This window comes from Mesoplodon mirus (assembly GCF_964341445.2).
Source record: "Mesoplodon mirus genome assembly, chromosome: X".
NCBI lineage: Eukaryota > Metazoa > Chordata > Mammalia > Artiodactyla > Ziphiidae > Mesoplodon > Mesoplodon mirus.
Genome location: NC_138981.1, coordinates 46202861 through 46491218, shown reverse-complemented (window position 1 = coordinate 46491218; position 288358 = coordinate 46202861). Strand labels below are relative to the sequence as shown.

The window sequence follows — 288358 nt, the reverse complement described above, 5'->3', positions numbered from 1 at the left end:
CCCACCTATAAAATAGGGCTAATAAAAGTACCTACCTAATAGGCTTGTTATGGAGATTAGATAGGTTACTACATTTGAATTGTTTATAAGCATACCTGGTACAGAGTAACCTCTATAGAAGAGCTTGCTATTATAATTTAAATCTTAGCATCAATACTACCTCTGTCTATGCTGGGGTCACAAATGGGCAGGTTGCAGGCTATATTTTATTAGGATCACATGGTGTTTACATTTTATATTGCAATGCCCTCCAATTTAGTAGAAACTCTACCACTCCCTGTATCCACCTGTTTGATTCATTTGCCTGGTCTTGGAAGCTTTGGGTTTGCAATCTTGAGTAATCACATCTCTTTTCTGACCCCCTTGGACAAACTCCCACAGGTTCAGTGCATACCTCCATTAAAGCAGTTCTACAGATAAGTTCATTTGTATCATGTTTTTTAGATTCCACATATAAGTGATATCATATGATATTTGTCTTTCTCTGTCTGACTTACTTCACTTAATGTGATAATTGTTTAGGTCCATCCATGTTGCTGCAAATGGCATTATTTCATTCTTTTATTATGGCTGAGTAATATTCCAATGTATATGTATACCACATCTTCTTTATCCATTCATCTGTTGATGGACATTTAGGTTACTTCCATATCTTAGCCATTTACCAAAGGGGAAATGTTGGAGGAGGGATAAATGAGGAGTTTGGGATTAACATATACATACTACTATATATAAAATAGATAAACAACAAAGACCTACTGTAAGGCACAGGGAACTCTACTCAATATTCTGTAATAACCTATATGGGAAAAGAATTTGAAAAAGAATGGATATATGTATATGTATAACTGAATCACTTAGCTGTGCACCTGAAACTAACACATTATAAATCAACTATAGTCCAATATAAAATAAAAATTAAATTAAAAAATAAATAAATTACACGTGCCATAAATGAATGTCTGACTTGCACAAAATTATGATAGGTTATACTAATTTTGTGTGGCATATTTGTATTTAGTGATTTTTAAACACAGCATGTAAGTGCATATATAGTGGGAAAACTGTGAAAGCATGAGTACTATTCTTTTCAAATAACTCTGTGACACTGATTTCCAATTATTAAAAATTTAGAATATGAAATTAGTAGTAGTTACAAGTTTTACACTGCTGACTAAGTTGGGAATCTTCACCTACACCTTATTTTTAATCTCACAAATTAGTAATTACCTAGAGTATAGTTTAGATGCATTCTTTCTGAAAGACTGTTTAAAAGAACCGCATGACTGTAAATAGGGTCTGACACAATCATCACTGTGCAATAAGCCAGACAGTGTAATAAACTTACCCTGTTATTTCAAACAAACAAAAAAGCAGTTCTACAGCCTTCTGATTATTTTCTTGTCTCAGTCTTCACTCCACTGTGAGTTTCTTGAGCAAAGGGATGGTGATTTCAGTATTGCTAGTACCTAGAATGTTGCCTTACACAAAGAATTGCTCAATAAACACTTATTGAATTACTGACTGAATGAATGAAATGAAATGAATAGTTGACATAGCCCCTATTGTCACTTAAGAACAGGCTTCTGGAGAGAGTTATGGGGTTTCTTTGCAGGCAAACCTAAACTTTAGAAGCCATCCGCAGAGAGCTTTCTGGTCCTGGCTGGCTGATTTAAAGAGCTCTCTTTAACTCCTTTCCTCCAAGGCCTCATCTTCTCTGACAGTCATTAATGGGATCAAACTAATGAGACTTAGCCACAAAGGCAAAAGAGGCACAACACAGCACAACTCCCTTTGCCTTTGTAAATAACTTGGAATTTGTCAGGATAAGAGCTGAGGTCTCCTAAAATGAAAAGACATACATCCTTTTTTTTGGAAGATAACAAGCTCAGGGTTTGCACAAAATTGTCCCAAAACAACATTCCATCTTAGAAGAAATGAATTGTTTTTTCTAAGTTAAGAATGTGGGGATGTGTCCATATGTCATTTGGCTAGGACCCTACGCTGTGTGACCCAGGCCACAGGTTTACAGGCAGAGCAGGCTTCATGGATTTACTCTACTCTGTGCTTGGGAAATGCACCTTTAATAGGTGTACATACATTTGGGAGTAATAGGACTGGATGTCATGCATCCCTAGGGACTACAGTGTGATCCAGTGGAAAGATCACTGGATTTGGAATCAGACAAAGCTGGATTGGAGCCTGTGGCAAACAGACGTTAATGTGGCAACCATAACCTCCACTTCTGGCACTGATATGCCTGTGTAATGCCCTCCCCTTGAGTAGGAGTGTAACCTGTGATTTGCTCCTAACCAATAGAATATGGCAAAGGTGATGAAATATATCTCTCATGATTATATTATGTTACACAGTCGTCCCTCAGTATCTGTGGGAGATTGGTTCCAGGACTGCCTTCAGACACCAAAATCTGTGGATGCTTAAGGCCCTTACACAAAACGGTGTAGTTTTGGCATAAAACCTACGTAATCTTCTTGTATACTTTAAATCATCTATAGATTACTTATAATACCTAATAAAATGTAAATGTTATGTAAATAGTTGTAAATACAATGTAAATAGTTGCGAGAGCACAGCAAATTCAAGTTTTGCTTTTTGGAATTTTCTGGATTTTTTTTTCAAATATATTTGATCCATGGTTGGTTGAATCCATGGAAGTGGAACCCACGGATATGGAGGGCCAACTGTTAATGACACCATCTTGCTAGCCAACTCATTCTCCCCTTGCTGGCTTTGAAAAACAAGCTGCCGTAAATCCTACAAGGAACTGAATGCTGACAACAACCAGATAAGTGGGGAAGCAGATTGTTCCTTAGTTGAGTCTCCAGACGGGAACGCAGCCCTGGCCAGCACTTTGATTGTGGCCTTGCAAGACACTAAGCAGAGAACTCATCTAAGCCATTCCCAGAGTTCTAACAAAATAAATTATGAGATAATAAATGTTTGGTGTTTTAAGCTGCTAAGTTTGCGGTAAGTTGTTACACAGTACAGCAAACCAATACAGAGTTGTACCTGTACCACTCCACCACATGACTCTGGGCATGTGCCTTCCCCTTTCTTGGCCTCTATTTGCTCATCTGTAAAATAGGAAATGATAACCATGCAAATGCTTATCCTGCCCCCTTTCCAAGGGACTTTAGAATCCAATGAATGTAGGAGCTCTTTGTAAATCATAAAGCCTGATACAAATGTGAGGAATGCCTGTTATTTTTCTTTGCAGACTCTCCAGGGCATAGCAGCTCAAGTAGGTGACCTTGAAAAAAGAGAAAATGGGAAACAAATAACAAAAAAACTGCAGTGGCCTTAAAATTGACACTGGCTTATCTGGCCCATGTTGGAATATATGAGTTTATGAAAAACAATCCCTGTGGGTAGACTGAAACATCTCAAACTGTTTGGAAGACATCCTAGCTAGATCCTTAAGGTGTCTGGCTCCTTTGGCTCCAGACTACCCAGCAGCCAGGTGCAATGTCCCATCTGTTTTCCCTCCATCCACCCCACTCCCAGATCCTCAGTTTACAGACATCAGCTCCAAAAGTTGTCATGCAATAGCCTCATTACTTCTAGGTCACTGCCCGAGGCCATGGAGGTTATATGGGGATACGACAGCCTGAAGCTCTTGCCAGATGGAGCAGAAAGCTGCTGACAACCGAGGGAGGGTTGAGTTCCTTTCTCTTTTTTTCTTATAAATTTATTTATTTTTTATTTTTGGCTGCGTTGGGTCTTCATTGCTGTGCATGGGCTTTCTCTAGTTGTGGTGAGCAGTGCACAGGCTTCTCATTGTGGTGACTTCTCTCGTTGCGGAGCACGGGCTCTAGGCATGCAGGCTTCAGTAGTTGTGACATATGGGCTCAGTAGTTGTGGCTCACGGGCTCTAGAGAGCAGACTTAGTAGTTGTGGCGCACGGGCTTAGTTGCTCTGTGGCATGCGGAATCTTCCCGGACCAGGGCTCGAACCCATGTCCCCTGCATTGGCAGGCGGATTCTTAACCACTGTGCCACCAGGGAAGTCCCTGAGTTCCTTTCAAAACAGACCAGCAGTTCATAAGGCCACACACAGCCATTCAGTCTTGTGAACCTGAGCTAGGGAAAAAGGTTTGCTGCATGCTGGGGGCACTAGACCACATGTACTGGTTGATCACCCAGCCTGCTCTTCCTTGAAATAGCAGAAATGTAGGTGTTGGTCAACCACCTCTTCAGAGACCCTGCTCCAAACCCATTCTGCCACATGGCTTGGCACAATGCATGGCCTTCAAGGCACTGAATGATCTGGGCCCTGCCTGCCTGTCTCTTCGTCCTCCTTCCAGGCATCTTGTGGCTCTTTCTCAAACACTGGTTTAGGGCCTTCTCTTAGCCATTGGGACTCTACCATAGAACAGAGAAAGCACCCCCTCTGCCACCACCACCACCAGTAATAATAACAATAATAGCATCTAACACTTATGTGCTTCATAAGTTTATTACATATATTAATCCATTCATCACCACAACAATCCTATTAGGAATATGCTGATATTATCATCTCCATTTTATGGATGAGGATATCAAGGTGTAGGTCCTATTGCTAATATGTAGTGGTGCGATTTGAACCCAGATACATTGAGCAGGAAAGTATGTTCTTAATCATCATGCTATGCTTTGCTTTTGTTTACTTGACTATCTCTCCCACCAGACTGTGTGCTTCATATGAGCAGCAATTTTGTGCCCAGTTCCCAGTACACTGTCTGTCACACAGTAGTGTTTAAAAAATGTTTATTGGATGAGTGGATTAATGAATACACAGTGAAAAGAGCACAGAATTTGGAGTCAGAAAGCCTAGTGTCCAGCCTAGTAATCTATCTTCTAACAACTTTTGTGGCTTTGATCAAGTGAGTTTACCTTTCCAAATCCAAATAGCATAGTGTTCACACATGTGGGCTCTGGAGCCAGAATGCCTATGTTCAAAATGAGGCACCACCACTTACTGGCTGTGTGACCTTGAACAAGTCCCTTAGCCTTTCTGAGCCTCAGTTTCCTAAACTTTAAAGTTAGATAATTGTAATAATGAGGTCATGGGTTGTTGTGAGGGAAATATGAGTTAATACATACACAGTGCTTAGAACACTACCTGGGATGTAGCAAGTGCTTGATGCATGTTGGTCATTAATGTTATTATCACGCTTTAATAGTTTCACATATGAAAATGGGGCTGAGAATATTTGTCTCACCAGGTTGTCATGAGGATCATATGAGGCAAAAGACCTGGAAATGCCCTGTCATCTTAATAGCACAGTGTAGATACTACAACTAAACTTAGAAAACATCCCAAATCAGTTCAGGACCTAAAACTCAGATTCTGTGTAGCTTAATTTCACACTCACAGGTGAATGGCAACCCCCCAAAAGTTTGGATAAAGACACTAGTGTTGGCCTTGCCTGTGGCCTACAACTCCCAGATTATATGTGAGCACGGTGTTATATAAATAGAGACCTTCCCTTTTGTAAATTGTGGGCCAGAAAGTCTTCCGGATATGTGACATTTACCCCTATAAGGGGCCAGGAGGTGGTCAGAGTTTGGCAGAAAGAGTGACATGACAAGAAGAAAGGACCTGTGAAGCCTTAGAAAAGTTTCCACCCTCTTCACCATCTCCACTGAGAGAGGGGAATGACCAAGGCACAGAGAAAATGAGAGGCTTGGGTTAGATCAATGTGTCACAGTCCAGGCTACACACCATCTACCATGGACACCATGAGTGAGAGAGAGAAGTTGTCAAGAGGACAAGGAGTCAAGCAGTGGTCCAGCAACCCTGGTTCCCAAGAAGAAAAGAAGTAGGGAGGGAAATAACCACACATTGCTCTAAAACATCCTGGGCTACTGCATAGGAAGGGCCCAAGAAGATGATTACAGTTTCCACGTACTAAGATTCCCAGAGACAAGGGTGGCTAGATTTTGCTCAAGCTGTGACCCTCTTTGGTCTGCCTAAGACAAGGGCCTCATCCACCCAGCCTCACTGAGGGCAAGAGGGATCTAATAACTTCAAGTGAGCAAAACACATTTTTTAACAATGAGGCAAAGGTGAAGTGTCTGGAAAAAATCCCCATTTGGGTTCTCAAAGCCCCTTACTGCTGGCAGCTGCCGACTGAGATTTGAGTGGGAGGGTACAAAGGAGAGGGAAGGGAGTGAGAGATTTATGCCCAGACTAGACTGAGGGACTGAGCTAAAGGAGGCTGCGTTAAGTATAAGAAAGTATAGATACAATGCTTGGACTGGAACCAGAGGGACAACAGTGAGTGAAGCTTGCAGAAATTTTTCGTGTGTGGAGGCTGGAGCAGATCTTGTAGTATTTTCTTCTTGCTTTGTAATGCCTGCACTGACTAGAATAGGAAAGACCACACAAGCAGCTGACTGACTGTTTAATAGAAGAGGGGCTGCTGAGGGAGGCCTTAGTGAGGTTTGGAAAGCATAGGAGACCTCAGACTGGATGTGAGTGTTCTGCTCTACAGCTGCAATTTTAATGTGATTTCCACAAAAACATACAGCTCCAACTATGTGGCTACCTGCTTGACTGGCTTGTACTACACCCACTGCTCAGCAACTGGATTTTAATCTGGATTTCCTGAGCACTTCACTGGGGCCTAGTCTCAGGAGAAGGGGATTATAGTAGCTACAAAAAGGCTAAGACTTAGCCTTTGCTATCTAGTTGGGAAGACAAAACAAACCCTTGGGTTCCATTATAAAATATACCAAAGGGCCAAATGAGTGAGCTCAGAGACCCCTAGAAGGCAAAATTGACTGAGGTACTGGACCTTGAAGAATGGTTAGATTTGTGAAAGGAGAAAAGGGAAAAGACAAGAAGGGAAGGGAAGAGAAACTCCGGGCAAGGTAACAACTTGAGTAAAGACTTGGAGGTTGGAGTGAGCATAGTCTGTTCCAGATACACAATCTTCATGTGATATAACACGACTCATATTCAAGAACACTTCCTCCACTCTTTGATCAAACACAGCTTTGGCTATGTATATAGATGGATAGATGTTAGAGATAGATATAGATAGATAGATAGATAGATAGATAGATAGATAGGTAGGTAGTCTGGGGCCAAGAAACAGAACTATGTTTAAATATTCTGGGTTTATCATTAATTCACTATATACGAATTCAATAATTCACCATGACTTTGGACACGTTATTTATTCTCTGTGACCTCTGCTCTCCTCTCTGCAACAGAATGGGGGGCAGGCACCCAGAGTCTTATCCTGAAGGAGATTCACACTCTAACTAGCCTCTGCGTCATGCACACACTCTTTACAATGCTCCCAGGAACTCCCAGGAACCCAGAGAATAACTGTGAAGTGAACAGTGTTTCCCAGATCTAATCAGAGGCAATGACACCAAGAGCCAAAGCCCATGAGAGCCTGGGTCCCTTCTATTCTCCTGTTCCCAGGGTGAAACTTTAGATTCAGGGTGCTGGGCGGGAGAAGGGACCCCAGTGTGGACGTGGGGCCTGCATGGCTGCAGGAGAAACAGCCCTGTGTCTTTGGGAGGCAGAAGTTTCAGTCTCCCATCTTGAACCTCAAAGGCTCCCCCTTGGTCACCCTGAAAACAGGTGGGGTTGAAACTGGGCAGGCAAGAGACAGAGCTGAAGCAAGGCACCCGAGTGTCAGGTACAGAAGGGGCCTTGGGTCCATCTGTCCCACTTCATCAGTCCTCCTCCCTCCAGGCCCTCGTCAGACTCGGGCTAGAAACTCTTTCAGCTCACCTGCTCCCACCCTCTCTACCTGGTGGAGGACTCCCCTCCTCAGCCTTCCTGCCAAGCGTCCCCACCCAGTTTCCAAGTGACCTGGGACAGACCTGGAAGCTCCGTGCCTCAGCGGGCAGAGGATTCCACTTGACAGAATGTTCTTCCTGCTGGTGAGCCAATCCTGCTCCCTGCAACTTCCTTCCACACACCCACGTTCTGCCCTCAGGACAACCAACCAGAGAGGACAGCTCCTTATTCTCAGGAATATCCTTCACATATTTGAACACAGCTACCTCTGCCATTCTTCCTCCCTAGCCAGACCCTTTATCTCTCCCTCCCTCTCTCTCTCTCTCTCTCTCTCTCTCTCTCTCTCTCTCTCTCTCACACACACACACACACACACACACAATTTTGTTGATATATAATTAACATACCATACTGTACGATTTTTTATCCATTTAAAGTGTACAATTGAACACTTTTTAGTTTATTCACAGAGTTGGGCAACCATCACCATAATCAAAAAGAAATCTTGTACCTACTATCAACCCATTTCTCCCCAGCACCTGAGGCCTAGGCAGCCACTAATCTACTTCATGTCTTTATCGATTTGTCTACTATGGAAATTTTTTATAAATGGAGTTGGAAACATGGGTTTGATTCACACTCTGGAAATTTGTGTAAGTCCCTTGACCTCTCTATGACTCAATTTCCCCAGCATACAAATAGTAATATTGGTTTCAACTTCACAGATTAATAGTGAGGCTTAAAGGAGCTAATGAATATAAAACACTTAGTAGAGGGTTTGCTTTTATTACTGCTTTTTACAAAGTGATTTTCCTGATCATTGCTCTCACCTTCAACTGATATGTTCTCATTGGAATGGACCAGAGCAGGACCTGGGGTGATAATGTAAGACTTTAGGTGATATTCAACATATTTAGTAGCCCATGAAAGCATGACCCATCAGAGTGGCCTTGGCACTGAAGCAGGTCCTATATATAGGCTCTCTGTTGGGCTGGGCAATAACTCACTAATTTCTGAACTATGAAGATGTCAAAGGCACAGGGAATAATTAGGGTAACAGAAGAGGCACTTGGAGGCTTCCGGGATACTGCTATTTACCAATCAGAATGGAAGGATTTCAACATTTTAACAACCACTATGGCTATCTCATTGTGTACTGGCTTGAGGTTGGGGCTGAGCAGGACCGTCATCTTCCTTGCTATGGACACTGCACTTCTGGTTATGCAGACTATATCCTCACTGATTTTAGTAACCACCCCACACTGCACTGAGGATTGAGATTGAAGCTCTTAAACTTTTTCTATTCAGGCTGCTGTTAAGCTCCATCATCCTACCTCTACTAGGTGGTGTTTTGAATCTAAGTTCAGAATCTTAGATTTACAAATGTGATTCACGTTGATCATGAAGCTCCTTGAATTAGGGTGTGTGCTTCATACCAGACATTCTAGAGGGCCTTCAAGGCTGCCAGGCAGGCAGGGCTGGCAATGGCAGCAATGACACCTGGCCCCCACATTTGTTCCTTGGCTCCTCAGAAATGGAAGGGACTCTGTTAAACCTTGCCCTTGACCATGAAATTAGAATATACTACACAGTGAGAGAAAAGGAGATAGCCTGAAGAAACAGAAGGAGATGGAGAGACTATAAAAAGGATCAAACTTTCAATCTGAACAGAGATGTGGCAATGCCAGACCAATTTTAGTTCCAAGCAGTTCTCCAGGTGGAGGCTGATCTGGAAGCAGCAGCCAGGAAGGAGGCTTCAGAAGTAGACTGAAAGAGCCTCAGGCCAAGTAGACACATTCCAGGAAATCTAACTGAGAAGAAGAGGAAGGCAAATAGAAAAATGACCCTGAAATGAGGACAGCAAATGGGCTTCTGGTCCAATGGTATTGTGTGAAGTAGTGGGCATCAGGGACAGCTAAATGGGGGCAGAGGTGGTATCTAGAATTTCTTCCCTGGAACCCGGACTAGCAAGGTATTTCCAATCTTGTTATTTGAAAGGTTGGGGTTTTTGCCGTTTGTCTGACTGACCTCCCATTGGTGCTTAAAGTGGGCAGAAAGAAGGCAGCTGGTGCAAACAGCTGCAACATAGCTCTACCTAGGCTGAGGGCAGATAACCTAAGGGTCCAGTGTGGTGATGAGGTTAGTCTGTCTGGTGAGGAAGGCAGAGGCTTTTTTGAGGTAGGCAGCAGGTGTGCTGAGGAGGATGGCTGTCACCTGGGGACTCGAAGAAAAAACGTATCTCCTCAGAAGGCAGTGGAGCTGCTTGAAAGGAGAAGAGAGAGGGTAGTATTGCAGCTTCACTTCTTGCTCAACTCTGGTGGCTGAGTGTTGAGGGGTTGGGAGCAGGTATTCAAGAGATCATAAGATACTCTGTACGGGCCTCTGAACGGATGCTCACTGCTGCTGATGCCTACTCACAAAATTCTTGAACACTGTGTTAGGAATACTTGCTAATGAAAACCCTGACCTATCTAACAAGGTAAGGGTATCTTTCCAATGTGAAACCCCCAAATGTAGATTGGATATTTTTCTCCAGGAGACAGGACTATGTGTCTCCATCCCCAAGGCTAGGTCTCTCTTCCATTTCATCTGCTTTCAAAATGTGGTTAAGAGCAGAGTCTCGCCTGGGATCAAATTCAAGCCCTGCTACTTACTGTTAACTTCATCTCTCTGCGACTCAGTTTCCTCATCTGTAGAATGGTTATAATGAGAGAATCTACCTCTTAGTGTTATTGTGAGGAATCACATTGTAGATCACACACTTAGAGCAGAGCTTATCATGTACTAATAACTCAATATATGTTATGATTTGGATTCTGACTCATGATCTGATTTAGTCATAGCCCTTCCTGCTTTGCGTCTTCTGTAAATGTCCCTAACTAAGCCACTGAAAAAATGATATTGGCACAAAGAGGGATCTCCCTTTTCCTTCTTATCAGCCTTCCATTCAGCTCTCTGACAGATCTGGATATGTACTTCGGGCACATACATGTATATATCCTGCAGTTACTGTGGTCTCACTTCTCACCTCTGCTGTACTGTTCTAGGACCACTCCTCACATCCTCTATTCTCCTATATTACCACAGACTTCTTCCCCCAGGAGGTTGTTCCTTCTATCTTTCCTCCCTTCCTCTCTGCCTTCTTCTTCCCCTACATCCATTCATCCATCTAGTCATACAAGCCAGATATCTAAGGGCATCATACTAGATCAAGAGTCAGAAAATGTTTTCTGTAAAGAGCCAGATAGTAAATATTTTAAGCTGCAAGAGCTACATATAGTCTCTGTCCTGACTACTCAACTCTGCCATTGTAGTACAAAAGCAGCCTTAGACAATACATAAACCAATCAGTGTGGCTGTGTTCCAATAATACTTTATTTACAAACACAGGCAGCGGGCCAGATATGGCCTGCAGGCTGTAGTTTGATGACAAGAATTATTGTAGAGCATTCCTTTTTACTTAAAACCCATCCTCTTATCCAATTCATAAAAAAATATCTCAAATCTGTTCACTTCTTGCAAACTCCACTACTTCCACCCTGGACCAAGCCACTGTCATCTCTTCCTGCAAACTCCGCTACCTCCACCCTGGACCAAGCCACTGTCATCTCTTCCCTGGACCATTCACTATAGCAGCCTCCTGATTGGTTTCTCTGATTCTACTCTTGTCCTCCTATAGTTCATTCTTTACACAGCAGCCAGAGTGTTCCTTTAAATTCAATCATGTTACCCTTCTAATTAAAACCATTCAATAACTTCACGCTTTTCTTAAGATAAAGATCCAGATCCTTACTATGGCTTTTATCATGCTGCATGATCTGATCCTGCCTAGCTTTTTAGTCTTTTCTCCCACCACTTGCTTCCTACTCACTATGCCTGAGTCACACTGGCCTTTTAGTTCTTCAAACATGCCAAGCTCTTTTATATGTCAGGGCCTTTGCATAAGCTGTCCCCTGTACTAAAAATCTGCCTCCTCCCCATCCCTCCATCTCCATTAATCCATGCTTAATTAATAGCTATTTATCCATCAACGTTCAACTCAGAGGCCATTTGTTTTGGAAAGGCTTCCCTAGTCATTCCCAGACTAGAATAGGTCCCATATTAATACACTTTCAGAACTCCCCATAATTTTCCTTCCTAGAATATGTCCCAGTTTCTAATTAAGCAGTGGTTTGTGTGATTATTTGATTAAAACCTATCCTTCTTACTAGGCTGTAAACTTCATGACAGCAAAGACTGGGCCTGTCTTGTTGATTATACAGATCCAGTCTTTAATAAAACTGGTTGCTGGGCTTCCCTGGTGGTGCAGTGGTTGAGAGTCCGCCTGCCGATGCAGGGGACGCGGGTTCGTGCCCCGGCCCGGGAGGATCCCACATACCGCGGAGCGGCTGGGCCCGTGAGCCATGGCCGCTGAGCCTGCACGTCCGGAGCCTGTGCTCCGCAACGGGAGAGGCCACAGCAGTGAGAGGCCCGTGTACCGCAAAAAAACAAAAAACAAAAAACAAAAAACTGGTTGCTTAATAAGTTCTCATTTTTATAAAACTACTTTGTTGAGGTATAATTGGCATACAATAAACTGCACATATTAAAAATGTACAATTTAATGAATTCTGATGTATGTATATATCATGAAAACATCATTGCAATCAACATGATGCTTATATCCATCACCCCCAAAATTTCCTCTTGCCCCTTTGTAATATTTTCCTTCCCAGGCAATCACTAACCTGAATTCTGACACAATAGGTTAATTTGAATTTTCAAGTTTTTATTTTTTATTTTTCACAACTAGGAAGTTATTTTTACTGTTTTTATTTTTCTCATCCAATTCACCACCTCCTCTCCCCTCTTTTTTTTATTGTGGTAAAATATATAGTATAGTATAAAATTTGCCATTTTAACCATTTTTAAATGTACGAGTCAGTGGCATTAATTACATTCAAAATGTTATGCAACCATCACCAGTATCTATTTCCAAAACTTTTTCATCACTGCAGACAGAAACTCTGTAAACATTAAGCAGTAATTCCCCATTCTTTTTTCCACTAAGACTCTGGTAATTACTAACCTACTTTCTGTTTCTATGAATCTACCTCTTTAGATATTTCATAAAATATTTGTTCTTTGTGTCTGGCTTATTTTACTTAGCATATTGTTTTCGATGTGCATCCAAGTTGTAGCATATGTCAGAACTTCAGTCCTTTTCATGGCTGAATAATATTTCATCATATGGATACACAGCATTTTTTATACATTAGCCTGTTGATGAGCACCAGGGTTGCTTCCACCTTTTGACTATTGTGAATAATGCTGCAATAAACATTGGTGTACAAGTATCTGTTTGAAACTAGTTTTCAATTCTTTTGAATAGGAGTATGGTAATCCTATGTTTAGCTTTTTGGGGAACTGCCAAACTGTTTTTCACAGTGACTGAACCATTTTACATTCCCACCAGCAATGTATGTGGGTTCCAATTTCACCATATCCTTGCCAATACTTGATACTTTTCATTAAAAAAACTCTAGCCATCCCAGTAGGTATGAAGAGGTATCTTACTGTGTTTTTCATTTGTATTTTCCTGATTACTACTGACGTCAAGCATTTTTTATGTGCTTATTGCCATTTTTATGTCTTCTTTGAAGAAACTACTCAAGTCCTTTTCACATTTTTCACTTGAGTTATTTGTCTTTATATGTTGTTGAATTGTAGGAGATCTTTATATATTCTAGATATTAAACCCTTATCAGATGTATGATTTTCAAATGTTTTCTCTCATTCTGTAGGTTGTCTTTTCACATTCTAAATAATGTCCTTTAATGCAAAAATGTTTTCAGTTTTGATTAAGTCAAATTGAGCTAGTTTTTCTTTTGTTTCTCATACTTTTGTTGTCATATTGAAGAACCCATAGCCAAATTCAGGGTCATGAAGTTTTACACTTATGTTTTCTTCTAACAGTGTTACAGTTTTAACTCATATTTAGGTCACTGATGAATTTTTGTACATGGTATGAGATAGGGGTTCAAATTCATTCTTTTGCTTGTAGAAATCCAATGGTCCCAGCACCATTTGTTGAGGAGACTCTTCTTTCCCCACTGAATGGGTTTGGTACCCTTGTCAAAAAATCAATTGAATAGAGATGTATGGGTTTATCTCTGGACTCTCAATTCTATTCCATTGGTCTATATGTCTATCCTATGTCAGTACCACACTGTTTTGATTACTGCAGGCTTTTAGTAAGATTTGAAATCTGGAAGTGTGAGTCCTCCAACTATTTTCTTATTTTTAAATATTGTTTTGGCTATTTAAGTCCCCTTAACAATTCTATATGAGTTTGGTGATCTGCTTTTCCGTTTCTGAAAAAAAAAAAAAAGCTGTTGGAATTTTGATGGGGATTGTGTTAAATTTGTAGATCATTTTGGGTATTATTGACATTTTAATAATATTAAGTCTTCCTACACATGAACATGGAATGGCTTTCCATTTATTTAGGTCTTTAATTTCTTTCAGCCATGTCTTGTAGTTTTCAGTGTGCAAATTTTTCATCTCTCTGGTTAACTGTATTCCTAGTTATTTTATTCTTTTAGATGTTATTGTAAGTGGAATTGCTTTTGAAATTTCTTTTTCAGATTGTTCATTGCAGGTGTATAGAAACACAATTGATTTTTGTGTGTTGATCTCGTACCCAGGAACTTGAAATCTTTTATTAGCTCTAGTAGCTTTCTTCTGGATTCTTTGGCATTTTCTATGTATAGGAACATATCATCTGCAAGTAGAGATAATTTTACTTCTTTCTTTTAAATTTGGATGCCTTTTTTTTTCTTATCTAATTGCCCTAGCTAGAACTTCCAGTACAGTGTTGAATAGCAGTGGTAAGAGTGGGCATATTTGTCTTGTCTCCTGATCTTGAGGGGACAGCTTTCAGTCTTTAGCCATTGAGGATGTTATTAGCTGTGGGCTTTTCACAAATGCCCTGTATTATGTTTAAGAAATTACCTTCTATTCCTAGTTTTCTGAGTGCTTTTATCATGAAATGGTGTTGGATTTTGTCAAATGCCTTTTCTGCATCAATGGAGTTAATCATGTGGATTTTTCCTTCCAGCTATTGATGTGGTGTATTACACTGATTGATTTTCTTATGTTGAATCACTCTCGTATTCCTACCTGGCCATGGTGTATAATCCTTTCACTATGCTGTTGGATTCAGTTTGCCAGTATTTTGTTGACAATTTTGCTTCTATATTCATGAGGGATATTAATCTGTTATTTTCTTGTGATGTCTTGCCTGGCTTTAGAATCAGGGTAATGCTGGACTCATAGAATGAGTTATAAAGTGTCCCCTCCTCTTCTATTTATGAAGAGTTTGAGAAGGATTGGTGTTCATTATTCTTCAAATATTTGCTAGAATTCACTATTGAAGAAATCTGGTCCTTGACTTTTCTTTGTTGGGAGGTTTTTGATTACTGATTCAATCTCTTTACTTTTGATAGGTCTGTTGAAATATTCCTCGTCTTCTTGAGTCAGCTTAGGTAGTTTGTGTATTTTGAGGATTCCATTTCATCTAGGTTATCTAATATTTTTGTGTAGAATTATTCATAGTATTCTTTTACAATCCTTGTTTATTTATGTAAAGTGTAATCCCCACTTTCATTTTTATTTTATATATTTATTTTTCTTCTTTTCTTTGTCAGAATAACTAGATATGTTAATTTTGTTGAGCTTTTCAAAGAACCAGCTTTTGATTTCATTGATTCCCTCTATTGCTTTTCTATAGTCTATTTTATTTTTCTCCACTCTAGTCATTATTATGTCCTTCCTTCTGCTAGCTTTGGGTTTAGTTTGCTTTTCTTTTTCTAGTTCCTCAAGGTGTAAAGTAGGTTATTGATTTTAGATATTTATTCTTTTTAATTATAGGTATTTACAGCTATAAATTTCTCCCCTAAGCACTGCCTTTGCTGTATCCCATAAGTTCTGGTATGTTGTGTGTGTTCACTGAAGTGTCTGTTCCTTAGCTTGTTTTCAGCTAATATTTTGACAGAGATTTCCTTGAATAAACACAGATTAAAACAAATAGACAAATACCTCTTTCAATCTTTGCAAATTGGTTCTTAGCCGAGCTTGCACAGAGCCTAGGGATCAGCCCAAAGTGAAAGTTTAGGGTTTTCTCAAGCCTTTTCTGAGCATGTGTCTTGCCCTAGGCATGCATGTGGCCTTCTAGATTCCCCTGTATGCATGGTGCTTTTGAATGTCCTAATTTCCCAAAGAAACTCTCCCCAGCTTATGTTGCCAGGCTTTAGACCAGTCTATTGTCTATTTTGAAAGTTATCTTTTGCCCCAGGCATCCGTGGGTTCTTAGTTCAGTTGGCTGTGTTTTCAAGCAGTGCCCAAGGCTTTTCTGACCTGAGTTCCAAATTAGTTAGACAGAGATGAGCATCTTGTGTCAGTCCTTCAGGTAACTCCAGACAGGTTAAAACAGACATACTCAATAATTTGTAAGTAAGGTCTCTTCTTCCTCTGGAACCAGGGACGAGGATCCCACACTGGGAATACAGGCTAAGTCTGCTGCTGCCCTGGGGAGGAGGTGAGAGAAGGCAAGTAAAAGTGCTGCAAAGCTTTTCCACCATTTTTCTTGATTAAGCATTTGATTGGTGGCTGTAAACCCTTCATTATTTACCAGAGTTCTGACAAAGTTGTGTCTGATTTGCTTGCTTTTGGATGTTTCTGTGGGAGCAGAGAGCTCCTACAAACCCTCCAGGTGATTCTGATGCAAGATCAATTTTGAGAACTTATCTTGTAAGGCCTAAAAGATTTCCTGGGGCACAATAACTGGAGCATTTGTGGTACTCTCTGGCATCTCTATGTCAGGATTCTTTGAGAAATCCAGACCAGGAGTCCAGTGGTGAGTTGACCTCCGCTCATGTCTCCCTTTTCTACTGCTCCCAAAGAGGACAGACAGTCATGGCCACTCAACATTGGCTCTACAGCCCTTATACTAGTGCACTTTTACCTAGGTGAATCAAAGTCTGAGTAAAGCCAGACTATGTATGGATGGACACATGAAATCTAGGACTTGACCTTGGCCTAATTCCACTCTATAGAGGCAAGGTTACTATTGGTTTTGATAGCCATGCAAAAGGCCATAGACCCAAAACTCAGATACTGAAGGAAATTCAAGTGAATCTCAAATAAAAGATGTTCTGGGGCAGTGGAGGCTGCTGAATATCCACGTAGGAAAAGCTTGAATAATTGTTCTATTTGTAAATGGGCAGGGTGAGTAAAGACTAGGAAATTTGTTCTGAAACTGCATTTGAATACTATTTTGAATTAGAATGTATGCTTCTTCTGGGAACTTCAGGAGTGACTAGTGGAGGTTATGAGTTTAAAGCCTTACCTCTGTCTTGATGCCAAGCCAGGTGAAGTTTCCTTGACCAGTAATGACTAATCGTTTGCAGAAATGGACTTGAGAGTGTGGAGGAAAGGACCAGTCCTATGAGACAGCAAAAATCTCCAGCCTCACTGTCTAGGGTCAGTGTCCTCCTCCTCTATAAGAGTATAGATGAAAAGCCTTAGCTGGAGTCACCAGACTTGAAGGCATGCACACCCAGTCCCCTGTACTCACGTGCTCCCCTAAAAGTCCACATACCACACCCTGCACACATGCTGTGAGCCGAGACACAGCATGATTCTACTCTAAAGCAACAACAGCAAAGCATTTATTTCCAAAAAAGGGACAAGGTCACAAGAAAAAGCCTATAATAATTAACTAAGTCAATGGAAAACTCATTTTAAAATACCCCCCATGGAGGTTTAGGACAAAACAACAGCTTAGTGAATGTTTGGTTACAGTTTATAGCTATTACTTCTTTTGCCCTTGATGTACTGCTGTGATTTTTCAGCTTCCTCTGCTAATCTTGCTCAACACTAGTGATTCAAAGATTAAAGTCCAGGTATGTGAATAGCCCTATTTTCAGCTTTGATATGTGGGCTCTTCTGAGCCTGGTGGTCCCTGTGTTGATTGTTGTCAGTTTTTACCCTGCCAAAAGAAATAAAACTACAACAGTAAGAATCTAGTCGGGAAAAGCCCATATCAAGTGTCCAATAGATGAAATTTAATAGGGGGAATGAAGTGGGAGAGCTGAGAGACCAACCAGGAGAAAGTGGGGCAACTCAGAGGTTAGCCATAGTAGAAACCTGCCTATCATCCCGAGGACTGCAAGAAGACAGGGAGAAGGCAGTGCTACTATAGCCTAGGTGCCAAGTTCATTGTAGAGGCTGCCAGGTAGAAGCTATAACAATTGAGGGAAGGTTCCTCAGCAGAAACTAGAACTTAGGAAGAGACGCAGCTACAGCCAAGATGCCACTTGAATTAGAGAACACAGTGCTGGATACCTTTTGTTGAACTGCTTCTCTCCCATTTGTTGCAGTCTTGGTGATACTGTCATACATGGTGCTCTGCCCAACTCTATCCAGGGCATGGATGGGTATGTGATAAATGGTATACCAAACACATCCTCTCTCAGAAATTGTAATCTTGAGCTCAAGGACAGAAAAGAGTTGGAACTGCTTCAGCCATATGGTGGTACCTTGAAAAGGCCACACATCCATTCCTGTCTACCTAGATCCCCAGAAACACTCTAATGTGTATTTTGTTTTATTTCCCCCCAAATCCTTTATCAAATCTTCCATTAAACTCTTTTATTTGTTCCCATTTGCTTAAGTCTGGCAATTTTTAACTATGATGCTTGCTATTCCCCTTTACATCAAGTCCTTGTTTCCAATCCTCAGAATGCCCTTCCATGCCTCCTTGGTCTTAAGGACATCTACTCATCCTTTAATACCCAATTCAAATGTTTCTTCTTCTGTGAAAACTTCCCCAGTCTCCACTCACACCAGAAAACTTTAGTTGCTTATTCCTCTCATTTCCCATAATATTCTTTTTTTTATTAATTTTTATTAGAGTATAGTTACTTTACAATGTTTTGTTAATTTCTGCTGTACAGCAAAGTGAATCAGCTATATGTATACATATATCCCCTCTTTTTTGGATTTCCTTCCCATTTAGGTCACCACAGAACACTGAGTAGAGTTCTCTGTGCTGTACAGTAGGTTCCCATTATATTCTATACACATCTCTGTTTCAGCACTTATCATATTATCTGATTATTCCATATTTACTTGTCTGTTTCCCTTCTAGACTGTGAGTTCCTTAAGAGCAGAACCATATCTTATTTTATCTCAGGAGTCTCAGTACCTAGCTGCTTGGCACATAGTAAATGCTTGATGAAAGTTTCTTGAATGTATGAATAAGTGAATGGATAAAGTTGCCTGCATATCTCCACTGATTACAGTGGAAACCAGAGTTCTTTCCTTCTTTGCATTTAAAAGGGTTTGGAACTCATGGCTTTAAGGGCTTAAAGGGGAGAAATTATTTCAATGTACGTTCCCAAGAAGAGATATAAAAGAATACTTTTATAAAGACAGGAGACAGAAGAGAGGGAGAGAGAGAGAGACAGACAGACAGAGAAAGAGAGAGGGAGAGGGAGGTGGGGAGAGGGAAAGGGAGGGAGAAGAATGAGAATGAGAAGAGGGCAGTGAGGAGTAACAGCCAATTACAAGACTGTACAAGGAAATTCTGTTTGGGGTTCAGAGATATTGAGAGAAGTCTTAGTGTCCCACTTGAGATGATGACCATCAGATTCTCTAGAGTTTTAAGGGCGGTAAGTCCAACGGTATGCTGGTAAATATTTAACAACTAGTTCTCTGGGGGGAAAATACCTTAATTTGTAACATTTGCCAGTTTTCTTCTTGTAACTACTCCCACCATGGCCAAATTCAAGCTATCCATGTGGCATGATTGAATGCAGACTTGAGAAGAGATGCTCTGTAGCACACCATGATATCATACTTCCACCATATAGATACAACAGATACAAATAACTTTGAAATCATAGATCATAATAAAATGTAGTAAAATAATTAGTGAATAATGAGTATTTATTACTTTAAATGTAAGTCTATATAATTTAATTTTTAACGATGACTGTGTTTAACCACTTCCTTGCAAAATTCCTGAAAGTTTAACTGTCAGCTCTCATGAGCAGGTGTGAGGTAGTAGCACAGAACTGTAGGTAAACCCTATCCTTGGGCTGGTTACCTGGAACTCAGAGAAGCCCAAATACATAGAGGTATACCAAAGTGAGATAATGAGTTTTGGTTAACTATCACTGTAGTATGATGGACAGGATCTAGCCTGCTAGGTCTAAAAGGATGAGTGCTGGACACTGAGGCAGCAAATATATAAACATCGTGGTTTCCTGGTACCCAGAAGAGAAACTACACTTGGTAGCTCCAAATACAACACAGCTTCAAAATGGAATACTTCCAATTCATTGCATAACCTGCCTTATTGCTGAAATTTGTCTTTATAATTGAAATGGAGCCAGTGAGCAAAACAACTTGTTCTGTTGAGACCATCTGTTGAATATCCCTGGACTGAGATGGTACTTACAGAGCTATGTTGAGAGCTATGCTCTCTGAAATTTGTGCAACCAACAGTTTGGTCTTCTTTCTTTTTTTTATTAATTAATTAATTTATTTTTGCTGTGTTCGGTCTTCGTTTCTGCGCGAGGGCTTTCTCTAGTTGCGGGAAGCGGGGGCCACTCTTCATCGCAGTGTGCGGGCCTCTCACTATCGTGGCCTCTCTTGTTGCGGAGCACAGGCTCCAGATGCGCAGGCTCAGTAGTTGTGGCTCACAGGGCCTAGTTGCTCCGCAGCACGTGGGATCCTCCCAGACCAGGGCTCGAACCCGTGTCCCCTGCATTAGCAGGCAGATTCTCAACCACTGTGCCACCAGGGAAGCCCTGGTCTTCTTTCTAAAGCATCCAGTTCATAAAGAATCCCCTTTTACTCAAATAAGGAAAATGTATTTGGAATTTCTATGTTCAGATTTTATGCATGCAAGGAAAAGGTGGTACCAATTATAGTCTGCCAAGAAAGTCTCACCTTCGCAAACTCGTCTCTTGGCAGTGAATTGGGCATATTTGTGGTTCCTCATTTCAACATTGTATTTTTGGTCTCCCTTAACCTTGGGCTCCATTTTCACAGGACATTTTCAATATCTTTAAGAAGAACAAGGACAAAATACAGCTCAACACCTGGTATTGTAATTACAAAAGCACCTACTATGTGCTTAGCACACTATATACATCATCTCATTTAATCTTCAAAAAAACCCAACAAGTGGATACTATTATTTTCTTATTTTACAGATGAGGAAATTGCATATCAGTAAGTCAAAGTACCTTGCCCAAGGTCATTTAGCTCATGAGAGCAGTCCTGGGATCTGAAGGCAGGTGTGTCTGATGCCCAAGTCTCATGGGCTATCTGCTATACCACGCTGCCTGAAGCGCTGTCTCTCCATTGGAGAAGCTAGTGAGAGAGCAAGGGTGGTCTGTGCACAGTGTCAAACGGTAAGTAGAAAAGCATGTGTCTTTCTGGAGAGTTACATGGGAATTCTGAACTCAGGCCATAAGAATTAAAAGCACAATTAATTGAAACCAATATTTCCTTTTGAAAGTTGGTACTTCAGGGCAGCTTGTAAAGAAAGTTATTAGATAAAATGAGACATCTTTATTCCCTTTCTCTTGTTCTCATTTTTTTCCCCTTGCCATACTTTGGAAAGGAAAGATTTTCCTGGTTGTTTAGCCTGCACCTCTGTTTGGCATAAAAATCTCTTTAGCCTTCATCTGAGCTGTCAGACCAATTTGCCTTCCTATTTTCATCTCTCCCTCTCTCAGCCTGAAAGAACACCTTAAGTGGAGGCAAAGGGGTAGGAGAGAAAGACTAATGGTGATCTCTCTCCTCTAACATTTCTCCTTTCTTTCTTTCCATGAGTAACACCAAATGCCCCACTTACTTAGCAGGTTTACCCCAGTCCTACAGTTTTATAGCCATTTTGCCTGGGCAGTTTGTGTGTGTGTATGTGTGTGTGTGTGTTTGTGTATGTTTCCTCCTTCCCTATTAGCGTTCACTTCACATTCCATCCTTCTACAAGAGTGCCTCAAGCAGAGAGTTGCTTACATACATTGCTGAGGTTACTGCTAAATTTCCTAGCTGGTTCCCTTTAAAAACCCCTTAACAATGGTCTTATTTACAAAGTGCTCCAGAAAATTGAAAGAGACCATATGGATTCCATCTTAACTAAATAATTTGAATAAAATTTGAACTGAAAATTAAACCAGTTTTATTAAAGGGCCCATCCTATCTTCCTTTTCATTCATGTTCTTGATTCTTCCCAGCATCTCCCTTTGTGCAGCCCTGTCAGGAGCCCAAGATCCACCCTCTTCCCCAAACCACCAATGAAACAAAACTGGCTGGAAGCATGTGGACTAGTGGTTCTCAACCCTGGTTGAATGATGGAATCATCTGGGAACTTTTAAAATTATTATTATTCAATTGTCTAGCGTGGAGCTTGGGCATCAGTATTGTTTCATAGCTTCCTAGATGATGATTCTAATCCTATTCTCTGAGCCTGTCTTCCCTGCCTCACCTTTTTCCCTATCAAAATTTGTTCTCATCTATCAATTGGGAAAAAGACCTAATAAATTCATCTGCAATAAGGCATTGATAACTGATAGAAGCTTAATGTGCTAGCTGCCAGTGGGATTTTTCATTTTGATTATGAAAAAAATAAAAGGAAAAAACTCTGATGGTCTATATTTAGGCATAGGGGAAATATTTGGGTTGGAAATGTTTTCCAGCCTCCAATTCAAATTATATAAGTTAGGGTCTTCCATGTTTTTCTCTCTCTCACACACACACACAAATATCCATTACAAACCTTAACTAAAAACAGGAAAACTGAATTCTAAAATTCAATGATAATAATTTTATTATAGTGAGAATAATGTTAATTTATTTGCAGTATTTCACCAAGACACCTACATCCAGATAAATAATGACTGGAGTTATAGGTCAGGTTCTACATCTCTTTGGTTTCTTTGCTTACCTTTATTTTGATTAAAAGAAAAAACACAATTCACAAATTAAAGTTGTTAGGAATGGCAGTAAGTATTTGGTGGTTCTGGCAGATTGTTTTGGATATTCATGTTCAGATAGAATATTAACCTAGAAATTATGAAATAATTTCTCACTACGGGCTACATTCAACACTCCATCAGACAGACAGGGAGATGATAAGCATTTATACTTAAAAGCTGAAAAGGTGAATGTTTCAACTTGGAAGATAGTAGCAAATGGATCTAATCCTTTCTTTGGTTGTATTCAGCTCTGAAAGGTATTTTTTCACATTTCATTACAGCATGTGGATGTGGTTTTAATATACAATGAATTTCTTTCTCCGATGAGTGAAGAAAATCACCAAGTCAAACTCTTGATCACTGAACCATTTGTATCACATTTGAGTCATCTAAAGAAATCCTGATACCATAAAATGGTAATATTTAATCCTGAAGTGATAAGCCTCAGGCTGTTCAAAATGCAAAATACATTGCTGAGATATACCACCTGAACAATTCTATCGAAATAATACAGATTTTCTTTGGTGTTATCACTGTCATAAGGAAATGCTTTATGTTTCATTCCTCAAAAAACTTGGGAGAATATTTTTCCCCTTGATAGTCCTCATAAATCACTGTGGAAAGATAGACTTGTGTACTTACTGCCCATTTCTTCACTTAGCATCATGAAAAGATGAACACTCAATGGGAGGTATGTTATCATAGTCCCAATCTTGACCGTTTTCTTCAACACTGAATCAAAATCAAGAGGTATATTGTTGACCACTAATTTTCTCTGAATACTTCTAAGTGTGAATTGACATTCAGGTGCAAGTTCTTTTATTCATGTGGCCGCAGGGTCCTTCCTTGTTGCATGCATAACTGCTGCTTTGTCAATTTTGATTTTAGCCCTATTTTTTTTTCAGTTTTTAATCATATATCACAAAATGATCTTTAAATAAGTGAATATTATCTTCTCTTGAAGGCTTATTTTTCAGTGATTAATGGAACAAAAGCTAACCAGCACTTTTCTTGAATATGTATATCAATATGCCAACTGAAAATGTCTTGTAATATGTTCACATATTAGAAATTGTTCTTCCACTATGTCATCCAATAATATTATGCAACATATGATAGTAATGAGCCAATTGTGCCAAATATTCATTCTGAATGTTTATGAATATAATAGTTGCCACAAACTCTGTGGTTAGTATTTCTTAGAAAAAATGTTAAAAGTAGTGCATATACTCTAAGCAGTGCAATTTTTGTTGATGCCATTGTAGTTCGGGCCTCTTATTTCTTGTTAGTAATAATATTCATCAATCTAGTATTGGAAAGTATTATTTTCTGCTTTTTCTGGAAACATATGACTGGTTACCAGAGTGGTCCCTGTGCTTTCTATGAAAATGTTATGAAGGCTTTGGTGGCATCCTTGGATCAAGTTTCCTAACACTATGATCTTCACAAAAGTCAGTGTTTCCTAATTTCTGTTGCTATATTAGCAGAAATTGTTTTTTAATCATAGAGAAGCCACATATTAATCTTATTAGTTATGAAAAAGTAGCACTGTAAATTTTTTTGCCTGCTACATCAAATCATCATATTTTCATATTACTTGTCCTAATGCACGTTTTCACATTCTATATTTATCCCAAAGTCAAGTTCATTATTTATGTTTTTAATGTTACCTTGAGCTACTGTGGTTTTTCATCACTGATCTTGTACTTGAATAAACCACTTTTGAGCCATTAATAATTTGGAGGATTAGAGAGAAAATGCAAAAAGTGGTAACCATGAAACATGCAAAATTAAGACTATAGCCAATGACACGACAAATGATACGACACGAACACCTTGTTAGCTAAATGTTAGCTAAGATGAACCAATCACTGAATTTCTTTTAGTATATGGGCAGCCTCACCTATTAACACCACACTGAGATACCTAGGGAAAAAATATGATTAGTCAGGTATAATCTGGCCATTATGTCCCACAAGTTCTGGCATGGAATGTAAATACATTCCACTACCACAAAGAAAACCAATATACATATGGGGGAAATGAGTCTTAGAGAGGCAAAGTGACTTACCCAAAGTTTCACAAGTGTAAATCAAACCCAATTTGCACAAATTGGGCATTTAGCTGCCTCACTCCAGCATCAAGATAAGCATCACCTCCTTTGGCATCAATAAGGAGTGACGGAAAGAGATGGGGGTACTTACCTTGGGAAAGAGAAGCCTGTCTAGGGAGGAAGAATGGCAGAGGTAGCTGTGTTCAAATATGTGAAGGACATTCCTGAGAATAAGGAGCTGTCCTGTCTGGCTGGTTGTCCTGAGGGCAGAACGTGGGTGTGTGGAAGGAAGTTGCAGGGAGCAGGATTGGCTCACCAGCAGGAAGAACATTCTGTCAAGTGGAATCCTCTGCCCGCTGAGGCACGGAGCTTCCAGGTCTGTCCCAGGTCACTTGGAAACTGGGTGGGGACGCTTGGCAGGAAGGCTGAGGAGGGGAGTCCTCCACCAGGTAGAGAGGGTGGGAGCAGGTGAGCTGAAAGAGTTTCTAGCCCAAGTCTGACGAGGGCCTGGAGGGAGGAGGACTGATGAAGTGGGACAGATGGACCCCAGGCCCCTTCTGTACCTGACACTCGGGTGCCTTGCTTCAGCTCTGTCTCTTGCCTGCCCAGTTTCAACCCCACCTGTTTTCAGGGTGACCAAGGGGGAGCCTTTGAGGTTCAAGATGGAAGACTGATACTTCTGCCTCCCAAAGACACAGGGCTGTTTCTCCTGCAGCCATGCAGGCCCCACGTCCACACTGGAGTCCCTTCTCCCGCCCAGCACCCTGAATCTAAAGTTTCACCCTGGGAACAGGAGAATAGAAGGGACTCAGGGCACTATCTACAGTTGGCAGCCAACACTGGAGAAATATGAACAGCTGAGCGGACTCACCCTTAACCCTTGGCCATTCTCAAACCACAAGACACCTTCTACTAGAAAACCTTCTAGCTTAACTCTACCACATCAGCAAATTGCAATCCCCATATCCAGTGAGCTCTTTGGCTTTAAGTATAAATGCAGCAGCAATAGAACAGCATAACTTAGGATGAGGCCAGAAGACAAGTGTTACCCGGTTTGCAATTTGGTCAAGACTCTAGTATTACTGGTGTCATCAGCACACTTTTCCAAGGTAGATAGTAGAAGATTTTAGAGACTTATTTAAACCATCTCTTTGTAATACTGTGGTATTGTCTGTATGCCTAATTATAGCTGACAAGAGGATCTCAAGGAATTCAAATATTCTCTATGTCAGTGCTAGGGGTGGACACTGGATAGATGGCTAAGAATGCTCTCATACAGCTGGTATGCACTGTGATTAAAATTCTTGGGGGTTGGGACTTCTCTGGTGGTCCAATGGTTAAGAATCTGTGCTTCCAATGGAGGGGGCACAGGTTCAATCCCCGGTCAGGGAACTAGGATCCCGCATGCCATGGGGCACAGCCAAAAAGTAAAAAAAATTAAAAAAATTATCTGGGGTTAAAATATTAACATACTTCTGTACTGGTTTGTAATTAGCACTGTCCCAAGCTTCCCAAGTACTCCTTTGGCCCTGGCCACTTGAGCCTTCCCCTCCCCAGGCTCCTGCCATGCCTCAACTACGGGGAAATGGCTGACATGCAGGGAGCCTTCCAGACCCAGCTCCTGATGAGACCAAAGATAGTTCAATATTTTAAAATATTACCTCTGATTAAGTCTTAGGTCTTTTTTTTTTTTTTTTTTTTTTGGCTGTACGCGGGCCTCTCACTGCCGTGGCCTCTCCCGTTGCGGAGCACAGGCTCCGGACACACAGGCTCCGCGGCCATGGCTCGCGGGCCCAGCCGCTCCGCGGCATGTGGGATCCTCCGGGATCGGGGCACGAACCCGTGTCCCCTGCACCGGCAGGCGGACTCTCAACCACTGCGCCACCAGGGAAGCCCCAAGTCTTAGGTCTTTTGTCTGGGAGAGGGGACATGAGACTTGGGGTCAACCACTTCAATGTTGAGAAGCCAAATTTGGAAGAATTTTATTGTACTTTATATAAAGAGGAAATACAGAGCAACTTAGGTGCTGAAGAAGAGTCATTGAAAGACTGGGTTCTAATTCCCAACATTATGACCTGAGGTCAGACACTTAAGCTCTTTGTAACAAAGTAGATTTAGTGTTATAAAGCTTAATAATATGTTCCAAGAGCTTCTGATGAAGGGCAAGAAAGATTTTCTTTAAATCTGTAAGTTGGGATTTGTTAATTACTGTCATTGTTCCTCTGATAGTTCTGAGTACAGAAGAATACACCATTTTTATCATAATGCAGTGATCGTCCTTGAAATATCTGTCACATTTAATAATATCAGCTAACATTTACTAAGCACTTACTCACCCAGACACTATTCTAAGCATTTTATGTGTAGTGTCTAATTTAATACAACTATTCAGGTAGAAATCACTATTGTCACTATTTGATGTTGAAGAAACTGAAATCCAGGGATTATTTAACTTGCCCAAGTCACTCAGCTGGTAAGTGGATGAGCAAGGTTTTGAACTGAGGCAGTCTGACTTCTGAGCCCACATGCCTACCTGCTATGCTATATTGTATATCAACCAAGTCCACTATACCTTATTTAATCCTCGAACATCTACCTTAAGGTAGGCATCATCACCCTCATTTTATAGGCAAGGAAGCTGAAGCTCAGAGATGAAACCACTTGCCTAAGTTCACCCAATCAACAATCATCAGAACTGCAGCTCCAACCCAAGCCTTTTATGCCAAAGGCTGTGCTTTCTTGCCTCATGTGCTTTCCCATCTCCCAAATAACTTCCCTTCCTCTAGTACATTTATCCTTCCCTGGCTTTATGTTCTCATGGTTATCTTCAACTTACCAGATTGGTAATTCCCTTCCTGAGACCCCTGGCAACATTCAGCCTTTAACATTGACCCTATAACTAGTCTGTAACCTACCCCTCATTAAAATGTCCCCCAGATGTAGTGTCCATTCATCTTTACCTGAACCAATCTTTACTGTAATGGTTGCAAAATGATGATTTTCCCAACTCTAGCACTCCCATTTTCCAAATCCTGCACAACAGAAATCACAAAGCTGACCCTCTAACTACTTCCTGAGCCAGTCAAGCAAACTTTTTTAATGACCTCTGTTTCAGTTACAGTGCTCTGGGCTGCAACTACAGATATCTGACTAATTCATACTTAGACAATAAAGACATTTCATGAGCTCACATAACAAGAAGTATGGAACAAAGTAAATTCCCAGGTTGCTTAATTCAGGAATTCAGTGATGTCATCAAAGACCCAGGCTCTTTCCATCTTTACGCTCTACCATCCTAGGAGTGTTGTAATGTCTCTCCTTTCTTCAACACCACATATTGTCTAAAACTGAAACAATACAGAGAAGATTACATGGCCCTATATGAAGATACCTGAATTCATGAAGCAACTCATTTTTTTCTCAAATAACTCCTTTTTTTTAACATCTTTATTGGAGCATAATTGCTTTAACAATGGTATGTTACTTTCTGCTTTATAACAAAGTGAATCAGCTATACATATACATATATCTCCCCATATGTCTTCCCTCTTGCATCTCCCTCCCACCCTCCCTATCCCACCCCTCTAGGTGGTCACAAGGCACTGTCAAATAACTCCTTTTTAATTGGGCTGTCCTCAAAATCCCTATAAAAAATTACAACCCCATCTCTGCACTCCCTCTCTTCCTTCCCTGCTTCACTTTTTCCATATCACTTATCACCATCCAGCATATATTTTATTTATTTGTTTTCCTCTCTCCCACATTAGAATGTAAACTCCATGAAGACAGAGACTTTTGTTCACTCTTGTATCCCCAGTACCAAGAACATTGCCTGGCACACAGGATGCACTCAATAAATATTTATTGAATTAATGAATGGCCACAAGATGACTGCTACAGCATTAACATCACATCCTCAAACAACAACATTCTAAGGAGCAAAAAAGAGTCATGAGACAAAGAGGCTGTTTTATTTCAAGGCTCACAGTTTTTATTAGAGTATATTCTTTCCTAGAAACCCCACAGCAGACTTCCCCTAAGGTCTCATTAACCAGAACTGGTCATATGCTCACTAGTAGGTTTCACCAGGCAAATGGGAATGGGATTGCCATGATTGGCCTAATCCAATAATGACACATCTCCTAGGTTGGACAACGAACGACTCTGGGTTCTTCCTTGAGCATATGGGGTGAGCATGTAAGGCTGTCATTTGAGCAACCTACAATGTTTGCCATGGTAGCTGCACATACTCTTGAGAACATCATCTAATCCCTGTTTTCCTCTCTTTCCCCCATAGCTAAGAAAGCTCTCTTCTATCTGGCCAGCTCCTATTGGACCTTTCTGTCATTCAGTTCAACACCTAATGTCCAGATCTTGATCTCCAACACCATTCCCCACTAAAAGAATCAGAGGTCCTTGGAGAAATGGATGATCCCAGAGTTGGAACAGAGTAGGTACAAGATGAGCCTGGAACGTCTAATTATGCCAGAAAGTAAGGAAGTGCTGGGACTTCTCTGGTGGTCCAGTGGTAAAGAATCTGCCTTCCAATGTAGGGGACGTGGGTTCGATCCCTGGTTGGGGAACAAAGATCCCACATGCTGCAGGGCAACTAAGCCCACGCTCTACAACTACTGAGCCCACACACCTCAACTAGAGAGCCTGTGTGCCACAAATTACAGAGCCCACACGCCCTGGAGCCTGCATGCCACAACTAGAGAAGAGAAAAACCTACACGCCACACCTAGAGAGAAGCCCGCACGCTGCAGTGAAGAGCGCACACGCTACAACAAAGAGATCCCGCATGCCACAACGAAGATCCCGTGTGTTGCAACTAAGACCCGACGCAGCCAAATAAATAAATAAATAAATATTTTAAAAAAAGAAAGTAAGGAAGTGCTCAAGAAAATAACGGGCACTTATCTTAAGGACTCAGGAACCAGATATTGAAAGGGTTCCCACTGTCCAAACATAGAACAATTTGAACACTAAAATAATTAAGGACAGTAATGAATTATAAGCCATTGATGAAAAATAGGAATCCATGAGTTCATAGTGGTAACAGGAAGATAAATAAAGGGGGAGAAGGGAGGGTTCATGCTTATAGTAGAATACTGAGAATTGACTGGTAAATGTGGAGGGAGTGCTAGAGGTGGGAAAAAAATCATCATTTTGCAACCATCACGGTAAAGATTCATTCAGGCAGGGATCAATAGATACTAAATATGGAACATTTTAATGAGAAGCAGTTTATTTGCAGGCTATTAATGTGTCTTCCCACAGATGCAAGAGATAAAATATTAACTATACAATGAAATGATTGGGCAATATCTTGACACGGGTGCCACCTTCTACAATTCCCTAAGAAGGACATAGCATCACCTATGTGATATTCCTGCCTGGAATACATAACCTGAATCTAACCACAAGGAAACATCAGGCAACTAAAGTGAAGGACATTACATATTTTTAAAAAGCATAGGGTGGAGAAGATGATATTCTTCAAAAATGTCAATGTCATAAAATATGTACAAAGAAATGCTGTGGAAATGTTCTAAATCAAAAGAGAGTAAAGATACAGGACAGCTACCTGATCCTAGACTGGATCCTATACTGGCAGAAGCAAATAAAAAAAGCTATCAACAGTGGCCAGTTGCCACAACTGGAATATGGAATATCTCACATAAGAAATATGGAAAGTAGATGATATTAAAGTATCATATTGATGTCAAATTTAGTGGTGATAACTGTGCTGTGGTTATGTAAGAGAGTATTGAAGTATTTATGGGGGAAAGGGCCATGATATGTGCAACATACTCTCAAATGGTTCAGGAAAAATCAACTATGACATATGTATAGATAGATAAATAGGTGGTAGATGATAGATAGAGCAAGCAAATGATAAAGCAAATGGGCAAAATGTTGGAAATAGGTGAATCTGAGTAAAGAGTACTTGAGTCTTCTTGGTATAATTCTTATTCTTACAACTTTTCTATAACTTTGAAAACATATCCAAATAAAACATTAAAAAATAAAACATTACAGCTCATGATCCATTCCATCTTCTTTCGAAGTCTTCCCTGCTTAGTTTTGTGGGGGCTCTCAGGGCTCCAGGATAATGAAGGATGTCACCTGTGGATTTGCGTGTTTGGGCAGATATGAACTCATCCAAGTTATTTGTGGGAAATCTTCCAGGAGAAGAATAATTACTCAAAAAACATTTACTGTGTGCCAGGCACTGTGTTATATATATGCTGGGATAAAAGGTGACTAAAGTCAGCTTCTTGCCCTCAAGAAGTTCATGAATAGACACATAAGGTATGTGTCAAGTACTATAATTAGAGGAATGCACAGGTTCTAGGAGAAACCAGAAGAGAGATTGCTTATTCAGCTGGGAGCGGGGATCAGAGTTAGCATAGGAATGTGGAGAGGTCAGGGAACTTTTCCCAGAGAAGACTCTTGAGTTAAGCCTTAAAGGGTTTAGCCTGTGGACAATGAGAAGGAGGGAAGGACATTCTTGGCACGCAGAAAGGAATGAAAGAGGTAGGGTAGTAGTTAAGAACACAGACTCTGGAACCAAAGTGCCTGGGCTCAAATCCCGAATCTGCCACTTATTAACTGCATGACCTTGGGTAAATTAGTTAGCCTCTCTGTCTCAGTTTCTTCATCTGTCACGTGGGGGTAATGACATTATCTACCACAAAGGATAGTTGCTAATGATTAAATTTTAAGAGATGATATGTCTGGGCCACAACCCGGCACATAATAGGTGCCCAATAAATATGAGCTCAGTTTATATCCCTTTCAGGAAACTAGAAAGTTTCAGTCAGTAGACTGCAGAGTTCATGTCAGGGAAGGTGGGGAAAAAGGAGGAAGGATGTGACGCCAAGCTAAGAAATTCATAATTTAGCCTAAAGACAATGGAAAGTTATTGAAGAGTTTTAATAACTTGATCTAATCTGTGGTTTAGAAAGGTCCTTCTGGCTTGGAGAATGAAGCAGGGTAAGAATGGAGGCAAGAAATCCAGTGAAAAGGTCATTGCATCAGTTCAGATAACAGGAGATGAGAATCTTGGATAATGTAGTGAGGCAGCGTTATTGAGGAGGGAACATTCAAGAGACACCATGGGAGTAGAAGTCAAGGTTAACTCCCAGGTGCCTGATTGAACACCAGGGTGGATAAAGGCTCCATCCTCTGTGATAGAGAAGAGAGAAAGAGAGCAAGTTTTGGGAGGTAGGGGACAAAGACGATGAGTTCAGTTTTCACCACAGTAAGCTCAAAGGGCCTGTGGGACATCCAAGTGGAGAAATCTAATCAAAGGTAAGATATAAAGGCTGGGATTCACTACCACTTAAGACTAGCAAAGCAAATTCTACCCTTTTCTACCTGTGTGGCCTTGAACTAGCTATATGTCTTTGCTGAGCCACCCTTTCCTCCATTATGAAATGACTGTAATGATTATTATAAGTGAAAATCACTCTATTGAATTATAAAGTATTATACAAATGCCAGATATTTTTCTTTGGGGAAGAGCTAACACACAGAAAAAAAAATTACTTTTTAAGATCATCTTTTAGGAAACTTTTCCCTTCTGGGGCAATAAAAAGAGTTTCAAGAAAATATAGGAACAGCCCTGTCTATCCTAAGCCTGGGTTTTTTCTCCCCTCCTAATTCATCTAGACTCAAAATGGGCTGGAAATTTGAAAATAAGTCTTCAATGGGCTGGAAGGAACCAAAGTTGAAATGAGGGACTACAGAGGCCAAAACTTGAGATAGAATTCAAGCATTCTGGAGCTAATGTCATCTGTACTGAGATCTGGCCAACTTCCAGGCACAACGGCAACATCCCAGACCCTGACTAGAGACAGCCTTGCAAGGCCTTTTGCAAAGAGCTTGGTTCTCATCTACCCTTATGGCGGTAGGTGTGGTTTGGAACTACAGGGGCCACACAACAGGTACCCTAATTCTCTGTACCACAAACTAAATTTTGTCTGCAAATCCTTAGGGACTTGTCTGCCAAAATATACCCTTGGTTCAATGGCCTTGCCTCATAATTTTCCTATGGAAGTCCTCATAAGCCCCCAGATTCTTTTAGAACAGAAGATATAATATTAGCTATTCAGGCTGTAAAACTGACTTCATTTGTAGAATGTGGGAGTATACAGTCTCTCTCTGGGAAGAGAGTATACAGTCTTTCTATTAAGTTCAGCTTGTTCACTTATTAATAGGTATTTTATTGGGCTGGTATTTTTGTTGCATCCCCAGACCTTGTGGCCCTGATCTTTGAGTCAATCATCTTTGAATCTATAGGCCCAGTAAATATACCAATTTCTCAAAATCTCTGTTATTCTCTGTGTGGGATAATGAGGAACTTTATTTTCCTCACCTTTAAAATAGAAACATTAATACTTACCTTGCAGGGTTGTTGCGGGGACTAAATGAGATTATACATTGAAAGTGCCTACCCTCCACATTCATTCAAAAATATTTACTGAGAACTTACTATATGCCAGACACTGCTATATGCACTGAGGATACAGCGATGAACAAAGACAAACATTACTAACCTCATGGAGATTATATTATAGTGAAGAAAGTCTAACAAACAATTAAATAAGTAAAATATATAATATGATAGATTGTGATAAGAGCTATGAAGAAAAATAAGACAGGATAGAGGGCTAGTGAGTGCCACTCAGAGTTGGAGATCGTCACACACAGAAGGTACTTCATCACACATAGAAGGTACTTCATAAATGGTAGATATTTCTAAGTCTCTTTGGTCTCTATACCTCAAGCATTACTTGCATACAGAACCTAAGTGCCTGCAACAGTTCAAAGACACAGATCAAAACCTAACTATGGACCAGGGACTCGCTAGATTTTAGGGGTATAAAGATGAACAAGACATGATCCATAGCCACACAGATCATTTCAATACACTATAGTAAGTGACTAGACATGGGGCGAGAGGGACAAAGGGTAGAGGAGAGTCAATTAGCACAGTCAAGGGTCAGGAGAGGCTTTCAGGGGGTGCTGATGCCTAGGCTGAGACTTAAAGGTTGAGAGGAAAGGAATTTAAAGGGTGAACTTGGTGGAAGAAATGACACCAGCAGAAGTCATGAGGCCCATGGACTAGTGAGGTGAGTAAGAAGGAGCTACACTGAAGTTCAGAGGATAGAGAGTGAAAGGAGATGAAGCCAGAGAAGTAGGTACAAGTCAGGAGGACGTGGAGAGTCAAGTCACAGACATCACTCAGAGGACAATTATGGAACAACTGGAAGTTCTTGGGTAGAGAAATGATATGATCAGATTTGCATGTGAGTGAGATTATTTTGTAGAAAAAAAAGAAAGTAGAAGAAAAGGGAGCATGTTGCCTGCAGTTTGTAAGCTAGATTACAAGGAAGTCAAAACTAAAGGCAGAGAATCCAGATAGGACACTACTAGAATAGCCCATGTTGGAGAGAATGAGAGCTTGAATTGCAGGAGACAGAGAGGAAATGATGGATTTCAAAAATATTTAGGAAGGCCTTAGTGGCTGATTCAATTAAGAATGAAAAATCAAGGTGGTTCCCAAGTTTCTGACTTGGGTAGATGGTAGTGCTCTGATGGCAAGTACAGAATGAAGGATGGATTCCCTGGGAAAAGATGATGAATTCTGTTTTGGATCCTCCAAACCTTATTCAATAGCTTATTTTCAAAAGATACTCTTTTGGGACCTGGTATACTTTAAGGTTTTGTAGTCAGGCATAGCTGGGTCCAGAACATAATATGGGAGTAATAATAAAAATTTACCTCGTAGCATGATAAGGAAGACAAAATGATATAATGCATATGAATTGCTTAGCACAATGCTGACACATAGTATAGATTTGGTACTAGCTATTATTATCAGCCTCTTTCTTTTCTGGGCTCAGATCCCACCTCCCACTTCTACTCAACTTCGCTAAGTTTGCTCTTAAGGTTTTCTAGCTGACTTGCCTCTGACCTCTTAGCATACTCCTTTGGGGACTGCCCCATGAATTTCTACAATCTGCATTAATCATCCTGTTTACTTTCTAGTTTCTTCACGGTTTTGAAAAGAGCTTCGTCTTTATTCCGCACATGTTTTCCCTGCTGAGTCGCCATCTCAGGTTCCCCTTGACCTTCAGATTCATACTGCTTGCTTAGAAGGAATTTTTAACAGGTATGTCTCTCCAGGCACCAATCTACTTGTTATCAGCATGAGCATTAAATGACCCCTTTATCATCTAAATAATTTTGTTACTAGACGAGACTACCCAGTGCAGCAATTTTTCTGACAGCTACCATACATTTAACACCTATTAGGCAAGGAGCTTGAAATTTATTCTCCCATTTCATCTCTATGAACCTTCTGAGGTAGGTGCTAGTACTATTCCAATTTCGTAGCCAGAAACTAAGATTTATTTAGCATTTACATGGTACCTGGTACAGTGCTAAGCACTTTACATATGTTAACATATTTAATTCTCACACCATCCCAAAATGTAACTACCATTATTAGCCCCATTATTCAAATGAACAAACTAAGCCAAAGACAAGTTAAAGTAACACACTTAGGGCCACGCAGCTGATAGTGGTAGCTTGGGGATGGAAATATGAATGTGTTTGCTCCTGTGCCCTGCTGCATGCCACAATGGGACAAGAAAAGGAAGGGCTGGGGAGTGGGAGCCAGACTGAGTATGTATATCTGATAGGATGAGTAAGTATGGCTACTGTATATCTTTGTATTGAAAGACAAAATTAAGTCTTTTTCTTAGTTGGCTTTACTTGTAAGGTGATGATTGGGAAATGGAGTTAAGGGGGCTGGCGTTTGAAATTCCTTCTCCAACTCTTTCACACTCCTCACCTCCTACTCAAACACACATTAAAACTTCTAAAGTCGGGGGCTTCCCTGGTGGCGCAGTGGTTGAGAGTCCGCCTGCTGATGTAGGGGACGTGGGTTCATGCCCCAGTCCGCGAAGATCCCACATGCCGCAGAGCGGCTGGGCCCGCAAGCCATGGCCGCTGAGCCTGTGCGTCCAGAGCCTGTGCTCCGCAACGGGAGAGGCCACAGCAGTGAGAGGCCCACATACCACAAAAACAAAAACAAAAACAAAAAAACCTCTAAAGTCAATAATCAAAGACATCGAAGTGGAGAGGAAGAGACTATCATTTGACCCACTGTCCTAATGCAATCATTTTCATTTTCTATAGTCCTTTCTAGGTTGTGTCCATATAAAGACAGTTTGATCTGGTTGTAACTATTTTGTATTTTGCTTTATTCATTTAATATTATAAAGTGAACCTTTTATCTTTCCTATTTCATTTATTGACAGGTCCTAATATACATCAAGTTGTTCAACATTAACATTATTTCCAGTTTCTCATTAGTAAAAATTATACTGCATTGACAATCTTTGTGCCTATAGGCTTGTGTTTTCCTTCTGCTGAAGTCTGTCCTTAGGATAGAGTCCCCAGGGGGATTGCAGTGTCAAAGGCCAAGAACATAATTATGGCTCTTAATGCAAATTACCAAATTGCTTTCCCAAAGGATCAGACCTATTTGCATTGCAGTTGTGAGAATGCAAGCTTGTCATTGGTGGATGGGGTTTTTTAGTTGCTATTTTTCTTTCCATGTTTTTAGTTGAGTCTTAAACTTTACTGTTTCAGTGATTACATATATACTCAAAATAGTGGGAAGGTGACAGGAAAATAAAAATTACCAATGAGGAATGAAACAACTGGCCACAATTTAATATCCCTTTCAGATGTATTTGTGTCCATGAGGATCTGCTAGCAGGCTGGTGTTTCAGTCATTTTCAGATCCATTTTTTCCATAATGAGATGACAGGTAGAAATATGGCCAACCTGGCAGGAGCCCCAGTTGGGAAGGTTAGATGGAGAGTGGGAGGGACATCAGCCAGTGTTGAGGGACCTGGTGAGTGGCACATGTAACCAGGACACAAGAAGGTAGAATCACAGTTTAAGGATGAACTAAAAATCATCATAGGCATCAAAGTTCCCTCCATTGTGTAATTAACCTGGTAGTGCCTCCCTCATATGGAAACTCATGTGTAGTCATACTAATTAGAATCAAGAAGCAGTGCTGGCAGCAAAGAAGGAAAGTCCAGACCAGCTGCCCCTAGGAACAATGCAGAGACAGAATGATAACAACTCTTATTCAGAGCTCCTTCCTTGTGTTCATTATTGTATGAAATGCTTCCCCCAACTTATCTCTAATCGTCATAACAACCCTTTGGGGTGGGTACAATTAAGCTGATTTTACTGATGAGGAATCTGAGGCTCAGAGAGGTTGAGTTGGCAGGCAGCATGAAGAGGTAGTTAATAGCATGAGTTCTAGAGTGAGATTGTCTAGGTCGGAATCCTGGCTTCCCCATTTACTAGTTATGTGATCTTAGACACATTACTTAACTTCTCCACCCTTCAGTTTCTTCTACTTGTAGAAGAAGATAATAATAGAAGAACCTACCTTGTTTGCAAGGGTTGAAGGAAACAATATATGCAAAGTGCTTTGAACAGTGATTGGCACATAGTAAGCACCCAAAAAGTCTGAACTGTGATCATTATTATTACCCAAGATGCCACAGTCAGTAAAGAGGAGAGCTTGGATTCTGGCCCAGATTTGCTGGCCTCCAAATGGCATCCTCTCTTCATTAAATCAAAGAGCCCACTTAGAACTAATGTATGTTGTTAGCAAACCCTGTTTAGCCACCCAAATTATTTGCTTGTACTCTGATTCTCCTAGGAGCCACATGAGGTGGCAATGCAGGGATTTGAGTCATCTCCTAGCTCTTGTGGAACAGCACCTCTTCCCCAAGGGAAGTGGCTCATTAGGAAATGGTAATTTCCCACTAAGAGAGCCAAGGTCCTAGGTTTTATGTCCAAATACAACTCTGCCAGGGCTAAAACAAGCTTCTATTCTGTTCTATTGTCTTTTTTTGAAAACCCAGAAGCTGTATTCAGGCTCAATTTTAAATCCCTAACCCACAGGCCTTGCCTCAGGCCAAGTATAATGGTTAAAGTGAAATTTAAGTAGAGAGGAGTTTCTGTGAATAGCTAATCATAAGAGTTAACACTTATTAAGGACTTTAAAATGTTCTAGGTACTATTATCAGTTCTTTACCATTTCTGTATTTAATCCTCACAACAACCCTGTATGGTAGGTACTATTCTCACTTGACAGAAGAAGAAACTAGACACAGTGGTTAAGTAAACTGGCAGAAGGTCACTTAACTTGTAAATGCAAGTGCTAAGATTTTAATCTAGGGCCCTAGAGCCCACACCTACAATCACTATACACTACTGACTCTCATTAATGGTAAAGGGCTAATTAATAGGCAGAGGCTAATCTTAGTCTCTAGCATAGTGCCTGACACAGAGAAGGCATTTATTACATAATTTTGAATGAACCATTCATTATTTATATCTCTTTACCGTGCAACCTAGTAATAATTGTGCATTTAATTAAATAGAGTCATGTTATTAATTTGTCTAATTAGCAAATTAAACTATGTGCCTGGATTAGCCTTCAGTATGGCTCCATGTAATTTAATCATCCATTCAAAATTCTCAGCAAAGTCTTTCATCCTTCACTGGTTGAACATACCTACTAGAAGGCAAGCCCCCATACTGTCTCCTGGGATACAGAGATAAATAGACATAGGAACTCACAGTCTAGTGCAGGAGACAGACATATATACAAATACAAATGATACCGTCTGATCAGAAGCATTGAAATGGAGAGGAACATGGGAGGACAGAAGAGGAAAACTAAGTGTGAACATATAGTGCTTTTGCTGTCCAACATGTCTTCTTCTGGTAACATATCTCATCTCACTTAGATGGGTATATCACCCAACTCTGGTGTGATAATTAATTTTAAATGTCAGTTTGACTGGGCTGAGGGATGCCCAGATAGCTGTTAAAACATTATTTCAGGATATGTCTGTGAGTGTGTCTCTGGAAGACATTATCATTTGAATCAGTAGACTGAATAAAGATCACCTTCACCAATGCCAGTGGACATCCTCCAATCTGTTGAGGGCCTGAATGGAACAAAAAGGCAGAGGAAGAGCAAATTTGCTGTTTGCTTGATCTGGAATATCCTGTCCTTGGATATTGGCACTCCTGGTTCTTAGACCATCAGAGTCAGACTGAATCATACCACCAGCTTTCCTGGTTCTCCAGCTTGCAGGTGGCAGATCAGGGAACTTCTCAGCCTCCTTAATTGCATGATTCCTATAGTAAACAAACAAACGAATAAACAAACAATTGGTTCTGTTTCTCTGGAGAGCCCTGACTAATACATCTTGTCATTGTTATTAGTTTGGGGATAGACTCAATTCAGAAACTTTTGCTGGGACTATTGAGAAAGTGGGTCTGTGTTTCTATTGGGGTTGCTGAGTGGTAAGATGCAAATCTCTAGCTCTTGGTGGCTATCTTGGCCACCATGCAGAGAGAGCCTGCTTGAGAACTGAATCAACGTAGAAGAGGTCAGAGCCAAGAGAGAGAAACAAATTGCAGATGACATCATTTGAGCACCTGGATCTAGCTATGCCTAAAATTACCTCTGTGCTTTTCTATTAGTATCAATAACCCCTTTCTTTTGGCTAAAGCTTATTTGTGCTGTATTTCTGTCACTTTCAAGCAAAAGAGTCGTGATTTATACAAACGTCTATCTAGACTCTGTGTGTGTGTGCACATGCCAGCGTATGCACACATATACACTGGTGTGTTGGTTAGTTAGGGAAGGCTTCCTGGAAGAAGTATGGCCTGAGCTAAATCTTATGTTGGTAGGAGTTACCTAAAGCAAAGGGAAATGTATTCAAGGCAGAGAGACAGCATGGTGGGGAGGTGGGAGTAAACAGTTTGGTGTGGTGGGAGGGTAAAGTGAGAGTCAGAGGACGAAGAGACAAAGCTAGAGAGCAAGGCAGGGGCCAATTTGTGGAGCATTTGGAATGTTGTGTTAAGGAGATGACAATTTGTATTTCTTATATGCCTTTTCTACAGCCCAGCCAAATTTTTACAAAAATTTTACAAATTTTTGCTTCTCTTTGTAATTTTTCTCCAGTAACATGTACCAACAAATAGTATCAAAGTAGAAAGCTCTCTAGGCTTGGAGTTTGGTCAATCTCAGGATCCACTATGAATTCTGAATCACTAGAGGAGCCTCTTTGTGATGTCCTATTTGTTGGCTGCTCTAGGGGAGGCAATCTTTATCTTCCATTCCGTGATTAAGAGATATATCAAGACACCAACCAGAATGTTCCTTCCATATGACAAAAAAATGCCTTTGGTCTTCCAGTCTCAGCATCACATGTTCAGTGATGACTGAGCATCAACCATGTCCATGCCCTGTGCTAGACATTGGGGAGCATATTGAAGAATCAGACATGGTTCCTGCCCTCAAAGAATATCCAGCCCAAGGGAGGAAACAATTATAATAAAATATGATCAGGGCCACAGTAGAATAATATAAAGGGGGCAGTGGGTATATCAGGAAAGAATACTTTACAGGTATCAAGGAAGATTTCTTCTACCAGTGTGATCTTTGAACTGACTTGAAGAAGGAGTAGGGGTTTGCCAGATGGACAAGGATAAAGTGGAGGGTATTCTAGGCAGGAAGAAAAGTTTGTGAAAAGGCCTAGAGGTACAAGAGAACAGATTGTGCTTAGGGTGACTGCCCATAATTCGGTACATCTGGAGATCCAAGTGTGTGTTGTAGGGGGAGGTTGGAAGAGGGCTGTGGGTGGCAGGGGGAATAGTACTATGTAAGCAGGAGCCACAAAATAAGGATCTTAGTCAAGGGACTTAGATTTTATTCAGTAAACAATGGGGAACCACTGAAAAAAAATTGAACAGAGGAGCGACATACAGTTTGTGTTTTAGAAAGAGCATCCTGGCTACAAAGCGCTGCAAAGTGGAGAATGGATGTGCGCCATCAGGAAGCCCAGTTAGGAATCTGTTCCAATGGTCTAGGTGTGAGATGATAATGAAGTGGTGGTGGGCATGGAGAGAAATAGATGGATTTGAGAACTATTTTAGGACTGTAAATGACAGACCTTGGTGGCTGAGTGGATGTCAGTGGTTGGGAAGAAAAAGGGAGAAGTTAAGTATGATATCCAGATTTCTGAAGTTTAATCTGAAATTAAAACACTGAAAGAAAGAAAAAAGAAATAAAATAAATAATAATAATGAAAACACTGAAAGAAAAAACACTGAAAGTGCCCTAGATATTAAAACATCAAGTAATTGTCAGGTGCCTGACAGTTATTCCAGAATTTAGAGACCTATTTCTTTAGCAATCTGAGCTGCCAGACTCTCAGAGAAAGGAGCCAGGCATTCCCAAATTTGAACATGAGGCCTTATGTGTGGCTTTGTTCACGTATCTATATGGGTGAAGAGGTGGATGTATACACATCTAGGCACACGTACACATGCCTGGGACCACCTCCCCAAAGAAAATATTTGGAGAAAGTCATATTTTTCTGAAGTCCCTCTGACACTCCTGGACAAAGGCAACAGGTTATTCTTTCCTCTTTGGGCTAGGTCATTCTAGATCCAAGCCAAAGCAGAACAGTTTCCTCTTTAGCCAGTATTTCATAGATAGGGTTCATTTCTACTTACTCTAGAGTAAAAGTAAACTATCAAAGAAAAAAAGGATATCTATATCTATATTTTGACTGTCAACTGTGTACTTCTCCAGAGCTTCATCAAAACCATAATGGGGACTTTGTTTTGCTCAAATGCTCAGTGCATTGGTGTATCTTCTCTGTCACTTCTCTGCAGGGCAAAATGATGGAAACTTTTTGAAAGTAAAAGGGCTGGATTTTGTGTGTATATGAACATGTGATTTTTTTTCTTCCCATGGCTGAAGTAATTGAGGTAAGAGCTTAATATGCACCAAAATTTTATTTTATTAATGACTAAGGAGTAATGAATGACTCACAGAAAACAGAATTTGAGAAGCAGAATGGACTGGCTAACACACAGCTCAAAGCAAGGGGTGGCCCCTGTCCAAGCTGGGTACCATAAAAGGCCAGCGTCAAGCCCACATTTTTTTTTACAACTTTATTGGAGTATAATTGCTTCACAATGGTGTGTTAGTTTCTGCTTTATAACAAAGTGAATCAGTTATACATATACATCTGTTCCCATATCCCTTCCCTCTTGCGTCTCCCTCCCTCCCACCCTCCCTATCCCACCCCTCCAGGTGGTCACAAAGCACCGAGCTGATCTCCCTGTGCTATGTGGTTGCTTCCCACTAGCTATCTACCTTACGTTTGGTAGTGTATATATGTCCATGCCTCTCTCTCGCTTTGTCACAGCTTACCCTTCCCCCTTCCCATATCCTCAAGTCCATTCTCAAGTAGGTCTGTGTTTTTATTCCTGTTTTACCCCTAGGTTCTTCATGACATTTTTTTTCTTAAATTCCATATATATGTGTTAGCATACGGTATTTGTCTTTCTCTTTCTGACTTACTTCACTCTGTGTGACAGACTCTAGGTCTATCCACCTCATTACAAATAGCTCAATTTCGTTTCTTTCTATGGCTGAGTAATATTCCGTTGTATATATGTGCTACATCTTCTTTATCCATTCATCCAATGATGGACACTTAGGTTGCTTCCATGTCCTGGCTATTGTAAATAGAGCTGCAATGAACATTTTGGTACATGACTCTTTTTGAATTATGGTTTTCTCAGGGTATATGCCCAGTAGAAGCCCACATTTTGGATCTCAGCAATTCATCTGATATTCACATCCTTGATATGGAATCAATCCCTGGCTGAAACTCCTGTAGAGCAATGGTAAACATTCATTACAGCCCAGCTGAACCTGTACCAGATGACTTATTTCCCCAAGGGCAAATTGAAGGTTTCCAGTTGGGCTGACATTAGTGTGAGCTTAGAACACAAACAAACCAACTCCTGCTCCAACAAGCCTTCCTGGAGAACACCAACCACAACAGATGGCAACCTCTTGCACACACACACACACACACACACACATACAAAAGCTATCTAGATTTGTTTACTAAGGAAGGAAGAAGTTCTAAATCTATAGTCTCAAACATAATACCAAGCCAAGATCCTGAGATTCCATGAGACAACTGGTGTTTTTCTGAGTGGATAAAAGCATAGGTTGACCCAAATGGCAATAGAAGGAAGGATTCTTTATAAAGTTACCTAAGGAGAAACTGAAACTCCATATTTCTCCAACAGCATGTACTTATGATTTATTTAACAAAAGTACTGTCCCAGATACAGTATTTTGTATGCTAATGTTATACTAGCTTTAATTCAAAAGAAACAGGCCTCTATCGTATTGTCTTTCCCTAGCCCCAGGCAAAATTCCCCAGGAATCAGACTCTTTAGTAGGTTAGTCTACTTAGATTTGTCCTTTGTTGCAACCCTCACCTCCCACCTCCCCCCAACAACACACACGCCTTTAGGTGTATACTAGGTGGGAGAGAGGAGCTTGCTATTATTTTCTTGTAATCTGTATATGAAAAATACCTGCCACACTACACTTTTTGCCCTCTCCACTGATAATTATCATTGTCCCAGATCTCTCCTCTGTGAGGAACATCCAGAAGAGCCAGGGTAATTGTTGGGCAGGGTGGGGATAAATGGAGAAACAAGAGCCTTAGAAATCCAAGTAGAATAGTCCAATAGATCCAATTGATGAGATTAAAAATGAACACTTTTTGATATCATTTATGACATAATCTGTTTCATTAAAAAATGTTTTGGGTCCCCCTTTGCCTATGAGTCAACTGGCTCAGGAATATTCTGGGTCCACCAATACTTGATTTTCCAAGAAAGCATGGAGGGATGATTAGTAAAGCAATGAATCTATTCTGTCTTTGGTTTCACCTGTAAAATGGTGACTCTAATTCTGACTCTTACCTTATTTTTCCCAAGGGAGTGATGAAATTAAGAAGATGACTTGAGTATCTTAGAAGTATGTGCCATAGTACACAAGATAACAATCACAAAACACAGGTTAGCTTTCTCTAATAGGATTATTTGCCTATGACGAATGAGAACTTCCCTAGTCTCTAAATAATCTTCAAACAGTCTGTGAGGCAGCACAGAAAGGGTTTCTGAAATAGTGACTGCTAGCACACAGACAGGAAGTAGGAAGTCTGTGACCCCAGAATGGAAGGAAAGGGAAAGAAATGCAACTAAGCAGTCTTTTGAGGTAGAGCCTGCTTCTAAGGGAGAAGGTAGAGCCTGCTTCAAGAATCAGTATGATCACTGTGGGAAGGTGGCCCTCAAAGCTAAGTTCAAGGAGCACATCTTCATTCTCTCTCCCTCTCTCCCCGGCACATACTCAGATCAACCTCCCTTGAGGACTGCATGGAGCTTGGGCCTAACACCCACATACACTTCCTGTTATACAGATGTACAGACACAGAGGCACCTAGGCAATCAGGGCTGCATTCAGAAACAGGTCCATATAGACATTCAGAAGACAAGATGGAATAGAAAGCGGACAGAGGACACACAAATTGCATAAAATGGGTTGGGTAGATATATTTGGGCGGTAGTGGTGAATATTAATACTCTCATCCACACACAAGTTCAGAACCAATTGAGAGACATGGAAAGCAGAGAGGCAGAGTTTTAAAATATCTGTTTATTACTGTTAAAATCTGGATTGGAGAAAAAGGAATATGTAGATGTCCATAATAGGCTTCTTAATACCCTCCCCACTTAGCCAGACAGAATTGCCAACTCACCCAAAGGTGGGGAAAGAGGCCAAGAGAGTTATTCTAACAGAAGTACTCCCAAATGGAAACATGAAGAGAGCAGAATGGAGCATTCCAAACCCTTCCCTCCCCTGCAAAAGAGGAGACTATGACAGAGACATGATTAATAAAGTCATCGCAGGATGCTTCTGCAGCCTCCCTGCCTTGAAATCCTGGTTTTACCATTTCCTGACTTAGTTTCCTCACTTGGAAAACAGTTACTAATACCTACTTTGCAGGGTCATTGTAATCATTGTCAATAATACATGAAAAATGTGTTGCATGGTGCCTAGCATTTAGCAATTGTCCTCTGAATGTAGGGCAAATTAAGCCCACTGAATGAATACTAAATTTTCTGTTGAAACATTGTTTCAGTAAATAGGTAAGCCCTTTAAAAGAACTGATGGCATTTTTCAAAGAAATAGAAAAAATCCTAAAATTTGTATGGAACCACAAAAGAACCCAAATAGCTACAGCGATCTTGGGAAAGAAGAACAAAGCTAGAAGCGTTACAGTCCCTGATTTTGAAATATATTAGAAAGCTATAGTAATCAAAACAACAGGATACTGGCATAAAAAACAGACATATAAACCAGCAGAACAGAATAGACAGCCCAGAAATAACCCCCCACAGAGACATTCAGCTAATATTTGACAAGGGAGCCAAGAACATCCAGTGGGCAAAGGGTAGTTTCTTCAACAAATGATCTTAAGAAGACTGGATATTCACATGCAAAAGAATGAAACTGGACCCCTATCTTACCATTCACAAAAATTAACTCAAAATGGATTAAAGACTTAAATATAAGGCCTGAAATTGTAAAACTCAGAGAAGAAAACATAGGGGGAAATCTTTGTGACATTGGTCTCAGCAACAATTTCTTGGATATGACACCAAAAGCATAGGAAACAAGCATAAGTATATGGGACTACATCAAAATAAAAAGCTTCTGCACAGAAAACACAAAATCTAACAAAACAAACAGTAGATAAGGCAACCTATAGAATGGGAGAAAATAGTTGCAAACCATATATCTGATAAGGAGTTAATATTTAAAATCTATAAGGAACTCATACAACTCAACAGCATAAAAGAGAAAGAAAAAAGAAAATAACTTGATTAAAAAGTGGGCAAAGGATTTGAATGGACTTTTTTCCAAAGAATACATACAAATGTCCAACAGGTATATGAAAAGATGCACAGCTCACTAATCATAAGGGAAATGCAATGTCTATCACATCATACCTGTTCGGGATGGCCATTATTTAAAAAAAACCCCAGAAATTCATATTAACCATTGTTGGCAAGGGGGTTGAAAAATTGGAATCCTTGTGCATTGTTGATGACAATGTAAAATGGTGCAGCCAGAATGGAAAACAGTACAGAGGTTCTTCAAAAAATTAAAAATAGAACAACCATATGATCTAGAAATCTCACAACTGGGTATTTATCCAGAAGAATTTAAATCAGGATCTTGAAGAGATGTTTGCACTCCCAAGTTTATTGCATCATTATTCACAAGAGCTAAGAGGTGGAAACACCTAAACGCCCATTGACTGATGAATGGATAAAGAAGATGTGAGGCATATGCATATATATATATATATATATATATATATAATGGAATATTATTCAGCACTAAAAAAGGAAATATTGTCATGCTACAACATAGATGGGCATTGAGAACATTGCTTAGTGAAATAGGTGAGTCACAAAAAGACAAATACTGCATGATTCCACTTATATGAGAAATGTAAAATAGTCAGATTCATAGAATCAGAGTGAAATGATGGCTGCCAGGAGCTGAGGAGAGGTAGGAATGGTTGTTGCTATTCAATGGGTACAAAGTTTCAGTCAAGCAAGATGAAAATGTTCTAGAAATCTGCTGTACAACATTGTGCATGTAGTTAATGATACTGTACTCTACACTTAAAAATTTGTTCTGAGGGTAGATTTCATGTCATATATTTTTGCCACAGTAAAAAAATCTGATCTTTTACTAGAGTAAGGATTCTGAAGCTAGGGTCTTTAAGCCTTAGCCCAAACTATATGCAACATGGGGTGATAATGTATAGCTTTCTAGGAGTTTCTACGGGAGAGAGTGCATAGCTTTCACTAGACTCTCAAAAGAGTCCTTAATTCAGAAAGGAGCTAGAGGCACTACTATGAGGAAAATTGTATTCAAATTTGTGTTAAAAAATAAAAAAGTTCAAAGAAGGACTGCTATTTCAATCTCCTTCCTACCAATAAAGGTACACTGGTCAATAGATTTCTAATGAGAAAAGACTCCTGTGAGGATTTTTTTTTTTATGAGGTGGAAGTAAACAACCTGTTTTTAATTTCTCTCTCCCTGTTTCTGCTGATGGACCTTTTGCCCATCTCCGTTGTTGGCTCATTTTTAGATCCTTTGTGATCCTTCTTGACTTTTAAATACTAGCATAATATTTTAAATATTAGCATAATCCAAGGTCTCATCTAAATCTCCATTTTCTTATCATTCTGATATCCCTGCATGAGATTTCCACTTCAAATGTGTATTACCAATCACCATTCCTCTCTTGACATGCGGTTTCCTATTCCTACCTGCTTACTGGACTTTCCACCTTTTTACCCACAGGCAATTTAACATACTTTAGAGTGAATTTATCATCTGTCCATTGGCTGCACACACACACACACACACACACACACAGAGAGAGAGAGAGAGAGAGAGAGAGAGAAAGGAGGAGAGAAATACACCCCTGGACTCTTCTCCATTGCTTTATTTTCACATGGTTCATCTCCATCATTAAGGCTTTGTTTGCACATATAACTATGTTTAGCCGCTTGCCAGGAAGTAGTCCCAGAATTTTCAAACTGTAGAGGAACTTAAGAAATCAAGTAGCTCAATCTTTTCCATTAACAGAGAGGGGCAGTGATCTGCTTAATATCACACAGCAATTTAATGGCAGAACCAGCTTAAAATCCAGGCATCTCACAGCCTACCCTGTACCCTTTCCATTACATAATCATGCTCCCACTAACTGTACTTCCAAGGAAGAATGAGATCCCTGCCACTAGCAGTAATTTTTATCAGTAAAGAAGCAAGATTATCCAGCCATCCAATGTTCAAAATGGCTCCTTATGTGCTGTTTGCACCAGGGGCTACATAATTTATGTTCTTTTGCTGTAATAATGGAAATGATAAACTGAAGAGTACAACAAGAAATCAATGTGGAGTAAGTCTTGGAATGAAAATAGATTGGTTAAAGGCTAGCTCAGTGCTTGCTTTCATAATAAGGTTGTGAGGATTTTGACTCTTTCCTTACCAAAGTGTTTTCATATGTATTATTTCATTTTAGTCTTCAACAGGCCTGGGAGGGAGGGAGGTCAGGGCTTATTAGCTGAAGTTTACAGATGAAAAAAAATGAGACTGATTTGCCCAAGGTCACCCATCTAGTTAGTGACAAGGCCAGGGCTCACATGTGTGTCTCCTGCTTCCCAATCTCTTTTCTCTAGTCTAGACACATAATTCTAGTAGACCGTGAGTGATGACCACAGATCCTGTGAACTGCACTTTATAGATTTCAATATGCTGAAACTGAAACATGCTAAGTTTTACCAAGTGACAATCATGGAGATAGAAGTCTTATCTCAAAAAGAAGATGAAGGAAAAAAAAAAGCTCAGTTTCAAGGTGGGACAGAACAAATGAGTGTTATGTCATAGGTTGACATGCAATCAAGAAACTCAGCTGCCATCTTCCTAAATTTTCTGCTTTCTAGTAGGAGAAATGCAAACAAAAAAATGAACATGATTGAAAGGACTTTTGCAGATCTAAAAATCTAAAAGATTGAAGGTGGTTCCCCATGTGAATCATCTCTAAAGACTTTTTTCCTTTTCTTTGTTTTTTAAAAAATATTTTTATTGGAGTATAGTTGATTCACAATGTTGTGTTAGTTTCTACTGTACAGCAAAGTGAATCAGTTATACATATCTAAGGACTTTTAAAAAGCAGGTTATAAACACCAAAGCTGCAGTTTTATTAAAGAAAAGTCAGGTCACCATCATATAATGCAGACGGTCCAGGAGGCGGAGAAGAAAGGATTGGGGGAGGGAGGAGAGCCTGTGAGAGAAGTTTCAGTGGCCTGAAGGGGCACACACAGGCTGAAGTGTGTTGAAGAGGCTGTGACAGTTGAGGAAATGGAAACAAAGAGTGACAACCTTGTCTGCAGAAAGCTGACTGTGGAAGTAAGGGTGTCATGGTGTGTGTTCTTGGCGATGAAGAAGAAACTGAACAAGAAGAAGGCAAGAGATGGAACAGGCAATAGGGCATTGAGGGGTTCTGTGGAGTCACCGCTGAGTTGTCAAAACTTTCCCCGCTACTACGAAGCTCTTTAAAAACTCACTGCCTGAATGTGGCTCCAGAGACAACACCGCAGAGAGAGGTGGTAACCGTGCCCAGGTCAAGACTGAGAAATCAGCCCAAGATTTAGTAACAAATTCACTTTTGGGGGCTATTAGTGTGGGTATTTGTTTGGTCTGTTCTAAAAGCTCAGCTCAGACACCACAGCCTCAAGCATGAACAGATGAGCAGAGACGTTCTGGCCCCTGTCTAAAAGCCGATTCTTCCAAGTCACCACATTGTTAATTGGCCACCTTATCAATGGATGCTCCTTCCTGTAGGTTTGTTTAGGAGTGAAAACAATACTGCTAGTCATAAACTTTGCTGATTCCTGGCTTGGTCATCTCAGTGGGGCAAGTGCAAGGCCGTGCCAGGAACTCCAGATGACTGGAACATACATGAGCACAGTGCTACCCATAGACGCCAGCACTGAGCCAGGGTGCGGCTGAGCCTGGGCAGGGGGCATCCTCAAAGTGCTTCTTTATTTAAACTATGCTCCGGGGCGATGTTTCATAATGACCCCACACACCTAGCTCATACACACAGAGCAGCCTACACACACAGCCCCACTGTGTTCGCTGGCCTGCTTGCTTGACTTTCCATCCCTCTAGGCAAGGTCCACAAATTAGCAGCTTTGTGACCCTCCCAGGACCCGGTTCTCGGGACCTTCAGAAGAAAAAGGCAGTCAGAGAAACATGAACGCGCTAATCGGGAAACCAGCATTTCGGCCCACTCAGCCACGCGGGCCATCCACACTAACTACTTTCACCTCCCCTCGCCTCGGCTGGCTGGAGGGGCGGGGAACTCTGCAGTAAGGAGGAGAACCAAAGAGGGGGGCCTGCTTGAATGAAACAATGTAACAATTGATGTGAAGCCTCGCCTTGCTCCCACTCCCCAGCGATCCTATAGGCGAGGTCCCAGTGACTGCCCCTCCCCATTGCTCCGTTTTCTTGTCCATTACGCGCTATCCCTCCGCCTCTCCTTCTTTCTTTTCTTTTCTTTTTTTTTTTCCTCCTCCTTTCCCCCCCTCTCTCCCCCTCTCTCCAGCTCCGTGTCATTTCCTCCTTGCGCTCGCTCGCTGCCCGAGCGTCTCCAGCCAGGAGAGTAGGCGGAGCAGGGCGGTGCGGGGTGGCGTAGCGCTGGAGGGCTATGGTGGTGGAGCCGCTGGGGGCGGAGGCAACGTAGCCCCCGCGGAAAAGGAGCCCCGCGGCCCTGAGCCGAGCGGAGGATGGAGAACCGGCCTGGGTCCTTCCAGTACGTCCCTGTGCAGCTGCAAGGGGGGGCGCCCTGGGGCTTCACCCTTAAGGGGGGTCTGGAACACTGCGAACCGCTCACAGTGTCTAAGGTAAGAACTGGCGGCTCTGTCCCAGCGGTGCCCAACTTTGAATGGGCAAGCGGGTGCGCAGGCTGCCGCGGGACGCGGCCCTCAGACCAACTTTGAAACTTGTTCGGTGCTGGGGATCAAAGCCCCGACATGAAGCATTAGCTGCACTGGTGGCGGGGGTGTCTGGCCACCAGCCCCGGCGCGGACACCCCTTCGGGGTGGCGGGAGCGCTGGATGAGAATGCGGCCGACCCCGGGTTAGAGCCCCGCGCGCAGACACCCTCGGGAGGGCTCGGGGGCCGATTCTGCTCCCCAGTGTCTGGGCGGCTGCTCCCCTCCGTTGGAGCTGGAGGAAGTGGTGGCTGTTGGGGGTTCCTCCTTGGAAGTTCCCGTGCCCCTGCGGGACAGCGAGGGGCTGAAGGGACAGGCAAGGCGCCTTGGCACATTTCTTCACGGCGTCGGTCCCTGGATCGACCGGCGGGCCATCTCGCCCGGGCAGGTTGCGGGGCGAGGGTCCGGTGTGGGAACGGAGATGAGGCATCGGTGGCTTTCGTCAGCCTCACTTCCCACGGCCGGACGCGCGCACATGCATTCAGCCGGTGGGGCGTTGCTGCTGCCGCTTGGGCTCGGCCTTTCCCTCCCGCCGGAGTCCTGCCCCAGCGCCGGCGAGATTTCCTGCAAGTTGAGGAGAGTGGAGGAAACTTTTGCGCCATGGAGCGCAGCTGCGCCGCCCGCCGCGCCGCCGCCGCCGCCGCCGCCGCCGCCCGCCGCCGCCGCCGCCGCCCGCCGCCGCCGCCCGCCGCCCGCCGCCCGCCGCCCGCCGCCGCCGCCGCCGCCGCCGCCGCCGCCGCCGCCGCCGCCGCCGCCGCCGCCGCCGCCGCCGCCGCCGCCGCCGCCGCCGCCGCCAGGGTTTGTTTGTTTTAGGAGTCTGTGGTCTGCTGGAAGCCAAGTTGCAGCTGAGGGCAGGGGAGAGGAGCTCTCCCGAGCGCTCCAGAATCCCTGAGCAAGCCATCCCCCGGTAGGGGTGAGTGTAGCGGGTGGGGGCCGCGGGGGCTGTAACTGGGAAGAGAGATTTGCAGGACGACTCACCTTGAGGCGCCAGATGGCCAAGGGAGCGAACTTCACAAACTTTATCCTGTTTTTTTTGTTTTTGTTTCTCTGAAATGCCCAAATCTGAAAAGCCCTTCCCCTTCCAACCCGCTCAAATTGCAGTTGAGGTGGAAGACGTGGGTTTGGGCTGCAGATAAAAAGATGTGGTTTCTCTGTGGGGAACAAATGTCACTTTATTGTTTTGGCTTCTTAACGTGGGTCACGTCTCAGCAGGGGGTGGCGAATGCCCCCGCCACACCCCCGCGTAACCTGTGCCCCTTTCGCCAGGCACCGGAGCTGCTGGCTAACTTGTAGGGGGTCCTTCAGGCCTTGGGGGCCACACTGTTAGCAATCCTGGGATGTTGCCATGGAGTGTACCAATCATCTTGAGCGCCTGAGGCAAAACTTTGAGGGGCTGTCAGGGAAACCTGGGATCTTTAGCTTCCCCAAACACCAATAACCAGCCCAGATCTTCACCAGCACCCCCTTTCCCCATACTAGTCATGTATTTCTAACCAGCCTAAGATTGCTTGGTCACCCACTGTCACGCCATTCCTTCTCCCCCCCCACACACACACAAGGCACTACCCCTTTCCCTCCAGTATTATCCGGAGGGAGTAATAAGTTTTTTTTTTTAAACACTCTCAAACAACCCCTTTGAGGAAGGGAATCCTGGCCTTCAGGAATTTCTTCTAATCAAACTCCTCCTCTCCCTGCTCTTTCCATCAAGGTCAGAACTGTCTATGCAGCCCTCCATGGTCTGACGGTTCCCCCCTTTCTTTTTCTCCTGACACCACCCACAGACTTTCCAGTCTGCCCAGACAACCTGCCTTGGAGGGGTCATTTTTCACCCCTGCCCAGGGCTGACCCATCCTGAGAAGCACCCCAGAGAGTGGTTGCTGCTGTGGTCCTGGATTGTTTTGTGAGCCAGCAGGAGCATGGCAGTGGGGTGTTACTAAGTATGGGGCAGCCAACAATTTGTGGTCTGGCTGGGGAATTATTTGAGGGTAGATGAGGGTTTCCTTGGCCAAGCTGTTGAGGAAATGACTCGTGTGTTGAGAGGCAGGGTACCTTTTAACGACTCCCTTTCTGCTGAATGTACAGTTGACCCCTATTATATATGAAGGCTCATTATGACACACATTTGGATATGCAGGGGGTAATATCATTTCTCCCATCTATCCCAGATAGCTTGATTCCTTCCAGTAAAAGCCAGCTATATATAAGCTGGTTAGCCCTATTAGTATATAAAGGGGCCATGGCATTTTTGTAAGGTGCAATGGTTGCCTGTATTTTTTTTTCTTGCCAAGACAGTATGTGGCATAGTTCATTAACCCCCTTTTAATTTTTCTACCTTAGTTTTGTTTCCCCTTATGCTTCAGAACAATACAGATTTCTTCTTGAAAATAACTTCAGTCTGTACACATTGGTGAGGATGGGATGGAAGGGTGTAGACAGAGAATTGTATTGACAGATTGAAAACTTGGGTTCTAATCCTTGCTCTACCACTCACTAGCCCCAGGATCCTGGGTGCATCACTTGCCCTCCCTGGGCTTAGGTGTCTCCATGTCTACTACGAGGTTCAAGTCTTTAAATAAGACTATGACAATCTGGTAGCCAATCCTTTATGCCAGTGGTAGGCTCCAAATCTATCATATTTTCTACCACTTGGAGAGTTTCTTTTTTTAATTATTATTTTTATTGAAGTATAGTTGATTTACAATTTTGTGTTAGTTTCAGGTGTACAGCATAGTGATTCTTTTTTATTCAGGTTATATTCCATTATAGATTATTATAAGATATTGGGTATAATTCTCTGTGCTACACAGTAAATCCTTGTTGCTTATCTGTTTTATGTATAGTAGTTTGCATCTGTTAATCTCGTACTCCTAATTTGTCCCTCCCCCTCTCCCTATCCCCTTTGGTAACCATACGTTTGTTTTCTGTGTCTGTCAGTCTGTTTCTGTTTTGTATATAGATTCATTTGTATTATTTTTTAGATTCCACATAAAAGTGATATCATACAGTATTTGTCTTTCTCTGTCTGACTTATTTCACTAAGCATTATGCTGTCTAGGTCCATCCATGTAGCTGCAAATGGCAATATTTCATTCTTTTTTATGGCTGAGTAGTATTTCATTATATATATGTGTGTGTGTGTGTGTGTGTGTGTATACATATATATATTACATCTTTATCCATTCACCTGTTGATGGAAACTTGGGTTGTGTCTACGACTTGGCTATTGTAAATAGTGTTGCTAAGAACATTGGGTTGTATGTATCTTTTCGAATTAGAGTTTTTGGGGCTCTATACCCAGTAGTGGAATTGCTGGATCATATGGTAGTTCTATTTTTAGTTTTTAAAGGACTCTCCATACTGTTCTCCATATTGGCTGCACCAATTTACATTCCTACCAACAGTGCACAAGGGTTCCCTTTTCTCCACATCCTCTACTTGGAGAGTTTCTCAATTCTTCCGGTAGTACTGCAGTTTGTGAAGGGGCATGGGGCAATACCATTGAGGGATGTATCCAGTCTTGGCGGCCTTCCACCCCAGTGACCTTTTGCACGCCAGCTTGTGTTTCCAGAGTAGGTGAGCACTGGGTTGCAGACACTCCCTGGTGGAGTCTGGGCTCAGGGAGTAGGAGAGGAATGTTTTGGTGACTCCAAATCACTTGTGATGATCTCAGGTCAGGCAGAGACAGAGGTAAGGTGCCAGAACCATGGTAAATATTGGAGAACCTCCTTCGGTGTCATGGGGAAAAACACCCAAAACGATTTGGGTCTGATGTGGTGGTGTCCATGCTTGGAGATAGCTTGTGGAACAGGTGGAGGCATCTTGGGAGTGGAGGAATTTGAGGAAAGATGATTAGTGGGAAGAGTGCATAGAGTGTGAAAGTGTATTTCATATTTGTTATGGGGGATCCTTTGGATCAGGAAATAATCAGGTTGGGGAAATCATCAGTTCCTATAGGCTCCTATGATTTCCCTGAAAGTAGGGAATTCAGCTGCCGAAGTTGTGGAGACTGGTATAGCCTTCTCTTAACAATTAAGTGACAAAAAAAGAAGAAATGTTAAAAAACAACTATTATTATTGATTATCCCATGTGTTAAGGGATGGCTTATGATTGCCCCATACAGTGTGATGTTCCCAAAGAAATGTGACCAACTAGAGAATTGGGCCCATGCCCTTGGCGTTATTGATTCCTTTGGTTAGCATATACCTCGTTGACCCAGGGGGCCTGTCTGGATGAAGTGGAGATTCTCTTCTAATCAGACTTGGCTATTTGCTACCTAGGGGTCCCCCTGTACCCCCTCTACAGTGTAGACAGTCATCCATGAAGTTGGCTCCGTGCACTGGAAACGATCCACTTTGGAGGGTGGGTGACCTTTTCAAGGTTCTGGCGCCAATGATTATGCATCAGATAGGGCCTCTCAGAGGCCTCAGAGATTCAAATTGTATCCTCCTGTGGTGTGTGTGTGCGTGCTTGCGTGTGTGAGAGAGAGAGTTGCTAAGCTGTAGTGTAAGATTCCTATACTCATTTTGAGTTCTTGGAAATGTGCCCTGAGGTTGGCTGAGGGTGGAGAAAAGAAGGGGTGGAGACCAATGTGGGGATGCAGGAAAAGGAGTAGGAGGAAAATTGGGGAGAAGGACAAGACATTGCAGAAACTGGCTCACCCTACATACTTGCCCTTTTCCTGGCCCATTTTTTGGTGGCAGTCTCTATCTGGCACAGTGAAGGAAGTGGATGCTAGTTACTGCCCTGGAACCAAGTAGGGTGGGGTGGGGCAGTAGCCTGGAGGAGGAAGAAGCTTCACCTCCTCCACTTAGTGTGCACTGACGTTCCTATATTATTTAATCCTCTTTGGACCCAAGATTCTATTTGCCAAATGGGGGTCATTGGCCCATCTTTATTAGCACAGATGATGTGAAAATGAATTGGGCAAACCCTAATTCTATGTGCCATCCTTAGCCTAGGAAAATGGCAGGACATGCTCTTTAAGTTGTTTTTATACCCTCCCCCATCCCCACTATGACTTTATTTCTAGAAGAAGCACACAAAGAGGCATTTGAGATTTCAAGAGGACATGGGTAAAGTCAGATTCAGGCTGTCTTGTGGCTGGCAGTAGATTTGGCTCTGACTTTGAGTTCTGTTGGGTGCAGAGGTAGTGTTATGCGAGAAATGGTAGTTCTGTGAAACCTTCTTAGTTATGTTACAGGCCGGGCCCACCCCCAGGCCAGGGCTTGGCATTCACAAAGGGACCCTTCATGGGGTGTGCTTCTTGAGAGCTTAGTCCAGCCTGGTTACTTAGATGAATCTCCTCCTCATCTCTGCCTCTAGAATCAGCAAAGATGTCTACTATCTCAGTTCCCCAAATGCTCCTCTCTCTCATGGGGACATGGGGTAGGAATCCATCCAGAGAAATACAAAGAAGGTTGGAGGGAGGTAGTAAGGCAAAGAGGGTGGGTGGTATGTCTGGTAACCCTTGGCTGAGCTTTGGGTACACACTACTTTTGGGCCTGCTGGGCTGTCACAATACACCTGGTAACCTACTGCAATCCACACATGTGCTCCCTGAAGTGAAAAAAGGCCAAGCCTATTAGAGGCTTTTCCTTCTCTAAAACCTCAAAGAAAATAATTCAACTCCAGCTGGAAGACACCTGAATGTTGTCCCTTAAACAGAATTCAGATGATTTTGCCCCTTGCTCTCCTCCATCTCCTCCCAGGAATTTTTTTTTTAAGAGAAAAGAGAGACTCAGATTTGAGGTTGGTGTTTATGGAGTGATTATCTGGGGGGAACATCAGAATTTTTATAGTTAGGCTCCTTCAGAACCAGGGGACAAAAAGATGCTGACCTGTCTGAGAAAAGTTAATGAAGAACAGCAGAGATTAAGTCAAGGGCTGCTCTCACTAAGCACCCTCCTTCCCCGCCCCTCACCAAAGGGCAGACTCAACTCAGGCCTGCTAACGGAATGCTGTTCTTTGAGGTGTCTGGAATTACAGATTATCAGAGTGAGGAAGGCCTTGTGGAAGTCACCTGGTCTTAATCTTAACCGATCCATGTGCAGTAGCCCTGAGCTTGTTCTCCTGTGGTCACGGGGGAGCTCACTCCCTTCTTAGCCAGTCCATTTCAGTGTTGAAAAGTTTTGACCATAGTAGACAGCTTTTTCTCAGGCTGAGCTGAAATCATTCTCCATCTACCTACTTTCTATGGGTCCTATAGCTCTGCCTTCTGGGACCACACAGAACAAGATGCTTTCTCTTACTTAGGACAACCTTTGGGAGGTCTGAAGACAAAGACTGTGTCTCTTTGTCTCATTTTTCTAGGCTAAAGAGCCTTAGCTCTTTCAGCTGTTCCTTACAGGATCTGAGATCCAACCTCCTCCCACTCTGGATGCACTCCAGCCTGGCCATGTTCCTCTTGAGTTAGGGAGCCCACAGCTGAATGCAGTAACTGAGGAGAGCCTGACCAAAATTAGGTAGGACCATTCTTTAAAAAAATACAGCTGAAGACCACTTTGGCTCTTTCTGGCATCCATGCCATACGAAGACTCTGTGTCAAGCAAAGCCTTTTAGTGGAAGTATCTGTGCTGCTGCTAAGCCACACCTGCCCAAGGCCTCTACCTAGGCACCTGGGACAACTACATAAGAGATTTAGGAGGGACACATCTATCTCATCACTCACTATGTATTTAGAATTGCCCCTAGCCCTGCCCCTAGCCCAGGTCAGCCTTGGAAAAAGTGTTCTAAGGGAGATGATAGAGAAGACATAAATCATGAATTCCAGGAGCATATATATTTCTACAAAGAGTTACAGACAAGGAATTTGTATAATAGAAGAAGGAAGTGGCATTTGGCGAATAGTGTCAAAATCAGACCTCTAGAACATCAGATTGATTTGATTTGATTTTTAACCAACTGCTGGCTTGGAAATTGTAGGAATAACCTCTCTGAACTTAATTTTCCCCTTCTGGAACAAATAGGTGTCTCCAAGATTGAAGATGCTGACCCTATGTGACATACAAGCAGTCTCCAACTTACAGAACCCCTCGGTAGGAATTTAGACACAGCAGTCCCCAGCCCTGTCAGATGTTTATTTCTGTGCACATTGCCACTGGCACTGGCTGCAAATCTCCTATTGTTGCTGCCAATCTCCTATTGTTGCTGCCATTCCTGTGTTCTGAGGTCTTCTGTCTGTACCTGGAATACCCACAAGAGTCGTTCCTTCTGGAGGTCTTGTACTGACAGTCTCGCCCCTCCCCCACACCCTCACATCTACCAGTTTGTCACCTGAGTTGGGCAAATACCTTTTCTTGCTCCTGAAGCCCTGATCGGGGAGTGTATTGAAGTGGAGCTTAATCCTCATTATCACTGAAGGATGAGAGGCCTGGAGAAGAGAGTTAAAGTCTAGGAAATATGTCCCCCTGACACTTATCGATAGTGGCCACGTTCAGAACAGTTCTGGAGAGACCTCTTTCATCCATAGAGTATCACTGATGAAATTACAGAACCTAACCACCATTTACAATATTCTGTCTATAGGGAACTGCATTCAAAGCTCCAAGCTGCTTATTTATGAAAGGTAATCTTGGAAAACAATCCATAAGTCAGGGACAACAAGTGCTCTAGATATCTGTTACATAGATGTAGATGAGTTTGGGGTTTCTACTACTATCACTGCCCAGGTGCTCATATCCTTGATCCTGGGGCCAGATGTGTGTGTACATGCAGTGTATGCATCATTAAATTTCTCTCTGAAACTGAACTCCGGGTTTACCTGATTTATCTTGTAATCAGCAAGTGACCCTTTCATATGACTTATGTTGGTAGCTAGATCACTTTCACTCAGTTTCTGTGAAGGCAATATTTTGTTTCCTGGTGCTCCCCTGAAATACCCGCGTCAGACAGACTTCAATTAAGTCATTAATGAACAAGTTGAGATATTATTTTTCCCTGCGTGTTCCAAGGACTGGGATGGGATAGAGGTTTGTCTCCTTACACCCCTTCGCCCCATCCAGTGTAAACAAGCCAAGTGGAAAGATTATCTTAGGCATTAGTTTTGCAAGGGATGATTCGTTCTTCCTCACATCACACTGGCATGTTTACTTGGGCACATAGCCATCCTGGCTGGGCACTGACATTGCAAAGATCAAGATGACTTCGTTTCTCAAAGAGACTAACTCCTCCCCATTGACTTCACCTCCACTCCCTCCTCTTTCAGTGCTGGTCTGTGACTACGCCATGCCATGGGATGAGCACTGCCTGGTAGCAACAGAGACAGATTTTCCATGCATCTAGGCTACCCTTCTTTCATGTCCAGTCTTTGGTTCCCAGCCCCCACCCACCAGCACCAAGTTGCTTGAGGCCTACGTTTGGGACTGTCTCATTCAAGTGTCACTGCTTCTTGGTTCATTCATTGTCTTCCCTGCCTGCTGTCCAAAACCCAGCTTTTTTGTTGTTGTTTTCCTGTTTTGGTACAGTGGGCCCTTCTAGGCTGCTGTACCAGCTCTGTCCCTCTTGGCTCAGCCATACTTCTGGTGTGGGGAGGTGGGGGAGAGAAGTTCACAGAGTTAAGGTTGATAAAGTGTGAAAACTCTCAGCAAATTGGTAGCTGGATCAGGGGGAACTTTTCTCATACTGTGTCTCTCTCTGTCCTGTTTCAGTGGAGGACTGGACCTTTGTCTCATTCCTGATCTTCTCTTATCAACTCGCTGAGTAATCTTGGCATGTTATTTCACCTCTCTGTACCCTCCTGTTTCTTCTCAGCCTCTCCGAGGGGCAAGCTTCTGCTTTACTGACGGGATGCTAAGAGCTCCAGGATCTTCGCTCATGATCTAGGCTGTGGAAGTGTAAAGGCTGACTGACAGCAGGCAGTTCTTCCAGGGCTTAGCTTTTCTCCACGCTCCTACTTCCTATGCTTCCAGAAGTGGCTGTTTCCTGGTATGTTCTCAGGGATGGCATGCCGCATGGTCTGTTAACTTTCACTCAAGTCTTTTAATGTTACATCTGTGAGGAATGCGGGAGGTGGGACTAATTTGACAGGATCAAGGGTTAAGCCCAGTGATGGACAGACCCTTTGTGGTGTCTTCTGGCCCCCACCCTAACGCCACTCAGCAGATTCCCAGCTGTATGGTCTTCTCTCTTCCTGAGCCTCTGGCACGGAAGTTTTGAATGGTTCTCCTATACTGCCTTTCACGGTCCATCAGAAATTGATTTTTCTTTTGGGGGAGGGGGTTGGGGTGAGATGAGGTAGACCTGGGAGGAAAGCTCATTCAACTAGTTATTCTGGAAAGGGGTTAGAGTCTCATGGCTGCTGCCCCATCTTTGCTTATGAGAACATGACAAGCTAAAGCCTTGTCTTTGTTGGGCTGCCTTGCTGCTTTCCATTTCTTTTTGTTTGTGTTTGATGTAAGTAAAACCTCCTCTGAAAACTTCTGCAGGTAGGCAGTTTTTGATGGCATATTATCTCTGACTTAGAGGGTGAGGGATGATATCTTGGAGACTCAGGGGAGAGTAAGTATCAGTTCTTGACTCTCATGTTCTTTGAAGGACTTGACTGAGAGTTTGGAGCTCTGTGTTAATTTAAATTTGTAATCAGGGAGTAGCAAGGCAACAGGAGGAAAAGTGGACCAGGCAGGGACCTGGATACTCCACTTGTGTGGTTGTGCCTCACTGGATGGAGGTAATGCCATTTGGTTGGATCTCAGTAACCTCTTGAACTAAATGGGTGATCCAAGCATAGATATGGGGGGATAGGAGAGGTAGTGGACCTGCTATGTGGTAAATACTGCTACTTCTAGGTGTTTTACATATATTCTTATTTAATTTTTACAGTAACTCTTTGAGGTAGATATTGATCTCCCCATTGTGTAGATGAGGGGACTGAAGCTCAGGAGAAGTTAAGTAACAGACTCCACATGGATGAGCAGGAATTCAAATTGACCTCTGTCTGACTCCATATCCCAGGCTGTTTCAACACTATCATGTTTACATAGGTGAAAGAAAGAAAGAGAGAGAGAGAAAAAGAACTGGATAAGAATATGACAGGGGGTGGGGAATGAGAGAAATTAGAGAAATGTAACTTACTGCAAAAATTGGTACTGTTACCAGTACATGCCCATCAGGGGTCAGGGTCAAAGGAAAGGTTTTGTTTTGTTTTATTTTGTTTTAAATCTCAAGTCAGGGTAAAAAGTATAAGCTTGGATTCAGAAGACCTGAAGTTCAGTCTTCGCTTTGCTGCTCAATATTTGTGTATGACTGGGCATGTCATTTTCCTCTCTGTGTCTCCATTTCCTCATTTGCAAAATGAAAATAATAAAACTTGCATTTTTTCCCCAGCAGGGAGGGAGATTGATTTTATCTTTTATCTCATATAAATACTAGATGTGTATGTGATTTAAGAAAGGAAAAGCATTCTACAGGTGTCCCTTATTAAGCAGAAATGCTCTTAAGGGAATTCTGAACTTAAAAAATTAAGTGTATGAAGTTACCAAATCTTTGGAAGTTGTATGGAATGGCAGGACATCTTTAATGTGACGTTTGCTCCTGGCAGAAGTTGGAGGACCAGACATGATTTCTGGCTAATGTTTGAAGAGACAGCAATTTGAAAGGCTATGCTAAGCCTTGTTTGGCTCCTACCTAAGAGCTCTCAATTAAGTCTCCAATCAATCAATCAGTCCACCAGTCAACATGTATTTGTTGAACACTTTGTAAAGTGCCTTACCCTAAACTAGAGAATACAAGAGATAGCCACCATGGAAGACCTCTTCCCTGGAAATGACAGTTTAGTTGAAGAGAGGCACTACTGCAAGCCTGGGGAACAGAAACCTTAATTTAAGTGCTGAAACCATGGGCTAGGATCTAAGAGCAACATTTAAAAAAATTTATTGAGCTATAGTTGATTTACAATGTGTTAATTTCTGCTGTACAGCAAAGTGATTCAGTTATACATATACATACATTCTTTACATATTCTTTTCCATTATGGTTTATCACAGGATATTGTATATAGATCCCTGTGCTATACAGTAGGACCTTGTTGTTTATCCATTCTGTATATAATAGTTTGCATCTGCTGATCCCAAACTCCCAATCCATCCCTCCCCGACCCCCACTTGGAAACCACAAGTCTGTTCTCTATGTCTGTGAGGAAGAGCAACATTTATTCAGTGAGAAGAGATTTCATTGCAGGCTGATGTGGTTAGGGAGCTTTGTGGAGAAAGGAAGAATTGAAGCTAGGCCTTGAGGGCTATACAGGATTTAGGTAGGTTGGGGAGGAAGAAAGGCATTCATTCCAGTTAGTACAAGTGCTCCATGTCCTAAGGACTCAGGCGACAGGCCAGTTGGTTCACCCCCACAGTGAACTGAGTAAGAGTATGAGCTCCCCAAGGGCCAGGTATGTGTGGTTTCTTCATTTACTCACTTATTAATTCATGCATTAAATTTATTGAGTGCCTGTTCTAGGAGCTGAGCTATACTTCCTATGGCCTGTGAAACCAGCGCAAAGCCCCATAAACGTCACTTTTATTTGCTTTCTAAAAATACTTTCATAGGGCGTACCTTGGACCAGGCACTGGTTTTCTATTTTAACACATATTAGCTCCTTTATCAACCCCATTTTACAGATGAGGAAATTGAGGAATAGAGAGGTTAGGTAACTTGCCCAATGTGATACTACTTGTGTGGCTGGATAAGTGGATCAGTGAAGATCTGCTTGTGTAATGAGACATAAGGGTGAATGGATTTGAGCCAGTTATTCTGAAGAACCCAGAACATTGGGCTATAGGATGGATTCAGGTTGGAAGTATGTAGCCATTTTGTTGTTTTTTGGAGGATTAGAGTTAAAGTTTTCAAAATAAAGCATCTAACACAGTACCAGCCATATAACTGCTTTCACGAGGAAAGACCTGTACTGAACAATTGGAGATGGCATTATAAAGGAATCAGTCATCTTGGCAACGTGCTGACTGTTGTTAACACATTAGCAAGTTGCCAGAGGTTGTGGTAATATACACCATTTGGATCTGAAGAAATGAGGGAGAGGCAGGAGTTAGAGATGAATCCAGTATTTCTAATCTAGAAGGCTCTAGGTGGTGATGGAGATTGGGAGGGCTAACCAGGTTTAGTTCAGTTTTGGATCTTCTGAGACCATAGGACCATCAGGGAAAGGAGTTCCATAGGCAGTTCAGAAAAAGAAAAAGAATTTTATTTAAGGCCACTGGTCAGTTAAAACAACAAATCATTATTTTAGGAACATAATGGTTAACACAGATGATTTACTAATCTGCTGATTGTTGTGGAAATGACTTAATTGCCAGACAATCTCATGCCCCAACAGACATTGGAACAGGCCTGCATTGTTATTTAATGGGCTTTTCTGGTCATAGTTTGGTCTTGCTATCTCCTCCAATCTCCTCCAATCTGCCTAGTCACCTGAGGTATTAACTGGTTGAAGTTCTTTCTGCCTAACTTAGTACTTTCAAGTGATGGGGAAGTCCAAAAATCAAACAAACAAAAAATAGAAGAAGCTGTCAAAACGCCAAAGTTCAGACATGAAGCTGGAAATGTTAAAAGATTCGAGGCTGTTAAAAAACATCAGTTGTCTTGCCAAGATATTTAAGGATTGTTTTCGCTATATGAAAAGTAAAATGTGGAGGCTTCGTAAGGCAAACTCCACTGGAGTTTCAAGTCTGGATTGCATTTTTGTTGTTAGTAGTTTTATGCTCTCTGCATGGGGGAGTATTATTAATCTGTGAATATCATTGTTCATATTTCTGCAGTAGCATTGGTTCTTAAAATGTGACCTTTGAAAACGCATTGTTAAACTTGCAAATATGATTTAATTGTTTTCAGTGATGTCCTCACCGTACTTTCATCCTGAGTTTTATATTAAAATAAAAAAGAAACTAGCACAACATTGTAAAGCAACTATACTCCAATAAAAATTAATTAAGAAAAGGAAATAGGGATTTACTTCACAAATTAATTGGCTGCAAATATGGCTGGAAAACATCACTTTATTATTAAGAGACTTATGCACATTTGGAGTGATTATCTGACCCAAACCCTAGACTGGATGTCCTGTATACTTACAGAAAATTCTCAGGAAAGGTTAACTTTCCTACCTTCATCCTTCTTAGATTTGCTTTCTAGATCCGTTACTTTTTTTGTACAGCATCACATGCTTTTCTGCATGGGGAAAAACTGAAATTCAGAATGTTGTAAAGATGCTTGTGCCATGGAACTTGGTCTCTTCACTCCCTCCCTCCTCTTAGACAAAACTCATTTCATGCTAAAAATCTAATGGGCACATGGGTTCCCTTTACCTAACTCTGACCAGGTGAAATAGCTTGTAATTTATATTTGAAACTGATTTGAGTATCTAGCTGCTGGGGGTATTTTTGTGAAAAAGGCTACCCAAGTGCTCGGGCTTTTTTTTTTTAACATCTTTATTGGAGTATAATTGCTTTACAATGGTGCGTTAGTTTCTGCTGTATAACAAAGTGAATCAGCTATACATATACATATATCCCCATATGTCCTCCCTCTTGCGTCTCTCTCCCACCCTCCCTGTCCCACCCCTCTAGGTGGTCACAAAGCACCAAGTGCTGGGGCTTTTGCAAGAGCCAGCTTGCCAGTTTGTCTCTGCTGTGTGAGCGCTGGTGGGAGGATGATACTCTCCCTTTCTGGATGTAAAGGGTTAAATATGTAATTTTCATGTTTTCCCATGCCTTTGGCTGGAGAAATGTGCAGTGTTCTGAAACCTGCCCAGGCCCTGCACATATTGTATCTGCTTAAGGAAGGTTTTGGCTCTTAGCCCTTCTCAGCTGCATTAGGGTTCAGGTTTCATCCTTCTCCCCTTCCAGCCACTAATAAAAGCCAAAAGAATTAAGGATCAGGGAGAGTTAATTCCCACTGCTAAGACCCAGGTGGGGCCCTTCCACCTCCCATCTCGGCTTCTAGGTTAGAGCCCTAATTTAGGGCTGAGCTCTAGTCTAAGCCTGTAAGTGACAGTGATCTGGAACAGGCCCCAGAAAAGCACTTGACAATCAGGTTTTGACTTATGTTGGCACCTTTCTCTCTCTCCCCCCCCCTCCCTCCCTCTCCTGCCTCCCCCCCCCTCCCTCTCTCTCCCTTCTCCCTGTTTCCCCTCCAGCTCCTTTGTTGGGATCATAGAAGAGACCAGGGGCCAAGCCAACCGATGCTATTACAGAAATGGAAATGATGTATCATAGTTCCTTTCTTCTAAACTGGGAGTCTGGTATGAAGCTTCTACTTTTTTCTTAAGTCCCTGACCCAACTTCAGTACAACATTAGGAGTCTCATTCAGAATAAGAAATGTCATTGATATCTCACCCAACTTAAAAGAGATGCATAGTAATGAGCTCTGAAATTGTGAACTCAGACAGAGAAGGCAGCTTTGAAGGAGGATCTTGCAAGAGCTGGGACAGGCAGGAAGAATCATCCCTCTGGAACAACTACACTATTGTAGTGGCCTCTTCAGTGGTTTCCCTCCCTTTGATCATCCCCCCTCCCACTTAAAATTATTTAATATTTCCCTGCTACCTCCAAAATAGAGCCCAAACTGCTTTAGCCTGGTGTAGGGACCATTGTCCATTGGGCTCGAGTCTTACTTTCTAGCATTCCTTCCAGGACCCAGATTCTCAGGCAGAGTGTTTTCCTCTCCACTCCCCCTACCAACACACCTGGGAAGTTCTGGCCTCCAAATTTCCCATCGCGATGTTCCTTGAGTGGTTCGGCTTCATATTGCCGACTCAGAAGGCCTGCTCCCCTCTCCCCTCCCCTCCCACTTGGGCCTAACCTTCAAGCTCTACTCAGTCTGCTCCTGGTGGATGTAATCTCTCCCTTTTTGGAATGCTGGACTTCTGATTTTCCAGTAGAAATTTCTGGGGACTTTGACTGCCCTGTGTCTGGTTTGCTGGACCAAAATCTTCTAGAGGACAATGGCTGTGTCTTCTGTATCTTTACTATCCTCAGCACAGAGCAGAGCAGATTCTCTGTAATGGTTTGCTGGAAGAGTCAAGCAAAACTTTTGTACTCAGTAACTGGTCACATCCCCCTTTCTTCTCCCCATTACAAGTGAGAAAGCAAATATGACTTGAAGAGCTGGATATACTAGCCGAATTTTCCAGTCTTTCTGAGAAACCTAGTAAGTGGAGTGAGCCTTGAATGACAGACACATACGAGCTTGGGACAGAGGGAACAATTAGAAGGAAGTAGTGGTACAGGTGGACATGGAGAGGGATCCCAGGTGCAACCCTGGATGAGAGGAGAGAGGGCGGCAGTGGAGGCTAGGGTCATCTACCTGCTTGTCCAACAGCTGCCTCGAGTTGGGTTTGCAGTGGTTGGGTTTCTTGCCACTGCAACTCCTGTGCGTGAGCTGTGTTCCTGAGGCTTGCATGTGGGAGAGGCCTGCTGGCTGATGATTACAGCATTCCCTTGCTGTTGGGCAGCGTTGCTGCGAGACTCTTAAAACAGCAGCCACCCCTCTTGTTGCTATGTGTTCAGGGAGGGTAGAGTGTGAGGCTTCTGCCTGACTCAAGTGTTTCATCGCTTCAGCTGAAGCAATGTGAACCTACTCTGTGTGTGTGTGTGTGTGTGTGTATGTGTGTGTGTGTTTTCACTTTTGCTTAAGCAAGCCCTAACGTGTTCTGTCTGACTAGCCTTGGATATGAGTCACCGTCTGGTATTTATACCCAGTGCCTTAAGTGTCCTTATTATTTGACCATGACGTTCCTTTTCTCACTGTTTTACTTAAAGCTGAGAATGCTGAAAAAGGCCAAAAGGAACCTTCTCTGTCCCCCTTCCTAATGGGGGTCTCATCTAATTGACAGCTGTCTCTGTGGAAGTCAGTTAGGTTATGTCAGGGCACTAAAGGAAACACATCAAAACTCACACTGGCAGTACTGTGACAGTTTAAGATACACTGTGGGGTCTTCTCTGAATTTGTTCCTGCCCAGACTAGTGCTAGAGAGTTTGATTGCTGGGGCAAACTTTAGGAACAGGCCTCGAAAGAGACCACAGGGAAGTGTTTATCCTCATCAGGATCGCATAGTAAGTTTGCAAGGAGTACAGCAATCTGAGAAAGTCTTAGAGGAGATAATTCATAATTAATGTTCCCATTAAGGTCCTTCTGAAGTTGACAATTTTGTCTTGGGAGGGTGCTCTTAGAGTGTTGGAATGTTAACCCCATCAGGGGCACTGTTGTTATCAAAAGGACAGAGCCTCAGAGAGGAAGGACACGACTGCTAGCATGGTCATTTGGAGGCTAAGCAGGCGGTAAATCATTTGAGAATGAATTAAAAGTTCAAAGGGCAGGAAGGAATGCTTTGGGTGACCTCATAGGTGTGTGAAAAATCAAAGGGATGGCTGATGTGCTTTTATTTTTTGAGGGCTGGTTCGAAGGAGCAAGAGAATGGAAGTACACGGTAGGAAATTGTCATCACTATTTTCATGTGTTTGGGAGTCAACTCTGGGATGGGGATGATCAAAGCTACCATTGATTAACTGCCAATTACATTCTGGGAATTTTATGGGCATAATCTCTCATCTTATCACTACTGTAAATTAAGTGATAGGATTCCTATTTTACAGATGGAAAAAAAAGAGGCTCAGAGAGGCCAAACAACATTCTCAAGGTAACAGAGCCAATAAGTGGTACAGCTGTGCTTTGAACCCAGCTTGGCTCGACCCCAAATCCTATGCTTGTCCCACTATACTTTGGAATTTTGTGTCAAATCCTCTTTTTGTGCCTCACGTTCTCTTTCTAATACCCATATTAACTATTCCTCTGCCCGCGTTCTGCATGCCGTAGCATTGGAGAAGAGGCAGGTCACACAGACCAGTCATTCCCAAGCTTTCCTGGAAGGTTTTTAAATATGTGAATTAGACTCTCAGGATTCAACAATATGGTGTTTGATATGTACTTAGTAGTGTCCCTATTCTAAGAGGCAGAAATTGAGGCTGAGAGAGTTTCCAAATTCCATTGGACTTGTAAGTGGCTGGTATTAAAATTCAGATTTTAGAGTGCCTTTTCTTCCCAATGCCCATGATGCCTCTCACACTGGGACAGGGGAAGTGATAAACAAAAAACTCTTCAACTGTCTGATGGACAGTGTCTACTTGAATAACTTTTCTCTTTTTTTATCTCAAACCCCAATATATCAAAAACGGAACTTGTTATCTTCCCCTTGCCAAACAGGCTCTGTCCTTGGCCTCCTGCCTTCCACTCAGCCAGCATTGAAATCTTGGAGTCACTGCTTATTCATCCTCTATATCCAATCAATCACCACATGCTGTCAGTCCTTCTTCCTTCAAAATAGCCCTCATATCTAACTCCCTTCCTTTCAAATCCTGCTACTCCCACCCTCTTCCAAGCCCTTATTTATTTCTGGATTTCTGGATTCCTGGCTGGCTTCCCCGCCTCTAGGCTCACCCCCTTAAAGTTTACCCACTTCCTCTATCTGAGAATTTTAATTTCCCTGTCTGCACAGTGAAGAAGCTGAACTGGCTGGTTGATCTTTGCGGTTCTTTCCAGCTCTGATATTCTAGACCAGCAAACCCACCATTGACTCTCTCGTACTGCCCTCTCTCACTTGAACAGTTAGTTGCTCTGTCTCCATGCTTAGTCTTGCATAAAACTCTCCTCCATATTGGTCCTAGCATCTTTATCCGAAATCAACTTACAGTTGAAAGGAATCTTAGAGGCCTTTCAAGTTGGCCAACACTGACCCACTGCCTGACTACCATTTATGACACCCTTGACTTTGGTTGACCAGGCTGTGCTTGAACCCTTCCGTTGATGGTAAAAACTCTCTCACGAGCCAGCCCTTTGCACTGTCAGGCAGCTAGAGTTGTAAAAATCTCCTACCACAAATGGACAACAATTACTCTGCCTTTATGGCACTCTATTATTCAAAACTTTCTTCATTTTGATTTAAGTACCAACCCCTCAAGTTTGGCAACCCAAGTTCTCCATAATATGGCTTCTACCTTCTCTCCTAGCCTTAAATCCTGGATACTTCCTTTGCACTTCCTCCAAAAAACAAACAAACAAAAAGGCTGACATTCGTTGCACATTTACTGGATGCCAGACACTGTTCTAAGTCATTTTACATGTATTATCTTATTTAATCCATACAGCAACCATATACATTCCTATTGTTCTTCCCCATTTTGCAGAGGAGGAAAATGAAGCATAAGGAATTCTAAGTGATTTACACAAAGTCTCACAGCTAGTAACTGGTAGAGCTAGGATGTTAATCCAGAAAGGCTGTTTTGAGAACCCGCGTCCATAACCCCTGCCATACACAGTAAGCCCCAAATGTGACAATTCACAATTTCCTAAACATACCCAGTGCTTTGTTCATCATCTTCTTTCAACACCTTCTTAGTCCTATCTACCTGACTAAACCTTGCCTATTCTTTGAGGCTCAACACAAATTATACTTCCTTCTGGTACCATTCTACTCTATCTTCCATCCCTCCATTCTTCTTCCATTTTCCTCCCATAAAATCCTTATAGTTTTCTTCATGTCTCTGCTAGAGCTCATCATGCTCTTTCTAATGAGCAGTGTGAACCTGTTTTATATTCCTCATGGAGATTTTTTTTCATATTTTAAGTTTATATGAATCTTTGCTTTCTGAATCTGGTTTCTTTCTTCACCTCAAAATTGCATTTCTGTCATTGCCCTGTAGTTTGTACATTTGTTCCCAAGTACCATCAGTGACAGGGACAAAAACCCAACAGTTCAAGCATTGCCATCTGTAGTAATATTTTATAGTATATATTGCATAGTAATGTAATTTATATATTTATTACATTCATATTACATTTATAAAATGTAATATGAATTTTATATATTTATTAATTATATATTATATTAAATATTTATTTATTTAAACTGAGAGCTGAATGAGGAGCAACCTAAAAATAAGCAGGGATTTTCTTAGAGCCTCTATTCCCAATATGACTGCCTTAACATTTATTACTTCTCATTTTCCCTCTTCCTAGCCCATTTTTTGCTATGCTATCTACAAAGTGATATAAATTTTGCTTTTTTACATCAATGGATAGATGGATGGAAGGGTAGATACTTTGCCACTTGATCTAGAGATTGTGAGTGTGTGTGTGTGAAGTGTGGGGGGAGTAGGTGATGGTGGTGGTTGTTGGATGGTTGGAGGTAGATGCTAAGAAAAAAACCTTAATTTCCCCCCCAGCTTTATTGAGATATGATTGACAAGTAAAATTGTACATATTTAAAGTGTACAATGTGATGATTTGATACATGTACACTTTTTTTTGGTAAAGAACCATTAAGATCTACTCTCTCAGCAAATTTTAAGTATGCAATACAGTATTATTAACTATAGTCACAATGCTGTACATTAGATCCTCAGAACTCATTCATCTTATAACTGAAGGTTTGAACCCCTTGACCAACATTCCATTTCCCCCACCCCCTATCCTCTGTCAATGACCATTCTACTCTCTGTTTCTATGAGTTTGACTTTTATTTTTAGATTCCACATATAAATGATACCAGGCAGTATTTGTCTTTCTTTGTCTGGCTTGTTTCAATTAGCATAATGCCCTGCAGGTTCATCCATGTTGTCATGACACTTTCTTTATCCATTTATCTGTCAATGGACACTTAGGTTATTTCCATATCTTAGCTATTGTGGATAATGCTGCAATGAACATGGGAGTGCAGATATCTCTATGAAATACTGATTTCGTTTCCTTCAGATATATTCCCAGAAGTGGGATTGTTGGATCATGTGGTAGTTCTGTTTTTACTGTTTTTGAGGAACCTCCATAATGTTTTCTATAATGGCTATACCAACTTATATTCCCACCAACAGTGTACAAGGGTTCCCTTTTCTCCACATCATTGCCAACACTCGTTATCTCTTGTCGCACCTTTTCATGTACCCACTGGTCCTTTGTATATTCAGGTCCTTTGCCCATTTTAAATTGGGTTATTTGTTGTTTTTTTGTTTTTTTTGTTTTTTGCTATTGAGTTGTTTGAGTTCCTTATATATTTTAGATATTAACCCATTATTAGATACATGGTTTGCAAATATTTTTCTCCTACTCTGTAGTTTGCTTTTTTACCCTGTTGATTATTCCCTTTGCTGTGCAGAAGCTTTTTAGTTTGATGTAGTCCCACTTGTTTAGTTTTGCTTTTGTTGCCTGTGCTTTTAGTGTCATTTCCATGAAATCACTGCCAAAACCAATGTCATGAAGCTTTATCCCTGTTTTCTTCTAGGCATTTTATGGTTTCAAGACTGTAAGTCTTTAACACATTTTGAGTTTATTTTTGTGAGTGGTATAAGATAAGTGTTCAGTTTCACTCGTTTGCATGTGGATATTCAATTTTCCCAACAGCATTTATCGAAGAGGCTATCCTTTCCCCCATGTGTGTTCTTGGCACCGTTGTAAAAGATTAGTTGACTGCATGTACTTGGATTTTTGTGGGCTCTCTATTTTTATTCTATTGGTCTGTGTTTTTATGCCAGCATCACACTGTTTGGACTACTATAGCTCTGTAATATAGTTTGAAATCAGGAAGTGAAATACCTCCAGTTTTGTTTTTCTTTCTCAAGATTGCTTTGTTATTGAGTGTCTTTTGTAGTTCCATATGAATTTTAGGATTTTTTTTTCTATTTCTGTGAAAGATGCACTGGAATTTTGATAGGAGTTGCATTCAATTTGTAGATTGCTTTGGGTAGCATAAATGTTTTATCAATATTAATTCTTAAAATCCAAGAACATGGTATATCTTTCTGTTTGTGTCTTTAATTTTGTTTTTTTCTTTGTTCTTGGATATTCAGCTTAGTTATTCCTTTTTTCTTAAAAAATGAAGCATAGTTGATTTACACTATTGTGTTAGTTTCACATGTATAGCAAAGTGATTGTTTATATATATATATATTTTTTCAGATTATTTTCCATTATACATTATTACAAGATATTGAATATAGTTCCCTGTGCTATACAGTAAATCCTTGTTGTTTACCTATTTTATATATAGTAGTGTGTATCTGTTAATCACATACTCCTAATTTATCCCTCCTCCCCTTTTCCCTTTTGTAACCATATGTTTGTTTTCTATGTCTGTGGGTCTGTTTCTGTTTTGTAAATAAGTTCATTTGTATTATTTTTTAGATTCCACATATAAGTGATATCATATGATATTTGTCTTTCTCTGACTTGTTTCACTTAGTATGATAGTCTCTAGGTTCATCCATGTTGCTGCAAATAGCAATATTTCATTCTTTTTTATGGCCGAGTAATATTCCATTTTATATACATATATATGTGTGTGTATATATATCTCACATCTTCTTTATCCATTCATCTGTTGATGGGAACTTGGGTTGCTTCCATGTCTTGACTATTATAAATGGTGCTGCTATGAACATTGGGGTGCATGTATCTTTTTGAATTAGAGCTTTTGTCTTTTCTGGATATATACCCAGGACTGGGATCGCTGGATCATATGGTAACTCTATTTTTAGTTTTTAAAGGACCCTCCATACTGTTTTCCACAGTGGCTTTACAATTTATATTTCCACCAACAGTATAGGAGGGTTCTCTTTTCTCCATTTGTGTCTTCAATTTGTTTTATAGTTTTCAGTGCATAGGTTTTTCACTTCCTTGGTTAAATTTATTCTTTTTGATGCTATTGTAAATGGGATTGCTTTCTTAATTTCTTTTTTTTAACATCTTTATTGGAGTATAATGGCTTTACAATGGTGTGTTAGTTTCTGCTTTATAACAAAATGAATCAGTTATACATATACATATGTCCCCATATATCCTCCCTCTTGCATCTCCCTCCCTGCCACCCTCCCTATCCCACCCCTCTAGGTGGTAACAAAGCACGAAGCTGATCTCCCTGTGCTATGTGGCTGCTTCCCACTAGCTATCTGTTTTACATTTGGTAGTGTATATATGTCCATGCCACTCTCTCACTTTGTCCCAGCTTACACTTCCCCCTCCCCGTATCCTCAAGTCCATTCTCTTGTAGGTCTGCATCTTTATTCCCATCTTACCCCTAGGTTCTTCAGAACTTTTTTTTTTTTTATTCCGTATATGTGTGCTAGCATATGGTATTTGTTGTTCTCTTTCTGACTTACTTCACTCTGTATGACAGACTCTAGGTCCATCCACCTCACTACAAATAACTCAGTTTCATTTTTTATGGCTGAGTAATATTCCATTGTATATATGTGCCACATCTTCTTTATCCATTCATCTGTCGATGGACACTTAGGTTGCTTCCATGTCCTGGCTATTGTAAATAGAACTGCAATGAACATTTTGGTACATGACTCTTTTTGAATTATGGTTTTCTCAGGGTATATGCCCAGTAGTGGGATTGCTGGGTCATATGGTAGTTCTATTTTTAGTTTTTTAAGGAACCTCCATACTGTTCTCCATAGTGGCTGTATCTATTTACATTCCCACCAACAGTGCAAGAGGGTTCTCTTTTCTCCACACCCTCTCCAGCATTTATTGTTTGTAGATTTTTTGATGATGGCCATTCTGACCTGTGTGAGATGATATCTCATTGTAGTTTTTTTTTTTTTTTTTTTTGTGGTACATGGGCCTCTCACTGTTGTGGCTTCTCCCATTGTGGAGCACAGGCTCCGGACGTGCAGGCTCAGCAGCCATGGCTCACGGGCCCAGCCGCTCCGCAGCACGTGGGATCCTCCCAGACCGGGGCACGAACCCATGTCCCCCACATCGGCAGGAGGACTCTCAACCACTGCGCCACCAGGGAAGCCCCTCATTGTAGTTTTGATTTGCATTTCTCTAATGATTAATGATGTTGAGCTTTCTTTCATGTGTTTGTTGGCCTTAATTTCTTTTTTAGATAGTTCATTGTTAACGTATAGAAACACAACTGACTTTTGTATGTTGATTTTGTTTCTTGCAGCGTTACTGAATTTGTTTTTCAGTTCTAACAGTTTTTTGGTACAGTCTTTAGGATTTTCTATATATAACGAAAGGTCATCTGCAAACAGAGACAGTTTACTTTTTCCCGTCCAACTTAGATGCCTTGTATTTATTTTTCTTTCCCAGTTGCTCTGGCTAGGACTTCCAGTTCTATGTTGGATAGAAGTCTTGAGAATGAGGAACCTTGTCATGTTCCTGATCTTAGAGGATAAGCTTTTAGCTTAATATTTACTACTTCTCATCTTCCCTGTCTCTTACCCTTAACATTTATTGCTATGCTATCTAGAAACTGATATGAATTTTGATTTTTCACATAGATGTATGGATAGATACTTCACCACTTGAACTTGTAAAATTTAGTGTGTGTGTGAGAGAGAGTGTGTGTGAAAAATAGAGATAGAGAGAAAGAGACAGAGAGTGGTGGTGGTAGTGGTGGTGGTGGTAGAGTGGTTGAGGGGGTGATTCTTTTTGAAGTAGAAAGTTTCCATGTTTTCTGTGCAGATAAAGCCCCTTTAAAATGCTACTTCCTACAGAACTTCCTCCTTCCCCTCCCCTCCTCTCTTCTTTCTTCCCTCTTCTCTCTTTCCTCCCTTCTTTTGGTAGTTATTGTGGTTTCCCATTTGTATTTATAAATGATTTCCATCTGAAGTTTCTGAGTTCTCTACTTGAGTGAGATATGCTTATCTAGCATGTTAGACAAGAACATGATTTACTACCCAGATGGACAGACTAATTAAATGGGTAACACATTGGTCTCTAAAGGATCAGGATACTTTTGCTAATTCCCTGTGTGTACCAATTTAATTACATTTCAGAAGTCAGAAAAATTTAAGTAGTTCCAGTTGCAGTGTTCCAGTTCACTAAGCATTAGCTATAAATCACTAGTGGGCACTTCAAAAAAATTTGTTGATGGATTGGCTGGTATTTTACATGAGTATAAGCCACCTAACCTAAGGGTCTCTAAGTTGCTTTTGCAAAGTTAAAAACGTGCTCTTGATATCTCTCTCTGGCCCCATAATATCTTTGTCAATCCCCACCCTAACCCTGTACACCTTTCATAGGGCCCCCTTTTCTTCTCCCTTCATATTTTTCAACAGACTGTTTAAGGGACTGGTTGTGATTATTACTGAACCATATAGGAACCACACATCTTCTTTTTTTCTTCTTCTACTTTCTTGAATTATGGTTATGTCTTCCTAAATGAATTTTTTTTTTTTTTTTTTTTTTTTTTTTGCGATACGCGGGCCTCTCACTGTTGTGGCCTCTCCCGTTGCGGAGCACAGGCTCCGGACGCGCAGGCTCAGCGGCCATGGCTCACAGGCCCAGCTGCTCCGCGGCATGTGGGATCTTCCCGGACCGGGGCACAAATCCGTGTGCCCTGCATCGGCAGGCGGACTCTCAACCACTGCACCACCAGGGAAGCCCCCTAAATGAATTTTTTTAAAAAACAACCAATACTAGTTTTTAACTATTGAAGAACTTATTAGCAAGTAGCCCAGTCTTAAGTTTATCATCCAGTAAAGCGTAAGTTCATAACCCCTCTTTTTTTCTTTTCTTTCAGCTAACACCTGAAATCTGTTCTATAGGAGGGAGATACTAGTTATTGCAGTATATATTAGTGTGCAGCCTTCATGACCCCTTATTTTTTTTGACTAACAATTCTTCTGGATTAGAAGGGTCTGGGAGTCATTATTTAGTCTCCTTTTCCAGAATGAACTATATATACTGTGTAAAGTTTGGCTACAAAATAAGCATACTTATTTTTATTTGTTTGGGAAATCAATCCCTATTTTACAAGTATGTTAACTATTGCGTTGAGGCAAATTTGACTTGATTTTATATTTTATATCGAACTATAATTGATGTATAAGAAATTATACATGTATAAATGCCTATACAATTTGATGAATTTTGACAATGCCTATGAAACTATCACCATAATAAAGGTAATAAACATATGATTCACCTCCAAATGTTTCTTTGTACCCCTTCATAATCCACCTCCATGACTCCCAGACAACTACTTTCTATCACTATAGATTAGTTTGCATTTTCTAGAATTTTATATCAATAGAATCATTTAGTATATATTTTTTGTCTTCCTTCTTTCACTCAGTGTAAATATTTCTACATTTTTCCATGTTCTTGCATGTATCAACAGTTTATTCCTTTTTATTGCTGAGTAATATTCATTGCATGAATATACCACAGTTTGCTTATCCATTCGCTTGTTGTTGAACATTTGGCTTGTTTCTGGCTATTATGAATAAAACTGCTGTGATCATTCATGTATAAGTCTGTGTGTAAACATATACTTTCATTTGTCTTGGTTAAATCTACAAGTAGAATGACTGTGTCATATGGTAGGTGTATCTTTATCATTTTTAAAAGCTGCCAAATTATTTTCCAACATGGTTGTAAATATCTTACACCAGTAGTGTAAGAGAGTTCCATTCCATACCAATACTTATTATGGTCATTTTTAAAAATTTAGCCATTCTAGAAGGTATGCATTGGTATTTCTTTGTAGTTTTAGTTTATGTTTTTATAATGATTAGCGATGTTAAGCATCTTTTTATGTGCTTATTTGCCATATGTATATCTTCCTTGGTGAAGTGTCTATTTAAATCTTTTGCCTATTTTTATTAGTTTTTCTCTTCTGATATTGAGTTGTAAGAGTTCTTTATATTCTAGATACAAGTCCTTTTTTGGGTATATGTGATTTGCAAATATTTTCTCCCAGTCTGTGGCTTGCCTATCCATTTCTTAACAGTGTCATTTGAAAAGTAAAAGGTTTTTTTTTTTTTAATGTCTGTGTCTCTATCTCCATCTCTGTCTAGATCTCTCTCTCTCCGTCCTAGTGGGTGTGAAGTTATATCTCATTCTGGTTCTGATTTGCATTTCCCTTAATGACTAATGATATTGAGCAGCATATTTCCATGTGCTTATTGGCCATTTGTATATCTTTGTTGAAGAAATGTCTATTAAATCATCTAAATATTAAAAAAGAAAAGTGAAATGTTTTAATTTTGATAAAGTCCATTTAAATATTTTTAAACATTTTATAATTTCAGCTTTTTGTGTCCTAAGAAGTCTTTGCCTTACCCAAGGTAACTATGATTTCTCTCCTATATTTTCTTTTAGAAGTTATATAGTTTTAGCTCTTGCACTTGGGTCTAGGATCCATTTGGGGTTAATTTTTGTAAGTTGTGTGAGATAATAGCTGAGGGTTTTTTGGTTTGCTTTTTGTTTTTGTTTGTTTTGCATGTGAACATCCAATTGTTCCAGCAACGTTTGTTGAAAAGATTATCCTTCTTCTATTTAATTGCTTTGGTACCTTTGTCAAAAATCAATTGACTCTATACACATGGACACTGTAGTATGTACCTTTGACCTATATGTTTATCTTTATGCCAAAACCATATTGTTTTGATTAATGTATCTTTATAGTGTCTCGTATTCAAATAGTGTAAACCTTCCAACTTTGTTCTTTTTCAGAAGTGTTTTGGCTACTCCCAGTTGTTTGAATTTCCATATAAAGTTTAGAATCAACTTGTCAATTTCTATTTAAAAAGCCTGCCGGGATTTTGATTGGGATTACACTGTATCTGTAGATAAATTTGCGGAGAATTAACACCTTAACAATACTGACTTTTCCAATGTAGGAACAGGGTATATCTCTCTATTTAAATGTTCTTAATTTATTTCAGCCGTGTTTTGTAGTTTCAATCTACAGCTCTTGGACATCTTTTGTCAAAATTATCCCTAAGTATTTCATATTTTTGATGCTATTATAAATGGTTAGTATTCTAAAATTTTACTTTCTGATTCTTGATTGCTGGTAATAGAAATGTGATTGATTTATGTATATTGATTTTGTGTCAAAACCTTACTAATCTTTTGTTAGTTTTAATAGCCCTTTTGTAGAATCCTTAGAATTTTCTACCTAGCTGATCATATCATCTCTACATAAAGATGATTTCACTTCCTTTCCTATTCATATTGAAACCTGGTTTTAACCAGCAGTGTGCGAGTTAGATGTGTTATGTAACTTCTCTTAAACCTCCATTTCCTCATCACTAATATGGAGATCTAATAGTACCTACTCATAGGGTTATTGTGAGGATTAAATGAGATAACATAGGTAATGTTACTAGTGCGGGACCTGGCAGAATATATAACCCCTAAATCTTCATCTTTGGGCCTAGTCAACATCTATAGTAAGTGATATTCTCCAAACAGTAATTTCCTTTTTTAATATCTGTCAATGAATTTATCCAAATGTAAAAAAAAAAATCATTGTATTGTCAGACTTGTCTAATCTTTGGAGGGGATATGTTTTCTAAGTATACTAATTGATGAAGTTGGACTTTGTTTTATTGGCTATAAATTTACCATTTTAAGCCTTTTCCTGTATCTTTTCCAGCTTGATGGTATTGTCCCTGAGATGCAATGACCAGACCTGCACACAGTATCCCAGATGAGGGCAAACCATGAAGGAAGGAATTGAGGGCAGGGTGAGGTGAGGGAGTGAGGGAAAGGAACATCTCATTTTTTTTTCTATTCCTGACATGCGTAGACCAATACTTATTTTGGCTGAAAGAACAAATTAGGCTGCTGTCTTCATTAAACAGTCTACAGTGCTTTCCAGATCTCTTTTCTTATTTAGAGCTGATAGCTCGGAGCCCATATTCCCAAAGGCAGAACCTATACTACAAAAAAACCCCACAAAAACATAAAAAGCATTAATTACCTTATCCTTGTCCCTTTTGAGACTGTTATCTGGAGTAGCTGGGAGGTCTCTTGGTCTCTCGGCATACAAGTATAAGTAGCCAGGGTGTCAGAAAAAAGCCTCTTTGGAAGTGTCCAACCATCCCCCTCATTGCACTCCCATCTCTGTCCCTCTAACCAAGAGCACTCACTGGAAATATATGAATATTTATAGAGCTGCCTACCAATTCTACCTGCTCCCCTTTAACCTGCAGTGGGCTTCAGCTCTATTTACATGACCTGTGTGGAGCAAAATAAGAATTTTGGATTAGAAAAATGGTGATAAGGTGCCTATACCATATTGTCCTTTCATGTTAACCTCCTATTACCATCCTAGTCTAAATTAGAACCTAAAGATGTAGAATGAGGGAAAATTTGCAGCTTAACTTGATATAGTTTGATGAGCCTTGCACTAAAGAGAATATACCCCAGTGATTTCAAATTGACTCTAATAGTTGGAGGGATGGGGGTGTGGGGGTATGTGGGGATAAGGGAAGGAGGATTGTGCCCAGGCATAAGTTCAATTTGAGACTTTACTGTGGGGAGGATGAGAGAAATCCTAGTAGCCTGGCTGTTTAAGTTGCCCCCAGTGATTCTGCATATACGTAGGTAGGCCCCATCTGTCTTCTAACTTATTTTCCCCAAAACTGCCTATGCATTCAGTAAGCCAAAGTTTGGCATCTCTTATGTGTAAGGTCCCATTTCTGAAACTTAGGTAATTTCCTTCTCTGCCTGTTTGTTTTGTTCTGTGTTGTTTTTTTTATTAGGGGGTTGTCTGTTTGTGGTTTAGCAAAGTGACTATTTGAGATGATTATTCAATTCATCTCAAGTATAGAATTAGAAATGGAGAACATGTATGGTCCCTGACTTCAGGGAACTTTACCCTATCATACTCCACCCTCACCAGATTTTTAGTTCATGTCAAGCAAAATGCCGTACAGTCCACAGTTGAAATTCTTACGTGATCTGTTACCTTGAGCAAGTGACTACCATTCTTTAGGCCTCATTTCCCCTATCTGTAGTGAAGATTTAAACTAAGGACCCTGTCAGCCTCAAGAATTCTTATCCTAACCTTTGTTTTCCCTTTGTGAGTGTGATATAGGGCTTAATAAATTATTTATAATGGTGATGATGATGGTTTATTTTCAGATTAATTTTTTTTTAAACTACCCATTTGAATCTTAACTCTGTTGGGAGTTTTAGCTTTGCAGGCAATCAAATAAAACTCTTATAATATCCAGCTATATGTTCTTGAAAAGAGATCAAGTGAGTTAGAGATGAAATAGCTGGATCTATTTGGGGTCAACACTTTAATATTTGTCTCTATAGTCATGGTTTTTATTAATATGAAACCCTCTGAGGACACAGACTCCTGAGTTGCCACTAGCCCGTATGGTGCTTTTATGCCAATTACAAAAAGATCCTCCTTTCTTCTGGGGTGCATTCAGCCCTGTGTAGAGCAACAGGCTTACCAAGTGGAGCCCAGGTTCCGATTTATTCCTCAGCTTGGGGACCTTATACAGTGCTTGGATGCTTTGTGATTTCATTAATAGCGCTTTTCATAATGTCTTTTTCAGATAGGACTCATTTTTTCTTGTTTTTCTAACTCTTTATAATTGAGTTTTCCAATCAGATCTTATCACTGCTGTCACGGACTCATATTCAGCTGCAGCATCCTTTGAGGTTGCAATGCAATCTTTGTTTCTTCTTCCTCACTTTCTTTCCCTTTGCTTGGAATACCATACTGTTGATTCTAGGCCCCATGACCTCTGCCTACTTTTTGGTTGACTTTTTAAAACTATCTTATTAATTTAGGTGGCTAAAATTCTCTCACCTGTATGCACAGAGAATTCTGTGTCTGTTTTCCTGCCCTTGGTATACACAGGGCTGACTCAGTACTCTTTTGCATACTTCCTTGCCCAAGGAATTTATTACTGAACAGCCATACAAAGAGGTCCTCGCCCACGTGCCAAACACCATACTGGGAGCTCACTATGCCTCTGGCCTCTGGGCCTTTTCCCTTCACAAGATGCTCCCACTGCTTGCTATGAGTTTGGAGGACTCCCAAAGGCCCTCACTTGCCCCATCCCCCTTCCAGTTTTTTCAGCAGAAAGGGAACATTGTACTGCTTTCCTAGTTTTGGCTCTAATCCCAGGCATTATCTCCCTCTGACTTCTCTTAAGAACACTGTGGCGGTTTGCCTTAAGTAGTGGTGGTGGTGATGCTGGTGACCAGGTGAATCTCTAGGACAGGAAAGAAGAACCAGAGGTAGCAATCTCCAGGACAGGAGTGTTGCAGGCCATTGTGGGACTCTCCTTCCTGTGTGTTTCATGTTCTCTCATTCCCACATAGAAATTTCTACACCTAATTCCTGTCCAGGGACAGTCTAGGTAGCTGGGGATACAGACAAGTTTCTATTATCCATTTCTTGTCCTGGAATACTGAGGGAGAAATCCCAGAGCCACAGATGGTTGCCTTTGGCTTACCCTCCGCAAACTCTTTGCTTCATGTTTAGCTCACTGAGTGCAATATCCACAATACTATTTTAATTATTCGTATCAGTGAGCTTGTGAGCTCTTACAAAGTTAGATCTTGCTTTTCCAAAATCTGGGTACCCCCAATAGTCAAGCCATCAACTTTTACCTCATTCTTTATTATTTCTTAAAACCATAAACTATTTCTTTTCTCTATTGCCTTTAAAGCCCCCTGTTTACACACTTTAGAGAACATGGACTCTGAAGTTCTTCAGGCCTGAATTCAAGTTTAGCTGTGTAAACTCTGTCTTCTGTCAAATAAGACGACTGTCAATCTCATTGAAGAGTTGTGAGAATTCAGAATGACTATCCGTGCTAAATTCCCAGCACACACTCCATCTTGGAAATAATTCTGTAGTTATATGGTTGTTAATGGCCTAAATTTTGAAATCATTATCATAATGCTCTTCTAAGGCAACATTTGTAATACCTAAAACTTATATAGTGGTAACTGTGGCAGATGGTGTTTAAGAGCTTCCCATTGCTTCACTCATTTAATTCTCACAACAATCTTTTGAATATGTATTAATATCTCCATTTCACAGATGAGTAAATTGAGGCACATAGAGGTTAAGTGCCCAAGGTCACTCAGCTGGAAAGTAGTGGAGCCAGGTTTTTGATCTCAGGCTGGCAATTCCAGATTCCATGTTCTTAACTACTGTGCCATATTAAATAAATTTGATCATGATTACTTTTAAATATGGCCTTTAAAGCTGTTTTGAGTTGATGATCAGTTACTGAGAGCCTCCTGGATGATAGGAGTTGGGACAAAGGAAGAGAAAAATGTAAGTTACTTTTATTTTTTGCTGAGAAGATTTTTTTCTAGAAAAATTAAATATAGTTTGTCCTCCATCAAAATTAATTTAATTGAAGAATAGAAAACATTACCATTCAATTCCACTTTGCTTTTTAAAAAAATTTATTGGAGTATAGTTGATTTACAATGTTGTATTAGTTTCAGGTGTATAGCAAAGTGATTCAGTTATACATATACATATATTCATTCTTTTGCAGATTCTTTTCCCATATAGGTTATGTAAGTTACAACTTTTTAAATAGTCTTACCATCCAAAAAAGGAGATGGACAAACACACGAGAGAAGCAGTAAGGACAGCTTGGAAAGAGTTAATAAATCTGTCAATTAATTACAGCTGTCAATACTTCGCTTTACCTTGACAGCTTTAGGGCCTCCTAGGCCAGTGCATTTCAAACATTACTGTGCATACAAATCACTTGGATACTCTTTTTTTTTTTTTTTTTTTTTAGAAATGTTGGGGGTAGGAGTTCATTAATTTATTTTTTGCTGTGTTGGGTCTTCGTTTCTGTGCGAGGGCTTTCTCTAGTTGTGGCAAGCGGGGGCCACTCTTCATCATGGCGCACGGACCTCTCACAATCGTGGCCTCTCTTGTTGCGGAGCACAGGCTCCAGACGCGCAGCCTCAGTAGTCGTGGCTCACGGGCCTGGCCGCTCCGTGGCATGCGGGATCCTCCCAGACCAGGGCTCGAACCCGTGTCCCCCGCATTAGCAGGCAGACCCCCAACCACTGCGCCACCAGGGAAGCCCCTTGGATACTCTTAAATGCAGACTTTGATTCGATAGGTCTGGCTGCAGCCAGAGATTCTGCCTGTCTAAAAACTCCCAGGTGAGGCTGATGATACTGGTCCAAAGACCACACTTAGAGTAGAAGGGTATGACACATCGAGGGTCTACTATGTAATATGGTGCTTTCTAGTTAAGCAAAGACATGTTGAAGACTTTTAAGCTGATTATATGGGGACTAGGGTGATAGTTGGAGAATGTTGTAGAAGAATTGATTTAAAAATTGGTGTGGTATGTGAAGAGTACTTGGGAGTCTGAGCAAAGGATTAATATGGTCATAAAGGTGATTCTTGGTGCTTTGTGGAGGGTGGATAGTGGGGGCCAGAGTCTGGAGGAGATCCAGCTAGGAGACTAGTGTGGAAATTCAGGCAATTAGAGGGTAAATGCCTGGAGTGTGATTATGGCAGTGGAAATGGGCAGGAAGAGACAGAGATTGGCCCCAGGAGAGACTGGCTCCAAGAGAGATTGATTTCTGCAAACCACCAAAAATTTAGCACACTTAGGATCTCCTCAGTAATAGCTTAGAAGTGAATAGTACTCTGTTTGAAAAATCACTTTCACATCCATTATCTCATTTCATCAATACAGCAACTATGGGAGATTAGTAGCTACTTTCACCCCTATTTTACAAATGACACTGAGATAATGTAGCAGCAACTTAAACCATGTCTGAGAAAAGGCAAAGCTAATTGCAAGAGAAAAGACACAGGGGAAAAGGTCACAATTATTCATCTTGTTTTTATAAACTGATGTTTTTCTCATTAAGAGTAATATATTTTTATTATAAAAGTAATGTGTATTTGAGATTATACTACATGGCTATATTGTCTGTATCCTTCCCTCAAATTCTTCCACTTAACTTATTATGGCTCTTTTTCCTTGTCATTAGGAATTTTTTAAAACTTACTTTTAGATCACTGCATAATAATAGCCCCATATGGGTGCATTATAATTTAATTTACTACTTCCATGTAATTGGCCATTTAGGTTTGCAGTTTTTTTGCTATTATAAATAACATTGTGGAGAATATCTTTGTACATACATCTCGGTCCAAGCATCTGATAATTTACTTAAAGACGAATCACTCTTTAAGAAGTTTTGCTATTGATTTACAACTGGCTGACTTAATGCTTGATAAAAGATTGGGTCAGCCTAGGGCTTGAGGAGGTTACCCAAGCATCTCTCATTGTCTCAGATGACACAGTGAGCTCTTGCTGGGCTGCCAGGTTCATGCAATCATGTCTTGGAAAATTCTGCTGCATTCTGGTATCATCATTGAGCTTGACTCTCCTCATGGTGGTCCATCGGCAACAGGTATGACTACCCTTTGGGCTCTGTGCTGCGGCTGGAGTGAGAAAGTGGGGAGGAACAGAATAGAAGGCCTAACTCCTGCCTGCAAAGGGCTTATCAGCTCTTTGGGGACAGACACATGTGGGATAATTAAGGAACAGATCAAATCAAAACACCGGGGTATGTAGCTTGAAAGTCTGTAGAGAAAAGCAGATATGTCTATGCTGTTATGGGTGATTTTGTTTTCCTTTTTTTGCTCATCTCTATTTTCTGAAGTATCTATATGGAAGAGTTAGGAAGGCAGTGTCGTATGGATCTGGAGGCTGAGTTGAACTGAAATTCTGTCATTTATTCCTTGTGTAACCTCAGACAAGTTATTGAACCTCTCCAAGCCTAATTTTTCATCTGTGGATTGTGGATAATAAGATTTATATGTAGATTTTCTCCTGTGAGGAAATGATCTAAGCCATGAAGTGCTTAGTCCTGTATCTGGCACAAAGTAATGCTTATTACTAGGTAATAAGTACTACCTAGTATTATTATTATTAATATATAATATAACATAATATAAATATAATATATATTGATATTATTTAAATAAAAGGTTAAAATATATGTCATTATATATATATGTGTGTGTGTATGCATATATATATTCCTACCTATTCTGTTCTCTCTAAATATAACTATGCACACACACACACACACATCTATATTTATAGTTATATTTAGAAAGAATAGAATAGGTAGGAATTTAAAGAAGCCTAGAAATCTAATTCTGATTGGTCCTACTTCAGGAAAGAAGCTTTTCTTAGACTGCCAAGGTGAAGTTGCTGCTCCCCCCACACCCCCCGCCACCACCGATGTTGGGGCCTTGGTTCCTTAGCTGTGCAGGACTGGCACTGTTCAGGGGGATGTGTTGAAAGACTACAAGTTGTGGAGCCACAGACATCTTGGTTCAAAGCCTGGAAGTTCTCTTTCCTAGCCAGGTAATTACCCTGAGTAATTTCTGTGAAGCAACAACCTGTGTCTCATTTTCCTCATCTGTCAGAGGGCAATCATTCTTAGGTCACAGGATTGTTGTCAGGACAATTAAATTGAGTAATAATGATTGTGTTTAGTCAGTGGTTGAGTGCAAATTCTATTCTTTTCATTTCTTATTGGAATTTCGGCTTGGCTTTTTTTTTTTTACAACTTTATTGGAGTATAATTGCTTCACAATGGTGTATTAGTTTCTGCTTTATAACAAAGTGAATCAGTTATACATATACATATGTCCCCATATCCCTTCCCTCTTGCGTCTCCCTCCCTCCCACCCTCGAGACACCACACCCTCCACCTCTTCTCTTAGCCTGGACTAGGACCACTTCCCTCACATCTCACACCTCGATGAGACTTTGGCTCCTAACAGTATCTCCTTTTACTTGTCAGCTGTTGGTCTCATAACGTAAGTAAAAATGTCCTTTTAACTAGCTATTCAGAATTTTGCTTCCCAGACTCTGTTTTTTCAACCTCCCTTTTACCTTCCTTTGTCAGCATGCCATTTATTTCTCTTTACTTGCTTCAGACTTGCCCCACCTCCAGGTCAGTTGGGGTGGGGGTTGGGAGGTTTCCCATGATTAAAGCCAAACATTTTTTTCCAGCTTTGGAGTCCTTGCTCTGGCACTGTTCCTAAAAACTGAACTGTCTGCTGGTTAACACCCCCTCCCCCGGCCCCACTCTCTGTATTCACACCTAGAATTCTTTTCTCCTGAGTATGATCTTTAATCCAAACTGGGCCTGCCTCTGGTCTGGCTTGCTTGATGCTGATTACTTTTTCTTTGTTTGTGCTTCTGGTCCAACAGGCACATAAGCTGCAGTAGAAAGAGGCCCTTAGGTACCACTGACTCTCCTACTCAAAGCCTAGTGTCAGCTGTTTCTAAGGAACTAGGCCGCTAGTTAAGGCAGTCGACACCACATAGCCCTAAACATATTCTAGGCCAAAACTGGTATTTTCTCTGCTCTCTGGGCATAGCATTTTTTGAGATCCCAACCAAGTATCCAAGAACTTGGTGCAGATCCAAAGCTGCAGTTTCAGGGGTGCGTTGGCACTGCTTGTTCACAGGTACCTCAGTAAGAGTACTGGGAATCAAGTGAGGAAACAGAAAAAGATCGTTCACATAGGGAGGGTGATTTAAGATGTGAGGGTCAATTTAAGAAATGATTATATGACAAAAGTACATTTTGCCAAAATGATGTTGAACAGATCAGCCTTTGTGAGTTTTTTCAATTGTCCCTTGTATAATTCATGTGTAGAATCCAGGGCCGACCAATAGTTTGCCTCCTGACAAGTTAGCTTGTTTCCTTTTATCAGACCAAAGTTTTAGAACCATAGTGTTTGCCTTTATGCCTTGGCTGCTAGGAAGCTTGGAGCAAATTTGAATTTTCAACTGAAGCACGTATCAACAAAAGGTTTTCTTCTTTTAAATAAAATCATCTCCTCCTCTGTTTTTTTTAAACCTCTTTTAAGTTTATGGTCCTGTGCTATAAGAATTTTTATTGTAAGGTACTTCAAATCTTTTTGGACATAAGTAGGGTACCTGGTGGGTACGGCTTGTCATCCTTGATTTTTTTTGCTATCCTAGGAAATAGGCAAAAGAATAAGAGAAATTCTTCAGTCTTCCTTGGATGAGGCAACAGACCTTACAGGGAGAAGCACCCCTGCAAGCTTAGCTTAGGTAGAGAGAGGGAGCTGTGCATGGTCTTTGGTATTTTGCTTGGCAGGAGATCTATTCTCCAGTCCCAAGTTGGTCTTTTGTGAAATTAGATGCAGATGGTTCAGGTGAAAAATAGCACATTTTAGACATTTTAATGGGTGTTGTTGCTACCTGACACCATTCTGAGACAGTAGGGAGGCTGAGGTGTCTTCTTCAGCGTGAACTTTATAATATGCAATGATAGGGAACTGGGGTCCTAGCTTTCTATATCACCTCCAAGAATGTGGTTGTGAGTCCTCAGTTTGGGAATTCAAGGAGACAGGTGACCTCAGATAGTATCTTGGAGTCCTCCACCAGAAAAGGGAGCTTGTTCTGTAGACTAGGGTTTCTTGTCTGTATTCTACCTCAAATGAGAGGCAACATTGCCTCAGCGGACAGGTGTCACCACCATCAGGTTAATTTTCCTAAAGCCCAACTTTGATAGTGTCACTTTTTTTCTCACCACTCTTCCTTGCATCTACCTCATGCTCCCCCTTCTGATCCATCTTGTTCATTGTGCCCTTGTCATTCCTTTTAGCTAAAACCTAATTTATTTATCAAAAAGGAAGTACCTCTCATGAAGCTGTGCAAGGAGCTTTGGTGTCAGTCAGAACTGGGTCTAAACTTTGGCTTTGTCACACTGAAATAGTGTGGGATGACCCTTTCTGAACCACATTTACTCACCTGTAAAATGAGATCAAGGGTACTTCTATGATAGGGTTATTGTGAAGCTTAGTATATTAAGGCAAGATCTATCATTTATTGGGCATATAATCTTCATGTCATCATTATTATCTCATGCACACTTTAAGTCAGGTACTAGAAATAGCACACAAGACAAAAAATCATGAATTACTGGAAATTCTCCCTGAAAATCCCTTGTATTGCAATAAAGCGCTACATCTATGTATAGAACCCTAGACAGTAATGCTTTAAGTATGTGAGCCTCTGATCTGGACTAAAGAAGGGAACAGGATCCTTATTCCCCTACTGGCTTTGAAGAAGCAAGCTGACATGAATGTGAGTTACCTATGAAGGAGGCCATGTGGCAAGCAAATGAAGGCAGTCTTTAGCTGACAAGCAGCAAGACTCCAAAAGCCTACGAGGAACTGAATCCTGTCGACAGTCACATGAGCTTGGACGTGGATTCTTCCCCAGATGAGCCTCAGATGAGACCCTAGCCCTGACCAACACCTTGATTAAAGCCATACAAACGACCCAGCTAAGCCATTCTTGGACTCTTACCCACAGAAACTGAGAGATAATAAATATGTGTTGTATCGAGCCAAAAGAAAAAAAAAGGAGCAAATGGAAAGTGTTTATAGAGTTGTCTGGATATTCAAACATTTTACCTCTACGATGACCATTATATTTCTAGTTGTGAATAGGGGAATCTGTGGAGAACTCTACAGGTTTTGTTTGTTGGGTTTGTTCCTTTTTGTTTTCATATTAAACCTCTACCTTAATCCAAGTTAATAGAATTGTGGTTGTGAACATATATGCTGTATGTAAAGCACTTAGCCCAGTTTCCACCACTACCAGTAAGGACTTAATAAAATGTTAGCTGCTATTTTCCTTAGTAGTAGCAATAATAGTAATACTAGTAAGATATGTGACAGCATATAACACAGGGCCTGGTACATAGTCATTGCTCAATAATGTTGGATGGTTTTGGGTAATTGAATCCATATATTTACTATTCTTTTAAAGTATAGTAAAGAAGGATTTGGCCACCTGTTTCCTGTCTTTCCAAGTTTCCTTCTATGGCCCTTTGGCCATTGGTCACATTTCATCATGAAGTTTGTTCTCAAGTAATTCTGAAGGCCAGGAGTCTGCCTTGTTCACCTTTGCACTCCCACAGTTCCTGGCACATGATAGGTACTCAGGGAAGGAATAGATGGATGGAGGAAGCAAAGGTTTGAATCAAGCAAGGACTCTCCTTGCCTTTGTGAGATTTTAGGGACCAGACTTCAGTTTGGGCTATTGCTGCTTTTTCTGGGCTTTTGGTACCAGGCCTTGATGGTTCTGTATATTCTTGAAATCTTGCTTTGAGCTGACAACAAGTTATACTCATAATGGGGTCTCTCTGACATAAGTACTCAAAAATATAAAAATTGGCTTTGGTACATTGAGCACTTCAATGGAGAAATGGCCCTTGAGAAGGGAGATGATAGAACAGCAAATAAGAGCATGAGATTTAGAGTGAAGAGGAAACCTTGGTTCAAATCCTAGTTTTGTCACTTCTAGGTATGTGACCTTGGGAAGTCCTTTAAACCTTCTGAGCCTCAGACTCCTCATATGTAAGATGGGGGACAATATTACATACCTCCTGCTATTGTTATGAGGGTTAAAATATGATGTGTGTTTGAAGCTGTGGTACATAATAGTTGCTCAATAAATGGATGGTAGCTACTACTGTTGTTGCATACCATATTTCTTCTCCTGTTCAAAATGAATATAGCTTTATTTTCCATGTAATCAAAAACAATATTGTTTATTGTTTTAATATTAACTTAGAAGGTACATAAACGTTTAAAGAAGAAAATGAAAATTACCTGCATTCTATCACCTAGAGATAACCAGATTGATAATTAGGTGTATATATATCTTACGCTAATTTTTTTCTGTTTATACACACATATTAAAAATGAGGTCATAGAATGTATATTGTTTTGTAGCCCACTTTTTTATATCTGACAATATGTTGTAGAAATCTTTTCCAGTCTACATAATCATTTTAATGACTTTACAGTGTCACACTTTATAACTGTATGAATATTATAAATATTTTAATCAGAACCACATTAATTTAATTCACTTCTAATGTTTTGCTATTATAAACAGTGCTACAGTGGCCATTTGTGTACATACATCTTCACACACTTGTCTAATTATTTTATTTATTAAGAGATATTCATAGAAGAAGCAGAATTGCTAGGTCAGATGGAATACACTTTAAATATCATCCCCTTCATTAACTACAGCACATACTGGGTTAATTTGTATTAAATGGGATAATGAATGGGAGGAAGCTTTGTAAACTGGCAAGTGCTATATAAGTACGAGTTATTGCTTTGCAGTTGTTATTGTTGGAGGCATGGCAGAATGATGACCTTAAGGACTAGAAGAGGGGGGAAGGCTCAATTTCTCCCTGATTCCCATGAATCACACCTATAGGAACATGCATGCATAAGTGGGTGGTTACCGTTTATCCTAAAGGATCTATATCTTCACTTCCTCCCCCAGACTTCGAAGATGAAGAAAGCCTCTTGTAAACTTGAATTGAAAAATTGCTTTTAAACATGGCTCTTTTAACCAAATGTTCACACCTATTTCTTTGCCAACCTTTAATTCTAGGACAGCACTGGAATAAAGAAGGTCTCCCAAGATAGTTCTGCCCTGAGTTGTTCTGCTATGCTCTTGCGCCCCAAGCCTGAGGTCCTGGCGACTTTATTTGTGTCTGGGGTGGGGTGGGGGCTGTAGGGGGTATCGGGGAGAAATACTTTTTTAAAGGCAAGGCTGACATAAAAAAGTACAAAATAATGCCATTTGCAGCAAAATGGACTGACCTAGAGATTATCATACTAAGTGAAGGAAGACAGAGAAAGACAAATATCGTGATATCACTTATACGTGGAATCTAAAAAAATTATATAAATGAACTTATTTACAAAACAGAAATAGATTCACAGACATAGAAAACTTATGGTTACCAAAGGGGAGAGTGGGGGGAAGGGAGAGATAAATTAGGAGTTCGGGATTAACATGTACACACTACTGTATATAAAATAGATAAACAACAAAGACCTACTGTATAGCACAGGGAACTATATTCAACATCGTGTAATAACCTATAATGCAAAAGCATCTGAAAAAGAATATATATATATATATATATATATATATATATATATATATATATGACTGAATCACTTTGCTGTACAAATGAAACTAACACAACATTGTAAATTAACTATACTTCAATTTTAAAAAATGGTTAGAAAAAAAAGGCAAGGCTGGTTTGTCAGCACCCAGCTTAAGGATCCCTTGGTCACACCTTCAGTGGAGGGACTCAACTTTGCAGGGAGCCTGACATTCCACAGAGCTCAGGCCAGCCTAGATACACTAACTTACCCACCCACTCCTGGCTTCCTGTTTTTCTAGCAGCCAGAGTACCTCTTGAGTGTAACTTTATTGTAAGCATTGTTGAGTAGGGGGAAGTGTGTGTTGAGAAGTCTTGAATCTGGATCTCCTCATCTAACAGCCTGAATTCTCTCTGACTTCAAAGGCTGGGCACTCATCCAGAAATGATGCTCTTGGCCCCTGCTAGAAGGTGGGGCCAGGTGTGGGAATGCAAACAGACTGTGGGGGCCTTACGAGGGTAGAAGGCAGCAGGAGAATATGTGACCATGGTGGGGAGCAGATGCCTGTGTGCTTGGCCAGGCTCCACCTTATGAAGGGTGCTTCTTGCAGGAATGTTTTTAATGATGCCTGTCAGAGATCTTGGGCTCTTTGAAGCTCGGAGTCTGAATTGGGTGATGTTTGCCATAAGCAGTAATGAGCATGGAAATGATTTATTCTGGGACCTTGACTATATTACTATGAAATCACTGGCATACTGATGGGGCCTATTGATCCTCAAACTGTTTCCTGAGTTCTAGCTACAAATCCATTCTCTCCAGTCCCACCAAATCACTTGTCACTACTGGCTCTGTGCATGCTGCTGTCTTGAAAAGCAGTACTCTGTGGGTATTTTGGGCTCATTCTTTCTCCTTCCTACCCAGGTCTCCAGCTCACTGAGCTGTGAACTTTCACCACCCCTCCCCAATCTGTTTACTTTCTCTTCTGACTGTAAGCAAACCTGTGTACATACCTTTTCGTATGTTCATATGCATTTCTGGGTATGCATGCTTGGCTCCCTGAGGCTATTTATAAGTCTGTGTGGATGTGGGTGAGCCTTCTTGTGATTGAAGGGATATCATCTGTGTATACCTCATCAGGAACCTTGACTGTGTGTTCAGTAGAGGCAGGATGGCAGGCAAGAGAGCTATTGCACTGGAGTGGAGTGGTTGGCCCTTCTTTTGGACAAGCAGCCTTGAGTCCTTAATTGAATTATGAACAGGGAACTTATCTCCCATTGTTGGGGAAAAGATGGAAGATTACACTGACTCTGGAAGAGAATGTCTTCATTTTTTCTAGAGCTTGTGGGGGTAGACTCAGATGACTAATGCGGGGTCTAGAGTCAAAAGGTCTCTTCTGTTCAGGAAAAATGTGGGTTTTGAGATGTGCAGGTGGGCTTAAGACAAGTGAAGGTTTTGAATGGTTCTTATGTTCCCCATCCCCTCTAGACTCAGCCCTTTGAAGGTACAGTCTTCCTTATTTTTGCATTTCCTCTCTGGGTCTAATACAACACAGATACTTAATAGTGAATTGATTATTAAGGCAGAAGGAGAGACTACTAGGCTTACTGAGACTGTCGATGGCTCTACAGAGTCCCACATAACTCCCCAGGAAGGAAGGCTTGAACCAGGGAGGTCTTTTTTTCCAGAGCTGGCCTTAGACAAGGGTCCCGCCCTCCCCATTTATGAAGTAATCGGCAGAATGGCTAGAACAAGTGAATGATTGTGCCATAATTAGTTTATGACCTGAGGGCATGCCAGTTTGTAGCGCTGCCAGTCTGCTAGCTGCCACCAGCACAGATATGCCTCATAAAAGTGCAAGCGAAAAAGCTATGGTACTATTCCCTGAGCCCGCTAAACCGAATGACTCAGTCCTATGAACTGAGAGTAACTGAGCTAGTACGTTAACATTTCCTGAACACTGACCTTTTATATTTCCATTTTATGCAAAAGTAACCTTTATTTCTTACAGTTGTTAATCCTTGCTTTAGCTTAATTGTAATATTCCTCCCTCTCTCCCTCCTTCTCCCTCTCCCTCCCTCCCCCCTTCCTTCCCTTTCTACTTTCCTTCCTCCCCCTTTGTTTTGGAAGGGGGAGCACAGTGAGGCTAGGGCAGGACAGAGCATCTGGCCTATCCTGTGACAAGAATTGAAATAATTTCCTTCTGATATGCTTAGGAAATGGCTCAGTCAGTATCTCCTGCAGGTCTCACCTTCCTGGCCTGCTGCTGGTATGATTGTTGTCTAAATATTCTCTTCCAGTGTCCTAAGAGTTCAAGAAACCCAACTTTGGTCATGAGAAATCTATCAACCTGCCAATCTAATTCATATAAATGTGTATCAGAGTGTCGGTGCCAGACATCAGCAGATGTAGGTTCTGAAAGTGGGTTTTGATTCTGCGATTCCATGAGCTCTTCTTTCCTTTCCTGCCCATCAACCTGCATTGTCTTTTTATTTCAGATGCTCAACATATGGGAAGCTTTGGATCCATTAAAGTTGAATTAAGAGGGTACACTGTATTTGTTGCTGGCCAAAGCACTAAGCAGCTCATGTTCATAGGCAGAGAAAAAGATTTATAGATAAAGCAATTTGCAGAAAGAGCAAAATTAAGGAATGGCTCCCATTCGCGGATTCCTTGCAGAATTATTAGGATGGTTGTTTCTCTCACACAAGCAGAATTAACACCCCTGGCCCCATCTAGGGAACAGATTCAAGGTGGGAAATTCTTCACTTTTTTTATCTTCTTGTCATCACGGCCAAGTTTTCACAGCTTAAATTTCTTCTGAGTATTTTGTTTTGTTGGTTGTACTGGTCAAAATGAAGATATCATTCTCTTTTAACATTGCCAGCAATCACTTTTTTCCACCTAAAATGTTCTTATTTCTATTTATTTTGAATTGCCTTTAATGTGTCTATTCACTTCTTTGGTAGGACTGGTGTCTAGATCTTTCACAAAAAGGCTCTAGTATGTTTATGTTAGGGTTTGTATTTGGTCCCTGCATTGATTTCAGATTTGAAGGCTAATCATATATGGCCTTAAATAAAACCTATGACTCACAGAGAACTGACATTTTGTTTTTTACAAATTAGTTTGAGATTGGGTCCTTGATGAGAAATGTTTGCAATTGGTTCTTTGTGATAAATATAAGACTGTAATTTTCATATGTTTGTGAAATTCAAGCACATTATCTATTATTTCAAAGCAGTAGTAAGCTGTAATAAACCAAATAAACCTAAGTTTAAATAAATGTATTTTAGTTGATAATAGGCATATGAGCATGACTCTTAATAAATGAATTTGCTGTTACTTGTTCCCAAGTTTCTCTTTAATCATAACATGGCCACATGTATTCTCAAGACTTATAATTTATAGAGTTTAAGGCTATCTTTCCTGCTCCGAGTTGTTTCCATATGAAAATATTTCTAGTATGAACTGGAAGAGTTTTGTTCAAAAACATAGTGTTCATGAAATGCAAACAGTTTTACTAAAGGCCTGTAATTAAGGCAAAACCATTTGCAGTAATGCCTCACTTATCCAGGAGCTCAGAACATAGCCTGGACCCCAGTAATAAGTTAGAAAAAAAAAAGAAGGCTTTGAGATCTTGATACAGCTGTCACAAAGCCCATGGTACAGGGGAAGAGGCCCTGATGCCCTGACTTCAGAAAGACCCACTGATCCTTAATTTAATGGGAACCTGTCATTCCCTCAGTTGTAGCGGAACACAAGCAGTAAATTAGAATTGGGGGTAGCAGGCTGCATAGGTTTCAGTAGGTAGTTTACCCTAGAAATTGGCACAATGACAGTTGAGTGAGTACCGAACGACTGGGATGGAGAGAACACAAAAAGGAAAAATCTGGTAATATGGAATAGGGAGATAGCCTTCCACACAAAAATATAAGATTGTGGTATACTGTTGTGTTGATATGCCAGATTTTGCTTAGCTATTCTATTATTACTGGGGATTTGTTATTTAAAATTTTTCACTCTTATAAAAAGTGATATAGTAAACGGTTTCTGTACAGATTGCATTTCTTCTATTCAGAGTTATTGCTTTCTGATATGTTACTAAACATATAATAACCAGGTCAAAAGGTATGAGTTGTTTTATAGCTGTTGCATGTTGCCAGATTGTACTCCCAAAAGATTAAACTGTGTAAGTATTCCTATTTTCTCACAGCCCTGCAGCACTGAATGTTATCATTTTAATTTTTTAAATAAATTTATTTATTTTATTTATTTATTTTTGACTGCATTGGGTCTTCATTGCTGCACGCGGGCTTTCTCTAGTTGTGGTGATCAGGGTTTACTCTTCGTTGCGGTACGTGGGCTTCTCATTGCAGTGGCTTCTCTTGTTGCAGAGCACGGGCTCTAGGCGCGTAGGCCTCGGCAGTTGTAGCGCGCGGGCCTCAGCAGTTGTAGCTCGCAGGCTCTAGGGCGCAGGCTCAGTAGTTGTGGCACACGGGCTTAGCTGCTCTGCGGCATGTGGGATCTTCCCGGAACAGGGCTCGAACCCGTGTCCCCTGTATTGGCAGGCAGATTCTTAACCACTGCACCACCAGGGAAGCCGCTATCATTTTTAATATTTTTGCTAGCTTAATAGGTATGTATGTATACTCTCCATTTGTTTTAATTTTTATTTATTTAATGAAGCTTTACATTTCTTAATGTCATAATTTGCCATCTGTTTCCTTATTCATTTTCTTTGAACACTTATCAAGTAAAATCTATTGACCTTCTATATTTTTATCCATTCCTTATATTTTGGATAGTTCAACTTTATCATTTATATTTGTCACATATTTTTCCAATTTTGTTGCTTTCATTTTTGTGTGTGCTTTATAATATTTCACTATGCAAAAGTGTTCTTTTTCACATTTATGTATTCAGATCCATTCATCCTGTCTCTGATGTTCCTTTCACTTTTCAATATTCAGAAATTTACCACTCCTCCACAGCTGGGACAAATATGTGATTCTGTCCTCCCACTCCCCCAGGGTGTTTTTTCTTTTTTGTGTTTAATTCTTGGACCCATCTGGAATTTATTGAAGTGTATGGTATGAGGTATGGATCTAAAGTAAAATCTCCATACTGATATCCAAATGTTTTAGCAATTCAATTTGGCAAATATTTCTTGAACTCCTATGTGCTAAACATTGTGCTAAGTACCACAAGGAAGTTTTTAAAAAATGAGGCAAAGCCCATGCTTTCCAAGTATGTTATCCTTTGTCTGTGTCTGTCTGCCTCTTTCTCTCCCTGTTTCTGTGAAGAACGGAAGGCTGGCAGTGGCAGTAATTACCTAGATATTTAAATAATTATAACAAAGCACAAGGAAGACTATGATATAGGTATTATTAGAGAGGTTAAAAGCAAGAAGCCATGGGAATTTAAAGGAGAGAGACATTCCACATGAGACAAGGAAAGGCTTCAAAGTAGAGATGACATTTAAGAAGGGCTCAGATGACAGGATTTCATTCATTAATAAAACAGGTACTGAATGTGTATTCTGCTGTGCCTCATGCTGGTGCTAGGGCTAGAGATGAACAAGACGTAATCCCTGACCTCAAGGAGCTCTCAGACTAGCAAAACAGGGTGTGGATAAAGGAAATATACTAGGAGGAGGTAGTAGAAAGGGAAATGGACGTGGTAGGAGAAAGTTACAAGTTGGGGAATAATGGAGATTGAGACTGGAAAGGAAGGTTGGGGCCTCAAATGTCAAGAAGAGGCATTGATTCTTCCTTTGTTTTGGCATGGAAAAGGTTTAGAGATATGAAAGTGCCATGACCAGAGTGGATTTCTAGGCCAGTCCATTTCATTAGGAAGGCTGTTATCTCTTTGGACTGTTCTCTGAAATGTGAGTACAGTAAACGTGTGCACCTTTTTGATATTTGGGTTCCTTGGCAGTATCACGTCTACCCTTTACAGTGTCTATCAGTATGTCTGATACCGCTATACAATTGACAGGGTTTGTGATATCTTTCTGATATATTGCAGCTGGTTCCTTTTTAGTAATCCTTCATTCTCTGTTTCAAGTAGTTAGGATCACCTACCTTTTGCTTAAGTTATTTAGGAGACATTTTAGAGTGAGTACATCAAGATGGCTAAAATGAAGTGTCTGTGCTTAAAGGAATGAAGTTCAGGTATCAAGAAGATTTGGTTATGGGAAAATATTTCCTTGCCACCTTCTGATGGAAAAATGAGGGGCCAATATTCATGAAACACAAAATTAACTTGAATGTGGCTGCTTACATGAACATACACCTAATTAATTTGAGAAATGTTTTATTTCTTGTTGTGGGCATGAAGACTACAGTGTAGAAATTAAACCATTGGTAAGTGGAGCCAAGCCATCTGCAAATTTGAAAATGGGTTGTTTTCCAGAGGCTAAGAAAAGCTTAGTCAGAGGCTTGAAAATTAGTGGTTTGGGAGCAGAACTTCCAGAGAGGCTGTGTGAGGAGTTTGACAGACCCTCTTCCCAGAGAAACAACCACTTAACTGATGAAATTATCAAAAACAACATTTAAAGTCTCTGAAGTTGACCTATATATATTGACCTCAATATATTGAGAAACATTTATTCAAGGAAATCTACTAAGTCTCAGTGAAAACAATGGGTGCCTAGTTGTCACATCTCCCCCACCCAGCTCCATGCTATGGATGCTTTACTCTGGACAGTTGTAGCCAAAATATGGGGCTCCCTTTAGCCCCAGCTCCCAGTCACAGGGCAGTGGTTTCACCTCACTGGGGACAGGCTGCCAACATCTCTCTTCCCACACTCTCAGCTTCATGTTATGGAAGCTCTATTTAGGGCTGGCATGGGCAAAGAGACTGGGGTCCTCCCACTCTAGTTCCCATGTGTAGGGCAGAGGTTCCATGCTAGAAGAGGCAACCATAGAAGACCATGGGCTACCAACCTCCCACAGGTCCTGTTTGTACGGTGGAGATTCCATACCAAGAAGGGCATACCAAGAAGATGGGGGCTCCCATCTCCACCTTCGAGCTCTTGCTTATAGGGTGGAGATATCACTCAGGGAGGATCAGGCCCTCACCACACCCTCACTCCAGTGAAACAGTATAGAAATTCTGTGCAGGGGCTTAGGCAAGACTGGAGGGTCAGCAGCTCCAGCTCTGTTAAGGGACCTGGTTTTATTTGGAACAGAGCATGGATGCACTCCTTCCTGTATTGTCAAAAACAATACAGATCTTTGTGTTGAACAACTGGTAGAAGGCTAATAGTTCCATGAAACAAGGAGCAACAAATTAAATGGCAGACCAGCCAGAAGTTTAACAGAACCAGAGAGAGAGAGACAGCTAAAAAAGAACCCTGTTAAAATCATACTTATCCCTGGGGGTGGGGAAGGCTGTGCACATATGCTGCATTGCATTCCTTCAAAAACAACCTGAGTGGGCACTTGAGAGCTACTAGCCACTTCTTGAACGTGGAGCTGACTTAAAAGCATTTCCCAAGCCACACAGAGATCCATCATCAAGTTTGAAGCCTTACTGGCTCAAGGGGCATAAGCAACCTCTGACCAGTCACTAGCTGAACATTAAGTTATGCTGACCCAGGAGCAACTCTGAGGTAGTTAAAAACAAGGAAACAAACAAGGAGAAAAAACTGAGCAGTAACATTAGAGGTTGTACAATGCAAAGGAATTAGACTTCACAAACTTAATTCAGGCAAGCCACCAGAAAACAAGGCCCACAGTGGTGGTGGTGGTGGTGGGACTAATCAGAATCTAGAATCGCTACAATATATTATCTAAAATGTGCAGTTTTCAACAAAAAATTACAACAAATACAAAGAAACAGTGTGACCATTGTACAGGGAAAAAGTAGGCAACAGAGACTACCTTTGGGGGGCGGGGGGGCACATGGTGTACATAGCAGACAAACACTTCGAAATAGCTATTATAAATATTTTTAAAGAACTAAAGGAGTCATTTTAAAAAATGATGAAAGGAAGATATGATAACAATGAATCATCAAAGAGAGACTATTAGTAAAGGGATAAAAGTTATATTTTAAAAAACAGTGACATTAAACTTTTGTGTGTGTGTGTGGTATGCGGGCCTCTCACTGTTGTGGCCTCTCCCATTGCGGAGCACAGGCTCCAGACGTACAGGCTCAGCGGCCATGGCTCACAGGCCCAGCCGCTCTGCAGCATGTGGGATCTTCCCAGACCGGGGCACAAACCCGTGTCCCCTGCATCGGCAGGCAGACTCTCAACCACTGTGCCACCAGGGAAGCCCTGTGACATGAAACTTCTGGAGCTGAAAAGTACAATAACTGAGATGAAAAATTTACCAGAAGGGCTCAGCACTAGAATTAATCTAGAAGAAGACAGAATCAGTGAACTTGAAGATAAATAATTAGAGATTGTACAGTTTGAAGAACAGAAAAAATAACTGAAGAAAAATTTACAGAGCCCCAGAAACCTATGGGACGTTATTAAGTGCACCAACATACACATGATGGGAGTACAAGGAGAGGAGAGGGTGAATGGAGTAGGAAAAAAATTGAAGATATAGTGGGTGAAAACTTCCAAAACATTGTAAAAAAACATTAGTCTACACCTGCAAAATCTACCAAGGTCTACACCTAGGCATATCATAGTTAAAATGTTGAAAGCCAAAGGAAAAATCTTGGGAGCAGAAAGAGAAAAAATGACTCATCATGTATAAGTGAACCCCAATAAGATCAGTAGCTGACTTTTCATCAGAAAAAAATAGAGACCAGTGGCAGAGGGGTGACATATTCAAAGTGCTTAAAGGGGGAAAAAAAGAAAGAAAACAAGAATACTATATCCAGCAAAACTTTCAAAAATGTAGGTAAAATAAAGACATTCTCTGATAAACAAAGGTGGAGAGAATTCATTGATAACAGACTTGCCTTACAAGAAATATTAAAGGAAGTTCTTCAGGCAGAAAGGAAATCACATCACACAGTAATTCAAATCCACATGAAAAAAACAGAGTGCTAGTAAAGGTAATTGTGTAGTAACTATAAAATACAGTATAATTGCATATTTCTTCTCATCTTTCTTTAATTGATTTAAAAAACAATAGCATTTAAGATATCTGTATAATTGAATTTTGGGGCCTGTAGCATATGGAAATATACTTAACAGTGACAGCACAAAGTAGCAGGGAGGGAAGGAAGTGATAGTAGAGCAAGAAGGTGACACCAGAGAGTACCTAAAATCCACAGGAAGAAACAAAGAGTACCATAAGTGGTAAATAAGAAGCTCAACTAAAAAAAAACTTTATATAGTTTTCCCTTTCTTTTCCTAGTTCATTCAAAGAGCATATGATTATTTAAAGAAACAATTATAACACTGATGTTGGGTTTGTAAAGTATATAGCCATATATGGCATTAGTAATACAACAGAGGAGGTAGGGGATAGAGCTATAGTGAAGTGAACTTTTTATATTTTATTGGAATTAAGTTAGTATAAAACTAGAGTATGATAAGTTATGGTGTATATTGTAATCCCCAGAGCAACAAATAAGAAAATAACTTTAAGAAACAGAGTGAAAAATTAAAGTAGTTTAAATGATACATTAGAAAATATCCATTTTCTATTGGTAGCATAAATGACAGAAATTTATCTCACAGTTCTGAAGGCTAGAGGTCGAAGATCAAGGTGTCAACAGGTTTGTTTTCTCTTGAGACTTCTCTCTTTGGCTTTCAGATGGCCCCCTTTTTACTGTTCTCACATGGTCTTTCCTCTGTACACATGCATGCTTTTGTTGTCTCTTTTGTCCAAATTTCATACTCTTATAAGGATGCCAGTCACACTGGATCAGGGCCCAACCCAATGGCATCATTTTAACCTAATTACCTCTTTTAAAGGCCTTATCTCCAAATTCAGTCATATTCTGAGATACTGGGAGTTAGGGCTTCAACATATGGATTTTGTGTTGACACAATTCATCCCATAACAATTGACAAACCTTTAAATATATTGATTGAGAAAAAGAAGAATGAAATTACTGATATCAAGAATGATGAGAGAACATCACTACTGAACTTACAGAAAAGTGAATAAAAATGGTAAGAGAAAACAATGAACAGCTGTATGCCAACAAATTTGATAACAGATGAAATGGAAAAATTATTGGAAAAATTAAAATTGTCACAACTGCTCAAGAAGAAATAGAAAATCTGAATAATCTTATAACAAATAAAGAGACTGGATTAGTATTTTTAAATCTTCCCACAAAGAAAAGCCCAGGCCCAGATAGCTTCACTGGTGAAGTCTACCAAACATGTAAAGAAGAGTTAATACCAATCCTTCACAATCTCTTCCAGAAAATAGAAGAGGGAACAATCCAATGCATTTTACAAGTATTGCCTTGATTCCAAAGCCAAAGATATCACAAGAAAATAAAACTAGAGACCAATATCCCTTATGTAAAAATCCAGGACAAAATACTTGCAAACTGAACCCAACAGCATATAAAAAGGATTATACATCATGACCAAGTGGGATTTATCCTAGGAATACAAGGGTGTTTAGCATCCAAAAATCAGTCGATGTAAACATTGCATTAGTAGAATAAAGTACAAAAAGAACATGATCAATTCAATAGATGCAGAAAAAGCATTTGACAAAAATCAACACCCATTCGTGATAAAAACCCTCAACAAATTGGGAAGAGAAAGGAACTCCTCAAGCCGATAAAGGGCATCTATCAAAATCCTACAGGTAACATCATATTTAATAGAGAAAGACTAAATGTTTTCTGCTTAAGATGAGAAGAAGATGAGGATGTCTGCTCTCACCAGTTATACTCAACATTTTACTGGAGCTTCTAGCCAGGGCAACCAGACAAGAAAAAGTAAATCTGTCTTCATTTGTAGATGACATGACCTTATACATAGAAAACCCTAAGGAATCCACTAAAAAAACTACTATAATGAATAAAGAAATTCATCATGTTTGCGGAATACAATATCAACATTAAAAGGCACTTGTATTTCTGTACAGTAGCAATGAACAATCTGAAAATGAAATTAAAAAAAAATTTCCACCTGTAATAGCACCAAAAGTAAAATAATTAGGAATATATTTGACAAAAAGTGCAAGACTTGTACACTGAAGACTATAAAACATTAGTGAAAGCAATGAAATAAGACCTAAATAAATAGACATCCCATGTTCGTGAATTAGAAGATGATATTGTTAAGATGTCAGTACTCACCAAATGGGTCTACTGATTCAACACAATCCCTATCAAAATCCCAGGTGACTTTTTTTTTTCTTTCAGAAAATAGCAAGCAGATAGATCTTAAAATGCACATAAAAATACAAGGGACCCAGAATAGCCAAAAGCAATTTTGAAAAAGATAAAGCTTGGAGGACCTACAATTGCTCATTTCAAAACTTACTACAAAGCCACAGTAGTCAAGTCAGTGTGGTTCTGGCACAAGGACAGACATATAGATTAATGGAGATTGGTTGAGATCCCAGAAATAAGCCCTTACATTTTTGATCAATTGATTCATGACAAAATTGCCAAGGAATTTCAAAGGGAAGAAATGATGTTTAGCTAATAGGATTTAGCCAATAGGACTGTCTAAAATTGGTATTTAGCCAATAGGCTATCCGCATGCAAAATAATGAATTTGGTCCTTGACCTCACACCATACACAAAGAATTAACTCAAAATGTATAATAGGCCTAAGTATAACACCTTAAACTATAAAACTCTTTGAAGAAAACATAGGAGTAAATCTTCATGATCTTGGGTTCCACAGATTTTTAGACATGACAAAAAAGCACAAGTGATAAAAGAAAAAATGATAAACTGGACTTAGTCAAAATTAAAATTTTTCCCTTTTTAAAAGATACCATCATGAAACTGAAATGTCACCCCAAAGTCTGGGAGAATATACCTCTAAATGATATATCTTCTAAAGTATTTGAATTCAGAATATATAAAAACCTCTTACAACTTTAGTACTGACTAAAAAGACAAATAACCCATTAAAAATCAGGATAAGAATTTGAATAAATATTTTTTCCAAAGAATATATACAAATGGCCACTAGCACATGAATAGATACGCAGCATCCTTAGACATGAGGGCAATAAAAATCAAAACCACAATGAGATAATATTTCTCACTCTTAGAATGGCCATAATAATTATTTAAAAAGACAATAACAACTGTTGGTGAGGATGTGGAGAAATTGGAACTCTCTCATACATTGCTGTTGGGAATGTAAAATGATGCAGTTCTTTGGAAAATGGTTTAGCAGTTCCACAAAATGTTACACGTGGAATTTCCATATGAATCAACAGTTTTACTCCTAGATACCTATTTACCTAAGAGAAATGAAAACATGTTCACATCAAAACTTGTATGTGAATGTTCATAATATCATTATTCACACTTGTCCCAAAGCAGAAGCACCCCAAATGTCCATCAAATGATGAATGGATAAAGTGTGGTATATCCATACAATGGAATATTGTTCAGCAATGAAAAGAAATGAAGCACTGTTACGTGCCACTATATGAATGAACCTCCAACACATTATGCTTAGTGAAAGAAGTCAGACACATAAGGTCAAATTGTATGATTCCATTTATATGGAGTGTTTCTTTTTTTTTTTTTTTAAAGCAAATCTATAGAGACAAAGTAATTGGTGATTGCCTGGGGCTGGGTATGGGAATGGGGACTGACTGTAAATGGCACAAGGGTTTTTAAGATGATGGACATATTCTAAAATTAGATTGGATGATAGTTGCAAAACTCTATAAATATGCTGAAATTCATTAAATTGTACATTTTAAATGGGTGAATTTTGTCATATGTAAATTATATATCAACAAAGCTGTTAAATGCAGTAGTTTGAGAAAGTAATAATTGTGATGATTTTTATAAAGAATAAGATCACTAAAACAAATTATAAAATCTATTCCCAGATAAAGTATAACTCCCAAATTTCTATTCCTGTTACCTTTTCAGGATCTTGTTCCATTTGTCAATTTCCTCCACGTACCCCTTCTGTACCCTACCATGGACCTCTTCCTTTCAATTCTGTGTCCCACCTTTTCACTTGCCTTGAGCTTATTTACCCTTCCAGAACTTCCTTCTCTCCCAGCATTATGGTTTGTGCTCTCATCTCTCTCCTAAAGTCCTTTCCTTCTGAGGTTTTATTTCATTTCCAAATCATGAGTGTTTTTCTCAAACTGCTGGTTCTATTTCTTTGACCAAAGGGGGAACATAATTTCTCCCGGGTTTATGCGTTTGACATAAGCATCTGCTGTGTACTTGACCCTGTGATGATACTTGTGGTGGCCTATGTTGCTGATCTTTATATTTGGGGAACAATAAGAATTTTTAATGTGGCATATAAAATATTCTGTGTAGAAGTTCTAAAGAGCTATATTTCATGGCAATTTTTGTTCAACCTATATAAAGTTCTCTATTTCAAAATGGTAAGTGTGTAATTGCCTTCTCTTAGTCCCTGAGCTGTCCCTCTGTTTGGGGGTTAAGCCAGTGGTGTGCTGGTAAACAGGAACTCCAGGGAAATTAAATGAATAAAACCTGATTTGTTGAATTTGTGATTTCCATAGTGGGTATACTCCCACCATAGTCAGTTTCAAGTTATTAACATGATATTACTGAATGCAGAGGTGGGAAGCTATCCAGTCTGAGCCTTCTGGGAGGTAATTGCTTAGTCCTAATCCCACCAAAAATAGCTTTCACACTGTCTCTGAAATTCTACCCAACTTAGTTGGAAGGACTTTGGGGAGAAGAGAATGAATGGTTCTGGAATACCAATTCTGTGCTAGGCACTGTGCCCTTTAAGTACTCCTCATAAACCTGTGAGGGAGATACCCATTTCACAGGTGAGTAGATGGAGGCTCAAAGAGTTAAAATGGTCTGCCCAAAGCCCCACAGTATACTGCAGAGCTAGGATTTGAATCCTGATCATTTTGTTGCCAAATCCCATGCTACTTTCATTGTACCATGGTACCTCCTACAGCAAAGCTAGCAGCAGAGAGAATGAGACAATGTACTTTTCCAATGGTAGTGCCCTAGATATTGTTCACCTTCTGGGGATTGGACATAAGCACATCACTTGAAGTGCATTTCACTTGCTAGAGGAAGTTAGGGTAATCTCTCTGTGGGCAGCAGGAAGGGAAGGTGGTGAAGACCTTGGTGTGGGGCAGGGGACTTCTAAACCCTTTGATTAATTTGAGCTAAGGAGGGACTGAATTGAATAGCCAGGAGTTCCTGACTATTCCAGAGGAGTGGTAACGGCACTGAAGCAGCACACAATCCTTTTGGGCCTCAGGCGAGGCCTAGAATTGTCCATTTGAGGTCATTACTGTCCCTGGAGGTAGTGGTTTTCAAATCAAGTTAGGGAACGTAAATGATTGAAGCAATTTTCTGAAAACAAATCTATGCCTTTTTTTTTTTTTTTTTGGCTGCATCGAGTCTTAGTTGCGGCATGTGGGCTCAGTAGTTGAGGCACGTGGGCTTAGTAGTTGCGGTGTGAGGATTAGTTTTGGCATGGGGGATTTTAGTTCCCTGACCAGGGATTGAACCCGCATCCCCTGCATTGGAAGGCGGATTCTTAACCACTGGACCACCAGGGAAGTCCCCTATTTTTTTTAAATTAGAAATAAAACTCCATAACAACAGGAATCTTTGTCTGTTTTGTATATTGCTAGATCCCTGTTGTCTAGAACAGTGCTTGACACTCAATATGTGGGATGGATGAATGGATGAATGGATGATTTGCCTCCAGGCCTGTAGCTCTTTTCCAGACCTGGCTACTACTTGAAAGCAAGTTTTTTTTCAGAGATCTCTAAGAGACCAACACTGAGGCTCCTCACTTTTTGCCAGCTAAGGATCTCATTAGTAATTATGTAAAAACAAATGATGTTACTTGGTGATGAGATGAGATTGCTTTAGGAAGTCCTCCTCATTGTCTTTGGGTAGAATAGCTACTAATTATTGAGTGTTTACAGTATGTTAGGTAGAGAGATAAGTGTTTTTCATACATTAACATGTTAAATCCTCATAATGGCCTTATGAAAGAGACAATTAGGTCCATGTTATGGATGAGGAAATGGAGGCCTGGGGAGTTTAAATAGATTGCACCACAAGGCTGTACTCCTAGTATGGAGAAGAGCCAGTAACCAACCCCAGTTTCCCCCAACTATTAATCCTATACTTGCTCTAATATAGTACATTGCCTCTTTTTCTGTGTTACTAATCATTCATTGATTCAGGGAACATTTATTAAGTTCTAAGCTCTGTTGTATGCCAGACACTTAGACTTTCTGAAGGGAAAGGGAATCTTGCTCTGCTGAAATGTGATTAAAAACACTTACGGGCTTCCCTGGTGGTGCAGTGGTTGAGAGTCTGCCTGCCGACGCAGGGGACACGGGTTCGTGCCCCGGTCTGGGAAGATCCCACATGCCGCGGAGCGGCTGGGCCCGTGAGCCACGGCCACTGAGCCTGCGCATCCGGAGCCTGTGCTCCGCAACGGGAGAGGCCACAACAGTGAGAGGCCCGCGTACCACAAAAAAAAACAAAACAAAAAACAAAACAAAAAACAAAACAAACAAAAAAAAAACACTTACATTTTCTAACACCATTTCTTCCTATTTCCCATAACTATGATGCCTAGTAATTTGGAGCTACCAAGAGACATCAAATAACTTTACCTCTCCTCTTCCCAAATGCTTCAGCAAGTTCCCTGGGGTAAGAGTATCTTATTTAGTCCCAGAAGATGAATGAAATCTCAAGCAATGGTTTTACAAACTCCATCATATCTAACTCGCAAAGGTTTTCTTTTGGCTTTCAGTACTTGAGATGCTCCCCCCAAAATGCTTACCTTATATCAGATGAGTCAGAGCCATATGAATACAGCCTCTCCTTTCAAGAATGTTCTTTCAAAAATCCTAAATCTATTTAATGCTAGTTAAAGGGGCTTTAAAGGGTCACATAAGGAGTCCCAGCAATACAGTTTGCCCCTCTTGGGCTTGGAGACTCAGAAGGAGGCGGAAACAGATTGGATTAAACCCAGGGCTGAACCAACCGTTCCTTGATACTTCCGTTAAAGTTCGTGTCCCTTTTGTTGTTGTTGTTCTTTTGTTCCTTCAACAAACATTTATAGGATGTCAACTATGTGGCAGGCCTGGTTCTAGGCTGGTGCTGTCCAATATAAATATAATGAGATCTATGTATATGCCATTGTAAGTGATCAAGTAGTCACATTAAAAAAGTAAAAAGAAATAGGCGAGGGAATTCCCTGGTGGTCCAGTGGTTTGTACTCGGTGCTTTCACTGCCAGGGCCCGGGTTCTATCCCTGGTTGGGGAACTGGGATCCCACAAGCTGCACAGTGTGGCCAAAAAAAAAAAAAAAGAAAAGAAAAAGAGGCAACATAAATTTTAATAATGGATAGACCTAGAGATTTCACACTAAGTGAAGTAAGACAGAGAAAGACAAATATCATATGATATCACTTATATGTAGAATCTAAAAAAACTGATGCAAAGGAACGTATTTAATAAAACAGAAACAGACTCACAGACATAGAAAACAAATTTAGGGTTACCAAATGGTAAAGGGGGGGAGGGATAAATTAGGAGTTTGGGATTAACAGATACACACTACTATATATAAAATAGATAAATGACAAGGACCTACTGTATAGCACAGGGAACTATAGTCAATATCTTGTAATAACCTATAATGGAAAATCTGAAAAAGAATATATATATTCTTTTTCACTGAATCACTTTGCTGTACACCTGAAACATTGTAAATCAACTATACTTCAATTAAAAATTGGAAGAAATTTTAATCTATATTTAATCTAATATATCCAAAATGTTTACATTTCAACATGTAATCAATATAAAATGTTATTAATGAGACATTTTACATTCTTGTTTTCATATTAAGTCTTTGAAGTCTGGTGTGTATAATAAACTTACAAACACATCTCAGTTTAGACGAGTCACATTTAAGTGCTCAGTACTCACATGTGGCTAGTGGGTAGGTAGTGGACAGGACAGTTCAGCGCTAGGCCTTGTTCTCAGGAACACTGGAATGTATTAGATACCTTTCTGTGAGGTGATGAAGAAAGGCACATTAGTGGGAATGAGCCTGATAATAATTTGTTCAGCAGAAAGCTGTTCTTTCAATTATTACCCGCATGGGCTGCACATCATGAGGTTAGAACCCCATGTAACATTAACAGTCCTTTAAGCTCCTTCAAAATCTCCTCCACTGCTTTTGGGAGAGCAACTCTCTTAAAGCACGACATCATTTTGATTCTGCAAATATTCTCCAAGGCAGGGAGGTCATAGGCCTCTGGAGAGTGGCCATGAACTGAGGCAGGAAGTGATTTAAGGTGGGAACATCAGAGTCATCAAAGAAGAGGCCCCTGGTATTCAAGTCCTTCAAGTGATCCAGGGGAAGTACCAACAAAGAACTACCTACTCGCCTGGGAATTCTCTCTCTTTTCTATCCTCTACCCTTTCCCATACTCAATCTCTTTTCCCAGGACAGTCCATCTCTCAGGGGCTCCCTGTCTCACCTCTGCACTCTGGAGGATATGTAACTGTATGTGTGAGCGTGTGCACTCGTGTGTGGCTGTGTGAAAGCGTGTGGCTGTCTGTGGGACTGTGTCTGTGCTGTCATAACTCAGCTGTGTAAGGGATGGATAGGTGACTTTACAGCCCCAAAAGTATATCTAGGAATAATCAAGTAAAAGAAATCTTCCTAGTTCGTGTCCTCTCAGAAAGTGACACAAATTAGTGTAGCCTGAATTTAGGCCCTGAGCTCACCTGACAATTTCTAGCGACAGACTCTCCCTGTCATTGCAGGGGCTGTCTGCCACAAAGGAGGAGTCAAACCTGGAATCGGTTTTTCTCCTTTGGAAGACAATATTTTAAATCTATTTTCTCACATAAAGGGCTTTAGAGTTATCTTAAGTTTTAGGCAATCTTCCTTGATTGGTGACTTAGCAATGTGTTTTAAAAGAGAGCCCTTAGAGAAGGCAGGTTTCTTTTCTTAACCTTTCGGGGTAGAAAGGAAAGAAGGGATGAGAGAGTAGTACTTTTCAGGGAGCCCTTCCCAGCAGGCCTTAAGCCACATCAGGGGTTCCCTCATACTGCTTGTAAAGGCAATCTGGATAATGGGGTTAATCATCTGAAAAGTAAGACAGGTGGCCATCTTCCTGCTCTGAAACAGACACAATCACAGATTGTCTGTTGTCTGCTTTCCCCAGGGAGAAGATGTGGCTCTAAGCCAGTGCATCAAAAGAGAAGAAAAAAGGCACATTCCTTAGGATTAAGGTGTGGGTGAGACTTACCCTGTCTGCTCTATCAGAATAGGAGGTGCTTACAGGCCACATTTCCCGGAGGGCTTAGTCTGCTATTGAAGAACCATGTGCAGCCAGGAGTGACTAAACCTGGGTTAAAGCTAGAGGGAGATCAGGAAAAGGAATCCTTGTAAATATTGGGAACAAAAAGCATGGAATAAAATTGTTTATCCTCTGTTTAGTCAAGATTTATTGAACACCTGATTAGAACATCCTGTGTTATCTTCCCAGATGTAGGAATCGTAGAGACGAAAGGGGGAGGTAACTTTCACTTACAGAAATGTGCCAAGCACTTTACATATGCTTAAGGCCATCCTATGGGGTAGATGGCATCTTCCCTACTTTATCGATGAGGGGACTAATGATATCTATAGGACTTTTGTGACTTATAGTTAGTGAGGGGGAATTCAAACTTGGATATGCCTTATTCCAAAGCCCATTCTTCCCACTGCCCTATGCTGCTGTCTTGTCTTACTGTTTAGCCAAGGAGACATGACATCTATTCTCAAGAAACAATCAGAGAAAAGAAAGTTCTATGTTAACAACAATTAAACACTAATAATGTAAAGTAGAGACAGCATGTATTTGACATGATCAGGAACAGTTCTAAGGTCAGAGCAGACTTTGTATTTCCCTGATGGTGTTGGTTAGTTTCATGTTGGGTAGTAGGAAAATTGGACAAAGAGCTGTCAACAATACAGTCCAGTGTTACTAAAGAAAATGACTATGGTCACCCTCCCCCAAACCATCTCAAAAACAAACCTGGACCAAAATTTAACAATGAACCCCAGCTCTGCTTGGTATGCAGAATATCATTAGCTCCTTCGCTAACATTATTTTGCCATAGTGATGGAGAAACACCCTTTTGGCAAGGCTAGGTCTGAGTTATACCAGTGGGTGAAGAAATACTAGATCTTTATTATTTCCCTAGGAGACATAGCTGAGGATTCAATGCCTGATATTTCTTGACGACAAAAGTTCCAATATTGTTTTGTCCCACTGTCACATCACCCTAGAAGCAAAAATTTCACAGTTAATCAAAGCAGTGGTACTACATGGGTCCATCTATATTCTGAACTATGTTTAGCATAGACTCCATGATTTCAATTAGAATGATAGAATTCTCTCATTGCCTCATAAGTCTTAACAAAACCAATTGTCTTATTATAAATGAATAAAGATGGGTTCAATTAACAGTGCTTCTAAAAATACATTCTTCTATATGTATGTCTTTATGAAACCTTGGGTGAAGATAACAAAGACAAGTCTTAAAATTTCATCCCCTTTTTATTGAGCAAGAAAGACATATGGAGTGATATATTAAATGATGTCTTAATGGCTTGACAAGTCTTAATGACCAGCCTCTTCTAGTAACCCATTTCAGAACAATCTTAACCAAGCTGTGGTTGGAGAGCTTTTATTAAATGCCCAGCACTGTACTACTACTGTCTACCATTTTCCAACCTGATCATTTGCTTGAGGGTGATGAAGGCTGATGATGAACATTATAAGGTTTCTTTCCTTATACTCCTTAAAATCAACTGAGGTAAATGCAGTTAGAAATAATTCAGAGACTTGACTGCTTCCGAAGAGATATAGCTATAGAAATAGGACCTCTTGGAACCATTTTAAAAAGAAAGCTACCGACAAATTCAGAAGTTCATCCCTTTAGGAAGGGCCTGTAATAGCAGCAATAAGAGTTCCTGACTGAAGCCCTTTGGACACTTTCCTCTGGAAAAGCATGGGCCTTTAGTAGCTGATGTTGGCCAGGTGGGCTGGCACATATGGCACTCCTTTCTGGTCTCTCAGTATTAGAGTCTCATTGCCTAGATTCTAGCAAAGACCTCCATAATAATCCTTCCCTTCCTGGAAGTGTTGCCTGGAGGAGGCCAAAATAATGAGGTGGCTTCCCACTTTTGTTGGTGGCTTATGACCAGCTCCAAGTCCCCAAGAAGTGTCTCTGTTGTCCAAGACCAGTTCACTGTGGCTTTGACAATCCTCAAGAGATAGATGATGGAGGTCTTCTAACAACGAGATTTCTAGTGGCAAGGTCACAGCCCAGTCTGGGGTCAGCAGTGGAAGCCAGTTCAGGGTATCAGCAATTGGTAAGCTTGCTGAAACTCTAGTTTTATTTTTTTAATTTAATTTTTATTTTATACTAGAGTATAGTTGATTTACAATGTTGTTTTAGTTTCAGGTGTACAGCAAAGTGGTTCACTTATACATATACTCATTCTTTTTCAGATTCTTTTCCCATATAGTTTATTACAGGATATTGAGTAGAGTTCCCTGTGCTATACAGTAGATCCTTGTTGATTATCTATTTTATATATAGTAGTGTGTATATGTTAATCCCCAAAGTCTAGCTTTAGAGAGAATCTCCCCGTAGCAAGAATATCAAGAAGTTGATTCACCACTTCCTCACACATCCTATGCCCTAACCAATCCATACCTGATAAACTATATTCTTCAAGTACACCAAGATCTTTCCCACCGCTTTGTCTTTGCACATGTTGTACCCTTTCTAGAGTATACCCATCTCCTTTTTACAGAACTATTCTAGCATTGTTCATACTGGGAAGTAAATCATCTATGAGGAGATCTCTCTGTTACATTGTGATCTTTTCAAAGGTGGGAATTGTATCTTATTATCTCTGTTATCTCTATTAGCCAGAACAGAGCCTGGCATACAGCATGCTGAACCAGGTAAATGCTGATTAAGTAACTGAATTATTTATCCAGATGTGGTTGGGGTTGCATATTTCTGAATTCCATTATCAGTAGGCTTTATTTGGTATCATACCCTGTGTATGTGTATTTCAGGGACCTCTTGTTTAATGGAATGATTAAACTTTTTGAGCTTTTTTGTTTGTTTCTTTGAGCGAAAGGTACGTTTGTAGCCTTCAAGTGAATTGGTCCAATTCCCAGATTCCAGTGGAACACCACTGGCTCCCTCTTGTGAGGCAGTCTCAGAATTTCTCCTATAATTAATTTCTTAGGAGGTCTGTGGACAAGTACATCTTAGTAAAGTTGTTCTGGGTCTGAATGCTTTGGCTTCTAAGTGTTGTGAACCAACCGGTTACTTCTTGGAAAACATTAAGACTTTCACTTGACAAGGGTAAAGAAGCCATTCTAGGAATCTTGACCAGCTCAAAAATCTGAGCACCCTGGAGTTAAAAGCCTTCCTGAAGGTCATCTTTATAACCTAATCTCACAAAGCAACTCGTACCAGTTTTGAGTTGCTCCCCCTTCTAGAGGTTTCTCTGTCTTTTAGAAGATTATTCCTTTTAAGGAACTAAAATCTGCCTCCAACTGGTCCATAAAAACTGATCTGTACCTTCTTAATAACTAACTGCCTTTTGGGTAGTTAATGACAGTGTTGGATTCCTCATGACATATTTTCTAAATTCAGTTTTTTCAATATTTTTGAGCACCTTCCTAGTGCCAGCCACCCTGGTCTAATCTTCTCCAGGTCCCTCAACTGTTTCCCATGTATCAGGTTCCTCTGAACCACTTCTATAGATAATTTCCACCTTGTCACTGGCTCCAAAGTTTGGAACTTGTTACATGATATTCTTGTTAAATGCTTCCCATTATTCCAGCCAGTCCAGATCTTTAAGATCCCATCATATGTGAGACCTGCCATGTTCTAGGTGAGTCTGCTCTTTTAGTTAATCAGTATAAGTACCCAGTTAAGGGACTTTGAAATAGTACCTCTCCTGAAACAGTATGGTCTAGTTGAATTGGAGGGCACAAGATCTGTTTTCAATTTATGTAACTTCTTTGGGACTCTTTGAGTGCTAATTATCCTTCCTTCATAGGGTCATTGTCAGGATTCAAGAGATACTATCTATAAAACATTAAGCACTGTGCCTGAGCACTTAGTGGGTACACAATAGAAGTTAATGTCCCTCTCTTCCTGCCAGTTGGTCCTGCCTACCACTGCCCTCTACTGAGGAGAGTCAGTAACTGCTTTGAACTTGCATTTCTCATTTCTGGTTTGAGCCAAGTAGCTCTGTTCCATTCACTTTCTTTTTAGCCCTTTAAAGAATGGCAGTCTTATATGAGATATAACATAAACTGGTGGACTGGACTCAGTTTTGAGAAAGTAGTTCTTGTAAAAATATTGCAGTAGATATCTTTGCCAATTTCTGACACAGCACAACTGAATTAGAGTTCTATACTGCATGGATAGCTATTGGTGAGACTTTTTTTTTTTAAGTATTATAAGATCCCAAGGTGCTAATCATTGATGTTTGGAATATAATCCAATTTCTGTTGTTCATTGTCAGGAAAACAGTAAAAATCACAGCCTGAATATGAATTTCATTCACAGGTCTTCTGGATAATATGATTCCTGTGTTCTTTCTGAGAAGGAACATGTATATGAATTGGTATTTTAATTCCTCTGACAGGATGATGTAGGTTTGCATAAGAGCAATAAAAATACAGGGACCCAAATGGTTCTTAGTGCCACACTAGTGAAAGGTCACATCGTTAGAATTATCTTCTATGAGAGGATTTTGGGGTGTGGAGGGAAATCCCTAAGCCTGGCAATCAGACATTATAGTAGAGTGAAGAGAGGGTAGTCTTGGTGTCAGATCTGAGTTTGAATTCCATCTCAGCCATTCACTAGCTGTATGATCTAGGACAGGTCCTTTGACCTCACCTTACCTCAGCTTTATCTTGTATAAAATGGGGAAGAATTATACCAGGTATTTATTGTGAGTATTATAAATGAGGTTAACAATTCTGTACCACTTAGCACAGTGCTTGGCATATGGTAGGCAAGCAATAAATCATTGCTCTTAGGATCAATTCCAGTTAATAGCAGTTAAGCCCCTTGGAGTTGCAGTATCATTTCCCTATTGGAGAGTGAAAGGAGTAATATCATGTACATGATTTGGGGATTCAATTCCTGGGTTCACGTAGAAACTAAGCCACCCTGAGTCCTTCAGAGTTTGCTAGAAGTTTATAATCATTCACCTGAAGGGCAATGGGAATACACTGGGTTGTTTAATAGCCCTTGGCGGCATGTGGGCAAAAACACTGAGAAGAACCCTGGGGAGTAATGTATTGCTTGTTCTCTTGCCCACAATTCTGTAAATGCAAGTACTTGGATTTATCAACCCAAGCAGGAGTCAAATGCTGCTGCCATTTTGGCGTTCTATAAACGTATATTCATGAATCTGGTGAGCCAGTCACCAAAGCTCCCTTTAGGGAGGAGGGAGGTTACTGGAATCTTTGTTTACTGTTGAGGAATCTTGCCCTAGAGACAAAAAGAAAATCCCTAAAATATTCTGCTCACAAGAAAAGAGCAATCTGGCTGAGGTGGGTTACTTAGTAAAGGATAAACTTTGCCACCAACCAGCTTTATAAATTAAAAATAAGCACAAAAATTAATCTATAGTGACAGAAAGATGATCAAGCCTGTGGAGGGGGCCACGGAAGGGTGGGTGGCAGTTCAAAGGGCAGAAAGAAACTTTTGGTGTTAATGAGCTTTGACATATGTTCACCATCTTGATTATGGTGATGGTACATACATATGTCAAAGCTCATCAAATGATATACTTTAAACATGTGCAATTTAATGTATTTCAATTGTACCTTAATAAAGCTCTTACTTAAACCCAGTGACTCTAACACCTGGCATGTAGTAAGTGCTCGCTAAGTATGTTCTTGAATTAAGATAAATAATTGTGACAGACCAACTTCTGGAATGGCTGTGTGAGAAGCTCAACAGACACCCTCACTAGTGAAATAACCATTAAACTGGTAAAATTTTTATCAGAAACAACTGTTTAAAGTGTCAGGAAATTGGTTTAAGGGCATGCAACACACTGAGAAGCATTTATTTAAGAACATTTATGGAATCTTGGTAAGAACAATTGTCATATGTGGCATTTGATCCAGGACTTGCTCCTACTTCTCCTCCTAGCTTTATATTGTGGAAAATTTATTCTAGGTGGGCACAGCCAAAAGGCAAACAAACAAACAGAAAGCACAAGGGCTCTCTTCTTCACTAACTCCTGGTTATAGGGTATAGTTTCACTCCAGGATGGGCAGGCTGCTAGTGACTCTAATTCTGCCCTCTAGTTTTACGTTGTGGAAGATTTATTCTGGGCGAAAATGGCCAAGAAGATGGAGGGCTCTCATCCCCAGCCCAGCTCCCACTCTTAAGATGAAGTCTGTTTCCTCGGCAGGTACAGCAAACTATGAGAGGCAGTTGGAGAAGACTGGCAACTCCTGTTTTCTCCCTCCCAGGTCCAGGGCCAGGACCCAGATGTTGTACTTGTCAGACAAGGACTTCAGGGGCTCACAGGGCAGAGGTGTCACTCGAGAAAAAAACAGGCTGCCATATCACACTTTCCTCACCTAGCTCCAGCATAGTTGCACAGCCTATGGAGGCTGACTTTCTTTAGAACAGAGCATGAAGGAACTCATGCCTAAAGGTGTTGTTGAAAACCATAGAGATCATAGTAGTGAAAATTAGAAGAGCAATTATATATTAGTAGCAGACAGAAAAGAACAGACCAGCCAGACATTTTGCAGAGAGACCTAGGGAAAGAAACCATCAAAATGGGCCCTGCTAAGATCAAACTTATCCTTAGTTTGGGCTGTACACATGCTGTAGGTAGGAGCAACCCATGCAGGGGCAACCAGAAATGTTATTTGTGAACTGCTGAATTCTGTTTGAATGCAGGGTAGAATCAAAACCTCCCTGAACTATGAAGGCATTCCACAAGCCATACAAAATACATTGGCAAAGGGTAGAAGCTTTACTGGATCTGGGTGCCTAAGAAAAACCTTTGACCACTTGATCACAGGCTAAAACTAATTATGCTGAACCAGAGGTGACTCCCAGAAAGCCAGGTTTAAAAATAAAACAAAGGGAAAAATGAGCATGATGTCAGAGGTTGCACACTGCAGAGAAAATAGACTTCAGCGAGAATTAGTCCAGGCAAGTGATTAAACAAATAGAGAAAAACAAGACAAAATAGAAACAGAAATAAGACCCAAGAAGGGGAGGTAAGCAGAATCCAAGGTTACTGCAATGTATTATTTATTTATTTTTTAACTTTTTATTTTATATCAGAGTATAGCCAATTAACAATGTTGTGATAGTTTCAGGTACACAACAAAGGGACTCAGCCATACATATACATGTATCCATTCTCCCCCAAACTCCCCTCCCATCCAGGCTGCCACATAACATTGAGCACAGTTCCCTGTGCTATACAGTAGGTCCTTGTTGGTTATCCATTTTAAATATAGTGGTGTGTACCTGTCAATCCAAAACTCCCTGATTATCCCTTCCCCCCATCCTGCCCCCCTGGTAACCATAACTTCGTTCTCTAAGTCTGTGAGTCTGTTTCTGTTTTGTAAGTTCATCTGTATCATTTCTTTTTAGATTCCGCATATAAGGGATATCATACGATATTTCTTTTTCTCTGTCTGACTTACTTCACTCAGTATGATAATCTCTAGGTCCATCCATGTTGCTTCAAATGGCGTTATTTCATTCTTTTTAATGGCTGAGTAATATTCCATTATATATATATATATATATATATATATATATATATATATATATATATATACATACATACCACATCTTCTTTATCCATTCCTCTGTTGATGGACATTTAGGTTGCTTCCATGTCTTGAGTATTGTAGACAGTGCTGCAACGAACATTGGGGTGCATGTATCCTTTCAGACCATGTTGTTCTCCAGATATATGCCTAGCAGTGGGATTGCAGGGTCATATGGTAGCTCTAATTTTAGCTCTATTATTTAAAATATCTAGTTTGCAATAAAAATTATGAGCCTTCCCACCCCCCAAAAAATAACCCAGGAAAGTGTAACCATGGAAAGGAAATAAGTCAGGTAATAGAAATTACTTTTGATGGAGCCCAGATGTTATATTTGTCAGATAAGTACTTCAAAGTTGCTATTATAAATATATTCAAAGAAGTAAGGGAAAGCATGTTTTATGATCTAAAGGATATATAATGGCAATGACTAATCAAATAAAGAATATCAATGAAAAGATAGAACACATTTAAGAAAAGAACCACATGGAAATTCTGGATTGTAAAAGTACAATAAACTAAATGAAAAATTCATAAAAGAGGATCAACAAATATTTTACATGGCAGAAGAGAGAATTAGTGAACTGGAAAACAGATCAATAGAAAGTATACATTGTGAAGAAAATAAAAAGAATAAAAAAATTGAACAGACACATGTAGAATACAAGCACACCAACATATGTGTAATGGGAGTACCAGAAGGAGAGGAGAGAAGGGGCAGAAAAATTATTCATAGAAAGGATGGCTTAAAAGTTTCCAAATATGATGAAAGACATTTATCTAAACATCCAAGAAGTTCACGAACTCCAAGTAGGATAAACTAAACAGATCCACACCTAGAGATATCATAGTCAAGATGTTGAAATTCAAAGCCAAAGAGGAAAATCTTGAAAGTAGCAAGTGAAAAAAGACCCATCACAGAAAGGAACCCCAGTAAGTTTGACAGTTGACTTCTCATCAGAAACAATAGCTATCATGGGATGGGGGGATGACATATTCAGCATGAAAAAAATCAACCAATAATGTTATATCTGGAAAAACTAACTTTAAATTTGTAGATTAAATAAAGATGTTCCCAGAAAACTAAATATGAGGAGAATTTGTTGCTAGCAGACCTGCCTTACAAGAAAAAGTAAAAGAAATCCTTCAGGCTGAAAAAAAAAGCAATAATGGACAGTAATTTGAATCCATACAGAAAAAAAAAGAGTGCTTATAAAGTAATTATGTAGTAACTCTAAAAGACAGTATAATTACATATTTCTTCTCCATATTTCCTTAGTTTATTTAAAAAACAATAGCATACTGAAACAGCAATGAGCGTACTTAGCACCAAGATTTTAGATTTTAGTACCATTCTCCAATAAAAGGAACCAGGGATCTTTGGAGGAATGGCTGATTCTAGGACTGGGCTAAAAAATATACAGGATGAGCCTGGAGAATCTTGTAGTGCCAGAAAGTATGGAAGTGCTCAAAACAAAACAAAACAAAAACCACACACACACACACACACACACACACACACACACACACACACTGAAGGGGGTATGTGAAAGGGACACTGAAGTCAACTGAAAGAGGTCCTAATGGCCAAAGCTGAAACAGCTTGAGCAGAAAAAATCCCAATAAATTAGTAATGGACTATATCCCAAGATATAAAATAAATATCCATGAGTCTATATGGGTATAAATAAATGATTGAATAAATATATAAATGGGGAGAATAGACAACTCTTTCATGCAGAAGAATCCCAAATAATTTATGTTGATACTCTTCTCTCAGGTACATGGAATATAACTCTCCACTCTTTAAGTCAGGCCTGTGTATAGTGACTTCCTTGAAAGAGTACAGTATGGAAAAGGAAAAAAGAGTAATATATAGTGAAGAAAGCTGACACACACTACCTCAGCCAGGTGATAAAGGTTAACATCAACAGTATTAAGTCATGTTGATAGTATGCCCCTTGATATGATGTGATGAAAAGGGCATTGCACTTTTGTGATCTTCCCCTCAAAAACCCATAGCCCCAGTCTAATCGTGAGAAAAACATCAGACAAATACCGATGGAGGAACATTCTACAAAATACCTAACCAGTACTCCTCAAAAATGTCAAGGTTGTCAGAAACAAGGAGAGTATGAAAAACTGTCAAAGGAAAGAAGAGCCTAAAGAGATGTACCAACTAAATGTAATGTTGTATCCTGGATGGCATCCTGGAACAGAAAAAGGACATTAGGTAAAAACTAATGAAATTTTGAATAGTATGGACTTTAGTTACTAATAATGTACCAATATTGGTTAACTAGTTATTACAAATGTACCATATTAATGTCATACATTAATAATAGGGGACATTGTGTATGGGATGTATGGGAAATCTCTGTACTATCTTTGCAATTTGTATATCTAAAACTATTCTAACATAAAAGTTTATTTTAAAAGCAATAGCACTAACATCATACTTAATGATGATAAGCTTTCTCATTAAGATCAGAAACAAGGAAAAGGTGTTCCCTTTCACCACTCCTTTTCAACATTGTACCGGAAGTACTATATAATGCAGTAAAATAATGAAAGGTATACAGTTTGGGATGGAATAAAGAAAACTGCTTGTAGGTAACATGACGATATATATCAAAAATCTGAAAGAATGGACACAAAAAACTTGGAACGAATAAGCAGTTACAGCAAGGTTGCAGGATACAAGGTTAATATAGAAAAGTAAATCACTTTCCTATATATCAGCCATGAACAAGTGAAACTTGAAATTAAAAACATAGTACCATTTACACTAGCACCCCCCAAAATGAAATACTTAGGTATAAATCAAACAAAATATGTACAACAACTATATGAGGAAAACTACAAAAAGTCTGATGGTATTAAAAAAGAACTAAATAAATGGATAGATATTCCATGTTCATGGATAGAAAGACTCAATATTGTCGAGTCATTTCTTCTCAAATTGATATATAAATTCAATGCAATCCCAATCAAAATCCCACCAAATTATTTAGTGGATATCAACGAACTAATTCTAAAGTTGGTTTGGAGAGGCAGTAGACCCAGAATAACCAACGCAGTATTGAAGGAGAACAAAGTTGGAGGAGTGACACTACTTGACATTAAGATTTTTTAAAAAATAAATTTATTTATTTATTTGTTTTTTAAAAAATTTTGGCTGTGTTGGGTCTTTGTTCTGTGCGTGGGCTTTCTCTAGTTGCAGTGAGTGGTGCGCGGGCTTCTCATTGTCGTGGCTTCTCTTGTTGCAGAGCACGGGCTCTAGAGTACAGTCTCAGTAGTCGTGGCACACGGGCTTAGTTGCTCCGCAGCATGTGGGAATCTTCCCGGGCCAGGGATCGAACCCATGTCACCTGCATCGGCAGGCAGATTCCCACCCACTGTGCCACCAGGGAAGCCTGTTAAGATTTACTATAAAGCCACAGTAATCAAGAAAGTGTGGTATTTGCAAAAGAATAGAAAAATAGATCAATGGAGCAGAATGGAGAGCCCAGAAGTAGGCCCACATAAATATAGCTCACTGATTCTTTTTTTTTTAAAAAACATCTTTATTGGAGTACAGTTGCTTTACAATGGTGTGTTAGTTTCTGCTTTATAACAAAGTGAATCAGTTATACATACACGTATACCCCCATATATCCTCCCTCTTGTGTCTCCCTCCCACCCTCCCTATCCCACCCCTCTAGGTGGTCACAAAGCACCGAGCTGATCTCCCTGTGCTATGCGGCTGCTTTCCACTAGCTATCTATTTTACATTTGGTAGTGTATATATGTCCATGCCACTCTCTCACTTTGTCCCAGCTTACCCTTCCCCCTCCCCATATCCTCAAGTCCATTCTCTAGTAGGTCTGTGTCTTTATTCCCATCTTGCCCCTAGGTTCTTTTTTTTTTTTTTTTTAGGTTCCATATATATGTGTTAGCGTATGGTATTTGTTTTTCTCTTTCTGACTTACTTCACTCTGTATGACAGGCTCTAGGTCCCTCCACCTCACTACAAATGTGCCACATCTTTATCCATTCATCTGTTGATGGACACTTAGGTTGCTTCCATGTCCTGCCTATTGTAAATAGAGCTGCAATGAACATTTTGGTACGTGACTCTTTTTGAATTATGGTTTTCTCAGGGTATATGCCCAGTAGTGGGATTTCTGGGTCATATGGTAGTTCTATTTTTAGTTTTTTAAGGAAGCTCCATACTGTTCTCCATAGTGGCTGTATCAATTTACATTCCCACCAACAGTGCAAGAGGGTTCCCTTTTCCCCAAACCCTCTCCAGTATTTATTGTTTGTAGATTTTTTGATCATGGCCATTCTGACCGGTGTGAGATGATATCTCATTGTAGTTTTGATTTATATTTCTCTAATGATTAATGGTGTTGAGTATTCTTTCATGTGTTTGTTGGCAATCTGTATATCTTCTTTGGAGAAATGTCTATTTAGGTCTTCTGCCCATTTTTGGATTGCTTTTTTTGTTTTTTTTGATATTGTAGCTCACTGTTTCTTGACAAAGGAGCAAAGGCAATACAATGGAGCAAAGATAGTCCTTTCAACAAATGGTGTTGGAACAACTGTACATCCACATGCAAAAAAAAATCAAGACAGACTTTATACCCTTCACAAAAATTAACTCAAAATGGATCATAGGCTTAATGTGGAATGTAAAACTATAAAACTCCTAGAAGACAATATAGAAGAAAACCTAAATGACTTTGGGTGAGGTGAAGAATTTTTAGATAAAACACCAAAGGCATGATCCATCAAAGAAATAATTTATAAGCTGGGCTTCATTCAAAATTAGAAACTTCTGCTATGCAAAAGACATTGTGAAGAGAATGAGAAGACAAGCCACCAGACTGGGGGAAAATATTTGCAAAAGCATCTTCTTTATCCATTAATCTATCAATGGACACTTACAATATCTTGGCTATTGTAAATGATGCTGCAGTGAACATGGGGTGGGGTGCACATATCTTTTCGAATTAGTGTCTCCAATTTCTTTGAATAAATACCCACAAGTGGAATGGCTGGATCATATGATAGTTTTATTTTTAATATTTTGAGGAACCTCCATACTGTTTTTCATAGTGGCCAAACAAATTTACATTCATACCAACAGTGCACAAGTGTTCCCTTTTCTCCACATCTCCTCCAGCACTTCTTTTTTCTTTCCTTTTTGATAATAGCCATTTTGACAGGTGTGAGGTAATATCTCATTGTGGTTTTGATTTGCATTTTGATTTGATTGGTTATGTTAAGCATCTTTCATGTGCCTGTTGGCCATATGTCATCCTTGGAAAAATGTCTATTCAGATCCCCTGCTCATGTTTTAATCAGCTTTTTTTAAATTGGGTTGTGTGAGTTCTTTATATATTTTGAATATTAACCCCTTGTGGGATATTTCATTTATAAATATCTCCTCCCATTCAGTACACTGCCTATTTGTGTTGGTGGTGGTTTCCTTCACTGTGAAAAAGCTTTTTAGTTTGATATAGGTCCATTTGTTTATGTTTGCTTTGTTGCCTTTGCCTGAAGAGACAGATCCAAAAAAAAAAAATTTCTGAGACTGATAACAAAGAGCATAAGTGTATGATTTCTTCTACAACTTTTGTGGTTTCAGGTCTTAAATTTAAGTCTTTAATCCACTTTCAGTTTATTTTTGTATTTTGTAAAAAAGTGCCCCATTTTCATTCTTTTGCATATAGCTGTCCAGTTTTCACAACATCATTTATCAAAGAGACTTTTTCCTACTGTATGTTCTTGTCTCCTTTGTCATAACTTAATTGCCCATTTAAGTGTGGGTTCATTTCTGGGCTCTATTCAGTTCCAGTGATCTATCTCTTTGTTTTTTGTGCCAGTACCATACTGTTTTGATTACTGTAGCTCTGTAATATAGTTTGAAATCAGGGAGTGTGATACCTCCTGTTTGCTTCTTCTTTCTTAAGATTGTTTTGGCTATTAGGGGTCTTTTGTGTTTACGTACAAAGTTTAGAATTACTTGTTCTAGGTCTGTGAGAAACGCCATTGGTATTTTGATAGGGAATGCATTGAGTCTGTAGATTGCCTTGGGTAGTATGGTCATTTGAACAATACTAATTCTTCCAATCCATGAGCATGGTATATCTTTCCATGTATTTGTGTCATCTTAAATCTCTTTCCTCAGTGCCTTGTCATTTTCTGAATATAGGTCTTTTACCTCCTTAGTTGGATTTACTCCTAGGTATTTTATTCTTCTGGATGCAATTATGAATGGGGTTGTTTTCTTAATTTCTATTTCTGCTAGTTTATGTTAGTGTATAGAAAAGCAGCAGAGTCCTGGGTATTAATTTTTTATCCTGCAACTTTACCCAATTCATTAATGAGTTCTAGTCGTTTTTTGGTGGTATCTTTACAATTTTCTATGTATAGTATCATGTCATCTGCAAACAGTGACAATTTTACTTCTTCCTTTCCAATTTGGATCCTTTTTATTACTTTTTCTTGTCTGATTGCTATGGCTAAAACTTCCAATACTATATTGAATAAAAGCAGCAAGCGTGGGCATCCTTATCTTGTTCCTGATCTTAGAGGAAGTGCTTTCACCTTTTCACCATCGAGTATGATGTTAGCTGTGGGCTTGTCATATATGACCTTTAGTATGTTGAGGTATGTTTCTTCTATACCTACTTTCTTGAGAGTTTTTATCATCAATGGATGTTGGATTTTGTCAAAAGAATGTTCTGCATTTACTGAGATGATCATATGATTTTTACTCTTCAATTTGTTAATGAGGTGTTTCATATTGATTGATTTGCAGATATTGCAGAAATTGACAAGCTGAATATTCATTCATGCATTCATATCCATTTAATGTTAATTCCAAAATACATATTGAATTGCACGTACCCTGTCTAGCCAAAATAATCTTGAAAAAGAAGAACAAAGTTGGAGGACTCACACCTCTTAAATTCAAACTTAGTACAAAGCTACAGTAATGAAGACAATGTGGTACTGGCATAAGGAAAGACATATATAGATAAATGGAATAGAATTGAGTGTCCAGCAATAAAATCATACATCTATGGTCAATTACCATATGATCCAGATATCTACTCTTAGATATCTACCCAAAAGAAATGGAAACATATGTCTACACAAAAACTTGTACATGAATATTCTTAGCAGCATCATTCCTCATAGTCAAAATGCAGAAATGCCCCAAATGTCCATTAATGGTGACTGGATAGACAAACTATTATACATCCATATAATGGCATACTATTTGGCAATAAAAAGAATTGATAGCACTGATACATGCCACAATATGGATGGAACCTCAAAAACATGCTAAGTGAAAGAAACCAGGCACAAAAGACCATACATTTTATCATTCCATTTATAAGAAAGGCAAGTCTATAGAGACACAAAGTGATTAGTGGTTGCCTAGGACCGTGGGTAGGAACATGGACTGACTGAATATGAGCTCAGTTTCTTTCTTGGGGGTATGAACATGTTCTAAAATTAGATGTGGTGGTGATGGTTGCATAACTCTATAAATGTACTAAAAACCTTTGAAATATACTTAAAATGGATGGATTTTATGGTATGATAATTTTATGGTATATAAATTGTATCTCAACAAAGCTATTCATTAAAAATTATAAATAATTGTTCCCCTAAATGCTACACATTGTCTGAAGACTTCAGCTGTACTTTCTCATTATATCTTAAGGGAAATGATAGAAAGGGAGTGAGATGGAAAATCAAATAAAATCTGTTCCACTAGTCTTTTTTTATATTGAAGTATAGTTGATTTACAATGTTGTGTTAGTTTCAGGTGTACAGCAAAGTGATTCAGATATATATATATGTATATATATACATATATGTATATATATATATGTGTATATATATATTCTATGTATATGTATATATATTCTTTTTCAGATTCTTTTCCCTTATAGGTTATTACAAAATACTGAGTATAGTCCTCAGTGCTATACAGTAGGTCCTTGTTAGTTATCTATTTTCCACTAGTCTTTTTTATACAATTGGAATTTCAAGAATATAGTTGTCCATGAGTAGGAATCTACTGTTCTGAGACTGGGAGAGACATACACATGACCTGGCTTCTCATCTAGGCTCCATTTCAGAATTGTACAGTTATATATAGAGGGAAGCCTGGGAGGTTTTTGTAAGATCCTCCAGTTCTTGGGGAGCATGGGCTTCTGAGGAGTGCATTGTTGGCTGCCTTTACCTGTAAAGTGTTTTTGGTTCATTTTAGTGCTTTAATTTCCATGGTTAACAGGGAGAGCCCACACCTTGTGGGCTGTGCTGGTGCTATACAGCTGCTGATGACCAGAGCAAAATCAATCTGAGTGCTGATTGCAGAGGAGCCAAGGGCTTCAACTAGCCTGCATGTCAGGGGCCATGTCCCTTAGGTAGGCTTTTGCCTGACTTCTATACACTTGCCCTAGCTGAAACCCCACTGCCACCCCTCCACAGCCACATTCTCTGGCCTTCTCTGAACATTGCTGTGAGCCCCCACACTGGATTTCCTTCCCTCCTCTGGACTTTTCCAGAAACATCTTTTCTGCATTGCTGCAAATTTTCATTTTCTCTCACCCTCTGCTATTACTTAACTCAAGGACAGAGGAAATAGTTGCAGTCCAGAAACACACATAATAAAAAAAGAAGAAAAAGAAGGAAAGAGAAGAAGCCCCAAACCCATCCCAAATCTTTAAGAAAACAATCCCATAGGGTTTGGTTTTGAATTGCCATGCAATGTGGGGAACGTGAAACATGTGTTCATCAGGGCCCTTTCTGCTTGGAGCCTACCTGACTTCTCTCCTCCCTCGCCAGACTGCTGGGCTAGGCTAGGCTCAGGGGAGCTACAAAGCCGCCAGCTTAGAAGATGGAGACAAATGGCAAGGCCCCAAAGGACAAAACAAGACTTGTTACTAGTTTTGAGGCCAAAGCAACACACGCAGTGTTTAAGAGCTGTGGGGGTAGATGCTGCGAAGCCTGGAATCCAAGCTTTGAAGTTAGACTGAGGCTGACTTGCAATGACTCTTCTGGAGGCAGCATTTTATAAGCTGGGCCTCCATTTGTTTCACCACCCTGACTCTCGCCTTGACTGTTACCACACATTCCCGACTTGGTCTCCCTGCAGCCAGTCAGTGCCTCTTCCAAACTGTCTGCCCACATGGCTGCCTTGGTGCTCTTTCTAAAACAGAGGTGTGATCTCTACTCCCTCTCTTCTAGTATTTTTCATCTCCTGCGAGAGAAAACCACATTCCTTAACATGATAGATGAGACCCCTTATAAACTGGCCTCAACTGCTCTAGCCTCATGTTTCATCACCTGTACTCACTCTCAAGTAACCCCACAAAACTATTTACCATTTTCCCGAATGTGCTTTTTTCTTTCCTTCATCAGCCCCTTTGCATCTGCTATTCCTTCAGCCAGGAATGAATGCCGTTTTCCTCTTTTTCTCCATTAGACGATGTCTCACTCATCATTTAAGACCAAGTGCTCACTGGGAGTGGTTTTCAGCTTTTTTCTTGTTGCCAGAGCTCACTGAATATACCTGAGGAAGGCAGAGTGGTGCAATGGAAAGAACCCAGAATATGCAGTCAGCCAGACTGTGTGATGACAGGTAAATGACTTAATTTCTCTCTGAGCTTCAGTTTCCATACCTGTAAAATCGGAATGTGAATCCCAACAGTACAAAGTAGTTGATGTTTATAAGTTCCAAGCACAGTACCTGATACATGGTAGGTACTTGGGCAATGTTACACATTATAAAAGAGATAGAAAAATTATTCCTTCATCCTCAGTTGGGACTCTATGGAGGCATTTCCCTCCAGGCAAACTAGTGGGTGATGTTCTCTGGGACCTGCTTTACCTAGTTGTCTTCTTGAGGTTCACCTGCCTTTGGCCACCCTCACATCTAAAGGGTGTTTTGCAAGTATCCTGCCCTCTTGGGAGCAGCCATCAGCTGCCTTCCCATTCATGTCCCTTAGAAATCTAAATGGGCAGGTATGAGAGGGGAGGGTAACATTTTAGTGCCTCTTTCTTCTCTTCCTCATGCCCTGCTCTTGTCCTCAAGCCTCAAAGAGATTATCAAGCAGTCACTCCACGTTGGCCTCGTTCTTTCCTGCAACCTGCTCCCTAGGCTTTTTTCCGCAATTGGGATTTCAGAAATGAAATTGTCCATGAATAGGAATCTACTGTTCTCCGGTTGAGATGGACATACACGAGCTCATTTCTCATCTGGACTCTATTTCAGAAATGTACACAAGATGTCAAAAATATACCACTTGGAACCAGAGCAATATTTATTTTTTAAAAAATTAGAGGGAAAAAAGTTGCCTTGCTTCAATTCCTACTGGAATGTACAATAACTATGTGCTGATGCTGCACTTTGAAGGCATTGATTTAGTTATCCTCAGGGTCACTGGATGAGTGGTACATGGATACACACACACACACACACACACACATTCAGAGTGCTTTGTTGTGAACTGGGAATTTCAGGCATTACAATGCCAGGGTAAGGCTCTATTGGATCCAGCTATTCATTAACAATGCTTTATTAAGTGTTCCCTTGTGTGCCAAGCCTTGTGCTAGACAGGGAGAAAAAAAGAAGCCAGGGAACCAGAAGTCACAGATGGAGAAATCAGAACACAATAGGAGAGAATAAAGAAAGCACTAAGGCAATAATACAAACTAAATATTAAAGGAGAAGGGGTTGAGGTTACTGAACTGGTGTCCCAGAGCAGATTTCCTGGAGGGGATGGTAAGACTTGAGCAGGGCCGTGGAGGATAGGGTTGGAGACTCTGAGTCATTCACAGTACTCTCTTACCAATGTGCATTAGAATTAGTATTTGTTTGCAGGACGTGAGAACAAGAATGATCAGGAATTATTCTGAAGGAGGCCTCCACATGGAAGGTTGAGAGAAACAGGAGACAGAGGCAGAAGAACAAAACAGAAACAAGTGGTACCACTCACCCATCACGCATGACCTTCTTTCCAAACCTCAGTTTCCCTATCTATACATTGGAACTAAATAATACCAGTCCTACCCACCTCCCAGGACCATTGTTAAGAAAACAAATGAGATAATTGTGTTACTAGGCTTGGAAAATTAGAGAGGACGATCCATAACATAGGTTGGTATCATGAAGGTAGATGTTTATACTGCAGCCACTCTCCTGCAGCTGGGAATAGGATGACCTCAGTATTTAAATGAAGTTTTCTTGGCAGGCCTCTTACTTGCCATAATTATAGCCTGCCAGCCACTGGTTGAGTGTGTATACTTAAACAGGACCTGTCACACAAGTGTACACGTGTATGTATTTGTGTATATATGTGTTTGTATGTATAAGCTTGCACTGGGCTAGGATATTGGAGGCATGACAGCAAAGAGACTGGAGAACTCTTAGGAACAAAGGTGGTATATAGAGATGGGGATTTGTGCAAACGTCTTTGAGCATGCTTACAGAAATACATGACCTGTTGCCACTGCAGTAAGCCCTGCTATCTATCTTCCTTGGTGTATTGCAAAGCGTTTCTACTTGTCTCCCTGGCTGCGTGCTGCCCCAATTCAGTCCAGCCTCCATACTGCTGCTAAAGTGCCCTTTCCAACCCACATGGAATTCCTGGGCTCCTGGTTGCCCACAAGGTAACATACATGTTCCTTCACATGACATTGAAGCAGGGCACAGATATAGTCACACCTCTTGTTAAAATTGTGGAATATTTTAATACCAGCTGCTCCTCTTTGTCCTCTCAAGACCCCTCCTTCTGCCCTGTTCCCCACTCCTGGACCCACTTTTAACCTCCGCAAGACCCAGAAACTAAAGGGATAGTGCCCAGCACAGCAGGGAGCCTGGAGGACACTGTTTTGTGTGTTGATCTGCATCTGTTCTGCTTGGTCAGTGCTCCTGATGTTCTGGTTTTTAAATATTTTGAGGATTATCTCTGCATTCATGGTTCATCTCATCCCAGATCATCTTTCTGGCCTCATCTCTCACAAGTTCTCCCCACAGATGGCAATAACACTGAAGTCCTCATGTTCCATGTCTGGATTGATACACCTGTCTCTCTAACTATATTGGAAATTTCTTGCAGGCAGAGACAGTGACTCCGTCATGTAGTCCCATAGCCCAGCTCAGAACCCAGAACATAGTAGACACTCAATACATGCTTGTTTCTTAACATAGAGAATGCTGGTAGATGGAACTCTTCTGTTTGTAATCCTCTAAACTACTCCAGGGTCCAGACCTGAAGCTGATGCAAGGCACTTTCCTGGTCTTACTACATACATCCTGAATGTTATTCACATTTCCAATATCCTTGAGTTGGAGGGAAAGAGCAAATACTATTTCCATTCTCTTACTGCGAAATGGAAATATTTCAAGAGTGTGTCTCAACCACACAATGAATGCTTAATAGAATTGAGACATACAGTCATGTCTCTGGAACTTTCCCTTACCCACAGTGCTGTAAAGCCCTTTGGGATTTGGGGGTGAAAACTGCTGTCCTAATGTGAGTAATTGTAGACCACTGACTTCTGGTGAGATGCTGGCTTGCAGTCTCTCTAAGGGGGGCCTGAGGCCTATCTGTCAGAAGTGATGTAAATGTCTTGCCCCTTCTCCTCCAGCACTGCCAGGGAAGACACCAGTTTGTGGGGTTGGGGTGGAGAATATATTACATCTCTCTTGATTTCGTTGCCAGCTTCTGCTTCATTAACATGGCTTCATAACTGGTGGTCCCTTGAGCAAGAAGCTAACTTTTGTTTCAGGAAGCTCTCTTACAACCTATCTTCCCCACCGCCACAAGAATAGTCCACTGTAGCCAGCCAAGCTGTAAGGACTGTAGAGAAGACCAGGCTGGGAGAATGGCTGGGCCCCATCTTCAAAGAACTTAGTCAACAAGCCTCATCCATCAGGTATGACTTAGGCTGCAAGTAACTGAAACTGACTGTAACTAGAAATTATCTCACATAACAGGAAGTCCAGGGAAAGAGTAGGCTTCAAGACGGGTTGATTCAGCTGATCATAATGACTGTCAACATGTACCAGGATTACCTTGTTCTTATCCAGCAGGAGAGAGAAGAATCTAATAACTAGGAAGTCCAGGAAACCAAGTTGGTGTCCAACATTCTCAGTTCCATCTTTATAGACAGTAGAGAAACATGGGCAGTGTAGAGCGGTAGGGTAGATTCAGAGTACCCACTGAGTTCACATTAGCTGTGTGGCCTTGCACAAGTCCATTAACTGCTGTGAGGCAGTTCCCTTACATGTCAAATGACAATTGTTATATCTGATTTGGTTCCTAACAAGCTCATGGTGGGGATCATGTGACATAATGCGAAAGCATTTGGTAAGCCAAATAAAGTACCATATATCTTTTTTTAACATCTTTATTGGAGTATAATTGCTTTACAATTGTGTGTTAGTTTCTGCTGTATAACAAAGTGAATCAGTTATACATACACATATACCCCCATATCTCCTCCCTCTTGTGTCTCCCTCCCACCCTCCCTATCCCACCCCTCTAGGTGGTCACAAAGCACCGAGCTGATCTCCCTGTGCTATGCGGCTGCTTCCCACTAGCTATCTATTCTATGTTTGGTAGTGTATATATGTCCATGCCACTCTCTCACTTCGTCCCAGCTTGCCCTTCCCCTTCCCCATGTCCTCAAGTCCATTCTCTACATCTGCATCTTTATACCTGTCCTGCCCCTAGGTTCTTCAGAACCATTTTTTTAGATGCCACATATATGTGTTAGCATACGGTATTTGTTTTTCTCTTTCTGATTTACTTCACTCTGTATGACAGTACCATATATCTTTAAGCCCTTTAAAAATTACTTTTATCAGAGAAGATATACATAGAACACCTACTGTGTATAAGGTACTGTTAGATTACAAGGATAAAATAAAACTCAGTTAATACCCTCAAGTTCCCCCAAACTGTCCAACAAACATCTACTAAGCACCCATAGGTGCTGGGGAAACAGATATGAGAAAGACCTAGTCTCTGTCTTCAGGGAGTTCCCAGTAGAGCAGAGAAGACAGACCCATGAACAGACAACTTCAGTACAATGTGGTAAGTGCATGGAACAGTAGAGGTGAGTGTAGAGAGCTCTGGGAGTACATAGGAGTTACTAACCTATCCAGGCTACACAGGGAAGGGATAGGAGTAGTGTTGGGAGCTTATAAAGCAATAAGAAGATAAGAAGAGAACCATCTGGCATAGACAACTATATAACAATGTCCCCAAACAGCCTTCTTACTTTATACTTGAGGAGCAAACTAAAGAGTAGAGCCTGTAGAAAACAATGGAGTGACGAATTCTTTCCTCCCTCGTCTCCATATGTTGTGGTTAACCCACCACATATGCTCCCTAGAGGTTCCAGTCCACATCTACAGTCTGAAACCTAAGCATCTCCATGCATAATGGGGCCTCAAAAAATGTCATGGAACACTGACTCTCATTGACAGAACAGTATCCTCCTAAGTCCCCTCATAATCTGCTATAGCATATCCTCTGGAGGTTGCAGAAGATTGGACCTCTAATAACTGGTTGGGGCATGTGTATCAGCTTTTTCAGAAAAGATTATTTGGCTGAAGAGCCTCACATATCCTATCATTAAAAGTTACAATTCTCTATCCTATGTTGCTGTCTTAACATACCTTAATCTAAAACTGTACTCATAAAGGGTTTATATACATTTTTAAAACAACAAAATATTCTTTAAATATAAGGCAATCTTTTAGTATTTTTCACGTGCTGTTTTCATCAACCTTATCAGTTCCCTGAACCTGCTGGTTGTGCTGTGGAGAGAGGGTATATAAGGCCTGCGGAATCTAATCCTTGTCTTTCTGTGTCTGACTTATTACACTTAGTATGGTCATCTATAGGTCCATCCATGTTGCCGCAAATGACATTATTTCATTCTTTTTTATGAGAAAGACAAATGTCATATACTGCTTATATGTGGAGTGTAAAAAAATGATACAAAGGAACTTACTTCCAAAACAGAAACAGACTCACAGACAGAAAACAAACTTATGGTTACCAAAGGGGAAAGGTGGAGGGATAAACTAGGAGTATGGGATTAAGAGGTACACACTACTATATATAAAATAGATAAACAACAAAGACCTACTGTATAGTACAGGGAACTATATTCAATATCGTGTAATAACCTATAATGGAAAAGTATCTGAAAAAGAAGTGTATATATATATATATATATATATATATATATATATATATATATATATATATATCTGAATCGCTTTGCTGTACACCTGAAACTAACACAACATTGTAAATCAACTGTACTTCAATAAAAATAAAAGTTAAAAAAAGAGTCTAATCCTTGAACCAGACTTTAGGGTTAGATGTTGAGTCTCAGTGACAAAGCCTTACTTCTCACCACTTTCTTGTGTAGAGATATTTGCTGCCCAAGGCTTTTGCCTCCTAAAACGCCTTGGTTAGAGCCTGATTGGATTTGGCCACTAGAAAGTCTCCTGCACTTTTGGTGCATGGTTTCCTGTGCTCCAGAGAGCTCTGCTGTTCACAGGCTCATAAAGCACCCTCCTGGACAGCTTCTCAGGCCCAGGTTTCTGCTCCTTGGCCGGCTCTGTGCTTTATTACCTCCTGAGGTACTTACCCACTTGCCTGTTCTCAAGTTACTTCCCCAGGCCCACAGTTTGACAGTGCTTTCCTAGGGGACACAGCCAGCCTCCCTGTTGCTCCAAACCAGCTGGAGGACTCACAAAAGCCAGAAGCAACCACTTGCATGGGCCTGGCCTTGAAAATAGAACACCTCACCTTTCTCACACCAATTAGTGAAGTTATTATTCTCCCTACTGAACAGATAAGAAGGCAAGTTTCAGAGAGGTGAAGTGACTTGCCCGAGCTCAAACCTTTACTAAATGGCAGAGCCAGGATTTGAACTCATGCCTAACACACAGTAGAGTCTCAGCTCATGCATACTGTTTATGGAATGAATAAATGAATGAACAGTCTTTTAGACAGCTATATCCAGGAGCAATTTTTGGGCCTGTTGGTATGTGTTTCTGACATTTTATAACTGAATTTTTCAAACATACAGAACAATTGAAAGAATTTTACATTGAACATTCAAATACCCATCATTTAGATTCTATTATTAATGTTATACTGTTATATTTATTTGATCACATATCTGTTCGTTTATTGATTCCCTCTTTGCATCCATCAATCCGTTATTTTCTGATGCACTTCAAAGTAAATTGAAGACATCAGTACAGGTCTCTATAAACATTTCAGCATGCATATCATATATCCTTGTTCATAGTTCTTTCTTTTTTTGAATTTTATTTATTTTTTATACAGCAGGTTCTTATTAGTTATCCATTTTATACATATTAGTGTATATATGTCAATCCCAGTCTCCCAATTCATCACGCCACCACCCCCCTCCCCCGCCACTTACCCCCGCTTGGTGTCCATACGTTTGTTCTCTACATCTATGTCTCTATTTCTACCCTGCAAACTGGTTCAACTGTACCATTTTTCTAGGTTCCACATATATGCGTTAATATACGATATTTGTTTTTCTCTTTCTGACTTACTTCACTCTGTATGACAGACTCTAGATCCATCCACGTCTATACAAATGACCCAATTTCGTTCCTTTTTATGGCTGAGTAATATTCCATTGTATATATGTACCACATCTTCTTTATTCATTCGTCTGTCGATGGGCATTTAGGTTGTTTCTGTGACCTGGCTATTGTAAATAGTGCTGCAGTGAACATTGGGGTGCATGTGTCTTTTTGAATTATGGTTTTCTCTGGGTATATGCCCAGTAGTGGGATTGCTGGGTCATATGGTAATTCTATTTTTAGTTCTTTAAGGAACCTCCATACTGTTCTCCATAGTGCCGGTATCAATTTACATTCCCAGCAACAGTGCAAGAGGGTTCCCTTTTCTCCACAACCTCTCCAGCATTTGCCCTTTGTAGATTTTCTGGTGATGCCCATTCTAACTGGTGTGAGGTGATACCTCATTCTAGTTTTGATTTGCATTTTTCTAATAATTAGTGATGTTGAGCAGGTTTTCACGTGCCTCTTGGCCATCTGTATGTCTTCTTTGGAGAAAAGTCTGTTTAGGTCTTCTGCCCATTTTTGGATTGGGTTGTTTGTTTTTTTAATATTGAGCTGCATGAGCTGTTTATATATTTTGGACATTAATCCTTTGTCCATTGATTCGTTTGCTAATATTTCTCCCATTTTGAGGGTTGTCTTTTCATCTTGTTTGTAGTTTCCTTTGCTTTGTAAAACTTTTAAGTTTCATTAGGTCCCATTTGTTTATTTTCGTTTTTATTTCCATTTCTCTAGGAGGTGGGTCAAAAAGGATCTTGCTGTGATGTATGTCATAGAGTGTTCTGCCTATATTTTCCTCTAAGAGTCATACAGTGTCTGGCCTTATATTTAGGTCCTTAATCTATTTTGAGTTTATTTTTGTGTATGGTGTTAGGGAGTGTTCTCATTTCATTCTTTTACATGTAGCTGTCCAGTTTTCCCAGCACCACTTATTGAAGAGACTGTGTTTTCTCCATTGTATATCCTTGCCTCCTTTGTCATAGATTAGTTGACCATAGATGCGTGCGTTTATCTCTGGGCTTTCTATCCTGTTCCATTGATCTTTGTTTCTGTTTTTGTGCCAGTACTGTATTGTCTTGATTACTGTAGCTTTGTAATATAGTCTGAAGTCAGGGAGTCTGATTCTTCCAGCTCTGTTTCTTTCCCTTAAGACTGCTTTGGCTATTCAGGGTCTTTTGTGTCTCCATACAAATTTTAAGATTTTTTGTTCTAGTTCTGTAAAAAATGCCATTGGTAATTTGATAGGAACTGCATTGAATCTGTAGATTGCTTTGGGTAGTAGAGTCATTTTCACAATGTTGATTCTTCCAATCCAAGAACATAGTATATTTCTCCATCTGTTTGTATCATCTTTAATTTCTTTCATCAGTGTCTTATAATTTTCTGCATACAGGTCTTTTGTCTCCCTAAGTGGGTTTATTCCTAGGTATTTTATTCTTTTTGTTGCAGTGGTAAACGGGAGTGTTTCCTTAATTTCTCTTTCAGATTTTTCATCATTAGTGTATAGGAATGCAAGAGATTTCTGTGCATTAATTTTGCATCCTGCAACTTTACCTAATTCATTGCTTAGCTCTAGTAGTTTTCTGGTGGCACTTTTAGGATTCTCTATGTATAGTATCATGTCATCTGCAAACAGTGACAGTTTTACTTCATGTTTTCCAATTTGGATTCCTTTTATTTCTTTTTCTTTGCTGATTGCTGTGGCTAAAACTTCCAAAACTATGTTGAATAATAGTGGCGACAGTGGACATCCTTGTGTTGTTCCTGATCTTAGAGGAAATTTTTTCAGTTTTTCACCATTGAGAATGACGGTTGCTGTGGGTTTGTTGTATATGGCCTTTATTTTGTTGAGGTACGTTCCCTCTATGCCCACTTTCTGGAGAGTTTTTATCATAAGTGGTGTTGAATTTTGTCAAAAGATTTTTCTACATCTCTTGAGATGATCATATGGTTTATCTTCTTCAGTTTGTTAATATGGTGTATCACATTGATTGATTTGCACATATTGAAGAATCCTTACATCCCTAGGATAAATCCCACTTGATCATGATGTGTGATCCTTTTACTGCATTGTTGGATTCTGGTTGCTAGTATTTTGTTGAGGATTTTTGCATGTATATTCATCAGTGATATTGGTCTCTAATTTTCTTTTTTTGTAGTATCCTTGGTTTGGTATCAGGGTGATGGTGGCCTCATAGAATGAGTTTGGGAATGTTCCTTCCTCTGCAATTTTTTTGGAAGAGTTTGAGAAGGATGGGTGTTAGTTCTTCTCTAAATGTTTGATAGAATTCACCTGTGAAGCCGTCTGGTCCTGGACTTTTGTTTGTTGGTAGATTTTTTTTTTTTTTTTTCTTTTTGCGGTATGCGGGCCTCTCACTGTTGTGGCCTCTCCCGTTGCGGAGCACAGGCTCCGGACGCGCAGGCCCAGCGGCCATGGCTCACGGGCCCAGCCGCTCCGCGGCATATGGGATCCTCCCAGACCGGGGCACGAACCCGCATCCCCTGCATCGGCAGGCGGACTCTCAACCACTGCGCCACCAGGGAGGCCCTGTTGGTAGATTTTTAATCACAGTTTCAAATTCATTACTTGTGACTGGTCTGTTTGTATTTTCTATTTCTTCCTGGTTGCGTCTTGGAAGGTTATACCTTCCTTAAGAATTTGTCCATTTCTTCTAGGTTGTCCATTTTATTGGCATAGGGTTGCTTGTAGTAGTCTCTTAGGATGCTTTGTATTTCTGAGGTGTCTGTTGTAACTTCTCCTTTTTCATTTCTAAATTTATTGATTTGAGTCATCTCCATCTTTTTCTTGATGAGTCTGGCTAATGGTTTATCCATTTTGTTTATCTTCTCAAAGAACCAGCTTTTAGTTTTATTGATCTTTGCTGTTGTTTTCCTTGTTTCTATTACATTTATTTCTGCTCTGATCTTTATGATTTCTTTCCTTCTACTAACTTTGGGTTTTGTTTGTTCTTCTTTCTGTAGGTCCTTTAGGTGTAAGGTTAGATTCTTTATTTGAGATTTTTCTTGTTTCTTGAGGTAGGCTCGTATTGCTATACACTTCCGTCTTAGCACTGCTTTTGCTGCATCCCAGAGGTTTTGGATCGTCGTGTTTTCATTGTCATTTGTCTCTAGGTACTTTTTGATTTCATCTTTGATTTCTTCAGTGATCTCTTGGTTATTTACTAACATATTGTTTAGCCTCCATGTATTTGTGTTTTTTACATTTTTTTCCCTGTAATTGATTTCTAATCTCATAGCATTGTGGTCAGAAAAGATGCTTGATATGATTTCAATTTTCTTAAAATTACTGAGGCTTGATTTGTGATCTATCCTGGAGAATGTTCTGTGTGCAGTTGAGAAGAAAGTGTAATCTGTTTTTGGATGGAATGTCCTGTAAATATCAATGAAATCTCTCTGGTCTGTTGTGTCATTTAAAGCTTGTGTTTCCTTATTAATTTTCTGTTTGGATGATCTGTCCATTGGTGTACGTGAGGTGTTTAAGTCCACCACTATCACTGTGTTACTGTCGATTTCCTCTTTTATAGCTGTTAGCATTTGCCTTCTGTATTGAGGTGCTCCTATGTTGGGTGCATATATATTTATAATTGTTATATCTTCTTCTTGGATTGATCCCTTGATGATTATGTAGTGTCCTTACTTGTGTCTTGTAACATTCTTTATTTTAAAGTCTATTTTATCTGATATGAGTATTGCTACTCCAGCTTTCTTTTGATTTCCATTTGGATGGAATATCTTTTTCCATCCCGTCAATTTCAGTCTAGGTCTGAAGTGGGTCTCTTGTAGACAGCATATATATGGATCTTGTTTTTGTATCCATTCAGCAAGCCTGTGTCTTCTTTTTTTTTTTTTCAAAGATGTTGGAGGTAGGAGTTTATTAATTAATTAATTTATTTTTGCTGTGTTGGGTCTTCATTTCTATGCGAGGGCTTTCCTAGTTGTGGCAAGCGGGGGCCACTCTTCATTGTGGTGCGCGGGCCTCTCACTATCGCGGCCTCTCTTGTTGCGGAGCACAGGCTCCAGACGCGCAGGCTCAGTAGTTGTGGCTCACGGACCTAGTTGCTCCGCGGCATGTGGGATCCTCCCAGACCAGGGCTCGAACCCGTGTCTCCTGCATTAGCAGGCAGATTCTCAACCACTGCGCCACGAGGGAAGCCCCGCCTGTGTCTTTTGGTTGGAGCATTTAATCCATTCATGTTTAAGGTAATTATTGATATGTATGGTCCTATTACCATTTTCTTAATTGTTATAGGTTTGTTTTTGTAAGTCCTTTTCTTCTCTTGTGTTTCCACCTAGAGAAGTTCCTTTACCATTTGTTGTAGAGCTGGTTTGGTGGTGCTGAATTCTCTTAACTTTTGCTTGTCTGTAAAGGTTTTAATTTCTCCATCAAATCTGAATGAGATACTTGCTGGGTAGTGTAATTGTAGGTTGTAGGTTCTTCCCTTTCGTCACTTTAAATATATCATGCCACTCCCTTCTGGCTTGTAGAGTTTCTGCTGAGAAATCAGCTCTTAACCTTATGGAAGTTCTCTTGTATGTTATTTGTCATTTTTCCCTTGTTTCTTTCAACAATTTTTCTTTGTCTCTAATTTTTGTCAATTTGATTACTATAGTCTCGGCATGTTTCTCCTTGGGTTTATCCTGCCTGGGGCTCTCTTCACTCCCTGGACTTGGGTGGATATTTCCTTTCCCATGATAGGGAAGTTTTCGACTATAATCTCTTCAAATATTTACTTGTGTCCTTTCTCTCTCTCTGCTCCTTCTGGGACCCCTATCATGCAAATGTTGTTGCGTTCAATGTTGTCCCAGAGGTCTCTTAGGCTGTCTTCATTTCTTTTCATTCTTTTTTCTTTATTCTTATCTGCGGCAGTCAGTTCCACCATTCTGTCTTCCAGGTCACTTATCCGTTCTTCTGCCTCAGTTATTCTGCTATTGATTCCTTCTAGTTTGTTTTTCATTTCAGTTATTGTATTGTTCATCTCTGTTTGTGTGTTCTTTAATTCTTCTAGGTGTTTGTTCTTTAATTCTTCTAGGTCTTTGTTAAACATTTCTTGCATCTTCTCGATCTTTGCCTCTGTTCTTTTTCCAAGGCCCTGCATCATCTTCACTATCATTATTCTGAATTCTTTTTCTGGAAGGTTGCCTATCTCCACTTCATTTAATTGTTTTTCTGGGGTTATATCTTGTTCTTTCATCTGGTACATAGCCCTCTGCCTTTTCATGTTTTCTGTCTTTCTGTGAATTAGGTTTTTGTTCCACAGGCTGCAGGACTATAGTTCTTCTTGCTTCTGCTGTCTGCCCTTTGGTGGATGAGGCTATCTGATAGGCTTGTGCATGTTTCCTGATGGGTGGGACTGGTGGTGGGTAGAGTTGCCTGTTGCTCTGGTGAGCAGAGCTCAGTAAAACTTTAATCTGCTTGTCTGCTGATGGGTGTTCCTGTGTTCCCTCCCTGTTGGTTTTTTGGCCTGAGGTGACCCAACACTGGAGCCTACCTGGCTCTTTGGTGGGGTTAATGGCGGACTCTGGGAGGACTCATGCCAAGGAGCGTTTCCCAGAATTTCTGCTGCCAGTGTCCTTGTCCTCACGGTGAGCCACAGCCACCCCTGCCTCTGCAGGAGACTCTCCAACACTAGCAGGAAAGTCTGTTTCAGTCTCCTATGGGGTCACTGCTCTTTCCCCTGGGTCCTGATGCACACACTACTTTGTGTGTGGCCTCCAAGAGTGGAGTCTCCGTTTCCCTCAGTCCTGTCCAAGTCCTGCAATCAAATCCCACTAGCCTTCAAAGCCTGATTCTCTAGGAATTCCTCCTCCTGTTGCTGGACCCCCAGGTTGGGAAGCCTGATGTGGGGCTCAGAACCTTCACTCCAGTGGTGGACTTCTGTGGTATAAGCGTTCTCCAGTTTGTGAGTCACCCACCCACCAGTTATGGGATTTGATTTTACTGTGATTGCGCCCCTCCTACCATCTCATTTTGGCTTTTCCTTTGTCTTTGGATGTGGGGTACCTTTTTTGGTGAGTTCCAGTGTCTTCCTGTCAATGATTGTTCAGCAGTTAGTTGTGAATCCGGTGCTCTCCCAAGAGGGAGTTAGCACACGTCCTTCTACTCTGCTATCTTGAACCAATCTTCTCTTTTTTTCTTTTGAGGTAACATTTACATACAATGAGATATACAAATCTCCAGTGTACCATTGGGTGAGTTTTGACACACTTTGCACCTGTGTATCCCAAACCCCTATCAATATATAGAATGTTATCAACACAGAAATTTTCTTCACATATGTTGCTTTTAACTGTGCTGTACAGCTTCCTTAACTGAACCAGCAACTCCACTGAAAGGCAGACGTCAATGATTCTAACTGGGAGGATGTGTTGAGATTGCTTTTCCTTCATTGACTGATGCTTTGGGAGTGAACCAGGTGGCACTTAACAGGATTTGGTCCTCAGGTCCCTTCACTTTGATAAATTTCACCTAGAAGCACTTCTTCTCCTTTCAGGCAAACATTTGTGAAAGGTTGCCCGTTGATTATGGCAATTAACTTTATCAGTTTAAACTGAAGTGAAACAATGACTAATTTGTTTTATTTTATTGTAATTTAATGTCAGTAATGTATAAGGGCCTGCTCTTTTTAGCAGGGAATCTTTCGTCTGTGTTTTTTTTAAAGTAAAAGTAATGCTGCTAAAGATAAAATGTTCCCGGCTTGGACGTCAAAGTGAACTCTAGTCAGTTCGTTGAAACTCAGATCAGGGCTAAGAGTTGAAATATACATAGAACACCCAAAGGAGTGTGTGTGCCTGAGTAGGATCTAAATGAGAAACCCAAAGGTCCTTTGCCCTATTTGAAAGAGGGCTATTGGAACAGATAAGCAGGGTTACCTCCTTGAAACCCAGGCTTCGAGTAATTTGGTATGTAGTAAGAGTCAGGCTATTCTATGATCTGGGGATTTTGAAAGGCATTTAGGCTGAACTGGCAGAGATATTGATGGGCCTACCAAACATGCCTGTGGCTTTGGTCCTTTTGGTTAATGGTACTGTTGCTGGCGGGCAATGGGATCATCACTACTAGGACTTCTGATCCAGGAATTTTCACAATTTAGAGTTTATCAGAATCACCCTGAGGGATTGAATCACAAATGGCTGGGGCCCACCCTCAGAATTCATGATTCAGTACACCTACGGTGGGTTCGGAAAATTGGCATTTTTAACAAGCTCCCAGGAGACCCTGGTGCTGCTGGTTCAGGGATCACACTTTGAGGACCACTGCTTGAATGAATGAATGAGTGAATAGGATCTCTTGTACAAGACTGCATTTTTCCCCTCTGTAACCTTATGGTATTGTTTATAGTTGGACACAATAAATAGGAACAGGCACACCCTACACTACACTACCGTAGAGGGTGTGCCTGTTCCTACTAAGTTTTAGAGTTGGCAGGGGATACTGGAGAAGACATACACACTACTTCTTTCTGCAACCGCCACAGCAGGGGTTTCAGTTCGTACTGGGCTTATTATGACCCTGGCTTCTTCATGCTCCTAACTGATCTTGCTGCAGACAAGGAAAGAACCCAGGCCTTAAACCACATGGCACAGTTTTCACTCCCTCCTGTGTTGGGACCCTTAGAAAGAGATAATATGTGGCTACGGAGACCATACGTACCAGATTTCCTAGGACAGCTCTGATTTCACATATTCTATCCTCTTGTCCCCATAAATATAATTGGCAGACCATGTCCCGCTTTGGGTTCAAAAAATATTGTTCCCATATGCATGGCTTAGGTGTCCTGGGGAGCCAAAAGCAAGTCTTCCCCTTCTTTCCTGAGATTGTGGCGGCCAGGGCATAAAGCTTGGCTCATAGAAAGGGCTAAAGAATTGGGGTAAATCTAAACATCTGAGATCGGCAACAAGCTGCTTGTTGCTCCTTTTTTGACAAGCGTCTCTCAGTGATCCCTGTTACAGATCCTTGAATGTTATGAATATGAGATTCTGAGTGCTGAGAGGGACTGAATTGGACCTCTGGCTGCCTCTCTCTCCTCCTTCCCCCGCCCTCTGGAAGGACCACACAGAAATAGCCCAGACAGAAGAGCCACTCCAAAGAAGGAAATTCCACATCCCTCATTGACCAACCACTCAGTCTAATATTTACCTACTTTCTCTGGCAGGAAGTTCTTCCTTCTTGCTAACATCAGTCCCTCTCATTGTGATTTCAGTTTCTCTTCCCTTGTTCTGCTTTCAATCAAAATTGAGAACAGCTGGTCCTCACCCTCTACATTCTTTATGGCTTAAAAGTCATTAAACCATCCTTCCTGGGCCCAGGTTTAACCATCCTTGGAGCTCCTTTATCCTTCCTGCGTGTATCTGACTTGCCAACCGTTTAATCATCTTTGCCATGGGGAAGCAGCTTAGGCAGTTTGGACCAACAGTGCAGCAAAGCCTAAAGCTTTATGACTTGTGCTAATGGCCGTGCTAAATGTTTAGTAGAGACTATTTTCGAGCACACAATTGTGAACAATTTAAAGTGGACTGTACATGGAACCCATTTCCTCTCCCAGCTCCCCCAACGGGGCCTCCCCTTAGCAGCTGAAATGAGTTAGTGGCAATCAGCACAGAGTAGGAATCCTGTGGTTTCTGCCATTCCCTCCTGCTGGTTCTATGGCAGCTAGTCTCTTAAAATAAGCTTTCTCCTTAGTATGGCCAGTAAATGTGACTTTGGAATCAGTTGGGCAAAGGGTCTAGGAATCACATTAGCCAAAGAGCAGGAGGTGCTAGTGCCGAAGCTCCACGTGAGGTTTAGGAGAGGCTGGGGGTGGGGGCAGAGGTGAATAGGGATCTGTGAGAGAGATTGGATCTGGAATGTTTGCTATCTACCAGATGATTGCACCTCAGAGTTGGACATGCCTTTTTTTGCAAGTTTGTGGAGGACTTGTCTGGCCTCTGTTTGTGTACTTGGCCTTTGTCCACTGCACCAACTCTGTGAAAGTGATGCCAGATCTGTGGCAGAATCCCAGCCTCAGGGCCAGTTTGGTTCTTAAAGAGAGGAGGATAACTTGCCACATGAAACGACTCTCTTTGTCAGGGGGGTTACATGCCTTCGGTGGGATGCATTACTGAGCTGTTCGTGTGCTATTTTAGGTCACACTGTAGGGTGGGTTCAGGGCCTCTGCTGATCAGAATGAAATAGATCTAGCTGATGGCGCTGCACAGGAAAAGCATAGGGCCAACTGATACGTGTCCTGTTCTCATCTTCTCACTCTTGGCCCCTCCTTTTTAATAAAACCTTAAAAGCTCTCCTTTTCATAAATGCTAGCCAGGCAGTTTGTCTCAGCAAAGCTATAGGAGCAGTTAATATACCCAGCCATAAAGAAGGAAGAGAAAGTGACAGAGAAAAAAAAAAAAGAAGTTGGCATTTGTATGAGGGTGTCATTGAAGGCTTCATCACAGATACACTAAAGACTTAGGAACAGAAATTGTCTTGGGGTGGGGGTGGAGAGAACAGCTTGATTGAAGCATTAGCTGCCTTGGCGCCGAGCCAAGGCAAATTGCCAGAGAACCATTAAACTCTTTGTAATTCCATATAATTCACAGCAGCCACAGGTAATCTGAATCAGACCTGACAAAACTTCCCTATCACTTATTATCCATTAGTGCTGAATGCATACTACAGATATTTAAACATTTTAAAAGTCATATCATGATGGCCATATTTTCTAAAACCCAAATCAGGAATCCTGGCTTCACAAAGGATTTTTTTCAGACTTGTGAATATGTTTATATGAAAAACCTCACAAAAGTATAAACACTAAATCACACTTAGTTAAACACTGAACAAATGGCCTTTAAGGAGGGAACTATAGTCACATGAAATTGGGTCAGGGCTAACTTACATTCAAACATTGGTGAGGGTCCCATACACACACCTTTTTAGGGGTCTGAGGGAATTGGTTAACTAAGCACTAAATCAAATTAGAATTTGGTTTATGCCCATCGTCTGGATTTGCTCTTAAAATTTCCAGGGATGGTAGACTGAAAGAGCCTGTTGTAATTTCTGTACACAGGAAGGTAGAGTAGATGTTACTTTGAATTCCCAGATGCTGGGAGCAGTTAAATCTCTCAGTGTTCACGTCTGTTTGTGAGGGCTTGTGTGTGTTTTAAATTAACTTCCTAAGGCCGGGAATGTTACAAACTAAGCAGAATCATATATGGATACAAGGTATTGTTGCCATGCACCTAAATTTACTTAAAAGTTTCATTCCTCCCACCAAATTAAGAGTCTAGCATTCACCTCTGGGCGCTCACCAAGAAGAGGAGATGGTACTGATGAAGCTATTGCAGGACAGGAATAAAGATGTAGACATAGAGAATGGACTTGAGGGCACAGGGTGGGAGGGGGAAGCTGGGGAGAAGTGAGAGTAGCATCGACATATATCTACTACCGAATGTAAAATAGTTAGCTAGTGGGAAGCAGTAGCATAGAACAGGGAGATCAGCTCGGTGCTTTGCAATGACCCAGAGGGGTGGGATAGGGAGGATGGGAGGGAGGCTCAAGAGGGAGGGGATATGGGGACATACGTGTACATATAGCTGATTCACTTTGTTATACAGCAGAAACTAACACAACATTGTAAAGCAAGTAAACTCCAATAAAGATCTATTTAAAAAAGAAAAAGAGGAGATGTTTAGCTCAAAGGATAATAATTCTGAGCCAATAATAACAATGCTTTTTAAAAGGCTTGGAAACCTAAAGTGCCTCTTTAACCAGAACTCTTTGCATTTCTAGTTAAGGATCATGACTAGCAATATACCCATGGAGAACAAAACTGCTTTGTCACAACCTTGCAGAAGAAAATATCTGAAGCCTAACAGATTCTCTATCTTGGGCAAGTCACGTAACATCCCTGAATCTCAGTTACATGATCGGAAAAGTGAAAATAATGTTACTTGTCCAGAATTAGGCAAATGAGTGGGGTGATATCCTGAGGTCCCTTCTAATTCTAATTTCAACAGAGTTATTGAGCAAATACTATGTACTCAATACAGACGTTTGTTTTCCTAGGTCCAGTGATAGAACTGTAAAAAGACATTGTCTATCTCTCTCACTATAATGCAAGTATCCTGACAGAAAGTCAACACATATAGGAATAAATAAAATAATGCAAAATGATCAATTCTGTGAAGAAAATAAAACAAGGTAACGTGATGGAGAATGATGGGGATTGGGGTGGGGGAAACAAAGAAGGAATCTACTTGATATTGGTGGTCAGGAAAGGCCTCTCTGAGGAGGTGGCATTTGAGCTGATAACTGAATGATGAAAGGAGCTACATAAAGATCTAAAAAAGAACGTTCTCAACCGAGAGAACAGCAAGTGCAAAGGTCCTGAGGTGAGGATTGGCCTGACCTCTCTGAAGAACAGAAAGTTTGGTATGACTGCAGTACATGTAGGAAATGAGACCGGAAAGGCAGACATAGCCAGATTGTGTAGGGCTTCTAATCTGCTGCTATTTACACTGTAAGAATCATTCCTTGGTCTCTCTGATTCAATTAGTAAACATAAGTGCCAGATGTTAATGATAGGGCTGCTTGATACTTACCCACAAAGAAACCCAGGAAGAGGCACTGGTGGAGGGGGGTGGATGTGGGGGTTAAAACAGAGAATGAAAGCTCAAATTCTTGGGGGAGAGAGAGGTGGGGATGAAAGAGTGAGTGTGTACGCAAGGGAACTGGTTAGAGAGGGCTGGAGAAAGTTTGGAGGGAGGAGGAAAAGCACCAGAGCGACCTTGGCTATGAGAAACACCCTCAGTGCCTAGGTTTGTGGAGTCCACTGTCAGAAGGGTCAACCATTATAGGGGAAGGGGCAGGGCTCTGCCTTTGTGTTTAAAATCTTAAGTGGGGGAGTGAGTATGGCAGGAGGCAAAAGTTTGGTTCTTTCTTTTCATCGAGCCTTAACCTGAAAAGCAAGCCTGCTAATCAGGAGAAAGGCTTCTGTACTGCTTTACCCTTATTGATTCCTCAGACCTTGAGCTCAAATGCCCATCATTTCCTCCTTATTTTCTGCCCCAGCAAATCCCGGCATTGCAAAGGGAAATGCGCTCTGATGTAAGAGTCCCTATCCAACACTAACACGCGAACAATTGAGTACATTTTCTCTCCCTTTAGGTTTTTTCATTTGTGGAAACTCAGTTTTGTTTTCTGTTATTGACGCATCTCACTGAGCGGAAAAGAGATGGTATGTCACTTCTCAGCCACCACGTGAACAGGACAGTAGCTTGGAACACAATAGTATGATGGCTTACTTGTTCCCAGATTTGCAGCACTATGTGAAAGCAGCGGCAAGTGTGCCGGTTTAATTTAACATTGGATCTGTCCTAGGGTCAGTAAGGAATGGTATTGTTATTCCCTTTGCAACATGTATATATACCTTGGTAGGTTATTTCTGTGGGAGTTGTTTGCTTTGGTAGCAGTTATGCAGAAGGGTGAGAGGAAATTAAATGCCTCTTTTCCCCCCATCTTTATCTAATACTGTTCCAAGGGCTAAGTGAAGACCAAAGATTCAAATCACTGCTGGGTGAAGGGGACCTGGGCAGAGGCAAACAATGTTCTGGGAGCAGAATGCAGGGGCCCAGCTGTGGGCAATAGGAAGCAAGCCCCCCACCGGCACCCCCGCTGCAACCCCTTGGTCCACGTTGGCAGAGGGCACACGGGTGCCTAGGAAGCTGGACAAGTGGGTTCCAGGCGGTAGAGCTGGCCTAGTGGTTTCCAGAGGCAGCCTTTCGTCCCTTCCCGGAAGGGTGTTAGTCCTTTGGTCTTTTTCTAGTCAGAAATGACTAATGTGGGGTACGTGCACTCTTTAGAAATTGTCTTTAGCTTTTTGCATAATGGGTTATAAATAAATGGCTTCAGGGAACCAGAAATGAGTTATTGAGTGAACTTGGCTATGGGATGGTTCAGATTCCAGATAGTTAATCACATTCTCTTGGGCTGGAAGGCTGTATCTAACCCATTCACATTCAGCTAGAAAGTTAAAAAGAACTTGAAGAATAGTTTTTACATCAAAAATAGGTTGGTACTAGAGAAAGAAAGATTATATTAATCCAAGAAGAATAATTTCCATCTCTGTGTAGTAATCTGGTGATAAAAGTAACACCCACTTGTATTTTTAATTTGGGCATTTCTTACAAGCATTCATGCACAGTTCATAAATGCCAATAAGTTAATGTGTCCTATTTACAGTGTTTTTCTATTAGGTGGTATATAAAAGACTGTTTTGTCTTTTCAGCCCCCTGGGCTCAGCCACTAGATCTGCATACTATACTCTCTTAATGCTGGGTGGCATCATGGACTTTCTGGTTTGTTTTAGACTTATGTTTTAACCCTATACAGGGGAGCTTATATCATGGTTGTATACAGTGAACTCTTGCTGGTAACTGCTTCTAGAAGTCAAGAGCAAAGTCCTTAACATGCTACCATATCCTTTTGTCAAGTTTCTTCCACCCCGGTCCTCCCTGAACTCCCTCTACCACATCAGCTTTGCAAGGTTCTTTGCTCACTTGTACCACTGAAATTCATAGCTTATTAGACAGCTAAGGAGCATAGGTAATCCAGTAGGAAGCAGTAATGATACCTGAAGAAGAGATTGTTGCCTCTGTGACAATGGCCTGACCTAAAGTTCTGCTTCTCAGAGTGGGTAGCAGGAACCCTAGGGACCATGACAAAGAGAGGTATCTGGGAGAGACAGGAGGAACAGAAGTGGATGGCTCCAAGATTAGATGAGGGATTGATTCCGGTTTTATGATATGTCAAGATAGAAACTGGCTGGTGATTTAAAAAAAACACTTTTCATCTTTACCAGTTGGCAGGTAAGGAAAACAGAATGTTTGTCTTCATTTTCATTTCCTACGGAAATCATCCACCTTATTGGAAGGGTGGGTGTGGGAAGAAGAGCAGATGAATACTGTCTCAAAGCCCAGAGGAACAATGGGCAAATTCATAAATTATAGGCCTATTGTAAAGACTTACCCTTTAACTGAGATGTTTTTGCCCTGATTAAAGCTATGAGTATGTGAAAATAGTGCCCAATCCTTGGGCCCTACCTCAGAAATATAATCTGTATATCTGTATAGTGTAGAGTTCTTAATTTTTAGAATTCTTTCTTAAATTAAGGACTAAGTTTTATATATATATATTTTATACATATATATATATATATAAAACACATATCTCAGTGAATTTTTTTTTTTTGTTGTTGTTGTTTTTTGCAGTACGCGGGCCTCTCACTGTTGTGGTCTCTCCCGCTGCGGAGCACACGCTCCGGACGCGCAGGCCCAGTGGCCATGGCTCACGGGCCCAGCCGCTCCGCGGCATGTGGGATCTTCCCAGACCGGGGCACGAACCCGTGTTCCCTGCATCGGCGGGTGGACTCTCAACCACTGCGCCACCAGGGAAGCCCTCAGTGAATTTTTAGATGTGTATATTTCCATGTAATCAGTTCCCAGATTAACATGTAAAACATTTCCAGCACCCCTGAAAGTTATGCTCATGTGCCTTCACAGTCAGTACACCCTTTCAAGGTAACTACTAGTCTGAGTTTTATCATCATAGATGAGTTTTGTCTGTTCTTGTCCTTTAAATAAAATGGAATCATGCAGTATGTATTGTTTTAGTCTGGTCTCTTTCACTCAGTGTAATATTTTGGTAGGCATCCATTTCGTTGCATGTATCAGTAGTTTGTTCTTTCTTTATTGTTATGAAGTGTGCTACTTTGTGTGTAGGTATGTTTTGATGGATTATTCCTAGTTTTTGTCTATTGTGAATAAAGCTGCTATGAATAATCAAGTCCTTTTTTTTGTGGACACATATGCTACTTTCTCTTGGGGATACTTAGGTGTGGAATTTCTAGGTGCTAAATTAGGTACACAGATTTCCAAAGTGGTTGTACAATTTTACACTCCCACCAGAAATGTGGAGTTCATATTGTTGTACATACCTTTTTAGTGAAGTTCCTGTTCAAGTCTTTTGCCAATTGGTTGTGTTTTTCTAATTGATTTGTATGTCTTTTTATATTCTGAATGTAAGTCATTTGTCAGATATACGTATTATGAATATGTTTCCAATCTGTGGCTTGGCTTTTCACTTTTTCAGTGACATTTTAAATGAACTTTTTTAAAATTTGATGAACTCCAATATAACACTATATCTTTTATGATTATTGCTTTTTGTATCCTGCCCATAAAACTTTGCCCACCTCAAGGTCATAAAGATATTCTCCTATGTTTTCTTCTGAAAGCTTTATGGTTTTAGCCCTCTCATTGAAGTCTATGATCTCGCCAAAATTTTTTTAGTAAAAATTTATGTCAGTAAAAATGTTTTGAGCATGTGTCCTCAATATACATAATTTTATTTATGGATGATACAATCTACCACCACCAATATTAAATACTAATAAAGCTTGGTTTTTAAAAAAAATTAGATAAATATAAACAGAACTTCCATTATCACCCTTTCCAGTAGATCATTTGTGCATAGCCTGGGATATATAAATCCACCCTGGAGACTACTGTTCTAAACCACCAAAGACTAAATAACATTTTTGACAAACACTGATAACATTAATGTCAGCAAAAGCCTTCAGTGTTAACAAATGGCTAGAGTTGACAAGGTGTGAAGAGGACCCCAATGAGCATATTTGCTGATAATGTAAGAAACTCTGAGTTTGCTCTTGCACAGTGATGCTTGTTCTCCCTTGCCTGACTTACGGAGACAGCAAGACTAATCTGACTTGGTAGGAGCAAAGACAGACTTGCTTTTGGTCGCTGATGTAGGGTACAGTGCTCTTGACTCCCTATCCCTTTTCTCATTACCAAGTTCCTAGAGCTGAGCTTGGCTCTGGACTGGCTTTTTGGCAAAGATACTTAGAATTTGACTTGGGGTAATCCCCGGGGAAATTTAATGATTTGGAGCTTAGAGAGCTTTCCTTGTGAGGATTAGTAAAATAGATGGTAATTAAGCAGCTGGGGAGGAAGGAGCTGTCTGTAAGGATAGGTCATACTGTGGGGCACAGCATAGCTCCCTTGGTCCAAGATCAAGAGAGCCGATGGGCGTGATCCACAGAACTGAACATTCTGGGGCAGCCCCTTGTAGGATTCTTAGCTGGTAAGGTAAAGAATATCTTTTCCTTTGGTGTTCACCTCCTCAGTCTAGTTCCATATAGGACTTACTACTTAGAACCATGCCTACTTACATCTTTTTAATTGGGTGATGTTTTTGAATTCTCATTTATTTGAGAGAGGTTTTTGTTTTCTGTTTTGCCTTTTGGGAAGCTGGGGTAAGGTAGGGAAGATGAAATTAGGAACAGCAATTTCTTATTTTTCAAATCTAGACTACTTTGGAATTTGGGAGGGATTTTGAAGGGAGAAAGTTGCTAAAAGAAACAAGTTAGGGCAGGCAGTTTGTCTGCAACCCGGGATCAGTCCGTTGAAAGTCATGGCAAAGGGATCACAGAGGTTTCAAAGCCTGTATCTCCCTTGTCCAGGACACTCTGATTGATCTCTCCTAGCATGATCAGATTCTAAGGGATACCAATGGGGTAAGAGAGGGCAGATCAGAAACAGCCCCCAACTTGTGGTCTGCTCAAGTCAAACTAAGTTTCAGAATAAGCACAGACTTTATTATTTGATGATCCTACTTCCTAATAGTTAAACTTCTCAAAGACAGATTATCTCCATCTCTACATTTTCTCTCTATTGATTCCCCAGAAAAGGCCAAATTGCTGATTTGGTGTCTGGAGTGTTACTAAAAACTTGAAAATCTTTCAAAAAGTGATAAAAAGACATTCAGAGGATATACTTATTTTTAAAAAAAGCAATATAACTATTGTATTCTAGGTGGACCTTTTCCACTTATGTAGTCAAAAAAAAATCAATTCATTACAATTAACTATGTTATTTGCCTTCTTAGACAATGGACACGCTGGTGGAGGTAGGAGAACGGGCGGGTACAGTGGTCCCTAGGTATCCGTGAGAGATTGGTTCTAGGACCCCCACGTGGATACCAAAATCCATGGAAGCTCAAGTACCTTACAGGTGCCCCCCCCCATGCATGGGATTTTGCATCTGTGGATTCAGCCAACCAGATGAACCCGTGGAATGCCGGAACATTCTGCGGAACATGTGCCGTGGCATGTTCTAGAAGTTCTAGAAGCTGCTAGAACTGGCCAACAAAGTTTCAGTTAATGCCTAGTTTTTCCAATAAATTTCTTGTAGCAAGCAGAGGTATTCACAATCATGCCATTGACCTTTAATACTGCTCTTACACTATTGTAATAAGCATTCAGTACCTGCTGGTTATTGTCGCAGATGGTATGTCTCCTGCTGATGCATTTTTCCCCCAAGATAAATCTGGCTTAACTTTTCTTTCCTTCACTTTCTCATATTTCCTAGTTTAGTCAAGAGACCTAAGCAAGTATCTGCTAGTATCTTTTATTTAGTATAAAAGCTACTAGAAAGCCAGTAAGTACTGTTAAGTCCATTTTCCTTTGCCTTTACTCTCAAGTGGCCAACTTGTCACTTTGTTGACAGTTATTAGAGCACTTCATGCTTCATAGAAGATCCATCAAAAATTTCCAATTCATCAGCTCATTAGCACAAAATGGGGCTTCAGGAATCTCTGTCTCTCAGTGTCCCAACTGTGCTTTTATAAGTGTTCAAACCTTGATGGACCACTCTGAAACAATGGATAAAGACCACAGGGAAATGAGAGATGGATGTTGATTAGTTTCGAAGGAGTGAAACATAGGTGAAGGCAAAGCACAGTGGGATTATCTGTGTCAGCAGAATGGTAATGCACGAGTTTGCTAACTGTACACAGGTCACTGAATGTCAGAGCTCCACAGGTCGTCAGAGACCATCTAGTCAGACCCCCACGTTTTACCAGTAAGGGTGAAAGAGGCCAAAAGAGGGGAAAGGGACTTGTCCAAGGTCAATCAGTTCTTCCCAACTTTCCAGGCAACAGCTGGCTTTTGGCTATATGACCTTTATGCAATCAATTTTCAATTACTTGGACCACTCACTGCTAGCCCAGCGATCACTTGGATAATCCAAAATGACACATAAGTTAACCATCGTTTACATTGGGCTTTGTGGTGTGTGTTTATACTGACATTCCAGTGCGTCTGGGTCCAATCTGAGAATTCACAACACTTCAAATGAAACAAGAAAGCCACCCTGAAGGGCTGATTCAGGAAGAGCTGGAAAGTTGACCAGCCTTACTGAACGGACAGCATCAAATGATGCTATACAGCCCTCTCAAGAAGGACATGTTATTCTCAACATGTTTGTTGATTCACACCTCTTCTGTGCCCCAGCCAGAGTTACGAGTGGCACAGTGGGAAGGGAAAAACAAAGTCTTTTATAGGAGAATATACATATTGTTTCCCCTCCCTTCCTTCTTCCCTTTCCCCCCCTCCCTTCTTCCTTTCCCCTCCCCTCCCCTCCCCTCCCTTCCCTTTCCTTTCCTTTCCTTTTCATTCCTTTTCCTTGCTAGAAAAATGAACAGCTGCTTTATCTTCTATATAAACAAATATGTGGTTGAGCCATCAACCTGGAGAACTGTCTGTCAGGATGCCAAACAATAAATGGAAGGCGTGCTGGATCCCAGGAGTCTAGAGGTGGAGGGGGGAGGAGGAAGACCCATGAGCAATACTTTTTAAAAGAGTCCAAAAGTTAGGAGGAATAAGAAGGAATCTGTTGTATAGCTCAGTAAATGCCCTGGGTTTGGGAAAGGGCTAGTTTGGGGTATAGTCCAAGGGCTCTTCAACCAAATGGAGTTTCATTTCCTGATCTGGACCTGTCTGTACTTTGGGATTTGGTGCCATAATTTGCTGGTTTGTTGTCTGTGAACCCTCAAACTTGTGCTAAAATGGAGTTACTATTTTTCATGTTCTGAAGGTGATGCTGCTGGTGACTGAGAAAGGGCATGGAACAGAAAAAGGGGCGTGGACAATTGGCTTGAGGCTATAGTCCAAGAAAGAGTCCCTGCAAGGATTCAGATAGTGGCCAACAAAGTGGCAGTAGGGAATGCAAAATGCCTGATCTTTTGCTGCAGCCATAATTAAGCATTTTAGTTTAAAAGGTACCCCTCTTTCATTTTCTGGTCTAGAATAAACAAATCTTATTGATGTAACAAAGTGCTTAATTAACCCGAGGTGGTACTTAATATCAATACATATTGAAGGAAAGACTTGCTATGGTTAACAGTAATATGGATAATTGAGTTATATGAATTTAAAAATGGGTAGAGTGAATTAAGACTAATGTACATCAACAGGAAAAATCTATTAGCATTCATTAGTTAGACTCTTGTTTGTGGTTCTTTGTTAGCCTGAGGAAGCTCTTTCAAATGGCTGATGATGCCTGTTGAAAGTCCTGCCTGATGCTGAGGGCCTTCCATGGATGCCAAAGGAATGAATCATTCAAACAGAACTTCTGAAATTCAAGTACAGCACTTGGCTGCTTCTTCTTTTTCTTTTTTCTTTTTTTTTTTTGGCAGCAGTGACTGTGAAGTAATAATGATAATGACAATGGAAATAAGAGTGTGATCCTACTTAATTTGCTGAGAGTTGTTCCCCATTTACCAATATTGGCTTGTTTTGTCTTGAGTGGTGGCCCAGGTATTGGAACAAAGGTATATATATATTCAATGTCACTTGGCTAACCTATGATTTGTCAGACAAAGGTTAATTTAAAAAATTGTTGGGTTAGCAGCAATAAATTTAATAACAGTCTGTGATTTAACTCAGAATTTCAATTTATTTGATGGGATTTTTAAAATCCTGAATTAACATTTTTTTCTGAACTCAGGAGGTCTCATCTGCCAAATTGCACATGAGCTGGCCAACCTAAAGCTCAGCAATATTCTAACTTACGTGGTGTGGGGATAGATTGGAGGGATGCTATAAAGGACTGAAAGGAAGATTGGAACAAGAGTAGAAGTAAATGTAAAAACACCTGCAGCAAAGACCAGCCCTTAGCTGCACCATTTAGAACCTGCCTTTCCCTAAGAATTGTATGGTTTAATCATCCTCAACTCTTTTGCTTCTGAGAGAAACAAACAAACACCTCTTCCTGATTCCATTAGTGAGTTGGACCTTTTTTCACCTGCCCATCTCCATGGACATATGAACTTTAGATGGTAACCCACCCCTGAATCTGGGAGCTATGTGTACTTTGTTCATTTCTGTATCTCTAGCACTAAGCATGTTGTCCCCTGCATACTAGAAATTAACAAAAAAAACTTGAGGATGGATTAATGGATGGATGAGATGACTCTTACCACCATGGATGGAATTGATGTTCCAATCGGTGGAACTCACCTTTGTAGTAGAAGAAATGTCACATACAAAAGTAGCCGTAAGTAAGGATCCTTGGGGGAACATTCTGCTTTGCTTTGCTTTTGCCTACCCTAGTGGCTATTATTTCTTCCTTTTCTTTCAATGCCCATGCCCCAGCCTGACTACATTCCTGCCAAGATTGCCCTTGACCAATGGAAATACTGTAGGCTATGGTGGAACAGTGAACACCCATGCTCCCAACATTTGGTCAGTGCCCACTGTCAACAACATACTTGTTGAAGAGATATAGATAAATGATCAGTTACTTTGTATCTTTTGGATTTGCAATTCCACTCACAGAAGGTTGAGCTGGAAGCCACCTTCAAGGTCTTCAGAGTCAACCCCTTGCTCCCAGATACTTCACATACTAACAACCCTGTGAGGTAGGGATGCTTATTATCTGTATTTCACATATGGGGCCATTGAGACATGGAGATGTTAGGTAACTTGCTTGGGGTCAGAGAGCTAGGAAGTACTAGAGCCAAGATTCACACTCAAGTTTGTCAGACTTCAGAACCTGCCCAAAGAGAGAAGGACTTGCCAAAGGTCATTTTGCTGAATCCTAGTTCTTCTGGCTCTAATTTGTGTGCACAATTTGCTATTCCATGCCCACACTGTGGAGTTCCTTCGAACATCGTTTTCTTATTTAGAAGCACTTGTCTCCCCAAATGGACTGTTGATTCCTCCAGGGCAAAGATTGCATTATGTCTGTGTTGTTTTCTTCCTCAAGGGCTTGCCAAAGCTTTTCCTTCAGTAAATAATGGCCTATAATCAACTTCTTAGCTGCTCCCTGGAGCGTCTTGGTGCCATCCCCCAGGACTATTTGTGGCTCAGAAGTTGGGAGGAGCCAGGAAGTAGAATTTGGGGGAAGGAATCGCCTCACCACCTGCTTTCTTTTTTGTCCTCTGCAACACAGATTGAAGATGGAGGCAAGGCAGCCTTGTCCCAGAAGATGAGGACTGGTGATGAGCTGGTGAATATCAATGGCACTCCATTGTATGGCTCCCGCCAAGAGGCCCTCATCCTCATCAAAGGCTCCTTCCGGATCCTCAAGCTGATTGTCAGGAGGTAAGGCACAGGGAGATTTGCTATAAGGTGCAGGGGCCGCTGAAACCACTTGGTTGGTAGTAAAGCCTCAATAGAGGCATGTCTCTGTCAATATCAAGGAAAGAGGTGTTTCATGTGAACAGAATTTTGCAGACAACTGAAGCAGAATGGCATAAGAGAAAGGGCCTTTGGTTCAAATCCTGGCACTATCCCATACTACCCATGTCATCTTGCATAAATTTATTTTACCTCTGCAAGACTCACTCTCCTCATTTGCTTTTGAGAGAATTAAATGACTCAATACACACCAAGGGCCTACCTAACCAGTGTTTTTCTGAATCCTCCTTCATAAAAGGCTGCCACTGCTGAACCACATAGATTTAAAGAGATCCTACTCCCAGCCATGCTAGACACTCTGGAGGCTGTGGCAAACTCTAAGACAGGAAGCCTGCCCTTGAAGAGTGTACAGTCTAACAGGGGAGAAAAGACACGCATAAGACAAATTAATTAGCAATACATTTTTTAAAGAAAGCCATAAAGGAGATTCCACAGGGTGAAGGGTGATTGTCAAATGAACAGACAGAAATTGCTATTAGAGTTCAAGAGAAAGAGAAAGCACTTCAGAAGAGATGGTTAGGGTAAGACTTCATAGAGGAGGTGGAATCTAAGCTAAAAGACAGGTAGAATTTGACAAAGAAACCATCAGGAGGGGAAAGGCTTTCTAGGTAAGTGGAGTGGCACAAGCAGGAGGAAGATAAGGACATATTTGGAAGAAAGGGACAGTCATTCTACTGCTGCCAAAGCATCCACCTATAGGTGAGCTTACCATAGGTCTCCCTTTCATTCTGCTGCTGTATCTTTGTTCTCTACTCCTGGAGCTCATACTTCTCCCTTTCTGTTAGTTTCCTTTATCCTATACACATGCCTAAGTTTTTCCATCTTAATTATTTTTATTAGAAAAAATTTTGTGTCTTCCTGTAATCATACTTCCCCCTCTGGCTTCTGCCCCGTCTTCTTTTTGTTCATATCCAGTCTCTCAAAAGGCGAGTCTATACTCACTGTTTCTACTTCACCTACCTTCACCTACCGTTTAGGTTTCCACCCACTGCAGTCTGAATTTGACCCCCAGAAGTCCACTGAAACTACTCTGTCAAAATATATGTATTACCTCCTAGTTGTCAGAGTCAATGGGTTATTTCTAGTCTTCATCATATATGACTTACGTGTGGCGTTTGACATTGTTGCTCTGGATTACACCCTTCTTTGTGAAACTCTCCTTTCTTGCTTTCAAGATACCCCATTTCCTTGTTCTTTTTCTATCTCTCTGTTCATTTTTTAAAATGAGGTTCCTCTACCACCTGCTCTTCCTCTGCCCATCCCTTAAATGTTGGTGTTTCCCCTAATTCTACCCTTTCTAATTTCATCAATATACCATGGAAAATCTCACCTGGTCCCCGAGTTTCAATTATCATCTGTATGTGGATGACTAGATCTCTTACGCCCCAGACCCCTATAACCAACTTCTACTAGACATTTATACTTAGATGTCTCAGAAGCATTTCACACACAACATGCTCAAAACCTAATGCATCATCTTCTTCTTCTCCCAAGCTCCTTATCTCAGTGACGGGGACCACCATGCCCTTAGTCAACCAAGCCAGAAACACAGAAGCCATCTTTAATTTTTCCATTGTTCTCCTGCTCTATATGCAAATGATTTATCCTGAGGAGAGAATACTTAGGGGGAAAGATTTTGAGTTAGTAAAGGTGAAGTTATATAGGATCCCATTGATTTATTATATTACCTGCTGCTACATAAGACTAAGCCATGCCTGCCCATGTACCTAGGTAAGAGGTGACATGTTAAATAATGTCTTATACAATAGACACATTGTCACTGACTCAGTATTGGATAGGTCATAATTTAGGTTTTAAATAAGGCTTCTTAAAGGGGCAGCTTGGTGAATTTAGAAGTTTTTGTTTTAGAATCAGATAGACACATGTATGCTACTTCCTGGTTCTGTCACATGGGAAATAATAGTTCCTATATAGTAGGATGGTGATTAAGTGAGGCAATTTATGTAAAATGCCTTTAACATAATAGGTTCTCAGTGAATTTCAGTCCCATTCCTTTCCCTAGGGTATAAAAGAAGCATAATTGGAGTAACCAACCACCATTATGAAATAAGGAGATAATCAAACTGTATTGTGCTTTGCAACCTAACCTTCAGAGACAAGATTTGCTGGGAAACCATTAGGGGTGAAAAAGATCTGACAGGAAATAAAGCCCCTTGAGAAATACTGGTTATACAGAGGTACCAGCACTTAGAAGGAATGTAGACATGATCCGTATTGGCTTCTGATCCAGTCATAAGAATGAGAGTGTTCAGGTGTGTCACTCACTCATCCTCCCTTGGTGAGCTCCATGTCTTCTTTCTCCCTGCTGTGGTGACATCTGCCACTACCAGTCACTTAAGAGTGGCTATAATTATGGCCTTGGAGATAATCGGGCCCTTTGGTCTTCATGGTGTGGCAGGTCCTATGGCTCCCAGAACCTACGTCGTCTACCCTTTCACCTTCCCCGTCTCAACCCCTATTGGAGGAGGCGTTCAATGACATAATTTATTAGGTGATGCTGCCCTCTTGTGGAAAACCTAACCTTCACCTATGGACTACCCTGGGGATGGTGTAGGACATTTATTCCTTCTTTCCTGGTCCAAGTTATTCTTCTAATTTATGAAAGAGCTCTCAGCACGTAAAAGAAATGTGATCTCCATGAAATTTAATATTTAGCCTAGTGTTTTATACTAAGGCAGAAAGTCTTTGGTTTGAGTAAAGCAATCAACTGACAAAGATTCAACACTGAGCTTTAGGTCTGAGCTTGAGTGTTTGTGGGCGAATATAAAGAAGGAACTTCAGAAAATGGCTTATTCTGAAAAGCCAGCCCAGCTCTTCCTCCTATATTGCTCTTTAGATAATGGTTAACTAAGTCATAAATCTAGGTGTTGCGCTCAACTCTTCTCACTTGCCTCAAGCCACTTCAATCCAAGTTATTCCAAGTCTTGATTATTCTACTTGCTAAAAACCTCTCTGTAGCCCTTGTCTTAATCCAATTGTTCATTATTTCTTACCTGGACCATTGTAATAGTCTTCTCACTGGCTTCTTATCTTGTAGTCTCACCTCCTTCCAATCAATCCATTCTCCAAATAAGCATCAGTTCATGTCACTTATCTATTTGAAATAAAGAAAACAAAACAGGACCAATAACCATACAATCACATTGGTCCCAAGAGATAGAAGATACAGACTATATTAAGGATTGGTATTCATGAAACCATTCTTTGAGGAAAAAAAAAGGATATAACTATAAATATGTAAAGAAAAAACCTTTAATAAAAGAAAAAAAATTATATAAATGTCTATATGGGAAACTTTAATGTAATTTAACTATATCAGATAAAGTAGACCTGAACTATATACTTCAAAGTTTTGAAAACCATAATTCATAGGGTTAATTAATAAATGTCGAAATTGTATTCTATAGACAGTGAATGCACTATCTTTTCAAATATTCTGGTAACATTTTAAAAAATGATCATTGATATGCCACAAAGAAAACCTTTGCAAACTCTTGCAAGTAGGCACACTTTCTCTGTTCTCTGATGATAATGTAAAACTTTTATAAACTTGAAAACAAATGTAAACAGAAGTCTTCAACTGCATGAATATTTCAGAACACAATTTATATGCAAGTATTAGCTCAAAGAAACACTGGCAGACTAATAAAAAATAACAAAAATGAGATCATGACTTATCAAATCTTTGAGAGTAATATTCAGGAGTAAAGTTATAGCCTTAAATATTTCATTATTAAATATGAAGAATGAAATTATGTGACTAAGAATCCAATATAATATGAAGCCGACGGGTAGGGTTTTTTTTAATGGGGGGATGAATTAAGTAGATAAGCCTCTAGCAAATTTAATCAAGAAAACAATGATGAATTATAAATAAAATTTAAATGATAAATGGAATATAAGAGCAAATACAAAGGCTTCTTAAATTATAGGATACTACTAAATTGTACCTTAATAAATTTGAAAATCTCAGAGAAATTTAAAATATCTAATAAATATTAAATGGCAAGCATTATTGAGAAGTTGCAAACTAAATGGACCTGTAATTGTAAAAACATTGAAAACAATCATCAAAGAGAAACTTCTACAAATACTTTAAGGTCAGATGTATTTACCAGTGAGTTCCTTCAAACTTTCTAGGAATAGACAAATTCAATTCTATAGCAATGTTATACAATTGAACACCTTGAAGAGTTACTCACATTGGTTTTGAAGGTAGCATCACTCTGATACCAACATCTGACAAACTGCTCCAAAAAGAACATTCTATCCATTTTTTTTTTTTTTTTTTTTTTGTGGTATGCGGGCCTCTCACTGCCGTGGCCACTCCTGCTGTGGAGCACAGGCTCCGGAAGCGCAGGCCCAGTGGCAATGGCTCATGGGCCCAGCCGCTCCGCGGCATGCGGGATCCTCCCGGACCAGGGCACGAACCCGCGTCCCCTGCATCGGCAGGCGGACTCCCAACCGCTGCACCACCAGGGAAGCCCTCTATCCAATTTTTGAACTTAGATGGAAAACGTATAAATGAAATTCTATCAAATCTAATTCAGTAATGTTGGACAATAACAATTCATTGCAAATGTTAAAAGATAATTTTTAAAAAGATAAAATCTTAACTCATAGCGATAGAAAAATGAACGTGTTAAAGATTTTTATTTAACATTAATAAGAAAATTGTAAGGTGTTACAACCAGTTCAAAGGATAAGTCAAAGAAGCACAAATTTAATTTAAAACTAGACCACATTAACCAATGAGGAGCTATAAGGAGAAACATATCCCATTCACAATAGCAACCAAACACATACAATTCTTAGAAATGACCTTAGTAGGAAATATGTATGAAAGAAAGAAGTTGTTTATGCTGGAAATTACAAAACTGTCCAGAAAGAGAAAATGTGTAGACGCTATTTTTTATCACGTGGGTAAAGTCTCAGGACACTGTTGTAATGATAAAATTAAGACACAATTTGATGGATTGTATATACACATGCCCTGGTTTAGGCATGCTTTCCACAGACAACTTCTAAACCATTATTCCTCTACCCTCACACAAAAATCCCTTTTGAAATTCAAACAAGCAGGTTTTATCATTTTCATTTCCTTACCAATGTCATCTATCAGCCTGCAGGTCATTCTCCCACTTCCGTTTTATACTTTGGCACCTGCTTCACCATCATCTTCTCTCCCCCAGTTCCTGCCGTCATACTGAAAGATTTCATTGTTCTTGTAAAGAATCACAAACTTTAGTCTTATGGGCCCTTGATCTCAACTTCAGAGATAAACCTTTCTGTATCAGCAGCTCACTCCCCCGACTGTACCATGGACTGTGCCAACCTTTCAGTCAACAAGTATTTATTGAATGTCTAACCTAGGCTGGGGTCTGGTGACTCAATCATGGAACCCTGACACCTTCCAGTCTTTCTCCATTGGAGTTCCTTATCTGAATCACAGAAGAAAGAAAATAAGTTGAGTGACCATTATCTCAATTTTCCCAAGGATGGCACATAACTAGGAGTGTGCTAGATGCAGAAGAGAGAAGTTAATTCATTACATACAATGGATTCTTCAGGGCTCTGTTTCTTACTGGCGAGCATCACTTAGAAACTTGTTAGAAATGCAAATTATTGGGCATTACCATAGACCTACTGAATCAAAACTCTGAGGGTTGTACTCAGCAATATGTTTTAACAAGCTTTCCGGATGTAAAGCTTACAGTTTGAGAACCACTGTCTTGAGGGCTTCGGGCTTAATTCTCAGGAATCAGCTGAGAAACACTAAATTCAACTCTCTGATAACAACCTTACCTCTTTCTGGCTTTCACATACCCCATTCTCTTTACAGCTGCTCTTCAATATCATCAAGCCCTCAAATATCATTTTACACTATTCTGTGCTCACGACTATATCTCTAGTTCTGATCTCTCCCCAAAGCTCATATGCACAGCAGCCTGGTAAACATCTCTACAGGAAAACCCAGCAGAAACTGAAAGGCAATGTGTATAAATCTGAACTCATTATCTGGCTTATAAAACTCTCTCCCTTTCCAATAGCGGTTGGTGGTACTTTCATCCATCTAGCCATCCAAGTGAGAAACCTGAGTCATTTTTCACTCCTTGTTCTCCCTCACTAAGCCATGTTGATTTAACCTCTTAGACATTTCCAGAATTTACACTCCTCCCTCTATTTTCACCACTATTGCCCTTATCATCTCTCCCCTGGACTATTTCAGTAGCCTCTTGGCTGTCTCAGAACTGTCTGCCAAGGTGTTGCCACAGAAGTAAATCTAAAATACAGATTCAATTATATTAATCCCCTACTGGAAACTTGTAAGTGGCCTTCATTGCCCAGAGGCATGGTAAATAAGACACTGTATATCTTCATCCCTACCCATACCTGCAACTTCATCTGACACTTGTCTTTTGTGCTAGAGCAATACCATTCCCTAAGAATTTCATGCTGTTTGTCACCTCTGACTCCGATCATTCTCTGCTTTCTATTGGAGCATACTTTCCTCTTTCTTTCCTTAGTTAATGCCTTCATATTAACCTTTAAGATTCAGCTCTGGGGATGTTTCTAGGGTACTTTCTTGGATGCCTTGGCTTGAGTTAGGTGAACTTCCTCTGGCTCCCATAGAACTCTAGTAGGTTTTATCACATTGTGTTGAAATAATCTGTTTCTACGTTTATCTTCCCCATTACACCAGGCCAGGAGTTTACCCCATGGGCTAAATCCAACCCATCAACTTTTTGGGGATGGCCTGCTACTAAGAGTGTTTTTTAAAATATATTTTTAAATGGTTGGGGAAAAGAAAGAATAGGATTTTATGACATGTGAAAATTATATGAAACTCAATTTCCAGTGTCCATAAATAAAGTTTTATTGGAACAGAGCCATGCCTATTCATTTACATATTGTCTATAGCTGCTTTCACACTATGATGGCACAACTCAGTAGTTGTGACAGAACTGTCACAACTGAAATGCCAAAAAAATATTATTTTGCGCTTTACAGAAAAAAATGTGCTGACCCCTGGACTAGAAGAACCATGAGGGGAGCAGCTGCTTCATATTCATTGTTGTGTCCTCAGCACCTAGTACAGCTTATGGCACATAAGAAGGACTCAGAATTTTTTTTAACATCTTTATTGGAGTATAATTGCTTTACAATAGTGTGTTAGTTTCTGCTTTATAACAAAGTGAATCAGTTATACATATACACATGTCCCCATATCTCTTCCCTCTTGCGTCTCCCTCCCTCCCACCCTCCCTATGCCACCCCTCTAGGTGATCACAAAGCATCGAGCTGATCTCCCTGTGCTATGCGGCTGCTTCCCACTAGCTATCTATTTTACGTTTGGTAGTGTATATATGTCCATGCCACTCTCTCACTTTGTCACAGCTTACCCTTCCCCCTCCCCATATCCTCAAGTCCATTCTCTAGTAGGTCTGTGTCTTTATTCCCGCCTTGCCCCTAGGTTCTTCATAACCTTTGTTTTTTTTTTTAAGATTCCATATATATGTGTTAGCATATGGTATTTGTTTTTCTCTTTCTGACTTACTTCACTCTGGATGACAGATTCTAGGTCCATCCACCTCACCACAAATAGCTCAATTTCATTTCTTTTTATGGCTGAATAATATTCCATTGTATATATGTGCCACATCTTCTTTATCCATTCATGTGCTGATGGACACTTAGGTTGCTTCCATGTCCTGGCTATTATAAATAGAGCTGCAATGAACATTGTGGTACATGACTCTTTCTGAATTGTGGTTTTCTCAGGGTATATGCCCAGTAGTGGGATTGCTGGGTCATAGGGTAGTTCTATTTTTAGTTTTTTAAGGAACCTCCATACTGTTCTCCATAGTGGCTGTATCCATTTACATTCCCACCAACAGTGCAAGAGGGTTCCCTTTTCTCCACACCCTCTCCAGCATTTATTGTTTGTAGATTTTTTGATCATGGCCATTCTGACCGGTGTGAGATGATATCTCATTATAGTTTTGATTTGCAATTCTCTAATGATTAATGATGTTGAGCATTCTTTCATGTGTTTGTTGGCAATCTATATATCTTCTTTGGAGAAATGTCTATTTAGGTCTTCTGCCCATTTTTGGATTGGGTTGTTTGTTTTTTTGATATGGAGCTGCATGAGCTGCTTATAAATTTTGGAGATTATTCCTTTGTCAGTTGCTTCATTTGCAAATATTTTCTCCCATTCTGAGAGTTATCTTTTCGTCCTGTTTATGGTTTCCATTGCTGTGCAAAAAATTTTAAGTTTCATTAGGTCCCATTTGTTTATTTTTGTTTTTATTTCCATTTCTCTAGGTGGTGGGTCAAACAGGATCTTGCTGTGATTTATTTCATAGAGGGTTCTGCCTATGTTTTCCTCTAAGAGTTTGATAGTGTCTGGCCTTACATTTAGGTCGTTAATCCATTTTGAGTTTATTTTTGTGTATAGTGTTAGGGAGTGTTCTAATTTCATTCTTTTCCATGTAGCTGTCCAGTTTTCCCAGCACCACTTATTTGAGAGGCTGTCTTTTCTCCACTGTATATTCTTGCCTACTTTATCAAACATAAGGTGACCATATGTGCGTGGGTTTATCTCTGGGCTTCCTATCCTGTTCCATTTGGGGTCCTTTGTGTTCCATACAAGTTGTGAAATTTTCCAGTGGTAGTTTGATAGTAATTTCACTGAATCTGTAGATTGCTTTGGGTAGTAGAGTCATTTTCACAATGTTGTTTCTTCCGATCCAAGAACATGGTATATCTCTCCATGTATTTGTATCATCTTTAATTTCTTTCATCAGTGTCTTATAATTTTCTGCATACAGGCCTTTTGTCTCCTCAGGTAGGTTTATTCCTAGATATTTTATTCTTTATGTTGCAGTGGTAAATGGGAGTGTTTTCTTAATTTCACTTTCAGATTTTTCATCCTTAGTGTATGGGAATGCAAGAGATTTCTGTGCATTAATTTTGTATCCTGCTACTTTACCAAATTCATTGATTAGCTCTAATAGTTTTCTGGTAGCATCTTTAGGATTCTCTATGTATAGTATCATGTCATCTGCAAACAGTGACAGCTTTACTTCTTCTTTTCCGATTTGGATTCATTTCATTTATTTTTTTCTCTGATTGCTGTGGCTAAAACTTCCAAAACTATGTTGAATAAGAGTGGTGAGAGTGGGCAACCTTGTCTTGTTCCTGATCTTAGTGGAAATGATTTCAGTTTTTCACCATTGAGGACCATGTTGGCTGTGGGTTTGCCATATATGGCCTTTATTATGTTGAGGAAAGTTCCCTCTATGCCTACTTTCTGGAGGGTTTTTATCATAAATGGGTGTTGAATTTTGTGGAAAGCTTTCTCTGCATCTATTGAGATGATCATATGGTTTTTCTTCAATTTGTTAATATGGTGTATCACATTGATTGATTTGTGTATATTGAAGAATCCTTGCATTCCTGGGATAAACCCCACTTGATCATGGTGTATGATTCTTTTAATGTGCTGTTGGATTCTGTTTGCTAGTATTTTGTTGAGGATTTTTGCATCTATGTTCGTGAGTGATATTGGCCTGTAGTTTTCTCTTTGTGACATCTTTGTCTGGTTTTGGTATCAGGGTGATGGTGGCCTTGTAGAATGAGTTTGGGAGTGTTCCTCCCTCTGCTATATTTTGGAAGAGTTTGAGAAGGATAGGTGTTAGCTCTTCTCTAAATGTTTGACAGAATTTGCCTGTGAAGCCATCTGGTCCTGGGCTTTTGTTTGTTGGAAGATTTTTAATCACAGTTTCAATTTCAGTGCTTGTGATTGATCTGTTCATATTTCCTGTTTCTTCCTGGTTCAGTCTCGGAAGGTTGTGCATTTCTAAGAATTTGTCCATTTCTTCCAGGTTGTCCATTTTATTGGCATAGAGTTGCTTGTAGTAATCTCTCATGATCCTTTGTATTTCTGCAGTGTCAGTTGTTACTTCTCCTTTTTCATTTCTATTTCTATTGATTTGAGTCTTCTGCCTTTTTTTCTTGATTAATACTCAAGATTTTTTTTTTACACATCCTGATGTAGGGTAGTAGGAAAGTAGAGAATATGAGTAATTGGTCCACTTGATAGTTTTCATGGTCACCTAAATTGGCCTATGAGATTGCATGCAGTCTCTTATGGGTATGGTTATTTGTGAGCCTGTTTTTAAGTGATCAACTCTAGGTTCACTGATGAAAAAAAGCCGAAAAATCAAGTTTTTTTCTCTGCAAACCTGGTGTCCAGATCTTCTACCAACATGATTGGAGAAGGAACCATATTTTGGGGCTTTGTCCAGGCTCCCTGCCAACCTCTCTCGTGGTTGATCTTAGTGGAAATGATTTCAGTTTTTCACCACTGAGGACCATGTTGGCTGTGGGTTTGCTATATATGGCCTTTATTATTTTGAGGAAAGTTCCTCAAGATCAGAAAGCTGATATTTCTCTCTTGTGATTATGCCTCTGCCATCTACAGTTATTAAATGGAAGGGGTTTAACTGTTAAAACTCATTAAAACTCTATTTGTCCTGTCATGTGTTAATATACCAAGGATAGGAGGAGCTTCACAGTTGACACAGTATTAGAGAAGTCCTGGAAAGGCAAGAGATGGAAGAATCGAAGTACTATTATAAAACAGGGATAAGTAAACTATGGTCTGTTGTAAAATCTGGCCCGCTACCTGTTTTTGTAAATAATGTTTTATTGGAATACAGGCATGTTCATTCATCTACATGTTGCTTTTATACCACAATGGCAGACTTGAGTATTTCCATCAGAGAACATATGGCCCTCAAAGCCTAAAATATTTACTACCTGGCTCTTTATAGAAAATGTTTAATGCATCCTCCAAAAAGAAGCATCCTCCAAAAAGAAGGTATAAACATCCTCCAAAAAGAAGACCTTGAGACTATCTAAAGGTTAAAAGGACTGAAAGAGAACCACCACTGTCTACAAGTGAGACTGCATAAAAAAAAATCACAGAATGTTTAAACCAACAAACATGTGAGGCCAACTGATGAATTCTTGAGATTCAATTATTCTTTTGAGTTTGGGTGATAATTTGTGTTCATACAAGTATGTGTTTGCTTGCTTGCTTCCTCCTATTCAAAAGATATACACACTACTATATATATAAAAAAAACCCCAAGGACCTACTATATAGCACAGGACCTATATTCAATATTTTGTAATAACCTATAATGGAAAAGAATCTGAAAAAGAATATATATGTATGTATATATGTATGTTTATATATATGTATACATACACACACACACACACACACACACATATCTGATTCACTTTGCTGTACACCAGAAACTAACACAACATTGTAAGTCAACTATACTTCAATAAAAAAGATATATATTTTAAAATTTTTATTAGAGTATAGTTACTTTACAATGTTGTGTTAGTTTCAGGTGTATAGCAAAGTGAATCAGTTATACATATACATTAAGAAAGGTATGCACTGAGTGCTTCTCTAATCTAGATAATGAGCTAACTGCTGGGGATACCATAAAGAATAAAACAGACACATTCCCTGCCCATATGTAGCTTATAGTCTATTGTGTTTGACCCTGGCATGACTTTGAACAAGTTTACATAACTTCTTTTAGCCATTCTTTTCCCTCCTGTATAATGAGAATGCTAATGCCTCTTTTGCAAGTTTGTTGTAAGGATTAAATGAGATTTTATATATATATTTTTCCCAAGTCATTCAAAGAATATTTATCGAGTGCCAACTATATTCTAGGCACTATTCCAGGTATTGGTGATACAGCAGTTAATACAGTAGATTTAAAGAGAAAATCTTGCCCTCATGGAAGTTGCATTTTAGTCAAATATATGGAAGTACCTGAAGCAAAGTAGGATTTAATGATTGTTCTTCTCCTTTTCCCGATAAATAAAAAGATGGCAGTCCTTATCTGTCAGTACTGACTTTAGCAGGGAGTACAATACTGGTTAAAACTATGTCACACAGATTTCCTTTTAATGGCTAGCAGTTTTAACAACATAGATGAGGTGTTATTATCAATCATAATAATAATTGTCAACCAGAATAATCATTAGGTTGGATAGCACAAGTTGTGAAAAACAACTAGATCCAAATTGGTTTACTTCTCGTTCCTTGAATGTGCCTCTTTGCCTTTTCTATGGTGTTCCTTGACCTAGAAAGTTTTTCACCTTTCTCTGCTGAACCAAAGACTGGCCATACACTAAAGTCAAGCTGCAATCAAAGGAAAATGTACTGTCAGAGCTAAAAGGGGTCTCTCTAAATCACTGTATTTAGCAACCCCATTTTATATGTGAAAAAAATGCCCAGGACAGGAAAAGACTCTAAGTTCACATAGCTTAGAAGTGACAGAGGTAGGACTAAACAAGCAGCTTCTGCTTACCAGTTAAGCATTCTTTTCACCACTTCTGGGATGTCTCACATTTGCTACCTCCTCTAAGAAGCCTTCCTGCACTTGAGGGAGACATCATCTTCTTACACCCAAAGTACCTTCACTGTCCTAACCTTTACCTTATCTTTTCCCTCTGCCAACTCTTTCATGAATTGATCCACATCCAAGTGTTTCACCTCTCTCCTAGATGCAGGAGACTGCCAGATACCTCTGCCCAACTTTACCTTCTTTCTGACCTGCAGACTTCCATTCCAAAGTGTATATTACCCCTCACCCATCTTCCCCACCTACTATCTCTATTTCTGACCATGGCATGTTTCCCACCCCTGTAAGTCAAGCTCACAACTGTAGAATCCTCTTCCATTCCCTTTTTTATCCCCAACAGTCCCCAAGCCCTTTCTGAGCTTCTTCTGCAGTGTTTCTAATATCCAACTCATCTATCTCCTTTGCCTTCTTCCTGCTACTGCCAGGGACTCATTACCTCTTGTCTGGATGCCCTCTAACCCATTCTCTGCAATTCTGCCAAATGAATCTCCCTAAAGCACATCTCTGTATTCATTTCAATCTGCAGTAATTGTGCTCTGGGTAAACCTCATGAATTATGAGATCTCAATTGTGCTTAGCCTGGGTCATGTCATTCCCTTTCTCAAAAAAAAAGCTGCAATTGCCTCCAGAATTAAGTCCAGCCACTTCATTCCAGCATTGAAGACCCTGTATAGATGGGTCTAAAGGACTTTTTTTCTATCCTCGTCTCCCTGAAACTCAAGGGATATGCATTTGAAGTGTTTATCTCCTCTCTTGGACATACCCAATTCTTTCACTTGTGGCCTGGTCCTCATTCCCCTCTACTTCCTGGAGAAATTTTGCACTTTTGATTCCCACTCTCCTTTTTTCACATATTATCAGCCTGTTATCCTTCTCCTTGCCCTGAGTCCACCCTCTATGTCTTCAAACCAGCTCAGATCTTTCCCATCTTGAAAACAACCTTTGTCAGACCTATGTTTATCTTTAGATATTACCCTTTTTTTCTTTCATAGCTAAATTACCTTGTCTACACTCACTGTTCCTACTCTTCCACTTTCCATTCACAACATAACTCATAAGAATCTAATTCTGTCCCTCACCATGTTCCTCAAGTGACTCTGGCCAATATTACCAGTGCCCTGTTAATTATTTAAAGCAATGAACTTTTTCCTATTCTTATCTTACTTCACCTCTGCATTAGTATGCTAGAAATGCCATAACGAAGTACCACAAACTGGGTACCTTAAAACAACAGAAATTCTTTCACAGTTCTGGCGGCTAGAAATCTGAAATCAATGTGTTAACAGGGCCATGCTCTTTCTGAAGACTCTAGGAAAGAATCCTCCTTGCCTCTTCCTAGCTTCTGGTGGTCGCCAGCAACTCTTGGTGTTCCTTGGCTTATAGGCACATCACTCTAATCTCTGCCTCCTTCTGTGCATAGCATTTCTCTCTTTGTGTCTGCGTCTGCATGACCTTCTTATAAGGACACCATTTATTGGATTTATGGCTTACCTTAATCTCGTATGACCTGATCTTAACTAGTTACATCTGCAAAAGCGCTATTTCCAAATATGCTTGCATTTTGAAGTTCTGAGTGGACATTAATTTGGGGGGGGACACGATTCAACCCAGTACAGCCTTTCCTCAGTACTTAACACTGTTGAACACTGCTTCCTTCTCAAAATTTCCTCTTCCTTTGGCTCCAGTAACACTATATTTCCCCTAGTTTTTCTTTGTTTTTTTTCTTTTCTATTCCTCCACTCCCCTTAAGTATATATTCTCCAGAATTCTACACAAGGTTCTCTACTCTTCTCACACTGTACAATCTCGGTGATTTTAATTCATTCTCATGATTTTACTTAGCAAGTAAGACTTCTAAATATCTCATTCTATCCCATACTACTCTCTCATATATCCCACTGCTTTATGGATATTTGTATGCCCCCACAGATATCTCAGAAACTCCACATGTATGTATTAAATTTATTAACCTCCACCTCCAACACCTGATGAAATCTGCTTCTCCTCCTGTGTACCTCTGTATAAGTAAATAGTTCCCAGTGAACTCAGTTTTCTCAACTACTCAGTCCTGTATCTAATCGACCAAGTCTTGGCAATTTTTACCTACTGAAAATTTCTCACATTTCTCCTCGCTTATGTGTTCACTGCAATAGGCCCTCAACTAGTTTATCTACCTCTAGTCTTTCCATGCTCTCCACCTCCTGAATTGAATCTGTTCTCCACACTACAACCAGAGTCTTCTTTTTAAACTTGGATCTGGTCATGAAACCCTTACTCACCACAACCCTTCAAGGTTCCCTATTATGTTTAAGATAAAATCCAAACTCCTTAATTTGGTTGAACAAAGCCCTTTAGAATATAACCATATTTATCTCTACACAAGCTTCCAATCTATGCTATGCCCATGTTCAACTGCAGGTACTCCCCAACTATGACATCATCTCCCATATCTCTGTGTCTTTTCACATTCTGCTCCTTCTTCCTGGCATGATGACTGCTCCCTCCTCTTGTTTACTTAGCTAACTCAAGACTTGACCAAGGCTTTGCCACTTGTAAGACTCTTTCCTTAGCTCTTTCATCCCTGGACTGTATTAAGTTTTCCTCCCATAAACAACACCCGCTGATTTCCTCTGTCTAGAAATGCTTATTCTATATTGTAACAGCCTGTTTACTCATCCATTTCCCCCTATAAATTTTGGGTGGTGTCCATGTGTTATTTATCCTTGTATCTTTGACATAGCCGTCATAGTGCCTAGCAGGGATACAAGTTCAGTACTCATCGAATAGCTAATTGAATTGAATGAATGTGTGCCAGGCAAGGGCAATCAGGGTTACCAGAGTGAGGATTAAAAGCTGAGAATCCCAGGGGTGTTGGGTTGTCAGACTTCCAAATACTTGAAAATTGAGGTGGTGGGTTCAAGAAAATAAATATGAGTCTAAGATGAGTCCAGAGTTTCTTGCTTAATAGGCTAGATGGAGTTACAAGAACTAGGATTTATTGAGTCCCTACTAGACACGGCTCATTTGACTCAGTATTTTATATACATTATATCAGAAGGAAGTAAAATAATGAGCTCAGTTTTAGACAGACAGAGATTGAAGTATCTATTAAGACCTCTTAGTAGAAATGTCCAGCAGTCAATTGTAATTATAAGTCTTGGGTATAGAAAAGAAACAAAGACGCAAAAATTAGATTGAGAGTTAGTTGGGTAGATTGTAATTGAAACCTTGGGGATGTGGGAGGGATCTTCCAAAAAGGGCAGTATAGAGGGGAAGGGAAGAGGGATGGACACAATCCTGGGGGACGTATACTTAAGAGCTAAGCACAGGGAGAGAAACTCTTCCTTCCTTCCTCCCTCCTTCCCCTCCTTCCTTCCTTCCTTCCTTCCTTCCTTCCCTCCCTCCCTCCCTCCCTCCCTCCCTTTCTTCCTTCATCAGACAAATATCTACTAGGGCCATACTCTGTGCCAGGTACTCTTATAGGAACTGGGGATATACCACGGGACAAAATAGTTCTTTTTCTTATGAAGCTGATACTCTAGTGGGAATAGAGGAAGTACACAATAATCACAAACAAGTAAACATATTATATAATATCAGTTTGTGAGAAGTGCTGTAAAGGAAAACAAATAAGTGTAAGAGCATATAAAATGACTGAGTGTGGATACCATGGGGACAGAGGAGACTTTAGCTAGTTCAGGAAAGGCTTCTCTGAAGATATTTGAACTAAGAATTAAATGATGAGAGACAGGCAGCCATATAAAGATCTGGGGAGAAGAGCATTCCAGGCAGAAGGATATCAAGTATAAAAGTCCTTAAATGGAAAAATACATGATGTATTCAGGGATCAGAAAGAAAGCTACTGAAACTAGATTGTAGTAAGCAAAAAGGAGCATGAAAGGAGATGAAATTGAAAAGGTAGTCAGGAACACAGTCACATAGGGCCTTGTAAGCTCTGGTAAGGAGTTCAGATTTATTCTAATTGCAGAGCAAACCTGTTTTAAGCAGGACAGCACTATGATTTGTTTTGCACTTGGAGATGAACACCCTGTCTGCTGTATGGAGAACAGACTGTAGGGGGCAGAGAGGAAGCAGGGAAATTTGTTAGGAGGCTAATTAATTCAGGCAAGAGGTGGTTATGGCTTGGCTTGGATTTTAATAGTGGAAATAGTGAAAAGTAGTTGGATGTGGAATTTGTTTTGGAGGGCTTGTTCATGGATTAGGTTTGAGTTGGGCAGCGTTGTGGTATGGAGTGGGTAGGTAAGGAATAAAAGGTTCTTTGGTTTTGGCCTGAAAACCAAGGTGAGAAAACTGAAGTGGGAGAGACTGGAAGAGGAACAAGTTTGGTGAGTGGTAAGAAGGAATAGGAAATAAATAGCTTGGTTTTATACGTGTTAAGTTTAAGATATCCATCTGACAGCTACATGCTAATATTTACAAAGAAATGACATAGATGTCAGGAAATAAGTCAGTGTTAACTATTTAAATTTTAGAATCACCCTCTGATAAAGCTTTGAGACTAGATGAAATCTCTAATGGGTTAAGTGTAGACAGCAAAGAGGGGAGGTCCTTGGACTGAGCCTTGGGGTACTCCAATATTTAGAGGTAGGTCAGATGAGCAACCAAAAAAAAAAAAGCTGAGAAATGTCCAGTGTGGTAGGAAAATACCAAAAGAGAATGGTGTCTACAACCCAAGTGAAGAAACTGATTAGAGAAAGAGGGAGGGCTCCCCTGGTGGCGCAGTGGTTGAGAGTCCGCCTGCCGATGCAGGGGACACGGGTTCCTGCCCCCATCCGGGAATATCCCACATGCTGCGGAGCAGCTAGGCCCATGAGCTATGGCTGCTGAGCCTGCACATCCAGAGCAAAAAAAAAAAAAAAGAAGAAGAAGAAAGAGGGAGTAGTCAACTGTGTCAAATGTTGATGAGACATTGATTCTGAGAACTGACTATTGATTTTGGCAACATGGAAGTGATTGGTAACCTTGACAATGGAATGTTGGAGATAAAAGCCTGAATGGATTATTTCATTAAAGAATGGGAAGTGAAGATAATACGTCCCTAGGAGTTTAGCTGTGAAGGGGTATGGAAAAGTGGAGTATTAGCTGGAAGTGATTTGGGATCAAGAAAGGGAGATTTAATATTAAATATCTGACTATTTAATATTAAATATCTGACTGCTAATGGGATAAACCAGTAGTGAGGGAGAAATAGATGGTGTAGAGAATAAGGGATAATTTCAGCAGCAAAGTCCTTGGGAGGTCTGAGCAGAAATAGGGGCTTGAACTTTGATTTTAAAAACTAAGCATAATGATCTATATTAAGAAGAGGTAAAGCAAGGTAGGTTGGTAATGAAGTGATGGAAATATGAGGATGTTCTCTTTTCAATACATCGCTTTTTAAATCAAACATAAGGGGAAGCCATCAGCTAAGAGTGAGAGGAGAAAAGGGGTGTAAAAGAGAAAGAAAGGACAATCAGAGATGTAGGAGGAGACATATGGGAGAGTGGAAACCAAGGGCAGGGGGAGGATTTCAAGAAGGAGCAGGCCATCGATCAATAATGTTAAATGCTCTTGAATTGAAGTTGTATGAATATTGAAAAGAGGCTATTGGCTTTGCTAATTAGGTAACTGGTTGACATTGGCAGAAAAGACTTCATTAAAATATTAGAGACAGAGGCCCAATTTCAGTGAAGGGTAAACGGGATAAAAGGAACTGTATTTGTAAATAATATTCTTTAGTAAAGGAGGTAGGCTCCTAGAGTAATGAAAATAAAAACAAAAATAAACAAACGGGACCTAATTAAACTTAAAAGCTTTTGCACAACAAAGGAAACCATAAACAAGACAAAAAGCCAACCCTCAGAATGGGAGAAAATATTTGCAAACAAAGCAACAAAGGATTAATCTCCAAAATATACAAACAGCTCATGCAGCTCAATATCAAAAAAACCCCAAAAAACAATCCAATCAAACAATGGGCAGAAGACCTAAATAGACATTTCTCCAAAGAAGACATACAGATGGCCAACAAACACATGAAGAGATGCTCAACATCACTAATTATTAGAGAAATGCAAATCAAAACTACAATGAGGTATCATCTCACATCAGTTAGAATGGGCATCATCAGAAAATCTACAAACAACAAATGCTGGAGAGGGTGTGGAGAAAATGGAACGCTCTTGCTCTGTTGGTGGGAATGTAAATTGATACAGCCACTATGGAGAACAGTATGAAGGTTCCTTAAAAAACTAAAAATAGAATTACCATATGACCCAGAAATCCCACTCCTGGGCATATATCCAGAGAAACCATAATTCAAAAAGACACATGCACCCCAACGTTCATTGCAGCACTATTTACAAGAGCCAGGTCATGGAGGCAACCTAAATGCCCATCAAAAGACGAATGGATAAAGAAGATGAGGTACATATATACAATGGAATATTACTCAGCCATAAAAAGGAATGAAATTGGGTCATTTGCAGAGGCGTGGATGGACCTAGAGACTGTCATACAGAGTGAAGTAAGTCAGAAAAGGAAAAATATCATATATTAATACATATATGTGGAATCTAGAAAAATTGTATAGATGATCTCATTTGCAAAGTAGAAATAGAGACACAGACGTAGAGAACAAACGTATGTATAACAAAGGGGAAAGGGTGGTGGTGGGCTGAATTGGGAGATTGGGATTGACATATATACACTATTGATTCTAAGTATAAAATAGATAACTAATGAGAACCTACCGTATAGCCCAGGAAACTCTACTCAGTGCTCTGTGGTGACCTAAATGGGAAGGAAATCCAAAAGAGAGGGGAGATACATATATGTATAGCTGATTCACTTTGCTGTACAGTAGAAACTAACACAACATTGTAAATCAACTATACTCCAATAAAAATTTTTAAAAAAAGAAAAGGAGGTAGGGGATAATAAGTTGGAGAGAACGTTCTATTTATCTTCTTTATTAGACTGTGAATTCCTTGAGGAAGAGGAATATGTCAGATTCACATGGTATACCTAGTAACTTGTACAGGATATGACACTGCTGGTTTTCAATAAAAATTGAGTATGTGAGTGAATGAATGAATTCTGTACCCAGATAGAGTCAATGAAATCTTCTAAGATGTTCTTTTGAGAAATTGTATCTGTTTTACTACCCTCAAAACAGGTGGTTGGAAAAAACAGCTAAAGAGGTGCTTCTGTACCCTAGAGGAATAGAAGAACGGAGATGACAAAGGAGGAAGTTCAAATGCAATCTGTGGTGTCTGGACACCCACACCACTGCCCAGTGTATAGGTGGAGACCTGGAAGGTCTGACCCCAGAACTGCAAGAACTTAGATGGTGTTTTCTGCATAGGGTAGGAAATACTGAGGTGGCTAGAAGTTGTGACGGGGCTGCAGAGTTTCCTTTGCCGATGTTAGCTTAAGAGTCAGCCAGTTGACTCTTGGGGATGAGAGGGAATAGGGTGTGATAGCCATATAGTTATATTTGAAGGGTATAAATACAACAACAAATGAGGAATTGCAGACATTGGGATCAGGGTTGATCAGAGCATAATTAGATGAAATCAAGACAAGGGATATTTTGGCTATCAGAGAAACCATCTTGACACTGAAAATTACTGGATTGTGGGCTAACCTTTGAGAGGAAATAGTGGAAACCCTGCCACTGAGTCATTTATAATTATTTACAATTAGGCAGGACAATGTAGTTGAGAAATAATGTAGCATAATACAAGGAGTGGTTTTGCTCTGTTCCCAGAGGGATGGACTGGATATGACCTAATAGCTTTTTCCTACACTAATTTGGTTGATTGTGTCAGAGAAAAAACTGGTTGATCATTTTGTTTTCCTGCTGTTGAGTGACTCATACCTGAGTTGACCACAGGGTTATAACAAAGAGAATGTCCATTGATTAGGCAGGGACAGAATATGGCTGATGACAGAATATGGAATGGGGGGCCAAGAGGTTGGAGGAGAAGACAAACTTCTTCAAAACTTGAAGAGATGGTTAGGAACAGGTAAAACTCCCTAAAATTAAGGCCTTGTGTTGTTTACCATTGATTTCAGGACATGAATCCAGAGCCTGGAATATAGTATTTGAGGAATAAATAGCTAATGAATTAATGAATGGCACCTTGGGAAGAACACTTAGGAATACCAGTATAATACAAGCAGTGGACTGATAGATTGAACATGTTCCTTAACATATTTGAATCAGCCTTCTCATTTCCTTTTCAATGGGTGCTTCTGAGGATGAAATAAGAGCATGTAGATAAGATGCTTGGCATTTATCACCTTAAAAAGTATTAGCTCTAGTTCCTGTTTATTTTTCCAGACTCAGTCTCTCCCAACAAGTCAAACTTTCTGTTTATGTTTTACCATGTTGGAAATAAAGAAAATTATACCTTTTCTCTTAAAAAATCATAGATATTGATGTTAAAACAGCTTAGCTTACCATTAACCGACACAGCAGGCAATTTTAGAGCAATTTTTAAAAACAATAAACAGCTAAGGCACTATCGGGTATGATACTCCTTCACTTTGCTTTTATCAACTCAACCCTAAATCTTAATGCAAACAAAATAAAAAAGCTCTCTGGCAACATGTCCTCATCCTTGGGACTCGGTCAGTATCCAAAACACCCGGGGCTGCCGCTCTCAGTGATTAACTGTAATTCACACTATGTTGGCCACAGATAAGCTGCTCCGCTGGCCTTAGCTGTTGGAGCTAACCAGTGGAAGAAATTCTAAGCTTACCTTTTCCACCTCCTTTCTTCTGGATTTCGTTCTATCGTTTTTTGGTCGTTCCACACCAGACAGAATTTATAAATAAAAGAATAGCTTCATTAAAAATGTATAAAAATCTCTTTTCTCTCTTGTCCTTAAGCAGAAGGTTATTTTCTCTTTTTCTCTTTTGTATTTCTTCTCTTCCCTCCACTTTGCTGCTTTTTGAGTTGGAGTTAGGAGACACTGGTTTAATTTGGATACAATAACTGGGCTTAATTAATATCCCAGGGCAGGTCATTTCCTTTAGCAACACTGCCTGACACTTTTTTTTTCTCTGAAATGTTTATTCCAAGAGCTTATATCCCTTGCACGGAACAGAATGTTTTGGACAATATTTAAACATAGTTTTTTGTCAGAGAGCTAAAGTGATCCTATCATAACAGCTAAAGATGGGTGCAGAGAATTTGGTGAGCAATCTAGGAAGTGCGGTAAAATGATTCATGGATTGAAAAGTCATTCAAGTGAAGGCTTTATAAAAGAAGCAAGATTATTCAACCCAAAGAAGATAAAATTTTCAGACCTTGAGAAATAGCCACTTACCATGGATGGTTTAAAAAACAAAGCAAAACAAAAAAATGCCAAGTTAACTCATTCCACAACCAATTTAATGTTCATGGAGGAATTTTGCCTTGTAAATAAGCCTTGTGTTGGATTCTTTATATATTTGTTTTGCAAGACAGGGAGACATGATTTAATAATTGCTTTTAAGTATTGAAAAGTATTCTCTAGGAAAAAAAAATCCACGTTTCTAGAATGCTAGGAATTGAGTCCCATGGTCTCCTCTATCCACCCCCATTTCCCTGTCGACCCTAAGACTTCCCGTCAGCCAACTTATTTTTCTTAAAAAAAATCTACTTTCCCATGCTGTCCATACCAGAAAATACATTCTGTGACACACACAACAGGATGTCTAACTGTTTTCTTTTTCCATTAAGGACAGCACAAGAGGAAATGGCATCATTTGTAGCAGAAGGGATTTTAGCTAGGTCTTCTAGAGGACTTCCAAATCACTTTCTGTAGTCAGTGATAATTTACCAAAGAAAGCTATGGAATTTTCTTTACTGACCTCAGCAGATCCTTACCTCCCCAGAGATGCCGTGCTGAGACAGAACAGGAGAAGGGAGTTGGCAGCAATGGCTGAGAAATGGATGAACTACAGCCTTTTCATCTCTTTATTTTATTCAAGCCAGAGTTCTCAAAATGCATTGAGGGGAATCTAAACTACTTTTGTGAAGACTGAATGGCAAGCAGTCAGAAAAGAACATTTGGACTTTGCTCCATCAGTGTCTTATTGTCCCTCACATGTACACACACACACAGCTTCCCAGTCTGTCCTTTCAACATGTAATGCAATTTATTACCATGGCTTCAACTACCTGAATTCTGATTACTCTCCCATTTACATCTCTAGCCCAGAACTATTTTCTGAATACTAGCTTCATATTTCCAGCTGTCAAAGGACATTTCTGTCTAAAAACAGTTACCTCAACCTCAACATTTCTTGATATTCCCCCTCCAAAAACAAGAACCCCTCTTCCTTTCTTGTTCCTTATTTCATTTAATAGTCCTAGTCACCTAACATAGGACGTAGAGGAACATGTTGATCCCTCCTTTCTCTTAGCTACCCATTTCACTTTTATCTAATCAGTTACCAAATCCTGTTGATTCTACCTCAAATATGTCTTCTTTCACATCTCATGCTTTCAGCCTCTTTGAACATCTTAATCATTCCCTGAATATACAGCATCTTCTTTTTTTTTAAATTTGATTTAATTTTTATTTTTTATTGGCGTATAGGTGATTTGCAATGTTGTGTTAGTTTCAGGTATACAGCAAAGTGATTCAGATATATATATATTCTTTTTCAGATTCTTTTCCCATATAGGTTATTACAGAATATTGAATAGAGCTCCCTGTGCTATGCAGTAGGTCCTTGTTGATTATCTATTTTATATATAGTAGTGCATATATGTTAATCCAAAGCTCCTAATTTATCCCTCCCCTTGCCCCATGTTTCCCCTTTGGTAACCATAAGCTTGTTTTCGAAGTCTGTGAGTTTGGTTCTGTTTTGTAAATAAGTTCACTTGTATCATTTTTTTAAGATTCCACATATAAGTGATATCATATGATATTTGTCTTTCTCTAACTTAACTTTAGTATCTTCTAATGACTCTTTGCCATTTACAGATACATTTCTCTCTGCTTGGAATAGTCTCCCATCCCTTCTTTACCTGGTAAGCCCCTACTCATTGTAAAGGGCCCCACTATATATTACAAGCCATTCTTCATTCCCACAGGAGAGCTCATGGTTCTCTCCTCTGTGCACTTACCGTATCTCATCATACCTATCAGTTTAGGTATCTCTTTTCCTACTAAACTATGAGCACCTTGAAGGCAGGGACTGCATCTTACTCGTCTTTAAAATCCCAGCATTTAATGATCTGTGATAACAATAAAGAATGAATGATGTAACCTAAATCCAATTTATCAATTTTTCTTTTAATGGATCAGTCCTTTTGGTGTCAAGTTTAAGAATTATTTGCATAACCCTAGATTCCAAAGATTTTCTCCTTTTTTTTCTAAATTTATGGTTTTATTTTTACATTAAATCCATGATCCATTTTGAGTTTTTTGTGTGTAAGTGTAAGACTTATGTCAAGGTTCATAAGTCTAATTGCTTCAACACCATTTGTTGAAAAGGCTATCTTTCCTCTATTAAATTGTTTTTGCAACTTTCTCAGAAATAAGTTGGGCATATCTGTTTGGGTTTATTTCTGGATTTTCTATTTTGTTCTTAGGTCCCTGTCTTTCTAGAATAATTGTGTCTATACCTACAAAAACAATCTTGCTGAGATTCTGACAGGAATTGCATTAAATCTGTATATGAATTTTGGGAGAGCTGACATTTTTGCTATGTTGAGTCTTCTAATCCATGAACACAGTGTGTCTGTTTACTTAGATCTTTGATTTCTTTTATCAGCATTGTTGTCATTCTCAACACACACACATCCTATACATGTCCTATTAGATTTGCACCTAAGTATTTCATTTCCTTTGCAGCAATTGTAAATGATACTTTAAAAAATTTGTTTCCTCATGTCTGTTGTTAACGTATAGAAATGCAATTGCTTTTTGTGTTTATCTTGTATGTCTCAAACTTGTTGAACTTGGAAGTTCCAGGAATTTCCTTTATTTGTTTTTGTTTTTAGATTCCTTGAATTTTCTATGTATGTCATCTATAAATAGGGACAGTTTTATTTCTTCCTTTCCAATTTGAATGCCTTTTTATTGCTTTTACTTGCCTTATTGTGCTGGCTATAAATTCCAGTGCTATTTTGAATAAGAGTGGGGAGAGTGGATATCCTTCCCTTGTTTCTTATCTTGGGGGGAAATCATCGTCTTTCATTATTAAGTATGATGTTAGCAGTAGGATTTTTGTAGATGCTCTTTATCAAGTTGATGGAGTTCTCCTTTATTCCATGTTTGCTGAGAATTATCATGAATGGATGTTGGATTTTGTCAAATGCTTTTTCTGTGTGAATATATGATTGTATGAGTTTTCTTCTTTAGCCTGTTGATGTGATATATCACATTGACTGATTTTTGAAAATAGAACCAGCTTTACATCAGAGGAATAAACCCTACTTGGCCACATTATATTATTCTTTTTATATATTGCCAAATTCTTTTTTCTGATATTTTGTTAAAGATTTTTTATTACCTGTGTCATTATTCATGCAGTCTGTAGCTTTATAAATCTGTCTTTGTCAGGTTTTTATATCAGGGTAATACTAGCTGCATAAAATAAATTGGGATTTATTTTATCTGGAGGATACTGTGTAGAATTGGTGCTAATTCTTCTTTAAGCATTTGGTAGAATTCTCTAGGGACACCATCTGGGTTTGGGGATTTCTTTAAGAAGAATATTTATCTACAAGTTAAATTTCCTTAATAATTATGGGACTATTCAAATGATCTATTTCACATTGGGTAAGTTGTAGTATTCAAGGAATTTGTGCATTTCATCTAAGTTGTCATATTGATGTGTATAAAGTTGTTCATTGTTGTCTTTTTTATATCTGCAAAGTCTATAGTGAGAGCCTTTGTTTCAGTCCTGATATTGGTAATTTGTATCTTGTCTCTTTTTTCCTCTGTCAGTCTTGCTAGAGGTTTGTCAATTATATTATCCTTTTCAAAAAATCAGCTTTTTTTACACATTGATTTTCTCTATTTTTTTACTTTAAATTTCACTGATTTTTGCTCTTATCTTTACTACTTCCTGTCTTCTGCTTGCTCTGGGTTTTTCACTTTTCTTTTTCTAGCTTTTTGACATGGGAGCCTAGATTATTGATTTGAGCCTTTTTTCCTTTACAAGTATAAGCATTTAGTGGTATAAATTTTCCTCAGCACTACTTCATCTGTGTCACACAAATTTTGATATGTTGTATTTTCATTTTCATTTAGTTAATGTAATTTGTATTTCTCTGGAGAGTTCCTTTTTGATCCATAGATTCCTTAGGAGTATATTGTTTAGCTTCCATTTGTTTTCTACAATAGTATTCATTCATAATTTAATTTCACTGTTGTCAGAGAATATGCTGTGTATGACTTCAGTTCTTTTAAATCTGTTCAGGTTTGTTTTATATCCCAGGATATAGTCTATCTTGGTATATGTTCCATGAGCACTTGAAAATAATGTACATCCTACTGTTGTTGGGTGAGGTAGTCTGTAAATGTAGATTGGATCTTGTTGGTTTATGGTAATGTTGAATTCTTCAGTATCCTTGATTATCTTCTGTCTAGTTGTTCTATTGATTGCTGAGAGAGGAGCATTGAAGTCTCCAAGTATAATTGTGGATTTGTCTATTTTTCCTTCTAGTTCTATCAGTTTTTGCTCATGCGTTTTACAGTTCTGTTGTTTGATGCATACACATTTAGGGTTGTTATTTCGTCTTGGTGCGTTGACCCTTTAATCATTTTGCAATGTCCTTCCCTTTCTCCAGTAATTTTCTTTTCTCTGAAACCTGCTTTACCTGTTATTAATATAGCCATTCCTTCTTTGTTTTGATTAGTATTCACATAATATATTTTCCTATCCTTTTGCTTTCAACCTGCCTATATTGTTTTATTTGAAGTGAGTTTCTTTTGATGGTATGTCGTTGGGTCATGTGTTTTTATGCACTCTGCCAATCTCTTATCTTTTAATTGGTGTATTTAGACCATTTGCATTTAATATAATTATTGATAAATTAGGGCTTAAGTAAAATATTTTATTTTTCTTTCTCTTTGTACTCTTTGTTTTTCTTACCTTACTCTGGGTTACTTAAACATTCATTAGAATTCCATTTTTATTTATCTCTAGTTTTGGGGCATATCTCTTCATATAGCCTTTTTAGTTGCTACTATAGGTATTATATTATATGTACATAAATTATCCCAGTCTACTGGTGTTGTCACTACCATTTTGAGTGAAGTACAGAAAACTTATCTCCCTTTACAACCCTTTATCTCCCAACATTTATAATAAAATTGTCTTCAATATTTATGCTACATACGTTTACAACCATATCAGACATTGCTATAATTTTTGTTTCCACCATCAAACATAATTTAGAAAACTCTAGAGGAAAGGGAAGTCTATTGTTTTTACCCAGTTTTTTGCCTTGTTTTCTTCCTTCCTGAAATTCCAGAATTTCTTCTTTTGTCATTTCCTTTCTTTTAGAGAACTTCCTTTAGCCATTATTTTAGAGTAGGTCTGCCAGTGATGAATTCTCTTAGTTTTCCTTCATCTGGGAATGTCCTGATTTCCCCTTCATTCCTGAAGGATATTTTCTCTGGATATAGGATTCTGGGTTGATAGTTCTTTTCTTCCAGCAGTTGAAAAATATTGTGTCAACTTCTTTCTGGCTGCATTGATTTATGTGAGAAATCATATGGCTTTCCAATTATTTTTCTTATACAGGTAAAGTATTATTTCTCTCTCTCTGCTTTTAAGATTTTCTTTTGTCTTTAGCTCAGACTTTTGGCTAAGATGTGTCTTGGTATGAATTTATTTGGGTTTATCCTGTTGGAGTTTGCTTAACTTCTTGAGTTTCCAGGTTTAGGTCTTTTGTCAAATTTGGGGAGTTTTCAGGCATTATTTGTTCAAGTATTTTTTTTAGTCCTGTCATCTTTCTTCTCTTTTTCTAGGACTCCAATTCCATTAATGTTAGATATTTCATTATAGTCCCACAGGTCCCTAAGGTTCTCTTTATTTTTCTCAGTCTATTTTCTTCCTGTTGTTAATAATGGGTAAATTTTATTATTCTGTCTTCAAGTTCACTGATTCTTTTGTTCCCTTCATTATGTTATTGAGACTATACATCTAGTTTTTTATTTTGAATATTGTATTTTAAGTTCTAAAATTTCCATTTGGTTCTTTTTTATAGCTTCTATTTCTTTGCTAAGAATTTCTGTTTTTTCATTTGTTTCATGTATGTATATATTTGATCACTGAAGCATTTTTATTATGGTCACTTTGTCATATGATTCTAACATTTTTGTCATCTTGATATTGGTGTCTATTGATTATCTTTTTAAATTCAGTTTGAGATCTTCCTGTGTTCTTTGTATGACAGGTGATTTGCAGTTGAAATCTAGACATTTTGAGTATTATGTTATGAAACTTTGAGTCATATTTAAACTTTCTGTTTTAGCTGGCTTCTTCTGGCAGGGGAAAGGGGTTGCTGCCTCCTTGCTACCACATGGAGGTAGAAGTCCAGGTTCCCGATTGGAATTTACTAATACCCAAGGAGAGAGGCTCCTTTCTCTTGCTAAATCTGTCCTTGGTGCTCCCCATGTGGCCTCCTCTGACACCACCTCAATAGGGAGAGGGGGTGCCTCCTTGTTACCCCAGGTGGGATTACATGACCATGTTCCTTACATGGTCTCCATGACAGTGGAGAGAGGAGTGGATAGAGAAGGGCTTGTTACCACCCAGCATGGATGAGAGTCCTATCCCAGAATTCAGCCTTTTCTGCCACCACCTTGGCTGTGATGATATCAGAAAAGACCTTATTATAGCATGGCCAGGGTGGAAATCTAGGCTCTCCATTCAGCCTTTGTTGGCATGAGGAGAGATGGGGCCACAGTTTTTCTGTGGTATTTGGCTGGAATAGAGAAGTTATATCTAAAAGTTGTCTGTCTTGCTAGTCTACCCCTCTCCTGGTTCTCTGGACAGGAAGAGCAGACTTCTGTTGGGACTTATTTTGTCTGTGCCCATTTAGCATTTCCAGTTTGTTGCCTCTCAGATCCAAGCCTTGGCTATATAAGGCAAAAAGGAAGCCCAGGGAACTTACAACCATATTGTTCCTTGGAAAGGAAGGTCCTTTGTCAGTCAGCTTTTTTAATGTAATAGATGTCTTCTTCATTACCTTAAGACTCTTCTAATTGGATTGTTTGTTTTTTACTATTGGGTTTTAAAATTTCTCCATATAGTCTAGACACTAGTCCTTTGTTGAATGTATGTTTTGCAAATATTTCCTCCTAGTAAGTGGTATCAGAGGAAAACATATGAGAGTCTTATGTTTGTTTTAGTGTCCAAGATTTTTAGTTGTACTTCGTGGAAGGAATAAGGAAAAGTTCATCTACTACATTTTCACAGAAGTGGAAGTCTCAATAATGTTTTAATCCTTCATCCTGAGATTTTTAAGCCTTACCTCCCCATATCTTCAATTAATTCAAAATTAAATAAGTGTCTAAATTGAATAAATGTCTTTATTAAAAACCAATATCTAGCCAAAAATGAATCTAGAAACAGACCTTACACCCTTCACAAAAATTAACTGAAAATGGACCATAGACCTAAATGCAAAATGTAAAACTATAAAACTCCAAGGAAATAACATAGGAGAAAACCTAGATGACTTCGGGTATGGTGATGACTTTTCAGATACAACACCAAAGTCAGGATCCATGAAAGAAATAAATGATAAGCTAGGCTTCATTAAGATTATAAACTCCTGCTCTGGGAAAGACATTGTCAAGACAATGAGGAGACAAGCCACAAACTGAGAGAAAATAGTTTTAAAAAATACATCTGTTATCCAAAATATGCAAAGGGCTCTTCAAACACAACAATAAAAAAACAAACAACCTAATTTAAAAATGGGCCAAAGCATTTTTCACAGAACTAGAACAAAAAAATTCACAATTTGTATGGAAACACAAAAGACCCCGAATAGCCAAAGCAATCTTGAGAACAAAAAATGGAGCTGGAGGAATCAGGCTCCCTGACTTCAGACTATACTACAAAGCTACAGTAATCAAGAGAGTATGGTACTGCCACAAAAACAGAAAGATGGATCAATGGAACAGGTTAGAAAGCCCAGAGATAAACCCACACACATATGGTCACCTTATCTTTGATAAAGGAGGCAGGAATGTACAGTGGAGAAAGGACAGCCTCTTCAATAAGTGGTGCTGGGAAAACTGGACAGGTACATGTAAAAGTATGAGATTAGATCACTCCCTAACACCATACACAAAAATAAGCTCAAAATGGATTAAAGACCTAAATGTAAGGCCAGACACTATCAAACTCTTAGAGGAAAACATAGGCAGAACACTCTATGACATAAATCACAGCAAGATCCTTTTGGACCCACCTCCTAGAGAAATGGAAATAAATACAAAAATAAACGAACGGGACCTAATGAAACTTCAAAGCTTTTGCACAGCAAAGGAAACCATAAACAAGACCAAAAGACAACCCTCAGAATGGGAGAAAATATTTGCACATGAGGCAACTGACAAAGGATTAATCTCCAAAATTTATAAGCAGCTCATGCAGCTCCATAACAAAAAAACAAACAACCCAATCCAAAAATAGGCAGAAGACCCAAATAGACATTTCTCCAAAGAAGATATACAGACTGCCAACAAACACATGAAAGAATGCCCAACATCATTAATCATTAGAGAAATGCAAGTCAAAACTACAATGAGATATCATCTCACACCAGTCAGAATGGCCATCATCAAAAAATCTAGAAACAGTAAATGCTGGAGAGCATGTGGAGAAAAGGGAACACTCTTGCACTGCTGGTGGGAATGTGAATTGGTACAGCCACTATGGAGAACAGTATGAAGGTTCCTTAAAAAACTACAAATAGAACTACCATATGACTCAGCAATCCCACTACTGGGCATATACCCTGAAAAAAACCATAATTCAAAAAGAGTCATGTACCAAAATGTTCATTGCAGCTCTATTTACAATAGCCCAGAGATGGAAACAACCTAAGTGTCCATCATCGAATGAATGGATAAAGAAGATGTGGCACATATATACAATGGAATATTACTCAGCCATAAAAAGAAACGAAATTGAGCTATTTGTAATGAGGTGGATAGACCTAGAGTCTGTCATACAGAGTGAACTAAGTCAGAAAGAGAAAGACAAATACCGTATGCTAACACATATATAGGGAATTTAAGAACAAAATGTCATGAAGAACCTAAGGGTAAGACAGGGATAAAGACCCAGACCTACTTGAGAATGGACTTGAGGATATGGGGAGGGGGAAGGGTAAGCTGTGACAAAGCGAAAGAGAGGCATGGACATATATACACTACCAAACGTAAGGTAGATAGCTAGTGGGAAGCAGCCGCATAGCACAGGGAGGTCAGCTCCATGCTTTGTGACCGCCTGGAGGGGTGGCATGGGAAGAGATATGGGAATATATGTATATGTATAACTGATTCACTTTGTTATAAAGCAGAAACTAACACACCATTGTAAAGCAATTATATTCCAATAAAGATGTAAAAAAAAAATGGGCCTAAGACCTGAACAGACAACTCATAAAAGAAGATATACAGATGGCTAATCAGCATATGAAAAGATGCTCCATGTCATATGTCATCAGGGAAATGCAAATTATAACAAAGAGATCCCACTACATACCTGTTAGAATGGTCAAACTCTGGAATACTGACAATACCAAATACTGACAAGGATATGGAGCAACAGGAACTCTCATTTATTGCTAGTAGGACTGCAAAATGGTACAGTCACTTTGGAAGATTGTTTGGCAGTTTCTCACAAAACTAAATATACTCTTAGCATAAGATCCAGCCGTTGCACTCCTTGGTATTTACCCAAATGAGATGAAAACTTATGTTCATTCAAAAACATGCACATGGGTGTTTATATAAGCTTTATTCATACTTGCCAAAACTTGGAAGCACCAAGATATCCTTCAGTAGATGAATGGATAAATAAACCATGGTATGTCCACACAGTGTAATATTATTCAGTGTTATATATATATGAGTTATCACGCCATGAAAAGACATGGAAAAATCTTAAATGCATATTATTAAGTGAAAGAAGCTGATCTGAAAAGGCTATATAATGTATGATTCCAGCTATATGACATTCTTGAAAAGGCAAAACTATAGAAACAGCGAAAATATCAGTGGTTGCCCAGGGTTAGAGGGAAGGAAGGGAGGGATGAAAAGGCAGAACACAGGATTTTCAGGGCAGTGAAACTATTCTGATGATACTCTAATGGTGGATACATGTCATTATGCATTTATCCAAACCCATAGAATGTACAACATTGAGAGTAAACTATGTAAACTATGGACTTTGGGTGATAATGTTGTATCAAGGTAGGTTTATCAGTTGTAACAAATGTACCACTTTGGTGGAGGATATAGATAATGAGGAAGGTTATGCATGTGTAGGGGCAAGGGGTATAAGGGAAATCTCTGTAACTTCTTACTTTTGCTATGAATCTAAATCTACACTAAAAAATAGTCTTTATACATTTTCTTTTCTAAAACATTTTTATTGGAGTATAGTTGATTTACAGTGTTGTGTTAGTTTCAGGTGTACAGCAAAGTGAATCAGTTATACATATAAAAATCCAATGTCTTTTTTACAACAGCTAAACTAAGCAAACCTTAAGCACCAAAAGTGTTTCTTTTAGCTGATGAAAGAAACATGTGAATCCTGAAGGCAGTCAGTATTTTATATTTCACCAGTCCTTATTACTTAGCTTCTTCAAGCCCCAGTCTTAAACTTGGATCCTAATGAATATGCCAAACCTGGATCTTATTGCAAGTGTCAAGATCCCTTCTGGGGATTTGTCTCTGAACTGCCAGCTCTGGACTTCAGGCCAGTTTCTATTTTGAGTGAAAGCTTCAATCTAGCAAGAGTGCATTGATTGCTTTCCAGCTAATCAAAGGGAAAGCATTGGTTGGCCGTTCTGGCATCCTTGTTCAGCTAAAAATGATTATGTCTCTGGCTCCTAATGCAAAGATATATTCTTCCTTTTTTTCCTGTGATGAGGGTGCAGAATATCCTTCAATTTTGTTAAGTATAAAGTTAATGTATGCCTTTGAATAGTCTTTGAGAAGTTATGAAGGATAGTTTTTCTCTCTAGGGGAAGGAGCAGAACATCACCTGCCCTCTCTTTCTCTCAGTCATAAAACATGTGTGATTTAAATTTACATACAGTTGGTCTTCCCTGGTGGCGCAGTGGTTAAGAATCTGCCTGCCAGTGCAGGGGACATGGGTTTGAGCCCTGGTCCGGGAAGATCCCACATGCCGCGGAGCAACTAAGCCCGTGTGCCGCAACTACTGAGCCTGTGCTCTAGAGCCCCTGAGCCACAATTACTGAAGCCCGTGAGCCACAACTACTGAAGCCCACGAGCCACAATTACTGAAGCCCGGGCGCCTAGAGCCCGTGCTCCACAACAAGAGAAGCCACCACAATGAGAAGCCTGCGCACTGAAACGAAGAGTAGCCCCCACTCGCCGCAACTAGAGAAAAGCCAGCGCACAGCAAAGAAGACCCAACACAGCCAAAATAAATAAATAAATAAATGTATATAAATAAATAAATAAATTTACATACAGTGAAAGTTACTTACCTGGGGTTATCCCTCTTTGCACTTCAGGAATAGATTTCTTAAAGTACTCATGGCCCTTCCAACAGAATGGAACATTTGAAACAAAAATTCAAAACTAGTCTTGGTACATGAATTTTGTATGAAATTAGGAAAATTTTCTCTTGTGATATCCTTCCTTCTCTCTCTCTTTGTGTGTGTATATGTGTGTGTGTGTGTGTGTGTGTGTGAGGGAGAGAGAGAGAGAGGGAGAGAGAGAGAGGGAGAGATTCTTTGCTACTCTGTACTTCTTGGGAGAAGCTTGAGGTTTAATAAAGAAAAGTTTAAGGATGAGTGGAGGGTATTCCCTGGTGGTCCAGTGGTTAGGACTCCATGCTTCCATTGTAGGGAGCCTAGGTTCAGTCCCTGGTTGGGGAACTTAGATCGTGCAAGCTGCACAGCCAAAGAAAAAAAGGATGAGTGGAGAAGGGCACTCATGAAGTGATGGAGAGTATGGCTGATCTCTTATATGTGATTCAGGATCACGATTATGATGAATCCTTCCGAACACGAAGAATGAAGAATTGCTAGAAGCACTTTGTCATGCCACAGTAAAAAGAATTTCTTCTTTCCTCCCTAATGCTTATCAGGGTAAACACTTGCAATAGCCATTGGTTTGCCACAACTGGACAGGGAAAGTAGCTCTGCGTTGCCTGTGTATTATATCCGAGGATCTAAGTGGCTTGCTTGGCCTGAGACCTCATGTGATCAAGAGAACTTAATTAGTGATAGCACCCTTACATCTATTGAATCCTTACCAAAGTTCTACAAAGTATGTATTATGTGAGGAAACCAAGGCTCAGAATGGACATGTCAGTTGTCTTAAGCCTCATAGCTAATAAGTGTCAGAGCTGGGACTCGAATCCAGTCTCTGTGTGTGACTCCAGAATCCATCTCTTTTTCCTGTATTAACATTGCTGTGAATTCCAGTCATAGGGACTGTCATAGTTCTACAACTCACTGAGATAGTGCTGTATCAGTTCTCTACCAAGTAGTTCGTTTGAATATGTTAAGACCAGTAAGGATGAACTGAGTTCTCCACAGGGCTTTGGATTCAGGACGAAGGGTTTCTCCAAGGTGCCTTCCCACCTAAGTCTGAAGCGGTACAGCCAGAACCATGATTACTTTCAGATTTAATAGACATTCTGTAAATGTTAGTTCTGTCCCCCTATCCCAGCACTTACTGTGGGTCAGATGCAGTGCTTGGAGCTCTCAAGTGCATCATGTCATTTAATCATCACAGCTCTCTTATGAGGTATAGGGATGAATATATCCCTATATTACAGATGAGGAGATGGAGGTACAAAGAAATGAAATAACTGACATGTCCACTATCTCATAGCCAGGTCCATCTGACTCCATAGTATATAGTTTGCTGTCTGTAATACCTCATTTGTTCCTACCTACCTGCTTCCCTACTATTTTGCTTCTGTCCGAGGCTTTAAATTGAATATATTGGTTGAGATCTTCAAGAAATCCTTGTGTGACTTTAAAAATCCTTAGGCTGTGCATGCTTTCTCCCTTGCCTCACCCTGTTAGTATTATCCTCATCAGTAACCTTGCACTCCAGTAGAGCCCAGAGCAAAAGAAAGTGTAAGAAGTAGTCTGAGAGGACAAATGAATCTTTCTCAGACATCCAGGCTTAAGCTTTGCCTTGACCTGGGATACTTGCTAATCTTGACAGAAGAATAATCTGAGTTAATTGGCTCTTAGATAGGGTGAGAGTTAAGGTTCTAGGAATGGGTCTGTTTGCAGCTGAACTGATAGGTTTTGGCACCTTAATAAAGACATCCAATAGCCATCTGCTGGGTGAAGGCATCTTCCTTTGTCACCTGAAGCTGGGTCAGTCTCAGTCAGTGGGAAAGTGTTGTCATTTGTATTCTGCATTCCTCCTGTTTCTTTGGGTTGTGCTATGTTTAATAAAGCATGCATTAGGAGATATTGAAAAAAGAGTTTTTAATCTAGTCTTTTTCTCCCAGAAAGTTTAAATTGCCCCCAAAGTGCATGTGTGTGTGTGTGTGTGTGTGTGTAGACCAAATATCACTGAAGAAGTTGACACCTTATTACATGTAGGTTATTGCATTTGTAGAACAAAATCTCCCTTAAGTGATATATCTACTATGTGTCATAAAAATTAATTCACTTGATGTGAGTGTGTTTTCATTTTGAGTGTCCTTAATAGGGAAATATATTCTGGTAGATTACAGTGTTTCTAAATAATAAATCATAAGCACCAATAAAAGAAAATAGCTAAAATGTGCATATTTGAGAGTCGATTATATGTTGATTAACCTTTTGTGCTTTTGCCATAATTCCTACTATTGCCATTTTCCTTTGCTGGCAAACAATTCATTTTTGGAACATAAGATGCATAATTATGAATGTTAATATAGCACTCTGCTGCATCTCATCTTTATTTGCATTATGGCACAAGTTTACTTCGGGGACACACAGGTACTTTCTCTCATTATTCATAGTAACTGTAATTAGACACTAAACTTGAGATATAAATATATTTATTATTTACCTATTTTGTTAGTCATATTTTTTTCTTACATCAAGACTATAGAAAAACCATGTTTATAGTTCAACTAAGAACCATAGGAGCCTGGTTAAAAATTAAAATGAGGGCTTCCCTGGTGGCGCAGTGGTTGAGAGTCTGCCTGCCGATGCAGGGGACACGGGTTCGTGCCCTGGTCTGGGAAGATCCCACATGCCGCGGAGCGGCTGGGCCCGTGAGCCATGGCCATTGAGCCTGCGCGTCCGGAGCCTGTGCTCTGCAACGGGAGAGGCCACAACAGTGAGAGGCCCACATACCGAAAAAAAAAAAAAAAAAAAAAAAAAAAAAAAAAATTAAAATGAAAGAAAGGAATCTGTATTATGGAGGATAGAGCAGTGGACTTGGGGGTTTTCATTGTAGGCTCTGAGTACTCAGTAGAAATACTGGACAAGTCTTTAACCATCTCATAGTCTTGTACTCATGAGTAACTCAGGGCAGTAATTCCCACCTGACAGGTATCTGGTAAGGATTAAATAGGTACTTCATGAGATTGTGCCTACAATAGTACTAGACACTGGGTAATAACTAGTGAATGTGTACTGTTTTTAATATGACATTTGAAAGTGAAAAATAAAGTAGGCATTTTCTAAACATTAATTCACCAAATATCTCTTTAAATACCAAGTTCTCATGATACAATTTCATTGATTTAATAAGTGTTTTTGAGCTTGAGTGCTTAGCATGTATATAGCAATATGTTAAACAATGTAGTGGGGCTCACAGCAGGAGTATGTTCCACCCCTGAACTCTAGTGATGGAGATAAGACATATATAGGTAAAATGGTTGAGAAAGGAAGTAGGTGATTGACAAAATGAGTGATACCAGCAGCAAGTGGTTATGAAAATTGGAAGAAGAACATCACAAGGAACTTGAACAAAAGAAGGGGAGGTTGGCTCAATTCCTAAATGGTATGTGGGAAGGCATGAAGAGAGGATGGAGAGAAATGTAGATGCAGGTTTGAGGAATATTTAGGAAGCCCATCCAAATTTACCCATCAGTGAGAGGCAAATTTGAACTAATAGAAGGCCCAGTAAAGCAAAGTTTATCTAGTAGGCAGTGAGGAGTCATTGCAGGATTGTGAATAGATGAATAAGAATGAAATTGGTGTTTGTGGGAAATTGGTGTGGGTTGGACTGGATGTAGGGAGGCCATGTGACATGCCTGCTTATGTAAAGTAGTGACAGTAGGAATGGACAGGACGAGTTAATGGGGGAGATATTTCAAAGCCAGGACTTGGTGAGTGATTCAATATAAAGGCCGAAGAAGAGAAGGAAACAATGGTTACAAGGTTTGAGCCAGTCAGACCTTTAAGGATTTAAGACAAAATAAAAAGATAAATTAGGAAGAGCTAGGCTTGATGTCAGTGTTTGTTTGGTTTTTGTTTTGTTTTGTCTTTAGTTTGAGGGGATTGATGGGATATGTAGAGATTCAACTGGCAGTTGTAGAGCATAGGTAGAAGTGGTGTGTTGTTTAGGTACAGATCAGGACCAGAGATTGTCCTAGGCCTATTGAATGTTACTCCTAATCTAAACTGATCTCAATTACACATAAATATCTTCTGGTGGTCACTTCATCCTAAAAATCTCAGCTCTCCTTAACTTTCATCCTCCATTTTCTTCTTCTCATTTTCTCACTGAAGTGTGCCTTCTTCCACTACGTGACAGTCTTCTCTATAGTTCCAGATGAATTAGTATCCTCCAGGTTGAGAAAAAAACATCAAGGAGCATCCTTTTTTCTCCTTTTCCAGTGGGCAATTTTTCAATAGCAGTTTTTCAGCAATACAGTGGAAGGAGTACAACGGAAGGCACATAGCCATTGGTATATAACAGCACTGGTGTCAAATCACATATCATCTGGCTGACCTTTAGCAAGTTAGTTAACCAAAATTTTCTCATCTGCAAGATGGGAATAATGGTATCTACATTATAGAGTTATATGAGTAAATGAGGTAATATGTATAAAGCCCTTTGAAAATAGTTGTTGCTTAATTAATATTGGCCCTATTGAACTTTTTTTCTGGAAATGTCTTCTCTTTGATTATTAAATATATCTTTCTCCTGGTTTTCTTACTACTACTTATTTTCAGCTCTCTTTCCTTAATTTGTCTGTTAACTACAGTATACCTTAGAAGAGTGGTCCTCAAACTTGAGTGTGCATTAGAATCCTCTGGAGGGTTTGTTAAGGAACATATTGCTCCCCCGCCCCAAGTTTCTGATCCAGTCAGCATCCAAGAAGTTCTCAGGTAATGCTGGTGCTGCTGGTCTGAGGACTGAACTCTGAGAACCACACTAACCTAGAGTTCAGCCTCAGACTCTCTTTTTCATTCTATGGACTTTTCTTGAGAGGCTTTAGGTATCACTGATGACTCTCAGATTTCTATATCCAGAGAAGACCACACTACTAGACACCAGATTATCATTTTCAACTGCATGTTACACTTTGCCACCAAGTTGTCTCCCAAACATATCATAATTCAACATGCCCAAGCTGATTCTAAAGTACATATGGAAATATAAATCTGTAAGATTAGTCACGAAAGGTCTGAAAAAGAAGAGTGATAAGGGAGAAAGGAACCAGTCCTGTTGAAACATATTATAAAACTAGAGTTATTAAAATAGTTTGGTACTACCACATGAATACAGATCAATGGACCATAATTGAGCCTAGGAATTGATCCAAAGCCATAATTTAGATTTTTTAATATATGATTTTATTATTAAGTATTAAAGGTCTCTCTAAGCACGACACAAAGGAAGCCATAAAGGAGAAAATTGTTAAATTTGACTACATGAAAGTTAAAATTTACAACACCACAAAAATACAGAAACAGAATCCAAAGACAAAAATCTGGGAAGAAGGATTTGCATCTGATATGGGAAAGGGCTGGTTCCCTGTATATATAACGAGCTCTTGAGATTGAGAATCACTTAGAAAAATACCCATAAACCATTATTAAAAAAAGAGGAAAAAAGGACCTAAACAGCCAGTCCAAGGAAAAAGAAAATTGGCTTATAAAAATAAACAGAAAGATGCTCAACAACACTCATAATGAAAGAAATATAGGTTAATTTAAGCAACAACTCTCACCTTAAGATACAACTTTCACCAGTCAGAATGGCAAAAATCACAGCATGTAATATACAATTTTGGGCAAGCATGTGGAGAAATGCACACTCTTACACCCTGCTATATACCTTGCTACTCAAAGCATGACCCTTGAACAAGCAGGATCTGCATGAACTAAGAGCTTGTTACAAATGCAGCCCCATCCCAGACCTACTAAATCAGAATCTGCATTTTAACGAGATCCCTAGGTGATTTGTGTGCACATGAAAGTTTGAAAAGCACTGTTCTAATACATTGTTGGTGGAAATGCAAATTAGCATAACCTCTTTGGATTTCAGGAGACTTTATCACAATTAAACATTCATATGCTCTGAACCAGAATTCCAGTTACAGGAATTTATCTAACAGATATAATCATATATGTGTGTAAAGAGATGTTCAAAGATATTCATTGCAGCATTATTTGTATTAACAAAAAATTAGAAACAACCTTAATTTTCATTAATTGGGTAAAGGTTAAATAAACTATGAAAAAGTCACACAAGTGCAACACTAGGCGGTTATTAAAAATTTGTGAAAAATTACATGCAGATACAAAATTAACTCCAAGATATATTGTTAAACACTAACAGCAAGGTTCTGAACAGTATTCTAGTATGTTTTTTTTTGTATTCTGTTATTATAATTCCGATTTTACAGATAATGTAAGTGAGGCAGAGATATTAAATAACTAGCCCAAGGCCACACAGCCAGAAGTGGCAGGTTCAAATCTAGACAGTCTGGTTCCAGAGCTTATGTTTATGCCATACTGCTGCTCTGGGATAAACAAGAACCTGTTAATGATGGTTTCCCCCAGAGTGTGGGGAACTCATTTTTCATTGTATATGCTTTTGTACTGTTTGAATGGTTTACCTTTTGCAAGTATTGCTTTAAAAAATAAAAACTTAAAAATCGACTTGTCCAAAATTGGACTAATTTCCCTCCCCACTCTTCTTGGTGACAGGCTCAATTATTTGTTGAAATGAGAAATATGGCAGACACTCTGGGCTCCTGCCTCTACCCCTCACATTTTGTCCAACTGGGAACCAAGATTTATTGGTTCTACCTCCTAGACCATTCTCAGACAAGCCTCAAATCTGCCTTGCCACTCTATCCCTGAATCATAGATCACTTTGGACTATAACATTCATTTCCTAACTGGTACACCTGCTTCTTTTCTCCCTAAAAATGTTAGCAGATACATCTTTCCAAAATGCAAATCTGATTCTGCTATTGTCATGCTTACAGTTTTTCACTGGCTCCCCAGTGCCTGTGGGAAAAGTCCAAACTCATTAGCATGGCAACCTGGGTCTTCTGTGTTCTGGCCCAGCCTGCCTCTCTAGCCTTACCTCCCACCATCCCTCCTCATACACCCTACCTTCAGGACACTATTTTTTCCTCACATTTCCATGATTTTTACATACTACTCCTTCTATAGAAGTATGTTTTATCTTGGTCAATTCCTACCCTTCCTTCAAGACCAGACCTCAAGCATGACCTCCTTTATGTGGGTTTTTCTGGCTGCCGGCTATTAGACATTATATATTCTGTACTAGGCAGGTTAGGATACCCTAAAGTCCCATGGCCTCTCAGTTTCCCACAGGAAATGTCTCCACTATCAAAGCACTCCTGTCTGAATGCTGTGCATTCACATTCCTCATGGACTCCCAACATGGATGCAGTATTCTGCAGCCTGTTTCTCTAGCTCTCTCCCCAGCTAGTTCAGTCTTCTCCCCAGGTCTCCCATAGGCCCCAGAACTCTTCTTTGTCACCCAGGACATCTGGGAGACTTTTTCTTTTATTCTCAATTGTAGATTCATCATGCCCCCCTTCCCATCCTTCTATCTCTACCTGTAGGTGAGGCAGGTTAGAATAGTGGTTAAGAACATGGGCTGTGGAGCCAGGCTGCCTGTGTTTGAATACGATCTCTGTGACTTTGTAGTTCTGTGATCTTGGGCAAGTTACTCAACCTCTCCAAACCTCTGATTTTCCTCTCTGCACAATGGAGATGAGTAGCACCTGCTTCATTGGGTTGTTATGAGTATTAAATGTTTTAATATTTGTAATACATAGTGAACACTATAAGTGCTTTTGATATAAAAATGCCTAAAGTATGGCGTGGAAGAATCTTTTCAAATTGGCATAGGAGGCAGGCCTTTTTCTCCTTTGGAGCTCTTTTCTACTAAAGATGGCTCGTTAGTATTAGGAACAAGTATATATGAGTCAGCAAGAATCCCCACCCCTTTTCAAGTCTCCTGTAATTCTGGCTTGTTTCCCTAAATGGATGACAGATTGAAGCTTCTTGAGAGCAAGGATCATAGTGTAGACTTTTTAAGACTCTTTGGCACCTGTTAAACACATGATAGACACATTTATTCCCATCAGTCTTACAATTAAATCCAAGTCCTTACAATGACCTACTCACCTGGCCCTTGGCTCCTTCCCCAACCTCATTTCCTAACCTTCTTTGTCTTGTTCATTCTGCTCCAGCCACACTGGCTTTCATGGTTCTTGGACCATGGCAAGCTGATCCTATCTTGGGACCACTGCCCTGGCTGATGCCTCTGCCTAGAACATTCTTCCCTCAGATATTCGCCTGGCTCCTTCCCTGACTTTAAGTCGCTGCTCAGATATCACCTCCTAATAGAGGCCTTCCCTGACCACACTCTAAAATAGAATCGGCCCTCACATAGCCCTGTCTGACAGTTTACCCCTTACCCTGCTTTCTCTGTCTTCATAGCACTTAGCACTACCTGTCATATTATATATTTATTGAGTTGAGCCCCCTGAGGTCTGTCTAGTCTGTTTTATTCATTGGTTTGTCCCCAGCACCTTGAACAGTGCTTTCTTGGCTCTCAGTAACTAATGAATGAAAGAATCAATGAATGAATAAATAAAGGAATGAATTCAATGCAAGTACCTGTGTAGAAGGGGAAATAAAACAAATTCTGTTCACTCCTAGAATTTTGAAAACTTTATAATTTTCAGTCCATGATTCTGTCTTTCAGCTTTAGCATTTTCAAATTAAATCCATATCCATGTATGGGTTTTGTTTCAATTTTATAAACATCACCTTGACAAAAGTTAAAATCCAATATAAATCAAGTCCAATTTTACAAAAAAATGCTGATTTGTTTGTTTTCCATCCCATGGGGAAGGAATGTGTATGATTGTGTGTGTGTGTGTGTGTGTGAGAGAGAGAGAGAGAGAGAGAGAGAAAGAACAGTTACCTGCAGTGAGGAAATTGGGTAGGGAGTAGGTTGGGGAGGCGGGAGTAGGGAGTCCAGGTTCCCCAGAGGAAAATAATTTTGTTCAAATTGCTGTCTATTTTTTTTCTAAATTGTTGCTTCCAAATCCATTAGAAAACTAAACTGAAATCCAAAGAAATGAAAAGCTTGATGAACTAGAGTTTCGTAAACGTAAATATATCAGAACAGGGAATTTCTCAGTGGCTCATGTGGAGCATTGTGAAACCATGTGAAAGCTTTATGAAGAGAAACTTCAGCAAGGGGGACAGATATATGGCAGCTGCTTGCCAGCTCATATCTCCACTCAACATGGGAAGTTGTGATGTGGGAACTGCCCTCTTGGTTCTGGGATGTGCCTCACCATGAAGTAGAATGTTCCTGCCCCTGGAGTCCAAATTCTATTCAAGCAGCTGCCCTCTATTGTGTACGTAGCCACTGGAAGTTGAAGGAAGGTTCCCAGGCTCCCTTGGAAGACAAGACCCCACATAAGTCAAACCAGCAGCAGCCAGTATTTTAAAGAAGCCATTTGAAAATCTGTTTTCAAATGTATGATAGCATTCTTTAGAGTGATGTGTCTCAAACTTGAGCATGCATCAGAATCACTTGGCAGTCTTGTTAAAATTCAGATGGCTGGGCTGTACTCTCAGAGTTTCTGATTCAAAAGGTCTGGAGTGGGGCCCCAGAATTTCATTTCTTACAAATTTCCCACGTGATGCTGATGCTGATCTATTTGACAGACTTTGAGAACTACTGTTTAGGGAAAAAAACACAGGAATTTGGAAGCAAAGAACTTGGATTCAAGCCTTGTATGATTTACTTCACCTCCGAACTTGAGTTTCTTCTTTTCTAACATGGAGTTTATAAGGTTGTTGGAAGGATTAAATAGCATGGTGTCTATGAAAGTTCTTTGTGAACTGTAAATATTAGCAGTTAAACGGCTTCACAAATAGTACTTGCTGCCACCCTCCCCCAGCAGATTTTCCTGTGCTTTGTCCCCTCTCCACACAACTTTGTCCCACCAAGTCCATCAGGCGCCTAGGAAAAACTAAAGCCAAGAAGGCCCTGAGTAGTAAAAAAAATTTTAACCCACTGGGCATGGCCATAATGCTGACCTTGACTTGACCTCCCTTTTCCTCTGACTGGCCTCTTCTCAACTTGCCCCTCATTCTTCCAGCCCTGGCCACCTCTCACAGCAAAGAACAGCAACTAGTGCTGACATTGGGGTAAAAAACTGTCAGATGGAATTTTTTTTAATTAGTAGCATAAACAGAGGAATCCACTGCCAAGCAGGAAAGCATTTGTTGGGGAAACCATTTTGCTAGGTTGGTGGGCTCTGAGCTGATTTCCCTGAGGGCAAAATCCAGATGTTTGAAAGAGTTAAGTGGAATCATAAGTATAATTGCAGATTTCTAACTTAGGAATGTGTCAGACAGTTGTATTAGACAGTTGCCAGGGTAAATGATATGTCTGTGTAGAAGGGTGTCCTTTTTCTTTGGAAACCTTTTCTCATTCAAAACTAATACATGTGTAGTGTAGAAAACTTTGAAATTTTCTAACGGTATAAAGAATTAACATGACCCTTAATTCTGCCACACAGAGGTAAATACTTAGTGGTAAGATATTGGTACATTTTCATTCAGCCTTTTAATATGTGTATGCTTATACATGAATATATGTGTATGGATATATATTTTTTGAATTGGGCTGGTACTACATACAGGTTTGTACACTGTTTTTTCACTTTTGTAATGGCAGACTATTATTCCTTCCTGTAGATATACAGTACTTCACCTAACTTCCTAAATGTTGAACAGTTAGGATATTCCTAATTTTACATTATAAATAACCCTGCATTCGATGACACTTCATGTACATAAATCAATGTGTGCATCTCTAATTGCTCTCTTAGGATAGAATCCTTGGAATGGAAAGATTAGATTAAAGGTAGGAACATTTTTAAAAACAGATATAATTCGCCTAACCATAAAATTCACTACTTTTAAGTATGAGATTCAGTGGTTTTTAGTATATTTACAAGGTTGTATGACCACCACCACTGTCTAATTTCAGAAAAAACAAGCAGTGCTTCACAAATTTGCATGTCATCCTTGTGCAGGAGCCATGCTGATATTCTCTGTATTGTTCCAATTTTAGTATATGTCAGCTAAAGCAAGCACAGTAGGAACATTTTTATGTCTCTTGATGACATATGGCAAGTTTCCCTCTAGCAAATGTATACCCAATCCATTCCCATTCAGCAATGTATAAGAATGCCTTTTCCTCTGCAACTTTGCTGACACTTAGTTTAAAAAATGTATTGCCAATATCATTGAAAATGGCATTTTATTGTTTTGTATTTTTGATTAGCTCTTCTTCCTCTGTAGCTGTTCTGTAGAGATATGTCACCCACCCTCTTTCCTTTGCACGCATTTACCGTGGGCAGTCACATCCACTGTGACAGCCTCGGCTGCCTCCTCTCTGTGGATAATGACCACATGTCCATACCCTGCCCTAACCTCTTTCTGGCACTGCAGCCCAGATGTCAAGCTGCTTGCTGGGCATGACTATCTACATTTTTTTAACATCTTTATTGGAGTATAATTGCTTTACAATGGTGTGTTAGTTTCTGCTTTATAACAAAGTGAATCAGCTATACACATACACACGTTCCCATATCTCTTCCCTCTTGCGTCTCCCTCCCTCCCACCCTCCCTATACCTCCCCTCTAGGTGGTCACAAAGCACCGAGCTGATCTCCCTGTGCTATGTGGCTGCTTCCCACTAGCTATCTATTTTATATTTGGTAGTGTATATATGTCCATGCCACCCTCTCACTTTGTCACAGCTTACCCTTCCCCCTCCCCATATCCTCAAGTCCATTCTCTAGTAGGCCTGTGTCTTTATTCCCATCTTACCCCTAGGTTCTTCATGATCTTTTTTTTCCCCTTAGATTCCATATATATGTGTTAGCATATTTGACAGCATATCAAACACGCTCATGTCTAAAATCAAACTCATGACTCCTGAAGCCAGCTCTGGCTCTCAACTTCCCTATCTGGATTAGTGATACCACCATTCTCCTAGGTGTTTCATGGTCACCTTAACTCCTCTTCCTACTCCATATTTAATTAGTAGTCCAAGCTTCTTGATTCTGTCTCTTATGTCCTTTCTCACATCCTTCCCTTCTGCTCCACCCTCACTGTCATTGCTCTACTTCTACCTTTTATTATGTCTATTACACTAGCCTACTCACTTCACTATGCTTTCAGTATTTATCCATATAATTCATTCTACATGTGGCTCTGAGAATAACCTTCCTAACATATGCTTTTACCATGTTGCTTTCCTATCCTGGAACCTCCAAAGCCTCTCTCTCGGCTATTGGTAAAGTAAATGCTTTATCCTGACACTTAAGGCCCACCGTGTTGTTGCATCATTCTAATTTTACTTCCTGTGTGCCTTACAGAAACTGTGTTCTTCCTTCAGCATATTCCTGCTTTATCCACTCTTGTTTTTGCAAAACCTGGCATGACCTCTTCCCCAGTCTCCTCCAGCTGAAATTGTCCTGAGTCTTCAAAATCAGAGGCTCTATGAAGTCTTCCTTGACTCAATCAGCTGTACTTACTCCTTTTTTTCCTCATTGTCTGGTTTTAGACAGCAATTTTATAGTGTTTTCAACAAAAAATTAAGGAAGCTTGCTTAATAATGTTTTTATTACATGAGTGGCTTTAAATTTTTATTGAAATATAGTTGACTTACAAGGTGGTATTAGTTTCAGGTGTACAGCAAAGTGATTTGGATATGTATGTATGTATGTGTAGGTTCTTTTTTTGGATTCTTTTCCATTATAGGTTATACAAGATATTGAATATAGTTCCCTGTACAGTAAATCCTTGTTGTTCTCCTTTTATAAACTCTCATTTTGTTAGCATTTCCTTTATGACACGATATTCTGCCCTGTTTAGTTACTTAGCTATTTTTATTCACCCCCTACCACACTATAAATTTCTTGAGTGCAGGAATTATATCTTCTTCATTTTGGCATGTTCCATAGTACCTCTCCAAGCACATTAAATGTAGATAGGAGCTCCATAAATGCTTGAATAAAAGAATGGTAAAGACTGCCAACTTTTTTTTTAAGAACTACTAATGACTCAGTTTCGGGAATGAATTCTGTGCTAAGAAGGTACAGATACCAGACAACCCAAATGTCATGGCTTATTCTTCTTTTTCCCTCACTGTCCACAGCCAATCCATCAACAAATACTGTAAGCTCTACCTCAAGATACCTCTAATCAAACCTCTTTTCTCTACCCCTACTGCTTCCTCCCTAGAACAAATCACCATTATCTCTTACCTATGAGAGCCTTTTTAAACTGGTTCCCTGGCTTCTACTCTTGTCCTGCCTAAATCTATCAGCCAAGTGAGATGTTTATAAAACTTAGATCATGGTAGTCCTCTGCTTAACAACCTCCAGTAACTTACTTCCCACTACACTGAGAATAAAACACAAACTTCCTATCTTGGCCTTTGGAAACTCCATGATCTGGCCTTGGCACTTCCCCAACCTCATGGCCCTGTACTGTCTACCTTGCTCACTGTGCTCCAGCTCTGCTGAGCATTGGCCATTCCTCATTGTCATGTTTGCTCAAAGCAGAGTGAGTAGATTCTCTTGGTTCTGTTTAGGTCCTCACTGTTATTGGACGTTGTCTTTGGGCTTCATGCCTTTAGTAGTGGAGATGACTCAGGGAGTGGCCAGAAGCAATTCTAAAGATTTTGAGACTTGACTTTAGGCAAAACTTTTGTGGAGTCCATCATTTTGCTGAAAATTGGTACTCCAATACTGAATTTGAGCTGAAGGAGGTATTTGGCTGAAAGGGAAAAGAAAGGAAATCTTATATTATTCCTGTAACCTTCTTCCCAAGGGATGCTACAAATATTACTGATAGAAATTGGAGCTGGAGGACAAACATCCTCCACCTTCTTTATCACTCTGGGTGTTGATTTAGGAAATTGGGCATCACAGCAGAAGCTGACTCAACAGATGGGGTTCTGTGAACCTATTGTCATTTTCCCTATGTGCTCCTCTGAAGTCTCCCTCAGGCCTCTGGTGTTGCACCCTTAGCTTTTGTATATAAGGGAAGAGAGAAAAGCCCTCTTTGTTATTCAGATTCTTGACTTGCTCCCCTTGCTTCTAGAAGCTGTGAAATATGCACCATCCACCTCCTTGCCTTTGGGATCATTGACAAGAAATAGTCTATGATGGGTATTTGTTATCAGACTATACGTAGATAGAGTATGCTTTACAGCCCACTCTGAAAGAGAATTCCAAGTACTGTGTTTCTAAACTACTAAGCATTTTTCTAGCCCCTAATATTTGCAGAGCTCTCCCACATCATTCATATGGTTGCTTCGTGCCAACCTTCTTTAGAAAAAGAGGTGTCCCTGTGTTTTAAACATTCCAATGTTTAAAAGTGGAGAAATGAAAGCAAAAGGTCAAGTGTAAAGGCCCTAGCCAGATGAGGGTATTGCTCTTTACTTGGAAAGCCACAAGACACCCCTTGACACGCAGCACAGCATTTCAGGGAGTCTTTACTCCCACCCCAACATCCCTTTCCTTTCTTATTCACTACCCTGGGTTTCCTTTAAGCCATGAATGGATCCTGAGGTGGAGGCTGGAGAGGGGGATCCAGCAGGTTTACATGAAAGAACTTGACCTGGCTATTCCGAGAGGTGAGGGGAGGTAGTCCCTTCTATGTAAAGTACCTGTATCTCAGATGACCCAAATTATAGCTCCCCAACTGACAAGAAAGGCCTTGTCCTAAAAGTTCTCTTTTAAATTATACATACATATATACAGCCACATACACATAGATATACACACAGATACACACATACATACCCATACATGTACACAGACATATACATTCACACATTTACATACACATACATGTTCTCCCTTGGTTGGGTCTGTATAAGGAAGGTCTCCAGATCACCAGGTTGCAGGGTCCCCCAGGTAACAGTGTGAGGGTGTTAGGAGGCCTTCACAGCTCTATATCCCTGTACAGTGATCAAGCGACTTTTGCCTCCTTCTGTCAGATAAACAAGCCATGCATTGTTCTGTCCACCAGCTGTGTGCGGGCTTCCCTTCCTGCTGAGCGGGCCAGAGTGAGCATGGATTCCTTCATGTGGGGCAGGTGGAATGCGCTGTTTTGGGGTGGGGGAGGCTGGAAGAGCCACAGAAAGTAAACGGAGCTAATCAAGGACACTCTTTTGTGCTTCTCCTTATCTAAACACTTTCAAAAAAGGAAAGAGCCTGCAGTAGGTTATGGGCCAGACCTCAGGCTAAGCATAACCCCAAGCAACAGGGGCCATATTTTTCTTCTTGCCCTGGGTTGGATCAGAGCCACGGTTCTCTTTCTGCTTGCCCTCTACCTTCCTCCCTCCAAGTAGCTCTTGAGGGGTCTGCTGGGAGCCAGGCTCAGAGACTGGTAGTGCTGTCAGAAGGTATTGGGGTGACACCCCACTACAGCAGCCAGAGGTTGACTCCTTCTAGAATTGGTCCACCTCCCTCCCCTCACCTCTCACAACAGCCTTTATGAGGCCTCTTCTGGGAGCCAGCTTCTGACAGATCTTCCACTTCTGCCTGCATGTACTCACCCTCTTTGCAGCCACGCCAAGTTCTTATCCTCTTAGTACTTGGAAAAGAAGCAGTCATCTTTTCCTTCCCCTGAACATAGGAGGTGATAGTTGCTCATGCTGTCTGGAACTTAGCCCTGCTAAGTGAGCGGGTACCTCTTTTACCTCCACCCCATCTCCCAGCCTCCTTTCTAAATCCCAAACTGGCCAAACTGCTCACATTCCTCTCTAATCATCCTCTGCCCAAGGATTTCTTCAGTATACGCTATCTGTGCCCATCTGCCCATCATATCACCTCCTCTGGTGACTACCCAACTGTCATGCTTACACCCTGCCTCCCTACCTGAGCCAGTCCCAAGAACGTGCTTGCACCTTTAATCAAAACTTCCTCAGCCCACCTGGCCACTGACAGGGCCAGACTGCTATGAAATTTGTTATTCTTTATTTTGTTAGGAAATGGGGGGTCAGGGAAGCATTTTTATGGACTGGGTTACTGAGTGGAGGGAGGAAGGCACTTGGCGACCAGATTAGGGAAGGCTGGGTACCCAGGCCTGAATAATGACATTAGAAGGGACTGTTTATTCTGATGCTGTTTCAGACCAGGGGCCATTCCCTGGTGTACTGCGAACACTAAAGGTATTATATTCCCTAGTGTATCGTCAGAATGTGGTTATCACACTGGCAGCATCACCATCACTCTAGAGCTTGTTAGAAAGTCAGAATCTGGAGCTCAGTCTAGAGCTACTGAATCAGAATCTGATTCAAGATGGACAGGTGGTTAGTCTGGCCACTGAAGTTTAAGGAGTGCTACTCTAGAGAACTAGGCTTGGCTTTTGAACATTCTCTCAATTAGTCCTTTTGCTCTCCTCTTCATCTGGCTTGAAGACATTCTTTTTCTAGCCACTAACAATACCCTTCCCATTATTATTTGGGTAGAGGATCATATTAATAATGGATATCATTTATTGAATGCCTATCACATGCCAGGCCTGCACTGCAGATGAGGAAATTGAGGCTCTGTGACACGCCCAAGGCCAAACAACTAGTGGGTGGGAAAGCTGAGACTCCAAGCCAGATCCACACGCACATAAAATCCCCAAACTTCCCCCTTACAGTACTTCTAACTACCAAAGGAGGGCTTTGGCACCTGCCTTTTGTGGAACAGACAAAAGTCCACCTAAACCTCCCTAGGAGGTACAGAGGGAAGAGAGGGGAAGGTGCCTCCCGGCATGATTTCCCTAGAAAGCGAAGGTCCTGACATCCTTCTTGTCCTGAGGAAGCTCACATAAACCCTCTCAGGGGCCAGAAATGGCTGGAATCGGGACCAGAGGCCAAGGGAAACTGGAGTGGGGATCCAGGAATATTATGAAGGGAAAACCCTAACTCTAAATCCCCAAGAGAAATCAAATTCTGATGCCTGAGCTTGGGCTTAGTGTGTGCAACAAACTCCTGTGGGGCTGCTCTGGGCTCTGGCTGTTGCGTAGGTCATTGAGGACATCATGTGGACCCCCAGGCTAGGGCCTGGGACTATTACGTCAGAGCATGCCATAGTTGGACGGGTTGTTTGTGACAATAGACTTTAATGTTTTATTTTGCAGAAAGGAAACAGAAGCCCATAGAGGGGGAGTAAATTGCCAGAGGTCAGAGCAAAATCATGGCAGAGGCAGGGATGCTTACTCCAAGCAGCACTATTCTGGAGTTGGAGTCTCTGGTGTGAAATGCAATTTCCTTTGGGTCTGCTCAGGTGCCTGTGGGACGTGCAGACCCTGAAAATACAGCCCAGAATGGTTTGTGAATCTTTCTATCTCAGCAGGACATTCATCTTGGGAGATCTCTAGGTTACTTGCCCCCATCTATGTAAAATCAGCTGTAGTGCTACTTGCTTTTCTGGACCTGGAGGCTGCTGGGCCTGGCTGATCTGGGCTTTCCTTCTCTGGGGCCCAGAGGACCTGCGGAGATGGCTGGGTGGGGTCAACCCAGTCCAGGAAGCACAGGAATTCTTTTAAGTGTATGTGTCTGGGGTATTTTTCTCTCTCACTTACGTGTATTTTTAAAAATTCTTTTTAGACACCCGCTTTATCTTTCCCAAACATCATTTCCTTGCTCCTTTCCTGAGTTCTAGCAGTGGCTGGGGGCCCAGCTTCCTTATTGGCCTCTGAGCTGTGGAAGGGGGCGGGCCAGGGCTCAGAGGAGGCTGGAGTAGGGAACAGGGGGGCTGTTTATGCTGCTGGAGCTGCCTTTCATCCTTCCCTTTGCCACCAGGGTGCTGGCTGGTTTCTGGAGCAGCGTCTTCACTCCTATCCAGCTCTTGACACTGGCTTTCATTCCCTAAGGCTGTGGCCTCCTCTAGGCCCAACCAGGCTGATGGCCATACCTTGCCTTCAGTGCTACTCCTTTCTGTTCTTGGAACTGGGACCTGGCTGTGCTTGAGCCCCTTGAATCACACTCAGGGGCTTGGGCTGATGGCCCCTCTTGTCAAGAGGACTTAAAGGAAGGCAGATGGGTTTCTGCTAAAGGAGGATCCAGCCTGCAGAAAGAAGCCCAGGGGGCTGGCTGGAGGGGTTGTTGAGGAGCATCTGAGCTGGCTGGATAACCAGCTCTCTCCTAAGCCATCTCCCCATCCTGGGCAACTTCCATGGTAGGTACTACTGGTAGCCATGGCAATCATGGCTGCTGCTCCCTCTTCCCCCTTTGTCTTTCTTTCTTCAATATCCTGTTTTGCTTCCTAAGAAAGGAATTTGGGGGTAATGAATGATAGGGTGTATGTTTAATGATAGTGCCTTAGGAGAAAGGGGTTGTTGCCTCCACAGCTAGGCCTGGAGCTACATGGTTGGTGGTTGGCATTTTCTTACCTCTGTGCTTATTTCTCCCCATCCTCTTTCCCCACTGCCTAAGGAGGGGATGGTTTAAACTTTAGGACTACTGAGACTTCCCTTTTCTGACTGCTTCTTGAAGGAATGGCTAGGAGAAGCCTTAGGTGTATAAGCTTTTTGAGATAGATCCCTCTTTGGGGAGGCGAGGTCGTGTGGTATCCTAAAAAGGGTTGGAGGACCTGAGCCTCATTCTCAACTGCTGGTTACTAGCTGTGTGTTCTTGGCAAAGCAGTTCAGCTCTCTGTGTCTCTGTTTCTTCATCTGTAAAGGGGCCATAATAATAGCGCTTACTGAAAAGGCTGGAGTGAGGAATGAATCAGCTAATGCATGCAAAGTGCGCAGTGCCAGGTACGTCTTAAGTACCCAGTAAGTGGTCCCTGTGTTATTTTTTTTAAGTTAATAGTGTTATGGTTTTTTAAGTTAATAGTACGTCAGACACTATGCTGAGTGATTTCACACATGGGACTGCATTTAATCCAGACTTTAACTCATGAGTAAGGGATGGTGATCGTCTCCATTTTACAGATAAAGAATCTACAACTGAGAGAAGTGCCTTGCCCCAGGTCACACTGCTAGGATTGGAATGTGAGTGTGGCCTGACTCCAAGTCTAGGGCTCTTCAGGAATAATAATAGGCCAAGTATTAGACCCTATAGATAGTTTCCTCTCCTTTCCTAATCTAGGGCTAGAAGGCTCCAGCTCTGGCTACAGTTCCTCCACTGGGATTTTCCTCCCTGCAGCTTGTGCTTTTCTCGCAGTGGTCCCAAAGCCCCCACTGCCTTGCTTCTGTCTCCTTTAGGGTTGTTTCCCACTCCTGGAGAAACCCTAGAGAGAGTAGGAGCCTTTGTAAGCTATCTTTCAAAGTGTGGCAAGGGAGTGATGCTGGTGGAACCTTGACAGTGGATGGACAAATCTGGGTGGAAGTACTCTTAAACGATCGAGAAGGAAAAGTCTGAGCTGACAACCCTTACTATAGCGCCTACTACATATTGACCACTTGTTATGCATCAGGATGTGTCCCAGATGCTTTGAGAATATTCTCTCTCATCCCCACAATAACCTAGCCAGGTAAGGATTATTGTTTTGTTTTGGTTTGGGTTTTTTTGAATAAGAAAACTAACTAAAGCTCAGATAGGTTAAGCGACTTACACAGAATCACACATCCAAAATGGTAGCTAGGCTATGAACCTAGTAGATCTGTCTCACTTGTTTTTGTCTCGTTGCCTGCTGGCTTGGTATAGTTGGTAGGATGAGACTAACGTACATGAAATGATGATGAGCAATATCAAACATTATATTATGATGGGCTAAATTGTGGGGACTAGATTACTAAGGACAAGCTCCCTGGAATAGACATTACTCGAGCAGTACCTTGAATAACAGGTTGGATTTAGAGTAACAAAACGAGAGGGGGCATTCCAGGCAGAGGGAACATTCACAGTAACAACTGAAACCCTATTCTAGGCAGTTGACATTCATGGTCTCATTTGATTTTTTTACAACTCCATTAATTCGGTACCGTTATCCCCATTTTACTATCATGGAAGCTAGAGCTCTGAGAAGTGAAAGCACCTGTCTAAAGCAACAGAGCTTTTTTTTTTTTTTTTTTGAGGTACGCGGGCCTCTCACTGCTGTGGCGTCTCCCGTTGCGGAGCACAGGCTCCGCGGCCATGGCTCACGGGCCCAGCCGCTCCGTGGCACGTGGGATCCCCCCAGACCGGGGCACGAACCCGTGTCCCCCGCATCGGCAGGCGGACTCCCAACCACCGCGCCACCAGGGAAGCCCCAAGCAACAGAGCTTTTAAGTGGTGGATTCCAAGAGCCAATTCCAGAGCCTGTGCTAGATTCTACTAGAAAACCGAAAGCAGAGGCACAAAGCTGGTTGCAGGGTGTGATTGGAACTGAGACATGAGAGGTTGGGCTGGGTGGGTAAAGATAGCTTATAGAGGGCTTTGAAAGTCTGATCCAGTTTACATTTGCTGCAGGACAGGTTAAGAAATAGGGAGCCAGTGAAGATTCTTGAATAGGAAAGTGCCACAATCCAATTGGTGTCTGACATGATATGATCTAAAAGCAGTGACTGGAGGTGGAACAAGGTGAGACTGGCTGGCAGAATAACACAGCATTTTGGACACAAAGTGTTAAAGGCTAGAACAGGAGCTGTGGGTGGCGGGCTCTGTGGAGGAGAAAAATGATTATGTGGAATAGCCTCAATGAAAATAGTGGTGGGGGGCTGGGGGAGAGATAGAAAGAGGAAAAGCCAAAGAGATACTGTAAAAGAAGGCTCAGTAGAATTCAGTAAGAGACTGGATGGTTGGTGCACTCAACTTCAGGAATGCTGGATGTGGAAGAAGGGCCCAAACTAAGAGAGGTGCCGTGCTCTCCACTGTATCCACAGTGCCTAGAAATGTGGTACATGGTAGATACACATGGTACCTAGCACATACTAGTACATAGCACTTCTGTGAGATGCTTTATAAATCGTTGTTAATGGATGACTTCTGGGTAACAGCCGCTGGAGAGATTTCTAGCATCATGGTTTTGTGTGTGAAACTCTGGAGCAGGTGCCTCCCCACAAGGTCTTCTAGTGCCTTGAGCCTCCCTGCTGGGCACTCTGAATCCATAATAGAACAGTGTGGTTAAATGTGGGGGCCTCACCTCCTTTCCTTCCCATAAGTTTTAGCCACTGCTACTGACCTGTGGCTCTGGTTCCTGACCTTTGGTAGGCAGCTTCCCGTGCCCTTCCTCTTACACCTCCTTCTCTGTGTCTGGCCTGTTACCGCTCAACACATGTTTTCCCCAGCAAGGTCATTCTCCTCAGGACTACCTTTTTAGGCCTTAGCCCTCTAGAGCTCTGCACAGCTGGGATATTCTGTGTTTCCGCTGGGGTGAGGGGCATTCCCAGCTAGGATGGAATCAGCTTGAGTCTGTCTACTACTGCTCCTGGGAGGTAGAGAGCTGATTTATCCCCCTCTATAACAAGAGTGTTGAAAACACGGGCCCTTATCTGCTCCCTCGGTGTGTCTAGTATGGAATCTGCCACAGTAAATGAATGAATACATTAGTAAATAAGCTATCATCTATTTATCTCTCCATCATCTCCTTTATTTATCATGTTTCTCTTACTCTGTCATTATTTTGTTCTCTATCATCCATTTCTGTCTGTGTAGTTCCTTATAGTCTTTCTCAGACTTTTCTTCCTTTCTTTTATTTTTCTCTGTACCATCTCTCCCTCTTATCTCTGTCATCTGTCTGGCCCTTCTGACATCTATCTTTCTCTCCTTGTTTCCTCTCCCCTCCCCTTCTCTCCCCTCCCCTCTTCTCCTCTCCCCTCCCCTCCTTTTCCCTCCCTCTCTCTCTCTCTCCTTCCCCCTTTCCTCCTCCCTTTCCCCTCTCTCTTATTCTCCCCCCTCCCCTCATCCTCTCTCGTATCAATCATCTCTTTATCTTCTGGCACTACGCATGCCCCATACATGCTCTTCCCCATCCCATTCTTCCCCACTTGCAAGGGTGGCATCTATTCATGTGAAATATACCTGAGCACAGGGATGGGTCCTGTAGAAGCCAGTCAGTGCAAGAGTTGTGGCTGCAGCCTCCAGCACCAGACAGATGCTGTGGTTGTATCCAGAGCCTTGGCCTCAGACCCATTTCCCTTTATTCACCCCTGTCCTGCTGAACAGCCGGTCTCCCCTGTCAGCCTAGTACACCATCCACCATCTCGTTCTATTCTCCCTGGCAGGAGTTGGGGCTCCTTGCCACCCTTTTGCCTACAAACTTGGGGATCTCACCTCTGTGCCCATCTTATCCTTCACTCTCTGAATGCCTGTGCCATGCTTTATTTGAATTAGGTCTTTCTCTCTCACTAATCTGTAAGTTCTCAAGGGCAAAGCCATATTTGATTGCTCTTTGTATCCCCAGAGCTATGTACAGATGGTACACAAGACACATACAGCAAATGCTTATCAAATGAATAAGCCAAAAATTGGCAGCCAATCGGTGTTGACTTGCTCAAACTTCTCAGTCATTTACCTATCCCTTTCTTAGAGAAAAATGGGAAGATGGCCAGAATGATTTTTTTCTCAGAGAAAACTTAGGGTGGGCACACTGTTCATTGGGCAGCAGCACTCACTTATTCCACAAATATTTATTGAGCATCTACTATGCATCCGGCACTGCTGCACACGCTTGGGATACACCCATGAGCAAAAGAGCCCTGTGACGCTAACATTCTGTATCTCCAGGGATTGTCCTCGGGGTGAAGGAGATTTGAGTACTGAGAGCTGAGGGGGTGGCCACTAAGATTCCTACATCAGCTCCTTGCAAGATGTTCTACTTCATTTAAGGGAAAGAGGGGGTGGGGGCAGAAGCTGCCTGGGAAGTGATTTCAGCTCTGGTTCCCTAAGTTGACTTCCTGTCCCTTTCTTACTGTAGGAGGAACACCCCCGTCAGTAGGCCACATTCATGGCATGTGGCCAAGCTGCTGGAGGGATGCCCTGAAGCGGCCACCAACATGCATTTCCCTTCTGAAGCCTTCAGCTTGTCCTGGCATTCCGGCTGCAACACGAGGTAAGTCTAGAACCTTCCCCTCAAGATGGGGTAGAGGCTAGATCACCCAGCCACTCCCTCTCCTCTGCTCTCATCCCCATTGGCGGCTGTAGAGCCCAGAGTGCTATCCCAGAAAATGGGGTGGGGTTCCAGAGTGCCTGGTTTCTGGTCCTCGTCTACTGAGAACTGTCTGTGACTTTGGGACAGTCCCTTTCCTTTTAAAAAATGTTTCCTTGAAATACTGACCTCGCTTGACTTGCAAAACACCACTCTCTCCTTTTCACCTTATTTCCTTTGCAGTCTCTTTCCCTGGCTCCTCTGCATTGTCTCGGTCTCTGGTATCGGTGGCCCTGGGGCTGTGTTCTGGTCCTCTTCTCTAGCTACAGTGACTCATGGTGACTTCATCCATTGTTCCTCTCATCCCAGCTCTGTCACAGAACCAAAGCTTTCAGAATGGGAACCTCCCTGAATAACAGGGTCCACCTGCAATGAGGATCTCTCAATTTAGGGTGCTTGGGATGGTCTGTGGTTGAAACAGCTGCCCAGCAGACTCAGAGAACTTTCTCAGCAAGCCCAGAGCCAGCAAAGCTGCTGGCCTCAGCTGCCTTTTCCCTTCCACAACAAGATCTTCCCTCTGAGAAGGGATTTCTGTTGAGGAGGCTCAGGGAAGCTAAGGGTTGAGTTTGCCCCGACTCGGTGTCTTTATTTGGCATCGGAAACCAGGGGCTCAGGGAAGAGGCAGGGGCAGCTGTGTTCTGGGAGAATATACAGAAATACATTCTGAGCTTGGCTCCTGTTTGAGTGGGGGCGTGGCTGTTTTCAACAGGAAGGGTGGTGGGTTGGGTAGCAGATCTCCTTGCCAAGGAGTAATTGATGGATTCCTAGCCCAGAGGTCAAGTAAGTGGAGTGGCTAAGGGGCAAGGCAAGGAGCAAGAATTAGGAAAGGCTGACCTGGGGGATCTTGTGGGCTTCCGCTACTGCTCAGCTCTGGTGTTTGGAACTGTGGCCTTTCTGAGGGCAGCCTGCAACCTCCTGGGTTTCTAGCCACAGGGTGTTACTGGCATGACTTGGCTCAGCTTGGCTTCGTGTGTGGGAAATGGTACTTAAAATTCAAGATTGTGTCTGATCCTAGTCCCTTCTTTGTTTTCCCCAGTTTGGCTTTGCCATGGGGGATGAGGGCGGCCTGGGTGGGCAGGGACCACTGTAGTATCAAAAGTCGTAGTAGAGAGGATGCTGGTAACAATAGCCATGAAAACAACAATCAAGGGAGCAGCGGCTCCAGGTATTGAACCTTCGCTAGGTGCCCAGGCTGCGACAAGAGCTTCACTTTTATTATCTGATTTCACCCACAAAGCAACCCTCTGATACAGATATTACTATTATTTACATTTAACAGACAGTGTAGCAGAAGACCTAGGACATTAGACTCATAGAGGCCTGGGTTCAAATTCCAGGTCTGCGTCTTTAGCTGCTGTGTGAGCTTGTCAGTTTACTTTCCGTCTCTCAGCTTCAGTTTTCTCATTTGTCGAGTGGAGATAATAATCTCTCCCCTTCAGTTTGAAATGAGACATTGTAAAGTGCCTGGCACATTGTAGGTCCTCGGTAAATGGTGAGGATTACTATTACCAAGAAAAGAACAGGGGGACGCCTAAATTCTGGCCCTGTCTGGGCCATGGACTAGAGCTGGGCGATCTTGAGAAAATCACATCCTCAAAATCACTTCCCTTTGCAGGGCTTGCTCGACACCAGTGATTCTCAAAAGCATGGTCCCTGAACCAACAACACCAGCGTCACCCAGGAACTTGTCAGAAGTAAAATTCTCAGGATCCACCCAGACCTAAAACTCTGGGCATGAGACCTAGTCACCTGTGTTTTGATGAGCCCTCTGGGTGATTCTGATACATGCTCAAATTTGAGAACCACTGATTTACAAACTGGGCTGGCTGAAATTAAATCAGCCCTTTAGGGCCCCTCTCAAATGCTAATAGTCTGTGCTTATTTCTTCTAGCAGAGAGCTATAGCTGACTCCCTGGGGACAGCAATAGTCCAGAAGCAAGTCTAGACTCACTGAAGGCAGAGAAACCGAGCACAAGCCTCAGTGGAGTTCTCACACTGTTAGTCTTTGGGATCTTGCCCTATCCTTCTTCCACATATCATCTTGTCTCCCATTTTACCACATTTCTGTGGTACCCCCAGTGTCCATCTGTTCCCCCGTTTCCGTTCCTTCCTCTTTTGCCTTATCTCTCTCTCACTTGTGACATGGGTGCCTCTGGGTTGTCCTGCTTCTCCCATGGCAGGGCTGGCCAAGGTGGGAAAGGGATCCGGTGACGTAACTAACTGGTGTGTCCTGTGTCTTGCAGTGACGTGTGTGTGCAGTGGTGTCCACTCTCCCGGCACTGCAGCACTGAGAAAAGCAGCTCCATTGGCAGCATGGAGAGCCTGGAGCAACCAGGCCAGGCCACCTATGAGGGCCACCTCTTGCCCATTGACCAGAGCACATACCCCAATCAGCGTGACTCAGCCTATAGCTCCTTCTCGGCCAGCTCAAATGCCTCTGACTGTGCCCTTTCCCTCAGGCCAGAGGAGCCAGGCTCTGTGGACTGCATCATGCAAGGCCCAGCGCCAACTAAGGCCCCTAATGGCCAGCTTAATGTGGCTGAAACCTTAGGAGGTGGCCGGCATACCAGTGGGGGCCAATTGACTCCTAGCTCCCAGATATCATCCCGTCCACAGGAGGTCCACCACTCAGGGCCTGCCAAGGCTGCCAGGGGTCCACCACAACCTCCAGTGAGGCGAGACAGTCTTCAGGCCTCCAGAGCCCAACTCCTCAATGGAGAGCAGAGCAGGGCTTCTGAGCTTGTGGACTCCTTGCAACAGAAGGAGAAACCTAGCTTGGACACCATGCTATCCCCAAGGAACCCTAACAGGTTCTGCTGCCTCGGCGGGCAAGACCAAGTGACAAATGAGGGCCATCAGAACTGTGAGCTCAGCCAACTTCCTGAATCCAGCCAGAAGGGCTCTGAGCATCTACTGATGGAGGCCTCGGCCAAAGCTGTTGGATTCCCAAAAGCATATGACAAAGCTTCCATCACAGATTCCGGCCCACTTAACCAGGCTTCAGCAGAACTAGCTAAGGCCTCTTCTTTTGGCAGTCCTCCACACCTCACAGGACATCGCCATAGTGCCCCTGAACAGCTACTGGCGTCCCACTTGCAGCATGTGCACCTTGATACTAGGGACAGCAAGGGGACGGAGCTTCCAGCTGGGCAGGATGGGCAGGAGTGGACTCTATCCCCTTTGCACAGTAGCCACACAGGCAAGAAAAGCCCATGTCCCCCTGCAGGAGGAACCCAGGACCAGCCCAGCAAAGAGAGAAAGACCAGGCCAGTGGACGATAGACTAATGGGTTCGGGGCATCAGAGCCCAAGCAGTTCCCCACATGGAGAGGCTGATGGACACCCTCCAGAAAGAAGTTTCCAGGATCCAAACAGAGCAAGCAGAGCTGACGGTGAATTGGCCAGCCAGCAGTCCTCTGCCTCTGGCTCCCTTGTTCAACAAACCACTAAAGTAGCTGGCCGCACAGAGACAACTGAAGAAGGGGACAGTGAGCCCAAGGAGTGTGGCCGGGTGGGTGGTAGGCGAAATGGAGGGACCCGGGGCCGCTCAATACAAAACCGGCGGAAGAGCGAGCGTTTCGCTACCAATCTACGTAATGAAATTCAGAGGAGGAAGGCCCAGCTCCAGAAAGGCAAGAGTCCCTTGTCACAGCTGTGTGACACCAAGGAGCCAGTGGAAGAGACCGAGGAGCGCCTAGAAAGTTCTCCACTTCCTGCCTCTAACTCATCCCTTCTATCTTCGTATAAAAAACCACCTAGCCCCAGAGACAAGCTCTTCAACAAGAGCATGATACTCAGGGCTAGGTCTTCAGAGTGCCTCAGCCAAGCCCCTGGGGGCCATGAATCTAGGACGGGCTTGGAGGGACGAATGAGCCCTAGCCAGAGACCTGGCCAGTCTTCTTTGAGCCTGAACACCTGGTGGAAAGCATCTGACCCATCTTCCTCAGACTCTGAAAAAACAAATGTTCACCGTGGAGTCCGTGGAGGTCACTGGAGATGGTCGCCAGAGCACAACCTGCAGCCACATGTGACACTAGCCGTGGAAAACTCTTCCAACCCGGGTGACAAGGAATTGAAGGCTTCTACTGCCCAAGCTGGGGAGGAAGCCATGCTCTTGCCCTTTGCAGACAGAAGAAAGTTCTTTGAAGAGAGTAGCAAATCCTTATCTACATCTCATTTGCCAGGTTTAACCACTCATAGCAAGACTTTTACCCAGAGACCAAAACCTGTTGACCAAAACTTCCAGCCAGTGAGCTCCAGCTATAGGGAATTGAGGCGCCATCCCATGGACCAATCATACCACTCCACAGACCAACCCTATCATGCCACAGACCAGTCATATCATTCCATGTCACCTCTTCAGTCAGAAACTACCACTTACAAAGAATGTTTTGCAAGCAAAGGTCTAGAACAATCCATGTGTTGTAAGCCACTACACTGTGGTGATTTTGATTACCGCAGGACATGCTCTTACTCCTGCAATGTCCAGGGAGCTGTAGTCCATGACCCTTGCATTTATTGTTCTGGGGAAGTCTGCCCTGCTTTGCGAAAGAGAAATATGATGCCAAACTGCTACAACTGCCGGTGCCACCACCACCAGTGCATCCGGTGTTCAGCTTGTTATCATAATCCCCAGCACAGTACCCTTGAGGACAGCAGCTTGGCACCTGGCAACACTTGGAAACCCAGGAATCCAACAGTGCAGGTGAGGACTTGGCTTTTGGATGGGTGAGCTTCATTATTCTCTTTGTGAGGTGAAAGCTAGGTAAATCATTCGAAAGTGTAACAATTATAATATCTTAAAATTATATAGTGCTGGGTCCACCAGGTGGTAGCTTACTAACCTTGGGCAAGACATTCAGTGATCAAAATTGCACTTACCTCATCTTTAGAGGTAGAATAAAATAACTTTTGCTTCACAAAGTGAACAGAACTGGGCTTTATATCCTGACTGTATAATTGGTATCTGAGTGACCTTAAGCAAGTCATCCAGCCACCAAAAGTTGTAGTTATGTGATTCTTTTTAAAGGGAAAAAGAAAAGAATTTTTACCTCATAAAATGGCCAGTACTAAATAAAGTCTTATTACCTCATCTCTAAAGTGGAGGAAAGTAATGGCTGCCTCATGAATTAGTTGGGTGGATCAAATGAGATTGTGTAACACAGAGCGCCAGGCTCAGTGCCTGATCCAAAACGGCATGTATTCCCTTCCATTTCCTGCTTTAAAATATATTTGGAGCTGAAAAACTTGCAGATGTCTCCCAGGCTTTGTTTGCAGAGACCCAGGTCTAAACTGGCTGTTGCTATACCCTGGTTATGACCTACAACTCTAATACAAGCCACCACCATCCCTCAGGGTATCTGTGGGAGGACTCCCTATGCTGTTGCCAGCTTACCGCCAGATTCCTTCCCCATGGCTTTCCTAGTGCCACCTTTCGGCTGGTGCATTCAAACCAGAAGTTAGTTCCTGTGTTGAACTGTTTTTGCATAGGCCTACACTTCTGAAAGACTAACTGTATGAAATTGCTCAATACATATTCTTTGAAGAAACGAAACTTAGGGGTAAAAGAAGCCTTACACAGAAGAGTACATACTCTACTATTCCTTTATATAAAGTTCTAAAACAGCTATTCTATGGAAAAAAAATTCAAAACAGTGGTTGCCTGTGGCAGGCAGCACAGAGATTGACTAGGAAAGGGCATGAGGGAAATTTGTTGGGTGATGATCTATATCTTGATAAGAGTTTGAGTTACACAGGTGTATACATTTGCCAAACCTTAACAGATGTACACTTGATGTTTGTGCATTTCGCTGGAAGTAAATTTTGCCTAAAATACTGTAAACAAATATCAAACTTTAATGATACGTATGCTTGAGCTTTTGAAGTATATTGATTTACACAACTTATTTTCTAGTTTTCAGCATACAGATGTTGCACATATCTTGTTATATTTATCCTTAAGATTTCATGTTTTTGCTGCCATTGTAGATACTAATGTTTTCTTAAGGTCAAGTTAAAATTCTTTACTATTATGTAGAAATGCAATTTAATTCTGTATATTTTCCTTGTATCCTGCAACCTTGCCAAACTCACTTTTCTTGGTAGATTTTAAAAGATTTTCTACATAGACAATCATGTCATCTATAAATATAAGTAATTTTGTCTTCATTTCCACTGTGTATGGCTTTATTAGGAGAGGGAGGCCCCTACTGCACTGTCTAGGACCTCCAATACAGTGTTTAGTAGAAGTGGTGAGAGCAGATATTGTTACTTTTTTCCCAATTTTTCACTATTAAGTTTGATGTTAGCTGTAGATTTTTTTGTAGATGCCTTATAACAGGTTGAAGAAATTCCCTTTTATTCCTAGTTTGTTGGGAGAGCTTTTATCAAGAGTGGATATTGAATTTTTTTTCAAGTGCTTTTTCTGTATCTATTGAGATGGTCATACAGGTTTTCTCTTTTAGTCTATTGATATGAATTACATTGATTGATTTTTGAAATAAGAACCAGCCTAGCATTGCCAGAATAAATGCCACTTGGTCATGACATCGTATCCTTTTTATATAGTACCAGATTTGATTTGCTAGTATTTTGTTAAGGATTTTTGTCTATGTATATCAGGGATTTTAGTTTGTAGTTTTCTCATGATGTCCTAGTCTGGTTTTCATATCAAGATACTGGCCTCACCAAATGAGTTGGGAATTGTTCTCTTCTCTCCTATTTTCCGGAAGAGTTTGCATAGAACTGGTATTATTTTTTCCTTAAATGTTTGGTAGAATTCATCATTGAAGCCATCTGGGCCTAGAGTTTTCTTTGTGGAAAGATTTTTGACAACAAATTCAATTTCTTTAATAGATATAGGGTTATCTGGGTTATCTGTTTCTTCTTGAGTGAGCTTTGGTAGTTTGCCTTTCAAGGAATTTGTCCATGCCATTTAAGTTTTCAAATGTATGGGGATAAAGTTGTACTTTGAAATGCATCAAGAATTTAAGATGGATTTGTGGATGGATAGAGGAGTGAATAGATATGATAAGGCAAATATAGTAAAATACTAACTGTAGAAACTATACAATGGTGGATATATAGGGGTTCATTGTAAACTTGTTCAACTTTTCTAAGTGTTTCAAAATATTCATAATAAAATGTAGCGGGAAAAAAGGAGAGGAAATATAAAATATGGTTTAAGGGCATGATGCTGAAACCAGACTACCTGGGTTTGAATTCCTAAGCATTCCCATCTAAAAAAAAATGGAAATGATAACAGTACCTACTTCATAAGTTGGTTGAGAGGATTAAATGATGTAACATGTGCAAGGCATTTAGAACAGTAACTACTAGATAGTAATCATTTTTTAAAGGTGAGTTATTATATTTTAGAATAAAGGGAGATTTGGGCTTACCTTGAGAAACTTTTGCTGAAACAAGGACCTGCAAGTAGACAATGGAGAAAAGGGGCTAAAGTTGGGGGTGGCGGTGGGGTAAGCAGATGACAGCTGCAGAACGGTCATCCTAGGGCCAGTAACTCCATAAGGGAAGGAGGTGAAACTTGCAGGCTGCAGCAGCTGACAGCAGCAATGCAGGTGTGCCTGTGCCCATACCATGCCTCTCCTTTTGTACTCTGAGGGAAGGACACATTAGGTTCCTAATGTCTGTTAGATTAGATAAGTAGGTCTGCTTAGATGCTAGGCTTTCAGACATGTGGACAGCCGTCCAGAAGCCACTTCATGCCCATTTCTACCCCTGCCATCTGAGCTCACCCTCCCCCCAGACATGGGGAAAACTTGTAGATGGGTTAGGATACCCCAGCTCAGGTGGCTAAGGTAGTTGTGATGGTGGCTATCTGAAGTAGGGTTGAGATCCTGCTCTTTATGGTCCCTGGAAGAGGATGGGGAGCCAATTGGCTCCTCTTTGGTGCTGTTAAGAGAAATAAAATCAGCACACACCTAAATCCCTCATGCTTCATGCCAGTTAGTTCTGCATATATTATCAAAGTATATCATTTAACAACTATATGAGATACATTATAATAGGATCCCCATTTTACAGCTGAGAAAGCTGAGGCTCAGTGAGATCACACATCTTGCAAGTGGTGAAGCTAGGATTTGAACAACATAATGATAATTAATATTTGAGTGTCTACGGCGTACCAGGTGCTGTTCTAGGTGCTTTACGTGTGTCAACTCATGTCATCCTCAAAGCAATCAAGAAATGGTCACTATTAAAATAGCTGGGGGAAATGAGCTAAGAGGAACTCGGTAGTTTGCCTGAGGTCACACTCAGTGTGGGATTTGAATCCATGTAGTGTGGCCTCAGAGGCCAAGCTCCTAGTTGTGCTACACTGCCTCTCCAAAAGCTGATTGCAAAGCCCAGGCCCTCCCCACTCTGGCAGGATGCCTTCTAGCAGTATAACTTCCACTAGGGCAACAAGTTCCTGCCACAATCAATCCCCATCTGCAGCAAGCCGTGGAGATATCTGCCTCTTTGATTCAAAGAGTGCAGACAATTTACAGCAACCTAAGTGGCTCAGTGATAAAAAAAAAAAGTAAGGTGATACTGGGCAGTTGAGGAGATTGAGAGTTGGGACAGGACTTTGCTTTAGCCACTTCTATTTACTGAGCACTTCCCACAGGGCTAGACAGGGCATGGACAGGAAATCCTGGCTCCCACTGTGGCAAAACGAGTAATAGTGTCTTTGAAAGCAGGGACATCTTACAAGGGCATCAAGGCAGAATCTAAGTTGAACAAGTGGTTTTTGCTGCTCTCACATGATAGGTACAGGCAAGGACTGCTCTGGTCCTGTGAAAGCTGTGAAACCTCATCGTTTCCATGGCTACTAACGTCCAGAGCCTCCTATGTGCCGAGTGCTGTGCTAAACATTCTCTATACACATCCCATTTTATCCTCACTCCCGGGAATCCAGCAAGGCTAGATAGCCTAGTCCTTATTTGCCAGACAGGAAGCTGTGGTTCAGGGAAGTGACATAACTACCCTCAAATAATGAGTATCTTAGCCAGAATGACTGACAACCAGGTGTCTTACCCCCAAAAGGTAGTAATTTTTTTTTTTTTTTTACTGAGGCAAAGTTAATAAAACTTTGAATGGGACCAATAATAGCATTGGAGAAAGCGGGACTTTGGAAGATCAGTGAGGTTTAGGAAAATCTGTGCATTCCCGTTGGGCTAAGTTCTGAGTCACGAGGTAGAGGGTACGGAATGCTGAAATCAGGGAGAATGTCAAAGGCAAATTTGCATTAGGCTTGGAGCTAGAATAGGAAGGCAAGGACATTTTTACAAATGGCATATGTGGCTTGGGCTGCAGGGAAAAGAATGCTTGGGCAAAGCCCTTAAGGACAGTATGCCCAGGGTGAAGAGTCTCCTCCTGTAAGATGGGGGATGAATGCTCCCCAGAAATAAGCCCACCTCAGCCACTGTCAGCGGATCTGGAACGAGGAGGAAGGGCCCCTGCAGTACAGGGTGGGCTAGGACAGGGTTGTAGCAGCAGGAGCTTTAGGCCTCAAAGCCCCCTCAAGGGCTGCAGCTTCCAAGAAGATGCTTTCTATGGTGGAAGAGGCAAGAGGAACAAGCAGGTTCACTGGGAAGAACAAACAAAGAGATTTTCTTTACAAGAGACAGAACAAACAGCAAACATGCTAAACTGGTTTTTAACATGGTTTGGGAGGGGAGTGGAGAAAGAGAGGGAAACTCAGAGTTTCTAGACCACATTGTCCAGGTCCTTGAGTGCTGTCTTAGACTCTGCATGCCCCCAGCAGCCCAGCAGACCTCCTGACAGAAAGGCAGCCCTCTAGGTACATAGTTCTATAGGCTGCATGGGAGAGTAGAAGGAACCAGCTGCAGGGGCGGGGAAGAGGGGTTGGGCCTGGCCCAGGACAGGCTCCTGACCTCTTTACGTTTTTGAAGCCATCTATATCCCTGGCTGCCCAGAGCTCCCTAACTTATCAGAATTTTGCTTTGCAGGACTTTCCTGGGGACAAATGGAAACCAATAACAGGAAACAGGAAGACCAGCCAGTCAGGGAGGTAAGTGACCAGTCTGGGAGTTGGGGTGAGTTAGTACCTCTGAGGCTTCTGTGGAAACTGGTAAGGTTTTCTGTTTTCTATTTGCTCTGTTTCCTTTGAGGAACCTTGTCTGGTATCAGTACAAAGGCCTTGATGCTGTAAGATGTAATCCAGCCTGCCCACCGGGCAGCTGGGCTATAGACCAAACTGATGGGTAGAACATTTTGGAATACGTAGTCAGGAGTATTGTGGGACATTGTGCCCATCAGCTCAGAGGCCTGAGGCAGGTGCCCAGGCACAAGGACATGGGGACCAGAGGGGACCAGACCATGCTAAAACACAGATGGGAAGGCATAAACAATGCTTGCCTTCCCAGCAGCCACTGGGTGGTTGGAGGGGCCAGAGAGGAGGTAAGACTGTCCAGCTACTGCTGTGCCTTTGCCTCAGAGTGTTTCTTGGGTTCTGCCACCTTTCTTTCTATAGGGCTTGTTGAGAGCTTAAGATCTGTTCATTAAAAATCCAAGGCAGGGCTTCCCTGGTGGCGCAGTGATTGAGAGTCCGCCTGCCGATGCAGGGGACGCGGGTTCGTGCCCCGATCCCGGAGGATCCCACATGCCGCGGAGCGGCTGGGCCCGCGAGCCGTGGCCGCGGAGCCTGTGTGTCCGGAGCCTGTGCTCCGCAATGGGAGAGGCCACAGCAGTGAGAGGCCCGCGTACAGCAAAAAAAAAAAAAAAAAAAAAAAAAAAAATCCAAGGCAGATCATGCTAACAATAGGTTAGAATTCCTAAAAGAAGGCAGGGACATTTTTCAAAATGGTATGTATGGCTTGGGCTAGAGGGGAAAGAGTTGCTTCTGCAGAGCCCTTAAGGAAAAAAGAACGCCCAGAGTGGAGAATCTGTTCCTGTAATGTGGGGAACATGGCACCTGGCACTTATGCTCCAAAGACATGGGCCTACCTGCCATAGGTGACCATGCGGAGGAGACAGTTACCTCCTCCAGGTTGCTCTCCATCAGTCTGGTTGGAATCCCTCTTTTGTGAAATTGTTTGATATACTCTTTCAGCTAGTTCTTCTCCAGGACAAGAGACCCATAAACTGTATGGATTCTTTAACTCAAACTCCAGGAATAAAGGAGGGACAGGGAAGATGGCTCTTAGCTGTGCCTCTGTGGGGGCACCTAGGGAGAGGGCTAGAATCTGGATCCCCTGACCTCTGAAAAGCCCAGGGTTCTTTCCAAGGGTCTATATTATCCCCTGTGATTTGGTGGTATAGTCAGGAATAATTTGGGCTTTCTTTTGACTCCAAAGTCTGGGAAACCTATCGGTTTTCTGATTGGCAATGGAAAGAGAGGAAGCCAACATTTACTGATCACCAACTAAGTGTCAGTCACTGGGCTGGATCTTTTTATACCCATAATCTCATTTATTCTCCACAACAGTTAATTTTACTACCTATTTTATAGATGAAGTCCAGAGAGGTTATATAACTTAGTTGAGGTCGCACAGCTAGTAAGTGATGGAGCCAGGACTCAGACTCAGGTTTGTCTGGCCCCAAAGTTCATGCTTTTTCCATTATAACTGCTTCAATTAGGATCCCTAAGGAAACCCTTCAAATGGACCCCTCAGTATCATGTCTCAGGGACCTAAGGCCTGGGTGGGGATACTGTGGGATTCTATGGCTGGCCTTGATTCCCCACTGTTCTTGGAGAAGTCATTTCAGTCTAGTGGGTCTGCTGAGTTTCCCCTACTAGACTGAGACTGTCGAGAAAGGAGACCACACCTTGGTCACGGATGTATTCTCCATGCCTAGCACTGTGCCTGACACAGAAGTTGCTCAAGATGTATTTGTCATTTGCTTGCCAAATGAAGAAACAGAGCCTCCTACACCATTGAATAGGTAAAATGACACAAAAATAATAATGCCAACTAACATTTCTTGAGCACAGTACTCTATTCGAGGCACCATTCAAAGCGCTTTACAAATATCTATTTACCACCATAACCTTAAGGGGTAGGTACTGTTAGTTTCTTCATTTGACCGAGAGAAGAAACTGAAACACAGATAGATAAATTCAGTTGCCTAAAGTCCTACAGCTAGTAAGTTGACTAGACCCAGGTGGTCTAGCTTCAGAGACACTATAATATGCTATGGTGCTTCTCCAAAATGGCTCTCTTACTAATCAGCCAGTCAAGGAAGAGGACTTTATTTAAAACCTAGTATATGTACTGCCTGTTTCTAGGCAAGCAGGGAAATATTAGAGGAAGAGCATCAGGAAGCATAATGCCTGCCCATCCCCAGCTTGAGCAAGGAAGACTCATCCACACAAAGTTAAGTAGCAGTAATAATAAATTACCAGTTGCAAAACAACCTATGTGCCACTAGCTAAGTTACACATATCCTGTTTTATTTTCCTCAAAACTGTCAGGTAGGCGTTATTATAACTAGGGCAGTGATTCTTGAACTTGAATGTGCATTAGAAATACCTGGAGGGCTTGTTAAATAAAAAATCCAGATACATGGTAGCTCCCACCCTGCCCCCAGGGAGTGTGATCCAGTAAGTGTGGAATGGGGCTCAAAATGTGTATGTCTAACAAGCTCCCCAGGTGATGCTGATGCAGCTGGTCCTGGGCTCACACTTTGAGAACCAATGACTCAGATAAAGAATCTGAGGTTCAGAGGAGCTAAGTAACTTACTCAAGATCTCACAGATACTAAAGGGACAAGCCAGGTTTTCAACTCAGGCTAGTTGCTATAAGATGAAAAAGTGTCAAATACATGGTTTAAACAAGAAAAGCCTGGCACATGGTAAGGGTCCAATACATGATAAGTATCATTGTGCCCTATTTAAGTTCATTGGAGTGTAAGAAAACTAAAGGCTGGGGCCTACAGGAGGAAAGGCCCAGAGGGGAAACTAAGCAGGCTGTATTGGAGGAATAAACCCTGCTGGTTGTTAAGAGTTCTGGCCTGATCATTAAAAAGTCTACAAATAGGGCTTCCCTGGTGGCGCAGTGGTTGAGAGTCTGCCTGCCGATGCAGGGGACACGGGTTCATGCCCCAGTCCGGGAGGATCCCACATGCCGCGGAGCAGCTTGGCCCGTGAGCCATGGCCGCTGAGCCTGCGCATCCGGAGCCTGTGCTCCGCAACGGGAGAGGCCGCAGCAGTGACAGGCCTGCATACCGCAAAAAAAAAAAAAAAAAAAAAGTCTACAAATAACAAACACTGGAGAGGGTGTGGAGAAAAGGGAACCCTCCTACACTGTCAGTGGGAGGAATGTAAGTTGGTACAGTCACTATGGAGAACAGTATGGAGGTTTCTCAGAAAACTAAAAATAGAATTACCATATGATCCAGCAATCCCACTCCTGGGAATATATCTGGACAAAACTATAATTCAAAAGGATACATGTGCCCCTATGTTTATAGCAGCACTGTTCACAATAGCCAAAACATGGAAACAGCCTAAGTGTCCATCAACAGATGAATGGATAAAGAAAATGTGGTATATATATACAATGGAATACTACTCAGCCATAAAAAAGAACGAAATAATGCCATTTGCAGCAACATGGATGCAACTAGAGATTATCATACTAAGTGAAGTAAGTCAGAAAGAGAAAGACAAATACCATATTATATCACTTATATGTGGAATCTAAAATACGGCACAAATGAACCTCTCTACAAAACAAAAACAGACTCAAAGACATAGAGAACAGACTTGTGCCTGCCAAGGGGGAGGTGAGGAGGGAGAGGGATGGAGTGGGAGTTTGGGGTTGGTAGATGCAAACTATTACATTTAGAATGGATAAACAAGGTCCTACTGTATAGCAAAGGGAACTATATCCAGTCTTATGGGATAAACCATAATGGAAAAGAATATAAAAAGAAGAATGTATACATGTGCATAATTGAGTCACTTTGCTGTACAGCAGAGATTGGCACAACATTGTAAATCAACAGTACTTCAATTAAAAAAAAATTCTGGCCTTGAAGTCAGTCTGCCTGGGTTCAAATCCAGGTTCTTCTGTTCTCTAGCTGTGTGAATTTGGCAAGTGGCTTTCTCTTCCCCCCGACCCCCACCCCGCCCAGCTCCTCTCTTTCACCCCACCCCATCAGTTTCCTTATTTGTGAAATGGGGTAAGAGTGCTTACCTCCTGTGACTGTTGTGTGGAGTAATTGGGTTAATATATGTAAAGCATTTAGGACAAAATCTGGCACCATAAACCCTCAGTAAATGTTAGTTGTAATGAGGAGGAGGAGGAAGAGGAGCAGCAGCAGCAACAGTAACAGCAGAGAAAAAGGGTAAAGAGTGAAGTATTGCACCAGGATAAGTTAGGGCTTGAAAACTAGGTAGGATGGTAAATATGGAAGCAATTGAAGGTTATTGATCTGGTAAGTGACATGGTAAATATGGCACTTTAGATAATTTAGCAGCATTTGCAGCCTAGATGGATTGAAAAAAGACCAATTAGGGGCAGTGATCCAGGCATGAATGAGTGTGGCCTTGGATTGGGTAGGTGGGGGTGCAATAGGAATGTAACAGAAGAGATAGATAAATATGTGGATATTTGGGGGGAAATGTTTATTGTGAAAGCAATATTACAGGAAATTAAAAACAGAAGAAAAAGTATCTTTTTTAAACATCTTTATTGGAGTGTAATTGCTTTACAATGGTGTGTTAGTTTCTGCTTTATAACAAAGTGAATCAGCTATACACATATATCCCCATATCTCCTCCCTCTCGCATCTCCCTCCCACTCTCCCTATCCCACCGCTCTAGGTAGTCACAAAGCACCGAGCTGATCTCCCTGTGCTATGCGGCTGCTTCCCACTAGCTATCTATTTTACATTTGGTAGTGTATATATGTCCATGCCACTCTCTCACTTTGTCACAGCTTACCCTTCCCCCTCCCTGTGTCCTCAAGTCCATTCCCTACATCTGTGTCTTTATTCCTGTCCTGCCCCTAGGTTCTTCAGAACCATAGACAAATTATCCTTATTCTTACCACCCGAACACCCTGATTGTTTTCATTTCCCTGCCAGCCTTTATCTATAGGTGCAGAGATTTGTGGGTGGGGGTGTCATGATTATAATAACTATGTAGGTGTGATTTTATGTGCCCTGCTTCTTTTTTCCCCACTAAGCATTACTTGGTGAACAACTTTTCCTGTTGCTATAAAGGCTTCCTTAATAGTTATAAATTTTAATGGCTGCATAATATTTCACCAGCTTAATGTGCCCTAATTTGCTTAATCATTCCCAAATTGGTGGATAATTAGGCTGTTTCCAATTTCTTGCTATTATAAAGTAATGTTGCTGAAAATTTTTGAGCAGCTATAACCTTTTTCTCATTTTGAATTATCTCATTAAAAACAGTTATACAGAGTTGGGATTAGTTGTTGAAAGAAAATTAGCATTCTTATTGTTCTTGATATATTTCACCAAACTGCTTTCCCTGGAGGTGTTTTACTCTGCCATTAACAATATAGGAGAATACCAGTTTCCCCTAAAATTTGCCATCATGGAAATTTTTCTTTTTCTAATACAATAAGTATAAATGGTACATATTATAATTTCAATTTGCTTACTTTGATTATTCTGGTTTGAACATTTTTCATGTATTTGTTTAATATTTGCATTGATTCCCATGTGAATTGTTGGTTCAGATAATTTGCTCACAAATACGTGACGACTTTTGAGCAAAAAGTAGAAAGAACTTGGGAATGAAAGGAGTTAAGCCAAAAATAATTTTCTGCCCCAGGACTTTAGAAAGAGAAAATTACTGACATAGTGGGGGCAGGTGACAAGGGGACCTGGTTTGGTGGAGATAATAAGTTTGAGTTGGGATATGTTGAATTTAAAGTTAGTGAGGAAGACAAGGGGATGCTTTTGAGGAGCACTGTTGATCACCCAGCCAGCGGGGGTAGGATGAAGAAGAATAGCCAGCAAAGGGGATTGAAGGGGCAAGCATCTGGAGTGGTAAGAAGGAGAAGTATGCCAGTGTACCATCACAGGCGATAAGGAGAGGACTGCTATTGGCTTTGGCGTTTTGGACGCACAAGTGACTTTCAAGAAAGCAAACTTAGTAAAATGGTGGGCATAGAAAGCAGATGGCATGATGGTCTGTAAAGGGGATGCATACAGAAGAAATGCACACAGTTTTACACATCCTAAATTCACCTTTTAAGTGTACAATTCAGTGAGTTTTGGTAAATTTGCATGCTATACAATCATCACCACAATCCAATTTTAGAACATGTCTGTCTCCCTAAAAAGATCCCTTTTGCTCATTTCCAGTCACTCTCTATTCCACACTCAGCCTCAAGCAACCACTAATCTACTTTCTGTCTCTATGGATTTGCCTATTCTGTATGTACCTTTCATATAAATGGAATCATACAATATGTGGGCTTTTGAGTCTGGCTTCTTTTACTTAGCAAGCTTTAGCAGTTCATCTTTCTTGTAGCATATATCAGTATTTCATTCCATTTTTTGCCAAGTAATATTCCACTGTATGGACATACCACATTTTATTTATCCATTCATCCATTAATGGACATTTGGGTTGTTTCCACTTTTTTTGTGAATAATGCTGCTATGACCATTCACATAAAAATTTCTATGTGGACATATGTTTTCAATTCTCTTGGGTGTATATTTAGGAGTAGAATTTCTGGGCCATATGATAACTTTGTTAACTTTTTAAGGAACTGCCTAACTGTTTTCCAAAGTAGCTGTACCATTTTACACTTCCACCAGCAAAGTAAGAGGGTTTCAGTTTCTTTTCATTAATTTTAATACAATGATTATGTGCTACTGTGTGATTTGGAAAAGGGTTTAAAAGAAGAGTGCTTGAAAAGACATTTATACATTTTAAAATGTTTAAAAAGAAGTTGGCTAGGAAAAGGAAGGAGAGAAATGGGGTGGTAGTTAGAGGGGGAGATAAGGTTTAAGTTAGTGGTTCTCAAAATGTGGTCCTAGGACCAGCAACCTCAGTATCACCTAAGAACTGAAGTAACAATGCAAATTACTGGACCCCACCCAGACCTACTGAATCAGAAACTGGGACATGGCCCAGAGATGTGTGTTTTAAGAAGCCCTTCAGGCAATTCTGATGCAAGCTAAATATGAGAACCTCTGGTTTAAGTGATGGTTTGATCAGGACTTGGGAAACTGATTTAAGTTTAAAAGCAGAAAGGAGAGGTCAATGGAAAGGGAAAGAATATTTATGCTGAATATGGAGGCAGCAGATCATAGTTTATGATCTCAAGGAAGATGAGAAGGCCTAGGAAAGGTCAAGGGCAGAGATGACATTTAAAGAGGAGAAATCCTGATGCAGCTTCCGCTTACCTTCCCCCCACTACACACACATTTTTAACATTTCTTACATCATTTCTGTCACAACTGGAATGATGGGTGTAGGTGGGAAAATCAAATGTATATTCTTGAGCCATTCTCTGCCTGGAAGCCTGCAACGAATTTTAATTCCAGGTAGTTACACTCTTGGTTGTCTCCCTCCACAGTTATTTAGTTTGCATGCAGAGAATGCAAACGCATTTTGATATTAGCAGGAGGGAAAAAAAACATTGGTGAGTAGATCTGCTGGGAGAAAAAGCTACATAAATGTGAAGCATTTAAAAGCCCAAAGAAATTATTTCCTAGATTATCTCATTTGGTTTTCCATACTTATAATTGCCTCCTGCGATCGTTTCCATTTTTCTACTTTGCATAGACCTTTAGAATGTGTAGAGTGTTATATATATATATATATATATATATATATATATATATATATATATATATATGACCACAGTTAATCCTCACAGAAACTCTGTGAAGCCTTATTTTTCCCATTTGACTGATAAGGAAGCTGAGACTCAGGAAAGGTATTATATACTATTATTAACAACAACAACAACAAAAGGTATAATAGCTAACATTTATTAAGTGTTTATTGGGTGTCAGGCACTGCTCTAAGCATTTCCCATGAATTATTTTATTTATTACTAATCATGACCCTATGAGATAGTTACCTTTTTTTTTTTTTTTTTTTGCGGTACTTGGGCCTCTCACTGCTGTGGCCTCTCCCGTTGCGGAGCACAGGCTCCGGACGCGCAGGCTCAGCGGCCATGGCTCACGGGCCTAGCCACTCCACGGCACGTGGGATCCTCCCGGACCGGGGCACGAACCCTTGTCCCCTGAATCGGCAGGCGGACTCTCAACCACTGCGCCACCAGGGAAGCCCCGATAGTTACCATTTATTGACCCAGTTTTACAGATGAGGAAACTTACTCACAGATAGATTAAAGTCACTTGCCCAAGGTCAAACAGGCATCTGACTCCAGAGCCCATTACTTCTGGGATTATACAGCAACTACGTGACAAAGCTAGACTACTACCCAGGTTTTTTCAGTTGGCAGCCTACGGCTCTCTTCCTTCTTTTTATCATACAACATCATGAGCAGAGTGTGGAATATCCAGTACACATTTCCTATTTGCCTATTGAGTAAAAGAAAACGGATAGTTCAGAATTGAATCTCATTTCATTAGGAATAGTACACTTTTCAGGAAGGCTTTACCAGCTAAGAAGAATGCAACCTTCAGAGGCATGAAAGGATTTGTCAAAGAGTGTGACAAAGTGAATTTAAATACTTGGGTATTAATTTAATCCTGGGCACACAAAACCTATTCAAGGAAAATTATAAAACCCTAATGGGAGAAATAAAGACATGAATAAATGCATAGCTATACTCTGCTTCAATTTGGGAAGACTAATATAGTAATGATTACAATACTCCCTAAGTTAATAATATATAGATGTAATGCACTACCAATTAGAGTCACTGTGGTATACTTTGTAGAACTTATCAAATTAACCATGAAATTTATGTGAAAGAATAAGTGAGCAGGAAGACCAAAGAATACATTTATTTAAAAAGGTAATTGTGGTTCAGGCAACATCATCCTCAATGGTGAAAAACTGAAACAATTTCCATTAAGATCAGGAACAAGACAAGGTTGCCCACTCTCACCATTATTATTCACCATAGCTTTGGAAGTTTTAGCCACAACAATCAGAGAAGAAAAAGAAAAAAGGAATCCAAATTGGAAAAGAAGAAGTAAAACTGTCACTGTTTGCAGATGACATGATATGATACATACAGAATCCCAAAGATGCTACCAGAAAACTACGAAAGCTAATCAATGAATTTGGTAAAGTAGCAGGACACCAAATTAATGCACAGAAATCTCTTGCATTCCTATACACTAATGATGAAAAATCTGAAAGAGAAATTAAGGAAACACTCCTATTTAAGATTGCAACAAAAAGAATAAAATACCTAGGAATAAACCTACCTAAGGAGACAAAAACCTGCATGCAGAAAACTATAAGACACTGATGAAAGAAATTAAAGATGATACAAACAGATGGAGAGATATGCCATGTTCTTGGGTTGGAAGAATCAACATTGTGAAAATGACTATACTACTCAAAGCAATCTAAAGATTCAATGCAACCCCTATCAAGCTATCAATGGCATTTTTTACAGAACTAGAACAAAAAATCTTAAAATCTGTATGGAGACACAAAAGACCCCGAAGAGCCAAAGCAGTCTTGAGGGAAACAAATGGAGCTGGAGGAACCATATGCCCTGACTTCAGCCTATACTACAAAGCCACAGTAATCAAGACAATATGGTAATGGCACAAAAATAGAAATATAGATCAATGGGACAGGATACAAAGCCCAGAGATAAACCCATGCACCTATGGTCAACTAATCTATGACAAAGGAGGCAAGGATATACAGTGGAGAAAAGACAGTCTCTTCAATAAGTGGTGCTGGGAAAACTGGACAGCTACATGTAAAAGAATGAAATTAGAACACTCCTTAACACCCTATACAAAAATAAATTGAAAATGGATTAAAGACCTAAATGTAAGTCCAGATACTATAAAACTCTTAGAGGAAAACATAGGCAGAACAGTCTATGACATAAATCACAGCAAGATCCTTTTTGACCCACCTACTAGAGAAATGGAAATAAAAACAAAACAACCCAATCGAAAAATGGGCAGAAGACCTAAATAGACCTTTCTCCAAAGAAGATATACAGATTGTCAACAAACACATGAAAAGATGCTCAACATCACTATCATTAGAGAAATGAAAATCAAAACTACAATGAGGTATCACCTCACACCAGTCAGAATGGCCATCATCAAAACATCTACAAACAATAAATGCTGGAGAGGGTGTGGAGAAAAGGGAAGCCTCTTGCACTGTTGGTGGTAATGTAAATTTATACAGCCATTATGGAGAACAGTATGGAGGCTCCTTAAAAATCTAAAAATAGAACTACCATATGACCCAGCAATCTCACTACTGGGCATATACGCTGAGAAAACCATAATTCAAAAAGAGTCAGGTACCAAAATGTTCATTGCAGCTCTATTTACAATAGCCAGGACATTGAAGCAATCTAAGTGTCCATCGACAGATGAATGGATAAAGAAGATGTGACACATATATACAGTGGAGTATTACTCAGCCATAAAAAGAAATGAAATTGAGTTATTTGTAGTGAGGTGGATGGACCTAGAGACTGTCATACAGAGTGAAGTAAGTCAGAAAGAGAAAAACAAATACCGTATGCTAACACATATATATGCAATCTAAAAAAAATGTTTCTGAAGAACCTAGGGGCAGGACAGGTATAAAGTCGCAGACGTAGAGAATGGACTTGAGGACATGGGGAGGGGGAAGGGCAAGCTGGGACTAAGTGAGAGAGTGGCATGGACATATATACCCTACCAAATGTAAAATAGATAGCTAGTGGTAAGCAGCCGCATAGCACAGGGATATCAGCTTGGTGCTTTGTGTCCACCTAGAGGGGTGGGATAAGGAGGGTGGGAGGGAGACACAAGAGGGAGGAGATATGGGGATATATGTTTATATATAGCTGATTCACTTTGTTATACAGCAGAAGCTAACACACCATTGTAAAGCAATTATACTCTAATAAAGATGTTAAAAAAAAGGTAATGGTGGTAGACTTACCCTATCAGATTTTAAAGTCTGTCATAAAGTGACAATCATTAAAACCATATGATAGTGGGTTGAAAAAAAGTCAAAGAGTGAAAATAAATAAAAAAGAGAGATTCTAGGAACAGATACTAAGACTATAGAGCACACTGGATGCAACCGTGAACTTTGGAAAGCAATCATCTGTCTTCAATAAATGTTGGGAACTGTAGGTATCACTATGGAGAATAATTAACTTAGAGCCACGGTGCATACAATACTCTGTAGTAAATTTCAGAAGGCAGACCAGTGGAACAGCGTATTCATTCCAGCTATGGATGGAAGATAAATTTGTGCCTGTTAAACGGAGGATATCATCAGAGACAAGATGGATGGTTTCAAATATTTAAAAGTTGGGGGAAGAAACCTTTGTACAACAAAATGTAATAAAAAGCTAAATAGCAGAATGAGGAAAATGTCTGGGGTCAGCATCACAGATAAGAGTTGACTGTCCGAAAAATATAAAGAATGGATACAGATATAGAAGGTCGGCTTTCAACTTCAGCTTCATAAAAGGGCAAGGAAAATGAACAGCCCATTTACACATGAGGAAATAAAGGCAGTAAAATCACTGCCTGGAAAACTACAACCTCTCTACCAATTAAAGAAGTGCAAATAAAAACAACATCAAGGTATCACAACCTGCTTATTAAATTATCAACAATTAATGGAAATTATAACTAGAAATTACAAAACCCTATCTTGACAAGACTTAAGGAAACAGTATGTGTTTTGGGGAGCAGTATAAATTGGTTCAGTTTTCCTAAAAGACAGTCTAGAAATATGTGACAAGAGTTACAAAACTGTTTGTACATACTCCTTGATCCAGCATACCCCCAAGGAAATAACCTAAAAAGGAAAAAATAATTTTTTAAAGATATTTAAAGTAGTGCTATTTATAATCATGGAAAATATTTACTAACCTAATATATCATCATGATGGAATAGAATATAGCCATTAACAGTGACAGGTATACAAATATTGGGTCTTACACAGAAATGGGTATTTGTAATAATATTAACAACAAAAAATGCTAAATTCTAAACTCACATGTTGAATCTGATAGTAGCCTTGCACAAAGAAGATTCAGAAAGGCATCTGGTAAAATGTAAATAGCTGGAGTTGAATGCACATGGTGTTCTTTGGGTACATGTCAAGTTGCTGGAATTCATAATAAAAAAGAAAATCTGAAGAAGAGGCAGCTCACATTGGTTTGATTTAGGCCTGCAAAGTTAAAGATCAAGGGCTGCAGAAAAATCCCCATACCAATGACAGACAGTGTTACTTACCAGACATGCTTGATCTCTCTGTTAGCTAGAATTTGTTTTGCTAGAATTCTCTATCAACCAGCACTTCTGCTTATCTAAATCTGTGAGAACTTGACATTTCTGAGGGGGTACATCACCAGACATTTGTGAATCTTCAAATTTGTCACCATTACTACAACATAGAACCTCTCCACCCCCACTAATGAACATTTTATTATCTGACTCAGAACCATTACTTTCTCAAGACCGTTACATTTCTCTTCACTTCCATCATCAGCACTAGTTTGCAAATAGTTTGCATTTCAGTGCCATTATTCACAGAGAAGCACATATTCTCTCTACCATGGTTACTGCACACCTATGTACCTTGTTAGCAAATAGAGACCTATCAAGCCACATTGAGATGGGAATGCCAAGTGGTTGACTAGGTTCCCTCCTTTGCTTGGTGACTTGCCCTACAAACCAGTATTGTGAGGCCTTGCAAGTCAAATTCATACCCTTTGCAAAATGACCAGTTATTACACTTCATGGATCTTTAGGGCTACTCTCAAAGGGTTAAAACCTCAAATGTTAAATATGTTTATGCCAAAGAACTACTCTATGATAATAATTGTCATTGATAATTGAGCACCCAGAATGCCTTTTAAACTGAGATAAAATCGTGTTCTTTATAACTTTGGTATTAAGTCTATTCCACTGTATTTTAGGTCTTCGAAATTTAGCACATTAACATCTGATATATATGAGGACTCAAATATACAAAAATTGCTCTCTTCCCCTGGCACATCCATTGTTTAATGATTGTGGGGCACCGAATTTCCTTAAATAGCATCAGGATTCCCAGAGCTTTATGGACCTCCCATTATTTTATTTTGTAAATCTTCATCGCACTTGTTACATGGGTGTATGTATATAGTTAATTAAAATGCATTTCGTTTTGAAAGTTTTTTTTCTTTTTTGGCTGCATTGGGTCTTTGTTGCTGTGCATGGGCTTTCTCTAGTTGCAGTGAGCAGGGGCTACTCTTCCTTGTGGCGCGCGGGCTTCTCATTCTTCTCATTGCAGTGGCTTCTCTCTCTTGTTGCAGAGCATGGGCTCTAGGCAGGCAGGCTTCAGTAGTTGCAGCACACGGGCTCAGTAGTTGTGGCTCATGGGCTCTAGAGCGCAGGCACAGTAGTTGTGGCACGTGGGCTTAGTTGCTCTGCGGCATGTGGGATCTTCCCGGACCAGGGCTCGAACCCGTGTCCCCTGCATTGGCAGGCGGATTCTTAAGCACTGTGCCACCAGGGAACTCCTTGAGAGTTTTTTTTTAATGGCTTTATACCTCTTAAGATACCCTGGTGAGTTGGGAACCTGGTAGATAATGACTGTTTAGAGCAGTGGATCTCAAAGTGTGATCTGGGACCAGCAATACCATCATCATCCTGGGAATTGTTAGAAATAAAAATTCTCCACTCTGCCCCAGACCTACCAAATTAGAAATTCTGGGGGTAGGACTAAGCCAACTATGTTTTAATAAGCCTTCCAGGTGAGTCTGATGCATGTTCAAGTTTCAGAACCACTGCCTATTAGAGAATAGAGCCTCAATAACCTCGGCCAGCCTGATCCTCCATTAAATTGTTCTCATGGATATCAAACCCTCCAGGCCCCTCCACAATGTGTCACGTGCCCCTAAAATGTCTTTTATTAAATCTCTTGAGAAGGTTATGAGAATGCTGAAGAGGCAGCATGTTGTGCTGGCAAAAGCGTGGGCATTGGAGTCAGATGGACCTTAGTTGTAACTTCTCCTGGCTGCTTATTCTCTTTATGTTCCCTCAGTTGTTTAACCTCCATGAGTCTCATTTCTAACATGGGCAAGAGAATACTCAGGCTAGAAGATTGTCTTCAGGCTGAAACGAGATGGAGTCTGTTAACTGTCCAGTGCTGTGCCTGACACATGGTGGACTCTGAGTAAACAAGAGTGGTCATTACCATCCCTTAGCACCATGTCTGTGACACTATGTAGGGTTCAGAGGAGTAATGGGAAGACCTTGGAAACTCCAAGTTGGAGTCATTGGAAAGAGGAATCTAAGCTTCACCCAGGACAGCCCCAATATAGCAAGGACTTCTCTGATCTCTTCAAAGGACACTTTGCAGCAGGCTCCTGGGGGCTGTAGAAGGCTCAGAGTGAGTCCTGCCACTTGTATTTGCTGTTGCCAGACTAATTGTTCCTTGCTTGAAGTTCTGTGGCCCCAGAGGCGGAGAAGGGTGGCAACAACAAGCTCTCTGGGCCCTTCTCCCCTCCCTTTGTAGCCTCCTTGTATCTCACTTCCTGGATCTTGTAAATATTTCCTTCAGCAATAAGCTGGGAGTGGCTGTTTCTCTTGGAGCAGTCTTATCTTTTGGCTGCCCAGGAAAGGGGAAGGGGAGAGGGGCTGGGACTGTGCACTCTTGCTGCTGAGATCCTGGAATGCCAAGCTATTGTGGTGAGGTTAAAAATAAAAATTCCAAACAAGAAAACTTCAAAAGGCCTAAGGAGGAGGCGGGAGGAGATTTTTCAGTCTCTGAAAATACTGGTTTGCATTTTCAATTACTATGAGCCCCTCCCCCCAAAAAAAAGATAGTAACAAAAGGGGAAAATCTATTCATCAGAAGAACAGGCAACCTGTGCCAAGAGGAAAAGAGAAGAACAGCCCAGGACTTGGCACACGATTTGCTTTTGTTTTTGAGATGTAGGCCCCTTGCTGGTGTCAACAAAGCCCTTTCTCAGACTTAGCTTTCATGCTTCCTCCCCTCTCTTCAGCAAAGAGCTAAAGTCTTTGAGAACACCTTGGGGATGAATGTAGTGCAAGTACCTTTTGCCTTAACTCAGAAGTCCTTGCTTCAGTGGGATTTCCCTTGGAGCCAGATAAGGCAAGTTTCAGTCTGGACATTACTACTTCTTAATAGCTGGGAAAATTAATGACCCTCTCTAAGCCTCAGGATCCTCACCTGCAAACTGGCACTAATGGTAATTACTTCAATGAGCTGGTGTGAAGATTAATAGAAATACCTACATGAAAGTGCCTACAACATTGTGTGACACATAGTAAGTAAGAAGTAAGAAACCATAGTTCTTTTCCCTTAATTTAGCTCCTTATCCTCCACTCTAGGGAAGAACCCTTACTTCACCCCAAAGAAGAGTTGTAGATTTAGATTTCTCTGCATATAGGTGGCTTGAGCCCTTTGAAACTAGGGCCTCTAGAGACCAATATCCTTGGCTTGAGCCTGACACACTTCAATGGAAGCCTCCCATTCACCAGTCTGCTTCAGCTATTAGTGCCTGGAAAGCAAGGGCTACGGGTTTTGCTCCCCTGAGATCTGGTCACCTTGCACAGTGTAATACTGAATGACAGCTTGGATGACTTGTACACACATTGGCCCAGCTGGTCCCATCGAGGGCAGTCCTTCCCCTTTTCTGGAGTCTTGCCTAGTTCTGCTCCCCTGATGTAAATGACTCTGCAAGGTTCAGGCTGCCCTTACACAAGCTGTGTCGGTGGGAGAGCAGTGCTTTTGAAATTAGGATTGATGCAGAGAATAGCAATTTCCAGGTTGCCTTGCTAGAGCCTAGTGCCTCAGGGTGGTGTCACAGTGCCATAAATTGGTGCACCAGATGTCCCTAGAAGGGTGTGCTCTTTTCTTCCAACTGGTTCTGGAGTTGGCTACTTAGAGGTAAATTCTGTAACGCTGACATAAGTGATTCATACCTAAACAAGACAACATAGAATATCTAGTCTTGTTGATCGTCACACTGCTTTTAAGCCGAAACTTGCCTTTTATTCTCTCTCCCTTTTAGTAGACGAGAAGAGTGAGTGAATGAGCCTAGGATTAAAATCCTTGGTTATCTAGGGCCTCCTGGCCCGGCAGCCATGTAGCTGAGCTGGGACCCCAGGCCTCTTGGTTTCTTGGCTATTAAGCAGGGCTGAACATTAACCAGGGGACAGTGCAGTTCAACTCCCTTGATGGGAACAAGGAGCAGGGCTGAAGCATACAGCAGTGAAGGCTGTACACTGCACAGTTTGCACAACCATATGCAGTGGCCCTGAGTAAGGACTTCACTCTAATAATAAGCATAGTTCTGTCATTTATTAATCAATTTTCCATGTACCCAGCATCATTGCTAGGTCCCTTTTATTTTATATGGTTAATCCTCACAGCAGTTTTGTTAAGATAGATATTTTACTGAAACTGAGGTAAATTAAATACTTTCCTCAAGGTCATGCAGCTTTTGGGTTCTGGAGGCAGATTTTTAAATTTTACTGAAATTCAGACCCAAGTCTTTCTAACACTGTGTTCTTTGTGTTCTGCTCTGTTGCCTTTCCTGTGCCCTGGCAAGGAAAGAGTGCTGAATTTGATGACTATCATGGAGCAGGGTTTTTCTCACCACAGCCGCAGGACATTGGCCCAACTTGAGCCTTTGGAGACGTTGCTTTCACCACCTGCATCTCATAAGATCTAGATTAGAGATGAAGGTGGGGAAGAACAGGAGAGGCAAGGACAGAAGGTAGGAATGTGTGTGCTGAGGGGTGGGACACATACTGTACAGATTGGAAACCAACCTAACTGGAACAAATAACTCTATCCCCAAACCTCTACCTCCAAACCACAACACTCCCATCTTTTTCACCCTGGACCTTTGTTTCCATAGTATGATCCCTGAACCACTGGTATTAGAATCCCTTTGGGAAATTGTTTAAAATGTAGATTCCTGGGCTCCACCACAGAGGTACTAAATCTCAATTTCTATTGATAGAAGTGGAGCCGAGGAATTTGGATTTTAAAGAGCATCTTCAGGTAATTCCAATTAAGAGCCACTTCGATTAGGAACAACTGCCTCAGACCAATGGTTTCCAACTTTTTGGATCATGCACCCTTCTCAGAAAGAATTGTTTTGAGCATTCACCTTTAATATGTGTTGGTAGTTTATTAATACATTACTTATATCTACTAATGTTCTAATATTTATGTTTTTAAATGCAAAATACAGTGAGTTTTGCATTAGTATTCCTCAATGAGAATGGTCTCTGGTCTTCCTTTATGTATGTTCTAGTTGCTGGGCTTTGGTATTGATGTTATGCAGGATTCTTTTCTTCTCCCACTAGTCTCTAGATTCCAGAATCTAGAAAGCGTAAATAGCATTGAGGTTGTCTGTTCCTTGAAGGTTGGTAGAATTAACACAAGATCATGGGAGTGTGCTGTTTTTTTGGTCAAATTTATCAAATTTTTTTCCTATGATAACTGGTGGTTTAGATATTTTCGTTCTTCTGCAATTCGTTTTGGTAATTATGTTTTCCTAGAAAACTAAGTTTTCAAATCTGTTTTCATAGAGTAGAGCAAAGTGTTCTCTTACTCTTTTCATTTACTTTGTAACTGTGGTTATTTCTCCATTTCTAATTTTGCGCATTTAGGGTTTTTAATTAAATTAGCAAAAGGTTTATCTGTTTTATGGTTTTATATTTTCTTTTGAAGAAAGGTTTGGCTTTAATTATTAGTTCTATCATTTGTTTTTTAGTGTATTAATTTCTGCCATTAGTTTTATTTCTGCTTTGCTTAGGTCTATTTTTGTGGCTCTTAACTTCTTTTGTTGAAAGCATAATTCATTTATGTTAATTTGTTTTTATGTATTAATATAAGTATTTAAGACTATCAATTTTCCTTTAATCATTGCTTTAATCAACCACATCCTCTTGCTTCTGATATTTTCATTGTTGGTATTTTCTAGGTAGTCTACAATTTTAGATTAGACCTCCTCTTTGACTAGAGTGGGGGATATTTTCTCCCTTTTATTTTCTGTGTGCTAGAAGTATTTGTTTTTCATTTTGCTATTAATTTCTAGTGTTATTGTGACTAGATACAGTATTGTCATCAGCTGAAAAAGTCTTATATTTTGTTTCTGCTTTTTCTACCTTTGCATTTTCTACATATTTGATTTATGAATTTTGATGCTACGTTATTTGGTACATAAAGATTCAGGGTAATTAGATCTTAATTGTGATTTCTAATCATTAATATTATAGTGCCCTTCTTTGTCTTGTTTATTGCTTTTTGCCTTTAATTCAACTTTTTTTATGATATGAGTATCATGGTCCTTGGGGGTTTTTTGGGAATTAGCTCAGTTATTAAGTATTCATTGAATGCCTACTATGTGCCAGGCAGTAGGTACCAGATGAATGAGACACACAAGATCTCTGCCCTTGTGGGGGTGTATGCTCTGAGAAAGGCAAAATAGAAAAATGATAATTAAGGATAAGTTGTCTCTACTTTAGATAAGGTGGTCAGGAAAGGCCTCTCTGCCTGATAGCATTTATCATCCTATTACTTCCCACTCACCACCTTGTTTGTTTGTTTCCTGAGGGAGGAAATGCCAGGTGGAACAGTTTGTACACAAGGGATTATTATAATCTTAAGGAGCTATAGGTGGGCTAAGGTCCAAATGAGAAGAGAATGGGGATGTGTGGCTATGAATTTCTGATCTACATGAGGGATGAGCTAGCCAGGATGGGGACTGCAGATGAGGGGAATGAAGGAGATTTTGCTTTCCATTCTATCTGACCTGGGCCACCATTATGTGTATTATTATTTTTTGAGGAAATATTCTCAGTCTTCAATGTGACTACTGAATGGATATTCTGTCTGATGATTTAATTGAACTGCTGGAATTTCCTGTCACTAGGCAGTACTTAGCATGATGCTGATTGCTCACAGACTACAGCAGGAAACCAGATCTTCTGGCTTAGAGGGCTTAACTCTTTAAACTCAGAGATTAAAGAGATGTCCTTTGCTTTGGTCCCTCTTTATTATACAGAAGTTTAACTTTTTATACATATTTAAATAAACCTGGACTTGTTTTCCTTGCATATACTTTTCTATTACTTATGAGATGAGAGTCTTATTTCACCTCACAAGTCATAGTTTTAAAGTTTTCTGATAGTTTTTTCTTATAACTATATAATATATATACACATATATACACATATAACACATTAAAATTTTATACACACACACACACACACACACCCTTAACTCTTGAATCTGAAATTTATTTTGGTATATAATATATGGTGCAGCTCCAAATAACACTGCTCTGCAATTGTCTCAAAAATATCTATTAAATAATCTTTATCTTCTTGTTATGGAAGGTGAATTATATATGACATTTTTATAAATAGTTTGATAGGTTTCTGGACTTTCAATTATGTTCTATTAGTCAGTAAAACAGTTTTAATTATAATTGCTTTATATTATGCTTTATGCCTTACTTATCCCCCATTTCTTCTGTAGCAAAATATGTTTTTTATTATACAGTAGTAGTCTTCCATGTATCTGTGGGAGATATATTCCAAGACCCTCAGTGGATGCCTGAAACCACAGATAGTACTGAACCCTATATATACTATGTTTCTTTTAAATACATACATACTGATGATAAAGTTTAATTTGTGAATTAGGTAGAGTAAGAGATTAACAGTAATAACTAATAATAGAACATTATAACAATATACTGTAATAAAAGTTATATGAATTCTGTCTCTCTCCTTGATCAACTTCCTCAACTCTGCCAGAAACGTGGCAGTGGCTTCTTCATTGACAGATGCAGCCTTTCCAGTAACTTTCCTGTTGTTCAGTCCAAACCTATTCCTAAATCTTTGTAACCATCTCTTACTTGCAGTAAATGGCTGAAGTCACTTGTTTCAGGGGATCCCTTGCTGAAGTCTTCGTATAGGCTCCATGTTTTCTGGCGCAACACGTTGCTGTCAGTAGGAACATGCTTTCTGTTCATGTCTTCCATCCACAAATTTAATGCCTTTCCATCTTACCTAAGCCCAAATCATGCACTCTGGCTGTAACTTTTGCAGTTTGAGGTATGACAGCAGGCACGAATTTCTTTTTCCTTCTTCATGATTTGATGGATACAAGATTCGTTCTTACCATAGATCTTAGCAACCTCAGCATATGATTTTTTCCCTCTCCTTACTAAGTCAAGAACGTTCACCTTTTCACTTAAAGGAAGCACTTTACGGCTTCTCTTTGGCAGATCTAAATTGCCAGCATCTCTACTCTTAGGCCTTGGGGCCATTATTAAGTAAAATAAAGGTTACTTGAACACAAGCACTGTGACACTGTGACAGTCCATCTGATAACCTAGACAGCTACTAAATGACTAATGGGTGGGATCCTCTGGACAAAGGGATGATTTAAGTTCCTGGGCAGGATGGAGCAGGACGGCGGGAGATTTCATCACACTACTCAGAATAGTGTGCACTTTAAAACTTATGAATTGTTTATTTTGGGAATTTTCCATTTACTATTTTTTGGACTGTGGTTGACTACATGTAGCTGAAACCTTGAAAAATGAAACAGCGGACAAATGGGGACTACCATATCCTGCTTTATTTTGCAAGTTAACACAAAAATTCTATAGTTAAAAGTCCTGGTGAGAATTCTGATTGGAATTGCATTAGAAAGATATATTTTGAATCCAAAATAGCAGATATTTGTGAATGGCCTGCTCGATGTTTTTTGGTACCAGTATAAGAACATGGACAGAAAGTATACATGCCAAATTCATGATATAGCTTGCATGTAGAGAGGCAGCAGGGGAATAGAAGTGGGGAGTGAAACAAAGGATATTATTATTTTAAAAATTCATGAAGCATAGATGGTAAAGTATTAAAATGTGCTAATTGTGGGCAGTAGGTGGGAACATGAATATTTATTATAACGATCTCTGTATGTTTTTAAACATTTGAAATGTTTCATAATTAAAAACAAAACAAAAACAACAGATGTAGCAGGATAACCACACTTGCAAGCCCCAGAACACAGCACATTTGAGTGGGGTGCTGTGTATATCCAGACTTTGGAGCTAGACTCTCCATGTTCAAATCCTAGCTCTGCCACTTACCAGCTTTATGACCCTGAGCAATGACTTAACCTGCCCATGCCTCAGTTTCCCCAGCTTTAAAATCAGGACAATAATAATAGCTACTTCCTAGGGTTATTGTGAGCATTAAATAAGTTAAGACATGGAAAGCACTTAAAACAGTGTCTGGCACTTAGTATGCACTCAGTGAGTGTTAGCTATCAGTATTATATATCATATATTATTATTACTACACTTACTACCTATATTATATTGTTTTGTGGCCGTTTTAAATTTTCTATAAATGATGTTATCCAAAATTATGGGACCATCTGCAACGTGCTTGCTTTGTACAACCTTTATCTGCTGTTTTGCAGGGAAATGGCTCATTCCAAGGCTAGCTTTTCATGGGCAACCCCCTTCCATCCTTGCTTTGAGAACCCAGCACTGGACTTGTCAAGCTACCGAGCAATCTCTTCTCTTGACCTCCTTGGAGACTTCAAGCACTCCTCAAAAAAACCAGAGGAAACCTCCGTTTATGAAGAGGAGAGCTCCCTAGCCTCCGTGCCCCGCCCACTGCGCAGCCGGGCCTTCTCAGAGAGCCACATCAGCTTGGATCCTCAGAGCTCCCGGGCCTGGGGGCAGCATAGGAAGGAGCCCTTTACCAAAGTTGATGAGATCCAGCCAGATCCTCTGGGTGCCAGGAAGAAGGCCTTTCCTCCTCCTCGCCCTCCTCCTCCCAACTGGGAGAAGTACAGGCTATTTCGTGCAGCCCAGCAGCAGCAGCAACAGCAGCAGAAGCAGCAAAAGCAGCAGCAAGAGGAGGAGGAAGAGGAGGAGGAAGAGGAAGAAGAGGAAGAGGGGGTGGAGGAGGAGGAGGGGGAGGAGGAAGAGCTGCCACCCCAGTATTTCAGTTCAGAAACCACTGGTTCCAGTGCCCTCAGTCCTGAGGAGGTCCTGGAGCAGCCCCAGCCGCTGGGCTTTGGCCACCTGGAGGCTTCAAGGCAGGGCTCACAAAGCCTTCCAGCAGAGCAAGAGTCCTTTGCTCTCCATTCCAGCAATTTCCTGCCTCCAGTAAGGGGCCATTTGGGATCTCAAGCTGAGAAGGCTCTGCCCCCTTGCTATTATGGCATTGGTGGGCTTTGGAGAACATCAGAGCAGGAGACCACTGATTCCCCCAAGTAAGTGCTTATGAAAGACGTTAGGTCCCTGAAGAGGTGGCAGCATGAGTTTGAATTCCACCTTCACCATTTGCCAGCTGTGTGACCTTGGGCTGGTCAATTAAACTATTTCCAGCCTCAGTTTTCTCACCTGGAAAATGGGCATGATGATACATGGTTGTTGTGAATATGAGGATAATCCACATAAAAGGCATAGCCCCATACTTAGCACATAGTAGGTACTCAGTAAATGTCACTGATGTTCTTATCCCTAAATATCACTATCAAGGTACTATATTTATTTTTTTCTAGTTTGTCTTTAAGGTATGCATCAGTTTCTGGCCCCTGAGCAATAAGGCATTAAACCCTTATTGCCTTGTGGCCTTTTCCAGAAGCCTGGCTCAGGTCCTTTACTGCCTTTTCTGCTGCTTGCTCTCTAGAACAAGAGGCCAGCTCACAACCTGACCTGCCTCTGCTCTAGGACCTGTCTGAGCTTCTAAACTCTTCCCCCACCCCCAGCATCAAAGGCGTTCCTGGGGTTGGATGCTTTATGCCGTGACCATTCCTTACAACAGCCAAAGGCATTCTTTTCATCTTCCACTTTCTCCATCACCCCCACGCTTGTTTCCTCTGCCTCTTTGCATTTGCTTCAGTGGGCAAATGGTAGTACCAAAAGTGGTAGTTGAGAGGGTCAGCTGTCTGGGCAGAGAGGCCAAAGAAGGAGTGTACTCTGGCCACAGAACTGTTCCTTTCACTCTGCCAATGCTCATTGGCGTGCCCCACAATGTGTGGTTGTCCTCTTTGCTCCAAAACAAAAGCGCTTTGGCTTTCGGCTCTGCCAATCCTCCTGCAGAGAGCTCCACCAACTCTCTGCTGGGGATGGTGATGAGGGGCAGGTGTCTATCCTTTTACTGCTTTCTTTAAATACCTTTACAGAAGGAACTTGCCTGAGACTTGTTGCTATTAGAAGTACCTTGTTATTGTGTCTTTTACTGATGGACATATCCATTACTTGGCTATCTGGAGCTAGTTGACAAGTTTTCCAGCCTAAGGTGCCACAGGCACAGCACTTACAGGGCCTGGCTCCCAGACACTATGAGAATTTGTCAGATCCCTAGTGGCTGCTTCTCAAGCTGCCCATCTACCTGGGAAGTATTCTTATTGTAATTAGAAAACATTTGTGGAAAGTGACTGTGGATTGTTACCTATCACAGCAGAGAGAAGAGAAGGCAACCTAGCACATAGTAGGCACTTAATATTTCTGAAGAATGAATAAATGAATGAATGATCATGTATTAAGCATTTGATATGTTTCAGACACTGCTAGTCATTTTATATCTATTATTTCATTGAATTCTCCCAATGGCCCTATGGGCCATTATTATTCCCATTTGACAGATGCGGAAACTAAAGCTGAGTAAAATAAGGGACTACCTAACTCAGAATTACACAGAAAAGACCCAAAGCCAGATCTTACTCCAAATTCCATGCTTCTTTTGCCATCCTAGGCAGCCTCTCTCAGGGAGATCTGGTTCCTGCAGTAGCCAGGCCTTTACTTAGACCTCCTGTCCCCTGGAAGGCAATGTGTACCAGAGGTAGTAGTTACAGGCCCCAGGCTTACCCCTTTCAGCCTCCTAGTCCTTCCTCCTTTATGTACCTCCATTCATCTTTGCACCTTGTCCAGAGAGAAGGAAATTGCTATTACTAGAGATCTTGTAACTTGTTCCACAGATTTTTTTTTTCTTAATGACTATGGGATGCAAGGGGAAACATTTGTTTGCACACAAGCCTGGCTTGTGGCTGCAAAAAATCAATTATAGATGCTTCTTTGAGCGATGGAGATTTAAGGAAAAACATCATTCCCGACATAGCTAATATTTTTTGCCTCTTTACTATGTGCCAAGTATTGTTCTAAGCACATTTGTGTATTGACTGATTTAATCTTCACAACAAGCCTATGAAATAGATACCATTAGTTTCCTACAGTTTTTAGATGAGAAGAGTGAGGCACAGGGATATAAATTAAGTTGCAGAAGATCACAGGTAGCCAACTACATCACCCCAGGATCTCTGGGCTCCTCAAGAAGATCCTATTCCAGACCCTCAGAGAGCACAGGGTTCTACCCAGCAGGAAGTGTCTTTAAGGTTTTGTAAGGGAAAGTAGTGTTAAGGGCAAGTAGATGTGTAATATTTTGAAACTCAAATGCAAAAAAAAAAAAAAGACATCCTTATTTCAGCCACGTTAAACTAGAGTCTTTCTGTAACCCACATACTCTTTAGTTACAAAATGTCAGGATACATGTAGAAGCAGGTGAGTGGAATTATTGAGCATTCGTTAAATCTGATAACTCTGACTTAATTACAGGTATAGTTTGCTTTATGGACTCTATGCATTTTCTCTCAGTGCTCTGGAGAAGGAATCTTATGTTTGCAACAAAGTTCATTATCAAGGTCAAATTATGTTCTCATAGATCTCCTATAACCTCTGCCCTATTAATGGAGAGTATGAGGAAAGGAGCCCTAGAACACAGTGCCTGATATGATACACTATAATATAGTACAGGGCCATGTCTGCTAGGGAACTGAGTCTCTAATTAGCACATCCTTTTTCAAAATTTTTCTCCAGTTTTATTGAGATATAATTGACAGATAGCCACATCCTTTTTTTAAAAAAAAATTCTGTGCTTTCTTTCAGTACTTTCTAACTTTCAACTCGCACAGATGCCCCTAAATATTTTTCTTATAGGTAGGAATTCCCTAAATTCATACATTTATATTTCCTCCAGAAGGTTCTCTCTTCTCTGCTAACATAGATACAGTCCAACCAGAAAATTCCTTACGTGCAGGGTTTTATGTGATGTCAAGTTGACCCTTTGGCAGTATAGTATAGTGGCTAAAAGCACAGATTCTGGAGTTAGGTCACCTAGGTCTAAATCACGGGTCTGCCATTTACTGTCGTGATCCCGGGAAAGTCACTTTACCTCTCAGTGCCTCATGTTCCTTATCCATAAAATGGTTGTCATGAGCATTACATTTTATGTCTATATTTACACACACACACACACACACACACACACACACACACACATATATATCTTAGGACAGCTCCTGGGTATAGTAAGCACTATGTGAATGTTAGCTAGTAGTGCTCTTTTATCAGTGCTATCAGCTTAAAAACCTACATGTAAAATGAATACCTAGGATGAGCAATATTGGCATGCCCAAATTTCTTTTGTGTGATGAATTAGGAGACAGCATAGCATGAATCAGTAAATAGCTGTGGAGCCTTTTACCCATTATTTTTGACCTTTATCTAAGAGCTGCAAATAGCTGCAAAAATGACTAATGAGTTTCTCCTATTTTTCCTTTCAAACAGCTAGAGGTTAGTGAAGGGGCAGTGACACAGACAGGTGGAGGGTAGGGATGGCTGGTAGGCAACAAGAACATAGTGGGGGGTGGGTTTCCCCCTCTTATAAAACATAGGCGGAATTATTTGCCCCTCCATCACTGAACCCTAACATTGAAGCATTTCATTTCTTTCCTCACATCAGACCAGAAGCTTTGATGGCAGAAGAGTCCAAACCTAAGCCAGCATGGAGCCAGAGCTACTTCTTTCCTGAGGAGCAGTTCTCTTTCATGGGCTGGGGCTCCGAGAAGCAGCACCTCAACCCCGCAGGCTTCAGTGAACCCAAGACAACAGGGTCTGCTGTTACACTTGTCAAGCCCCTGGGCACCACCGGTTCCATTTCCCCCCATTTCATTCTGCAACCATGGAGGAGGCTGGGACCATCGGGGATATGCCAGAAGTTGAGAGGTGTTATCCCTTCTCAGGCCAAAGGCCTGCCCCACCTCAGACAATCTCAGAAGAGCTCATGAGAGATGTGGTGGGCCGTGAAAAGTCTCTGGCAGGGGTGCTAAACTCATCCTCCAACACGGTGACCACTGCTGAGGTCATGGGTGACCTCTTTGCTGTGGGAGAGATGCAGTGGAGGGGTTATTTCAAGCAGGAGTGGCACCACCAGGAAAGGTGAAAATGATGAGCGTGTCCAGGAAAGCCAGGGGTGCCTTTATAAGCAAGCGGACTAGATAGAGCCAGGTTGGGCTGGCATCCAGGATGGATAGGCTGGAGCCCAACAGCCTTAGAGGACAAATAGCTAAGGTCTCAGACATGTCCCTACCACCTAGCCCCTCCCACGGGATCCATATACTGGGACCCTGAACCAAGGGGAATCACTGATGATCAGAAGCCTGGAACTTTAGGGGCCTGCTAGTTTTTTTCTGGATTTTATTGGGGTGTTAATGACCAAACCCATTGACCTCTAAAGAAGTCCCCCCAGCTGTGGAAGTCAGGGATGTAGAAATAGCCTTCTAAGTTCTTAAAGTTGGCCTTGACTTGGTTTCTAGAGAGCCTTCACATGGCCTGTTTATGTTTGAACAGTACCTCCCCGTCCATTATTTCCTTATTTTATAACTCCTTGGTGCAGCGGGGTCCCACTTTATAAATGAGGAAATTAAGGAGCAGAAAGGTCAGCAGGCTGTCAACAGAGGTGCTCAAATGGTCGTTTTTTTGTTTCCACAGACAAGAGTTTCAGCACTTCTCACCTCCTCAAGGTGCCCCAGGGATCCCTACCTCTTATTCAGCTTATTACAATATTTCCGTGGCCAAAGCAGAGCTGCTGAACAAGTTGAAAGACCAACCCGAGATGGCAGAGATTGGCCTGGGAGAGGAGGAAATTGACCACGAACTGGCTCAAAAAAAGGTGAAGTTTTTGGCATGCCTTAGAGATGTACTGCATTTAGCTTGAGTGTGTCTGGAGGTTGACCTGCCCTCTACACAATCCAGAATATCTTGGTACATTCCTGTATTTTCAATATGGAAATCAAATAGCCTGTCTGGGTTTCTCACAAGTGTAACTGCAGTCTCTTTTTGATCCAGTCAATTATAGTAATAATAGTATAGTAATCATCATCATCATCATCATCCCAGTGTCTCTCAAATCCTAAAACCAACTCTATAAGGTAGACATTACTGTCTTCCTTTTACCAGTTGAGAGGACCAGATTGCCCAGGGTTACAGACTAAGTGTTGATCCAGGACTCAAAGTCAAGACTGTCTGACTTTCTACTCTGAAATAAGCCAGCCTTGTAAGTAACTCGCTACCCAAGGCACATCAGAGTCTTTGCCAGTAAGCTCTAACCAATGGCAGCCATTGATTTTATTCTGTGTAACTTTCAAAGAGAGAGCAGACTGGCCAAGAAAGAAAAGGAAAAATTATAGGCCAGTCAACTTTAATATTTATTTGCAAGGATAGTCAATCTTCTCTTAAAAGTACTAAAATAGATAAATGGAGATGATGTTGTTCTGAAGCCTCCCCTTTCTTCCTCTAAGTACCACTAGCCTGGGTTTCTAATCAAATTCCTGGAATCACTTTGCCCTCCCTGCACTTACCCCTTTTATTTCATAAGCAAATAGGGTTTCCATGGCAACCTCAAAGGCCCAATTTACCACTTTGTAGACATCTGAACTCAATGCAAATTGCTCTTCTGCCCATATTTCTTATTCAGGACATGACCTGTACAAAAGCTCAAGGCCATTTGCAAGAGACCCCCACCACTTTCCAATCTGAAGCAAAATGTCAGGGAAAGAATAGGAAGCATGGTGGCATCAAAGTTTTATTGATCCAGGTGCCTGCTTCCTTGGATTCCATGTTTCCTAAGTATGACAGGGCTGCTCCTGGCTCACCCAGGATTTTTTTTATTAGGAGCAAACCTAATAAACGTCTGATGAGGAGAAGAGAGACATGATCAGAAATGGCAAAGCACAGAACAGCAGGTAGTGACTTGAAGTGATTGTGGGTGGGCTAAGACAGTTTTTGTCTCTGAGGAAAATAGGTGAGGAAGGTCACCAATTTGTAATATCCCAGAAAAGTCACTCAGCTCTAGCTGGGTCTGTGATGACTCCACAGCTCTATCCACTACTCCTTCCCCAGAGTTGAAGTTCAGGTTATAAAGCCCAAGTGCTGAGAAACAAAGGGCTCTGTCCACTTTCTTACTTCCAGATCTATGGGACCTAAGAGCTGGGGGAAGGTAGGTGATTTTCCAAGTTGATCATTTGGCCCCCAGCCCTCCCTTGTCCCTGGCACTGAGTTTTGTTTGGGAAAGCAGAGGGTGCGGGTATAACTGGGAGCTTCTTGGCATCTAATTGTGTTGCCTCATTCATATCATTGATCCTTAATTTCCAGTGGGTTTTGGAAATTTCCCTAAATGTAAACCTATTACACTTTACACTAAGATCATGGTGAGCTCCTGACTTCTGACCAGTTCTGAATTATGACACCTGGCCCAGACCCAGAGCAGGCTCTCTTGTCCTTTGTCACCTCGGACATCTCTAAATAAAGGACGAGAAAAGAACATACTCTACATAACTACAAGCTTATGCTCCCAGAGTGCCTGAGCAGGAATAGTAATAAAACACTGAAGCATACTTCCTGTATAGAAGACACTGTTCTAAGCATGTAGTATGTATTAACTCATTTCATTCTCATAACAACACTATGAGGTAAGTAATATTTTTACCCCATCTTTTAGATGGTGAAGTTGAGGCACAGAGAGGTTGAGTAACTTGCTCAAGTTTACACCATTACTTTGTGGCAGAGATGGGGTTCCAACCCAGGTAGTCTGGCACTAGAGTCCATGTGCCAGGCACAATACTAAGTACTTTACTCCTGTGATCACATCTAACCCTCACAACAATGGAGGGTTGGTGGAGGGCACTTCTCCAATTTACAGATGAGGAAACAGGAGTCTCAGTGGGAATGGGTATCTTGCCCAAGGTCACACAGTTTGGAGGAGGTGGAATTGGAATCCAGGCATCTCTGACTCTAAAACTCCACTCTACCACACTACCTTCCTGTGAGTGCAGTCCCACAACTGGTTACACCTATAGGGGAGACAAATCAGAAGACACAAGCAGTCCTTCCCTTGAGAAACTTACAATCAGTAGTAGGAGAGGGATCAGATGCACACACAGGAAGCAGAAACTGAACAACCTCAAATTACACTCAAGGGTTCTCATTCTAAAAGACTGGAGAGTTTAGAAAAGAAAAAGATCATTGAGAGAGGAGTTATGGGGGCAGGGGCTTCCGGCAGGGAGGGTAGGGGCAAAGCTGGGCTCTGAAGAAAGAACGGGAATAGCCAAAGTGAAGGAAGAGATAAAGAGCTGGCAAAACTGCATAAGCAAATCAGGAATATAAGAATGAGTGTTGTGAACACAGCATGAGGGGGCTAATCCTCAGAGGTCCTGAGGAGTGGGATTAGAATGGTAGGGTGAGGCCAGACTGAATCATAATCATAGCAGCTGCTTTTATTGAGCACTTAGTCTGTGCTAAACCCTTGGCATGCATTATCTCACTGAACCCTTATTACAATTCAGTGAAGTAGGTACTGCAGTTACCCCATTCTGCAGATAAAGAAAGCAAAACTCCATACAGAAATTCACCTAAGGTCACACAGCTAGGAAGTGGCAGAGCTAGCAGTCAAACCTAGTCATTATGACTCCAGGACTCACACTTTTATCCAAAAGGCCTCAAGAGCCAAGCTGAGTGGGGGAAGATCTAGCACAGTGTCATCAACATCAGAGGTACTGAAAGGGATTGAAGGAGAATGAATGAAGTAATAGGCAAACACTTGATGGCAGTGCTTTTCTTACCTATGCTCTCACAGGCATTCCTGTTTATTAAATAGCCTCAGCAAGTATTTAGTAAGTTACATTTGGCAAACGAGAACTAGCCAGTGGGTACCACTCATCTAATGCCAAGAAGTTTGGTGGTGACAGAGATTGCTAGCAGATCTGAAGAGATGGGAAAGAAGGTGCCTGTCCAGAAAACTGGAATTGCTCATGACTTGCTCAGGTTTCCTTTGTTTGCAGTGACTAGGGTAGAGCCCGCCTTCGGTTATTTAGACCTCAAAACAGCGGTTCCAGGGACAGATCCGTTTCTGTCAGTCCCCATGCTCATCCTTTGCTTCTCCTGTTTATTTCTCCTAGATTCAGCTCATCGAAAGCATTGGCAGAAAACTTTCTGTCCTGCAGGAGGCCCAGCGAGGATTGCTGGAGGACATCACTGCCAATTCTGCCCTTGGGGAGGAGGTGGAGACCAACCTAAAAGCCGTCTGCAAATCCAATGAGTTTGAAAAATACCGTTTGTTTATTGGGGACCTGGACAAAGTAGTCAACCTCTTGCTGTCACTCTCTGGTCGACTGGCCCGTGTGGAAAATGCTCTCAACAGCATCGATTCAGAGGCCAACCAGGAGAAGGTAGGGTTGAGGTCTCCAGGGTGTGGATGGAGGGAAGTGCCATCTGCTTCTTCCCAGGGATCCCTCTTTCAAGTTTGGCTAGTCTGGAGGCAGCAGAGCATAGTGTGAAGAGTGTGGGCACTGGCTTTTAAGTGGAAATTCTGGCTTTACCACTAAGTAACTGTGTGATTGTGGGCAATTCACTTAACCTCACTCTGTCTCCATCCCTTCAAAAATAGGGTAAACACACTACCTACCTCATGAAACTTAAATTGGATAATCCATGTTAATGACTTAAAACAGAGCCTGGAACCAGATGAACACTAAATCATTGCTAGCTGCCAGTAGTAGTAGTAATCGTAGCAAGTAGTTGAGATTGGGAGTCTGTCAATTTCATAGGTTGGGACACTGCGTAATTCCTAAACCCAAATGGCATTACCTTTTTCTATCCAAGTGGTTCTTGGATACAAATTTGAACCCACAGTGAAAGGCACATATGCTTGTGCATACACACATGGATACATATACACACACACACTCATACAGAGACACACACTGTTTTGAAAGCATCGTCACAGCGATGGTTTTTTTTTTTTTTACCAGATGGAAGGTGTACGAGCTGGCTTTGTCAGAGCCTTCCCCCACCCCAATCCCAGTGGTGGTCCACAGATTAACAACAGTTTAGAGATAGAAAGAGGTGATTGCTCATCCCCCATCCAGAATCGCTGTCATGTTTATCCTCCCCTTGCTACAGGAAAGAAAGGCTTTTGCATGAAGGTGGACTTCAGGGCAAGAAATCTAGGACTGATCTCTGAGCAGAGGGGCTAGTGGCTTTGTGGGAGCGTCACTGGTGGAGCACTGGGTCGGGCCGATGACTGGTCATTGGGATAGCCCTTATCGGTCTTCTGCTTCCCCAGTTGGTGCTGATAGAGAAGAAGCAGCAGCTGACAGGGCAGTTGGCAGATGCCAAGGAGCTGAAGGAGCACATGGAGCGCCGGGAGAAGCTGGTGTTTGGTATGGTCTCCCGCTATCTGCCTCAGGACCAGCTCCAAGATTACCAGCACTTTGTGAAGATGAAATCTGCTCTCATCATTGAACAGCGAGAGCTGGAAGAGAAGATCAAGCTCGGGGAAGAGCAACTCAAATGTCTCAGGGAGAGCCTACTCCTGGGGCCCAGTAATTTCTAATTCCACCAGCAGACTGCCTGCACCATCCCTGCCCCGCCATAATGGGAAGCGCTTTCAATCCTTGTTAGCACTTTGTTAGCAAGTAGATAACAGTTAGTTAGCAGTTTGTTCCATATTCTCTACCCTGGACGTCTCTCACTGCCCCGTAACCTAGCAGTGTTCCCAACCAGCTAAGAGGACCTGGGGAGGCCCCAAGCTTCTACCCAAGGGAGTAGAAGCAAGAAGCAGGAGCCGCAGCAAAGTGTGATCATGCAACCACACTCTCCTTCCCACAGTTGGCATGGCCAAGCATTCACCACACACAGGACCAACAAAGTGCCTTCATTATCCTTTGTACTAGGACACCAGGAACATCATGTACTCAGCCCCCCGCCCCCACACCATCATCAGCCTTCGAAGTCTCAGAGAGAAGTTGCCTGTGCAGTTCCACTCTTCCCCAGGGCTCATGGCCCAGCCATTTCCCACAGAGATCTGGCTGTCTTGAGGGCATTCACCTACCACCAGCTTCAGGGCCTCACCCCAGCTTTGCAGTAGGAAGCACAGAAGGAGAAATGACATTTAACAGAATGTGAGCAGAGGTTGGGAATCACCTGATGCCCTGCTAGAAGGAGCTATGCTTAAACAAACTCGCTCTACCCCTGCCTTCCCCATTATCTAGCTGAGGGGGAGGAGGCCTATCTTCAGCCCCAGCTAGTGTGGCCCTCCTCCTGTCCTAAGACTTTGGCCTCCCACTTCCTGTTTCCTCGTGCCTTTTCACTGCTGGGAGTTACAGGTGCCTACCCTAAGGGCTTCACACTATGGGCCATGAATATCTCTACTAAAGCTGACTTCTGGATACATGTTTTATTATTGGGGGGAGGGGGTTGTTGTTATATTTTAAATGGCCTTTTGATTTTATTTATTTTTATGTCTTGATGTTTTTTTTTTCTTTTTTAACTAATAAGGTAAGAAGAGGGGAGTTGGAGAGGGAAAAGTTAGCCCAGAAGGAAAGCATTTTCTGCAGATCAGCCTGAATTCACCATGGCTAGGTAAGCAAGTGCCAAGGCCTTGAATTCTTCCCACCATAGCTAACAAGTGTCTAAGGAAGGAGTTCTCACTTCGAACTCAGAGTTTCCCCACTGTGGCCTGGCCATATACTTCCCTTGAAGTCTGGATGACCATGAGCTTAGAGTTCCCCAACAGGCTTCAACTGCTTCTTATTTTTTCTTGAAACCAAAGAAATCTGAAAGGGACAAAGGTTCACCCATCTCTCTACCATTTCCAAGCTAAGGAAGGCGTACAGGTGAGCTCAGGAAGAGCTCCTCTATCTAATTGTTTTCTTATCCTGTGGCCTGGCTCGAGGAACCGAAATTCATGGTAGCTGGAAGCTCCAGCCAGGGCCAGCCCGCCAGAGCAAGTTATAATCCAGCCGGGATCTTAGGCACACAAATAATGAATGCTGCTGCTGTGGCCACCGGTAGCCAGTTTCTATCTTGGAAAAGCCCTCAGGTGGGTGATGGCAGGAAGGGAGTTGTGGCCAAATGCTGCCCTGTTACCCAGCTCAGTCTTCTGTTCCTTGCTAACTGGGGCCCATGCTTGGTATTGCACAGCCCTGTGCAGCCAACCCGGCATTGACATCGCTTCTAGTTACTGCTCAGTGCCTCAGGGTCCTTGGAGGTTAACTGTAGCAGCAGGGGTGCCTCATTCAACCAAAGAATTTGCCAAGGAACTTTGCTGCTGCTACAAATACTGGTTGCTAGCTTCCGTTTCCTCTTCATTGTATTTGGAAACAATGGAAGAATCTTGGCCAGCAGGGTGTCCTGTGGGGAGGGGTGCCCTGAGTATGCTCTTAGTACACTGCTGCTGTCAGAACCACTGTTAAAATGTCAACCTGCCATTCTCCCATCAAGTGGAGGATTCTACTCTATTCAGGAAGGCTGATGGCTTATAAAGGGCTAGGTTTACCTAAGCCAAGGTTGCATGAGATGGGGGAATGCTTTGAATAGAGGCTGTGGTTGCCATCTTTTTTTTTTTTTTTTTTTTTTGTAAACAAACAGGCTCTTAAACAGTGAGCAGGCGGAGATGTCCTCTATTGGGGAGGATGAGGCCAATGTAGCCCAACATTCTAATATTTTTTGTTGTTGTTGTCAGAACAGCTTTTTGGGAATATAGCCCAGGGAAAAAAGTGGCCACTTACCTGGACACCATGACCATGGCCTGGGCTTTTCTAGTCAGCATTAGAATGATTGTATCTTAAGTTTATCAGACTAAAAGTACTATTGACTTTGTTATTTGTGTCCCTTATCCCACCTCCAATTATTCTAAAGTTGGGATCAGAGTACAAGAATGCTCATTTTCACACGGAGGGACAGTTTCCAAAGCACTTAATACTATATTGAGCAGTGAAGCTCGGCAGACAAAGGTGAACTACCAGACAGGCACAGATGCCCCACAATGCTGACGTGGCAGGCCCATCATGAGTGATAGCACTGCAAAGCCGCCGGTATTACTTGAGATGCAGTATCTCTTGCCTGTTCTCATTTCCTGTGCTCAGCCCTCCACCAAGGCCTGCCAGGGAGTAGCAGTTTGGAAGGCAGGGCAAGGGATTTCCCCGTACAGGCCACAGTGGTTAATGTGTAAGCACAGTGGTTGAAATTTAGAGAGGAATCAGTGTAAGGGGCTCTGGGTAATTGAGTCTCCTTGAGTCCCACCAGCTGCAGACTCAGCCAGGGTAGAGCAGTAAATGCTCAAGGGGAAGCCAAGAGAAAGGACAGAGACACTGAAAAAAAAACCCTAGAAAGTGAGAGACTGGAAGCTGAGGAACGGAGAGGGTGAAAAGATGAAAAGCCTCTTTCAAGGCCAGGTTCAGGTTCTGTTTTCCATTTCACCTCATGTGCCAAAATGCTGCCAAGGGGCACCGGAGCCACAGCCTTAACCTCAGCCTCCCTAAAGGTGCTGCTCTGCCAGTAGCAGGCCCCAAATGGAGGAAGCTGGGCACATTTCTGGCCACTTTCTCCTGTCTGGAGCTTGATGTCTCCCTCTGTCTTTGCCAAAGGAGTTGTCTATGCCAATAATATTTCTGTAACAGCATATTGTATTCTTTGAAGATTAGTAGGTCTTTAGAGGGGGGTGGGGCAGGGGGCAATTTCTATAGAGAAAGAACCAGTGTTTGTTGTACAAATGTTGGGGGGGGGTCATCTATCCCATGTGAAGCTATTATTTTTCTGAATTTATTGTTTCTGCATTTGTGTCCTCCACCACTCCCTTCTTGGCTGACATTGATATGCCTGCCAGATTGTCATCAAGGGTCATACTTCAATAAAAGGTGCTAAGGACAAAAAAAAATTATCTCACGTGTTTTGACTAAGGTCATGGAAATTCCCTAATATTCTGCTGAGAAGTATTGGAAAGGAATTTGGTCACCTATCCATAGTCCTTCATAGGTAACCGTATGATCAGAGCCTTACCCACATCCCTAAACCCTTACGCTGGCCCCTCAGGGATAGCACTGATGCTACACCATTCATTATTCCCAGTACGATAACTGAGAATTCAGGAAGAGTCAACAATAGGCATGATCTCAAGTGTAGACCTCAGCAGGATACAGAGTCCAGTTCTGGAGTCTATCCTGATCAGAGGTGAGCCACTTTCTAGACCTCCTCCAATCTTGAGTTCTCTCTTCTAGTATCATCTGACTTCTACCTGATAGTTCAGTCTCACACCTTTACTCTTAGTCACTGATCAGCTTTCCAAGATAACCTCAAGATTTAGACCCAAATACACTCCAGGCAGCTTCTCTGACCCTGAAAATCTTACTTGCCACCCCCCATCCATACATTATTGATATCCCAACTGATCTCCTCCTATTCCAGATATCCAGTGCAGTACAGTAGAAAGAGCCCAGTTTGGGTATTGGAGTGAACTGTGTTCAAATCCTGATTCTGCAACTTACTTCTTATTCTATGAATCTGGCTTATTTGCTCAACTTCTGAGTTCATTTTCTTATCTGTAAAATGGAAACAATAATATGTATCTTTCTTACAAGACTGTTGTGGCTTAAAAATAATAAATGATAGCCACCAGCTATATACTAAGAGGTTGTTTGTTAGAAAGGCAGAATCCCAGGCTCCACTCAAAACCCAATGATAATAGTCTGCATTTTAACTAGACTCCCAGGAGATTCACGTGCATATTAAAAGTTGAGAAGCACCAGCTTATCACAAACAGGCTCAGTACATAGTAACCATCATTCGAGTCCTGATTTACTTAATTCATTCTTTTCCAACCCAGACACATTCTTGCTCTTCTCATATTGCTCACAGCTACCTGCCTAAATGAGTTTAGCAAGGTCTCAGGATACAAGACTGATGATATATAAAATCACTTCTGGTTTTTTTTTTTTTTTTTTTTTTTTGCGGTATGCGGGCCTCTCACTGTTGTGGCCTCTCCCGTTGCGGAGCACAGGCTCCGGATGCGCAGGCCCAGCGGCCATGGCTCACGGGCCCAGCCGCTCCGCGGCATATGGGATCCTCCCAGACCGGGGCACGAACCCGTATCCCCTGCATCGGCAGGCGGACTCTCAACCACTGCGCCACCAGGGAGGCCCCACTTCTGTTTTTATACACTAGCAATGAACAATCTGAAAACAATTTCATTTATAGTAGCATCAAAAAGAATAAAATACTTAGGAATACATTTAACAAAAGAAGTATAAGAATTTTATACTGAAAACTAAAAACATTATTGAAATAAATTTTTTAAAATTTTTTAAAATCTAAATAACTCTATGTTCATCGATTGGAAGAGTTAATATTGTTTAGATCACAATACTCTCCAATTGACCCACAGATTCAGTGCAATCCTTATGAGAATCCCAGCTGGTTTCTTCGCATAAATGGAAAAGTCAAACCTAAAATTCATATGGAATTGCAAGGGACCCAGAATAGTCAAAACAATCTTTAAAAATAATGTAATTGGAGGACTCACACTTAATTTCAAAATCAAATCTCACTACAGAGCTACAGTAATCAAGACAGTATATGTACAAGGATAGACATATAAATAAATGGAATAACATTGAGAGTACAGTAATAAACCCTCATATTTATGGTCACTTAATTTTCAATAATGGTGCCAAGACAATAAAATGGAGAAAGAATAGTCTGTCAACAGATGATGCAGGGACAGCTGGGTATCCAAATGGAAAAGAATGAAGTTGGATCTATTCCTTACACCACACAACAAAATTAAATTGAAATGGATTATAAAGCTAAATGTAAGCATTAAAATTACAAAATTCTTAGAAGAAAACATAGGAATAAATCTTCCTGACATTGGGTTAGGCAATGATTACTTCAGTAGAACTCCAAAAGCACAAGTGACAAAAATATCAATAAACTGGAATACATCAAAACTTTAAACTTTTGTGCTTCAAACAATGCCATCAATAAAGTGAAAAGACAATCCACATAATTGGAAAAGTATCTAATATTGGGCTTTTATTCAGAACACACAAAGAACTCTTACAATGAAAAAATAACCAATTAAAAATGGGCAAAGACTTTTTCTTTTTATCAGAATACACGTTTCTCTGAAGAATATATGCAAAGGACCAATAAGCATGGGGAAAAATACTCAACACTAAGGAAATACAAATCAAAACCACAATGAGATACCAGTTCATACTGACTATGATGGCTATAATAGAAAAGGCAAACAATAACAAGTGTTGGTAAGGATATGGAGAAATTGAAACACGTACATTGCTGGTGGGTAAAATGTAAAATGATGTGGCAATATTGGAAAACAATTTGGCAGTTTCTTTAAATGCTAAACATAGAGTTTCCATATGACTTAGCAATACCACTCCTAGGCATATAGCCAAGAGAATTGAAAACAGGCATTCAAACAAAAACATGTACCCAAATGTTCAAAGCTGCATTATTCATAACAGCCATAAAGTAGAAACAACCTAAATGTCCATCAGCTGAGGAAGGGATAAACAAACTTTGTTGGGATATTATTCAGCCATAAAAAGGAATGAGGTACTGATACCTGCCACAACATGGATGAACCTTGAAAATGTTATGCTAAGTGAAAGAAGCCAGTCACAAAAGATCACCTATTGTATGATTCCATTTATATGAAATGTCTAAAATAGGCAAATCTACAGAGGCAGAAAGCAGATTAGTGGTTGCCAAAGGCTGGTGGTCTGGTAAAAATGATTGCTAATGGGCATGGGGTTTCTTTTTGGGGTGATGAAAATATTCTAAAATTAGATTGTCATCAAGGTTGCCCAACTCTGTGAATATACCATAAACCATTGAATTGTACACTTTAAATGAGTGAGCTGTATGGTATATGAATTATTTCTCAATAAAAGTGCTTTTTTAAAAAAGAAAAACACTTTGGCCTATTTCTGTCAGTCTCATTCCTATGGACCAAAATCTGAATTGATGGTAAGCATGTAGTTCATGCCTGAGCCTGAAAGATACAATATTCACACCATTTGTGTTTTGGGAGGGAGCTTGTCATTACATCCTTCCCCTTGCAGACTTGGCAGACCCAGCAACACAAGGAGTAAGAGTGGTCTCAGCTCTATCTCATGACTTCAGCAGGAATAATAGGGATGGGACCTATTGGGGAAGAGGGCAATCTTTCTAGGCAAGGAGTATGGTAGAGTAGATAAGGACTTCAACTCTTTAGGCAAATAAATCAGGTTTTAGATCCTGAGTCCACCAACTTACTATGTCACCTATACAAGTTACTTGACCCCTCTCAAGCTTCATCTCTAAAAGGGGGCTAATAAAAAGCACTACCTCAAAGTGTTATGAAGATTAAATAATCCACATGAAGCACCTAAAATAATGCCTGCCATACAGTAAGCATTCAATAAAGGTTAGCTGCTAGATTTATTATTTTTATTGAGGTAAAATTGAAGCAAAACCATATAAGGAAAAGTAAAGCACCCTCAGCTTTGGAATCAGACAGCTCTGTTAGGGTGACCTGGGGAAGTCACTTCATTTATGGAGCTTTAAGCTCCCTGTAATAATGAGGATAATAATCCTTCTCTAGGGAGGCAGTTTAAAGCCTAGACACTGGAACCCACACTACCTGATTTTGAATACTGTCTCCACCACTTACAAGTTGTGTGACTGTGAGCATATTAAGCTTCTCTGTGTGGGTATCCTCTTCTGTCCATTGGAGGTAACAAAAATACTTACACCTCCTTGGGTTAGTATGAATAATTATTGAGTTAATCCGTGTAAAGTGCTTAGAATAGTGCCTAGCGTACAGTAAGTACTCAATGAATATTAATGGTTGTTATAAAGCTAAAGTAGGAAACAAATGAGATCCTTGGTAAGGCTAGGCACGTAGTAGGTCCTCAGTAAAAGGTGGTTCCCTTCCTCACCCATCCTGCTCTGTGAACCAGGTCAAGATTTCCTCTGACTTGCAGAGAAAATGTTTCAGACTAAGGAGGTCTTCATGGTAAGTAGAATTTTCTGGCAGGCTCAATGCTACCATCTGATGGGAACAATGCCATCTATAAGCTGCCTGCAAGATGACCACCTATATTTCTAAGAACATACCCCATTCAGAGCAGTAGGGAAAGAATTATTTTGCCTATGGACTACTTGGGCTCCAATTTGAGGATGGCTTAGGGAAATCTTCTACTTGTCCTCAAACTTTCTCTTTAGATTTGGTGTCAACTTAAATGTCATTGAGTTCCCTACCCTAGGTTAGGCACTTTTACATATGTGCCACTATTTTTTTCTAGCTAGATATACAATTTTAAACAAAAACTCTCATTTAATCCTTACAATATCTCTGTGACTTTTAAACACTTTACTAAATAGAGATTCAGAAGTGAACAAAACAGGCAAATTGTCCACCTTCATGAGGCTTTCATCCTAATGAGACAATTACATAATGCTTTATATATAGAAATATACACACATAATCATTTTTTACCCTAGTAGAGCAAGACAAAACAGACTTTTCCTTGATTCCACAGCTATTAGCAATAGATTAAATTCATGACTCTCTTTGCTACTGTAATAACTAAAATATTTTATGTTAATTTTTAGCAGTGATATTCTTATTTTCTGACTGAATGGAATTTGTAATGGGATTTTAAAAAAATGCCTAGCAAAAGGATGGCAAACCCCTGTCCCTGAAGAAGTTGGATTTAAAGATGGTTTAGACAGAAAGGTTGAATTCCACTATTAATAAAGACAACTAACTTATATCACATGGAACTAATGCCCATTTTGTGCATGGTTCAAACATAGCCACAGGCTAAAGCGTTCTGGCAAAAGCCTCTCTGCTACTGGGCAATGTAAATCTTAAAAGACCATGCTCTGTTTGTAAACTAAGTTTCTTAAATATGTCCCTTCATCCTGGATTTGCTCACTGCTGCTAACTGAGTGAAACAACATGGTTTGAATTGCCATTTTCCTCTCAGCTACTGATTTTCCATCTAAAAAGGATAATTAATGGAACTCACTTCTTTGGGTGCTGAGTTGGCCATATTTTTTACAGAGGAAATAATTTGGGAAAAGGCCATGAGTGACAAATCTTTCCAACTTGAAAATGCATTAGGTTAAATGTGAATAAGTCAAAGTGCTGGAAAAAATCATCTGTACCCTGATTTGTCCACATTTTTTAGTTTGAGAAAGGTAAAATAGCAGACCAAACCCATTAGTAGATACAATAAATGATAACTTCTAATTGAGAGAAATCTCTTATTTTGGCTAAGCTTAAATAGCTACTGTTTAGAAGTCTCATACATGACTATATATTTAAACACCTTTTACAAATAAGAAAGCTTTATTTTTCTTTCAGAAAAGTAGGCAATGGTAAGAGTGAGGAGAGAAGAGTAATGAGACTGTGGGTAAATTAGATAATGCAATGCATTTAGAACATAATTTTGGTCACTTTCACACAGCCTGGTAGCTATTAACTAAGCCTGTTTTAAGAATCAGACAAATCCGGTTTTGACAAACATAGCCTAAGGCATGTCTGTTACTGAACAATCTGAAAATGAGGAAAATCACATGTCTTCTGGACCTTGCTGTAATGGCACTCAGACCCTTAGACCTAGAGTTATCTCTGCCCTCCCTCTGAGACCTAGAACTCCATTGTCAGGTCTGTGAAGCAGATACTTTTGGGGTTATTAAAGAAGTAATACCCCCCCCCCCGGCTCCAAGCTCTGAATATAGGGTGCATGTAACACCACTCTCCACACCTGGCCCCCAAATGGCATACAAGGCCAGGTCCCTCTAATTTGCCTCACTGCCCACAGGATAAAGTCCTGACTCCTTGCATACAATGTCATTTGTGATCTGTCTCCTGCGGACCTCTCTCTTCTCCAGCTAGGACTCCTGACACCTCCTCACATTCATCCTCAGCTCTAGCCAGTTCTCCAAACATGTCATGCAGTCTAATCCCTCTGTGCTTGCAGAAAGACAGGTTCCTCTGCCTGAAAATCCCTCCCCTGACTTCACCCATTTAACTAATTCCAGCTTGTCCTTTGATGTCAACTCGGAATTCACCTCTTTCAGAAACATCCCTTTATTATACTAATAAGAGTATATAATATTTGGATATGATAATTATGCTTTCTGTCTCTTGCTTTATGCTGTGGGCTCTTTGAGGGCAGAAAGTAATTTTCTGCCCTCTTTTCACAGTGGTGAAAAGGTCCACCACTTTTCACAGTGGTGAAAAGGTCCACTTTTCACAGTGGACCTAGCTCATTGTACACACTTCAGAAATAGAGGGTAGTAATATTTTATGAGAGGGATGCATTCATGAAGTCTTTACTATGAGCTTCATATTCTGGAGATATTTTATTCTGGTTTCTCTGCCTCAACACAATTATTAAATATTTGAGTGTCTTTTTTTTAACATCTTTATTGGAGTATAATTGCTTTACAATGGTGTGTTAGTTTCTGCTTTATAACAAAGTGAATCAGTCATACATATACATATGTTCCCATATCTCTTCCCTCTTGCATTTCCCTCCCTCCCTCCCTCCCTATTCCACCCCTCTAGGTGGTGACAAAGCACCGAGCTGATCTCCCTGTGCTATGCAGCTGCTTCCCACTAACTATCTATTTTACGTTTGGTAGTGTATATATGTCCATGCCAATCTCTCACTTTGTCCCAGCTTACACTTCCCCCTCCCCGTATCCTCAAGTCCATTCTCTAGTAGGTCTGTGTCTTTATTCCCCTCTTGCCGGTAGGCTCTTCATGACCATTTTCTTTTCTTATGTTCCATATATATGTGTTAGCATACGATATCTGTTTTTCTCTTTCTGACTTACTTCACTCTGTATGACAGTTTCTAGGTCCATCCACCTCACTACAAATAACTCAACTTCGTTTCTTTTTATGGCTGAGTAATATTCCATTGTATATATGTGCCACATCTTCTTTATCCAATTTATACAATTTTTGACTTAAAATCTGTTTTCTCTAAAGAATGAAATTTTGCTATTTGCACCAACATGATGGACTTGGGGGAATATTATGATACATGAGATAAGTAAGACAGAGAAGAAAAATACTGTATGATATCAGTTATATGTGGAATCTAAAAAATACAACAAATTAGTGAATAAAACAAAAAAGAAGCAGACTCACAGATATAGAGAACAAACAGTGATTACCAGTGCGGGGAGAGAAGGAGGGAGGGGCAATATAGGGGTAGAGGAAAAAAAAAGGGTTATTATGGGATTATAATGGAATCACGTGTGTGAAACATAAAAATTGTAAAGCACTTTAGAATTTAAAAATCTTTCATTCAATAAAAAAAATTAAAGTCTGTTTTGTCTGATATAAGTATAGTACCCCTGCTCTCTTTTGGTTTTCATTTCTGTGGAATATCTTTTTCACCCCTTCACTTTGAGCCTATGTGTGCCCTTGAAGCTGAAGTGAGTCTCTTATAGGCAACATATAGCTGGGTCTTGTTTTTACTTAATCATTAAGTAACTTTATGCCTTTTGATTGGAGAATTTAATCTATTTACATTCAAAGTAATTTTTGATAGGTAAGGACTTACTATTAAAAGCTTATTAATTGTTCTCTGGCTGTTTTGAAGTTCCTTTGCTCCTTTTTACTTCTCTTACTGTCTTCCTTTCCAATTGATTTTTTTTCCCACAGTAGTGTACTTTGATTCTCTTTTCTCTATTTTGTGTTCATGTATTATAGGATTTTTTGTGTGTGGTTACCCTGAGGCTTATTGGAAACCTTTTATTGATATAACAGTCTACTTAAGCTAATAACAACTTAATATTGATTGTATACAAAAACTCTACCCTTTTGCTCCCTCCATTTTATGTTTTTGATGTCACAATTTACATGTGTTTATATTGTGTAGCCATTAACAAATTATTGTAGCTATATTTTAAACATCTTTATTGGAGTATAATTGCTTTACAATGGTGTGTTAGTTTCTGCTTTATAACAAAATGAATCAGCTATACATATACATATATCCCCATATCTCCTCCCTATTTTTAATACTTTTGTCCTTTAACTTTTATACTAGAGTTATGTGGTCAACATACCACCCTATTACAGTATTAGAGATTTCTAAATCAGACTATATACTTAACATTACCAGTTTGTTGTATATTTTCTTATGTTTTCATATTACTCATTAGCATCCTTTCATTTCAGCATGAAGAACTCCTTTTAGCATTTCCTGTAAGGCAAATTTGGTGGTGATGAACTCCCCCATCTTTTGTTTTTTTTGTGAAAGTCTTTATCTCATCTTCATTTCTGAAGGACAACGTTGCTAGGTAAAGTCATCTTGGTTGGCAGCTTTTTCTTTCAGCACTTTAAATATATCATCTCATTCTCTCCTGGTTTGCAAGGTTTCTGCTGGGTTCCCTTGTATAAGAGATTTTTTTCTCTTTCTGCTTTTAAAATCTCTTCTGTATTAGATTTTAGACAGTTTTATTATAATGTTTCTTAGAAAAGATTGTTTTGGATTGATATTATCGGGTGGCCTCCTAGGTTCATGAATTTGGATATCCAAATCTCTCCCCAGGTTTGGGAAGTTCTCAGCCATTATTTATTTAAACTTTCTCCTTCTCTTCTCTTTCTGGGATTCCAATGACACCATAGATTGTTTCTTTTAATGATGTCCCATAAGTCCTATAGACTTTTTCATTCTTTTTTTTCTTTTTGTTCCTCTGACTCAGTAATTTCAAATGATCTGTCTTTGAGCTCATTGATCTGTTTGGTCCAATCTGATGATGAAGCTCTCTATTGTGTTCTTCATTTCAGTCACTGTATCCTCAGCTCCGCAATTTTTGTTTGATTCTTCTTTATGTTTTCTATCTCTTTGTTGGACTTTATTTTTTTTTGTATTTTTTTCTGATTTTGTTAAATTGTTTATCTGTGTTCTCTTATAGCTCTCTCAGCATCTTTAGAAAAATTACTTTGAAATCTTTGTCAGGCAATTCACATAACTCCATTTCTTTAAGGTCAGTTACTAGAAGTTTACTATGTTCCTTTGGTGGTTTCATATTTCCCTGATTCTTTGTGATCCCTGTAGTCTTGCATATGTTCCTTCACATTTGAAGATTTAGTCACCCTTTCCAGACTTTATGGACTGACTTTGGTAAGGAAAGGCCTTCACTTGCAATTGGAGCATGATGGAGCATGATGTGACCCTGGATCTGGTGGTGAAGGGTACAAGTTCAGGGGCATGTGGTGGCTCCAGGTCTGAGTGGGGTCATGATGTCTTGTCAGCTCAGGCTTCTGGGATCCACAGCATCAATAAATGTGTGGTGAGCACTGTGTGAGGTTGCAGTGGCTACAGGGGTTGTTGGAGTCCTCAGCTGTACCTCCAGGTCTAGCAGCTAGAGACCAGGGCAGGCAGTGGTGGTAGCTGGAGCTGGTGGCATGCGCATGCTTGGCTATGGGGGCCAGCTGCAGGTGCCTGTATAGTGGGAGGGGCTGCTTGCAGACACACACACAGTGGTGGGGGCCAGGGCCAACAGTAAGGGACTGGGCCAACTGTTGGTTCACACTGGCAGCTGTGGAGGACCTGGGTATTGGCATGCACTCCTGTTGCTGTAGGGTCTTCCCATGAGTGCACATACAGCCGTTGAGGCCAGGGAAGGAAATCAGCTAGAGTTATGCAGGTGCAAAGCTGGAGGGGCTTGTAGCAGGTGAGACCAGTGGTTCAGGTTAAAGACAGGAGACAGGACCAGAGCCAGGTCCACAGCAGTTTCAGGGGCCTTGTTTGTTGGCATGCAGTGTCTCCGCATGGGTTTGTGCCCAACAGTGGATGTGGGTGATGCGGGTCAGGCAAGGGGCATGCAGGTGCATAGCTAGGGGATGGGGGAGGCTAACTGCAGGTGAGCCCATTGGTGGCTCACCTGGATATAAGGCCAGTGACTGGATATAAGGCCAAATCTAGACCCATAAGCAGCTGTGAGGACCTTGACTACAGGAACTTGCCATGGGCACAGACATAGCAGTGATGAGAGGCAGGGTGCTGGCGTGCTAGTGCACAGCTCGAGGGACTATCCCCAAGCACTCATATAGCAGCTAGGGTCAGCCACAGGCATTTAGACTAGTGTCTTGCATTCACATGGCTACAGAGGCCTGGGCTGGCTGCTGGTACAGATCTCAGGCTCCAGCAGGAGGGGGTAGAGGGAGCTGGTAGGGTCTTGGGTAGCTGGCATCTGTGAATGTGAATACCTGTGGAGCAAAAAATGGTGAAATCTGCAGGAGATCCACACAGGCTGTGCTGGCCATCGGTTGCTTTAGTGGCAAAGGCTGCTGGGTCCTCTATAGTGCAGGCCACTGGGAACCACGGACTCTACTGCTGCATAGCTAATACTGGTAGCCCTGCTCTCTTTCTTGTTCCTTGCCACCTCTATATGTCTCAGCTTTGCCAGTCACTGGGTGAGAAAAAACTGAAATGGGTCCTCCATGTGGTGCCTTGAAAGGCTGGGGAAGCTTGTCCCTCACCCCATTCTCCCTTTCCTAGCAATGGAACTCTTTCTAACTGGAGAGTTACTTCCTGGCACTGAGTAATGTCAGCTTAGGGGATGGGATGATGTAGGCAAAATGAAGCTGTTGTTCCTTCTCTTTTTGTGTGATTATTCTTAGGTTTTTTGTTCCACTGTGTTGCTGAAGTTTCTTCAGTGGACTCTTGTGGTCTCCCAGAGCTGTTTCTGTTTGTGGATAGCTATGTAATTGTTGATGTTTGTGGGAAGACAGAGGCTTGGTATTCTACTTCACCATCTTGATGACATCACTCCTTAGCTTTGGCTTTGATATTTGCAGACTGAATAGCCAATATATTCTTCAACTTTTAATTAATTAGTTTATGTTGTGGCAACAAACAATTCCTAAATTTCGATGGTTTACAACAAACATTCCCTATGATTCTTACATGAGGGCTAATGGTTAGTTACAGCTTTGCTGCTTGGCTGGGCCTCGTGAATCTTTTCATTCAGTGACCCAAGCTAAAGGTACTGCCACTCCCTTTGGCCCACTCTTCTCTTGTTGGAAAGCTAAAGCTTGAGGGACAGAGAGCCAAACCATGAAAGGGTATTTAAACCTTCTTTTCTGATGTGAGGTATACCATGTCCACTATATTAGTTAGCTATTGCTAAATGATAAATTACAAAAAAGTTAGTGGCTTACAACAACACATTTACTGTCTCACATTTCCCGTGGGTCAGGAGTCTGGACATTGCTTAACTGGATCCACTGCTTAAAGGTTCACCAGCTACTTGCTGGCTGTAAGCTGAAGGCTACCCTCATCTCTTAAAGGTTGCCCTCAGCTCCTAGAGGCTGCCCACAGTTTTAGATGCTGTTTGCAGTTCCTAGAGGCCTCTCCACAGTTCCTTGCAATGTGACAACAGGGCTGATGACTTCATGAAGCTAGCAAGAAGAGTCTCTAAAGTAAATCTGCTAGCAAGACTAGACCTTATATCATGTAATATAATCATGGAAGTGACATTTCATCACCTTTGCCATATTCCATTAGTTAGAGGCATATTACAAGTCCCACCCAAACTCAAGGGGTAGGGATTGCAAAAGGGCACGAACACCAGGTTAGGATCACGGACACAATTCTAGAGTCTGTACACCACATTTACCTACATTCTATTGACTGAAGTAAGTCACATGGCTGGCCAATTCCCTAAACGATGGAGCAGTAAGGTATACTCGGCCTACAGAGTGGGGAAGGAATAAATAATGTTAAGTATATAATACAATCTACCAAAAACTTAATCTCTGGCAATCTTAAGCTTGTGTGTAATCAATAATCATGTGATAACCTGTCATATTCATTATCATAATAATGATAGCAATATAAACAAGGGAAGTCAGTAAGACTTATTGTTAATATCTTAATATTCATTTTTTAAACATATTTATTGGAGTATAATTGCTTTACATTGTTGTGTTACTTGCTGCTGCAAAACCAAGTGAATCAGCTGTATGTATACATATATCCCCATATCCCCTCCCTCTTCTGTTGCACTCCCACTCTCTCCATCCCACCCCTCTAGGTGGTCACAAAGCATGAGCTGATCTCCCTGTGTTATGTGGCTGCTTCCCACCAGCTATCTATTTCACATTTGGTAATGTATATATGTCGATGCCACTCTCTCACTTCAGCTCAGCTTAACCGTCCCCCTCCCCATGTCCTCAATTCCATTCTCTACGTCTGCGTCTTTATTCCTGTCCTGCCCCTAGGTTCTTAAGAACCATTTTTTTTTTTTAGATTCCATACATATGTGTTAGCATAGGGTTTTTGTTTTTCACTTTCTGACTTACTTCACTCTGTATGACAGACAGACTCTAGGTCTATCCAAATCACTACAAATAACTCAATTTCATTTCTTTTTATGGATGAGTAATATTCCATTGTATATATGTGCCACATCTTCTTTATCCATTCATCTGTCAATGGACACTTAGGTTGCTTCCATGTCCTGGCTATTGTAAATAGTGCTGCAATGAACATTGTGGTACATGACTCTTTTTGAATTATGGTTTTCCCAGGGTATATGCCCAGTAGTGGGATTGCTGGGTTGTATGGTAGTTCTATTTTTAGTTTTTTAAGGAACCTCCATACTGTTCTCCATAGTGGCTGTACCAATTTACATTCCCACCAATGGTGCAAGAGGGTTCCCTTTTCTCCACACTCTCTCCAGCATTTATTGTTTCTAGATTTTTTGATGATGGTCATTCTGACTGGTGTGAGGTGATACCTCATTGGAGTTTTGATTTACATTTCTCTAATGATTAATGATGTTGAGCATTCTTTCATGTGTTTGTTGGCCATCTGTATATCTTCTTTGGAGAAATGTCTATTTAGGCCTTCTGCCCATTTTTGGATTGGGTTGTTTGTTTTTTGCTGTTGAGCTTCATGAGATGCTTGTAAATTCTGGAGATTAATCCTTTGTCAGTTTCTTCATCTACAAATATTTTCTCCTATTCTGAGGTTTGTCTTTTCATCTTGTTTACGGTTTCCTTTGCTGTGCAAAAGCTTTTAAGTTTCATTAGGTCCTATTTTTTAATTTTTGTTTTTATTTCCATTTCTCTAGGAGGTGGGTCAAAAAGGATCTTGCTGTGATTTATTTCATAGAGTGTTCTGCCTATGTTTTCCTCCAAAAGTTTTATAGTGTCTGGCCTTACATTTAGGCCTTTAATCCATTTTGAGTTTATTTTTGTGTATGGTGTTAGGAAGTGATCTAATTTCATTCTTTTACATGTAGCTGTCCAGTTTTCCCAGCACCACTTCTTGAAGAAGCTGTCCTTTCTCCATTGTATATTTTTGCCTTCTTTATCAAAAATGGGTGACCATATGTGCATGGGTTTACCTCTGGGCTTTCTATCCTATTCCATTGATCTATATTTCTCTTTGTGTGCCAGTACCATACTGTCTTGATTACTGTAGTTTGTAGTATAGTCTGAAGTAAGGGAGCCTGATTCCTCCAGTTCCGTTTTTGTAAAGCAATTATACTCCAATAAAGATGTTTAAAAAATAAAATAAATTTTTTGTTCTAGTTCTGTGAAAAATGCCATTGGTAGTTTGATAGGGATTGCATTGAATCTGTAGATTGCTTTGGGTAGTATGGTCATTTTCACAATTAACATTCACTTTCTTTTCTTTTTTTTTCTTTAATGTGGTACATGGGCCTCTCATTGTTGTGCCCCCTCCCGCTGCGGAGCACAGGCTCCGGACACACAGGCTCAGTGGCCATGGCTCACGGTCCCAGCTGCTCCGCGGCACGTGGGATCTTCCCTGACCGGGGCACGAACCCGTGTCCCCTGCATCAGCAGGTGGACTCTCAACCACTGCACCACGAGGGAAGCCCTAACATTCACTTTTAAACATAGATAAGCATTTTAGGTGGAATTTGAAGAGAAAGTATTGTCATATATTCTATATGTTTTACTTCTATCAATCAGTTGAAGAATAAATATATACTATTATGGTAAAAGTAAAATATAACAAAAACTAATGCTGGTTGTAACAACTGTTAGTTTTACCTCTATAAAACTTAAGAACTTTCAAATAGTTAAATAGAGAAGTATATTGGTGGTTAATACAAATTTTAAAATAGTGTACTCACTAGATAACCTTAGGAAGAATAATATATCAATTTCAAACTATAAATTCTTTAAAAATTTTAAGTAACGGAGATCCAAATATATTATAACTCTAAACTGTAGACTTGTTTGAGGTATTAGCATTCATAATACTAAACAAAATAACCTTTAAGTATATTCTTAATTTTTAGTGATTAATTTCGTTATTCTTTCAAGAAAAAATATCTTATTTGGAAATTGTTCACATCTTATGAGGATGGCTTAAAACCAGTATGTCAACTTTTCTATCTCAAATTTTTCAAGGAAGGAAAATCTCAAAAATGCAGGTTAAAGAATTCTTTCCAAAGGAAATGACAGTTAAAGTAAAACCCGAAGGAGTTAGCCAGGCAAAAGTATAGTGAAGAAACTGGAGGGAAATTCCAAGTAGAGGGGGTGGCATATAAAAGAATGAGAAGGCTGAGTACATGTTAAGGGGCTGAAGTGCTGTGAGGAAGGTATATTAGTTTACTATGCTACCACAACTTAATGACCTAAAACAACATACGTTTCTTATCTCACAGTTTCTATGTGTCAAGAATCCAGGCAAAGTTAAGCTGGGTTCTCTGTAAGGCTGAAATTAAAATCTTAGCCAAGGTTGGACTCTAATCTAGAGGCTCAACTAGAGAAAGGGCCACTTCCAAGCTTAGTCCAGTTGTTGGCAGAATTCCTTTCCTTGTGGCTTTAGGAATCATGGCAGGTTGCTTCCTCCAAGCCAGCAATGGGGGGAGAGAGAGAGAGAGACTCTATAAAAGTCAGCTAGTGGTATGGCCAAGATGGCAGGGTAGGAAGATCCTGAACTCACCTCCTTCTAAGGACACACCAAAATTACAACTATTTACAGAGCAACTATCTGTAATAACTGAAGACTAGCAGAAAATATTTTCCACAACTAAACATATAAAGAAGGAATCACAATGAGAATGGTAGGAGGGAAAGAGACACAGTATAATCAAGACCCACACCTCCAGGTAGGCAACCCACAAATGGGAGGATAATGGCAATTGCAAAGGTTCTCCCCAAGGCGTGAGGAGTCTGAGCCCCGTATTAGTGTCCCCGGCCTCGGCGGTCTTGCACTGGGAAGACAAGCCCCCAAAAGTTCTGGCTTTGAAGGCCAGTGGGGCTTGCATATAGGAGAGCTGGAGAGCTATAGGAAACAGACTCTATTAAAAGGCACATGAAAATCCTCATGTGCTCCAAGTTCCAACACAGAGGAAGTAATTTGAAAGTAACCAAGGTCAGAAGCATTTGTTGATCTTGGAGAACCTCCTGGAGAGGGAGGTGGCAACTGGGACACCCTCTGAAATCAGAGATGCTGGCAGTACCAACTTTTGGGAATTCATTCTACCACGAGGACACTGGTGCTGGCAAGCATCATTTTGGAGTCCTCTCTCTAACCTAAGAGCACCAGGGACTTATTTACCCACCAGCAGGTTGGCACAAATCCTGGGAAACCCAGGCCCCACAGCCAGTCACACTGTGCCCCCAGCCCTGCTGACCAGCAATCCAGTACCAGCACCAGAACCCTCTGGGCCACAGAGCAAACCATGCTGGGACCCAACCATGCCCACTAGTGGGTTGGCAGCCCCATTTAAGGCAGGGCCTGGCAGCCAACCAGGCCAGGGTTTAGTCCTGCCTACCAGTGCACATACAGTAGTCAGGCCCACCACAACAGAGCTTCCCACCCAACCCACATAGGGGGAAACTCCTAGAGAACATAGTTCTGGTGACCAGAGGGGAATGCACAGCTAGGCCCCATAGGATGTCTCCTACATAAGGCCATTTCTCCAAGATCAGGAAATGTAACTAACCTACCAAATACATAGAAATAAACAGAGAATTAGGCAAAATGAGGAGACAGAGGAATATGTTCCAAACTAAGGAGTAAAACCAAACCTCAAAAAAAAAACCACTAAACAAAATGAAATAAGCAATCTACCCAATAAAGACTACAAGGTTATGATCATAAAGAGGCTTAGTGAACTTGCAAAAAGAATGGGTGAACAGGGCCTCCCTGGTGGCGCAGTGGTTGGGAGTCCGCCTGCCGATGCAGGGGATACGGGTTCGTGCCCCGGTCTGGGAGGATCCCATATGCCGCGGAGCGGCTGGGCCCATGAGCCATGGCCGCTGGGCCTGCGCGTCCGGAGCCTGTGCTCCGCAACGGGGGAGGCCACAGCAGTGAGAGGCCCGCATACCGCAAAAAGAAGGAAAAAAAAAAAAAAAGAAAAAAGAATGGGTGAACACAATAAGTTTAACAAAAAGTTGGAAAATATGAAGAAAAAACAAACAGAGCTGAAGAATACAAATGAAATTAAAAATACACTAGAAGTAATCAGCAGTAGACAGGTGGTACAGATGAACGTATCAGTGAGCTGGAAGAAAGAGTAGTGGAAATCACCCAAGCTGAATAGAAAAACCAATTTTAAAAAATAAGGACAGTTTAAGAGACCTCTGGGACAACACCAAGCATGCTAACATTTGCATTATAGGGGTCCCAGAATGAGAAAAGAGAGAGAAAGAGACAGAGAACTTATTTGAAAAAATAAGAGCTAAAAATTTCCCTATCCTGGAAAAGGAAACAGGCATCCAGGTCCAGGATGCACAGAGAGTCCCAAACAAGATGAAGCCAAAGAGGACCACACCAAGACACTTTATTTTAAAAGTGGCAATAAAAAATCCCACTACTGGGCATATACCCTGAGAAAACCATAATTCAAAAAGAGTCATGTACCACAATGTTCATTGCAGCTCTATTTACAATAGCCAGGACATGGAAGCAACCTAAGTGTCCATCAACAGATGAATGGATAAAGAAGATGTGGCACATATATACAATGGAATATTACTCATCCATAAAAAGAAATGAAACTGAGTTATTTGTAGTGAGGTGGATGGACCTAAAGTCTGTCACACAGAGTGAAGTAAGTCAGAAAGAGAAAAACAAATACCATATGCTAACACATATATATGGAATCTAAAAAAAGAAAATGGTTTTGAAGAACCTAGGGGCAGGACAGGAATAAAGATGCAGATGTAAAGAATGGACTTGAGGACATGGGGAGGGGGAATGGTAAGTTGGGACAAAGTGAGAGAGTGGCAATGACATATATACACTACCAAATGTAAAATCGATAGCTAGTGGGAAGAAGCCACATAGCACAGGGAGATCAGCTCAGTGCTTTGTGACCACCTAGAGGGGTGGGATAGGGAGAGTAGGAGGGAGTGAGATGCAAGAGGGAGGGGATATGGGGATATATGTATACATATAGCTGATTCACTTTTTTATACAGCAGAAACTAGCACAACATTGTAAAGCAATTATACTCCAATAAAGATGTCTAAAAAAGTGGCAAAAATTAAAAGTAAAGAGAGAATCTTAATAGCAGCAAGAGAAAGGCAATGAGTTATACTCAAGAGAACTCCTGTAAGACTCTCAGCTGACTTTCAGCTGAAAATTTGCAGCCCAGAAGGGAGTGGCATGATATATTTAAAGTGATGAAAGGAAAAAACCTACAAGAGAGAATACTCTACCTGGCAAGGCTCTCACTCAGATTTGAAGGAAAGATCAACAGTTTTACAGACAAGCTAAGGTTAAAAGAGTTGAGAACCATTGAATCAGATTTACAAGAAATGTTAAAGGGACTTCTCTAAGCAGAAAAGAAAAGACCTCTGCAACTAGAAATATGAAAATTATGAAAGGAAAAATCTCACTGGTAAAGGCAAGCATACAGTAAAGGTAGTAAATTATCTACTTATAAAGCTAGTAAGAGAGTTAAGAGACAAAAATAGTAAAATCATTCATATCTACCATAAGTAGTTAAAGTGATAAAAGAAAATAACATGATGTCAACATATTAAATGTGTTATGGGGGATTAAAATGCAGGGTTATAGGATGCATTTGAACTTAAAATATCATCAACCTAAAATAATCATGTATATATATATATATATATATATATATATATATATATATATATATATATATATATGATTGTATATATGTTGTTATACATGAACCTCATGGTAACCACAAACCAAAACTCTGTAAGAGATACAAAAAATAGATAAAGGAATTCAAACATAAAACTGTTAGTCATCAAATCACAAGGGAAGAGAAGAAAAGAACAAAAAAGTACTATAAAAACAACAAGAAACAATTAAGAAAATGACAATAAATACATTCCTATCAGGATTTACTTTACGTGTGAATGGACTCAATGCTCCAATCAAAAGTGGCCAGATGGATACAAAACAAGATCCATATATATGCTACCTACAAGACACTCACTTCACATCTGAAGACACACACACTGAAAGTGAAGGGATGGAAAAAAGGTATTTTGTAAAAATGGAAACAAAAGGGAAGTTGGGGTATCAATCTTTATATCAGATAAAATAGACTTTACAACAAAGACTGTCACAAGAGACAGAGAAGGACATTACAGAGAGACCAATCCAACAAGAAGATATAACATTTGTAAGTACATATGCACCCAAAATAGGAACACCTAAATAGATCAAATATTAACAGATATAATGGGAGAAATTGACAGTAACACAATGATAGTAGGGGACTTTAACACCTCACTTACATCAATAGACAGATCATCCAGACAGGAAATCCATATGGAAACATGGGCCTTAAAAAACACATAGAACAGATGGACTTAATAGATATATGTAGGACATTCCACCCAAAAGCAGCAGAATACACATTCTTTTCAAGTGCACATGAACCATTCTCCAGGACAGATCATATGCTAGGCCACAAAACAAACCTCAGCACATTTAAAAAGATAGAAATCATATCAAGCATCTTTTCTGATCACTATGGTATGAGACTAGAAATAAACTACAAGGAAAAAACTGCAAAAACACAAACACATGGAGGCTAAACAGTATGCTGCTAAACAACCAATGTATCACTAAAGAAATCAAATAGGAAATCAAAAAGTATCTGGAGAGGGCTTCCCTGGTGGCGCAGTGGTTGAGAGTCCACCTGATGATGCGGGGGACACGGGTTCGTGCCCTGGTCTGGGAAGATCCCACATGCCGCAGAGCGGCTGGGCCCGTGAGCCATGGCCGCTGGGCCTGCGTGTCCGGAGCCTGTGCTCTGCAACGGGAGAGACCACAACAGTGAGAGGCCCGCATACCACAAAAAAAAACCCCAAAACAAACAAACAAACAAACAAAAAGTATCTGGAGAAAAATGAAAATGGAAACACAATGATCCAAAAATCTATGGGATGCAACAAAAGCAGTTCTAAGAGGGAAGTTTATAGTAATACAGTCCTACCTTAAGAAACAGGAAACATCCTGAATACACAACCTAACCTTGCACCTAAAGCAATTAGAGAAAGAAGAACAAAAAAACCCAAAGTTAGCAGAAGGAAAGAAATCATAAATATCAGAACAGAAATAAATGAAAAAGAAATGAAGGAAATGATAGCATTAATCTATAAAACTAAAAGCTGGTTGTTTGAGAAGATAAAAAAATTGATACACAATTAGCCAGACTCATCAAGAAAAACAGGGAGAAGACTCAAATCAATAGAATTAGAAACGAAAAAGGAGAAGTAACAACTGACACTGCAGAAATACAAAAGATCATGAGAGATTACTACAAACAACTCTATGCCAATAAAATGGACAACCTGGAAGAAATGGACAAATTCTTGGAAATGCACAACCTGCCAAGACTGAATAAGGAAGAAATAGAAAATATGAACAAACAAATCAAAAGTACTGAAATTGAAACTGTGATTAAAAATCTTCCAACAAACAAAAGCCCAGGACCAGATGGCTTCACAGGCGAATTCTATAAAACATTTAGAGACGAGTTAACACCTATCCTTCTCAAACTCTTCCAAAATAAGGCAGAAGGAGGAAAAATCCCAAACTCAGTGTATGAAGCCACCATCACCCTGATACCAAAACCAGAAAAGGATGTCACAAAGAAAGAAAACTACAGGCCAATATCACTCATGAACATAGACGCAAAATCCTCAACAAAATACTAGCAAACAGAATGGAACAGCACATTAAAAGGATCATACACCATGATGCAGTGGGGTTTATTCCAGGAATGCAAGGATTCTTCAATGTATGCAAATCAGTCAATGTGATACACCATATTAACAAATTGAAGGAGAAAAACCATATGATCATCTCAATAGATGCAGAGAATGTTTTTGACAAAATTCAACACCCATTTATGATAAAAACCCTGCAGAAAGTAAGCATAGAGGGAACATTCCTTAACATAACAAATATATGACAAACACACTGCCCACATCATCCTCGATGGTGAAAAACTGAAACCATTCCCACTAAGATCAGGAACAAGACAAGGTTGCCCACTCTTGCCACTCCTATTCAACATAGTTTTGGATGTCTTAGCCACAGCAATCAGAGAAGAAAAAGAAATAAAAGGAATCCAAATCAGAAAAGAAGAAATAGAGCTGTGACTGTTTGCAGATGACATGATACTATATATAGAGAATCCTAAAGATGCTACCAGAAAACTACTAGAGCCAATCAATGAAGTTGGTAAAGGAGCAGGATACAACATTAATGCACAGAAATCTCTGACATTCCTATACACTAATGATGAAAAATCTGAAAGTGAAATCAAGAAAACACACCCATTTACCACTGCAACAAAAAGAATGAAATATCTAGGAATAAACCTACCTAAGGAGACAAAAGACTTGTATGCAGAAAATAATAAGACACTGATGAAAGAAATTAAAGATGATACAAATAGATGGAGAGATATACCATGTTCTTGGATTGGAAGATCAACACTGTGAAAATTACTCTACTACCCAAAGCAATCTACAGATACAATGCAATCTCTATCAAACTACCACTGGCACTTTTCACAGAAGTAGAACAAAAAATTTCACAATTTGTATGGAAACACAAAAGACTCCGAATAGCCAAAGCAATCTTGAGAATGAAAAATGGAGTTGGGGGAATCAGGCTCCCTGACTTTAGACTATACTGCAAATCTACAGTAATCCAGACAGTATGGTACTGGCACAAAAACAGAAATATAGATGAATGGAACAGGATAGAAAGCCCAGAGATAAACCCACACACATATGGTCACCTTACCTTTGATAAAGGAGGCAGGAATGTGCAGTACAAAAAGGACAGCCTCTTCAATAAGTGGTGGTGGAAAACTGGACAGGTACATGTAAAACTATGAGATTAGAACACTCCCTAACACCATACACAAAAATAAGCTCAAAACGGATTAAAGACCTAAATGTAAGGCCAGAAACTATCAAACTCTTAGATGAAACCATAGCCAGAACACCCTATGACATAAATCACAGCAAGATCCTTTTTGACCCATGTCCTAGAGAAATGGAAATAAAAAGAAAAATAAACAAATGGGACCTAATGAAACCTCAAAGCTTTTGTACAGCAAAGGAAACCATAAACAAGACCAAAAGACAACACTCAGAATGGGAGAAAACTTTTGCAAATGAAGCAAGGGACAAAGGATTAATCTCCAAAGTTTACAAGAACCTCATGCAGCTCAATAACAAAAGAACAAACAACCCAATCCAAAAATGGGCAGAAGACCTAAATAGACATTTCTCCAAAGAAGATATACTGTTTGCCAACAAACACATGAAAGATTGCTCAACATCATTAATCATTAGAGAAATGCAAATCAAAATTACAATTAGATATCATCTCATACCTGTCAGAATGGCTATCATCAAAAATCTAGAAACAATAAATGCTGGAGAGGGTGTGGAAAAAAGGGAACACTCTTGCACTGCTGGTGGGAATGTGAATTGGTACAGCCACTATGGAGAACAGAATGGAGGTTCCTTAAAAAACTATAAAGAGAACTACCATATGACCCAGCAATCCCACTACTGGGCATATACCCTGAGAAAACCATAATTCAAAAAGACTCATGTACGAAAACATTCATTTCAGGTCTATTTACAATAGCCCGGAGATGGAAACAACCTAAGTGTCCATAATTGGATGAATGGATAAAGAAAATATGGCACATATATTCAATGGAATATTACTCAGCCATAAAAATAAATGAAGTTGAGTTATTTGTAGTTAGGTGGATGGACCTAGAGTCTGTCATACAGAGAGAAGTAAGTCAGAAAGAGAAAGACAAATACCATATGCTAACACATATATATGGAATGTAAGAATAAAAAATGTCATGAAGAACCTAGGGGTAAGACGGGAATAAAGACACAGACCTACGAGAAAATGGACTTGAGGATATGGGGAGGAGGAAAGGTAAGCTCTGACAAAGTGAGAGAGTGGCATGGACATATATACACTACCAAACGTAAAATAGATAGTTAGGGGGAAGCAGCCGCATAGCACAGGGAGATCAGCTCGGTGCTTTGTGACCGACTAGAGGGGTGGAATAGGGAGGGTGTGAGGGAGGGAGATGCAATAGGGAAGAGATTTAGGAACATATGTATATGTATAACTGATTCACTTTGTTATAAAGCAGAAATTAACACACCATTGTAAAGCAATTATACTCCAATAAAATGTAAATAAATAAATAAATGACACATTAAAGAAGATGCACTTAGTTGATATTTATAGGACATTCCATCCAAAAACAGCAGAATACATTTTCTTCTCCAGTGTTTATGGAAGATTTTCCAGGATACATCATATCTTGGGTCACAAATCAAGCCTTGGTAAATTTAAGAAAATTGAAATCATACGAAGTGTCTTTTCGGACAACAAGGCTATGAGACTAGATATCAATTACAGGAAAAAGTCTGTAAAAAATACAAACACATGGAGGCTAAAGAATACACTACTAAATAACCAAGAGATCACTGAAGAAATCAAAGAGGAAATAAAAAAATACCTAGAAACTAATGAGAATGAAAACACGATGACCCAAAACCTATGGGATGCAGCAAAAGCAGTCCTAAGAGGGAAGTTTATAGCAATACAATCCTACCTTAAGAAACAAGAAACATCTCACATAAACAACCTAACCTTACACCTAAAGCAATTAGAGACAGAAGAACAAAAAGGACCCAAAGTTAGCAGAAGGAAAGAAATCACAAAGATCAGATCAGAAATAAATGAAAAAGAAATAAAGGAAATGATAGCAAAGATCAATAAAACTAAAAGCTTGTTCTTTGAGAAGAAAAACGAAATTTGTAAACCATTAGCCAGACTCATCAAGAAAAAAAGGGAGAAGACTCAAATCAATAGAAATGAAAACGGAGAAGTAACAACTGACACTGCAGAAATACAAAAGATCATGAGAGATTACTACAAGCAACTCTATGCCAATAAAATGGACAACCTGGAAGAAATGGACAAATTCTTAGAAATGCACAATCTTCCAAGCCTGAAACAGGAAGAAATAGAAAATATGAACTGACCAATCACAAGCACTGAAATTGAAACTGTGATTAAAAATTTTCCAACAAACAAAAGCCAGGAACAGATGCCTTCACAGGTGAATTCTTTCAAATGTTTGAAATTCTTTCAAACATTTAGAGAACAGCTAACACCTATTCTCCTCAAACTCTTCCATAATATAGCAGAGGGAAGAACACTCCCAAACTCATTGTATGAGGCCTTCACTACCCTGATACCAAAACCAGACAAGGATGTCACAAAAAAAGAAAACTACAGGCCAATATCACTCATGAACATAGATGCAGATATCCTCAACAAAATACTAGCAAAAAAGAATCCAACAGCACATTAAAAGGGTCATACACCATGATCAGGTCGGGTTTATCCCAGGAATGCAAGGATTCTTCAATATATGCAAATCAATCAATGTGATACACCATATTAACAAACTGAAGGAAAAAAACCAGATGATCATCTCAATAGATGCAGAAAAAGCTTTTGACAATATTCAACACCCATTTATGATAAAAACTCTCCAGGAAGTAGGCATAGAGGAAACCTCCCTCAACATAATAAAGGCTATATAGGACAAAGCCACAGCCAACATTGTTCTCAATAGTGAAAATCTGAAACCATTTACTCTAAGAACAAGAACAAGACAAGGTTGTCCACACTCACCACTTTTATTCAAGATAGTTTCAAATGTGAAATAGATAGCTAGTGGGAAGCAGCCACATAGCTCAGGGAGATCAGCTCGGTGCTTTGTGACCACCTAGAGGGGTGGCATAGGGACGGTGGGGAGGAGACGCAAGAGGGAAGAGCTATGGGAATATATGTATAGGTATAGATGATTCACTTTGTTATACAGCAGAAACTAACACACCATTGTAAAGCAATTATACTCCAATAAAGATGTTAAATTATAAATTAAAAATTTTTTAAATCAAAATAAAAAATATATCTGTCATAAAATCCAGCAATGCCACTTCTGGGTATTTACCCAAACAAAACAAAACCCAGTTATTCAAAAAGTTCTGTGTACTCTGATGTTCAGTGCAGCAGTAGTTACCATAGCCAATGTACGGAAAGAAACTAAGTGCCCTTCAATAGATTAAATGGAATGTTACCTAGCCACAAAAAAGAATGAAATCTTGCCATTTGCAACAACACTGATGGACCTAGAGGGTATTTTACTAAGTGAAATGAGTCAGACGGAGGAAGACAAATACCATACGATTTCACTTATATGAGAAATGTAAAAATAAAACAAATGAACAAACATAATGAAACAGAAATAGAGATACAGAAAACAAACTGGTGGCTGCCAGAGGTGAGAGAATTGGGGGGGATGAGTGAACTAGGTGAGAGATATTAAGAAGTACAAACTTCCAGTTATAAAATAAATGTCAAGGTGATGTAATGTTCAGTGTAGGGAATATAGTCAATAATACTGTAATAACTTGCATACTGACAGATGATAACTAGACCTATCATGGTGATAATGTTGTAAATATATACAACAAAATATTATGTTGTATACCTGAAACTAATACAATAAGTCAATTATACTTCAGTTCAAAAAATAAAAATAAATAAAATAAGTTCGCTAGCAAGACAGAGTCTTATGTAATGTAATGTAATGTAGTCACAGGATTGACCTCCTATCACCTTTGCCAATAGTCTGTTGGTTAAAAGCAAGCCACCTGTTCTGCCCACATTCAAGCGAAGGGGATTACACAGAAGTGTGAATACCAGGTGATGGGGATCTTAAGGGTCTACCTCAAAACCTGTTCACCACGCAGACGCATAGTGGTGCTAGTTAGGTTGTAGACATTCACCTAATTCAGAGTTTGGACAAATGCTGCTTGGCCAGGTATCAAAAATAATATTCAGCCAAAGCTAAGGCCAAACACCCAAATCCTCATTATATATTGAAATTCTTGTATACAAGAGTAAATTTGAAATTATATCAAAATATTAATCATAAATGTATTATTTGTTAGTAGTCAATATTTTTAAGTTTATTATTATAATATGGGAATAACATTTCCAAGCACTATCACACTGCCTACCATACTGTTGACCTCTCCTTCATAACATTTTTTTCTGCCACAATTTTACATTTATTTGTATGACTAATTGATTAATGTTTGCGTATTATGCTGAACTCTAATCCCCAGAGGAACAGGAGCCAGTGTCCAGTTTTGCCTATAGCAGTACTTTTGGTGGAATATGGTTCTCCCCCATATCCCCCTTACTCCTACCTATCTTCACCCCTCATGGGAAGGGAGACTGTTAGCATCATAAAAGTACATTAAAATGATTCCATCAGAGATGATCAGTAAATAGCAAGAGAGGGGTTTATGAACAAGGAAGTTCAGTTAAGATTTTTAATAATTGTGAAAATTTGGAAGCAACCTAAATGTCCAATAGTAGGGAAATTGTTAATTATAACATGGTACATCTAATCCATGCAGAAAGAATGGATACTATTTCCTTTTTTAGGTAGTTACCCTTTCCAGATATACAGAATATAAACGAGACTGCTGCCCAAGCAGTACCATCTGCACTTCCTAATAATAGTGTAGCAAAAACTTCACGTACTTTGAACACTCCTAGGTTCTAACTCCAATTCTACCAATCTTGGATGGCTAAATGGAGGTCTCCCTATCCTGAATGAGGTTTGCCTAAAGCAGCGGTTTTCAAACTGTGGTCCTTGAAGCAGCAACAGTAGCCTCACCTAGGAACATGTTAGAAATGCAAGTTTTCTAGTCTCAACCCAGACCCACTGAATCAGAATCTATGGGGATGGGGCCCAGCACTCTGTTTTAACAAGGCTTCCAGGTGATTCTGATGCACACTCAAGTGTGAGACCCCAAATTCAAGTCACATTTGTTTTACCAATCCCATCTTGGTTATATTGGTCTCCAACCACAAGGTGGCAACCTCTGTCTAAAGTCCTATGGGTTGACCAATGGTTACAGTAAGTGTGTCTGGTCTAGTCCCTAACTGTCCAAAATGAATGTGATATAGGGATGTGAGAGAGAAGTGGGAGATGAGAGAAGGAACAGAGAGATGGAATGAAGAATGGGGCTGGAGGGGGCTTTATCTTCACTTTTAATACAGCAAGTTAAGAATGAGGCAGTAGTGGTGGTGGTGTCAGTGGTGCTAGTATCAGGTTGTTTTCCACCTAATAATTCAGCTCATTCTGGGTACAAAACAACGTGCATGAATGTTGGAGAGTCTGTGGACAACCAATTTCATCTATGCTTTTCATCCTTTAATACACAGACACTACTCAAAGGCAAGCACCTCCCCACACCATCACCTACCCTCCTCCTACATTCGTACTCTAATCATGAATTCCTTATCCACTTTTCTTCCCATTATTGATTTCCCTCTTTTAAAACCTTTCCATAGTTCTACCTGGAACTCCGGTGCACAGTAAAGCAAGCTCAGTTCGTGAAAATGTACTTCGTTGCCCCCCTTAACTGAGACTTGGTACTCCCATGAAGATTATACTTTCCAAATAGCCCTCTCTGGTGAAATTTATTTTCTTATTCCCCATAAATTATATGGTTTGACAAAGAGGGTAGAGAATGGGAAATCCCAACAACAGAAGTCTCAAAGGAAGATAAAATTTCTCATCTCTGGCAATGGAATCCATGCAGACATGACACCCAGCACCTTAGATTCTCAATTGTGTTGAATGCCTCAATCCCATTTCACTTCAGCCACTGTCACCCACGACTACACAGTAGATCTTTATAGGAAATCCACATTGGAAATCTTTTTTGACTCGTTATCTTTTTCTTCTTTCCTGCTTTCTATAGGATAGATGGAATTTTCTTCTCATGGTTTAAAAGTTATACATTCTATTTTTGTTCTTATTGTGGTTTCCCTTAACATCTATGTTTATTTACCCCTATTAATTTATCAGTATATTTTCTTCTTAACAATACAAGTATTTGAAAATGTTCTTATGTCCTTTGCATCCCATTACACCTTCCCCATCACTTTGATAATGTTTAAAACTTTAGTTCTGGGCTACTAGGGATATGATTTTTCTTCTTTCTGCTCAGTCTTTTTAATTTTTCACATCAGAAATAAACTATACCATGATATTAAATTACCCTTACTTCCCATATCTCTTGCAGTATCTCTTTTTACCTCTTCTCATTTGAAGACCTCCTCCAAAATTGTCTTCAACAAGGATCTTTGTGTGGCAAGCCTTCTGAGACATTGTATGCACCCAAATATTTTTATTACTCTACTACATTTAAATAAAAAATGACTGAATATAAAATTATAGTTTAAAAGTATTTTAAACATGATAGATCCAGTCCCTTAAAAATATTACTTGATTGTTGTATTTAGTTTTGCTAATAAGTTATATCAATTTAATTATTTCCTTTGTAGAGAATTTTACTTTTCTATCTGGAAGATTTGAGAAGTCTTTGATATTCTTAAACGCCATTAAAATATGTGTGTATGTGTATGTGTACATACATATACATATACAGGTTTTACCTTATCTCTCCTAGTCTGTGTCAGCCAAAATGTGTTTAAGAAGTGGAGAAAAGAGAGCCCCAGGTACCACAGAACCTGTTGATCATTCCCATTTGCTGCTATGATCAAGGCTTCATCATGATACTCTTTGAAATAAGCAGCACTGTTGAGGAGCAAATGTCCCCACGTTGTAATCTACCAGCCTTTGGGATTTGAAAGGGATGGAAGAGTGAATGTCCAATTAGGTAATCCCCACCTGTTTTCAACCTTCCACTCAACCAAACAGGGCTTTTTTTTGCTGCCTGATATACTCTGATATATCCACAAATACTGTTAACTGTAGTTTGGGTGTTACTATTGATTTCTATAGTGAGGGTAGATAATGTAGGTACCATGACAGTTAGAAGAAATACAAGAGCAAAACAACAAAAGCTTTCATTAAACTTATCCTCTTACTGCTGCCTCCAACTACCCTCTATTCCAGACTGCTAAAAACAAAAAACAAAAACAACACAGCTATGCAGATTGAAGCCACCACAAACAAATGGCTTCTTTTCTCAGTTGGGCCCTCTTGCACCACTCGGCTAACTCTTTATTTGTTAGCTTCCTCTCCCATTTATTCAGTGCCTATTCAAATTGGCACCACACTCATCAAACCCCTCCAATCCCTCTTCTTTTCAGCAATGGGCTGAGAAACTGCACCTTACGCAACCCCAGAGGTACTCTCTCATGTGTGAATGGCAGTCCTAGAACACAGTATAGAACACAGTGAAAATTATACCTCTAGTTGTGCTAGACTTTGGCCCTGCAAGGACTTTGAATCCTACGTCAAAGGTAAATGAAGACAGTGAAATGACAAGAATGGAAAATCAGGCCAAATCTCTAAATCCAGTGAACATATGCTTCAGGAATGAAGCAGAAATCAAAACATCCTCAGGCGAAGGAAAACTAAGAGAATTTTTCATCAGTAGACCTATGCTGTGCCTAAAGGAAGTTCTTGAAACATAGAAGAAATATAAAAAAAGGAATCTTAGAACATAAGAAAGGAAGAAAGAGCAATGGAAGGATAAAATTTCGGGTAAATGTAATAAACTTTCCTTCTCCTCTTGACTTTTCTAAATTATGTTTGATGGTTGAAATAAAAATTATAATATTGTCTGATATGATTCTCAATGTATATAGAGGATATAGTTGATAAAATTATAGTATGAATGGGAGAAGGTGTATTAAATCTAAAGGGAAATACCTCAATGTAACTAATAAAATGTCTACACAACCTGTAGACTTTGATAAGTTATGTAATATGTAATATGCACAGTATTATATAATATCTACAGCAACTACTTAAAAATTCTATATGAAGAGATGCGCTAAAAACTACTAGCTAATTCAAAATGGAATTCTAAAAAATCTTGAAGTAACCCATAGGAAAGCAGGAAAAAGAAAACAGAAATGAAGAGCAGAGAGAACAAAGAGAACATGAACCCCACCACCACCACCAAGCACACACATAAACAGTGAAGGACTTAAGCCCTAACATATGGATAGTTAAATTAAATGTAAATTATCTAGGGACTTTGATTGGACAAGATGGCAAAGACTCATCTCTCCTCGTTTCTCTCTGCTAAGTACAACTGTAACATGACATAAGAGACAACCATGGGAGGACTCTGGATGGTGGAGAAAGGAATGTAGACTGGCTAAAGACTCCAGTGCTGGAGGAAAGATACAGCAGATGGGTATCTTACAACTCCTCACTCAGTAACAGAAGGCTACCCAAGCCTCGCATCTCCTGACCCTAACATATTGGATGAAGGTGACTCAGGCAGGTTCATGCTTTCTCCAGATTAAATGGGAGTTATGCTGACAATTCCAGTCAGGTCCAGTGGCAGTGGTAAGGGTGATCATGTGGGAGCTCCAAAAATAAAAGGTGGCCAGGGGAAATAATCTTTATTTCTGTGAGGCAGAGAGTTTCTTCTCTCACCTAGAGATGCCCAGTGGCCCCAGTGGCACCAGCAGGGGTAATACCACTACAACAAGTGGCCCAGCCTGGAAAGCATTCTTTGTATTCTGTAGTTGAAGACTCCCTTTGCCCACCTAGAGACACTGATAGACCTGACAGCATTGGGAGTGGGGAATCCCACCACCACAAGTGGCAAAATTCAGGAAGGACAAGCACTGCTCTCCTTCTATAAAATATCCTGAAAAATGCACATTATTAGAGAAGAAAGCAGTTTTGCCTTGGATTGTGAATGGGAGCAGGGCTTGACTACAAAGAGATTCAAGAAATTGAGGTTGGGGGGTGGTGGTAAATGTTCTAAAACTGGATTTGGTGATGGCTGCATAACTCTATAAATTTACTAAAAATATTGAAATGTATAGTTACAATAGTTGAATTTTATGGTATGTAAATTATACCTCAATAAAACTGTTTTAAACTCACAGCTAACTAAAACTAGAAAGAACTTCTTTAACCTAATAACATGCATCTACTGATATAATCATAATTAATATAAAAGATTGAATACTTTTTCCCCTAAGACCATAGAAAAGACAAGCATCCTGATTTTCACCACTCCTATTTAACACCATATTGGAAGTCCTAACTGGCATAATAATGCAAGAAACAAAAAAATAAAAGGCATACAGAGTATGGAGGAAGAAATAAAACTATCTCTATTCACAGATAACATGAGAAAATTCCATAGAATTTACAAAAAAATCTACTAGAACTAATAAATGGGTTTAACAAGGTCTCTAATTGCATTTCTATATTATTAGCAATGAACAATTAGAAGTCAAAGTTTATTTTAAAAAAACAGTATAATTTACAATTGCACCAGAAAAATTAAATTCTTAGGTTAAAAAAAAACTAACAAAATATGTTCAGTATATGTACACTGAAATCTACAAAACATTTGAGAAAAATATCAAATAAAAACGAAATGAATGTATATATTTATTATATTAATAAATATTAATATATTAATATTTATATTAATGGATTCGAAACCATATTAATGGATTGGAAAATTCAATACTGTTAAGAGGTCAATTCTCCCAAATACTGATCTATAGATTCAATGGAAACCCAATTAAAATCCCAACAGGATTTTTTTCTAGATATTAACAAGCTGATTCTTAAATTCATATTGAAAGGTAAGGAAATGAGAATAGCTGAAACAATTCTGAAAAATAACAAAGTTGAAGAACTCACAGTATCTCATTTCAAGGCTTAACTATTAAAACTATGGTAATGAAACCAGTGTGATATTTGGAGAAATCAGTCTATCCAATGTTAAGGCTAACTATATAGCCATAAAAATCAAGGTAATTATTGTATTGGCAGATACATAGATCAATGGAACAAAACAGAAAACCAGAAATAGTCTAATACAAATAGGGTCAACTGATGTTTTACAAAGATGTGAAGACAAGTTAATGGAAAAAGATAGTTTTTTCAACAAATGGTGCTGGAACATTTGGATATCCACATATTAAAAAATGAACCTTGATCTGTACCTCACACTTTATATAAATATGAACTCAAATGGATAATAAGCCTAAATTTTAAATGTAAAATTATAAGACTTAAAAAAAAAGAAAAATTTTGTGACCTTTGATTAGACCAAGGGTTCTTACATATCTCACCAAAAGCACATGTTATTAAAGAAAAAATTGATAAGTTGGAACTCATCAAAATTAAAACCTTCTGCTCTGTGAAGAACTCTGTTAAGGGAATAAAAAGACAAGCCACAGAAAATATTTGCAAAACTGATATCTGATAAAAGACTTGGATCCAAAATATATTAGGGACACTTAAAACTCAGTTAGAAAACGAATGACCCAATTTAAAAATGGACAAAAGAGCAAATACCTCACCAGAGATGATATACAGATGGCTAATAAACATATGAAAATACGCTCAAAATGATATGTTATCAGGGAACTGCAAATTAAAACGAGACATCACTACACACCTATTAGAATGGATAAAATCCCTGATAATATCAATTGTTAGTGAGGATGAAGAGCAACAGGTGCTCTCATTAATTGCTGGTGGGAATGTAAAATGATACAGCCACTTTGGATGACAATTTGGCAGTTTCTTGCAATGCTAAATTTAGTCTCATCATGCAGTCCAGCAATCCTGTTCCTAAATATTTACCCAAATGATTTAAGAATTTATGTCCACACAAAATCCTGCATGCAAATGTTTATAGCAGCT

General features: G+C 40.4%; 1 protein-coding gene across 6 annotated transcripts; it reads left to right on the top strand.

Annotated features, from left to right (window-relative positions):
* Positions 1-49949: 49949 nt before the first annotated feature.
* On the top strand, positions 49950-256444 carry SHROOM4 (shroom family member 4). 6 transcript variants are annotated; one of them, XM_082608934.1, is made up of 12 exons: positions 50310-50358; positions 124503-124635; positions 125768-125852; positions 154176-154327; positions 210501-210635; positions 212975-215435; positions 220705-220766; positions 242356-243159; positions 246690-246839; positions 247718-247898; positions 251182-251451; positions 252348-256444. In XM_082608934.1, exons 4-12 carry the CDS (start codon positions 154212-154214, stop codon positions 252615-252617), a joined length of 4449 nt encoding a protein of 1482 aa, XP_082465060.1. In that variant the 5' UTR covers positions 50310-50358; positions 124503-124635; positions 125768-125852; positions 154176-154211; the 3' UTR covers positions 252618-256444. The 6 variants fall into 6 exon arrangements, with proteins under 6 accessions (XP_082465059.1, XP_082465064.1, XP_082465061.1 ...); XM_082608935.1 differs by lacking the exon at positions 124503-124635 and having other exon boundaries at positions 50289-50358; XM_082608933.1 differs by lacking the exons at positions 124503-124635; positions 125768-125852 and having other exon boundaries at positions 49950-50358.
* Positions 256445-288358: the final 31914 nt, after the last annotated feature.

What these genes read in the sequence shown, in the direction of transcription:
- SHROOM4 (XM_082608933.1), top strand. Translation starts at nt 50,242, where the DNA reads ATGGAGAACCGGCCTGGGTCCTTCCAGTACGTCCCTGTGCAGCTGCAA. An exon ending in CATTCCGGCTGCAACACGAG is followed by an intron (nt 210,636 to 212,974) that starts GTAAGTCTAGAA and finishes TGTGTCTTGCAG; the next exon opens with TGACGTGTGTGTGCAGTGGT. An exon ending in ACGAACTGGCTCAAAAAAAG is followed by an intron (nt 247,899 to 251,181) that starts GTGAAGTTTTTG and finishes TATTTCTCCTAG; the next exon opens with ATTCAGCTCATCGAAAGCAT.